The sequence below is a fragment of the Epinephelus lanceolatus genome, chromosome 9, assembly GCF_041903045.1.
Source record: "Epinephelus lanceolatus isolate andai-2023 chromosome 9, ASM4190304v1, whole genome shotgun sequence".
NCBI lineage: Eukaryota > Metazoa > Chordata > Actinopteri > Perciformes > Serranidae > Epinephelus > Epinephelus lanceolatus.
This window is the reverse complement of record NC_135742.1, coordinates 9,017,766-9,251,259: the sequence shown is the minus strand read 5'-3', so window position 1 is coordinate 9,251,259 and position 233,494 is coordinate 9,017,766. Positions and strand designations below refer to the sequence as shown.

The following is a 233,494-nucleotide window of genomic DNA, read 5'->3' as shown; positions in this document are numbered from 1 at the left end:
ATTATACATTTTCACCCCTGTTAAAGGGGGTACCACAAGGTTCAATTTTGGGTCCTGTCCTCTTCACTATTTATATTAACAATATCACATCCTGCATAACAAAGTGTAATGCCCATCTGTATGCGGATGATACAGTTCTGTATTGTTTTTCTTACACTGCACACTGGTTTACAACAGACATTGGTTTCTATTCATCTACAAAGCCCTAAATGGAAACTTACCATCACACATCTCCTCCTTATTAAACTGGTCCAATAGTCATTATTCCACTCGTTCAAGTGATTGGCTGACACTTGAAGTCCAGTGTGCAAATACTGAGCTTGGGAAAACTGCCTTTAGTTTTTGTGCTGCACATACTTGGAACACCTTACAGCAAATGCTACAAATTGATGCACTTCTATCTAAAGGCCAGTTTGAGATCATGATTACAAACTACTCCACTCTTGACTGTTTTGTTTTTTGATTGTCTGAGCCGTGTGTGTGATCCTCTCATTTGTATGTGTATACCCTATGTGTTTTTATGTGTATGTGTATGTGTGTGAATGAATGCTTGAGTCCCGACAAAGACCAACAAAATAGATCACATCAGTCCAGTTCTGAGGTCTTTACACCGATTTCCTGTCTGTCAGGGGAACTACTACAAAATATCCCTGTTGGTTTACAATGCACTGAATGGTTTAGAGCCCAAACACATTTCTGACCTTCTGTTACACCATGAACCATCCAGACCTCTCAGGTCTTGTGGGACAGGTTGGCCTTGTGTCCCTATAGTCAAGCAGTGTTTAGTTTTCATGCACCACATATCTGGAACAAACTCCCTGAAAACTGTAGGTCTGCACCAACTCACTTCTTTTAAATCAAGGTTGAAGACTTATCCGTTTGCTGCTGCCTTTTATTAAATCAAATTTATTCATTTCTTAAACTACACTGTAACTTTTATTCTTGTATTTTAAACCTGTCTCAGTATATTTTAACTTATTTAACTATACTGTAGTTCTTTAACAAATTGCTTTTAAATGTCCTTTTACAATGTGTTTCTTTTGCACCTTGCCTTGATGTTTTCATTGTTTTACGTAGGGCACTTTGAATTGCTTTGCTGCTGAAATGTGCCATATGAATAAACTTGCCTTGCCTATAAACTGCTGGGTAGCTTTTGAATTTCACCCAGGGATCAATAATGTTTCATTATGTTCCACAATCCACAAACTAACTAGTAATTAAAGTGATAAAATAACTGTAGCAAGGTAAAAAGTACAATATTTGCCTTTGACTTGTGGTGGATTAGAAGTATTGGCTGCCATATTAGAAGACTTACAACATGAAAGAACTCACCGACTGTCATGTTGACAGCTCTTGTTTCCTCTGTCACAGGTATGCCATTATCCTGTTGTGTATTGTTACGGCTGTGTGTGTTCTGTGCTGCTGTCCCTTTTTCCTCCATTGTAGATCTGCCCAGGTATGCTACATTACTTAATGAGGTGCAGTGCACCTGGCATGGAGGAGGTGCTTAAAAGCTTGTCCTGCTGCCTCTCAGCGTGGGATTTCTGTTGTCTTGTTTGCTTGTTTTATTTGTAATAAATCCCATGGATTTGTGTTTTAAAGGTGTTTATGAGGTTATTTTCTGTCAGAGTTGGAGTTTTGTTTGCCCCATAGGGCCACCTAAGGGTGGGGCGTAGCAGTATGATGAGAATGTTCACAGAACATTCAACCATTAAACAACTTCTCTGCTACCTGAATATAATTTTTCCAGGCAAATGCAAATCAGGCAAATCCATAGCAAATGAAGATGTATATAAATAAATAAAGAAGAACATCTTGTCCAGTCTTACTTAATGTTTTCCTTTGACTGCACTGAGAGTGTCCTCATGTACATCCTTGTGTGGTATGGTAGCTGCTCTGAAACACATAAAAAGTCTCTGCAGAGAATCATTTAAACAACAGTTACCTGCCCTGGATGACATCTTCACCTCCCGCTGTCTGCAGAAAATACACAACAAGATTAATTCCATTCTGCTCATCACCTGTTGGAACTGTCGCCCTCCGAGAAAAGCTACAGGTCCTTTAAAACATGCACCACAGGATTCATGAACAGTCTCTACCCTAAAGCCATCACAGTACTGAACTTTAAACTGAAGCGAACTCACTTAAACACATTACGGTTCTTTTCCTGACAGAGGCAACAGATAGCATCTTTTCCTATATATATCTCATTATGAAAATAAAGTGGGTTGCACAGGGTAGTGGCCACAGTAAAATCAGACTATCAGTGTTTACATAGGTTACTTAGTGGCTTTGTAATAAGCTTCTGCCACCGGTGCCGACATTTTGTGGCAAAAATCCGCTTTACGGCAAGAAATGCGTCATGTATTGCGAAATTGGTCGGTCAGCCAATCAGGGACTGGAGCAGGTCCTTTTGAGGAGTTGGGCATGAGATAGTTGAGTCACGAGCACAATGGCAGACGGACAAAGTTTGGAGACAAGAGGAAAAACAACCTAGCAAAAAGAAAACGAAAACATTCACATTCCCTCTGGCTGCTCCCAGGTCCATGTTGGAACGAGAGCCAGACCTTCGTCCTGATAAGGGATAGAACCTGACCTACCACCCAACAGACGTTATCTAACTTACTAAAACAAGCTACATCCATAGATGTAAACTAGCTAGCAATAACGATAGCTTGCTACTGTTAGCTAACTAGCTAAGTTACTTGTGTGTGACTGACCGAAGTAATTACAAAATAAGCCTACTCAGACTTATAATAACGTTAGCTTATAACTTAGGGCAGCTTATAACAGACTTATAATAGCTTCTGAAAACCAAAATGTGAGAAATTCGAACTTACCATTGTCAAGTAGCGATCTCTGATCCCCACGGTCAATTTGGTCATTGCGACAGTGCGACGCAACACCACTGACGCTAGGTGGTGCCAAGCTAAAAAAACAACAACGAATCCTATCTGTTGCCTCTTTAAGTGCAATAACTTATTTTATGCGCAATAATATGCATGGACAATTTTAAAAGATAATTTAACTGCATATGTTGGTGATGACTGTATTAAGTGTATGTACAAATGTGTAGAATGCGAGGGAAGTAGAGGCATTTATTTACTTATTAATATTTTAAACTTTTTTTTTAAGATATTTTTTTCGGGCATTTTTAAGCCTTTAATTGATAGGACAGATGAGTGTGAAGAGGGAGAGAGAGAGAGGGAGTGACATGCAGCAAGGGGCCACAGGCTGGAGTCGAACCCGGGCAGCTGTGGCAACAGCCTTGTACATGGGGCGCCTGCTCCACCACTAAGCCACCGACGCCCCAATATTTTATACTATTTATCCTTTATTTTTATATATGAGCCTGGTCCTTGAGTGCACCTGAATTCCATTGTACTTTTGCACAATGAAAATGAAGGACAGCTGAATTTGAATTTGAATCTGAAAGATGAAAGTTATGATATTTTCACCTCCAACAGATTGCAAAGACACTGACAGAACATTTATGGATTGTTTTCAACTAAAATTAAAACATCACTTGATAATGATAATGATAATGATAAGAATCATTCCAACAAATGCATGATGGGAAAGACTCGAGTCCTCTTGTAAACCTGAGCAGGAAAATTAGGGTAAAAGTTATGAGCGAGTGAATGAATAGCCTAAATGATCATGTGTGAGGAAATCATAGTGAGCTGTACAATATTATACAAGTTGAAATGAGAGCTGTGTTTTAAGTGAATAACTAACATTTAATCAAACTGGATGGTTCCCTTTAGATGCATGTGCAATGAATTGTACATGAATTTACTGTATTGAATTGAAGTGAAATATTTGCCTCTGAAACATCCTGACACCATCTGCTGGTGACTTAATGACATAGCAGCATTTTCTCCTAATTACTCACCCTGTGACAGCTGGAAGTTAACATGAAAAGTAGATGTTGAGAATGCTGAAATGCTTGGTCAGAGTCCAGCTGGATTAAGACAGGGGGGAGGTGTCCTTCTACGACCCTGAAGACATGACTCACATCTCCAGAGAGACACTTGCACTGAGAAACTCTTCCCATGTTTCAGTGTCGGACCGGCTTGTGATAAAACTGATATCAAAATCTGTCACACTGAGATCTCTCTGTCATGTTCAGCTCTGGTGCGGTCTAGGCGATTTATTGGGATTTTTAAAATGGTGGCGTTTTTGTCCATTACAGACAATTCCAGTTAGTTTTTCACAGGTAAGAATCCTGTAATTTGAAAGATCCAGGTTCAAGAAAAATTAAGATTTGATTTTTTTTAGCCAAATAACATGATGGAAAACATTCACTGGTTGTTGTTTCATATATAATTCAAAAGCACAGAATGAGAAACTAAAGCATAAATGTTGGCAGGATCATTGGCGTAAGGTAGTTAGAATGGGCCCAAGTGCACGCTATTATGAGGGGCCCTATTGACCTATGGCTAAGCCACGCCCCCCTCCAGTCATTCGGACAAACTATCAACATTCAGTGACCGGCGCTATGGCAGGTGTCACAGTACACGGCATTTTGCAGGAGGCAACTGATGATTTTTGGGGAATTGGTTTTGCGAATCAACATTTTTTCGAATCAACCAAAACCCGGCTAAAGCGAGCATATGTTAGTTTGTGCGAATCAGGGGATTTTATTTCGAATTTTGGCGTTTTCATCATAATTTTCCGATGTGATACTTCTAGATGCACATCTAAACAGGCTGATGGAAACATGGCTATTGATAAGTAACTAAAAGGGCCTAAACTACACATTGGAGGGATATATTCATCATTTTATTGTTGAGAAGGTCGATGAAAAGCTTAAATTACAAGCCAAAATTTACAGGTCACAGTGTACGCTTGTGAACCGCATCTCGTTGCCGTCACCATTAAAGACAACAAGATAAAGTGCCACTGAAGTTAAGGTTTTTGGCTCAGAATATGAGAAAAGGATAACGGCCTTTTTACCATCTTTACCAAGAGTGTCTCTCCGTTAGTTTGGTGCTACAGTATTTACACTGAATCATTCAGCATGACGTTTGCCAACCTTTGTTATCTCTGCCATTACAGATAAGTTAATGAAGCTCCAGCTCCAGAAGTTAACGTTAGCTTAATTAGAGCCCTTTGGGCAACAGCTAACAATGATGTACGATCACCAAAGTACAAAACTAGAACAAAATAGGCTAATGAACTCCCAGCAAACAAGGTGACATGATGAACAACGCAGCTAGGAGCTAACATTAGGCTAACTTTAGCTAACGTTAGCTAGAGATGTTAAAGATAACTTTATATTTCTTTCCAGCAAAGTGACAATATGTTGCCTCAAACACGATGTTGACTTACCTTAGAACAGATGTAGACATCATTGTTAATCTTATTCACGTTGAGCTGATGTTGTGGTCTAACGTTACCACACAACTTTATCCACTTGCAGATACTTGATATTGGACACATTAACATACATATTACACAGCAATCATCATTACATATCTGTATAAGACAAATCTACAAAAGAAAATAGGAAATTATTAATTTAACTTAATAGTTTTTTATTGGTAAATTATAGTTTTTTAAATAGTTTATGCAGAATAAGTTTATAATTTGTTATAGATTGACACTGTTTTGCAAAACCAGAAAACCATGATGGAGATGGGTTTGCCTTATTTAGGGCATGTATGGGAAATAGCACCATTTTTGTTTTGATGTGTGTTCTTCGTTGAACACAGTTGTATTTCCAGGTGGCAGTTGGGCCTCTCCATCCCATGTCTATATTCACGCCCCTGGGCAGGATTATGTCTGTGAAGCATTCCTGTCAAAATGGTGTTTGTGGCTTAAATGTACTGCAAAAATCTGCAAGGAGGCGATAGTATGTGATAATTTGAAGCTTTTATCTCCAACTTTGTTTTTCATTTACCATCCTTGATTGTTGACTGTTCGACATATTCTGTATAATATTTCTTCTTTTTTTTGTTCAGAAAAACAAACAAATTTAATCTCCATCCTTATTTGCTCTTCTTGGACTGTAGAAAATTCTGCAGAATTGCTTTATAATATTTATATTTATTTGCAGGGTCAAATCCAAATTGCAAGAAACTTGAACAGGTTCATTAAATATTGACTTTAACAGTGTAAACTGGGACTTCAATTTAAGTTTGTTTTTTATCACCAATTAATCTGTTTACTGTTGTAATCAATGAAATATTAGAATAATGTGAAATCACCAAAAGCAAATGTTTGAATTTATTTTTGATATACGATTGTAACAATTGATTATTCAAGTATAGCAGTTAATCAAACAGCCTCACCCACGCTCCACATGTCAGAAGAAAGTCTCATGTCGATAATATGCATCTAAAAATTGTTGACTGCAAAGCTCTGACCTTTAACTGCTGATGTTGATTTTTAAAGGTTGCCAGCAGTAGTTACTTAATCTTAATCATTATCTATCTTTATGACTGCAAAGCTGCATTTATTTTATAGTTCTTGAGCATTTATTGAGGTGGAGCTGCTGTTTGTTCCTGTCCATTAGATAAGACACAACCCATCAGCACACGAGTCTGTGAACTGCAGAAGTTTTACACTGTGGATTCACTTTAAGCTGCATTCAAAAACTTTACTTCCATCGATAAAAACGACAGCTCACTTGGATGCGTTTGCAAACACAGAAACTGCTTCACTTTTCTATTTAAATGATCATTTTATTGTTAACACCTTAACACATTTTCTTGAAGTTATAGAAACACGTGTAGCACGTAAGAGAACAGAGCAATAATCCGAAGAATCAGAGAACTAGAGGATTAATATTATTATACAGAAGAAACCCAAAGTGACAAAAAGAGACAAAGGGAAACTAGAAAGAGCCAACTGCAGAGAAATGATCGAATCAGGTTGGAAACAGAGGGAATGGGAGAAAGAGTGAAAGACACCCTACGAAGAGAAGCCAACTCAGTGTTGTCAGTGCAACGTAGTCACTGGCTGGAGAAAGAGGATGGCAGAGGTTCAGAGTGAACCCAGCGGCTCCAGTTTATCTCAGTGATGCTTCGTCTGACTAGACAGCTGGCAGGAAGGCAGCAGCGCTCACACTGACCTTAAGAGACTAGAGAAGGACAGTTATTGTAGTTTATATGCAGGGCTGCACAGTTAATCGTTTTCTGTCATGATGTCGACTTTGATCATTCGTACAGAATCATGATTTATCGGTGGCATTGGTACATTCTATCTAGTTAAGAATGTAAAAAGTGTCTGGAAACTGTTTCTGATATAAGATGAACCATGGGTGGATTACAGGACAATGGGGCCCCTGGGCACTGACATGCAGAAGGCCCCACCACCTCTTTTTTGTTGTTGTTTGTGTTTCTTTGTAATTTCTGTATGTTGATGCGGTGCTGTTTTTGTCATCCTTTTTCATCTCTTTAGTCATTTTAAGTGTCTTTGTTGTTGCTTTCTGTCTCTTTGAAGACATTTTGTGTCCCTTTGCAATCATTTTACATCTCTTGTAGTCATTTTGAATCTCTCTGTAGTTATTTCATGTCTCTTTGCTGTTGTTTTGCCTCTTCTTTAAGTCGTCACGAGTCTCCTTGTGTCTTCTGCAGCTGTTTTGCATCTTTTCGTAGTTGCTTTACATCTCCTAGAAGTCATTTTATGTCTCTTTGCGGTTGTTTTGCCCTCTTTTCAAAGTCATTGTGAGTGTGCATGTGTCTCTCTGCAGCTGTTTTACATCTCTTTGTATTCGCCTTACATCTCTTTGAAGTCATTTTGTGTCTCTTTGTAGTTGCTTCACACTGTCTGGGGTCCTTTTGTGTCTCTTTGCGGTTGTTTTCCCTCTGTTCTGCGTCTCTGTTGTTGTTTATTTTAAGTCTTTGTGTAGTTTTTTGTGTATGTGGTTGTTTTGTCGTCTTCTGTAATCATATTGCGTCCCTTTGTCTTTGTAGTTGCTTCCTGTCTCTTTGAAGACATTTTGTGTCTCTTTGTCATGTTTGTTGTAATTCTAAATCTCTTTGTAGTTGCTCTGCATCTCTCTGTTATTTTATGTCTCTTTGTGATTGTTTTGTCTCTTTTTTAAGTCGTCATGAGTCTCCTTGTGCCTCTGCAGCCTTTTGCATCTCTATGTAGTTGCTTTACATGTCTTGTCATGTCATTTTATATCTCTTTGTGGTTGTTTTCCCCCTCTTCAAAGTTGTCCTGTGTCTCCTTGCATAAATTTTGAGTTTCTTTGTAGTTGCTTTGCACTGTTTGGGGTCATTTTGTGTCTCTTTGTGGTTGTTTTCCCTCTTTTGCCCTGTTCTGCGTCTCTGTTGTTGTTTATTTTGCATCTTTGCGTAGTTTTTTGCATATGTGGTTGTTTTGTCGTCTTTTGTTTCACCATATTGCGTCTCTTTGTAGCCATCAAGTCTCTTTGTAGTTGCTTCCTGTCTCTTTGAAGACATTTTGAATCCCTCCATAGTTGCTTTTAATCTCTCTGTAGTCATTTTATGTCTCTTTGTGGTGGTTTTGCCTCTTTTCAAAGTCGTCGTCAGTCTTCTTGTGTCTCTTTGCAGCTGTTTTGCATCTCTTTATAGTTGCTTTCTGTCTCTTTGTAGTCAGTTTGTGTCTCTTTGCGGTTCTGTTTTGCATCCCTGTTGTTGTTTCGCTTAAGTCTTTGTGTAGTTTTTTGTGTATGTGGTTGTTTTGTCGTCTTCTGTAATCAATTGAGTCCCTTTGTAGTCAGTTTGTGTCTCTTTGTAGTTCCTGTCTCTTTGAGGTCATTTTGTGTCTCTTTGTAATCATTTTACATCTGTTTACAGTCATTTTGAATGACATTTCGCAGGTGACACTTTGGAGCCCTGGGCCTCTGTGCAGTAGGTCTGTCCAGTAATCCATCCATGGATGAGTAAAGGATAATAATTTAGTTCCCCAAATGTCTGAGGAAAAGAATCCTGTGCCATCATCATGATCATGAAGTCAAAGTGTAATCAGGACGGTCACTGTGGTCATAATTGTGCAGCCCTGAACAATAATCATAATGGAAGCTTTGTCTGATTCTACAGTGATAAACTGCTATTGTCTCTGACTGGATTGTCTGTTAGTTTTGACACTAACGTCAACTTATTGTGCAGCTACATTAGAAGCATCGACGTGCCATCTGTCTGTGTGCCTTTGTGCTTTACTCTGTGTGACCGTGCCCCCTGCTGGAGCTCATCCACTCTTTGAACCTTCTCACATCTTTTGCTGTTCCTCAAAGTGATATGCAGGCTCAGTGGAGCTCCTGTCACTCTTGGTGCTCTCAGCTACGTACAAAAGGCAGCCGTTCTGCACTGACAACACAGAGCCCCGTAGAAAAGCATGCCAAATAATCTTCATCACATCATCATCATCGTCATTATCACTGTCAACATCCTCATAGTGCCACAGTCTTTAACATCATCATCCATATTTATCATAATCCTCTTCATTATATCATCTCGAGACAAAAATAGTTATATGCACTTAAAAAGCTGAGAAAATAGACAGAGAAAGGTCGAGTATACCAGCATTCAGTAGAAAATGAGAAAACAAATAAAAAGGAAAACACCAAAAAACAAGTGTCCCGTTGACTGTCATGCAAAGAAAATGCCAGCTACGCTGCTAGTTAGTTGCAGTTGTGTAATACTGTGAACTCCCTCGTTTTAAATATGTGAATCCTATTATATTGATTTTCAAGGCTAGTAAACACACTATAAGAAGAACAGAAGAACAACACCTTTGTACTGTACATGCTGCTATCTCTTCTTTTTTTGGAGGGGGGGTGGGGGTCATGTCTGGTTAGCACGATCACGCATGAACGCCTTCACGTAACCTTTGACCTTTAAGTATTAGAACAGGGTCAACTAGGCATCAACACTGTTACTGGATGAGACACGAGTACAATACAACGACTCAGTGGTTCACCTTGAAAAAAACCTTCATTTGACTAAAAGCGTCATCACCTTAAAAAAAGGTGATGCCGCTTTCGGAAGGATAGTTCACTCAAAATACAAGCCTGTGTAAGATGGGTTTTAAAGTGACAGATGTCCCACTCTGGCAAAGTGGTAGTGAGCTAAGTGGAAGAAAACGATGGACACCATAAAACTGCAAAAAAAACAGCGTTGAAAACTTCAATCTAAAGTTTCAGAAGAAAAACAGCAGAAAAAGAAATTCACACTAGGTTGGTCGTTACAGAAAAAAACATGCAGGATGCAAATTGGGTGTACTATCCCTTTAAAAACAGTCATGTTTTACATGGAGCAGTGTCCCTTTGAACAACAACAGACAGTACTTGCACAAGTGCATGAGCTGTACAAAACCAAAAAGAAACAAAAAAACAAGAGAGAGTAAAGCACAATAAAAATATCCACTAAAATAAATAAATAAATATTCAAAATAAATAGAAACCTGAGGACTATTCACCAAACCGACTGCCCGGTCTCTTTAATATCTTGGTCTGACCAATAGGGGTGAGACAAATGTGAAGGCAGCCAATGGTGGACGCGCAAAGTACAGAGGAGCTGATCGCAAGTCAAACCCCCCACAAAAAAAAAATAGTTTTCAGTGCTGCAAAGTCCATTGGATTAATCCTGCCGCCCCTGGCACAAGCACTTAATATCATAAAAAGCTGATAATACATGAAAAACGGCAAAAACTGATCAAATCATAAGAAAAAAAGTCCTGGGCTGAAGGCAGGGGACTGATACGTCCTCTGAAATAAAGCCTTCTCCTTCCATCTCTCACACAACACACACACCTCTGATATCCCCACCCCCAGGCTTGTAAAGAATACACACTGAGAGCGACAGATGTACTGTATATGCTGCAGACACACACACACACACTCAAACACACAAATATTGCACCCTGTGGCAAATGACTGCCCAGAAATGAGGAACCAGAACAGAGAAGTTCGACACAAACCTCACAATCTGCAGACATTTATAAACTCATGGTACGGCGGCGAACTCCCCACACCTGTACAGTGGAGGCTTCAGTCACACACACCCTTGATTCTTCACTGATATGGGTATATAAGTGTATGTGCTTCGTATACAGTAGATAAACAGGCAGTGGCACCAGCTTTCTGCGCTATGGCTTCGGGAGTGAGAAAGGTCATGCAGCCTCCAGCAGGATCCTTTCCTCAGACTTCGTTTGTCTTGATTGAAAAAAAAAGGTTGTGTTCCAGACAGAACTGAGATTCAAGAGAGTTAAAAATATCACAACTTTAAGAAAAAGCGCACTGGGCTTCAAGCGGATATTCAGCTGTCGCCTAGCAACAGCAGGAGCCACCAACAGCGCATCCCTCCCCGAGCACGTATTTAGCACCACTAGCCGAAAGAAACACACACAAAAAAACAAGCTCCCGGTGGGAACAGGGGCCAAGGCTGAACTACTGCTCACTGAGATTTCTGAGTCATCACTGTGTGAGAAAAGGCAGCATAGCACCGCCACTGTCACCGAAGTAGTGCTCAGTTTGTCATGAAAAAATATTGCAATTATAACAAGATACTCTGATGTTGCAGTCAGACATATTTCACTATGACACACAGCCTTTGTCGTCGTATCACAAGTCCTTATGTTGGTATAACAAGAAATAACATGACGTTTTAAAAAACTGTTTTTGTTCTCGCTCATCTGTTAAAAAGTTTTTGGAGCAGTTTGATGTTTTGTAGAGTCTGAGAAGGAGGCACAACACAACACATGGACAAAATGTCGATGCATTTAGTAATTTAGAAAAAATTAAGTGTTTTCATAATCATCATGGGGTAAATTTTACTCCGACACCTTTGATTTTAAAAATACCTTGAATTTGCTCAAAACAGTTTTAAACAATATTATTCCAATATGGTTTTAGTGTCCAGTTGAACCTGTTGATGTTTCTCTGGTCAAAAAATAATCCTTTACTTTAAAACAGAGCCGGGACAGTTTGGATCTTTTAAAGAAGGACTGTATGTGATACGTACTTTTAGTCAGTGTATTGGCTACAGGAGATGGTGGTCAACATGCTTCCAGTTTGAGAGAAGCAGGCAGGAGTACTGACATGGAAGCTAAGCAATGTACTGCTGTGGATGGGGGGCAGCAGCAGAACCTATTTCAGTTACTTAATATCAGTTTACTCTCTACTGAGAATATTTTCACTGCTTTACCTTGCTACCAGACTGAAGCTATCTATCTATGCTCTCTTCAAAGCCAGACTCCATTGAGAAAAACAGTAATTTAACATTGATGAACACGGGCGCTGCTGATCTACTGCTACCTGGATCAGATATTTTGTTTCACCAGATTCACCAGAGTCACACAACGAGGCAGCTGTAGAACAGCAGCTACCATGTTCAATTACTGTCAAACTTTCCCTGTCAGAAAGGGAAATGTCTGTCAAGGAAAAGTGATGAAAATATTCTCAATATAGCCGTGTATATAGATTTTTTTAGGGGGCTTGACTACATTTGGTGCTGCTCATGTCCACAGCATTACGTCTGAGGTGGTGCTCCTGCCTGCTTCTCAAAACTGGGGGCTTGCCGACCGACATCCACTTGGTAATACACTGACTATTGATAAGCATCCCAAACAATCTCTTCAAAAGAAACGATGCTACCTGTATGGCATCTGACTGATTCTTTCTCCTGTGAGGCCCTGCGTGATTAAAAACTGCTCTTAACGTATGCTTCTGTGTGCACAACTGTGCTCAGACAAAGCAGAATCTGCGTAACGATATCTCATCCCGAAAGTAAAGTAAAAATCAAATGAGTCCTTTAAACGAAACATTGTTTATTTCTTCAATATTGGCTATGATATCTGCTCTTTGGACCGGACGTTTTTCTTGTTGTAACATGGAAGATATGCACAAATAATTACTTTATATTAAACTTTTTTTGTAATAAGGTGAAAAGGGGATGTGTTTGTCTTAACAAAACAATATGTCACTCCAACATTAAGTATTGTATTAAGATGTTCTTATTGTCATGCGAACAGATTTTCCTCTCATCGTGGCAGCGTTACAAAACAAGGAAGGAAACACTGCTGCTAAAAAAAGCAACACGTTTTTCTTCTTTTCTTTTTAGACCTCATCAATCAGGGTGCGAGAGTGTAGGGCATTCGACCGTTACAGTGTCATCCACCGTAAATTCACCGCAAAACTCCTACTGCACGCCATCTGCTTTGTGTGTTGGAAATGTTCACGTCTCGAGGCAGGAAGACTCTGAGCTCAGCGTTCACATTGCAACAAGGGAAAAACAACAGGTTCCTCCAGCTGTACAGAATCGTTTGGTGTGGACAAGCACACACTGTGTATGTCTGACTTACACGACCACAGTCACACACACACAAGGACTCACTCTCTACATTCACACATGACACCATCAGACACACCCCTTCCAAAAAAAAACAAAAAACAAAAAAGAACACCTCAAACAAACAAACAAACAAAAACATGTTGACCATGAGTGTGGGCGCAGTATTATAGCTCACATACAAGAAGCAAATTACAAAAACTGCCAATATCATTTTCCACTTAATAGCCACAATAAAAAACAGCCACTGTTAATATGGGAAAAAAACATGCTTCCTTAAAAAGATAAAGAGAAAAACAAAAAAAGATTTCCTTCAACTCTAGAAACCACTGGCATCAAGAATTTTGAATTATACAAATTACATATACAATTGCAAATGTGTAATAATAATCATAATAATAATAATATAGTAATGATAATAATAGATTTTACTTAAAACTTTACATACTGTATTTCCAGTGCAGTGTTTATGTCACACAAGTGTGGATTCACAGGAGGACAAGAGGGTAGGTGTCACAAAATTTGTGGGGACGAGGGGAGGGAGGGAACCACAGGAAGAAGGAATCACACCGAGTGCTGAAAACACCCCCACCCCCCGCCAATCACCCAGTGTGCCGGAGGGAAGAAGAGGAAGCCGGAGGGGGTGAAGGCTGTCGAGCTGTTTGGTTGATGGTTGTCAGAAGATGTTGTAGGGCAGGCGATAGACGGGAGGGGGGGGGGGGGGGGGGGGGGGGCGCGATAGTAGTAAAAGAAGAGATGCATGCTGGGGGATGAGGCCGGGCGTCCAGTGTGGGAGGGTTTGTTGTTGAGGGGCCTGTCCCCAAACCGACACTGGACTTGTTCTTTCATCCCTTCCTCCTCCTCCTCTTCCTCTCTCTCTCCAGCAGAGCACTCCTGACAGACAAAGCTATGGCATTCAACCCTGAGAAGAAAAACAAAATAAATCAAATATATGACAATGAAAATGTGACAGAGATTACAGGATTGAGACAAACTAAACTACCACAAGCAGCCGGTTAGCTTAGCTTAGCTTAGCTTAGTTTAGTTTATTCACTTTATTAATCCCCCTGAGGGTAAATTCAATGTTTTCACTCTTGCTTGTCAATTACACACAGGTCTGAAAGACACACACAAACAGGACCTATACATGCACAAAGTGGAGAGATGTCAGAGTGAGGGGGCTGCCCTTGGTGAGGCGCCCCGAGCGGTTGGGGGGTTCGGTGCCTTGCTCAAGGGCACCTCGGCAGTGCCCAGGAGGTGAACTGGCACCTCTCCAGCCACCAGTCCACGCTCCATATTTTGGTCCGGACGGGGACTCAAATAGACGACCCTCCGGTTCCCAACCCAAGTCCCTATGGACTGAGCTACTGCCGACCCTTAGCTTAGCTTAGCTTAGCTTAGCTTAACGTAAAGACAGAAAACATGGGAAAACAGCGAACCTGGCTCTGTCCAAAGGTAACAAAATCTGCCTGCCAGCACCTCTACAACTTTGGACAACTGCAAAAATATTTCTACGCTTAGCTAAGGTGCGAAAGTTGCCATGTCAGTGAGGATAAAAAAGCCTGATAGATTCATGCTAAACCTGCTACTTCTACCTCTAGGATCACTGTATATCAGGCAGCATCAACTTATTGTTGACTTAAAGATGAAAAAAAACCTCACACAGTACATAAAGAGCAAACACAAAAATAACTTAAACGATATTATATATTTTAAGCAGAGTTGTTGCACCTTCTCTAGACGATTAGCATACCAAAGGCTGATGGAAACACACACTGTTTTTTTCAGTGCACCTAAAAACTATTCAGCATTTGAATGAACACACAGCCACTGCTTCGAGACAGTGTGAGCACCCAAAAGAACCAATCCAATGTGCCCAATACTACATTTAGAACCAGAGTTACATATGTAACCAACTTCTTTTTACCTACTTATCGCTTTTCATTCTCTATTTTTGCTCTGATTAGTGTCTTGAACTGTCAGTTAATCTGGTCACAGAGAAGGTTTCACTGCCTAAATACATTAACAGTAGATGGTTGGGTGAGGTTCACATTTGGACCGATTCTGGTATCAGTGCCAGTACCTCGAATTCGTGTCCAACGGTACCTTTTTTCAGGACCTTACTCTCAGGGTTCCCACATGTTTTCATGGACAAAATTTTAAAACTTTTCCATGACGTTACAAGGACCTGACCCTTAAAAACTTTTTTGTCTTGCCCCACTTGTCATTGGCATTTTTCAACATAATTTCAGCTGGCGTACATGAAGGGGAAGATGGATAAATAAATGGAAATGAATGGTATATGAAACGTCACACATCGACCGTATTAAAGATATGTTACATCGACAGCTGCAGGATATAAATTTGCAGTTATGTTACATTACATTCAAGGTTATCCATGGATGAGTGCTCTAACAATTTCATTACACACAAAAATATTCAATGACTTTTCCATAACTTTCAATGATTTTTACTAATTCCATGACTTCTCTAGGCCTGGAAAACATGACCTTGAAATTCCATGACTTCTCCAGGTATTCCATGATGATGGGAACCCTGTATTGTCTCTGTAATAACAACAATGTAATTTTTGAAAAAGCTGCAGTCAACAAGTGATTCTGCTCCTCTGCTTGTTTCTAATCACACACACAGCGTCTCTGTCTGCTTGCCCACGTGTGTGTCTGTGTATGTTTGTGTGTCCGCTCATCTCACTCGCTCTGTTTGGACACAACTGACAAATGGTGATTTAGTCCGTAACTTAAAAAACACAATCACAAACAGCACTGATACTAGACAAATTCCAAAATAAAACAGAAAAGAAAATAGATCAGACAGACTGAAACTATCCGCACTTTACGCAGAAAAGCACCCCAAAGCCGGTGATGAAGTTCAGTGGGCGGCTTCCTGGCTTCGGGGTGCCTTGCTGTGTCTCTGCCTCCTGTCTGAACCCGGCATTCTTACCCACATGCGCTCTAAGATACCGAAATTTAGCATCAATTGATTTCACTTGAATAGGTATTCTGTAGAACCGTCATCATTTAGTTGATACCCTAAAATTACCGATTTCAATACCCAACCCTAATACAGTAGGTTCAACAGCTGCAGCTTATTTCCAAAGAAGCACTTTGAAAAAAGCAAGAGTACAAACATGCTCTGAGAGGAAAACCTTCTACTGTCATTTTTTCACGCAGTTGTCCAAGTGCTGCGGTCCATACCTCACTGGAGTGGCGCAGCTGGTGCGCCTGAGCAGTGGAAGTGGATGTTCTGCCACTTGCTGTCTCTGCGATGCCAGACACGAGTTTCCTCCGACTGGCTGGACCGCGGCCGACCCTGGTTGTCGACAAACTGAGTCAGGCGGATGTAAGCGATGCAGGCCGCGTCCTCGCCGATCAGGTGGACGTGGGGGTTCAGGATGGTGGTGTGGATGGGCTTGCTGTTCTTAGCCAAAACTAGAAAGACGACAAGAACACTGTCAGCAGAACAAATGAGCAAGATAACACAACAACAATAATGACAGGACTACATCTTCTATAAAAAAAAGCTGTTGTGAAATATTACAGCCATCTATGGCTGGTCGAGCTTTTTCAGGAAGAATCTTAAGTTAGATTTCTCTTATTTTATTTCTAATTTGAAGCTTCCTGTGAAAACATCCCCTAAAGTGGACCATTTCTAACACTAAAACCAGAGAGATGTACAGCAGCTAAATGAGACAGGACTGACCACACTCCTCTTTTTGAGCCCCATTTTGTGATTCAAAATGCAACATCAGACTAGTAAATCTAGTGCAAATTAGGTAAGTGGTAAAAAAAATAATAATTTTGCACATCCTTTATTGGGAGTTGGTGATGGAAGTAGCTAACGAGCGAGCCATCTTGCTTCGTTCCCTTGCTGAGAGTTGTACATGCGGAGTACTGATCAGGCACTTGTGAGAAAAGGTGCCGGTAAAGACAAAGTTTATGAGCTGAAGGTGCAAGTGAGCATTTCAACAATCCTGGAGACAGAGTTTAGTTAGGTGGAGGTAGAGGATGTGGGCGAAACTCAAACTATATACTGTGCAATTTGCCGCAAGTTTGAGACCAGGGCAGAGTCATACACTCGTAAAATCAGAGGCACGTCAAGTCCGCCAAAGGTTGCTGAAGTGCAACAACAAGAGCTGACCGCATCTTGCTTGCATGGCAGCAAGAGGGCTGCTGACGACCCCTCAGACGAGGCCTTGCTGGTGCTTGGATGAAACATGAATGCCGAGGCATATCAGCTAAACAACAACTGTAAAAACGGGCTTGTTTACACTGGACAGGTGAATAAAACCAATTAACACTGAACCCTGTGTCTGCACTATAACGAAAGATAAACATGATAAAATGATAAGAAACAAGATCATAACATACACAAGATAACAAAACACAATCTATAAGCAGGGCCGCAACAGTGTGACCTCATAAGCGATTTAAAAAAAACCCCATCGATCTATCTTACGGTTCTCAAAGTAGAATCTGTGGAAGTCCATCCCCTCTACCAGGTTGCCCAGCGCTTCCGGCTCAAACGAGGTCAGTCCAGGGTCGCAGATCTTACTGAGGAGTAGAGCAGAACACGTTAATGTAGACAAACATTACCTTTAAGCCAAACATCTGAACACAAACCACACACAAAAACGCAGACTTACGCGTATGCCTCAAAGTCTCCATTGTTGATTGCTTCTATCAGCTGTTCAGTGATCTTGATAATTTCCTGTTTGCGTGCTGCGGGGGACAGTAGGCGCAGGAGTTAATCAGAGGTAATCGCAACAGTTGGACAGATGGAGAGCAGTTAGTTTTTAAATCAATTTAATTCATTAACGCAACAACAACAACAGATGCTCGGGCAAAGGCGACATAAATTCATAATCACCGAGGATACTGTTACTGAAGCTAATGTTTCAACTTCTCTTGTTGTTTATACAATGAGCCGGGAAAATATGCTTCATAGTAAAACAGCATTAATTGTGCTAAGCGTGGATTTTGTACAACTAACGTCTGTGAGCATGCAAGTTAATTCACTCTTGAATTAGTTTGGGAATACATTTCTCTCACATGCCAAACAAATAAAATAAAACATCTGTACACAAACAATAGAGACCCTTGCTCGGAACCTGTATTTAAAGACATCACAGCTGGTCAAAAGCAACCAAACGATGCATATGTTAGCAGTGCTCTCCGTGGCACACTGCAGAGGAGGTTAATAAGGCTCAGACACAAAAAGCACACACAGGTGGTTCAGATCCAACGTAGCCGACAAGAGCACTTAAACACAATGTACATTACTCCATGTTCCCATCCGTACCAAAAGCACATTGTTAAATACGATTGCTCACACACAGGCCTGCGCTACAACGTCATTCCATTAGGCTCGTGGTTTGCCACCACGCGTAGGGTCGGGGTGGGTCATGCTCGGTACTCACTCTGAGAGGAGGACAGGGAAGGGCTGGAGGGGGAGTGAGGGGGAGGTGAGGAGGTGGTGTGTGCAGGTGCAGGGGTGGGCCTGGCGCTGGGTACCGGCGCCGGTGCAGCGTCACTCTCGGGTGCAGGGGCCGCCGGCACCCTGCGCACGCTGCTTACCAGGTCTGTGAGCCGAGACACTTAGTGCCGTCCAGGCAGGATGGATGGATGGGTGGGTGGGTAGAGGAATGCAAAAGAACAGATTAGAAAATAAAGGAATGAAGAGATAAGGAAATCCCTTTGGAAATGTGTATACAAATATTACTACCTCTATTACTACACTTTTTTGTACTACATACTCTGAGCCTTTCATTTGCATGCAGCTATTATTAAATTTCAAAGTGTGCTTCAAATATAAAAAACATAATTTAAATTAAACTATACAGGTATAATCATACAATTATAAAAAAAAAAGATTGACTATTTTATATGGTCTAAACTCATTCATTCCTAATGAAGACATTTATCTCACATAAAATGTGTAAAAAGTGGAAATAAATATATAGTTTCATTTTTTATTACTGTTACTCTAACGAGAGTTAACAGTGCATTTGTTGGACTACTTTAAACAGTGGAATAATACACACCCGGTGCTCCAATGAGTGTTTATAGCACCTAGACGGTGTACAAAATACACTTCAGTGGACATGTTTATTTAATTAAAGTAAGATGCCACTCAGTGCAACAACATGGCTCACTGTTGGGTTTTTGTACAACAACGTACAAAACGTGAAGTCTCATGACCACTTTTTGTCTTTTCCAGTGGTCGTCTACTGTACGCTCCCTGTTCTTGTTCTTTTGTTCTACTTACTCTGCATGGGGACAACAGGGGTATGTGGAGGGGAGGGAGCGGAGAAGGCAGTGGGAGGTGGAGTGATGGATCTCCCTTCCCCGTCGGATGTGGGCCCTGAGCCCCTACGCACTGAGCCCAGCAGGTCAGCAAACTTTGCGGCAGCTGAGTTGAGGAGGGAGGAAGGGGGGAACATGGGAGACAGTGAATTTAAACGGAGGGCTGGCCATAGCTTGTGGCCATTAAGAGGAAAAAAAAACTTTGTCCCGAAGAGCACTAAGACAGTGGTTGTCAACCTTTCTCTTGTCAAGAACCCCTAAATTGATTCACATTAGTCGCCTGGGTCCAGACTTTAAATCCGCCCACTGCACTACGTTCGAGTCATTTGGCATTGTAACATGAAACAGCGGTTTCTCGGTTAAAATAAAAAAACAACCAATGAGCCCTGCGGGAGGACTCATGTTTAGCCGATCAGCGCCACGGGAGTGACTAACACCGTTGTCAAGCAGTGCGCCAGAACCAATGAGGGGTAATAACAACAATGGCAAGCGCTATGGGTGAAATAGAAACTGCTATCTAGGCTTTTTTAAATCCACGTCTTTTCAATATCACCCGACATCATGGTTTGCTTTCATTTCACTCTGATCCACGCTTAAAAGCTGGACAAAACAGTTGGCTGACAAAATAAACAGCAATGCTGGCTAAGGGAGCAAAAGCCATGGTAGCTTTCCAAGTTGACGAATAATTGCGTGCATGCACAGTAATGTTCACCATGCGATTTTATGTAAGCCTGAGTAAGACTGAATGACATTCATCAGTTCTCTGTCTTACCAATCTACCTTGACTTAATTGTGTTTATATGGACCATGTAGTCGTGGTGATGTATAAGTTACTCCCGTGGCGAATCCGGCACATCTACAGGCTACAGTAACTGTCAAATGGTGTGCAGACACCGCCTTTTCAGCACACCACGCTGGCGTGTTAATGGTGCAGACCCATTCAAGCAGATACGTTCGACCCTAGTGATTGATATGGGAAAATCAAACCTCCCTCCGTCACAGAAATCGGTTAGAGTGAACGCAATGTCTGACTGCAGATGGAAGCGGAGTGAAACGAGTTGACAGCTCTGTCTGATATCAGGTAAACACTTTAGGCCTCATGTGTCCATCTAAAAATACTTTGGTTGTTAGATATAATAAGACGAGAACTCTAAACTCAACTGCACAGGGTTCCCACACATTTTTATGCGCAAAATTTCAAAACTTTTCCAAGACTTTTCAAGGACCCAGATTTTTTTTTTTCCTGTCCTACATCAGATTCAAACTCAATTCAAATATTTTCAGGAGCCGGTATATGTGAAGGGAGAGACAGAATGTGGGGAGAAAATGTCACATAGCGACACATATTAGAGAAACATTGTGTCGACAGCTACAGGAAATACATTTGCTGTGATATTACTAGGGCTGTCAACGAATATTCTAAATTCGAATTTAAATTCGAATTCGAAAAAAAAAAAGGACCTTCGAATGTGAAAATTGATATTCGATTGTGGAGAAAAAAAAAAACACCACCGCAGCTGTCCTCTTTGCGAGTTGGCGTTGGCATCAGACGCGCATTTCTCCAGCCTGGTCGACAAGTGGTTCTGCTCCCAGCTGTTGTCTCCATCACCCGGCTTGACACATTCGCTCGCGGCTCGCGCAGAAAATAGACCAGACACTGAAACGATCGCTGCAGGGCGCGAGCCGGTCACGGTCCAGTGCTTTGAGGCTATTTGCAGCGCTTCCGCGGGAGGTGTGGCCACGGGTCAGAGAGAGGGGGCGAGTGAGAGGTCCGCGGTCGTTTATATCGTAATGTTATAGATAACTGTTTTATGTGTTTTAATGTGTAGGTATGTAAATGTTTTCAAAGACGTTTATGTGGAAATAAAAATTCCTACAAGTAGTTATGTTTCCTTGTACTAATACATATACATGTATGTTTCCTTGTATTAGTTTGCCCTCTTGTGGACATAATGCGGAAAAAAAAATATTCGAATGGTTCGAACCTATGAGTTATTTTTAGAAGGAATATTCGAACGTCATTTTTGAGCAATTTTGACAGCCCTAGACATTACATTACATGAAACGTTATCCACGAAAGACTACTGCAACAATTACATCACACAGAACAACATTCTTTGACTTTCCCAAAACTTGAAATGATCTTTACTATTTCCATGACTCTTCCAGGCCTGGAAAATGTGTGACCATGGGAACCCTGACGACAGTTGAGGAGATAACAGTCATAAAGTGATACCTATGATCGGAACAGTCACTCCTATGACTCTCACTCACATTGAGTCACTTTTTAGTCAATTAAATTATGAAAATAAACCACTCCTCGTATTTTTGGGGACCCCTTGGAGTTCCCTCAAGGATGCCTGAGGGATCCTGGTTGAGAACCACTGCACTGAGACAAGGATCAACAGCAATCCTTAGTGCTCTCCAAGACAAAATCTGACTCACAGACAGTGAAGGGAACATAAAAGACACAAAATTCATGCTTAGAAACGTCTGAAAAACAGCTAAAACACAGACTGTCATGGAGCAGTGTTGCCTTGCTGTTCCACGTACGTCCATGAGAAGGAGACAACGAGTTATTCCAAACACACGTGGCGTGGGTGGAACGGGGGGAGAATGGGATAGTAGAGGAGTAGAAATACTACAAAGCATCTCACTGTTTTTCAGAACGGCTTGTTTCTTTGACTGTTTATTTTGTTATTGGGTATTTCAGACTGTCTGATAGTAAGACGTAGGAATGGTGCTGACTAAGAAGACGCTGATGGAGGAATGAAGCACAGTGCAAGTCAGGGCAATGGGGGGATTTAGAGGTGCTAAATGGCAGCAGATGTATGCTTTTAATACATGCAGGGCTGCTGAATGGAATACACACAAGGAAGGGTTTAGTCAAGGTGAATTGCTAGTAGAGCATGTGGATGTGTGTGTGTGTGTTACAGGCTGCATTTGGCGAGCCATGCTGACTTACAGTGCACAGCAGCTGAGGAGCCCTGAGAGCTATCAGGCTGGGAGCTTGTGCTGGACTGCGCCTTAAGCGAGCTGTTGTCTAAGCTCTTTCCTGATAACATGCGCACACACAGAGAATGACAGCAAACACACACATGAATGCAAAGAGAGATGGGCCTCACAAAAAAAAAAAAAACAACCTGAAATGTCACAGTGTGGAATGATGGTGTGAGATGACATGAGGTGGAGGCAGATAAATACGAGATGATAAACCCAGTCAACCTTTTCTCGCTCTGAGAAATCACAGCTACTTTTTACTGAGAGTCCTCTGTCGCCTGATCTCATTGAAAAAGAAAAAAAAAAGGGAGCATTTTCCTCGTTATCCCAGTTAATGGCTCCATTACAGGCGGATTTACAACAGTAGCTGCTGCTGCATGTGAGGTTTTTTACTGAGACTTTAATGGAAGTCTTGCCAGTGAGCAGAGGATGGATGATGACAACGGTGATGGCCATGATAATGAGAGAGAGCTGGATGTTACTCATTACCGCTTGTCTGTTCAATCAGCTGGCACAGAGGGGAAACGCAACACGTTAACACTCACTGACAAATTGAAGGAAAGAAAGAGTCCCTGCAGGAAAAAATGAATGGCACAAGAGTGGTGGGAGAGAGAACAGTTTTGTGCCACCAAATTCACAGACCAGCACAAACATTTGCTTCAACAAATGTAAATTTTCCTCCTCTAAGAAACCAGATATGCAGCACGGCCCACACTGTTTGACTGACAGCTGATCCCTCGGAAGTCCAGTGCCGAAACATCCCAGCAATTAGCACTTAATTCCACAGATGTCACAAAAAGAACAACTTCAGGATTAGCAATTTAACAACAAGCAATCCTACAAATGTTAACTGATGTAATAAATTACCACCTACACAACAAAACTGCAGATTAACGAGTCACAACAAGTGGCCCTCAGAAAACTCTCTGTAACATATTCTCTACTATAAAAGTTTTGAGAGTAACAGAGCAGATATGTGTTCAGATGCTCCGAAAGCCTGCACAGGTGTTGGGTTACAAACCAGCTGTCGAGCACTCGCTGACCTGACAAGATCCTACAAAGGCCGACATGACATGAACTATTCCACTAACCACACACGGCTCCCCTTCCTCCCGCACTCACCTGGCCCTTGTAGTTTTCTCTGGTGCTAAGCGTGCTATCTGCGGGTTCGTATCTTAAGAGTCTTAAAACTGCTGTGTGAGACTAATACTATCCAAGGGTGGCGCTAGCAGAGCGGTGTGTTTTTAACGCCTCTCTGGGCACTCCGTCTCTGTTTCCTGCCACCAGGGCTAAATATAGACGCCTCCCCCTTTAGCCCCGACCCCCCTCCCAAGGTGCCCTTGCCCTCTCCTGCCAGAGGGGTGGGGTGGTAGGGCTCCAATTTGGGACCTTGGAAGGAAAGGATATGTGTAGGGGGAGCATACCTTTCACTGTGTACACAGGGAAAGTACAGTAGAGCCCGGGGCTATAAGGGTGACGCAATGCTCCCTCGGGGTACCCTACTCCCGTAAAGGGTGGATTTAATAATTAATTTTAACCCTCCGGTCCCCCTCGGATGGATAACGTCCTTTTCAGTCATTTTTCAGTTTTTATTTTTTGATAACTTTGGCTGTGTTCATGCATATAGCATGACTTTTGGTCAGAAACCTTATTTTTGGTGATATTTTGAGATTTTAAAGCCGCTCCTAAATCCGGCCTAAAATACACAAATGGTAACCTTTTACGACACCTCGCCCCCTCGGACGAAAACCGTCCCCATTGAAACCCATTAAAATGACATTTTGTGATTCCCCTTCCATTTACACAAAAAACGTGATTTTTTTTCTATCTCTGGCAGTCAGGTTGGTTAGAGAGACCCAAGAATGGTAAAAAAACAAAACAAAACAAAACAACAACAACAACAACAACAACAAAAAAAAACAGATGGGGCCAATTTCCATTTTTGGGGCCCTGCTGTCTTTTCAATACAATTCCTGGTTTTGCCACTTGCAGCACTATAGGCCCCAAACAGGGAGGGCAAATGCAGAGTAGATCAAAAATGGTCTTGCTGTGCTCATAAGGATGTGACAGTGTGGTCTGTATAAAAATATTGCAATATTAGTTTGCGTGTGTGTGTACATGGACTCAAAATACACAATGTCAAGTTAGGGGATCAAAATGGTTTTTACTAAAATCCAACTGAATCATACATTTTCTCCTGCTTCCCAGTGGAGCAAACACACACTAAATAATAAGTAGTAACATTGCCTGTATTTTTCTCCTATTTTTTAAAAAAGTAGAAAAAAATATTAATATTTAATATTTTTATGGTTGTTTTTCAACAAGGACAAAAAACATCCCAAAGGGGACAGGTGTCAGTGTTTACTGAAAAATTGAAACTGCACAAAAAATAATAATGCATCAAAACTGATGTTGTTATTAATCATTCACATATCCCAGACTGTGATAACACGAAAAAAAATTCCATCCAACATTTATTAAATAGAAAGTAATTCATAATTCATGTTTTTTTCATAAAAGTAAGTGACTTCATGTAAAGAAAATGGCATATGAAGGGTTAAAAATCCTCAAAATGAATGAATATTTGATATGTATAATCTGAATAGGAGTTGGTTAAAAGATTTAAGGCAAAAAAATTGAAAAAATATTAATATTTAATATTTTTCATGTTTTTTTATGTTTTTCAACAAGGACGAAAAACGTCCCGAAGGGGACAGGTATGATTTTTTATAAGGGGGACCAGAGGGTTAAACAAGTAGCGGTGTAAACTTTTATGAATCAGATGTTTTATGATATTCCCATCCAGGAGGCATGTTAGGTGAATGGGATTACATTTTTACTGGATAGTGTGCAGATACATAGACGACTCACTGCTCCTCTATGAATGACTTCAGAATAGGGTTGCAGTGCTGCACATAGAGATGGGCACAAGTAATGTCTTTCAAGATCAAGTGATCACATAAATTACCTGAGAAGGGATCGATGCCTCGTGTAAACATATCTTTTTCCAGAACACATCTCAAAGAGGATGGCAGCAGCAATAACAATGCACAGCACTATGTCTGATTCATAATGCCCTTTTCAATCTTAACAGTCACAACTAACAAAACCTTGTAACAAAAAAGCATGAAATAATAGGCCTAATAATAACACAAAGACGTCATCTCAACAAAAAACAGGCATCACACCACAATGGTGTTAGCATCAGATGAGAGACAGAACACTGTGCACCCCGCAGCTTCACCACCAGGTGAGGGAGACCCAGTGTGCCTCTGACAGCTTGACAGCGGTTGTGACACTTAGTAGTTTGTCATGTTTAAAAGCTCCAGCAGTCACTCAATACAGTGATCTGTGTCTTGTTTTCTGTGCGTTTGAGTGATAAGTAATTTCGAAATGTACCTGCTCTGTGCTGCAGGAAAGGGGCCAGGTTTAAGATCAGTCCCGCTGTGGAAAACACACTCTAAACAATCAAGACTACACAGTCAATCAACATCACTTCCATCAAAGTAGTTTAATTTTTTAACATTTTGTTTGTTTTCCATTCACATATCTTTTTAATTTCCAAGTTTGTTGCCTCACAGTAAGAGGGTGCCTGGTTCACATGCATGCATGTTCTCCCCGTGTCAGCGTGGGTTTCCTCCAGGTACTCCAGCTTCCTCCCACAGTCCAAAGACATGCAGGTTAACTGGTGACTCTGAATTGTCCGTAGGTGTGAATGTGAGTGTGAATGGTTGTCTGTCTCTATGTGTCAGCCCTGTGATAGTCTGGCGACCTGACCAGGGTGTACCCTGCCTCTTGCCCAGTGACAGCTGGGATAGCCTCCAGCACCCCCGCGACCCTCAACAGGATAAGCGGTTACAGAAAATGGATGAATTTCCAAGTTTTCCATGGTAGCCATTGGCTGAGATGGTGAAAACGTGTGCAAATATGCAAAGAGCAGTGGTTCCCAACTGGTCCAGCCATGGAGTCCAGATTTTTCCTTAGTCATTAGTTAGAGATCCACACAGTTTAATACATTCAGTGTCATACTTGCGTTTGGACATGTCATCAAGCTAGTTTGCTCTCTGTCTTGCTCTACAGCAGGAAACCACACTTCAAAATAAACGCTTTGTGCTGGAAATTCACTGCACTTAAAAATAAAGTGTGATTTTTACAAACTTGACACGTTCACGAGTCACTTGTGCTCCATTCAGAATGGACTCGTGACCCACTTTTGGACCGCCACCCACCAATTGGGAACCACTGGCATAGAGTGTTTTCCTAAGTATTTAAATAATGTTTTTAGTCTGAACTCAAATCCTCTCAGGGCTTTAGATTTAACACTTTGTTTTTAAAGTACCTCAGTTACCTTTTCACTGAAGAAGATTTACAAACTATAACTTTGTACTTGAGTCCTTCTCAATAATTTTAGTCCTCTTTCCAACACGCTTCATTTTTCTTACAGACCTACATGATGGCTCTGCCATGGTTGCTAGAGGATTTGTGACATAGCAGCAAAGCCTCTGTAGGGAGGAAGAGGAGCACATGGAACAGCACATTCTGTTCTGTATGCCCGGCACCGAAATGATATATTCATGACCCGATTTACGCGTTGTACTCGGCTTAGATGTGGAGAACAGGGGTGTTTGAGTGTGAGGCGCACAAACACACACAAAATCACACTTTACGCAAACATAGATTCAGTCACACACACACACATGCAGCGGACACAAAAGCACTTTACGTGTAGTTACGTGCTGATTTGTGTGACGTGCACTACTGAGACGGTCATTTTACAATCCCAGCCACAAGCAACACTACTCTGCAAGCTGACACCTCGCACAGGCATGTTGTTATTCCAGAGGTGTGTGTTTCTCAGTATTAAGATTTCAGCCAAATGGCAACACTTTTGAGAAAGCCAGACCTCAACGGCATTACAAGGCCTCTTAGATTTCACAGCCGCCCCCAAAAAACCTCTCAGACACACACACACACACACACACACACACACACACAGTCTTTTCTAAAAACCAGCAGAAGGAAGCAATACAGCCAGGCTCCATGAGGGGTCAGTAAGAGGTCAGCTATCAGCCGGTTGACTGCTTCATGACTAACTTTACTGTAAGTCTCTTCTACACAATCCATACCACACATGTGTACGTATAACTTTTATTTTCAAACTAAGAGTAAAACTCAATTAAAACATCTCTATTTTGGTGTTTACATGGTGACTGAATAAAAAAGAAGCCATTTTTTGTTCCATTTCACACCTAAAAGCTTTTACAAATGGCCAAGAATCACCATGACACAAAAGTTCACCCTGTCAAAAAATAAAACACATCTCAGAGACAGAGCAAAAAACCCCTAATAAGCCAAAACAAAGACAACGCCAGTCACAAGAGAGAGAGAGTTTTAACAGTTGGCATCAAAATGCATCAGCACCCTGAGGCTCTTCAAACTGCCGTCTAGTAAACAAGAAGCTCATGCAAAGCAGAGCGCCAGTTGTAAGAGGACTTGTTGTGCCCTCTGTGTTGTCAGAACATTTAATGGTAATCATTAACCATAAAAAAAATGCCCAATTTCATAAATACAAGCTCACTCAGGTACAAGAATTATGTCACTGACAACTTGTGAGGAGAATCTAAGAATCCTTTTCCACATGTGTAACTTCAGAGTAGGAGCAGAACTTGTTGCAATCCACCATCACAAAACTTGAAAACTTAACAAGCTCTACTGAAAAAAGGGCTGCACAATTAGGGCTAAAATAATAACCATGATAAGTTTGATTAACATTGACAGTGTTTATTGGACCCATATATTTAGCCAAATGGAACATGACTGCATTGGTTATTTCCATCTTTCTTTTAAACCTGGATGGATATGTATCCACCAACCTGTATGACTGGACCATGTGGGAATTTAATTTGAGAGGACAGACACAGGAAGTGTCCACGCTCAGCAGTCAGACAGGAGTCAGGTTAATTTCCAGGGCTGGTACCTGCGGTTATTCCACAGGCTAGTCAATAACATGTTGGGCAGGAAATCCAAAGTGTGGGATCATTTTGAGAAGGTAAAGGACGAACCCAAGGTGATATGTAAACTCATCTTCATTGGTCGACTACAAACATGACGTATCATCTGAAACAAGGAAGTAGCTACATGCCCATTAGCCCACAGCGTCATTAACAGGCGACTCGCTCAGTGTGTGACGTGCACTTGTAGATAAAATATAGGCCTATATTAATGAAGGCTCATTAGTATGGTTTTGTATTTCTCTGTAATGTAGCACAGTGTTAACAATGTTACTGATACTATTCTTTCTCACACCTTCAACTCAAACCACCAAAATATATCGTCTAATAATTTATTAACATCGTAAACACGCGGGCGACTAGTCGACTAATGGCCCCAAATGACGACTGTTGATTGACGATACAAATTCTTAGTTGGAGGCAGCCCTAACCACTGTATTTTTTAGATTTATTATACACAGTGTGCTGTTATGGATGTTTGAGCTGACACTGGAAAAGGTTGGGGATGTAGTGAGGTAATGTTGACAATGTTATTCTTCTCGGCCTTCATGTATTCATCATACTGCAAATTGTGGTGTTTTTTTCAGGTGGTTTAACAAGTTGTGCTTCTTTGTGTTGCAGACACAAATCTCATGCACTCTTTGGATGTGATTTGTTCTCTCTAAATCCGAAATACTTCCAGACAATGGATGATGATAGATAATGAACAGATGATTTTCATTTTGTCCGTCTGCAGTTGCAACAGTCTTGACAGCTTTTTTTTTAGGAATAGCTTGATGTGTTATGCAGCAGAGTTTTTTATGATCCCAGCATGCATTTTAAGCGTCAATATTGCAGTCACTCATGGTTAATATTCGATTAATTGTGCAGCCCTACTGAAAGGCAGTCGACCAAATCTCCTCTACTTTCTGGGCGTGCTATCTGCTGAATGTCATACACTTGTTTTTAATGTTTCTAGTGTTCCAAAAAATGACTTGTCCTCCTCATGTGATCTTTATGATCACGAGAGGCACATCGTGGTGGCATTCTGCCGTTACCCACGTTCTTTGTAGACTGGCTGCAGCAACAAACAATTACATCAGTACAATGGAAATGTCAAGGGATGCTGCAAAATTTGCTCACAGAAGCATTCTGACCTTTCACTTGCAGCAAACGGTTCAATACATGACTTTTCTGAGCTTCGGAATTTGCCGTGTTGTTATTTCTTGTGTCTCTGCGGTCTTACCTTTCACGTCTTCATCCTCCACGGTGGTGTTGCTGCTGTCTGATGATTCCTGGAGATCAGAGACAGACAGTGAGTTTGGGTTCAGCGCACACATATGTGCTAAATACACATGAAGACACACATCACGACACTTGTTGTACACAGTCAGATCACAGGCCAGTAGGGGGCGTATTCCTGTGTTGTTATGTCAAGTCCTCACAAAACCAAAAGTGGTTACAGAGCACCAAATATGTCCAATTAATGTGACTACATTCATAAACAGATGTCAAACAAAGACGGAATCACAGTCTTGTTAAAGTGTTAATGTGTCACCACCATCCAGCCTCTGCGAATATAAAGTCAAACCATGCAGCAAACCATCAGCCCAGAAGCCCAATAATCCACAGCAGTCATTCTATATTTGACTTTTTTTACCCTTGACCTGAAACCTCTTTTGTCTTCTTCTACTCCAGGCAGCTTCATTCTCTGTGTGTGTGCATCACATTCACACCATGTGGACAAGTGACGTCTTTCCTCCGCAGGGTGCTCTCGTCTCTTGCCGAAACTGACAGAAACTCAATGGGATGTGCTCCATCCATCTATTCCAACAGTGGGGGCAGGCGGAGGGGATTCTCACAGGGCAATAAGTTGTCATCTTAAGCACGGCTTCAGATCGTGCGATCTATCCATCTACCTCTCTGTCTGCCTGGCTGTCTCTCTCATCTCGGGCTTTCGCCAGAGGAGAAGTTAGCTTCGGATTTCCAATTAGCAGATTAAATGGGCCTAAATTCCCCTGCATGTAGAGGAGAGTTAAGAGACTCGGTGACCTCATTAGAAGTACACGCGTGCACGAACAGCATCGCGAGCACAAAGCACAAAAGTGGTTTCATAGCCTTCTAAAGAGCAGCTGGTGACCTGAGGAGAGGAAGAACAAGGGAAGAGAAAAACTGTATGTGTGTATATGTGTGTGTGTGTGTGTGTGAGGGAGAGAACTGTGCCATCCTCACATATTGGAAATATCATTATAAGTGTGATCGCACCTACAGTTTGTTTTCTTTGGTCTGAATCATAGAGAGAAGTTTTCTTTCTGACATTTAGCATTTTATTCATTTCATTGCATCGAAGGCTTGTAAATGTTACCTACCAAAATATGATACTTATTTGTGCATGTTGCTGTAATTAACCCTCACTGTTGTTCAGTCTATATTTGTTTCTCAGTCCATAAACTAAAGTATTTCACCCATTTAATCATGACTCGAGGCTTCCCCTCTGTTTGTTCTGCAATGCCAGGATGTCCACGCATCAGAGAGGCCGCTTTACTGTTTTATAAAACCTCATGTTTTGGATCCTTTCCTGTACAAAAGTGTCAATATGGCCGCACGCAGGTCAAATTCATCATACTCACATGACCAGATGGACCAAACAAGGCAAGCATTTTATTAGTTTGTAATCACCTGAAACTACAATTGCTGCGTTGTCTTTACCTGAGAATGACCTGTTTATATCTACATACGTAGCGGGTCCTCCAACACAGAGTCTGCCATGTTGTTTCTACAGTAGCCCAGAACGGACAAATCAAACGCTAGCTCTAGATAGGTTCATTCATGTTTCTGCATCGGCCACCATAGTTTTCCTACACGCTAGGCACACGGGAGAAGTTTCAGAAATATGCATACACATTCTTTTCGTCAGTTCTATAAAGCTGCATGATTACGTTCTATAACTCTCGTCGCTGTGAAACAGGGCGTACATGCATGAGCCTAATTTTCACACTAGCACAGTTCGATATTAACGGATGTAGAAATGGTCTTCAACATCTGTTTGCACATCAATTGTTGTACCATCTACCGACAATTAGACCTGTCAGTGTCAAATGACGGCAAAGAAAGTGTTTTTTCACTAACGCTGTCACATCTGTGAGGTTCTCAAATGCTGCAAGAGCGGCTATCATAACGCATCGCTGTGGACATTTGTAGCGTCCCCTTCACGAATTCATCACATTCCCTCAAACCATCGTCACGGTAAAATCTTGGTCATCATTATTGGTAAATATCAGAGGGAAGATCAATGATTCATTCATAGCGCATAAATGATTTAAAAAAAAGTGTCTTTGTGGACATTTTACAGAGTGATGTGCAGCCTGAAATAACAACATAAAAACAATGTTATCTGTCTCTCAACTTACATTCAGTCTCCTCCTTATCACATCACCAGTAGCTGTCTCAGCTAAAACTGAGTGTACGTGTGTGAGGGGTGCACGTTCTCCCTTTATAAATACCATTTTACCTGTGGAAGAAGGTGTGTGTGCATGTTTCTTGTGACATCTGGCCGCTGGTGTGAAAACACAAAACTGCAATGAAGCAGAATTCTTCCGTGATACTTTCAGTGCCTTCCTGTGTTGCCTCCCTTCAAACTTCCCAAGACCTGCTGTTGTTCACAATGCAAAGCCAAGCACTTCCCTCAGAGGTCTGACCCAAAATCTACTGGAAAGGTCACTCTGTTGTGATGCAAAACTGGGATGTGGCTTCAGGAAAAAAAAAGTTACGTTACTGTTCCCCTTCAGCTGTGCGCATCACAACTCAGCAAAAACAGTGGCACACACACACGCACAGACAGGAATAATAAATGCTTGGTCATACCTGATGAAGGGATCTGACTGCAAAGTCATGCAGGTTCATGCACATCCTCTAAACACCTACAGACCCACACACATTCACACTAACTGTAGCATCAATGTAGCAACATTTAGGAGGCTGCATGATAGGATACAAACCAAAGATCAATAACGACAACGATACAGAAATTAGGGATGCACCGATACCGATGTTCAAAATAACTACAGCCAATAGCTGATACCAATACTGAGGGGTTTTTTTGTTGCTGCTGCTGCTCTTGTTTATTTTGTTTTTGTTTTTGTTGTTATTTATTCCCCCTTTTGTGCCAGGGAAATAAAGACATATCCATGGCAAAAAAATTACTAAACTGAACAATTACCTTTGAATAAGCACAAACTCAATCAAAAAATAACCTTCTCTCACATTTTTCATGATATGTAAACTCATCTTCATTGGTTGACTACAAACATGACGTATCATCTGAAACATGGAAGTAGCTACATGCCCATTAGCCCACAGCGTCATTAACAGGCGGCTCGCTCAGTGTGTGACGTGCACTTGTAGATAAAATATAGGCCTATATTAATGAAGGTTCATTAGTACGGTTTTGTATTTCTCTGTAATGTAGCACAGTGTTAACAATGTTACTGATACTATTCTTTCTCACACCTTCAACTCAAACCACCAAAATATATCGTTTAATCATTAAATTAATATCGTAAACATGCGGGAGACTAGTCGACTAATGGACCTAAATGATGACTATTGGTCGACGAGGAAAACTCTGAGTCAGGGGGCAGGCCTACTTTTTACTAAACATTTCATTATTCCCTCTTTAATATGTGTTATACTGCGGTGAAAACTTTAGCAAATTCCTCCTTCAAGCAACTTATTTATTGAAATTTTTCATCAAAGCTTCATTTTACCAGATTACATTTAACGACATCAAGCGAACATTATAATTTATCTTTGCTCAATACTCCTTTTTTTTTAAAGATATTTTGGGGGGCAATTTTAGCCTTTATTTGATAGGACAGACAAGTGTGAAAGGGGGAGAGAGAGAGAGAGGGAGTGACATGCAGGAAAGGGCCACAGGCTGGATTCGAAACCGGGCCGCTGCGGCAACAACCTTGTACACGGGGCGCCTGATCTATCCACTAAGCCACCGATGCCCCACAATACTCCTTTTTACTAGCCTGGAAATCCAGATTCAAATCTAGAAAGATTTTGAGGCTGGCCCTCAACGATACACCCTTCCTACCCAAGGCGCGGCACTAACTGTGGCCTATTAAATGCCGCCACACGCAATTGGATAGCACGATAGCCAATCAGAGCAAAAAACAAGGTGACGTATTCATTGCACTAAGCCCCATTTGTTTGCCGACCAGTGGGGCTAACTGATATATTATGCTTTTGCCATATCCCGTCGGCAAAACAGCAAAAACGTCCTTCCTGGAAACGAAGGCCTCTAGGGCAGTCTTCTGTTCCTCTCTCGAGGAAAAAGATAAGTGTAGTTGGCTTAGCGTTTCTGCCAAAACTAAACTGAATGGACGCGGTCCTTTGGCAGCTGCCATCTTGGCTGTTTACTTTTTGACTCCTACGGCGCAGCACTGTCTTCATCATGTTACGCCCACCCAGAGCCCGCCTCTGTCAGATACACTGATCTGATTGGTCCGATGGCGATTCACCGGGCTCTACTCGTCGGGGCCAGATCCCCGTGCAGAGCAAATTCGAATTTGCTAGGCGCGGGGCATCTGGATTTCCAGGTTACCTTTTTACCGAAGACAGCTTAAACACATCATAATTTAACCCGATGCAATCTTCATTGGCTGTTAGTTACAGTTAACGTTAACAATCTCTCCTCTTGACGTTTTAAACACAGAGTTGTAGTTCACAATGGAGCATTATCAGAGACACGAAAGGATGCATCCCCTGATGTGTCCATAGTGAGTTGTTCCTTTTGTCCCAGAGGTGTCCCTCTCTCCATCTCTGTTCATCCCAACAACGTTTTCTATTGTCCCGGGACGATGGGAGGCTGTACGTTTTCAAGCCCTTCTTTCTAGCCTGCACAAAATTGACGTAATACAACAGGAAAGCATCTGCCACAGTGAATGTCATCTTATTTTATATGGGCCGATGGCGATGTACAGCCAATAAATCGGTGCATCCCTAACAAACAATATGTCTTTTAGCTGCATCGGAGCTTTCTGACAACTCCATTTTATAATTCTATAATCTAGATTCCACAATGTGGTAAAAGGTCCTGTTTTTGCATGAATTTAAACATAAAATCATTAGCAACACTGCTCATTATGCTGCACAATGCTCTGCTTGAACAAAGGCAAGACGGGGAAAAGAAATGCACCTGGATGATACTGAGTGTTGTTAGATTTTTAAGGGAAAGTTCTCTCAACGTTCGCTATCCCAATAACCACTTGTTCCATTCATAATATAAAGTAATCTATCTGAGGAGTGTAATCTAACACACACACACAGACATATGCACAAACCCATTAGTAAACCAATGCCATGGTGCGCTCACACAAATGCACGATGAGAAGAAGGATCAAAGGGCAGGAGAAGAAGAGGAAGAGGAGGAGAATGACAGAGAGGATAAAGAGTAGGTAAGGACCAGGGGATGATATATGTATACCTTCGTCCCGTCCACTGGATTATGGATGACAGTTGTCTGAGGTTCCTGGAGGAGGAAGAAGAGGAGGAGGAGGAGGAGGGAAGATGGAGGACCGTGGAATAAACGAGAAAGAGGAAAGAGAGGGGAAGAGAGCGGGAGGGAAAGAAAGAGAAGAGGCTGTGACATAAAAGTTGATAGGAATGGATTAAGTATAAAAAGAGGGAGAGGAGAGTGATATGAATGTTGGATGAAGAGAAAGTGCTTGTTAACGCTGACAAAGGAAAGAGAGAAGAATCCTTCAAACAGAGAGAAGGAGTGGGTGGATGAGCTGAAAAATGTAATTGAGAGTCAGAGACAGTACTGAAACGCAGGGTGAAGTGTCTGCCATGAGCACATCAGTACTCGCACGCATTCTCGCTCTCTCACACACACAGTCTGTACACAGCCTGAGGAAAGGGGCAGCATTAAGTTGCACTCAAAACTGTGACATTTTTAAACCTCAGCTTATCCAGGCTTTTGCCGAACATGGCTGCTCTTTATTTCCGCACTGCCCTGCTGTGCATGCATAATCCTTAAGTTGCCTCCAATGCCCTACATGATGCAAATATGTGCAGAATCAAGAGAATTGTACACCAGAACAGTGAGCTCATACAATATAAATGAGCTCTGACATAGATAAACACCAGCCTCAACATCTTACAAGGCACCAGCACACCCGGCAAAAAGATGGCCCATAAGATGAAAACGAGTCATTCTGTTCCCTCACACTTGTCTCAAAAGAAAAGGCGAGCACTCCATCCTGGCATCATTTCGGGATTTCTTTCTAAAAGAAATACTGTCTGAAATTGCCGGGTCTTTTGTTGGTCAGGATCGTGTACATGGAATTGGCTCAGTTGCTCCACAAGATTAGCCGTATAACTTTTCTCGTTGTTATCACTTCTGCTACCAACACCCCTCTTAACCTTCTTGCTGCTAAGACTAAGCTGGAACTTCCACTCATAGCACAGCATAGTCTCCTTTCTTCTTTTCATGTTGTAGTTTCTGTAATCAAATGATTTTTTGTCATTTCCGCGACGACTTTGTTACATTTTTAGCACAATGAGTGGCTCTTTTCAAACAGTGCTGCTTGAACTTTGCGGCTCACAAAGCCCAAAGTGTTGCCGTCTTGTCACTTCATACAGCCGGCACTGATTGCTGATGATTCAGAACAGAGACGGATATATTTTCTCCCCTTTTCTGCAGCTCTCCACAGTCTGCCAAAAACTGTCATTTGATGTACAGTAAATCTGAACCCAGCGCCACCCCCCCCCCCCCCCCCCCCCCCCCATGTTATTTGCAGCTCTTTTCTCCCCCTACCAGGAAATGACACCTCTGTGATGACCAATCATCAGCTTTCTCCCTGGTGATGATGGCGGTGTTGTCAGGGCAACCGTCACCCGGGGCAACAGGCACCAGCGGCAACTTGGGAGAAGATGATGAGTGAGAATAAAGTACCTGGGGTTTGCAGATTAGAAGGAGGGGGCTGATGGTGTCATATCATCGACGCTGACTTTACATTAACACTGCGGCTCATGCAGGGATGTTCCAGTGGTGCAGATGAGTCAAATGATTTCATTTAGAGGGTCCTTTGTTAAACGTTAATAGAGTCAAGCCACACGTATATATTCAAGTATTTGTGCACATCATGTAGGAATCTCAGCAGCCCACCACACTGCTTCCAGGTTGGAAAATTAAGGTCACGTAAGTGTGTCTCTCCATGACCTGGCAGCTCTGTGATGAAGGAGTTAATGTACCAAATGGCTAAACAGTAACTAGCTCAAGTCCCTAGCAACAGCATGGAGATCACAGCCGCCCTCCCACTCCCTATTCCCTTCAAGGATCAGGGGGAAAAAAAGCCTCTTGTGATCTATGGTTGTGCTTCTGCTCCGTGCACACTTCCTATCAAGTGCTTCTTACAATGTGTCTGCACATGTGCAAAGAGGACTGGGGTGTACGCTAACATCACATGCATGCACACACTCACAAAAGGACAACTGTCATTTTGCCTTCTCTGCGAAAGGACTGAGAGCAGGTGGCTAGCCCTAATCACTGCACCACGCCGAGGCCAGGCTACTGCTAGTGATACAGCAACTGGTATTCCCCAACATACCAGGGTAACCACTGGGTTACATCAGTTAGTGACCCACTGACCAATAACCTAGAGTCTGTAACATATTATCATTACATGCTCAGATGGAACTTTGTAAAGCCACTGTATGAAAGCTATATTTAGTATGCAGGAAACAAACTTGCTTGAGTCCTCAGCTGTGTTACATGTCGAAGTAAGTGAGATCATTAGTGAGGCATCTAGGATTCGGTTGCCAGTGATTTATAATTAAGCGTGGCCTGGGTGTATAAATGGCATGATATAATGCTGCTATTTTGGCTAAATAACGCGCAGAGGAAAATAGTGTCGGAAACATTATGCTCGTACACCCTTTCAAATGTAGCTCACTGCTGGAGTACGACTGAAATGAGTCAGTTTTATGAAGATTTATCTTCTTCTACGAATGTGCTTAAGGAACAGCTTCCAATGAAACCAATGTATGAATCAGGACATCGTTATCTGCTTTAACATTTTACAAAAAGGGCTAAACGATAAGTTATCGATACTTATTTTGTTTGTGTTTAAACTGATATGATCTCGAAATCTTTATGTAACAGTATTTACATATATAGTTTTTTATCATTCTCAGACAAGTACATTTAAACTTTGTTGTAGTTTTCTGATTCTGAATTGCTCTCATCAAATGTCAGTCTCTAGCAGTCCTGTGCTACAGAAACTGGAAGAGTTTGACCAGCTTACAGATATATTAACAAAATGTCAAAACGTCAAGCATCTGGAATAGATTCAAAAATTGCGAAGATGACCCTGAAAAGTCAAATGCAAGATACGCCAAACGAAACAGGTGTGTCACAAATCCACAATGAGCTCGGCAAAGCTGGAAAACTGTAAGTAACAGCTCAGCCATCTTGCAAAGTATTCTTTTTAATAGATATTATGGCTTATGTGACCAACAAAGTGGCTAAATGTCACTTTATTTTAGGTGCTTTAACTGATCCTTGTCTCTCAATCGCAAATATTTCTTACTAAAGCTTTGATGGTCAAAAACTTGAACTAATACTGTATGACAGTACTGTCAAATCAGATATTCAACCCAAGGCTGCACAGATGAAACAACAGCAGGGTTTCCCACACATTCATTCATTATTGGCCGCCAGCCACAATCAAAACATCTGCCGACACAAATAGATTTTCTGTTTTTGGACTGCTGGACTGTTCATTAGGAGCGCCGGTGAAATATATATTCTGTTTGGTTATTTATTGTACAACACAGAGCGCAGTCTTGGCATAAACGTAGCAGCAGAGTGTCAGGAACATTGGAAGTGAAACTTAACATTTCATTCTACCAGGTCTGAACTGGGTCTAACTGATGTGATCGGCTCTGAACAGATCAACAGATCAGTTGTCCACCCCATGACTCACAAAGTGCTGCTGAAGGAAAAAATAACTCATGGAGAGCTCAGCCTGTGCTGCCTTCAAGGACCTGCAGAAAAGTCTGAATTTAGAGAGGGGACACTCGCATGTAATAGGAAAAAAAAAAAAGAACATTTTTAAGTGTATCATATGTTTTAAAATTATACGACAAGATCAACTGGTCCTCAACGTGCTGTTGCAGCAACAAACCCACCACATGACTGAAGGCAGGGGCACAAAATACAACAACTGTCACGTTTTGTGCGCATTAAACTTTTTGTTATTATTTGTCATGATACTGAGTATCATTTTTTTGTTTCAAATTCTGGTTTTGTGACAACATCCTACTATTAAATGGAGAAACCTCTGTCCCTCCGTCCGTCTGTCATCATCCGTTTTCCTCCTCACTGCTTTGACCTGTTTCTCTGAAGTTGCACATAGGCTTTCATCGAGGTCATGTGCAGACAGCTACGATGCCGTTTTTGCATTTTTCCCACATTTCTGTTTATATTCGCGTTTTTGCCCACTACTCATTCATACTGTGAGCACCATTAGCAGCACGAGCTGCGCATGCGTGGAGACCACTTGGAAAACACCTGCGCTCGGACCAAAGTTTATGGCTGTGATATGCAATTTCAAGCACCAACACTTGCTGAAGACTAAGGTAATTATTTTACTGAACGAACGTGCGTCTGAGTCTGTGTGCGCGAGCCAGCCGTTACGTATTTTCACTTTACTGACATTAGCCTACAAACATTACAAACTAAACATTGCGCTGTGCACTTTGCACTGTTTCTTTCATTCTTTCTCCATGTTGCGTGTGTATGTGTGGACCTGTGTGCCCGCGCATGGCCCCGCGCACGCACGTGCCTCCGTGCCGTCAGCCAAAACTATGCTCCATGTATTTTGCCATAAAGCATGTTTCTAAATACAGTGTGCATTGTTTGTCTTACATTAATAATTATTACACAGTGCATTTACAGAGCTCTGATTTTGCATCTCCTCTAATATACTGTTTTTGATTTCTTATTCCTCTATACCAGGGGTAGGCAACCTGTGGCTCAGGAGCCACATGCGGCTCTTTAGTCCTTCTCCAGTGGCTCCCAAAAAATTATTAGGAATGTTTGTAGGCTAATTTGGATTAAATAGGCTGTGTTGCCGTCACGATAAGCCACAAATATATATTGCAGCTCCAGAGAGATTTTTTTTTGTTTTTTTTAATGTGGGCCAAAAATGGCTCTTTTGATAGTAAAGGTTGCAGACCCCTGCTCTATACATAACACATCCCCAGGTATGGACTAGTTATTATAAAATGACTGGACACTGGACAACTGAAACTGGGCATAAAACTACTCATATATATTTTGCATCCTTATACCTATTTTTTTTTCCCTTTTTAAAAATAACAGTATGTGATGGTATCATAAAACTGAAGCAAACTGACCACTTTAAAAATCTAAATTAGTTATTAAATGACTGGGGTCACTGTGAAAGACAGTTTGGGTCTTATTCTAACAGATGTACAAATGATGATGTTTTTTACTGAAAGAAAATGATGAGAAATAAGTTCCCATGTCTGTAACTCACCCACGAAGGTTGGGTACTGAACTTGAACTTGCACAACTGAACAACATCGCCTTGCAGCCAGAATGTGGCACACTGGCACCAGGTGAAAACCTTCCCTATATCTACACTGCAAACATATCAGCGTCTTTCACTCACCTCTTAAGCAACTCTCATTTTTACCCATGCAGCTGCCTGCACCAGCTCCGTGCAGACTCGCACGTCTCCGTTGTCAGCAGCACACTCCCTCAGAATCTCTCTTCACTTGTGCCTGGCTGCTTTAAGTTTTGAGTTATTTTTTAACACCTATATTATATTTTTGTTATTACAGAGAGAGTAAAGTAGTGAAAAAAGGGACTGTTGGTTACCAGTACTGAATTGCAGCTGGCAGTGCCAGTTGAAATGTGAAAGGTATCCAACCCTATCACTAACAGAGAGTGTAAATAAGATGAAGCCAACACAAATCAAAAAGAGAAGCACAAATAATTTGGAAATCCCCCCTGAAGGTTGGAGTAAAATTCCTGCTCGCACTTCTGGACTATCCTTCCAGGTGTAAATGCACACAGATTCCCTCAATAAAAGCGCTTTGTGACCACGTGCCAGAAGCCCAAGAACACGCAGGTTTTCTCCAGCCAATAAGCCGATTTCTCTGATTTTCACACCATTAACAGAAGAGGAGGAATTAATCTCTGAAACCAGCTGGTGTGCTATTTGGCTGGAAGGACAATCTGAAGACCTTTGGACTTTGATGCTCTCGCAGTGGGGATCCGCTTCTCTACAGCGGCATACACAGGAAGAAGGGGGTAAATCGCACTGACAGCCCCGGCAGGCATTGGCTGTCCGTTCCTCTTTTGGGAAACTCTCACTGACAGAGAAAACGACATGGCAGAACAATATCAACCCGCGTGCAAGTCACATAGCATCCACACCTGCCATGTGGAAATGTTTCCTGACACCACCTGCTGGTTTAAGACCTGCCTGACCGCTGTGGGCCTCGCAGCAGCTGGGCAAAGATCGACCACAAACAACGAGACAGACAGAGAATAACAGACAAAAGTGAGAGAGAAGGGGAGTGGGGTAGGAAATAGGGGTCTTGAAGGACAGACGGGCAGTGGAATAGACAGACACACACACACACACACACTCAAAGGTAAAGAGGGGGGGGGGGGGGGGGTTAGGAGGTAAATACCAGAGCAGGTGAAGGGATGTTTCCTTTGGGGCTGGTGACTATGCTGTTTTTGGTGCTGTTTGTCTGGGGCTGTGCAGGAAAGGAGAGGAAAGGGTAGAGACACAACAAGAGTGTTAACAACAGCAAGAGGTGGCTTTGTGAGAGTGTGTCCGTGCTTGTGCGTGAATGTGTGCGCGCTTTTAATAAAGCCTGTGTCCCTGCACTTCTGTACTTCTTCCAACGTTTTACCTTTTGTGACGTACTATTAATTAAATTTCACTTATTTCCAGTTGGAATTACAAACAAAATATGAGAAAAGGTTTAGGTATGAAAATTCTCTTGCCACCCAAATGTAGTAGAGGTTAGTGTAGTTTTGTTTGTGCTGCTTAAAGTCCTAAAAACTACATTAAAAGAAACTATCATGCCTTTTAATGACTGTTCAGGTACACTAAATTACTGCACCAAAACAAGGAGGAGATACCACTTTAGGTGAGGCGACCCTTTACTGAACCACAATCATAGTAAGACAGAGATATGTGAATGTCTCAGTGTGGAGTCCAGTAGATGGCAGGCAGCAGCAGCAGCAGCAGCAGCTGTGATTCAAAACACTAATCTGTAATTCTGAGAGGTGGCATGAGGGGGCGGGTGACATCGGTGACATCACGATGGCGTCACTGGTGACTTCCGCTGCTTACCATTTCACATTGCATCGATTCAGCGGTGCCATTTGGCCAGAATGAATCACCTTTATGAGCCTTGATTAAATGCTCATAAAGGTGATTCACTCTGGCCAGAATGAATCACCTTTATGAGCAATGAATCACCTTCATGAGCCTTGATTAAATGCTCCTTTGAAGGCCACACATCAAAGAGCAGCAGGTCCTTTATAGCTTAGTTCGATCATAATGATATTTGCATTAAATCTGCATTCAATTATTTGTAACCTTGTCTGGAAAATATATCAACTTGAAGTTGCTAAATGGGGCTGAGAGCTGGGTGTGGAAGTGACTCACCAAAGTGACTCAGTCTAAGAAGTCAGCTAGCCTTACATAAATCTTCATCATGTAACACTATCACATCTAAGCAATCCCTCCTACTCAGTGATAGAGGTCACGAGAGGTCATGGGTTACTTAATGTCCTATTGAAGGTGGAGTCAGAGATTCTTTAGAAAGATTGTTGATACTTGAACTGGAGATGTTACCAGTTAGCCATTAATCATTGACCGGTTACACATGTCGGACATAGATTAATCTTGCTCTTCTTCTGTTTACTGCACTGCGCACCACCCAGGCCTAATGGCAGCTAAGGTTACCTAGTGGTGTTGCTCAGCCATTGGTGACCGCTTGTAACGCCACCATTCTGTCCACTAGAGGTGTGTCATATCATCTCGTCCATGATAATACCGGTATCATTTTTAATATATGAAGAATTCTAGGGCTGTCCCGAATACCATTTTTTAACATTCGGACCTTCGGCAGAATTTAAAACGAATATTTGAATATGGTGGAGGCGGACTCCGGGGTTTTTTTTGGGACCTAATTGTATTGCGGAGTTTTGCACAGTGGCGACCGGATCTTTGCTCTCAAACCACAAAAAAATGTGATGGCACAACAGTCTCCTTCTGTACATTATTCTATGCTTTCTTTTGATTTTCACACTGGCTAGTCATTCTGTTTAATTTGTCTTCTGATTAAATCGGAACCGTTGAAACACATTGTAGGAAGCCTCTGCAAGTAATTGGTTGCTGGCAGACACTCTGTGCTGCAATAAAATGGTTAATCAGCAGTGCCGTGCACTGTAGAGCCGATGCGCTGCTGGTTCTGCCGGCCTGAATAGAATATAATGTCTATAGCCTTACTGTTGTGTGTACAGCCTTTATAGACTGAGCTGAGTAGTGATGCGCGGGTCGACCCGTAACCCGCGGGACCCTCAAATGGACCTGTGGGTCGGGCAGCAGTGATCGTCTGTTAAATCGGTCTGTAAATGATATTTTTACATTATTGGCTATTACTGTCATGGCATCCGAAGGTACTGATGCGTTGAGCAGGTGACAGTCCGCGGTCGTTTTCAAAACACACTTGTGTCACGCACTCCAAAAGAAACTTGTTGAAACTTTAAACAATAATTTACTGTACAAAACGGGGGAAACAAACGTTGACAAAAACGGTTCCATAATTCATATTAAATTCAAAAGATAACGAAAAAACAGCTACAAGTGAGAGGGAATAGTGATAAAGTGGTAAAACTTGGCATTGATCCACAGCCTCAGACGGATGCGCTCAAGCATGCCGTGCGCACAAGCTCAGTTGGTAGGCTATACTATATTTTCACATTTTTAACAATGTAAAAAATAATAATAAAATAAAATAAAAAAATGAATATCGACTACCTACCCATAGAAACAAATATTCGAATATCCGAATATTTGGGTACAGCCCTAAAGAATTCGCAACCTGATACACGCAATATTTTGACTTGTTGACATATTGACGTCATACTGTTACCCACGGCAACAACTAGCATGGCTGAAAGTGAAATTATTACAGACTCTGCGGTGGTTCCAAAAGAGGAGCAGCTTCAGTAGTGTGGAATAAACTGTGGCGTCCTGAATGTTTTATGAACAGCCCCGGACTTCTCAGACTCTTTTAGTGACTTATTGCTCAGAGGGAACTCATCCAGCGGCTCCTCTGGCAGCAGCACAGCATCAAGCCTTTGGTAATGTAAACCCACGTGCCGTTTGTGGCTCCACAAAAACTCCATATATGAATGTGTGATAGTTGTGGTATCATAACAGCCTGTCACAGGTTACAGCGTGATGATTAGAGGTGGGAAAAAAAAACAACTCAATCATTTAGGATTTTACTAAAAGAAGGAAATCACCTGTTGATTTATATAAATAGATCCCAGGGGACATTTTTTGTATTTGTGAGCTGTTTAAATGTGTAATATGTGGTGGATTTTATTTCGTTGAACTATTAATATCGTATACAGAATCTGAATCTCGCTCTGAGTTACTGTTGTTGTTTACAAACTAAAGAAATGAGAGATCATTTTTGTTTTTACTGAATATTTGAAGGCAAACTGTAAAACTATATCACTGATTTTGTTGCAAATCTATTTTCTTAACTTAAATATGATGATTTTTTTTTTTTAACAATATGTCATATTGTCAAGAATACTGTTACCACAAAAATACCCTGAAATTTCATGATAGTATTTCAGGGCCATATCACCCATCTTTATTGCCCACCGTCCAGTCTCCCCTCCAGGTCGGCAGGGTACGTAAACAGCCCAGTTTTGAGCTGCAAACCCCCTTTAGCAGTGGTAACGACAAAATCACCGTTAGTGCAGTGTCAATGCAGCTAGTGATGTCAGCATTATTAACAGTGATAAGGAAGTTGTGTGGCTCAAAATGAAGCTGCTTGCTCAGAGGATGGCCACCATAGCTGTGTTCGAAACCGTCCACTCACTCACTCACTCACTCACTCACTCACCCTTCCCTATTCCATGTTTACTATATAGTGCACTACATGGGGAACGACTGAACGAGATTTCGGACACTAACTGAAATTTTCTGAACGTCGTTGCGTCAGTAGCTGTGCCGTATACTCCTGTGACGCAAGTGGACGCGCCAAGCATCATGTAAACAAACCGGGCGCTTTGAGGATGATCAAACTGTATGGCGGTTGTACTTTTTGTCAATAAATTGTTGAAATGTCAATGGTGTGGACGTTTGGTTTTGTCAGCTACGGTTGTGTGTCTGCATTGTGAGCTGTAATAGCTCACGATAGTGCACGAGCTACAAGCTCCCTGGCTCGTGCGAGCTAAGTGGCTATTGTTAGCTCGTGAGCTAACGTTACCGGCTAACATCCTATTCGTTTCTTTTCTTTTTGTGCCATCTTTGCGGTTGTTGTTCTTCTTCTCCTCTGGCAAAAGACGACCGCATTGCATTGTGGTATATGGGAGTAAAATGTAGGGTACATCGTTTGTTCACTCACATTTGCTGTGCATTGTGGGTATTTTATAGTCCACTATACAGTGAATGAAATTAACCACGGAGAATTCGAACAACACTACAAAATGGCGAACACACTATACAGTGCACTATATCCGTGATAGGGAGCGATTTCGAACACAGGTCATGTCTCCGCAGCTGTAATTGCCGAAGGAACGGCGCCCACTAGCTCCCACCCATTCTCAGAACCCATCGGCTGTATTCGGCGTCTGACTTCGGGCAGACAGCGATACAGCCTCTGGGGGCAGACCCCCGATTTTTTGGCATTCCAGTTTGATTTGGGCGGAGGAGGCACATTTCCGTTTCCGACTTCTGTTTATATATAAGTAAATATGCTGAACCATTGCGATGGATTCAGAGTTGGCAGTGACGCAGGTTATGTTCCTCCTCGTTAGTTCACCGCATGGAGCGCTTAACCTGGCAACAACTGCAGCCGGCTCAAACGTGATTGGTCAATATCATGCGGACTACAAACAGCCTACAACTGGAAACCAAGTCTCTTCCGCTCTTCTTCCGGAGGCAAGATCTCCGGGGTTTGCCTACAGACTCTACATTCACTGAATGTAGAGTCTGTGTATAGAGACTAGCTCCCGCCTAACCTAGCTGATGCACAGTGCAGTGTCCAAGGCTTGCGTCAGCAAACGAGTGAAGACTGGACAGTGGGCACAATATGTTGACGCAGCCAGCTGGCTTTCTGTCTGTGAGCTAAGCTAATAAGCTAGCTTGTAGTTAGCGTTGGCTCGGTTGTGACCATTCTTTTTTTGTTTCCAATTTACAGAGCCAGGGCTGTGTATGAACACCAGATTTTTTTTTTTTTAATGGACACAGAACAGACAGCTAGTGAGCCGCAAGAAGATATTTGCTGAAATTGACAAAAGGTGTACTAGATTAGAATCAGACTGCACCTTTAAGCCTTAACGTGGTGTGAATGTTTCAAAAAGTGGAAAGAAATCTGTCAAAGAGGTGAGACACTTCCACCTAACTCCAATTCTCATTTTATGCTATTTAAAAAAATCAAAGATCTTTAGAAGGAAGCACAAGATTAAATGAATGTCAGATGATTTACTTCTAAGCTACGCCGTCTGACACAGGATGGAGAGGATGTCAAGTATAGGTGTGTGTTTATGGATGTACATGCGTACCATAGTGTGAATGCTGTAAGCCACAGGGCTTACTCAAGAGAGTAGAGGAGACAAGAAAAAGAGAGCTTATACGTCGGCACACACAAGTGCAAAGAGACAACACAATGCAAACACACACAAAACAGCCATGAAAATAAAAGCTGGTGTAAGCTGACAATAAGCTGACATATACACACACACACTGAGCTCACACACATCCTTGCCCAGACACCCACACTCACACACACATTAAATCCATCAAAAGCCGTCATCAGCGATCACTCCGCTGCCTCTGTGGAGCAACAGGAAATGTATTCCTCATCAAAGTAACGATTAGCGGGTGAGATGTCTCAGTCAGAGCTTGTTTGCAGCATCAGCTCAGGGTCTTAGCTTCTGCATCATGTGTGTCTGTGGCGAGAAAACCCCTTACGTTCCTCAATGGCATGATGACAGCAGTCCTGAGCAACGGTTTGCTCGTGGTGGAGACAACTACTGAAGTCAAATATCTACTGTGTACCACCACTTGCATATCAGAGGATAAATGTTAAGAAGAGATCGCACATCTTCACAATTATGAGGTTAAACAGAGGAAGGAGAAAGTGGGTATTCACAGGTGGTTGTCCAGGTGGGTAAAGACAGCAGTGTGCAGGGAGAACGAAGGAGGAAGAGGTGCGGAACAGATGATGGTGTGTGGAAGAAAGTAACATGCCAGGTTTGATGAAAAAAAAAAAAGGTGAGTCAGGGAGGAAAAGAGGGAAACAACTCAGGGGTCAGATTTTTTCAGTTCACTTACCTGAATTCAAATAAAATTGCTGTTTCATTTTACATTTTGAATAAAGACTCTGCATTCAGTGCTTCGGGATGGGAGCAAGAGCAAGTATGCCCCCGCCTACCCAAACTTTTCCCCCCTACATTTTGTTTGAAGCATGAACATGTCTTGTAGGACCGAAGAGTTCTGCATCACAACTACAAGCACACGCACTGCCTCTCCTTTAAAAGTGTGCCCCTGACAGATCTGGAGCAGCATCCCTGGAGTAACTCTGATGGAACTGAAACATCCTGCTTCTATTACGCTTTCAGAGTCATAACAGGGTTAGAGTCATGGCAGTGCACTTTGCAAGGGCCGGAGCTGTGACTCCTCCTTGGCATTGACTTACAATGACTTTCTGTATATGTTATTTTCTGTCAGTTTCTGTCAGTCCTAACAAGGTGCTGCTGTTGTTGCCAACATGTAAAATTCATAGGGATGCACCAATTTGTGGGTGATATATCAGGATTGGCTGATATTCGCCTTGTTGACTGCCATCGACCTATCTGCAAATAAGATGGCATTCACTGATGGCAGTGGCCAATGTTTTTCTGTTGTGTCACATCAAAATTTTCCCTGGGACGCCTCCGGGACAAAAAGACCCTGTTAACTCACCACCAACGTATCAGGAGACGCACCCTATTTGTTCCCTGATAATGCAACAAGGTGAACAACAAATCCATTTTGATATCAGCAGGAGGAGAGCTAGTTAGCGTTAGCTGTTAGCAGCTGGTGGCCAGAACTAAAGGCTAACAGAAATTGCATTTGTTTATCTCGTAAAATTTAAGTTTTGGCAAGAAACTTGAATATTTTTTGTAGGCCGACCCGGAAGTTAGCAGGTCCCTGGTTCCCTCGTCAAAAGCAGATGGTATGTTTCTATTGAATTTTGGATTATTGAGAGAATAACCTCTGTGGCAAACAAAAGTTTATGACATTTACGTGTTTTGTTCAGCAAGATAATCTTCATTAATGCTAAGTAAAAGTAAAACGCCAATGTTGGCCAATAAACGAACTACACTGCAGTTGCATGACTTAACGTCGCCACCACAACGAGGCTGTAAAGCTGTGTTTGGCGTGATGACAGTCTGTAGTCTCATTTATCCACTTATTAGCTAAATGCCTACTTAACAACACTTAAAGGCTTTAAAATTCACAAATGGGGTAATTACCGTCGTATTTTAAGTCATACAACACAACCTGAATCTCTTAAGCTTGTGTTAACCACAGACATTATTTCAGGCATCTAACCAAAAACTAGGCCTGCAGTCTCCTGGTCGACTAGTCGATTATTTGGTCGCTATGCTCTCATCTGACCAAATTCTCATTAGTTGAATAATCGCCGTGTTACTTTCATAAGGAGAAAAGTGCTACATCAACAGCTTTCCAGGATTAATCCATTATTTCCTGCGGCAGGGGGGACAGGCTAAGTTACCTGTGAAAATGGGGGTGTTTTCAAAACCCACCCTTTGTTGACAGAAAGTTGAACTCGCCCACCCTCACGCTCAGCGTCGCGGTGACGCAGACCTTCTGTCTGTTTCTGTAAGCTGAAACCATTTCCTTCAGTGGAAACGAAGCTTGTATTTACTTGCACTTCACAGATAAGAAACAATAAATTGTGAGGACAGTAAAGCCTCCACTAAAATGGCATTTTAAGTCATGTGTGATTTATCCTGGCTTCATTTGAGCAGAGGAAATCTCGTCGCTAGGCTAATTTATACAATGTAAAATGCCATAGGCTTGTGCTAAAAACATTAGCATGTTGTATTTGCTTGGAAAACGTGTTTAGTATAATACAGCTGTTTTGTTGGTGAATGTTGTGAGTTGTAATGGAGCCACATTGAGTGCCGTTACCTTTGTTACATGTTGCTGTTGTCCCTGGTTTTATATGAGAAGAGGAAAAGATCGCTAGATGCTAGGCTAATTTATACAATGTAAAACGCCATAGGCTTGTGCTAATAACGTTAGCATGTGGGTGGAAATGTGTCCAGATAAAGACAAGTGTTTGTCTGTCAGTTGTGCGATTTATAGTGAAGCCAATTTGCGTAGTTGTGTTTGAAATTGTCTCTATTAAGCCATATTTAATGTGTGTTTTGAATCAACTATATAAATAAAGTTTGATTTGAACTGAACTTTACAGCACTTAACACAGTCCTCCACTGCAGAAGTAAAAATAACATGCCAATTTTTTTCCCCCACGACTAATCGATCAGTTGAAGATGATGTGCGACTTTAGTTGACCAAGATTTTCTTTGGTTGACTACAGCCCTACCAAAAACCCATTGAGATGAGGGAACCGTGAGTGCTAAAATACTAACTCATTCCTGGGATTTAGGACTCATTCCTTCACTGCTCTATACAGTTGTTTAAAGGGCGAACTTCTTGATATTTCCACAACAATATGAATAGGATTTTAGGAGTTATGATATGTATATGTAGTAGAAAGGGACTGTGAAGCAGTTCTTTTTTTCTTTTTCATGTGAAAGGAGGCTATGTTAAAGGTTACTTTATACATTTCTATTTTTGAATGTATGCTCTTTTAAAGATGTTGTGAAAGGCTGAATGACTTAAAAACAGTTCAGTTGTTTTTTTTATAATAAAGACTTCTGTTATACCTAAAAAAGAACAACAACAAAAAAACATTGGCTTCTGCTATCCACCAACGTTTTTATTTTAAACATTGGTATCGGCTCAGAATTTCACAATCGGTGCACCCCTACAAAAAAAAAGTATCACTTCTTATGCACCAGAGCAGGATTCCTAGGAAATGCCTACATGACACTTGACTGCTGTTTGAATAAAATGCCTCATGAATTGGGCATCACTATGTCACAGATTAGTTCTTCAGCAAGGTGAGGGAAACTAAACCCTACTGATGAAATAGAGTAAAGGCAGGGCAAGGTGGATATAACAAACACAGGAGTGGAGAAAGTGGGAGCGGAGAGAAAGAAGAAGAAAAAAAAAAAGGAGTCACTGGGCAAACACATAAATAGCATGCTCACCATATACTGGACAGTAGAGCTGGACTTGCGTTTCTGTCCTCAGGCGATTGATGGATGCATGGATTTATTGACGGATGGATGAAGGGATGATAGAAGAAGGGAGGGGGAGATAAAATAACCAATGACAAAAGTGAATGAAACTGGTACAAAGTGAGAAAGAGAACTTGTGCACTCTGATGTCGATGCGGCTTTCAATCCTTCAGAAGAACAGGATCTGCTTGGACAACGCAGATGAAGGACAAGTGTTTCCCTTCAAGTGTTACTGCAAAAGTATGGAGGTGCAAGCACAAGGAAAAGGAGCAGTGGTTTGAGTGGGAGTCATCAGGAAGAGGACATAAGAGTGAGAAGCAGATCACAGAGATGTGGTGCAGATGACAAAACTGTGGCCTGCTCTTCTTCTGTCAACAGATCAGGAACATTTGAGGCACCAAGGAGCACGATGGAGACATAATGCAAAATTGATTCGGTCAGAATACAAAAGCATTCTCCCCGAACTCATTTTAAATTTAAAATCACAACTGGCTCAATGCTTGTAAAGCTGTCACATGTGGAATTTATGCATCAGTAAATTATCACCAGGATCATTTGGGGACATGGGTGCAATCAAGACCAATCAAAACCTCTTGTACTTGTATTTTGTATTCTTGTGAATTTGAAATCTGTTGGATTGTTTGTAGCAGTTTCTCAGTTGATTCTACCCTGCTACATGTCATATCTTTTAGAAACAAAAACATAGACACAGTGTGTGTCATCAATACAACAACACTGCATGAAATGCTGAATGGAGTGGCTTTTATGGGCAGTAGCTGGCAACATGGGAGGCTGACGGTGGTGTGTAGTTAGTGCCAGAGAGAGACTGCCTGCTTGCTCTGAGCAGGTGTTACAGCAGAAAGAAAAAAGTCAGGTGCCATTACGCGTTAATGAACCAGCTGGAGAGGAAGAAGGAGGAGAGGCCGAGGAGAGGAGGTCAGAGTGGCCAAAAGGACATGTGGAGGGAAGAAACAAGAGAAGAGGGAGGGACGAAGGAAAGCGGGGATGGCAGCAAACGAAGAAGACACCTTTAGAAATGGTTTGGGGTGAGTGTGTGGGGAGCCTGTTGCTAGGCAATGAGTGCGCCGCAGTGGAAGTAAGCGTCTATTTCTGTCGTCTGAGTTTCCAGGGTCCAGACTGGCAGCTATTCCTGGAACTGGAGTCACATTCCCTGCTGAACCAACTGAGCAGGGAGAAAGGGGAGGGGGGCCATGCGCGCACACACACACACACACACACACACGCGCACATGAGCAAACCACACTTACAGACACCCACGCTTACGCACACTCAATGTGCAGGCATGCTCACGCCCCCATTTGTGCTTTCGTTCTCTTTTCGAGCCGACAAACAAATGTGATGTATTCACACACAGTCACATTTGCATAAACAACAAACACACACCTGTGTGTCCATGTGTGCGCTCGCAAAGCTCCACCAAACATAATGTACAATGCAGAGAAGCAAACGCATTCTTTTGCATGTACGCCACGTTCCGAGCTTTGTCGCACACTATCATGCATACATGCTGCATACACAGACACGTTCATGGAAGCTTTGTGTGGGATGTGTTACTGCAGTGTGTGCGTGCGAGTGTGGGATGGTGAGAGATCTTCATTAAAGGATGAACTGGAATGTGGGGTTAAAGACCAGATGGGGTGAGCAGGAATAGGAAGCACTGAAAGACGAGGAAGAGGCAGAAATGGAGGGATGAGAGGCAGAGGAAGTGATGAAAAAACAAATGGGGAGGCTGACAGATGGTTACATTTAATAATGGAGATGGAGAGGTGGCAATGAGCTGGATAATGCCGAATCAGAAGGATGTGCTACTTGAGGCTTGAGCTCTGACAGGCAACACGCAGGCTGACAAAAGCACAAAAGCATACACACACATGTATACGGACACATGTCCACAGATTTGTATCCAGAGTAGGGCTGCGGCTTTTTAAAACAAAATTCAAATGAACACAATGAGCTCATGACAGACACAGAATTAATGAAAAAAGTGAGCTACAGTGGGCAAAAGTGAGATTAGCCAGTGGAGTGGAGTGGAGCAGAGAAAAAACACCAGAGAAGAAGAGGCAGAGTTTCTATCTCTGGGAAATTAAGCAAGAGGGAGTGAAAGGCAGAGACGTGGGAGGAAGACGTGATGACCCTTACCTTGACATCTGCCTTTTTGTTGAGCAAGGTCTTAGCTGCTGCAATGACAAACAAAGGCAGAAATAACCAGTCAGAGGTGGAGATGAGCAGAAACAGCTAACACAACAATGACTTATTTCAGTGAGTCACATCTGCTACATCTTTAACCTACATTGAAGGGACTGAATTCTTTTGACTTTGTGGAAAAATGTTCTTTATTGACCTCTGTAGTAAAATTGTCTTTTTGAAAAGCAATAGCTCAGTTGAGGTAGTCGTACACCAGGTTCACACTGGACAAATGTGCTTCTCTGCTCGTTTCTAATAACATGTAGAGCTCTGTTTCTATCTGCCCGTGTGCATGTCCACATCTCTCTCGCTCTTAATTTAGACAAACGTGACAAATACGTGGTACAAGTAAGCGTGGGATGCATACTTTATCATATATAAGAATCAGATCACTTATGTCATGTATAATATATCCTTTATATCACTCAGAATGGATTATCAGTGTGTCTTCCTGGCAGATTTGCCTTAGAACAAAAACAGGCCAGATGCCGAAAGTATCGCTGCAGATCGTGAGCCGGCCCCGGAGCTGGTTCCCAACTGGTCCAGCCACGGGGTCCAGATTTCTCCTTTGTCATTACTTCAAAGTCTACACAGTTTAATATCTTTAGTGTCATACTTGTGTTTGGCCATGTTGTCCAGCTACTTGTCAGGGCTGTCAGTCACTCTACAGCAGGAAAAAGCACTTCAAAATAAAAGCTCTGTGCCATAAATTCAGAATGGATCCACAACCCACTTTTGGACCGCTACCTACCAGTTCAGAACCTAGCTAGCTGGTTAACATGGGCGCCAAAAGGTAGCATGCAGCGCGCCATGGAAATCTGTGCGCTTTGCGGTGCTTCCGCGTCCAGTGTGAACCCTGCTTTATTCCGAAAGAGCAAGAGCACCCCAGCACCTTGGTGACAGAGCACTGAAATTCTGTTTCACGGTAGCAGCACTGTGACTTTTCCAGCCACCATGATACGTGATGTTATCCACACTTATTACACAGCTTTGTTGAACACTTGAATCTGATTGGTCATTTATGGCATTGGCATTACACCTCTTCCTAACATTCATCGAGTGATGGCACTCTGGCGGATGGAGTGCGAAAAACTGTCCAGATATACAAGGAGCGACCATTGAGCTCCGATCAAGCCGAAGCAACGGCTTGCTGTTGCTCTTAAAGTAGGTTGGAGATGTGTAAAGCTTCACCAAAACAGAGTTAGGGTGAGTGGTTTTTCAAGCAAGCTACATGTTGTTTAGCCTGTTTGCTGAGAAGAAACTGAAACTAACTAACTAACTAACTACACTCGTTTGCATCGTGTCCAGTTAGTAATCTGTTATATTTTTGAATAGCAGACCACTGCTATGGATACAGTTCTGATCACAGATGCATAGCAGATGCTATAAGTTCATTTTAAAATAGTGCAATCATTTCTAAATAAATACTTTGCATCCAATTATTAATTTCGTAACTAAGAAGCCGTGTAATAAGTGTGATACCGTACAGCGAGCAAGTCATTATCGTGAACTGAACCCCTTCAGGATGATTAAAAACCTGCATCACCCTGTTGGGATTCATTTCCTAATAATGGCGCGCTCGATGTACATTATCCCCTAAATGTGTTTTCCTTCTAGTGATGCTGTGCAGCCATTAACCTTCTAAAAATAACCCCCTGCCAACAATCAATACACGAAATCAAGCTCATTATGCAATCGCACGATCTGAAGTAATTGAAAATCACTGCCCCTGTTAAATAGGTGCATTGGAGTGATTTAATCAGGTTTTATAGATCTAGCAAGGTACCACCTACAGCTCCAAAGAGGATTTATGCTTAAAGCCAAAGCTAGTTGGTCAGGCGGACAAGGAATTATTGCAGTGTTGCATCTCAACTCAACACACATCAACTGCTTTAGGGTCACAACTCATTGCTTTGGTTTTTTAACAATACAGAGACGTTGTTGCCAGTGAAATAAAAACGTACTCCAACTCATTGTTTCACATCAATTCTTGTGCCAAGGTCCCCTCATGGTTGCGAGGAAGCCGAAACAAAGATGGCTGCCGTGCAAGACCCAACAATAAGCCCTGCCTTAAAGAACTCTGTGGGGGCCTTAAGGAGGATTTGTCTTCAGTCTGCTCTCTAATGAAGGGTAATGAGGGAGGGAGTGAGGGTAGGAGAAGAAGAACGATACTGTAGACTCAGTCCTCTGATGAACGTAATACCCATAATCCTTACAACAGCGGAAACTGCGCCCAGACAACAGAACGGTCCGCAGGGCATTCACCATGACTGCACTGCTAAAGCACGGATAGCTAGGTGGTCCAATTGCCTTAGATAGATACACCTTCACCCAGAAGGGCCCCAAAATAAGAGCCAGACTCTGTGGTGGTTTGCCAGTGGAGGCTGTGGGTGTGAGGATGTAGACAGAGGATTAACAATAACACGATGCCAGATGTTGACGAGATCAGATGGGCAAAGGCGTGTATTTTCACTGCTTTAAGGTTAAAACAAAAAATGCACTAGCAGACCTGTTGGACCTTTACAGCTGTAACCCTGCACTCATATGAGTTGATTATCTGTTTGAGTTCACATCTAAACGTTACAAACTATTTTGATTTCTCGGCTGCCATGTTTCTATAACTGTCGATGAACCACTGGAGAGTCAACAGTTCAACAACTTTCTTGATCAGGAAAGAAAATACTTTTATCCAACTGGGAGCTAAAATTGAACACAGTTCCTCGTGAACTTGGGATGAATTACATGTTCAAGCATTTTTTTCATCTTTGTGAATCATGTCAAAAAGGCTACATTAATGTCTGAAGCACAGAAAGGCTGGATTAGTCCTCCATATTGGAAGCAATTTCCCCATCTCACACTTCTGATTGGTGTAGCAAAGAATAGCTGCAGCCTATTAAAGAAGAGAAAGATGGCTCTATCTACCGTATTTCTGGGGGCGCTGCTGTAGAAATCATTATGGGTGCAACTTCCAGTGAGACAGTGAAGGTAGCAGTAATGTGGTTAGTCACACAAACTGATCTATGATTTGTCTAAACCTAACTAAGCATTTAGTAAAATGTGTTTGCGGAGCTCTGGTACCTGCTGCACTGTCTGTAATTGTATAACCAGGCTTCATTAAATCTGTGGCTTCAACAACAGTGTGTTGAACATGCAGCCTGAACCAAAGGGGATTGTTCCTGTAACCAACAGTGCAGTTGACATGAGAAATAATAAAACCAAAAGAGTTTGACGAGACATGGCAGGCTAGTATTAAAATCAAAATTTGCAAAGAGAATGACACCTAGAATGACAGGTTTGTCACTAGACATTGGTGCGAGACATTTCTGTCGATCCCTGTCTGCATTCTCAACCTACTATTACTTAATGTTACTAATATGACTGAAGTCTGCTGCTAAATGTGGTGTTATGTTTCTCTCAGTGCAACTCCGATTTTAATAAATCAGCAGTTATAAACGTGTAAACTGTCAATCAGGCAGACGAGTGGAGCATTAGCTGGAAACACATCACGTTTATTCACTTTACACGGAGCTACAATTGAACTGAATTGTGTTAAATATTCACTGAATGTGTTAGTGTCTGTTTATGCGTTGTAAAATGTCATAAACAACCAATGCTGTCAGATGGCTGTCACAGATGACAGAGGTATGATCACATTATCCGAGTAAGGTGTTACAGGCGTTGTGTTACACACTGAAATTCCCAATCGCTCTAGGACAAAGGAGAGGTGCACCATTACCAAACCATTGCCACTGGAACACACCAGTTCCGACTGAGTGGTGAAAACTGCGCCCATAATTCACGCAAGGTATCGTAGGGGCTAGGAATAAGGTGGGTATGTTTCCGCTGTCTTTATTGACACTTTTACTGTCAGTAAACACTATGATGTTTTTGGTGGGCGGGTCTTGGCTGGAGGCAAAACAATCCTCCGCATGATTTAGCGCTAACTAGCAAGTTCTGTTGGCTTGTTTTAGGTCCCGTTTATACAACAACTATTTCAACTGAAAACAATAAACTTTAGTTGCGTTTTGGCCGACCGTTTACACGACAGCGGCGTTTTGGGTGCCTGAAAACACAACGTTTTGAAAACGGGTTCCAGAGTGCAACTTTTTGGAAACGGCAGCATCTCCGTTGTAACTTGCAATATGCAGTTCCTCTGAAAACAGAAACTTTTCGCACATGCGCATTACGGTTCCAGTCACTAGGCATGCGTGAGAAAGTCGACCGTCACAACAACAATGGCGAGCTGTGTTTGTGCTGCTCACCCTGTTGATTTGAAGTGAAGTGTAGATCTGTTACTGTAGCAACTCCACCTCGTCGTCCATCCAGACAAAGTTATCTGTGCATGCTTTCGCCAGCGTGTCTTCTTTGTTTTGGTTTGTAATCACCGCATTGTAGAGGAAGGCGCTTCAGCACAGGCGCATGGCGTCATGCCGTGGTGTTGCTTTGCAAATTTACACTGCCACCCATTGGCCTGGCGTGCATACTACAGCGTTTCCAGTAGATTTTGCGGCTCCGTTTGAACGGGGATCGTTTCACTAACGTCGTCATATAAACGCAGAAGTATTTTAAAACCAAAGGACAGACTTTTCCATTTTTAGAGAAACTGTTGTCGTCTAAACAGAGCCTAAGACAATGGAGGAAGATAATGACACTAGTGCGTTCAGAAATACCCATTCCATATGTCCATATGTGGACTGTTCTTAAATTCAGAGCGCTGTCTGAATGAACTGTTCAGCTATCCAGAGCACCGGACTCTCAGAGCGGCAGAGTGCACTCTGAGCAATCTGTCTGTGGAGACGGAGCGGCAGAGCACCAAGTGAAGTGAATGTGCGATTACCTTAACTGTTCGTTAACTCATATAGAAATATAACGCGACCTTGTCTTCGTCCAACAGGGCTCTCATTTTATTGTAGAGCACCAGACTGAATTTACGAATGCACCATGTCAGGTCATTCACTCTCCAGGACTGCGAGCGTAATTCGAATAAGTAAACACTGACCAATGGGACCAGACCGGCCAACCCGTATGCTCTCACTCAGTGGATGGATGATGTCACAGGAAGGTTTGTGGTTGATTACTATGCCAATCTTACAAAGGAGGAGGAGGAGTTTGTTTTGCTATCTAAGCTAATGTTAGCTAATGCTTTAAAAAATAAGCATTACAGAGAAATTCAATATTCCTCTAAATACCTCCCCAATTTCTAGAGAGATGGACATAATAACCTTTAATACACATAACGTTATTCTTCCCTACAACACTAAATACTTTTCCTTAACCTGATATGAAGTGTGCGCTGCACGTGAGCATTTTTCATGATCGCCTCCATCCAGTCCTTTTGTCTTATCACATTTAACCATAGCTGTCTTTTTTTTTTTTTTTGACAGGCAGTGGCAGCTGGTATGTGTTCACATTTAGGTTTTTAGCCAAGACTCCTTCTATTCTGGCTCCCAATAACACAACAAGACAACATTTTAAGACTCCTATGGAGCCTACACCCCTGAGACTCAACTCAATATGATATTAACTCAATCCTACAGAGCAGATTTCCCTGAAAACAAAAAGATATGCAGCATGTCCAGATACATGGCAATGTGACCATAAAATAACAGTATGAACTGGTGAAGGAGTGACAGTAGAAAAGTAAGAAAGACAAAGTGCCCATCTGACAGTATTTTTGTCATCGTGAAATCTTTTTCTTCACCCAAAGGAAGGCAAAGGAAAAGTTTGAACCACTGTTGTACATCAAGGGCCAACAGGTTTGAATATTAAATCATCTGAAGACACAAATTACATTTATGTCACATTACAAATGATGTTCTTTAGCAGTATGGCTTGATTATAAGAAATACACCAGTAATTTGGGAAATGCTGTTGCCTATCACCGAGTCCCAGACTCCTTCTCTCTCTCTTATTCCCCTCGACATAATCCTTGCTGGGACTTTTTAAAGGGGCTGAGTGCAATTTCAAGTCTAATCAGATGCAATCACATCAGCAGCCAGCCATGTTACATAAAACACTATTTCTGGCTGGGTTTTTTTTCCTCCTTCCTTCCCTCTGCCTCTCTTTCTTTCCCTCTCTCTCTCTCTCTCTGAACATGAGACACAGCTCCTCTCTGATTTCCTCACGTTCGTTTCCAAATACGCTCTGAGCCAGGGACACTGAATTTTCAGCAGAAGCCTAAATTCCATGACAGGGTTCCTTCACATTTTCCATTTCAAATCCCATACTTTCCCAGACTCAAATTTCCACACTGCTCTCAGACCATATTTGACATCTGAGTGCAAATAGCCAACTTGGATTTACCTAGTGTGGTTTTTAAGTCTAATGACAAATATCTCTGCTCAAAGTGGAAGTAAACTAACGAGTGCTACCCATATTATTTCCCTTAAAGGCATAATTCACCCAAAAAATGACCATTTGTGTATCAATGAATCATGCAGCGATACCTTGAATTTGTGAAGAAGACTGTTTTTCTATCCAAGAAGCTTCTTCAGTTCAGAACTGAAGAAGCTTCTTGGATGAAAGGCGAAACATCTTCAAGAAACGCAAGCAAGTCCAGTTGCCTACGATAAAGCACTTACGAGTAAATAACTATGTTCACCATTTCTGTGGAGGCATGCTAGAAAAACAGTCTTCTTTACAAATTCAAGGTATCGCTGCATGATTCATTGATACACAAATGGTCATTTTTTTGGGTGAATTATGCCTTTAAGGATGTCAAATATGGTCTGAGAAATCTATGGAGCAGTGTAGAAATTTGAGTCTGGGAAAGTGGGATGGGAGTTGCCCAGTTGCCTATGATATAGCACTTAGGATTACCATGACCTGGATGACTAAGAATCTTCACCGACAGTTATTTACTGATTAGGGACCACTTTAACAACAGTAACTGTACGTTCAAACCAACAGCAACCAGAGTTTCCAAAACGCCGGAAGTCATAAATTTTCAACAAGAGCCCGGCGACTTGGGCGACCTGGTTGTCAGCCATGAGTCTTGGGCGACCAAAGCGACTGGAGAAGGTCGGGAGGAGAATTAAAACTAGTTTTACTTTATGGTAATGAGCTCTGATGCGGTTCGGCAACAACCAATCGGAATGCTGATGTGCTTCGATGAAGTAGGTCCCAGAGAACAAGCCATGTAACTTTGGTTCCTATAGCACACTGTCGCTGTTCGGTTACAGAGACCAAAATAAAAAGAATAAGGCTTGGGGCCGTGTCGCGGAGATGGTTGGTTGGTCTGATGAGTTTTAAAGTGTGTAATGTTAGTAATAGAGGAGAGAATTGCAGGCTTTATTGTTTAACTGTGACCTTTTTAGGTGTTCTATTTCCGTTTTCTCTTTTCATTGACCAAACATAACTTTCTGTAGGCCAACTATGAGCTCAACTGCGCCGCTTTCCACTAGTCCACTTTGCGGCTCCTTTAAATTGACAAGCACGATCAAACGTGATGAGTGACCAATGCTGCCACAAATATTTTTGACAGTCGTGCTTCTTGGATGTCCACGAGAGACTTTGCCTCTTTGAAAGCTTCTGGTTTGAACGTACAGTGACACTGACACTCATATCACTCATGCAGTATAATTCAAGCCTCATTTACCTAGTCGTATGCTCAGTAGTTCTCACATGCATCCTAAAACAACCCTGTTAGTATTGGAGTCTGGCTTTGAAGAGAACTTCTTCAATAAGTTTCACAGTGGCTGCTAACAAGTGGCTAAATGAGACTACAGAACATCATCACTCCAAACACAGCTTTACAGCCTTACTAGGGTCACGACGCTAAGTCATGCTGCCATGGTGTAATTCTTGATAGCCTTACATTAGCCTTTTACTTATGGTGATTGCATCTCAGTGAGTTCATTTGTGAGGATTATGCTGATGAACAAAACATGTAAGTATCATAAATGTTTGTTTACCACAGAGCTTATTTTTTGCAATAATCCAAAATCCAATGGAGAAATCCCATTGTTCTGATAAGGGAACTAGGGTGATGCTACCTTCTGCGCCAGCCTACAGAAAAATGTCATCCCTGGACCACTCTATGTTATCATTCCCCTGCCATTTTTTAAGTCTTTTATAAATAAAATTGAAAACAGTTGCCTGCTCCAAATGCCATAAAAACTATTCTGTTTTGGAAGGGGAAATAGTCTGGAAACACAAATATGTTTTCATACTGTCTTTTCTAATTTTCCACACGTACCCTGACCTGGAAATCACTACAATCACGTTCCATACTTTTCCATACTGGGTAGGAACCCTGCCATGAGATTATCCACTGGGCAGTGATTTCTTGGGAGGAACAGAGGACCAATCACAAGGAGGCCGGCTCAAAGTCTAGTGGAGCTCTGGCTCAGTCCTCTGAAGAAAAAATTACATCCTTACAAGTGGACTTTTAAAGCTCTCACTTGAAAAGCGTGAGAGTAATCAACCACCAGCCGCCTTTTGTCCAACCTTTCTTCTTCTACTTTCCTGCCTCATAGTGTCTCAAGTTTGAAGTGGGGTTCACACATTCAGCGGTCGAGGGGGGTACTCATAGGAAGTGGTAAAGAAGCATTAGATAATCTTGAGAGATGTGAGATTGGCATGAATGTGCATGGCTTCTTGTTTTGCTGTTGTTCCTCCTTCCAAAGGCTGATTGTTACTGAGGGGAAGAAATTGGGTCAGAAGAGTGTCAAGATCATTCTCACATATTCTCTGATGGCTTGGCAAAAGAAGAGGACATGAGAAGATCAGGAGAGCAGAGAGGAAGAGTAATGAAAGTGATAAGGGTATTTCATTGGGCTTGTACCAAACACCATTATTGATATTTAAAAAGAAAATAAAACTGCTATTTTGCTAAAATAAAATGGCGTGGATTCCAGTGATGAAGAGGAAATCTCTGTGGCAACCTGAAAAAAAATCAATGGTAGCTTAATTCAAACAGAAGGTGAAGAAGCAAGGGGCGCTCCTTACCTTGCCACAAATTACACATGAAGCAAGAAGAGAGAGGAGGAAGAGATTAAAACAAGATCACCTCTTTAAATTCCCACTAAGGTCACGCAAGATGCACCACTGCAGAAGCCAAGCAAGGGCGGGCATGGATTCACATGACAATTTAGGGGGTAATCACACAAGAAACCAGATACTGGAGGGGCCAATGTAGCTGCAAAAATTCCTCAAGAACTTTTAGCATGTTGGTACAACAGAGGATACTTTATTCTTCCCCTGCATTAGGCCAAGGTGAGGTCTTCTAGACAGTGATTGTATTTGTGTGAATGAATATGCGAGATAGAGCGAGGCCTCCAGTAAACCAGCAAGGCGGAGTGAGGCTGATAGGGGGAGGCAGCCCACTATAAATATTTGATTGGAGCCTAGTGGAGGCTCAGGGACACAGAGAGGACTATGGAGTCCCAGTGGGCCACAGAAACAAGGACACTGCCACCACTTCTGTCTCCTTAGCTCAACGCTAGACTGTCATGTGAAGCTCTTTGTCGTTTACGCCTGCGGCCCATTTCTGCATACCCAGAACAAACACATTAGGTCAGGTTCACATTTATTAAAATGTCCTCCGAATCCACTGCTCTTGCACTTCACGGTTCAAATATTTATGGTGTTGAAAATACTAAAAACAGACTTAACAAAAATGTCTGTGACATCACCCATAGTTCCCTGAAGCTTACTACTGGGTTTATCAGCACTAACATTCTTAAAATAGACTGTTCCTTAAAACTGCGACAATGTACTGTAAAACAACAAGACTCTTCCAGCAAACTGGCCGCGTGAAGCTGAGTGCATTGGTGAAGACAGCCAAGGACGTAGCAAGCTAGAGCTTTTTCTCAAGAGGTGGCGGCTGCTCAAACAACAGCTAGAGGCAAGTAAATATTAGATTTACATTTGTTGGGGGGGGCAGAAGTAAAACTCTAAGGGGATGCCAATGTTGCTCTGTGTCAGCTGAGTGGGCAAATAGGCAATTGTTTGCTATTAAGGGAAGGCGATAGACTGTTTACAAAAATGGACAATGTGACAGCTCACCAAGAGTGAAGCATAAACATCTCAATTGCCGTATGGTGGCTGTCTGAAGTATAGGACATAAACCCCGCCTCGGACATGAGCCCAACTCAGGGGCTGTCCACACCAACGCGGGTATTTATAAAACCGTGACTCTTTGCTCACGGTTTGGCCTTTCATCCACACGTAACCGCAGTTTTGGGCCCCTGTAACCGGAGTTATTTGTAACCGGAGTCCAGTGAAAAGTCCGGTGTCAGCAGTCATGTGTGGACAGGATAACCACAGTTATTTTGTCTCGTCTCCATTGTATGACCTCACAGTGTGCGACGTAAACAGAAAACAGCTGTGTTATTACCCGATCCAGTGTGTGCGAGAGACGATGTGAGGATGGACCTAAACAAAATACTGCTGCTATTTAGCAGCATATCAGCACTTTGTGGCTGTATCATACAACTAACGCCACTCAACCACATCTAGCAACAGAGGCGCAAGAGTGTGCTATTACGGAGACTGCTCCTGCTGCATAATAGTATGCTTGTTGTTGTTTTTCCGGTAATGACGTTTTACTGCCTTCTGATTGGCTACAATGGCCTTACAGTTAGGAGTTATATCGCCACCTACTGCTTTGGCATGTGTATTACATTGCTTGATAGTGGAATTTGCGGTGTCATGTGGACGGAGGTATTTTTATTACACCGCTCGTATGGACGCAGATTTTTTAAAAACTGGAGGCCAAAAAAGTTCGGTTTTAAAAATACCCGTGCTCGTGTGGACTAGTCCTAAAAGATCAAAGTTTATGTCAAATAAATTGGCTGCCCTCAAAAAGTCAATCAAACATTAATCGACCAGAAAGGTTATTAGTCGGGAAGATTTCATCAGTCGCTTAGTCACAACAAAACAACAACAGCAAAAAAACAACAACAACCAAACGTGAAACTCTATTAGGAGCTGCATCTCGTCAAAATAAATCAAAACCTACATGACTGGACCATGTGGGAATTTAATTTGAAAGGTCAGACACAAGAAATGGCCACGCTCAGCAGTCAGACAGGAGTCAGGTTACAAACCAATCACAGCTGACAGATATCTTTCCCTTCTTCTGTAAATATTCAGTCTGATAAACACAGAGAAATTGATCATGTTAGTGCAGGGCTACCCAGAGCTTTACATCTGTCCCACAGACGATAGGCCTACACACTTATAAACAGCTCCTGGAAGAAGATCAGCTCTGCACTCAGGATTTCAGGTCAATAAGACGCAGACGCAACCTGCCACGACGCTCTTAAAAGTTGGCACAGAAAAGCGCCGACCTCTGGTTTTCCGGGCGGTTAAAGACGCAGCATGTGTATGGCCTCTAATTTCCAGGGCTGGTACCTGCGGTTATTCCACAGGCTAGTTAATAACATGTCGGGCAGGAAATCCAAAGTGTGGGATCATTTTGAGAAGGTGAAGGACGAACCCAAGGTGATATGTAAACTCATCTTCATTGGTCCACTACAAACATGACGTATCATCTGAAACATGGAAGTAGCTACATGCCCATTAGCCCACAGCGTCATTAACAGGCGGCTCGCTCAGTGTGTGACGTGCACTTGGAGATAAAATATAGGCCTATATTAATGAAGGTTCATTAGTACGGTTTTGTATTTCTCTGTAATGTAGCACAGTGTTAACAAGCGACTAGTCGACTAATGGCGACTGTTGGTGGACTAGGAAATTTTTCAGTCGGGGGCAGTCCTTGTTCTTATCATGCTATAGTATGTTCAAATGTTCATGAACTCTGGCTTCAAATGACTCTGCAAGTACAAGATGACAGTGGCTAAATCCAGGATATTTTGACTTCATTTTTGTACAGTCGGAGGGAGTGGAAATGCATCGTCCACGTTTATATACAGTCATTAATTTGGTCTTAACCACTTGCTATTTTTTTGGGAACCCCCAAAAGGTTAAAAAAAAAAGCTCACTCAGTGGATAACATTCAAAAATAGTAAACGCTTCAAAGGTTTCTGACATCATGAGAACCAGCCCAGCCTTGCATCTTCCACAGTGTTCACCATGCATCAAAGTCCCCCAGTGTTGCAGCGCATGCACCAGTCCAGTGCCCCATGCAGCATTCACCGACAGCGTTTGGGCTGCTCCATCCTTAAAGTGACAGGGGTGAACTTTCCAGTGTCATTGTCAGACAGAGAAAAGAAGAGAGAGGGAAAGAGAAGTCGAGGGGGAAAGTGAGATATGAAAGTCACATGGAACATAGGGGTGATGTGGGTGGAGTTGTAGAGGAGTGACCAGAGAGGTAGAGGTGACAGATTATAGGAGAGCAGATGGGGTGAAATGGAGTGGTGACATGAGAAGAGGCGAAGTGGGAGGAAAAAGGTGAGAAGAAAAAAAGAGAGAAACTGAGAGACAGGACAGCAGTTTGGTTGGGTCGAGGCCATGCTCTGTAGCTGCATCTAGAGATGAAGATGATGGGATGAATATGGGTCAGTGGCGATGACAGAGCAGTGATGGGCACTACAGCCATCCTATCAGATCTCAGACAGGAGGTGACAGATGTGCTGATGTGGAAAATGACAGCAGTAGCTGGGCTTCCATCCAAGTCCTTTACGAATTATGAAGCATGGACACAGAATGGAAAAATGGCAATTGAAATATTCACTAAAACATCTTAAAAATGTAATTTCTCATTGTGTGTGGAGTATGACTTTATGTATGATGAATTCCTAGTCACTCTCATCGCATCCATTAAGATTTGAAGTTGTGTTTAATGAAAGCCTTCCTTGGACATCTTTCCTAACAGCTGACCCTTTCCTTGGTTTCTTTAGGATTAAAAATGCTCACTCATCCTAACCCAGAGACTTGAAAAACACCTCAGCTGCTTTTATTTTTTAACATGTATCAAAAGATTGCATTCAACCTGCTTGATAGTTAGATGGAAACACAGCTAATGCTGCTGATGATGAGTAAATGGGAGATGTAGTTAGTGACGTGGTCAGCCATCATGCTCTGAGCACCCATGCTGAGGAAGGAGGGAAGGAGGGGGAAGAGAAAGAGGGGAAATAGAGGTAGAGGAAGAATAAAGTGTAAAAGACAGGGACAGAGAGGGGGTGGAGGGGGAGAGGGGGGTGGCATGCCCTGAGTGAGCCACCATGCTACCTTGTTCCACCAGCCCTGCGGTGGTGCCGGCGGCTGCAGCCACTGCTGCCGCGGCCGCAGTGACAGAGGCTGGAGCGGTGGTCTGCCTGCTGCCCACTGTTAAGAGTCCAATAGCCAGTCACGTGTGGAGAACGAGAGTTACAAGGCAAGGGAGACGAGAAAGAGGCGAACAGTGGGTAAAGATGGAGAAATGGTAGAGTGATATTTTGAAAGAAGGGTCAAAAAAAAAAAGAAAGAAAGAATGTGAGGGCAGGAGGTGAGTCAGAGACACAGCAGGTAGGTGGGCAAGGTGGGGGAAAGGAAAGAAAAGGTGAGACACAAGAAGGCGGAGACAAACAGGGCTCGTTAGTTTAGAGAAGGAGGATTAATTCATACACACAAACTGCTGACATTATTTGGCTGTGACACAATTTCTGTCAGAGATGAATCCGCTGCTCTGACAGAAGGATCACCGAAGCAAAATGTCACCTTTCATCTGGCATTCTTTGATGCTTGCATTTTGTCTCAATGCATCCCTGAAAACAGCGTTATTGTTAGGATGACGGCGGTGATGATGAAACAGAGTTTAGTCGATGTTAGTAAATGTTAGATTTGCGGTGTTCACTGACCTAAAAACTGTCAGCAACATTTAAAATTTACAGCAGGAGGTGCACTGATTGCAGGAAATTAAATACAATGTGTTGAAGTGACATATTGGCGGCTTTACTGAGGATATACACAGCTCTGTAACTGAAACTTTAATTTAAACCTGAACGTCATCCTTACAGAGTATGAACACCACGAGACATTGCATCAACATGTGGAGGGAAACAGAGCTGCCTCTGTGTCAGCACAGGGACACTGATACACTTATCTGTAATGCATGATTCATATGATGAGAATATGCTGGGAATTTTGAATATTGGCACAATTTCAATATAAAAATCACATCTTTTAATGGTGAACTTATTTGGAGGGGTGAAAAATTAAATTAAATTAAAATTAATAAAAAGTTGGAGTAATGCATTATCCAAATCTTAGGAGGTAAAATATATAAATAACAATCTGTCAAAATATGATTCTAATATAAGTATTAATGTGCTGCAGCGATGTGCGGCCAAAAAAATGAATTCTTCAGATTTAAGAAAAAAAAAAAAAAACTTTGTTTGGTAAAGATCCTCGCAAAAAAAAAAAAAAAAAAGGAAAATTTTAAAAGAAAATAAATAAATAGAATAAAATAAAATAAAATAGAATAAAATAAAACAAAATAAAATAAAATAAAAAACAAAATGAATTAATCTAAAAAATAAATTACACCATGATCATTTCAATGCATTTTTGCTCAGTGGCAATATAAATCAATTTTTTTTTCTAAATCACAAAATGGAGTAATGCATTATCCAAATCTACATGATTCTACATAATGATTGATTCTACATGATGATACATTAATGACCTGAAGTATCAATGTGCTGCAGCGATGTGTGGCTGCAAAAATGAATTCTTCAGATTTAAGAAAAAAAAAACCTTTGTTTGGTAAAGACCCTCACAAAATAAAAAATAAAATATAAAAATAAAATAAATAAAATAAAATAAAAAAAAGAATAAAATAAAATAAAATAAAAAACAAAATGAATTAATCTAAAAAAAAAATTAAACCATGATCATTTCAATGCATTTTTGCTCAGTGTCAATACAAATCAAAGTAATCGCTGTTGGATGTTTTTCCAAAATCATTCAGCCCTAGAACTGCATTCAGTAGTTCACTCTTTCATCACTTGTACAGATAATTTACCAGCATCCCGTTAAATTTGAATTCAGCTTGGACAGTGAAGATGAGGCATCAGAGTCTCACATCGAGAAAGTCCATGAAGAAGATACGGAGGCCTGAGAGTGAAAATTACTTTTTGGAGAGAGGACAATTGAGTCGTTTAATAAAATGTTAACCCTTTGAAACCTGAGCAAATTGGCTTGTTGTCTTTTGAAAACATGGGAAGAAGGCACTGAGCAACGAAAGACGAAATGACCCAAGAAAATTGCAAGAAATGAGTAAAAATGAGAAAATTCAAAACAAGAAAATTAGTTTTAAAAAAGTTAAAAACAAACAAGGAGATGACCTGGAAAACCTGCAAAAAAACCCTGAAAAAATAAATAAATAAATAAATAAAATAAAATAAAAAATAAAAATCTGTACCATAATCTTAAATATTTAATAATAATAATAATAATGATAATAATAATAATAATGATAATAATAATAATAATAATAATAATAATAATAATAATAATTATTATTATTATTATTATTATTATTATTATTATTATTATTATTATTATAATAAATACAGTTTTTTCCCAAGCTTTTTTCTTTTTTCTTTCTAGTTTAAAAAAAAAAAAAAAATTCTAAATCTACTATTATTTTGCAATTTCAGGGACATTTCTTACCAAGTTGCTCATTGCCTTTTCCCCCTGTGTTTTTGCTGCTGAACTGCTAAACATTTAAAGTTTAAATACTTGCGAGAGGTGTCTGAAAGCAGCACAAGAAAAGTGACGTCGCTCCAGGTTTTTAAAGGGTTTAATGAGTCAACTCATTTAATTCAACTCAACTAAATTGTTGATTTAGGGAACTTATACTTATATCTGCTTATTTCCTGGTGTTTCCTATAAATTCACATTAATTCCCATGGAAAGTTCCCATCTTGAATTTTCCCAGAATTCTGGAACCACATCTTTAACTGAAGGCCTTTTTTTCACTTTTTATTTATTCCTCATTCTCTCTCTGACTCATCCACCTGATGACCTCACACCTATAATGGTAGGAGTACTGTTTCCTGAGAAGAGGAAAGAGAGTGAGGAGGAAAATATGTTTAAGAACGTGACACAGCCAGGCGGGCCACACACCAGGGTCAGCGTGTGCGTGTGTGAGTGGGAGTTAAAGAGCTGAGTGGTTGTTTAGTTGGCGTTCAGACCGTTTCCCATTGTAAAGCTTACAGTGTCAGAGTTGCTGCTGTGAGTCATGTGTTCTGAAGCAGCATGCTGGCACACACACACACACACACACACACACACGCTAACGTCACTCACATCTATATATGCAAAACACACACATACTGTACATGAACACAGACTCAGTGGGTGTGGTTTTATTTACGGAAAGTGCAACAATTATGAAAAAATAAAAACCACGATTTACTCCTGAAAACATGTCACTGTCATAGTTCGATGTCAGTCGCTCATATGAATCTTCTAAATTAGCTCCACCCATGTCTGGCTGCATTCAAACCTCAATCCATACAATTTCTGAATTTTTCTTCCTACTGCATGCTCACTGGAAAAATCATTCATCGACAATGAGCTCTTTCCATTTTCATTTCACTGACCACAACAGTGCTGAAAATGCCTCATTGAGTGAAACTGATAAATCTGTTTTTGTTGACAGATACTGGAATCTTTGGATCTCACCATCTATATGATAAGTTAGGAAAAAAGAGGTCCCAGCTAAAGGAGGTCATTTGTGAAAGTGTCTCAAGAGGTTGGAGGTACAGATGTGCTAAATATACTGTCCACCTTAGATTATAACATAGATTTATAAGTGTCATCTGTTACAGAGATATACATAGATACAAGGACAAGTACACAGACACAAACACATCCACAGCTTGCTGGTCAAATTCAGTGTTTCCCCAAATGTTACAGCAAAACAACACACGGCTCACTTATTGTTAAAACACCTCCAAGTGTTTAAAATGGTCTGGCATGTTGAACTTCCGCACAGTCAGGACATTAGGATAATTGTTAAGTATGAAGGTGTGGTCAGCTGAGAACTTTCTCTTCATTGTAGACATCGCCAGGAAGTGAGTGGTGACAGCCAGATAGGTAACTCCAGTGGAGAGAGGCAAAGGAGGAAATGTGTCTTTTCATTTCGACACGTATTGCTAATTTTCGCACCAAATAAAACAATAACACACATTAGAATCTGTGTGCAAGGTTTCTACAGTATGTATAACAATTAAAAAAACGCATCCATTGTGCAAAGGCCTAAATAGAGTTCTGCAGGAATGAGTCCAAAAACCTTAAAATGAGTTCGCTTTTTAGCACTTCTGGTTCCCTCGTCTCAAAGTCAATGTTTTTGTGTTTTTTAATGTTTTTTTCTTTGTCTGTTATTAATACAAGCTTAAGAGACATTCATGTTTTGTTTTATGCCAAATCTTAAATATTGAAGCTTTTACATGTCGTAAAAAGTTGCAGCTTTACAGTCACGCGATTGCATTTCGACTCAAAAAATCCTAAGTGGTGTTAATTTGTGAACATATCTTGCTTAACAAAATGTGTGAGTTTCATAAACTTTTGTTTGCTAAAGAGCTTGTTTTCTGCATCAATCTAATCTATGGTGGTGCAGTGGTTAGCACTGTCGCCTCACAGCAAGAGGGTTCCTGGTTCGAACCCAGGGTGGGTTCTGTGCAGAGTTTGCATGTTCTCCCCGTGTCAGTGTGGGTTTTCTCCAGGTACTCCAGCTTCCTCCCACAGTCCAAAGACATGCAGGTTAATTGGTGACTCTAAATTGTCCGTAGGTGTGAATGTGAGTGTGAATGGTTGTCTGTCTCTATAGCCCTTTTTAGATAGGAATTGTGCAAATTTGCAGGAAAGCCCAATCAGTCTTCTTTCAGCATTGGCAGTATGAAAACAAAATCAGGGAGTGCAGCAAAATGCCACCTACCTACTTTTGTTTATACAGAATGCGCCTTTTTCGGGGCAATGGGGGGCGTGAGCAAGTAACAAAACATGTAGCTCAGCGTGTGACGTAAACAGTGACGTGGGAGGGAAGCCACGGCTGGTCAGTCCTTCGGTGATTCTCCCGTAAGTTGGCCCGTTCTTCACCGTCCCCGTCATCTGACGGTTAATCTTTGTCTCCCCAGTTGCTCATCTTTACAGTGTCTGTCAAGTTTGCGTTTCCCTCTTGCTACTAGCTGCTCATTCCTGCTATCAGCTGTTTCCTGTTAGTCCACCGCCAGTGGCTCGCACGTGCAGCATCATCAACAGCCCCTCCCACAAGTCTTCAACAGCCCCTCTCGTTGCGGAAGGCCGCCTTGGTCTGTTTAAAATAAAAGGTTCCGCCAATATGTCTACCCTACGAGGCGGAGAATTGGGCACCTTGGATCAACTTGCCAATCCGGCTCTGTGTGTATGAACGCTCGCAGCTTGCCGGCAAAACGGCCCAACATTTGTGGAAAATCTGGCAGTGTAAAAGGGGCTTAGGTGTCAGCGCTGTGATAGTCTGGTGACCTCACCCAATGTCAGCTGGGACAGGCTCCAGGATAAGTGATTACGGAAAATTATCGAATTAATGAATTAATCTAAAATCCAAAGGAAAATTCCCATAGGCATTTTGTCGAGGGAACCAGGGTGACGTTAACTTCCAGGCCGGCCTACAAATAAACGTCATTCCCGTATCACTCCATTGTAATGAAAGTACTGGTAAGATAAAAGTGAAACTCTAGAACTGTTCTTTGCTATCTTGTTACCATGAATATCAAAGCTTTTGAGTCACCAAACCTCAACGCGAAGATTTTGTCTAAAAGTCACCTTAATTCATTTGAACAGCCGTCAACCATCTTATTAGATTAACACTTGAGAGAAAAGGGAAACACTGAAGTTGCACTGAGATGAAATGAAAATGTGCAAAACTTTAAATAAATATATATCTATTTGTATAAAGGAGACAAATAGGTCTGTCACCGAATGTTTAGTGTTACCGATGTTAACAAGACACATGCCACCATTTTGGGAGAATTGAACATCAAATAGGAAAAAAGTTACCAAAAAAAGTCTGGTATTCAAATCATGCTTTAAAGTGATACTAAAGTGATACTTCTCACAAAATTTAACTTCAGAGTGCCAAATACTGATCCCTGTAGGCTTTAAATGTGGCTGAAAAGGTTTGTAGTTGCTTCTTCTCAGTGAAAAAAGTCAGTTATCAGCTTGGATTCACTCCTGCTACATTGGCTAAGTCTGGTTTTGGATGAGGTATCACGTTAAAGAGCCAATGTCATCCAAAATGGTGACATGTTCCTCAGAACCAAACTGACAGTTAAGCTTCTATTCAACACACATTTTAGTCTCCTGCTACTTAAGTATTTGCAAACAGAGATAAAAGTGGCATGCAAACAATAAAATGCCTGTGTAAGCTTCTTCATATAAACTACATATTGACTGATATGAATGGTAGATTTTCAGTAATGAGGAACAGAGGAATTTTGTCCAGGCAACACTTACCAGAGAAATTTCGAGAAACCAGCATGGTAGTAAGAATGGCCCCCTGAGAACGAAACAAAAAACAAGTTCCAGTTATTTACAACAGCGACTTAATCATTTTGACATTTTTATACAAATGAACATCCATAGTGCCACTTTGTCTCTGACTGATGCACCACAGTAGTGATTAAACCAACACAACAGTCGATTAGAGCTTTTAAATTGGCTGTTCAAAGACTCAAAATAAAGACCAGAATCACAGCATGTGAGACTTTTACATAGGGATGCACCAGTTTATCGGCTGAACATCGATGATAGTCAGCATTGGCCTTGTTGACTGCCATCAGCCTATCTGAAAATAAGATGACAGTTACTGATGGCAGTGGACGATGTTAATGAGCAGTCACCTTCAGGGAACGCATCACACTGTAACACTGTGATGCATTCAAGCTCTATTCAGTAAAATTAAATATTAGGCGAAGGTTAATTACAACTTTGTCACAATGTGTTCACTGTAATCTTGTATAAAATGTAGCTTTTGGTGAGAAACTTGAATAAATACAGCTGTTTGAAAGATTTGTTGATGTTTTCACAGCAATATAAAGTAGATATTAGTGAGGGAATCGTGACACTACAGATAGTGAAAAGGCTTTTGAAGCTATTTTCTTAAAAGATGTTTTTTTTAATGTAAACGGTTATTTTAAAGGTTGTTTCATAAATTTGTAAGATTGATTTTGTGCTCATTCAAAGACAGGAATGAAGGGCTTCCTTACTTTAAAACAGTTAGTTTTTTTTATAGTTTTATAGTTTGTTTTGAATGTAATTTATCTTACTATATAATGACAAAAACTCTGTCTGTGTGTGTGTCTGTTCCACGTTTTTCTCTTCACTGACTTGGTCAATCCATGTGAAATTTGGCACAGTGGTAGAGGGTCATGGGAGGATGCCAATGAAGCAATATTACATCAATTGGCCAAAGGGGGGCGCTATAGCAACCGACTGAAATTGCAAACTTTGAATGGGCATATCTCATGCCTCGTATGTCGTAGAGACATGAAACTTTGCACAGAGATGCCTCTCCTCATGAGGAACAAATTTGCCTCAAGAACCCATAACTTCCGGTTATATAGATTTTCCACCATTTTGAATTTTTTGAAAAACACTTCAAATGGATCTCTTCCTAGGAAGTTTGAGCGATCTGCATGAAACTGGGTGAACATAATCTAGGGACCAATATCTAAAGTTCCCTCTTGGCAAAAGTTGGAAAACTTACTAAAACTGAGCTTCTATAAGACAATGAATATTGCGGAGGGCGTGGCTCATCACATAAAGGTGTATAACATCTCAAGGGTTTCACCCATCACCACGCAACTTTGTAGGCATATGACCACACATAATCTGAGATATTTGACAGGACATTGAAGCATGACAGGAGGGATGGGAAAGAGAGAGAGCAAGGAAGACATGCAGCAAAGAACGAAGGCTGGATTCCAACCCCCACCGCTGCAACAAGGGCTAGCCGCACCTTTCCCATGTGAACTACCAGTGCGCCCCACTTTTAAGTCAATACAACATATAAACACTTTACCTATCTGCCTTTCAACGTGCTACCTCAACTACTAACGTACAGTTTTAGCCCACTAACTATCCCACTATTGGCAATGGTGCTACTGCACTTTCAATAAAGCAATCGTACTATCAAATTCACAAACACTCTGTCTGAATACATTGCTCTTCTTAATGGGTTCAGTTGACTATTTAATCTGCAATTTCCTATGACCTGTATCCCAAACACACACCATGTGAAACTGTACGTGGGCAGCTGTGCACTCAATGGGTATGGACTAGTTTCAAATATTTCAATGTTTATTGTTGTTATGTGTAGGTATTCACTATTCTGTGCTGTTTTACTCCTGCTCTGTGAAGCACTTTGGGCGGCCTGACTGCATGAAAGGTGCTATATAAATAAAGTTTGATTTGATTTGATTTAGATTTCACGTTTCCCTGGCACAAAAGGGGCAATATATAACAACAAAAACAAAATAAACGACAATATGAAAACATTGGTATTGGTATAAGCTATTGGCAAAATTGTTATTTTAAACATAGGTATAAAAGATCTCTGAAATTTGATGTTTATGCACCATCACTGCTTAACGTTAAAGATAAAACCACAAAGAAAACGATCCCACAAATTACAAGAAGGAAGAATACCACGTTGTACTCCATGTATAAACCACTGAGACCTGCTCACATCTAAATTAGTTTACCATTAAAGCATGGACAACAGAGCCAGACTGACAGAGAGTTAGGCAAGGTTACGACATATTCAATTAAAATGTAGTATTACTGAGTCAGCAGTGAAAAGCCAAAACACAAAGAGATGCTGGAGAGAGACAGAGAGACAGAGAGAGACAGAGAAAGACAGAGAGAGGCAGAGAGAGGAGCAAAGCAGCTAATCTCAACACTTTTTCCTCTGGAGAGATCATTTACTACTGGAGCTGGTAACTTTTTATAGGCCTATTAAAATGGCACTGAATTGCAAATAGAGCGTGGTATTTAAGAGCTGCGGAGGTTGATAATATACTTCATATCTCAATAGCTAAAATGAGATGCCACTCCACCATAACCACAGCAAAGGCAGTGCACTTCTACAACAGTGATACAGCACACATATGTGGGTGGTTTTCTTTTTTCCCTCAATGGAAGATCTTTTTTCTGAACATATGTTCTTGTATTTGTTAGTTGTAGAAGATGCCTCGCAGTCTGATGTCACACCTGCTTTCTCTCACCATGCACTGTTTCTATTAGGGCAGCGAGAAATATCTCGGAGCTTCATTTATAACCTTGACATTCAAAATCAACATTCAGATGCTGCGCAGCTTTTTTTCTGCATGTCTCTCCATTCTGTTTAAACCTGGCATTTCTGGACAGTTGTACATAAAGATTAGGCTGCACTAATGTTATTAGTGTTACAGTGGAATTAGATTCCAGTGGTGGCTGCGTAGGATTGTTTCCGACTTGTGTGATCCAAACATTGTTACCTAGGTTACAGCCCGGGTTCTTTGCACTAGTGAGAGTTGTTCTCACCAAACTTCCGCACCAGACTGCTGAGATTTAAAGTAAAAAAACACTTTATTTGAAATGTTCTGATTTATTTTAAAGTAATTTCTGTCACAGCGTAATGTTGCTACAGTGTACACCTGAGGGCGAGATTATTATTTCATCATTGTTTTATGCCCATATTGGATATAATATATATTTAGATATAAACAGCTCATTCTGGGGTATCAAACAAACAAACATTCTAATTTTCAGGTGATTATATACTGAGGAAAATATACTTATATTATATTCCATTTCTGCCGCTATATCCCTCTGAATCCTACAAACTGGACCTTTATCAGTTTAAATCGCCTGCCACAAAAGCTTGATAGGATACAGTCAGATGGCTGAGGGGACGACTCTTTTTTCCCATGCACCTCATTTCAAATACACGTTACTCTGTATGAAGGCTTCACAGAAAAGTCACACTATGGAGAACAAAACACTGTACAATGGTTCAACCAGACTGACAACTGAAAGAGCAGAATGAGACAAAGATCCCTCGGAGCAACAGCTTAATAAGACTAAAAGAAATCACCAGTCACTGGTTAAGGAACCTGAACTCTTGGTATCAAAATGTGCACAGATTTAAATAGCAACATGTTCTGTTTCAGTGTAACATGTTGTTTTGGGGAAGATACACTCACCGGCCACTTTATTAGGTACACTTTGCTAGTACAGGGTTGGACCCCTTTTGCCTTCAGAACTGCCTTAATTCTTGGTGTCATAGATTCAACAAGGTGCTGGAAACATTCCTCACAGATTTTGGTCCATATTGACATGATGACATCACACAGTTGCTGCAGATTTGTCGGCTGCACATCCATGATGAGAATCTCCCGTTCCACCACATCCCAAAGGTGCTCTATTGGACTGAGATCTGGTGACTCATTGTCATGTTCAAGAAACCAGTTTGAGATGATTTGAGCTTTGTGACATGGTGCGTTATCCTGCTGGAAGTAGCCATCAGAAGATGGGTACACTGTGGTCATAAAGGGACGGACACGGTCAGCAACAATACTCAGGTAGGCTGTGGTGTTTAAACCATGCTCAGTTGGTACTAAGAAAATCTCCCCCACACCATTACACCACCACCAGCAGCCTGAAGCGTTGATACAAGGCAGGATGGATCCATGACGCCAAATTCTGACCCTACCATCTGAATGTGGCAGCAGAAATCCAGACTCATCAGACCAGGCAACGTTTTTCCAATCTTCTATTGTCCAGTTTTGGTGAGCCTGTGTGAACTGTAGCCTCAGTTTCCTGTTGTTAGCTGACAGGAGTGGCATCTGGTGTGGTCGTCTGCTGCTGTAGCCCATCTGCTTCAAGGTTGGACGTGTTGTTGCTTCAGAGATAGTCTTCTGCAGACCTTGGTTGGAACCAGTGGTTATTTGACTTCCTGTTGCCTTTCTATCATCTTGAACCAGTCTGGCCATTCTCCTCTGACCTCTGACCTCTGGCATCAACAAGGTTGAGTGTGAAAATCCCAGTAGATCAGCAGTTTCTAAAATACTCAGACCAGCCTGTCTGGCACCAACAACCATGCCACATTCAAAGTCACTTAAATCACCTTTCTTCCCCATTCTGATGCTCAGTTTGCACTTCAGCAGGTCGTCTTGACCATGTCTAAATGCCTAAATGCATTGAGTTGCTGCCACGTGATTGGCTGATTAGCTGAAGAGGTGTTCCTAATAAAGTGGCTGGTGAGTGTATTCTTCAAACTTTACAACAGAAACAGGATGTTAGTCTCAGGTTAGCACTGTTGGAATATCAGATGAATAGACTATGGACTGACAAATCACAGTTTAAACCTTTTTCACGTAACCACCGTGTGGACTACGGAGGGCCCTAAGAAGAACAACCTCCCCTGAATATTTAAAGCCCAGTTGCACTGCTGTGATTCATTAATGATCGAGGGTCACTGACACCCTTCTGGACTGGAAAACAGATTCAAAATCAAAATTCACACCGTATTCTCCCCTGTCAAGCAACACAGTGGGGACATCAACTAAATTCTTTTGTCAGGGCCAAAACTATTCCACATGCAAGTTATACATTTGGTGTCTGAATTCAACTGTTTTTATGTTAAAATAGCAATTATCGAAGAAAAGAATAAAAACATTCCAAACTTTTGTGCAGCGGTGTTTCCGGCACTTCAAGGCCCTCTGGCTGATTTTCTTTTATAATGTAATGTGTTGTGCAATTTTGATATTCAAGAGGTGATTTTTCATGTTTTGATTTGCTGACAAAATGATTAGTGTGGAGTTCGTGTAACAACAATCAAAATGACAGGTACATTTTTATGTTGATATGTTGAATTAATCGATTCCCTGTCTGAATTTTCAGTGTTGCTTGCTGACTTTATAATTAATGATTTTATCTTTTTTGTTGTTTAATATGTAACTGAAGTCCGACCTCGCCAGTGTGCATTTCTTCTTGAATGCAAAAAGCCAGAGACAATTGGTTCATGCTGGTGGCATGTTGGTTGAATGGTCCAACATTTGTCTGCAGCCACCTGCGTTTCTGCTTCCAGTTTCCCATGTGCTGGTAATTAAGCCATGCCAAGACTGGCCAAAAGCAGCAGGGTAACAGTGGCATGCTCCAGTGGCTAAGCTGTCGTATCCACACAGAATGTCAGCACTAAATCATCGTAGAGGGGAAACCGTGCATGTCGGATCAATCGAAATCTTAATTCTTGCTGCTTTTTCATACAACAACAGTGAAAAGTGCAAAAAACACGCTTGGCAATACTTTGGTTGGAAAAATAAGGTTAAGTTAAAGGGTTATTTTATCCCGTGTGAGAGCTTAATGAAGCAAAAGAGGAAGATGTGGGAGAGAATGCAAACACACCTTGAGTTTCCTCCTGGCATTGAATTTCTTCAGGCACTCCACGGTCTCCTGTCTGTGCATCATAGACGCCACTGTGGACCGTTGCTGGGAGAAGGAAGGAGAAGAAGAGGAAGAGGAGGACAAACAGAGGCAGGTTTAGGGAGAGGAGGAAGAAAGAGACAAGAAGAAATCAGTTAATTCATGTTTCTGTTCTTGTTTGATCGAGTAGTCGTGTAACAAGATGTGTGAAAAGCAACTGCCGTCTATCTAAAGCAGGGGACACTTACGCAGACCCATGGGTGCTTGAGGGCCTCCTGAGCAGTGATCCTCTTGGCTGGGTTGATGGTCAGCATCTGGTTGATCAGGTTTTTGGCCTCTGGGGTGACTGTGTCCCACTCTGGGGAAGGAAACTGGGGCAAACAGAGCCACATGTCTTATAATTCTGTGTAGAGACGAAACTGTTAGTTGATTTATCGATTCAATGATTGACAAAGAATTAATCAGCAATTATTTGATAACTGGTTAACTGTTTCAGTCAAACGTTTAGCAGTTACAGCTTCTTGAATGTGAAAATTTGCTGCTTTACTCTGCATCGTATCAATGCAAATTAAATACAGGAATGCCCCGATTCAGTTCCAATCCCAATCTGAGTCATTAAATTTTTGCTCACATGGTCTCATACCCCATTAATTGTTTACGGTGTGTGGCGTTTTTCCGAGGGCGGGGCTCAGTCCCTGCTCTTACTGTACACACATGGAGACAGACAGCAGAAAGCTGGAGAGCTGACGGCGGCTGCACTCCGCCTTCCTGCATTCTAGCTTTATGGAAAAAACCCCTGTGAGACAGCTGATGTAAGGACTGGATCAGGCTCTATATAGCTCAATATAACTGATCCCAGTCAGTCAGAATGGCTTGATTGCCCCCGATACCAATCTTTGAGATCACATCGGGACTTCAATATCTTTGAGTTTTGGACGTAATCTGAAGACAATGCATTGGGAAATTGCAATGAGCACTTCCACAATTTTTTTTCATTTCACATACTTAAATGTTTAAGATAATAATTGATTCTTTTAGGCGTTCTTTCGATATGTATACAGCACATTTGGAATTTGCTTCTCAACTGGAGGTTTTACTGCAGCTTGCGACACACACAAATAAATGCTCAAGAGTAAATCCTCCATTTCTGGTCAGAAAATGAAAGACTTGGACACCAACAGGTATTTGCATATATGCAAAAGGCGTTTTAAGAAGGTAGTTGAAGAATAATAAGAAGGAAGTTGTGTTTGAACAGGCGAACAAGTCTGTTGTCAGTGGAAAACTCTGAAAAAAATCACATTTTGAAGCAATGGATTGGATGACAGTAACCTGGAAATCCAGATGCCCCACCCCTAGCAAATTCGAATTTGCTCTGCACGGGAATCTGGCCCCGACGAGCAGAGCCCGGTGAATCAGATGAGTCTATCGGGCGTAACATGATGACGACAGCGCTGCGCCGTAGGAGTCAGCCAAGATGGCAGCTGCCGAAGGACCGCGTCCATACAATTTAGCTTTGGAAGAAACGCTAAGCCAACTACACTTATATTTTTCCTTGAGAGAGGAACAGAAGACTGCCCTACAAGCCTTCGTTTCCAGGAAGGACGTTTTTGCTGTTTTGCTGACGGGATACGGCAAAAGCATAATATATCAGTTAGCCCCACTGTTTGGCAATCCAATGGGGCTTACTGCAATGAATACGTCACCTTGTTTTTTGCTCTGATTGGCTATCGTGCTATCCAATTGCGTGCAGAGGTGGGTAGTAACTAGTTACATTTACTCAGTTACATTTACTTGAGTAACTTTTTGGATAAATTGTACTATTCAGAGAAGTTTTAATGCAAAATACTTTTTACTTTTACTTGAGTTATATTGTTTTAAAGCAACAATACTCTTACTTGAGTACAACATTTGGCTACTCTACCCACCTCTGAGTACATAATTACACACACACACACACACACACACATATATATATGTATGTATGTATGTACAGTATATATAAGAATATATTTGTGTTTCTTGTGCTTTGATTTATGTTATGTTTGTAAAGATTTAATTTATTTTTGTTTTAGTTAAAGGGGTATCGTTTAAAATACATGAATTTGCAGATTATTATTTTTGATTGATTGATTACGTTCATGTTCTTATTTTACAAATAAATCAGACGTCACTCAACAGTTACTCAGTACTTGAGTAGTTTTTTCACCAAATACTCTTGGGTAGGAAGGGCAAAAACTGGCATATTCTGTCCATGTAAACATGGTCAGTGTCTGATGAGCTTGAATTCTCCTTTGAGATTTTCATATCTTGCATATTGAATTCAGCACTATGTGTGAAAAACAAGCTGAATTATTTGTTGGATAGCTTTAAAGTAAACACAAGCGTAGAGAGAGAGAATAACAAAGAACACACAGGTCACAGGCCAGATATGGACCCAGGATGCCGTCTGTTACCTTCAACATCACAGCCACTGTGGCCTCCTGCGGGTGTGTTTTCCAACAATATCAGAAGGCCAGTCCAAGCACAGCCCCGAGCATTTTGTCAAGGAACTCTAAACCCATCAGGTCCTGTTGTGTTTAGGCATAAATGTCGAGGTCTGTGTCCTATGAGCCCAGAATCTCTGCCAGAGAGTCAGACAGCCTCTCTCTCTATTTGGCATGGACTTAAATGTGATCTAAGGTGAGGCTCCCTCTCTTGCACCCCCTGAAATATGAATGAGGTGACTGAGTTACGTAACCGCTGCCAAAAAGGAACGAGGGCAGTGGGAGGAGAGGGGAGGGCATTACAGCAGGAGGGGAGACATAAGAGAGCAAGAACGAGGAGAGGAGAGGAGACTCACATCGTAAGCCCCAGCCTTGATCTGCTGGTACAGCTTGTGCTGGTCCTCGTCCCAGAAAGGAGGGTAACCCACCAGCAGGATGTAGAGGATCACCCCTGAGACACACGCAAAAACACATATGGACACACAGACACACAAAAAATGCACAATTTGTTATAAAATGTGTTTCAGTGTGTGTTTTTGTGTACAATTATCTAGGAAATGCCATATGTGTGTGAAGTGTGTGAGTAACTGTGTGTCTCTCTGTACAACTCACCGCAGGCCCAGATGTCCACAGGTTTACCATATGCCTCCTTCCTCAATACCTCAGGGGACAGGTACCCCGGTGTGCCGGCAAATCCTGCAGTAAACACACAAACACACACACGCACATACACAATTGATTGATAAGCTCACGGCAGCAGATTGTGTATCTGCTATCTTTGGATCAGCTTGTATAGAAAGCAAGTTAATCTTCCGTAAGCTATGACTTAGAGATCTTAAAGACAGATTTGAGGCTTTAAGGTCAGTTGATTGTGATTTACTGGCAAATCTCTTGAGGGAAGCCACAGACTCCACTGCTGATGGGTACAGATGTCTGCAGAAGAGATCCAGGTGAGATGTGGAAGTGTGCCTCAACAGTGCTATCTGAGAAATTCAAACTTAATCTCCATGTACTAACAAAAACTATTCTGGACCTCTATATGCAGAGTTTGACATCCCTGATAGGAAATAACGTAAGAATGGCTTCTGAAATAAATGCCCAGGTAGGGGTCAGGCTTATACGTAGCTCTTTTTCGACAGTCATGGGCTGGCTTGGCTTGGCTTGGCTTGGTTTGGTTTGGGCTGTCAGCCCAGCACAGCAGGGATTTGCATTTCCATTACAACAGGGCTACCGTCTTGAAGGTGTGTCTGTAACTGATGATGGCTTCGCTTGGGTGATGACGTTTAAAAGCAGAGTGCTAATCCACGCCTAAAGTCCCGTTATTTTTGCTGCATGTGTTTTTCCATCACGCAGCAGGGCAGGTAAAAGAAGTTTACCTGCTGGAGGTGAGCTGTTTGCAGAGGTGCAGTAAGAGCCTGTTGTCTGCAGCTCTTCATCAACATCTCACTGTGGTTGTTTCTGCTTTCACTTTCCTCCCTGCTGTATAATTAGACTTGCCTTTATTGAAGAAAAGCCGCTAATAAGTTCCACTAATTTAGTAATAACACATTTAATTTCCTATAGATTCTTCACAATAAAAGTCCACTGTTATTTTGTTATGTATAAACTTTTATTGTGAAGCAGCAAAGAAGGAAATGTTGAGTTTTCGAGCAGCAACTTGACACAACTTCTAACATGTCGGATAGCGAACATGAAACAGTAAAATAAAGCAGATATCTAAAGTAAAAACAGGACAAATGAGGGAAACTAAACTCCAAACCACAGAGATTCAGTTCGAAGCTACACCTGCAGACAGAGGTGAGGAGAGTCTCGCAACACACACGCTTGTTTGAGGGGGAGAAGCGGTTGTCGTTGGGCGTTCGCTGTGGTCAACGAGACGTCACAGCTAACCACTTGAGGGCGGGCGGCCTGGTTTTAGGACCTACTCTGGAGAAGGTCCATCTCTGCTACAGCTCGGCGAGGCATGGCACATCTTAACGGATAATGGAAACACAAATCAGTGCGGCATGGCTTTACTCGGCGTGGAAAAGGCCCATTAGCCTACCTATGTGTGGTCAGTTTATGCTTACATAATCTGGGGCATACATCTTTTTTGAGCCTTTTATATATCATATATAGATTTATCTACGTATAGAATATTTTCTAATAACATCAGTCACTCTCTTTCTGTCGGGTGGACCCTCCTAAGTCACTACATTACTCTCTTTTTTTATCCTTAGGTCTTTATTCCTTTCTCAAGCGTTTAACAAACCCGTTGAATGAAACCCGTCATAGGTTTAGATATGTATATAATAAGTACAGATGTGATTAACTCATGCACCTACCAAACCAGGCCTGCTGATCCCCCTGCACCTCGATGGCCAGGCCAAAGTCGGCCAGCTTCACTGCGGCATTCTTACATTTGCTTGCTAGGAGCAGGTTCTCTGGCTACAGTTGGGGAAAGGAGAGAAATAAGGTTATCAAACAGTTTGTAATGAAGGATGGAGGTACATAACATACAGTGTCCTAGTGGGGGAAGAGCTGGAGGTAGACAGCTATGCATGCAGTTTGTAACTGGGTTCACAAAGAACATTCTTAACACTGTACTCACACTCACACAAAACACAGGTACACACAGATCACTTGTGCGGACACACAAAAGCTATACAATAAAAGTGAGTTCAATAACTCTGTGGACTAACTTTTACTGTACTGTATAGCTTCATGTGTTCACGGAACCTCGTCAGTCTGCAGTGCTTTTTTGTGTTAGCCTCATGTGGTGCGCCGTGGTCTATAGGCTCCATCGCTGTGGCCCAGATAATGCAGTCAGCCTCATTATTCTCTGTCAGAAGAGGGCTCTAATAATGGGCTGCTATCCCCACTGGCCCCCTGCTCTCTCATTTTGTCTCTCTACGTCTCTCTCAGCTCTCACTTAATCGTTGTCTCTGTGAGAGCAACTGGCAATCTTGAATGACAAATAAAGCACTCTGGTGGGAAATATTAATACAAAATGCAAACTTTTTCTTTTAATTAACTCATGTCCAGAGTGCTCGTGATGTCACCAAGCTAGCTAACAGGGTAACAAACACATTGCACAAGTATAAGCTAATGTGACTACTTAGAGTTCAGGAGGTCAGCTAGGCTAACAAGGTAACCAGAAGATCTTCGCATGGCAAGATTGCATTGTTGATGGCAAGAGCGCTACGCTTTGCATGACACTACTCTAACCTCCTTCACTGAACTCTCGTCTAACATCACATCGAAACAAATAAGTTCAGTTCTTTGGTTCTGCCCATTTAAGGTTTGAACCTACCAGTAAAACTATTCCTGCCTCTCTGGAGCTGCTTGTATTAGGGTCGGGTGCACTCTTGTAATTCTACTACTGTTTTGGTTAAATATAACAATGCCAGCAGTAACGCTGTTAGTTGTACGCGGGACTAAAGTTCCAAAGCCTTCATTCTCTTCCAATTAGCTTGTGTAGTTGTTTCCTGAAATGTACCTCAGCGAGCAGCACCACAAGTGCAAACTTACAGCATGGCGAGAATGAGGACATTATATTTAGGTTGCATTTCTGTCACTGCCTCCCCTGCACTGCAGCAGCGTGTGTCTTTGCACCCTCTGCCTTCCTCCCTCCGCTCTCTCCCCTCAGCTAATTTGTTTAGAGGCGCAGGAATACTGTGTATTTAAAGCGCAGATACTTAAAAGTGTGCTTTTATAGCCTTTGAGCCCCATAAGTAAAAGAAAAGGAAATGAGCAAGAGAGAGAGACCGTGAGTGAGCGCAGCAGTAATCCTGAGGCGCTGTGCCTACTTCGTGTCATCATTTTCTCACAGCTCTACCACTTGGTTAGGCTTTACTCTTTTGTAAACGAGGGGAGTTAGAACTTGCCAACACTGCAGCAGGAAGATAATCCGTGAAAACGGATGTGGGTGGAAATTCTGATGAAGCATGCGCTTCCATCGAAAAGGTGCATAAACATCCAGGCCACATGTTCAGACAGAACAGCAGCAGTCGCCACCGCTTTTGATGGAAGCGCTCCTTCCCTCTCCATCTCTTTGGCACACACACACATACACTTAGACATGCACACAGCTGAGCACAGGGATAACTAGCAACTAGTTTGAGAGGGAGGGTATGTGGACGACAGAAAGCTGTAATCGAGAGCAGTTCACGAGTGGGTGTTTCATATAAAATGATTCCCATCTTTCTTTCTTCTGGAGCTGCTGAGGGATTCCTCACTAAGTCTTTCAGAGAAAGTGGCAGGGATGTAGACCTCATTTAAGAGGATTCAAGCAGACTGTAGTATGGGAAGAGAAACTGGCTCGCACTCATTTTACCATAACTTAAAGGAATTAAGTAATTCATAAAGTCAGGGCAAGGTAAAGTTTGATTTTTTTTATACTAATACCAACCAGACACCTGAAAGAAACACCTTAAAGTAAAACTCTGTCTTTATCTACCAAATCCTTCATCTAATACCTTGCCTCAAATCTGGTGGCATGACACGGTCTAAAGTAGGAAAATGTTTGATTTAACTTTGATTGTAAAATACATAAATATGTCTGTGTTACAGACACGTTTCACTTTGATTTCCAGCCCTAATTAAAGTATTGTTTTAACATATCCTTTCTATCTATTCATGCAATTTTCATTACATGCATTACATGTGTCTAAAGGCTGAAAATACTGCCTTCAAGATTGACATATAACCTGAAAGGCAATATACTTTTGATTTCTGAGAACAAAAAACAAAAAACGTTAGAATATTTGCTGCACAGTCTCAACAATACAGGACTGGCACACACACACTTGTTTGCTGTGTTTTCATCTCATTTGGCATAACCCAATTCCTAATTTGAGGGATCTTGTCACCAAGCTGTCCTCAGTCATCACACTATGACCTATTGCATGAAATGCTCCCCGATGCTTGGGTGTGAAACCAGATAGGCGTGTCGGCTAAATAAAGAAATGGCCACAACAGTTCTGATAAACACAACGCGCCTTAGCTGGAATGCTGGGACTGACATTTGCATAGAGGAGGTCTGCTCGACAAAGTGCATCATGCAAAACAAGATGTGACAAACAAGCATGCACGTACAAAAAAAGACAACCAGGTACGAGACATGACAGCGAGAGGACTGAAAGCGGTTTGATTTCTTTAGACGCTGATTCCCACACAGCTCGTCGTGTTTGAGGAGCTGCTTTAACTTTTACACAAGCACAGCATTATGCCAAATTTAAACAGCTACAGACCTAAGCAAAACTTCAGTTTAGTTGTTAGGCAGTTCACAGTCAGCAATCACATTAAACAAGGCGGCAGCTTGTTGAACGATCTCACTGAAAATGCATTCCAAGCTCAGCAAAATCCTTAAAGGGATAGTTCAGATTTTTAAAGCGGGGTTTAATGAGGTGCCTATCCATAGTCATTGTATTACCTATATTGGTGTTTTAATTTGAAGTCACCAAAGTCACACAATAACACAGGTATACTAACTTCTCAAGCTTCATGTTATGGAAGATGAAATCACTGTATTTGTCAATGGAGTTTGGTGGCTTCAAAAAGAGCACAGATGGATAAAATGGCTTCGGTTTCCTGTCAGAAATGTCTGACGGCAACATAGAGTGGTTAAAATGTTCTAAATATAGCCAACACTTGGTGGCAAAAATACATTTTGCTGCTGCCCTTGTCCACAGCGATACACTGCTTAGCTTCTGGGGCATTACCCCCGGTCTGCTTCTCCAGACCGCCATCTACTGTATGTAAAACACTGACTATGATCAAGTACCTCACACAACCCCACTTCAAGAAATGTGAACTACCCCTTTAAGAGCATAACTTCACTGAACCATATGGCATGTGTACAGACGTCTACAAAATACTTCTATTAAGCAATACAACAGTTCTAAGAAAGTTGGTACAAGTTCAAAAGTAGCGACTGTCTCTGTGTCCAAGCCTAAAAAAAGACTGCGCTACCAGCCAGCTAGCCAATATAAATAAATGTCACAACATCACAAGACAATTGATGGCAGCTTACAGAAAATGAGCTGTCACATTTGAAGCACTGAGGGTAATTAACACATCTATACAGGCAATCTAAACCACATGGGGTGTCTCATAATCAATAGTTAACATATTTTTCTGACTAGTAAATGAACCAGAGGTCAGATTAAGTTTCCTCCTGGGCCATCTTATGTGGATCCGTAGACAAAAGGAATGGGCTAGTTGTGCAATGACAAGGTCCTGTTCCAAAAAGGTTACAGAGCAGCGGCACTGGTCAGCCAGCATGACCAGCGTTACATGCTTTAAGTCTCCACAGACCTTGGGAAGTGGTGTTCACACAACAGGAAAGGAAGGTGACTACACAGAGCTGGAGGCTGTGTATGGCAGGGCAGAGCCAGAGAAAGGTCGGAGGTGGTATTTGACAGTCTTGAGGTGATGGCCACGAGGCCGTAGGGACTGTTCTGTCTCTGGGGAAAGGATCTTTGGCCTATCTCTAACTGTGCAACTATTGTGCAGGCATAAGCAGACGACAGCAACTGTTTATGTATCAGAATATGATGATTCAAAATCTTCTCTAAGTCCTGAGGCTTTGCAAGTGACATTATGTCCACAGACATTACAGATTCTCATATACTTATCAGACTTGCACAGACGACACATAAAACACACCCACACCAACAACCCCCCCCCACTTACACAAATATTTAAGCACACTCTAAAGGGACAGCAAGATGATCCCCATCACTCACCTTCAGGTCCCGGTGCACCACGCCCATTTGATGGCAGTGAAGCACCGCCTCCAGGATCTGCTGGATGCAATGACTGCATGCAAACACCAAGGGAGGGGGGTGGGGGGGGGGGGGGGGGGCGCATGTTAGTCTGAGCAGCGCTACAATCCCGTGCACAGGCCAGGGGTGTGGGGGAGGGTAGGTGGGGGGAGGTGTGATGGAGGAGTGGGAGGGGATTAAGGGGTACAACATGGGTTGAAAGGGCTCTTCTGTTGCCAGCCGTCACACTCTCACCGTTTATTAGCTTCGGCTGACCCACAGCTAAGCGCACCCTGGGTTATGCAAATGGAGCCACTTTAATAGCTTGGATAGGCTACGTTAGCTAAACACTGCGGCCCAAATGAAGGCATACTGCAATATGAATTTCATAGGTCACAAACATTTTCTCTGATGTGCCTCACAATACATGGCTGTACCACAAACATTAGCTGTATGCTGGCTCGCTCCACTTCCTGCTGGATCTAACACCCTATAGAGCGGCACATGTCAACAGCAGCCTTAATGAGTGAGGTTTTTGGAAGCTGGCTGTAGCTCTGGGTTCCAGTTGGTTGGCATGAAAGGGGCGTAGCTGTGGGTGCACTGCAACAGAAGAGTCCTCTGAGACAATCTATCCTGCAACTAACCAGTGGATATTATTCTCTATGATCTCGGTCTTAGATACTCTGTTCTTCGTAGATGAATGTATCCATGGACACGCTCATCTAGGAAAGACATTTTACAGTTGGCTGCAGCTGGATTCTAGATACCCCACCTCCCTCTGTGTTTTAGTCAGCAGGCCTCTGGTGATGAAAGAGGGTGTGAGAATGTGGCTGGCCAATGGGAGGAGGGGGGCACAGAAGGCGTTGATGAAGGAGGTAAGGGAAGGAGTGAGTCATTGTGCAATTAATACATTTAAAAGATGTGTCTGGGATCAATGCCACGTCTACTGCCAGCCTAGCTGGCCTCTGCCGACAAGTGCTGTCGTTCTGATGTCAGTGCACTACCGGACACTAAAAATAAAAAGGCAAATCTCAAAAACAGTGTGAGAGACGCTGAGGGATGATTGTGATTCGAGTCTATGCAGAAACCAGATGATGTACTGTATCTGAGCAGGGAAGGCGGATATATAAATATATGTATACAGTATATATGTAATGAGACAGACAACGTGTACATGTGTGCGAGGGGACATGTACTTTGCCTGGGTCCAGCTGTGGGAGGTGTGGACTGATGCATGAACACACACATGAGCACAAGCACCTGTGCTGTTGGGGATGTGACATTGTGTGTGGATAAAAGCCTGAGCGTGCATGTGCGCTTCCTGTGCACTGACAAAGTCAGAGGTCATCAAAGTTCAGATTGAGGTTTGTGCTTTTGTTCTTTGAATTATTAAAAAGTCCACCCCATGACTGTTTACAAACAGCTGTGGGTTGTGACACTAACATTTCTGTTGTGTTTAACATTTTAATTCCAAATGCACAGCATATGACATGATGTCAACAAATGTAACATCTACAACAGACTATGTGTCAATAATTAATGTCCTTTAGGAATCAAAGAGAAAGCTTCAGAATCATACCAGATAAAATCCATTTTGGACGAGGCGGATTTCTTCCTATTGGAGGCCCAAACAGACGATTCAAAGTAGCCACATAACATGTAGAATTTTGAATAAGGCCACATTCAGACAGACCACAGTACTGCGTGAAGAAATGCAGCCCTGTGATTCACTTTAATGAGGCCAGGTGCTGATGTGGCGCAGGCCAAAAATAGGTAAAATACTTTGTAACATAAATGGTGTATTTCTACTGTTTAACTGCTGAGCATCGCACTCAAAGAGAAAATGACTGACACATAATAACTTTCCAAAGCAGTAAAATCCTATTATAAACTGCTGTGTAGAGTTTTGGTGTCTGATAAGCCTTTAAACACGTGGATTAATTACTCAAAGTTGACGACCTGGATCGTATTTCATCGTCTCACCTGTGCCACAAACAGCACGCTTCCACCAACGCAGCCCCTCACGTGTTTTTAACGCAGGCCTGTTTTCGGTCTGAGTGCAGCTTAAGGGAAGCTTTTGGATAATGGAAAATGATGCTCTCTTGCTCTTACTGCACTACTGCTCTTTCCACCTACACTTTTGGAAATAATGTTTAATTCATATTCATATATTAAAGGGAATTCTGCAGTTTAAATACAGTTGAAATAAGATATTGTGTGAAATGACAAATCACTGAGTGACTGTCTTGATGAGGAGAAGTAGATACACTAAAAATTTACCAAGTAATTTCAGCAGCTTAATTTGACAACTTGATGTTAAGATAGAATATTGAGGGTTTTTTAAACTCACTTAATGGTAGGGCTGCCCCCTAATACTCAACCAGAAAGATCAATAGTTGGCAAGATTTTATTGGTTGTGTACTCACAGAAAAAAGAAATAAAACAAACGTGGAACTCTATTAGGAGCTGCGCCTTGTCAAAATAAATCTAAACCTATATGACTGGACCATGTGGGAATTTAATTTGAAAGGACAGACACAGGAAGTGTCCACGCTCAGCAGTCAGACAGGAGTCAGGTTAATTTCCAGGGCTGGTACCTGTGGTTATTCCACAGGCTAGTTAATAACATGTCGGGCAGGAAATCCAAAGTGTGGGATCATTTTGAGAAGGTGAAGGACGAACCCAAGGTGATATGTAAACTCATCTTCATTGGTCGACTACAAACATGACGTATCATCTGAAACATGGAAGTAGCTACATGCCCATTAGCCCACAGCGTCATTAACAGGCGGCTCGCTCAGTGTGTGACGTGCACTTGTAGATAAAATATAGGCCTATATTAATGAAGGTTCATTAGTACGGTTTTGTATTTCTCTGTAATGTAGCACAGTGTTAACAATGTTACTGATACTATTCTTTCTCACACCTTCAACTCAATCCACCAAAATTTAACAATCAAATCAATATCATAAAAATGCAGGCGACTAGTCGACTAATGACTAAATGATGACTTTTGGTCAACTAGGAAAAGGTCCTACAGTCATAAAACTAACTTCAGCTCTTAACTGTGAATGTGTCACCAGAAATTAATAATTATTAAATACATAAATACTCATATGTTGTTGTTTTCTTTAGTTTCAGACACTCAAGTTCAAACACTCGGTTTGAACAGCTGTGAATTGTGATGTCACAGACAGAAAATCATTTGACTATGGAAAACTGCTTAGTCTAATTGCCAGATGGCAAAACAGCAGCTTGCCGACCTCTGTGTTTGAAAAATGCGAGGACAGATAAAGGAGAATTCCTGTGTGTGTGTGTGTGTGTGTGTGTGTGTGTGTGTGTGTGTGTAGATACAATGTAAACAGAATAGATTACTTCTTGTGTGTGGCCTCGGAGTTTGCGTTATTTACATGGTCTTCTTGATATCACTTGCATCGTACAGAAAAGCCAATCCATCCTGCCGTCTGGACTTGTGTGGGTACTATGTTAATATTTTATGTAGTTCTAGATGTTTTGCACTGTCCACCACATACATACTGTATTTCTATGAAGATTTGGATGAATGCAACTGAGACAAGAAATCTGCACCTTTAAATTATCTCAAGATTTCTTGCTATCATATCATCAGTAAACTTGTAGCCTAACAATTAAGCTCAGAAACTGAGCCGTAAAAAGGGGGCAGTCTTAATCCTACAAATGCACAGGACCTCGAAGGCTGATTTACAGTAATAGGTCCGCGAAATATTAGAACATGAGAGAAACGAGAGAGAGGGAGAGACAGAAAGTGAGACACAAACAGAGAGAGAGAGAGTAGGAGAGAGAAAGATGGACTGGCATGGCTGTAAAGTTCAGGGCTATAAATCAGAATCCTGTCTCTTGTTTCTAAAGGTCTCCCAATGAATAAATACTAGCCAGGTCACATCTACAGCCCAAATACTAAGAGCTGGGCGCGTGTGCAGAGTGGTCTCTAAAAGCCAGCACGAACATGTGGCTGCATGTGTCTGTAAATGTGCTGTCGAGGCTACAGCGACTTCCATCTATGAATGCGTGCGTGATCTCTTGCACACTCATTGCATGCAGTTCAGCGTGTGTGTGTGTGTGTGTCTGTATGTCCACCCTCCCCCCACTTTGTCAGCTGTTGAGCTCTGTAACCCGCAGGGTGAGAATCCTCTGCATGTGTGCGTTTGTGTCTGATGGAAGGAGTTCATCCTAAACGTTCCTGTGTTAGTTAGCAGTTAAGGGTGGTCATGCCGTGGATATCACACCCAATATTTGCTGTATTTTAAGATCCATCCTGTAGTGTTCCTGCTCACCCTTTGCTTTAACGACATCGTCTATAAAAAGCGGGCTTTGTGCACACGTATACGAGCTGTGCTTCTGTGTACGTATGTAATCTGTACCCCACTTCACGGTAGTCTTCAAAGAGGGACTGGATAATTAGATCCACAGATCACAGCAGCAAACAGGAATTAAAATAATTCTCGTTTTCACTCTTGTTCTGGAGAAATCTAATGGTGCAGATGACAGTAAAATACACGCTTATCCTGTTTTTTGAGCACGCCATTTTCTGTGAACTAATAAATAACTGTATTGCTACATCTTAAAGTCTGTAGCATTTGAGATAAACTGCAAATGAAAAGTACACTGTAAATAAAAGGAACTGCTATAAATGCATGGCTTGAAGTAAAAAAAAAAATCTGTATTTTCAGTATTATCTAATGAAAAAAAGCCATTAAGGATCTAAATATATGTATCCACAGTAACAGCAGCTTCTCATACCACCACAGCTGCTACTCTAACTCCATCAATATCAACACGGCTGCTAATTGGAACCATAGAAACATTATAATACAATATTATATTGTCATTTTGGTGATAGATACAGTCAGTATTTATGGGAAAGCTCCTGAAACATCACATCTTTTAACGCAGAGGGGGAAAACAAATTCAATCCAATTCAATTTTACTTAAAACGCCCAATATCACAAATCACATTTTGCCTCGGAGGGCTTCACAAGTTATTTTTCAACTTGGACACTATTTTCATGTTTTTGTGTCTAAGTTTTAGAAATTAGTAAGGCAGTGATTCCCAACTGGTGGGTCGCGCTCCAAAAGTGGATTGCGGGTCCATTCATAAACATGTCAAATTTGTGAAAAACACACTTTATTTTTAAGTATAGTGATTTTCTGGCACAAAGCTTTTACTTTGACGTGCTGTTTCCTGCTGTGAGGGAAAGACCAATAGATTGGTACTTGACAGAGACACCAAACTAGCTCGACGACATGGGAAAAATGCCAGTATGACGCTGAATGTGTTAAACTGTGTGGACCTTGAATTAATGGGTAAGGTGAAATCTGGACCCTGTGGCTGGACCAGTTGGGAACCACTGCACTGAGGGAATGTTCCCACCTTCAAATTACGTCCACTTAAAGAGCTTGTTTTTGCCACTGATAGGCTCGAAGGGTTTGACAAGATCATTGGATCTTTACAGAGACAGACCTTTTTCTTAAAGAGTACGATCCTTTTAGTTTCACCAGAAACAGCTCCAAAATTGTTACTGTCAAACCCACCAGACTGCATTTAAATAAAGAGTAACTTTATCGTCATAAAACACATCTCATTCAAAAGATGACAAAATAAAACTCACAGTAACTATCCTGGTTCATCTTCCACTTGGTTTTGTTGAAATAAACCCTTAATTCAGCCACTGAGAAGTGAAAATGTGTTGGCTGTATTCATGCTAAAGATACTGCTTATTTAAATGGAGTCTGGTGAGGTGGGAGATGTCAAATTCAGCGCTGTTTCTGGTTTAACAAAAACTGATCTAACACTTTATCCAGACAGTATGAAACTGTTCAGCTACAAGTAAAAATCTAGCCTCCAAGGACCTGTAGTTCATGAGGTTTTAAATCCCTGCTTGATAACATCATAGCACATGGTCGAAACATAGCACACATGGCCTTGAGCAACGTTAGCACAGATATACTGTCTTGAAAACGTGCATGAAATTCACTAAAACATGCTAGTCTATCATGTAAACAGCTGTATGGTACTGATATTGGGGTAAGTTTAAAAACCACGCTTTCCCAGCATTCCCCTAACTATGACTAGACACCGACTATTTATAAAGCAAGCAATAAAACTGTACTTTGACACACTAAAAACATCTTTTATTAGTTTTTGTTTCTTACATAAGAGTGGCACAAAGGTGTTGAAGGAAATGGCCACTTTAGAATGAAAATACAGACAGTACTTACTGACCCTCATGCCGACAAGAAGTCCAGTGTAGTTTTTTAATCCACAAAACTCGTTCGGGGTATCAGAGGATAACAGCTAGCCAGAATAACCTACATTTTGAAAATGTAATAAAACTCCGCTAATGCATTTCAAAAACATCACAACGGCTCTTCCGTCGTAATCCAAGTGCCCTGAAGCCGCGGCATGCAAAATTGACCTTGACTTTACTCCACTTTTATAGCATCTTTTCTCACTGTGGTCAGTTAGCCTCGCGCAAGACTAGCTGATGGCTAGTGGTGGTGCAAGTTCTCGAGTCTCGCGCGAGTTGCCATGTAAACACAGCACTCTTGCAGGGCAGACTAACTGACCACGGCGAGAAATTATGCTATAAAAGTGGAGTAAATTACGTCTTTTCAAGTCAATTTTGCATGCCGCGGCTTCAGAGCACTTGGATTGCGATGGACGAGCCATTCTGAAGTTTTTGAAATATATTAACGCCGTTTTATTACATTTTCAAAATGTGAGATCCGTGCACTTCAAGACAAGTGTAGCTGTTATTCCAGCTAGCTGTTATCCTCCGATACCCCGAACGAGTTTTGTGGATTAAAAAACTACACTGGACTTCTTGTCGGCATGAGGGTCAGTAAGTTTTGTTAGGCTTGTCACGATAACAAATTTTGCTGGGCAATTAATTGTGTCAGAAATTATTGTGATAAGCGATGACATTGCGTAATATTGTGCTTTTAAGACCATTTTTATTATTGTTGTAATTTTGCTGTTTTTAGACCATTTTTTAAACTTATATAATGATAATAAAGGCATATTGATGCAAGTGCACCCTTTTAAAGAGAAATAAACATTTATTTAACAAGAATATTTAGGAATGCAAATAAGAAAATTTAAATATCCGAAATTACACATAAAAATATCTAAATAAATAAATAAATACAAAAAAATAGACTGTCAGTCTCTCACTCTCAGGTGTGCAGTTAAGTTGGTCATATTCGCTCTTTTTGTTGAGATGGTTTTAGAACAAACCCGGCACACCGGCTCGTCCAAATAACTGGGCTGCCCTCTGTCATTTGCTTTAAATCCAAAACACTCCCACACAGGGGCCGTGGCATTTCGTTGAGGAACAAGTTCCATGTCTTTCTCTTACGCTCAACTGTTGTTTTTTTTCTCCGCCTCGTCTCCCCCTCACGAATATCGCACTGTGCGTGTGTGTGCGAAGCCCATAGCCCCGCAGTGAACGCTCTTGTCGTCCAGTCTCTTTGGTGGAAAGACACGAGGAAAACAAACACGCATGAATATGGCAATTATTCGTGGCTGGAAAAGTGACCGTCTCCCTTTTAATTTACCGTGCAATTAACCGACTTATCGCATATCGCGACAGGCCTAACTACTGTCTGTATTTTCATTCTAAAGTGGCCATTTCCTTCAAGCCTTCAGTAAGCCACTGTAAAATTACTTGTTGTGGTAGTTGCAGATACTGTGTGAGCACAAATTACCTTTCACATAATATACTAATAAAGAACTAATCAAATAAGGGCTGCAGAGATGATCAAAATGACAGTTTAATTATGATCCCCAGTTGGTGATCATCATGAGGCAGCAGTTTTTCAGAAATCAGCATCAGTTTATGTTTCCTTTTGCTGTGGCAGTCAGTGCTCACTGATTACAAGAGTGTGACAATGCTACTCAATGAGTTTGATGAAATCACATGTAAGAATTTAAAAATGTGTGTAAACTGAGTGTGCATGGGAGGGTTTAACTTCTATAAATCTAGGTTGAGGATATTTTGAAGGGCGCAGCACTGTTGGGATTAGCTTAAAAGTAAGAGTAGTCAATGTGCAGAGAGAAGACATCATCCCCTGAAACCTTCCTGAGGGTTTATGATGACATTGTTGGTTTAACTTGAGACTATTCTGAGGTATAATTCAAGACAGAAGATAAAAGCATCAGCTCAGGAGACGCTTGAAAGAATATCATGAAACATGAACCAAGATCTCTAAACACCACAGAGATGCACTTGATGTTGAATGAGGCTGGTTTGAAACTACTTGGATCAATACAATAAAATAAACGACTCAAAGCCAGAGGAAAGGGAGGATGGGGGGGAAGAAAAAAATCAATGTAAATGTGACTGTGGCTTCTTTTAACTCGCCTCGTGGGAGAGACTGATGGTTGTATGTGTAAACACTGGATATTTATTGCACCTGTAGAAGGTTTGTTTATGTGTTTGTTTATGTGTGTATAAAGGCTCGTTGATTGATTGATCTGGTTGTCGTTCAGTGCAACAGGAGTTTTATAATGTTTGTCAAATGATTGTAAAGAGAACGGGTGGGGTGGGGGTTGGGGGCAGGTGGAGCGGGGAGGGTGGGTGAGGCAGGCCAGGGTCCTCCAGTTAAAAAATAAAATACCATATAATAAAAAAGCAAGAAGGAAACATGAGAGCATACCGAGAGACAAGTCGGACAGGCGGACATTAGAACAAGAACTGACGACACGAAGAGACGAGACGGAGGAGGAGGGAGGAAGGGAGGAAGGAGGAAAGGGACGGAGGAGGGAAAGGAAGCAGGGATGCAGATGCTCCTCTACATATACTAACCTTCAGGTCCCTGTGCACTATGTCATGTTGGTGAATGTGATGGACACTTTCTAGAATCTGATGGATACAGTGACTGTGAAGACAAAACAGAGAGAGGAGGGACAGTGGGGGTGGAGGTGGAGGAAGGGGGGGAGGAGGGATGGAGATGGATAGACCATGGGGATGCACAGAGAGGGATGAAGGTGGAGAAATGGAAGGGAGAGGGGTGACGGAGAAGAAAGAGGATGCCAGGTGAACAGAGTGACGGGCAGGGCCAATGCAAGATGAATGAGACAAAATTAAATATGAGAGAATGGCAGGTTAGATTAGAGGAGGCCATGTGACACAGATGTCAGAAGAAATGAGAGGAGAGAGGAAGAGGAGGAGGAGGAGGAGGAGGAGAGGGCGATTTATGCATATAGAGATGTTGGAAGGGGAGGAACGGGTGGGTGAATGCGGGTGGAGGAGACAAAAACGTTTCGTTTTGCTTTTTTAAACATGATGAGAGACAAGAGCAGCCACAGCAGAACAACCTGCCAGACACAAAATCACAACATCACCGACAGAGGAAAGGAGAGGAGAGGAGAGGAGAGGAGAGGAGAGGAGAGGAGAGGAGACCCAAAAAAAAAAAAAAAGAGGTGACAGATTATGAAAGAGAAGACGCTTTTGAAGGGCAAAGAGAGATAATACAAGAAAGAAATGGAACACTTATGTATAGGATGAAACTGAATCATAGAAGACTGGTGGGCTGATGCCAGGCTATTTTTCCATCACTAAAAGCAAAACACATCACTGCATGAGAGATACGAGCACCTACCTCACTCACTCTATTGTGTGTGTACATTTAAATGTGTGTGTATGCAGCCTTGGTGCAACGACAGTGTAATGTGCACAATATGTGACTAATAGCAGGCGCAAAGAGACAGGCAGCCTGCAGGATCCACACCCACACAGTGTCTAGTTAGTGGGCGGACTGAGAGAGAGAGAGAATGAGAGAGATAATATGTGCATGCTTCCTCACAAACACACGCACACACGCCTCACACACAAATCTTTACAAAAACACGACATGCACACAGTTTATGATGCTACACTCAACACCAGAGGCTGAGACTTTGTATTGACTGCATAGACATCCTGATCTTTCACTTCTTGGATGTTTCTTGGTTTAAAGGGATAGTTCAGATTTTTTTAAGTGGGGTTGTGTGAGGTACTTATCCACAGTCAGTGTACTACCTGCAGTGGATGTCAGATGGCATGCCCCCAGTCAATCTACTGCTGTGGACGGGTCAGCTACAGAACTTATTTCATGCACCTAAAAAAATCAGTTTAAGTGTATACCATTTTAGCCCCTTTTACACGGCCAGATTTTCCGCGAAAGTTGGGCCGTTTTGCCGGCCAGCTGCGAGCGTTTATACACACAGAGGCGGACTGGCAAGTTGATCCAAGGTGCCCAATTTTCCGCCTCGTAGGGAAGTCATATTGGCGGAACCATTTTAGTTTAAACAGACCCTTCCACAACGGGAGGGCAGGGTATATGCAGGAATCCTGAGGTTTATTTCAATACCTTTTTAAGACTTTTTTAAGACCTTCCAAAAAAACCTTAAGACCTCATCGCCACTTCAAGCTGTCGTTAGCAGCAGCACATCTTTAACTTACTAAACAGTTGTAGTTTGCAATTAAATCTATAGAGCACAAATATACAACAGAACTCAGATAAAATGAGAAGGAATAAAGCTTGAAAGAATAAATTAAACCAAAGGCAGGTTTATTAAAATACACCTTAGGTCATAACAAGTAACACAGCTCTACAGCTCAACATCAACTATTCAAGTTGCTGAAAACAACAACCTTGTGGCTAGCCCCTTGCATGTGGGATTTAGGGCTGACCCAAAAAATTCAAAGCTTCAAAGCTTCATTTGATGGCACAGGATTCAATTGTGGGGGAAAAAAAAAAAAAAAAAAAAATTGAATATTCAGCCTTTTTTTCCTCCCATTTTTTGGGGGGACCTTGAACGCAACACTAATCATGCCGTCTGTTTACGGTTGTTTTTTTTCCCCCTTTAGCCATATGTAAACTCAAAGAACGAGAAGCAATATCTGGTAGGCATATAAGATTTCATGTTCCAGTACCAGTTTGTGTTTTTAATTGATTGATTGTTTTTGGTTGGTTATTAAAAAAGAAAACATCTCCGACAAGGAAACAGAAAGCCCGATGTGCAATGAATGGAGACCTATTATCCTGCTTGAACACAGACAACTAAATTCTTTCAACAATGTGACTCAAAATAATGATAAAATAGATTTTACTGATGTAAAATAATATGCTGATGGGGGCATTTTCCACCGGTCCGCTGCGCTCTGAGTCTGGTGTCAGTGACACATGCTGCTCTGAGTCGCGCATCTGTCTGCTTGCGCTGCAGTGCGCGCCGAGGGTTTTAATTTTTAGTGTTAAATCAAAAGTTAAACACTACTTATCAGCAACCAGAAGTGCTTTTTCATTTGTGAATATTTTTATCTTAATTCTAGGGTTGCAAGAAACTACCCTTTCACTATAATTTTTAAGTTATTAACTTTTTTGGACTTTTTTTTTTCGCTCAGCCCCCACCCCAAGTGGCAGTCCGAGTGTGTCTACCTACACATCATTGTTTGTAATAGTCGCGAGGAGGAAAATAAATTATACATTCATGGATACTTTTTGTTAAAGCTTGAATGCCAAGAAAATTTAATACTTAATAAAATCGCGATTAAGATTTTTTTAATACTTTTTAAGGGCCTTAATTTTCCGACATTTGATTTATCAACTTTTAATACTTTTTAAGACCCCGCGGACACCCTGGAGGGGCTGTTGATGACTTGTGGGAGGAGCTGTTGATGACGCTGCACGAGCGACCCACTGGCGGTAGATAAACAGGAAACAGCTGATAGCAGGAATTAGTGAGCAGCTAGTAGCAAGAGGGAAACGCAAACCTGACAGACACAGTAAAGATGAGCAACTGGGGAGACGCGTCCTCCTTGCCCTCGCAAACGAAGAGGCCATTAACCGTCAAATGACGGGGACGGTGAAGGACGGGCAGACTTGTGAGAGAATCGTCGCCTGACTACCCGCGGCTTCCCTCCCATGTCACTGTTTACGTCACACGCTGAGCTACACGTTTTGTTACTTGCTCACGCCCCCCATTGCCCTGAAAAAGGCGCATTCTGTATAAACAAAAGTAGGTAGGCGGCATTTTGCCGCACTCCTCGATTTTGTTTTTATACTGCCAATGCTGAAAAAAGACTGATTGGGCTTTCCTGCAAATTTGCACAATTCCTATCTAAAAAGGGCTACTGAGAGTATTTTCACTGCTTCACCCTAATGTCAGACAGTGATTTCTGACCAGAAACTGGAGCTGTTACATTGCTCTCTTCAAAGCCAGACTCCATTGAGAAAAACACTGATTTAAAATCTTTGGACGCAGGAGTTGCTGCCTCCATCAGTTAGTTAGTTTGTGTTCCGGTGTGCTTCTGGAGTTTAAAAGGGTTAGTTTGGGTTCATACAAGTCACACAATAACACAAACTAACTAACTGATTGAGGCAGCAGTAGACCATCAGCTCCTCAGTACAGTGAGCTTAAATTACTGTTTTTTTTCTTTTTGGCTTTGACGAGAGAGCATATAATTAACAGCTTCCCTGTTGGAATTTGCCATCTGACAGAAAGATGAAGCAGTGAAAATACTCTCAATATAGCATACACTTAAACTGATATTTATTTTTATAGGCTGAACTTTTTTTAGGTGGCTAAAATATGTTTTGTAGCTGACCGCCATCCACAGAAGTACATTGCTTAGCTTTTATGTCAGACTCCACCATGCTTCTCCAAACTGGGGGCGTGCTGGCTGACATAAAAAAACAACGCAAAAAAGACGGCTCGACTTGAGGCAGTCTCAGTCAACTGAGGGGTCTCCAATTGAAAATTTGATTATCCGACTTTTGGGCACAGCCCTGGATAGTACAACGATAGGGTATTGTAGAGTAATATATACACAATGAGATGAGATTTCTGATAGATAATCATCACTAATGTGGATATAATGACTAAGTGGGTAAAGGCAAATATTCTAACAGCTGGAACAGTCTGGTAAGTTCAGAAAACTACTTTGCTGTTATGCAGCCTTTAAAACCAGGAAAAGGCAACACTCATATCACACCATCCAAAATCTAAGACGACATCTAATCACACCCCGGATTGGGAATAAGCAACTGCACCAAGCATGAGAGTTCAAGTATCTCGGGGTCTCGTTCACAAGTAAGGATAGAATGAACTGTGAGATGGATCGGCGGTTTGGCACAGCATCTGCAGAGAGCTGAGCTGGAAGGCAAAGCTTTTGATTTATTGGTCCATCTACGTCCCAACCCTCACCTATGGTCATGAGCGCTGGGTAGTGACTGAAAGAATGAGGTCACGGATACAAGCGGCCAAAATGAGTTTCCTCTGTGGGGTGGCTGGGCTCAGCCTTAGAGATAGGGTGAGGAGCCCAGACATCCGGAGGGAACCTGGAGTAGAGCCACTGCTCCTTCACATCAAAAGGGGCCAGCTGAGGTGGTTTGGGCATCTGATCAGGATGCCTCCTCTGTGCCTCCCCTTAGAGGTGGTTCGAGCAAGTCCCACTGATGGGAGGCCCTGGGGCAGACCCAGAACACGCTGGAGGGATTACATATCACATCTGGCCAAGGAACGTCTCAGGATCCCCCAGGAGGAGCTGGAAAGTGTTGCTGGTGAGAGGGGCATCTGGAGCACCTTGCTCAGCCTGCTGCCCCATGAAAATGGATGGATGGGTGAATAGACATCTAATGTCATATCACAGTATTAATATACTATCGATACACTGGCCAGCAGTAACATTCATTTCACTTCGCTGAACAGCAGCTGTTCAGATGTTCAACAAGGTAAAAGTACTTTTTTAGTCAATATAATATGGCTTTGAAGACACTTTCAGCTCAGGTCCCCGACAGAACGGGCTGTCTGTTTGGAAAGCACCGAGCATATGCCTGGATAAATGAGTTAAAGTGATGGGAAACTTTACTGTATGCGTGCATAGACACATCGCTTGACATAAAGAAACAGGAGAGCATCTCCATCCCACTCCTTTATTTGTCCGTTTGTGTGCGCCTCTAATTTCTCACTGTCCAAAACCATTATGTCATTCCAAGGGAGTTGGCCATTTGTGAACTCCTGGTGGGGCAAAGAGGGAAAGAAGTGCAGCGCTCGTCACACTTGCCAAAAAATGTGACTTGCTCAGCACTTTGAGCTACAATGTCCAACTGTTCTCTGCAGGAAAGTAAAGTGATACTGGGAGGAAAATCAAATACAGAGCCAGTCTGTGTGTCAAGAGAGGGCACGTTCTCTGCCTCTCACATGCCTGTGTATGCTTTCAATACTCAAGTACACACTGTACTGGAATAAAGCGTGACCATGCTTGTGTGTAATGAAAAATACTTCCTAAACAGAATAAAAATGGGGGAAATAATCCCGTTTCCTTCCATGTTTTCACTGCTGTGTGACAACAAAATAAACGCAAGGATGGAAGTGTAAGTATGTACAAACAACAGATAAAACACTTCACCATGGAAACTAAAACATAAACTTTCAATGGCTGCATCTCGTAGCATAAAAATCAGATATTTTAGTCAGAGGTTGGTGGAGAAAAATAGCACCACACCACAACAACTTCATACATGAACAGTGTTGCTCCCTGGTGAGGAAAAAATCCTTGATTCAGCTTCAGGTGTAATTTACTCCCTGCTCATAATGGTCTCCATCCAATCAAACACTACTGAGGAGACACTCTGATAGATTCTGACAGGGGGCGACAAGGTGCGATGCAGCACAGTTTGGGGTCTGTGTGAGTGTGCGAGTATGTGCTTGTGAGACTAATTATCGTAGCTAATTAAAGTCCCAGTTCTTGCTGGTCTCCAAGGGAGTAAGGGTGGGAGGGAGGGAAGGACTGGCCTGGATGACTGACATTCAAATAAATGAAGGGAGGGGAAAGAAAAGTGAATGTGTGTCTGTGTGCACGAGTAAAAGATAAGTACGGCAAGGGTTAGACTGTGGGTGGAAAAGACAGCGATCATGTGGGAGTTCAGATGGGCAGTTATTAATACTGTAGCATACGTTTCTGCAGGTACACGGCAGCTTACACACACACTCAAACACACACAGAGTAAAATACTGTAACTCTGTCCTCAAAACTGTAAAAAAGGAAACAACTATGACACATACAGACACATTTCTGCATTCATCAAACAGCAGGCCTTTGTTAGCTTGCAAAAACGACTGGACCAAAGCCAGAACAGAAACTCTTTGGCTTCAAGCTTAAGGAGAAATTTGCTGGCAGTTGCTGAAGACAACTAAATATGCAGTTTTGACAAAGCAACTGTTCTCCTTAGCGCACAGGAGAGGAATGGGCAAAAATCCCAGATAATTAGCAAACTCAAATCCTTTACTTTGAACACATCGTATTTAAAATCAAGGACCGCCTTGTAAAAGCCACAAACAGAAGAAGTCAGCCTTTCGCCACTCATGGTTTGACCGAAAAACCAAGACAAAGCTTAAAGTTTGTCTGAATGTAAAAGACTCAAAAAAGCGGTTGCAGTTCTACAGATGCACTATCAAGGTTCAACTGCAAATTGTCTTTGTCTACGCCGTTGTGAGTGTTTATACTTGTGCTGTGGTGTGTCTGTGTCACTCTGCAGTTACACCTCTAAAACAGCATCAGCGTCAGGGTTTCTGTGAAGTACTGTTAAGTTCAGTTGATCCAAAACACACATTAAACACACATTAAATGTGGTTTAATAGCAACAATTTCAAACACAAGTACACAAATCAGCTTCACTATAACTCGCAGCATCCACAGAAAAACACTTGTCTTTATCTGGACACATTTTCCCCACAAATACAACATGCTAATGTTTTTAGCACAAGCCTATGGCATTTTACGTTATATAAATTAGCCTAGCAGCTAGCAGACTGTTGTTCTACTAATATAAAGCCAGGGACAACTGCAACATTTAACAAAGGCAACTTAACGAAATTCGGCTCATTACAGCTCACAAGGTTCACTAACAAAACAACTGTCTTATACTAAACACGTTTTCCAAACAAATACAACATGCTAACGTTATTAGCACAAGCCTATGGCAATTTACACTGTATAAATTAGCCTAGCGGCTAGCAGACTTTTCCTCTACTCATATGAAGCCAGGATAAATCACACACACAAGACTTAAAATGATATTTTGTGGAGGCTTTATTGTCACAATTTTTGTGTCTTATTTGTGACATAAAAGTCAATAAAAGTTTCATTTCCACTGAGGGACACGGTTTCGGCTAACAAAAACAGAGCGTTTTCTGTGTTACATTTCTGGCATTTCTGGCATGTCAGGATACGGTGTAGGGTACGGTGCAGGGTACAGCGTCGATACAACGCAGAGGTATAAATCCCGCTTAACAGTTACCATACAACAGATGAGTATACTTACATGATACCTACATATGTGGGCCCCAACTTCGCTGGATCCATTAGATAAAACTTAATGTTTTGGAACCCTAGTTTAAAGGTCCAGTGTGTAGGATTTAGGGGGATATATTAGCAGAAATAGAATATAATGTAAAAAGCATGTTTATTTAGTACATTATCACCTGAAAATATAAATTGTGTTTTTGTTACCTTAGAAAGAGTCAGCAGCCCCTCTGTGACTAACAGCATCAGAAAAACACAGCTTTTTAAACATGACACTACTTTATTCAGTGTTTTTACCATTTTAAATCACTTGATTTGTTTGTTTTGAAGAAGAAGAGACCTCTGTGGATAATTCAGCTCCTAAAACCTCCTCAATGTCTGGTTCTTAATTAATCAGAGAAAAAAGGTGAGGACAAACTAGCAGGTGCTGGGCAAGCAGCCCACTGCGATGTGCCAAACAGCATTGGAGAAATGTTTATTTTTAACATTGAACTGCTTTATTCAGTGTTTTTGCAGGTTTGAATCACCTGGTCTGTTTGTTTTGGAGAGGAAGAGATCACTGTGAATAATTCGGCTAACAGTAAAAACATCCCGAACAATGAACCCTGAAGGAATCCTAAGTAGGAGTTAATGCTTGGCATGGGGGAGATGTTTTAGCTGGTTGCAATCTGCAATCCTAGGTATCCTAGGTAACAGAATCCCTAAAAAACTGTACAATCAGATTTGATTTTCTTTTCTGAGTAATGATACAAGTGCAAAAATAATTTGAGGATATGTCTTTTCCACAGTTTCTGTCACTGGCTAAAAATCAACTAAAACTCTAGAACTGGAGCAGAGAGCTGTAAATGCACAGTAGAAAGACATTTAAGCTTGGTGTTAGCTATAACTGTAAGAAATATGCCATGTCAGGTTTGCTTGGTGATGGAGATTACGCACTGACTAAAACCTGAGCTGTAAGCCAAAGCTCGCCACTCTTGCTCCAAATAGGATTGCTTTTAGACTACTTGTTGCACACAATTAAAAATAGTTTCACTGAAACTTCAGCTGGATTTACACTAGAGCTGCAACGAACGATTGATTGATTGATTGATTAGATCTACTGAATTAATCACCAACTGCCTCAAGCGAGGGACTTCAAGTATCTCGGGGTCCTGTTCACGAGTGAGGGTAGAATGAAGAGTGAGATGGATTGGCGGTTTGGCGCGGCTTCTGCAGTGATGTGGGCACTGTACTGCACTGCTGTGGTGAAGAGGGAGCTGAGTCGGAAGGTGTAGCTTTCCAATTACTTGTCCATTTACGTCCCAACCCTCACCTATGGTCATGAGCTCTGGGTAGTGACTGAAAGAATGAGGTTGTGGATACAAGCGGCCGAACTGAGTTTTCTTCCGTGGGGTGGCTGGGCTCAGCCATAGAGATAGGGTGAGGAGCTCGGACATCCAGAGGGAGCTCGAAGTAGAGCCGCTGCTCCTTCGCGTTGAAAGGGGTCAGTTGAGGTGGTTCGGGCATCTGATCAGGATCCTCCTGGGCGCCTCCCGTTAGAGGTGTTCTGGGTTCTGGGAATGCCTTGGGGTCCCCCAGGAGGAGGTGGAAAGCGTTGCTGGGGAGAGGGATGTCTGAGGTGCTTTGCATGGCCTGCTGCACCCACGACCCGGCCCCGGATAAGCAGTTAAAAATGGATTGATGGATGGATAATTCAATTATCAATTAATCAGTCATTTTAAAGAAAAAAGGCAAAATTCTGGATTCTACCTTCCCTTTTCCCTCCTCTATGACAGCAGACTGAAAATCTCGTGGTAAAACTTTTAAGACTTTTAAGGACGTCATCTTGGACTTTGGGAAAGACTGATCAACATTTCATAGACCAAACAACTCATGACACGCAGGTCCCGTGGGTCGGTGGTTCAGGTCAGCTTGTTAGAAAATATCACAAGTTTCGGACAGGTGGGTCATAAAGTGACAACGTAGTGTTCTCAGCAAGTTATTAATAAACCACAGAAACACTGCACTAATCGAACTTCCACCCTCTCTTTCCCCTCTCTGTCTCTGTCTTACAGCCACCAGCTTTATCTGCTGCACTCAGGCGTTCTGTTATTCAGGTTTTCACCAAGAAATCTGTGTAAGTCAGAATCTTTACATCTCTCCAGTCATACTGTCCGGTAAAAATATTTCCCTCTGAGAATTTATAGGCCTACCACCGTGTCCTAACAGCAAGCAACTGCCTCTTTGTCCACAGTGAATCTGTTTAATATGCACTTCTGTGACATCATTAAACAAAGAGAAAAACACGTTTTGTATTGTAATATTTACTGTAAATGACATAAAATACAGCCAACAGCAAGCAGCAAGTAGCCAACGCTCCAGCGTACAGGTCGAGTTCAGGTAATTGATTAATGTTTACAAGTTAGTCGGAGCAAATTGACTCTTACAACAGCTGGGTTGGTGCAGGTTTTAACATAACCTGGCCCAGACATCATTACAAAAAAGTACAGTAAAAAAAAGTAATAATGTGAATGCATTTATAAGGTGACCAAGGATGGTGTCTCTTACTCATATTTAATGTAACAGGCTAATCAGACTAATTGAATTTTGAGGACTCCATTACCAAGAAATCAAGTAATGTGATGTCAGTAAACAGCTCATGTTTACAAACCTGGTCTGGGATCAGGTTCTACTCAAGAATATCAAAGGAACATGTTCCCTTAAAAATGAATTTGTCATCACCAAGACAAAACCAAATGACCTCATGTCATTTATTTCAGTTCAGGAAACTGAAAATAAAAATCATTCTCTCATCAAATGTTACACAGTTGACATTTAAGGCTTGAGGCATTTTGAATAAATGTAATTTAAACTGGTTACAAGGCCAGCTGGCTACATAACACTCTGCTCACATGACCTGAGTTCACTGTTCTCAAGCTACAAGTCAAATAGCTTTGGAGTGAAGAGCTAAAGACCATTTATGGTGCCATACTGGCATGAATCTCAACAACATCAGACTATTCACTTTCACTTTTACCGCTGCTGAATGGACTAACACCCACGCCACAACTGTCATTTTCAAGTATCTCTCTCACTCTTCTCTCAGTCTATTGTCTGTCCACCCCCCCACTACTCCATTTCCTCTTCCGCCATTGGTTCAAAAAGTGAACTGTGTGTGTCGATGAGTCAGCACGAGTGGTGGGAGTGAGATATAAAAGAGCATGGGCGGCGGTGGTGGTGCAATTTGAATACAGAAGTAAAGAAGAGAGCTGAATGAAAATTAAGAAATGGAAAGAAAGAGAGGGTGAGACTGTCCACAGACACACACGAACACTACAGGTGAGCAGGGAAATTTGTTTTGTTCTGCTTACATACTTATTTTTATGTCTCTCACTGAGGAAAGGGAAAGCACAGGTGGGAACTGAAGGGGGCAAAGTAACAGTGTAGGGGTGCACCTGCACCAGTAAAGCTAACTGAGATCATTTAAAAGACACAAAGTTAAGGTTTGACCAATAAGAGTTTGTTGATGTCATTATCAGCGACTTTCTATGAAACATACAATGCTGTTTTTATTGGTAACTGTTTTGTCCTGGGGCTCAGAGTTTCCTGTGTCATGGTCTAATGCCACATGATAAAGTCCGTCTCCAGACACTTTTAAAGTACTTATCCTACTTTTTTCCCCCAGATAGCAGTTAAAAAAACCTCTGAAAAGAGGCTTGAAGCAGATCTACTCTTTCTGCCTCATTGAGAAATTCTGAATGTAGCCTCTGTCCCACCCTCTAATGCTACCTACTGTAGGTTTCGCTTTCCGCTTTCTCCAGCGAAGCTCGCACCAGATTGACCGTGACACAGCAATGCGCATCAAGCTGGCTAGTGTTAAGAAACATCGGAGAGATATAAGGCCTGTCCCAATACCCCACACTTCCCCTAGAAATACCCACTTGCACTTGGTTGTGCGCGTTCACGTTTAGGCTAGTGGTGTCCCAAAACAGAATTGAGGTAGTGGAAGTGGTTTCCAACACTTCAAACCTGCCCTAGATTCCAAGGGAGCCCCGACCCACACTTTCAGCGAAGTGGAAGATGAAATTTCCCAGAACACCTTGCGACGTCAGCAACTTTGGCAAGTTTTGGAAAACAATTTGTTACTGTATGATCGGAATGTAGGCTATACAAACAACAGATGGTTGGACTAGCGTAAACTCATCAGCTACTCGGTTGAACACAGCGTCAGAATATTTAAACAAAATCGACTGACCCGAACAAAATCAATCAGAACTAGAAGACGTCACAGACGCCTCCTGTTTTCAGCATTTCTTGCTTGCTGATTCATCAGACGGAGAAGAATAAACATAGCACACACCACAACACAAGCGCTGGAGCCGGCATTTTCACACCTGAATGACTACCGGTATCTTGCGTCGCTACTACGCGTGACATATGCCTGCACGTCTACTACGCGTGATGTATACCTGCACGTTGGTCACGCCGATTTGCATGAAGTGGTGTCTCCTTTCTTAGGGTAAGATCTCTACCCTTATATTTCTCACTTCCCCCATCGAGGGTTAACTCGCAAACGAGGGCACTCAATACCAAGTGGAAGATTTAAGGGGTAGAAATGGGATTGGGCCTTAGTCCTACATGTTTGAGCTGTCAGTCAAACCCAGACTCAGATGCCGAGTCTGTTGTGCACCAAAATCGTCGACTGACAGGCGTATCAGAATGATAAATGTAGCTAGCATTTTTTAGGGCTGTCACAATAACACATTAATTTTGCTGAAGTTATCAAAGAAAAAATAACGTATTGAAGAAATTAATGCTGATTAATTGCGGTCCGTGGTGCCCTTTGACCCGCTGCGTCATTGAAGGCCACAGTGGCTTTGTCAGATGATGGAGGCAGACAAGACGACGCTGCTTGGCCCCGTGAATGGAACGTTTACATTTAAAAAAAGCCCAGATGGAACTGTTGATAGGAGCACTGCTCTCTGCCGTTCCTGCAGTAAAGAATTTTGGTACCACGGACGTACTTAAAGCCTAAAATATCACCCCAACACAAAGCATTTAGCAGCAAACCCCGAGGTCTGAGCTAGCACTGCTTGTGATGCTAGCTCTAGCTGTCTGTCTCATCAAGCCACACTCGGCTGGGCGTTCAGATGCAAACTGAGTAAGTCTACCTGTGACCGCCTAAAGTGCTCCCTTGCAAAATGGATTGCAATGGACTGGAGACTGAGGACCATTGTGTCCAAAATCCAGCAGCTTTACTACGACACATCCGCCAAAATGAATTTCCTGGCGGTGAGTCAACCACACACACTCCCCAGATAGGAAAGGTCACACTCACCCAAGGAAGTCCAGATACATTTGTCACGTCTAATGCAACACGCAGGGAGAGGCACTAAGTTACGGGCTTGATAGCCTTAGCTGATGAGGTTTTACAAGCCAGGTTTACAACAGTGATTGGCTCTTGAATTAGTTATGTGCCAAACATTCCTTCAGTAGAGGAATGTGAAAACACCTCTTTAGTAAGTCAGTAGAGTCAAGGTCAGATATTTTAGGGGCGTAAACAAAAGAAAAAACACATTTTTGAGTGGAGGGGGTCTTTAAGTGCAACGTGTTTCTTGCTGCGACATCTCTTGCACTTTGCAGAAATCGCTTCTCCTCTTATTACAAACCAAACTCTGCTGGTATCTCAATTTTCACTACAAGATATTAGATGTTTGCAAAAAGCTGTGCTGCACTTTGAAAGTGACCTAGGCACTAACTCACAGACTCCTATTCAATGTCAATTTTGTTTATACCGGGCACTGTGTGGTCCAAAATAAACTCAGCAACAACATCCACCACACTTTTCAGATTTGAAAACCTGAAAAACAGATTATTTGAAAATCTGCTCTGACCTTGAAAACCCATATTGGTCAAACCTTGGATTAGACTTTGATGTTGCTCCTGTGTAGGTGTGAGAAGTGAGGCACTGCGGCATTGATGTGACGTAAAAAGCGAAGGACAGAGGAGGAGTATTGAAAAATAAGGAGGAAAAGAAGGAAGGAGCAAAGAAAAAGTAGTAGTGATACGGCAGCGAAAACAGGAGGTAAAATGGGAAGTTAACCGAAATAGAGAAAGGGGGACAGCTAGCAGGAGAGAAGAGAAAAGGAAGTAGAAACAAAAGAAGACACTAAAAACAAACACAAGTCAAGAGGAAAAACAATAAGTGAAGAAAGAAAACATGCAGAGAAGGGATGTGAGGCGCAGAGACAGGGAGAGGAGTAAAGAGGACAGCGAGAAAAAGAGGAGCGCAGAGTTGAAGACAGCGTAAAGCAGAGTCACAAAAGAAAGGGAAAGATACATAAAAACTAAAAGACGACAGAAGACAGAAGACAGAGGCCATTTAAGGACAAGGAGAAGCCCTTTCACACATACACAGACAGAGCGAAGGCTGCGCTCCTACCTGGCATCGGCCTCGCTGTAATACTCTCTGGCTACGATGTCCTCAAACAGTTCACCTCCGGTCACCCTGCACACGCACACACAAACATATTAATACTGGCATGGTTAGATTGGAGGGAGGTGGGGGGGCTATAAAGGCTATAAAGCAAGGATTCCTACGGCATCCCCCCTTCCCCCAATCCCCCCCTTCCCACATAGTTACCATGGAAACTAGAGGGAATTGCCAGGAGATGATGTGTAGGGCGTGGGTGGTGGTGGTGGTGGTGGTGTTGGTGGAGGGGATATAGGAGTTAGAGAGTTATGTAATTGTATATATAGGCAAGGGTGGGGAATCAGGGTGGAGGAGAGGAGAGGAGAGGAGAACTTACAAGTCAAACAGGAGGTAGTGGAAACCCTCCTCTGATATACTGTCATGAAGACGAACTAGGAGAGAGAGATAAAGAGGGATAAATGTCAATTTCTCTTTGTATCTATATTTTTTTTCTTTAGTGTTTTATTATTAATTCCTTGTGTGAGTAAAGTCAATTTTTTTACCCTGTTTCCATGACTTTTTCTCTATAGTCTAAAATGGGTAGGCCTTTATAGCGATACAGCCAAACATTATTAAACATTATTAAATTATTAAACCCACCCATCAGGCATTTGTGGATATGGTAGCACTTGCTAACTTTGCTTGCGCCTTAAACCCAGGTCAGACAAAAGATTCACAATGAGGCGAAAACATGCCCCATGCATGTTTGATCGGATTGGGATCTGGGGAATTTGGAGGCCAGGCTGACGCCTTGAGCTCTTAGTCATGTCCCCCACGCCATTCCTGAGCAGTTTTTGTGGTGTGGCATGGTGCACTGTCCTTCCATCAGGAAGTACAGTTGCCAATAGGGGGTGTACTGTAATGTAGGGGTGTAACGGTATTTGTATTCGTCCCGTGCTGTCATGGTACAGGTGTCACGGTTTGGTGCACGCAGTCATACGTAGTACGCAGTATTAAAAAAAAGTCCTCACTTCAATCCAGGTGGCGGTAATGAGCCTGAAAGCTGCCAGCAACCGTCATTACAGATGAAGAAGAAGCAGTTACAAAAACAGACAAAGAAGAAAACTGATGGAGAATCAGAAGAGCCGCCGGCTTCATTTAAATCACCCGTATGGGAACACTTTGGCTTCCTGTCTGTCGCGGTACGTCGCTGGAAACACATCAAACATGTTAACACATATACTACATGTCTATCACTGGTGCGAGGAAAAAAACAACTTGTGTGCAACAACTCCTCCCCGCTGCTTTTAAGCAGCCTCTTGACATGAACACAGACAGGGCCAAAAACATCACCGAGGCAACTGGCATTTTGTTTTATGTTTTATTACCTCCGCCAAGGAGGTTATGAACAGATGATACAATTTTGGTGGTGATCGGTTGAAGCAAAGTTGATAAAATAATAAAATGGGAAATCCGAGCTGCCTGGTGGAGGTCTGCGCTCTCCGAGTGCTCTAGTTCCATTTATTTTTTTACTTTTATAACAGGAGATGGTTTTTAGTTTTGCAGTCAATTGGTGTCTGTTCAAAATAAATGAAAAAAGCTAGTGTAATACATGTGTGACTTTTTGTTGCTTTTTTCCTGTTGTACCAAACCCGTACCGAACCATGACCCCCACACTCAGGTACATACCGAACCGTGACTTGTGTGTACCGTTACACCCCTACTGTAATGTCGTTTGGGTGGGTGTAGTGTGTCAAGTGGCATCTACATGAACGGTAGAAGCCAAGGTTCCTCAAAGGAGCATTGCAAAGTAACAAAATTATCCATGTTATTCACTCAACCAGCCAGTAGTATAGTGGTATAAATATATATACAAACACAGATCTTTCTCCTTTTAAATGTTGTCATCCCTCACACTGGGTGCTGATCAGGGCTTTTGATGTGTCACTCACTTATAATTCCCACGAGCTAACGGCGACAAATAGGCCCCCCGTGAAGGGATAGTAGAAATATGATATATTTTGTAATAAAAAGTAATAAATGAATGTTTTGCAAAGTCAAAACAATAACAAAAAGCCTTGGTTTTCACTTTTCAGTAAGTTGTAATAGATGGCTTTCATTTTGATTCTCTTATTAGATGGATGTTGGCGAAAATAGAAAGACATCTCTTTACCGATGTTGGGGTGTTTCAACAGGCGACAGATCCGAGCCTCTCTTTCCAGCTTCTGGTGATCTGAAGGGCAACAGAGACAGAAAGACAGAGAGCAAGAGGGAGAGAGAGAGATAATGAGGAGTTATTCTTAAAGTGTGACTGCAAATACACTTTCACATCATGACCTGATATTGTAGCAGCTCACTCGGGACAATCGGGTTAAATGTGAGAATGTCAAAACACTGTGGTGAGATATGTAATGACAAAGTTTGATGAAAACACACTCATATGACAAATGAACTACAGTATGTTCATCCACTCAATGAGATAAGGTGTCTCTCTAGGGTCTCTAAATATCATTGGTGTTACAGAGTATCTTCACTGACAGATGGAGACATTAACAGTGATCAAATTAGAGGTAAAACAGTCCATTTAATCCAGTGTAGTCTTTAATCTTGTCTATTCCAATGAACGTGAAGGCAGAAATTAACAAATGGATGTACAACATGAGGCACAGTGCAAATGTTTGTCAGTTTGAGTGCGTCTTCTTTTTAATAATCATGCCATCGTTGTACCACTTCAACAAACAGCTAAAGAAATCATGACATTTTCCCAAACACAGACCCTGTTTCAATACCTTTAGACACTGATCAGTGTGGGGGTGAGACTATACTGTAAAATCTAGGGCTGCCCTTTAATAGTCGACCAAACGTTAGTCGACCAGAAAGGTCATCAGGGCTGGTACCTGCGGTTATTCCACAGGCTAGTTAATAACATGTCGGGCAGGAAATCCAAAGTGTGGGATCATTTTGAGAAGGTGAAGGATGAACCCAAGGTGATATGTAAACTCATCTTCATTGGTCGACTACAAACATGACGTATCATCTGAAACATGGAAGTAGCTACATGCCCATTAGCCCACAGCGTCAGTAACAGTGTGTGACGTGCAATACATTTCCTTTCTCATAAAACTTTTGCAGATTTCTCGATATTTTTAAACCAGTCTCGGTTACATCCATGTTTACTAGCTAGCAGTCCTTTTCTTCCCTGCATTTGCTAGCGTATTACGGCCACCCCTAGTTTGGTGGAATAGTAAGATCATGTATCGTGTCACCTGCATGTGCATTCTCATGACAAAACATTGACTCTCCATCCCTCACCATAAAATCTCTCAATATATTGTGTTTCCAAAACAAACTTTGTTATATCCCTTTAACATTTTCCCATCATTCTGTACCAAAAGAAAAGGGGCTTTGGGCCAGTTATGCTTAAAATACTTTTCTGTAACTTAGTCCAAGTGTGAATGTAACTGTTGACTTTTTAATTAGCCAAAAGACATACATACAGTGGATAATTACACATTTTCAACCCCCCCTCCAAAACTGGTTATTAGCTTGTTGATTTTTTTGTCAAGCACAGATTTTTGTCCAAAAAAATTTGCATGGAAATGTAAAAATGGTTTCTTATTAATGCTTGGACACCCCTGCAGGACATTCATGCAGAGGTAAACATATTTGGACAGACCTCCATTTCAGTGGATTTCTGCCTGCAGAAATATCGCCTATGTTTGACTAATGAAATCCTTTGTTCCAACATGTCATACCTCACGGTCACAGCTAGCTTGCTGCTGAAATGGGGAAACGTCTTATAAGTTTGGTTTCTCAACACCCGATGTTTTACAACAAACACCACCAGACTACTACCCTGGAAATCTAGAGTTCTCACGAGAGCACAATTTGAATTTGCTCAGCGAGTCGCTCTGGCAATCAGTAATGATGCTCATTACCCTTGCCCTTGCAGCCGAGCTGCACCAATCACATCGGTGTATCTGATATAGGTGGGCCAGAGGCGACCTAAACAGATGATGACAGCGCTGCGACGACGAAGTCCAGAATCAGTCAGTAAACATTGCAAGATGGCTACGGATGAAACCAATTGTTTGAAACAGCTTTGGCCGCTACAATGAACGAGTTAGACTTGGCTTTTTCTCTAAAAGGGGAACAAAAGACGGCGCTCGAATCTTTCCTTTGCAAGAAGGACAATTTTGCTGTTTTGCCGACCGGATACGGCAAGAGTTTAATCTACCAGATAGCACTCTGGATATATCACCCCGTGTATTGTTCTGATTGGTCGTAGTGTTATCCAATTGCGTGCAGTGATATTTACAAATGCATGCTTGGTGCCGCCCCTCGAGTTGGGCCATTTGCATTACTCATAGCCAGACCCTAAATCTTTCTAGATTTGGGTCTGGATTTCCAGGCTACCAAACTACTTCAATAACCAAATAAAGGATGATACATGGCTTGAGATCACCCAACAGCTAAGAGGTCAGCCAATAGGATTCGCCATGTTCCGTACTCCTCCAAAATTGGGTGGACTCAGCTTCTTCTTTTCTTAGTTCTCAGGAAAAGGTGGTCATGGTCATCGCTGCTACTGCTTGACTCAATATTGTCTGACAAAAATGGAACACGGCAACATAGATAAATGGCACCATTCCCATAGCTTTGCATAGTTGTCATGCTGAAAATTTGCATGCAAATTTTCCATATTCCTGCACTGCATTTTCATATCGCAGTGGTGACTAACAGTGCTTATCCTGTTTTAACAAAACAAATATATCAGGATATGAATGCAACATGATTATAATATCATTCCCTGTGAGTCAGAGTGCAGATCTACTATCTTATTGTCTGCTAAGAACACTATGTATGTGTGTAGATTATGTATTTACGTGTGTGTGTGTGTGCACGCTTATATAACAGTTTAATGATGCTAGCCAACCATGGTTCCATGGTTATCGAGCAAGCAGCAATCTTAGCCCACATACAAACGCTCAGAACACACACACACACACACACACACACACACAAGGGGGTGGACCACCCTGTATGTGCAGGCATGCAGAGCACAGCAGTGAGCATAAACATGAAGATGCATGTGTTCACCCACACCCATGTACAAGTTGCATGGGCTTAAAAACACACAACTGTACACATACTGTAACACATACAGCACATGCAGGCACACAAATACACTGGCAAATCACGAGCGCACACATTCACGCTGGCATTGAGGAGTGACAGTGAAGTGTAAGCCCAGTGATTATAGTCTTAGAAGATGAGAGGAGCGAGGCGGAGAGAGGAGTGGAGGAGTGTTGAAGGGGGGGACAGAGAAGGAGGGAGGAAGGAGAAAAAAAATGCAAGGGCGATTAATATGCACAAAGCCTGGTTGCTGTCTTTCTGTTTAAAGAATATGACGCTGCTGATTGCTGCTGTTTCACCGAACACCACCGCCTGCTTCTAGTTTTGTTTTCGCTCACATTATTGATTCATTCTTCAATTTTTCATTTGGTTTTGGAGGGGACTACGGACACACTGAATGTTTTTTTTTCCATTTGTTTGGTTATTCCTGTGTTACAAACTGTATTTCAGACACTGTCAGTGTGGAAACATTTCAAAAATAGAAGTATATCTTAACAGATGATCAGAAATACATTGAATAATTTATTTGTTAATCATTAGGTAAGAGGTATCATGAATTAGCACCCCAAGTGAGGCTATTGTCTAAGGATAGACCGATACATCAGCCGGCTGATATATCGGGCCGATATTTGAGTTTTTTACTTGTATCGGCATTGGCCGATACGCGCGTGAGTTCGCGGATTTATTTTTCCCTGGCATGATTTACAGACAGGCATCCACAGACAGCTCTGTGTTGCCGGAAGACCCTGCAACACACATGCAGCGTTACCCCTCCCCTACTGGTAGAGTGGTGAAAGCAGCCCTGGAAGCTGCTTCAGGACAACGTTAAGTTTTAAACTTTCAAAGCCTCTAACTGTTAAACAGTATCGGCCCCAAATATCGGCTCAAGAAAACCGGCAGTCCATAATCGGTCATCGGCTAAGGGTGATGGAAAAAATCGGTATCGGCATCGGCCCTAAAAAATCCATATTGGTCTATCCCTACTATTGTCCATCAAGGATCACGCCTCTCTCCAGCCGAACTCACCCTGGCTGGACTAAAGGGATAGTTTGGATCTTTTGCAGAAGGGTTAAATGAGGTACTTATCCATAGTCAGTGTACTGCGTACAGTAGATGTCAGCCGGCACACACACACAGTTTGGAGAAGCAGGCTGGAGTCTGACACAGACGTTAAGCTGTACTGCTGTGGGCAAGGTCAGCTACAAAACATTTTTAAGCCCCCTAAAAAGAGTCAAACCTAAAAATAAAATCAACTAGTCCATACCCATTGGTAGCTTTGTCACCTTCTACCTATGCCAATCCTCAATGTCTATGTGCAGTTTCACATAGATTGACCATGTCAGACAGTGAGTAGAAAAACGTGGGACAGACAGAATGATTGACTGACAGGTTCCCTAATTATGTACATCATACCATACCATGACTTAGTCATACTACAAATTAGAAAAAAAAAATTCAAGATTTTAGCCATTTTTAAGCATTTTTCTGTTGTTATAGCGCCACCCAGTTGCCAATTAGAGTTAAATTTCTCCAGTCACCTTGAGGTGTCCTGTTCTACATATCTACCAAGTTTAGTAAAAATCGATATGGTGGTTAGGCCTAGATAAGAAATGAGCTCTCTAGCGCCCCCATTTTGTTTGATGGGGTCAATAATGGAGGGGTCCCCTCAGATTATGTGTGGTCATATGCCTACAAAGTTGCGTTGTGATGGGTGAAACCCTTGAGATGTTATACACCTTTATGTGATGAGCCACGCCCTCTGCAATATTCATTGCCTTATAGAAGCTCAGTTTTATTAATTTTTTCCAACTTTTGCCAAGAGGGAACTTTAGATATTGGTCCCTAGATCATCTTCTCCCAGTTGCATGCAGATCGCTCAAACTTCCTAGGAAGAGATCCATTTGAAGTGTTTTTCAAAAAATTCAAAATGGCGGAAAATCTATATAACCGGAAGTTATGGGTCCTTGAGGCAAATGTGTTCCTCATGAGGAGAGGCATCTCTGTGCAAAGTTTCATGTCTCTACGACATACGGGGCATGAGATATGCCCATTCAAAGTTTGCCATTTCAGTTTGCTATAGCGCCCCCCTTTGGCCAATTGATGTAATATTGCTTCATTCACATCCTCCCATGACCCTCTACCACTGTGCCAAATTTCACATGGATTGACCAAGTCAGTGAGGAGAAAAACGTGGAACAGACACACAGACAGAGTTTTCGTCATTATATAGTAAGATAACAGTTAGTGTACACTATGTTCTGAATATAGTAAAGGCAGTAATCTCAGTGGGGAACTGAAGCCTTTATATCAGTTTCTTCTTTTTTTTGTTTGTGTTCATGTGTGGCTTTGGCGATTAAACGGCTTAATTTGAATTTCCGAAAGTCACCAAATGTGACAAACTTTTTCTAATCTACCTCCTGTCCTTATTATCATTAACCATGTTCATGTTTCGAACTCCTTCTGTTTTATTTTTGCAGATTCTTGAAGTGAACAGTGTCAGTGATTTGTTGAAAATGGAGAAATTGGAGTATCATGCTGTGATCAAATATCTTCATCTCAAAGGAATGTCACCATCTAAAATCCACCAAGATTTGCTCAATATTTAACATGACAATGCCCCTTCATATGCCTCAGTCAGACGCTGGAAACAAGAATTCAAGCGTGGCAGGGAGAGTGTGTGACGGGTCCCAACTTGAAGAGTTCTTTTCCACTGGGATAAAGGCGCTTCAGCCACACTGGAGCAAGTGTCTTGCCCTTGAGGGGGATTATGTTGAAAAACCAAAGCATGTATCTTGTTTTGTTTCCTTGAGGGTCAAAACTTCGTCACCCCTCATACCTGCTCAGGGAGACAAACATGTCAACTGCTTGCTGTTTTTGTCATTGGAGTCTGGTGGCTCTGACGAGAGCATAGATGGAGAACTGAAGCCCGCTTACCCGTCAGAACGAGCTGTCTGTCGGAAAGCTAAAGCGATTAAATACTTATAACACCGAAACTGTTATAGATGTTTTAGGGTGGAGCTTTTTAGGTGGCTAAAGTAAGCTTTGCTGCTACCACCCATCGACAGTGGTACTCCTGCCGCTTCTCCAAACTTGGGATGTGCCGTCAGATATCTACCGTATGTAATTTACTGACTATGGATAAGTTTCCCATTAACCCCAATAAAAAAAAAATATATCAACTGCAACATGCTCCCAGATATGCCATTTATCATACTACAATATCGAATGGCTGAAAACATGTCATGAGCACAAGCATCGTACTTCATTCTGTCAGTGACATCTGCTGATATTATTTGCAAGAACAGATTTGGCTCCAAGTGAGCGCAATGGTTCATCTTAGCTTCGTCTACCAGATGGCCAGACTGGGCCTTTGTTACCTACACGTCTTTGCAGAACTGCATGACGGATGGCTACACTGGAAACTGTATAGCTGCATGTACAGGTAAAAGGTTTTATTAAACATCAATCAATCAATTTAAGGAGGACACCATCCTTTACTTCTTATCAACATACTGAGCTCTCAAGTAAAGCCCTGTATATCAATCATACTGGATCAATAATGCTGACACGACACTTTGTTATTATTAAGCAAATAAGAATTAAAATAGTTAACTGCCCGTCTTTCTAGCCTTGCTTCATCTTTGAGACTCAAAACCTGTATGGATACACCAACCTCCTCTGTAGCAAGGAAAGTCTTTGTTCAGGTCCTTTACTCCAGGCTGGCTGGATCAGTGGGCGATAAACCTACAGACAACATGGTGAATGACAGATGATCTGTCCAATGCAGACCACTCGTACGAGGTTTTATTATGGCGGCTCTTCACAAGCACTGCGCATAAAGAAGGAACAGAGTCTGTACTGTGTGAGATAACCTGGGGGTAAGGGGAAGTGTGGAAAATCGACAAGATGGTCTCAGGTATCATCGTCTTATTTCATGTTCCCACAGCTGTAGTTCTGAATACAAATCCAGCTGATCAGCGAGTCTGTGCTTGCTTTTGGATTTCATTACATACTGAGAATAAAAACTGGTGAGTGGTTGAATGGCAGCTCGACTGCCAGAGGAAAATGCTGGCATTGGACATTCCTGCAAACTATGATATTAATGTTTCTGATGTGACCTGGTATGAGCTGACGTCTTCTAGGCCAGTGGTTCCCAACTGGTCCAGCCACGGGATCCAGATTTTTCCTTAGTCATGAGCCCCTTTTACACTGCCAGATTTTCCGTGATTGTTGGGTCGTTTTGCCGGCCAGCTGCGAGCGTTTAGACACACAGAGGCGGATTGGCGAGTTGATCCGAGGCACCCAATTTTCTGCCTCGTAGGGTAGACATATTGGCGGAACCCTTTCAGTTTAAACAGACCGAGGCGGCCCTCCACAACAGGAGGGGCTGTTGATGACTTGTGGGAGGAGCTGTTGATGACGCTGCACGTATGAGCCACTGACGGTAGATAAACAGGGAACAGCTGATAGCAGGAATTAGCGAGCAGCTAGTAGCAAGAGGGAAACGCAAACTTGACAGACACTGTAAAGATGAGCAACTGGGGAGACGCGTCCTCCTTGCCCTCGCAAACGAAGAGGCCATTAACCGTCAGATGACGGGGACGGTGAAGAATGGGCCGATTTACGAAAGAATTGCCGCCTGACTACCCGCGGCCTCCCTCCCACGTCACTGTTTACGTCACACGCTGAGCTACACGTTTTGTAACTTGCTCACGCCCCCCATTGCCCAGGAAAAGGCACATTCTGTATAAACAAAAGCAGGCAGGCGGCATTTTGCTGCACTCCTCGATTTTGTTTTTATACTGCCAATGCTGAAAGAAGACTGATTGGGCTTTCCTGCAAATTTGCACAATTCCTATTTAAAAAGGGCTATTAGTTCAAGGTCCACACAGTTTAATACATTCAGCGTCATACTGGCATTTGGCCATGTCATCGAGCTGGTTTGCTGTCTCTGTCAGTAGCTGTCCATTAGTCACTCAAAACGGCACTTCAAAATAAAACCTCTGTGCCGGAAATTCACTGTACTTCAAAATAAAGTGTGTCTTTTACAAATCTGACATCTTTGCGAGTCACTTGCGGTCCATTCAGAATGGACCTACGACACACTTTTGGACCGGACCCAACAGTTGGGAACCACTGATCTCAATGAGGATTGGTGTGATACTTAGTGTTGCATGGTATACCCATACTAGAAAGATATCGCAATACCCTGCCTTTACAAACAGTAAAACAACCCATTTTATTTAAGAATTAGGAACAAAAGAGTTTTAACAAGAGCCTTATTTCCTCCAAATTGTGTAGATTGTGTGACAGTAGCTCTGCTCCCACGTCACAGTCAGGGCAAGCCCGCAGACACCACAAAGCCCATCTGTAAAAAAGATGTTTTAAACCAACACTGACTGAGGGAGCTAACACATCCAACTTAGCAAAGCATCTCGCCACCAGACATGCTGAGCTGTTGATTTATTTTGTGATACGTGAACTTTTTTCACCATCAGCAGTTTTAATGAGGTAATTAAGGGCAATGCCATGCTTTACTTGACGTTTTACATCTCACGCCACTGACATGTTACTGTTGTGCAGTCACAGACAGTATCAAATCATATACAGCAGCCTACTTCCTTCATGGTTCTGATGATGTCACTCATAATTAAACACCCCTGCCTCTTTCACGTGAATGAGCTCGTGGCTGGATAGGAAAACCCAGAGTTGGCTGAACTAGTTGATAACCAGCCTCGTAGCCTGGTTATCCAGACGGCCAGTGTTAGGGTTAGTCAAGCCAGATGACAAAAAGATATCCTGGGTTAGTTCAACTGGCTTCGTAGTACAGGCCTCAGGTATTTCAAACCAAAACATGATCTCTTCTTAACCACAACCAAGTGGTTTTTGTGCCTAAATTAAACCATACGTTAACTACAGCATTGCTGAAATGCAAAGATTTAACATGTCTGGCACATACCTAATATGCAGGGGAGGCATCTACAGTGAACACACTATTTTTAAAAGTCTAAAAATGTGTCTATACATGATTTTAAAGAGATTATTCAAAGAGATTATTGAAAAAGTGAACAAGGTAATAAAATGTTTTCTTCTTTTTTGTAGCCAACACATGGGATCAAAACAGGACCCGATCAAAACGGGAAGGACTTTGCAACTGTGGCGATGTAGCAGTGGTAGCGCAGGCTGCTTTAAAAATTCATATATTTAGTCAGTCATTCAAACAGCCGGCCAATCAGATGACAGTCCTGTGCTAGTGATGCAGCAGGTTAATAAGAAATGAGAGTGCTGGGAGAGGAAGCAGGATGAGGACTGGTCCTGAGGGGAAGGAGGGAGAAAGCGGAGATAAGAGGACAAGCAGGAGGAGATAGGTTGCAGAGAAGAACATAAGCACCGTGTTCACTGAGTGAGATAACCCAAGGACGGCATTCAGTGAAGTCTGTCTATGTGTTGGGGGAGCAGAGAGGAGAGGAATGAATTTGGGTTAATCATCACCAGTGAGGACTGAAGTCTCAAGAGGGGAGGAGATGTAAAAAGGCAGCCACAAAGACATAGAGCCAGATATAACCACTGTTCAGAACATTTGACTCGCAGCATCAGTGTGACTCTTGTCAGGTGGGAAATGTTGGGTATGATCTGCATTGTGGTCGAGGCGGTCAGGACAGAGGGACATAGTGTCATCATGCAGCCTCTGAATTTAAGGTAAAGCTTGGGCATTGGCAGGAAATTTTATCGCAGTGTCAGAACAATGTAACGAGGTTCAGTATACGAATTAACGATGAAGTAGGGTTAGGTGCTTGGGTACTTTTAAGGGTACTGACTAAATTACGTCGTACGTAATTTAGTCAGTAATTTAATACGTAGAGTACCAATTCACGTTTAAGCAATCAGTGCCAAATTTCTGTACCTAAGAGGGTATTTTGGTGAGAGCATGCCGCTTTCTGGCTGCGATGCCGCCACCAGAGTTGATCGCCCTCAGTCTAGATCAGTGGTTCCCAACAGGGTCCAGATTTCTCTGCATTCATCAGTTCAAGGTCCACACAGTTCAATATATTCAGTGTCATACTTTCACTTGGCCATGTCGTCAAGCAAGTTTGCTGTTTCTGTCAAGTGGCTGTCTGTTCGTCTCTCACTCTACAGCAGGAAATGGTATTTCAAAATAAAAGCTCTGTGCCTGAAATTTACCATACTTAAAAATTGTGTGTTTTCTTTTTACAAATTTGACGTCTTTCAATACACTTGCGGTCCGTTCAGAATGTACCTGTGGCCCACTTTTGGACCATGACCCACCAGTAGAGCTGCAACTACCGATTATTTTCATTGTCGACTAATCTGTCGATTATTTCTTCGATTAGTCGACAAATCATTTAATCGAAAAATGTGTTAAAATGGTGAAAAATGGAAACCTTCCCCGTATCTAGACCTCAAGGTATCGGATATGTTTTTCACTCAAATGTCACAGGCAGCTCCATGTGACCTCACTGCGTCTGACGGCTGTAACCACGACCTGAAACGTTGATTTACGCTTTAAGTCTATCTCTTCCGATAATATACAGATAAACGCGAGGTTGATGCCTAATAAAAAGCCACTGAATAAGTGTATCAATCTATATTTTGCAACCTAGGCTGAACAGAGTGTGCTGTCTCTGGACGGAGCTCAGAGAGCAGCACACTCTGCTCTAGTTTATAATCCCACAGATGCTCAGAGTTAAGTCCTGAAAAAAGGTACCACTGGGTACCGCTGCCAAATTCCAGGTACCGACATGGGTTGAAATCTGAACGGTGCCCAACCCTTAAGAAGGAGCAACCGAAGAAAAACTCTGAGCCTGTTAAAGTGGTCAGTCTGTGTCATCCTCCACTTTGACCTAAAATATGCTTAAAACAAAGGTGATGAAATCTTCATGTGATAAAAATAAATACAGCTCTAATATAGAAGCACACGGTGTATTTGTCGTAAATCAGGATTTACTTACATTTGTACTTCCAGCTAATGTGATCTGACTTCATAATGTGGCTGAATACTAAAGGTTTAATACGGACTCGACTGAGGTGACTACATCTGTCCTGGTTATTTGACATTGACACAAAGCTGGCTGGCCAAAACCAGGTCAGATCACTGCTACTGCATTGCAGCTAAATCTCAAACACCACACACCTGTATATATACACAACTACTCTCTATCATGATACATTACAAGGCCATACTGCAACCTCTGGCAACCTCTATCCAGAGATCACAGCCAACAAACAAGCTCTGTGATTGGCTGGAAGCCTTGCCCAACAGACCTGGCCTACATTTCCTTTTGACATGTGCTGGATAGGCATTAACCTTTTCAGGGCTGCAAGAGGTCGGGCGGGAGTGATTGAAAGACATTAAACACAGAGGAGAACCCTGGCTGTGTGTGTTTGTGTGTAATATTATCAGCAATTAACTAGAAGTCTTTAATCTTTTCTTGTTGTGGCGGTAATAGATTACTGATAGAGTTCACTGTGCAGTTGACAGAGTGCATCACAGTCTCAGCTCCTCTGCTATGTCTGTCTGAATATCTGTTTGAGTGTGTGTGTGTGTGTGTGTGTGTGTGTCAGAGAGAAAGAGAGAGTCAGATGAGAGTCCCGTGCTAAAGGCATGTAGGCGCACAGGCGCATGGCCCTCAGCTGCCAAGTGCCTGGGGTGCCTTCTCTCGCATGACCCCTCCCTCCCCTCGGCTTCCACCTCCATCTGCCAGTTCTGAGCAAACGCTCCTCTTAAGTTGCTGCAACCAAGGCTCTAATCTCAGCGACCTTACCTGCTGCCTGAAAAAACAGTGCAACAACAAAGCCACCTAAACCAAATCCCACTTCTAAAGTGGAGCAGCAAGCCATCCTGACAGCCATAAAACCTGGCTGTGGCAGCCCATGTCAGATAGGTCATGGAGCTATGAATAGGACCTGGAGTAGAAGTAGTATGCAGCAGCTCTGCCGGCTCTAACGCTGCTCTGCTGTTTCATAGAACATGGCTCATCCATTAGTAAGGAGCGCAGCGCAAGCCTCGCGCACCACCCAGTCAGGTCAGATCAGTCCTCCTATCAGATGTAGAAGCAGGGAGATTATGCTGTGCCTCAGAAATATGGTGGGAAGCTGCAAGCAGCTGCACTCCCTGATAAAGCAGCTAGAGTGAAATGTATAGGTCCAATGATAGCGCAACGTAAAGGTTTATTATTCATTGTGTGTGTGTCTGTGTGTGTTGCTTTGGGTCTCATCGAGCCAATTGCTGGGATTAACTGTTAGCCTCCTGCTAATAGCAGCTGGATAATCTAGGATGGGTTTAATCTCATTAAAAGCAGCTCGCTGCATTGACATAGAGTCAAAATGTGTGACAACTGCTGCCTAGGATGATGGCACACAGCATTCAAATGGCAGTGTATATTTTAGAAAAGGTTTGTCATCTTGTTTTTTTTCTTTTGTCTTTTTTTTATTTTTTACATACAAAGCAAAATTCCAACATAAGCTCTTAATACCTGTTTTTTCCCATGTTGTGGACACACATACATTCCTACACTGAAAATATTATGTAACAGTAGCAGTGCTAAACATCCACTTGAAAAAGTTACTAAGGAAAAACTAAAGAAAGTTGGAAAAACTGAGCCATCTAAACCTGCAATAACTGATTTTTTGGCCACTTAGGGGCAGCAGAAAACAAGCTGTGACACGATATTAACACATCACTTTTAAATTCATATGGCGATCTTGTTAGTTGCTTATGTGCACATCTAGTAGTAACGGAGTAACATTATCATTCACTTACAGTCGTGTTTCTGCCCAACTGGCAAATTTAGGTCCAATATTCACTGTCTATTTGCTCTGTTTTTGGTCTCTACCAGCTCCTCACCATCATCAAGTCTTTAATTGTGTTTTGTTTGCTGTGTGGTGCTGAGCAGGTAGTGTGCAGTGGGTCTTTGGCGCTGTTTCGTTAAAAAAAGAAAGAAAGCTGCATGCTGTGGCTGGAAACCAGGCTATGAGAGCGGTAAGGGCGAATCATAAAGTTGTGCGCCAAACATCTTAACAATAACATTGACGAGGCTTAAACTGTAGGGCTGCCCCAGACTAAGAATTTTCCTAGTCGACCAATAGTCGTCATTTAGGACCATTAGTCGACTAGTCGCCCACATGTTTATGATATTAATTGAATTATCAAATGATATATTTTGGGCGGGGACACACAATGGTTTGAGTTGAAGGTGTGAGAAAGAATAGTATCAGTAACATTGTTAACACTGTGCTACATTACAGAGAAATACAAAACCGTACTAATGAACCTTCATTAATATAGGCCTATATTTTATCTACAAGTGCACGTCACACACTGAGCGAGCCGCCTGTTAATGACGCTGTGGGCTAATGGGCATGTAGCTACTTCCATGTTTCAGATGATACGTCATGTTTGTAGTCGACCAATGAAGATGAGTTTACATATCACCTTGGGTTCGTCCTTCACCTTCTCAAAATGATCCCACACTTTGGATTTCCTGCCCGACATGTTATTAACTAGCCTGTGGAATAACCGCAGGTACCAGCCCTGGAAATTAAGGACCATACACATGCTGCGTCTTTAACCGCCTGCGAAACGTGAGATCTGCAACTAAGCAACCAATGAAATCTTGCCAGCTAACGAACTTTCTGGTCGACTAAAGTTCGATCGACTATTCGGGGGCAGCCCTTTTAAACTCACTACCATAAAGCAGAGAAGAGCCATAAATCTGGTTGATAATTATCTGTATGTTCATCAATACGAGCGACCCTTTATCACTTCATACACTGTTATAAAAAATATTGATTATACCAACTTATTACATATTTGGTCATGGATAAGTAACAAAAGCTTAAACAGCTAAAAAGCAGCAGTCTGTATATCGTGCATCTTTTTAAAACTTCAGAAAACAGATTTATATTTCCACTGCACAAAATTTTATGAGTCAAGGTAGCAATATTAATTTTTAATAATGTCTGCTGCGGCTGGAAATAGCATGTTGAAATACAATGCCGAAAGTGCACTACATCATCATCTAATTTATTTATTAACACTACGCTGTTTCCAAGTGTCTGCATTCTCTAGTCTTAACATTTTCAAACAACTGTGTGTGCTGTCTCCAGCTGGTTGATCCTTAAAAACATCCCTGTTCCACATCATGTCATCACAAGAGCACACTATCATAAATCATGCACATTTACAAAAAGTATTACTGACACAACACACAGGTTAACTGACAAATGATGCAGTCCTGATTGAGACTGACAAACAGATATGACCAGACATTCTAGGCTGATGCCCTCTGCTAATGCCTGTTAAAATGCCTCTTCCACCACACTGGGCATTTTCACACACAAGCTGTGGCTCTGTTTGTGTGTGTTTGTGTGTGTTTGTGTGTGTGTGTGTGTGTAGGCAGGCTAACAGTCAAGTATCAGTGCGGTGCCACCTGGCAGGGCCTCGGGAGTGGGGCTCCAGTTACGAGGCTGGAGGGGCAGCAGGAGATTTACACTGGGCAAGTGGTGGTGTGAAGAGCCACAGCGACCACTGTGGTGCCGGATTGGTCTTCATGGTCGTGGCATTTAGCCTTGGCTTTGGCTTAAATTGTTACTGGCTGCACAGCCTGTGGCACTAATTAAGGTGCTTAAAGGATCTTTTTTGATTTACTAAAACATTAAAATGATTATATACTAAAATATTATTACAGTACATTAACATATGTTAAAACATTATATTAAATATGAAGCATTTGGCTTCATCCAGTTATTTAAAATGACTGCAACAGTAGAAGGAGCTTAACTTCCCATCACCAAATTCACAAGCAATCACTTTTAAAGAACTCAGAGCTAAGAGCCTTCACTGCTTTATAATATCTCTCTCTCCATGCTGATTATTTAATGGTTTACTTCCAGGGAAAGCAACAGAGATTAACTTTTGCTACAGGATGCTTCAGTGTAAGTCAAAGAGGAGAAAAAGAGGAGCAGCTTCAGTAGTGTGGAATAAACTGTGGCATCCTGAATGACTCTATCTTCCATCCATCCATCCATTTTCATAACCGCTTATCCTCTTGAGGGTCGCAGGGGGGCTGGAGCCTATCTCAGCTGACATTGGGCGAGAGGCAGGATACACCCGGTTCGTTTGGGCAGGTGTGAACACAGCAATCGCACTCAGGTGTGCACCAAAACAACAGGACCAAGACCTTCTTGAAGAGGTGGTCTCAGTCTGGTTACAAATGAACTCTGGTGCAGTTGGTTTGTGGTGAGAACGTGTTCCGACCTGGATCTGAACCAACTGCAGTCACATGACACATTGTTTGGGTTAAACATGAGCATGTTACAGTCCGGGAGGATTATTAATGTGCACCTCCTCCTGTACTGCCTAAATATGCACATTCAGCACATCCAATGCATCAAAACATTGTTTTCTAGTTGGAGCCGCGCCTCGTTTTCAAACTGTATGGTTTGACTAAAATGAACAATGACAGCAATATAGTCCACGATGAGCAGCGCTAAAATCAACCTGCGTAGTTGTCCCTCCATTGTGACATTAGAAAGTGTCACATTTATCTTGCAAGTGTACTCTTCTTCAACGTTTGTTTTACTTCCTGGATTTTTCCTTCATGGAAATTCTGACCAATCAAGAGCAGCTTTCTCATTTTATCTGGTCCACTTGTAAATGCTGCCGTGCTTATGGGAATCAGACTCAAGGAGGACGGGATTACAGCCCTGTGTCACCCATGCCTCCCCTGGAAAGCCCGAGAGCCCATCCGAAATGGCAACCATTGTGCATTACACAGAATTAAAACCACAGAATCCCGAAATCAGGGGCAGTGTAAAAGGTGAAGCTGGTGTTCAGAATAGCCCACAGAGGGGCCACTGCAGCACAGTAGTAGCTCTACTTTTCTGTCACAAACTTCTGTAACTGTTCCATTGTCCTCCTATTCTCATACACAGACCCCAATGTGATAAAAATGCTGTCCTACGCAGCACCATCTGAGAGGGTAATTGCTGTTAGATATCACTTATATAACTGTCTGCACTGTAGGTGGGGAGGTGACCACTGGGACAGAGAAACTATGAACAAATGAGTCATTCTTGTATGGTTGTGCCTTGTACTTTTAGCATGTGAAATAATAGTGAAATTCAACTACGCTCTTTTTGTTTGAAACCCCAGTATGCAAACCAGTCAGCACACAGGACACACAGCCCTTGTATATGTTGTGTTACGAAGGAATGAGCAACACCTGTGATGAAAACCTGAAGTATGTGTGTGCTTACCTCTTGCAGATAACTTTTTGGTGTTGATTATTTTGGCGGCATACTCCTGTCCTGTACACAGCTTCACACATCTGCGCACCACTGAAAAGGCTCCCCTGTAAAGACAGAAAAAACATTTAGTAAGCTTTGGTGCATCAGCCGAAACATTACGTCCATGCTTCTCTAATTGGATTATCCATCAGCTGTTAATGGAGAGGTATCATCAGCACACCTGCAACTTCTTGATGAATGACAAACAAAATGATGAAGGACCTCAGCTCGACTTAATCACTATAGCTGAGGGTTTTGTGGAGAACATTTTCTGCACAACTGGCACTTTTCAAGGCCCAACGGTGAGCAGACCAGATGTCACTTGCTCTCATGTTAAGCGCAGCTACCTACATTAAAAGACTATGCTGCCAGGTTTGTCTGCTTAATAGGCTCCCATGAGGTCCCTCAACCAGAGTCAGCAGATTCTAAGTAACACGCACATAAGTGGCGTGTGAGAACCAGGGCTAAAATGGGCTCTTAAGACACAAACCCATCATCAGTGATAGGTCCTTTACCTTGAAAAGCCTGTCATGATGCACACACACTCACACCAGGTCCAAAACCAAAGTATAGTGCCTTACAGCCACCTTTGTGTAAACTTTTGCATGTTGACCCATGACAACTGTACAGGGGGTTGGATTTTCTTATAACTCACCAGTTTACATTTAATTAAGGCTTAAAGTTATGCAATTAAGGGCGGGTCCTTTTAAATGACAGGCTGTCTGCAGAAAGTCCTCGGCCTCTCAGTCAGATTCACCCTCGCTCCTTCACAGCACCATCCTCTGGCTCCAAAAAACCAAGATGTGACAACTGGAATGCTGAACTCAAGGCTTCAAAATAGGAGTCCACAAACCTAGTCTCTATATACAGACTCTATATTCAGTGAATGTAGAGTCTGTAGGCAAACCCCGGAGATCTTGCCTCCGGAAGAAGAGCGGAAGAGCCCTGGTTTCCGGTTGTAGGCTGTTTGTAGTCCGCGTGATATTGACCAATCACGTTTGAGCTGCCTGCAGTTTAAAAGTTAAACGGTCTGTGCGGTGAACTAACGAGGCGGAACATAATTGGCGTCACTGCAAACTCTGAATCCATCACAATGGTTCAGCATATTTACTTATATATAAGCGGAAGTCGGAAACGGAAATTCGCCTCCTCCGCCCAAATCAAACCGGAATGCCAAAAAATTGGGGGTCTGCCCCCAGAGGCTGTATCGCCATCTGCCGGAAGTCAGACGCCGAATACAACCGATGGTTCTGAGAATGCACAAACCCATGGGTGAATTCAAAATGGCTACACCCATTAATTTTACAGTCTATGTCTCAAAGCCAATTTGCACCATTGCTACTCGGTGGTTCCACAAACAATAACTCAAAATTTAAATGAAACTGCAGCAGGAAACTCTGAATATCTGGATGCATCTGGCCATAAAAAGTGCACATTTCAGCAGCCTCAGCCCTTAAGACAAAAATATCTCTCTTCAAATACCATAAGCAAACAATTCAACACTTGGCAGAGAATAGGGCTGCAAATAACAATTATTTAATTATCAATTAATCTACCAGTTATTTTCTCAATTCATCAATAACCTTTTTGTCAATAAAATGTCAGAACATAGTCAAGGCACAGAAACATGCACTGTGTTATTTTCAAGAGCTCAAGGTGACATTTTAAGATGGTATGTATGTTAGCCGGTGCTGCTATGTTAGCTCGTGCTAAACAGACAGACGTTAAACTGACTGTTACGTAACAGCAGCAATGAAGAAGGTTTGTCTCTCACATAGGTGTTCACCTCTGCATCTGGTTCATAAACCTGTTGAGGGGTGCTGTAGTCATCTTCCAGAAGCGGCATCATGGCATTTTCCGAGTGGCACACATCACTCCAGCCTGAGCAGCAAATTCCGCTATCTCATTATTTCCCCCCGTAGCACCAGTTTACTACATTCAATATTTTAACGTTTCATCTGATAGTACTAATCGGACGAAATTCTTATTGTGGGTTACAGTTAAATAGCTAATTATTAATCAGTTGACTGACCTATTGACCAATTACTGCACATCTACTAAGGACGTGACTTCACAGCCTTGGCCGGCCGTGACCTGTAATGTTAGATCCGCCCCAGTCTGACTGCCACTGTTTACAGCAAAAGTTTGACTGGTGCCGCTGGTCTGCCTCCACACTGAGGACATTACAGATGACCACCAAGGTCAGGGTCAAAGGTGAAAGTTGTGAGACCAGCTGGCCTGAGACTTACATGAGCAGACACTGGGGGAATTGTCTGTGTGCAGACACAAAACCCAGCAGAATCCCTAGGGTATTTCAACACTGTTTCAACAACAACAAGAAGCTGAGTTCGACATGCCTCATCTCAGGATTGGTACTCTCTGGTTAAAGTAGTGCCAGAGAATCAACATGCTTACAGAGTGCTTTTCCATGGCGACCATGTGTGCCGTGGCGAAATACGACCCAAAAGTTGTGTGTAAGCATTGCATGGGCGACACCAGCCACACACAAACAAATTATTGACACCAAACTCCACAGCTGTGCCTGGAAAGTTCACACTCTGTGAGGTAAGTATCCGACGTCAGGGCTAAAAATGCTTTAACACACATACACAGTTTAAAAAGGGTAACAGGTCGTGAATGATTGCTTTTCAAAGTCTGGTCTGACACCCAGAAGCATGGACATGCACAGATTAAATTAACCTCAAATTATTTTTGCAAAAAATTGGTGCCTTCAGCAGTCGAGGGTATTTTGTAACCGGATAACTCCGAGCGTCTGGTGTGCTGTTACAGTCTCGCAAGCTGCCTGTGGTGTAGGAGACTTACGCACTGTAGAATTAGGATTTGTAAATCTATACTCTGAAGCTTCAAGTCTAACGGAGATGAAAACAGGATATCAAAAACAAAGAAAAACGATGAGGAGCCATTACAGATTTGTTTCTGGCAGCTGTGTGAGAGAGGGACAGACTTTTGAGAGGTGCCCTTTTGAGTGTGTTTCTTTCTCAGTGAGTAACTGTGACAGGAAACAACATTCAAGGCTGTGTGACTGTTCATATCATTGTGAAAATGCAGCGTTTAGAGGTTCTCTGTATGGAGCATTAAAAAAACTGCTTGATTATTAACTGTAACTGCAAAACATTGAAAAAAAAACTGAAGACCATTGCAGTGTTTCAGCATACTTCAGCCCATTTACCACACAAATTATGTCATTAACACTGTTGCCAACCATTATTCAAAGCATGCTGTGGTGTTCGTAGATTAGTACAGCAGACATGATTTGTAATAAATGGGCCAGACACACTAAAGCAAAGGCACGAAGCTTAAATGTCACAAGCCTTGCTAAGAAAGTGACACCATTAGAGAGTGAGCGCGCAACAATTAGCTCTCCTCAGATGCTGGATTAGTATTACAAAGTCACGGAGAGCGTTATCATGAGGATGCCAAGCTATTCACACCTGCGCTCTTTCCTTCAAGCTTTATGTGGCTGGGTGAATAATAAGATTGGCCTATGAAAGATATTTTGCAGTGCGGCGAGGGCATACAGATTAGTCTCTCCCGCTCACACGGAGAGTTTCAAAGCCAACGCTTCTGACTGGAGTGTATTGTGTAGAAGCTCAGATTTATCTGAACACAGCCAGGCCTACACATTTGATCTGCTGCATTCTTCACAAATGTATTTTTTAATCAAGAGCCGGGAAGTCTCAGTGGGTGTGAGATATATTGGAGTTAGGCAGGCGAAACCTTCCCTGCTAACAATATTTATTACTTAAGGGGTGAACTGAGCACAGCTGGGATGCAATGCTGTATATCAGTCTGAACCCGGCGCCATAGCATTCAGTGTGGCAGACGACCAACCATTAATAGCTGACCACCACCTAATCTATCATACTGGGCTTCTTCAAATATCTAGAAAACGGAACACCCCATCAAACACATACGTTCTGAGTATCAAACATTCACCGCCTGTACGCTTTAAAGGGGGCTCTGAAAAACTTGCGTCCCAGACAACACTGTTTCACCAAAATATGCCAATATAACTCAAAGTATACAACTTTCATCTGTTGCTGGGGCAGTTAACTGTTTGTTGCTCATAATCGTAGAGCAATGTAGGAATACAGGAATAAAGTTATCAGTGAGTGTTGATACTCAGAATAAAGCCTTTTGGTGTTTTCCCTCCTTAGTCATTTCTTTTTCCTTCTCTTGGCATTAAAATCCATGACTGTTGGTTGACGAGCTACAGACATGAGTTTCACCTGCTCTTGAAGATGTCAGATGAGCTGCCATAAAGACCTGTTACCACCTAAAAATATACCTTAAAATAGCAGTGTGTAAGATTTAGGGAGATTTAGAGGTGTCCAGGAATGATTGCAGATTGCAACCAGCTGAAATGTCTCTCTTAAAATTTCTTCAGAATTATCTGCAGAGGTCTCTTCCTCTCCGGAAAACAGAAACAAATGGACCAGGTAATCAAAAAAAAAACAAAAAAAACCCCACCATTGATTAAGGGAGTTTCAGGTAAAAACAAATAAATGGGTAAATAAAAACTGTGTTTTTGGATGCCATCAAAGCAGAGGGGCTTCTTACTGCAGTGGTTGATGTGAAAACCGAATGGCCCTATACAGAGCCTGTGTTTGGTTTGTCTGTTATGGGCCACTGTAGGAACATGGAGGTGTAACGATATGAGATTTCACAGTATGATAACCATCTCAGAAAATATCGCAGTTTCATAGAATCCACGGAAGGGTTATTTTTGGTTGAAAAAGCTTTACTGTAATTGAAAAATTTCCTAATTGAAGTATATCAAAAAGTCTCCCTTTTGAAAATATGTTAAGTGTGAGATTCTCTATCCACTTATATCTTTTTAAATATCATAGATAAGCAAATGTACACGGTACAATAACCATCAATTTTCATAGCACAGTATACTTTTAAACTGGTATACTGTAGGGCTGCAACGATTAGTTGACTAATGGATGACTAATCGACTATTAAAATAATCGTTGACTATTTTAGTAGTCGACTAATCGTTTTTCAAAGAAAAGTACTATAGAAGTACCTCAAAATACTCTTATTGCAGCTTCTTACGTTCAAATATTGGCAGCTTTACACACTCTCCTATGACGGTGAACTAAATCCCTTTGGCGTGTGTACGAAACAAGACATTAGATGACGTAATTTTGGGGTTTGGGCGAGACAGACCGACATTTTTCAACATTTTAACACATTTTTCGATAAAATGATTAGTCGACTAATTGAAGAAATAATCGACAGATTAGTCGACAATGAAAATAATCGTTAGCTGCAGCCCTAGTATACTGTTGTAACCCTAGTGGGAACAAGGGGGTGCAACATGGCAATCTCTGTGGACAAGGATCCGCTGCCTACATTGATATTGATATTGTTTGATATAATCAGCTCATTCAAAGGTAACAAAAACACAACAACCCTTTTTTTCAGGTGACAATACACTCTTAAAAACCCTACTTATTAAATTACATTCCATTTCTGCCAATATATCCCCATAAATCCTTCATACTGGACCTTTACAGAATATGCCTTAAAACCACTTTCAAATAAGAGCATAAGGCCCAATCCCAATACCCCCCCTTGTCCACTACCCCTTGGCCCTCAAAATGAAGCAATGAGGGGTAGGGGTAGAAATCTTTCCCTAGGAATTGGGACACCACTCACTACATCACCATGTCGGTTACGTTCACACATACGTAACTATTTTAAACAGGAAGCTGCGAGCCATCTACCTTTCCAACCAGCATCTACAATGGAGTCTCATTCATCCTACCGATCGCGTTTGCCGCATTCATCACGCTTCGTTTGATGAACAACAGACAACAGGGGACTTCTGCTAGCTAGCTAGCTAGCTAACCAGCTAACATTGCGAGACAGCATAGTTATACTAGCTGGCGTGTTATCGTAATGTGAAAAGTCCTACAATTTTGCAGAACAGGACAGATGACAGACGCCAGATAGTGTGAGCTAGCTAGCTAGCTAACAAGCAACCTGACGACAGCTCGGTGGTAGCCATGGCAATGTCTACCCCTCGCTGGCAAGTCAGCATCTGAAATCCCTCGCTCCAAAGGGCTAGTTTCATACCCTCTACCCCTCGTTATGCCCCCTACCCCTACACGCAAAAAGGAATTGGGACACCACTACCCCTCGCGGGAACGCGCAAATATAGAGGTAGGGCCAAGGGGTAGGGCTAAGGGGGGTATTGGGACGGGCCTGAAGTGTCTACAGGTGGCCATCTTGGAGGCTTTTTAGCCCTGCAAATTCTAAAAATCTAGAGGAACACCTAATCATGCAAGCAGGGCTGGGCAATGTACCAGTGTTGTATTGCACTGTGGGAAAACACAGGTCTCAAAAGAAACTCAATGCATCATACATGATCTTTATCACTGCTACTTACTGATTCACAACCAGGATCATACATATGATTATTTTTGAGGCACTGTGAGCAAAGTGTTTGGCTTGTTAATCTAAAATTTATAGGGTTAATATACGTTGCAGTAGGTAATAAAACATCTAATAAAGAAACCTATGATTTTAGGTAACAAATTCCTGTCAGTAAATTAGCCTCTTTCCCAATTCCATGAAACCACACAAGAGTACGACACACACTGCACACTGTAGTTTTGAATATTTTGGTTGTTTTTGTTGTCGTTGCCGCTATCATCCCAGAGGTGGCTGTCTAAACAGCATGGAGCCAATCAAGCTATCAGTAAATAACAAGTGATATGCATAATAATCAAACAACACCAGCGAGACCCATGACACCCTACAGCAGCAATGTAAACAATGAGCGCCTGATGAGGAGTGACTTCTCATTTGTTCCCCTTCCTCCTCCGCCCTGTCATAACAATACAATAACTATAATGTTGCACTATACAGTCTTAAAGCAACAGTTGGTAACTTTGCGGAAAATATCTTTGTGTCATTTTTGCTAAAACTGTTATTATATTGTGAAAGATGTACATGAGACATGAGACTACTGCTTTTAATGGCATTTGCCAGAATCTACGGCAGCACACCAAAAACAACCAATCACTACAGAGGAGTCTATAACACAGCAGTCAAATTAGGCAGCGTTGCTCAAATATGAATCATGTTACTGCATCGCCTATATCTTGCCTCAGATGTTTTCAGAAACATATTTTAGTGTCAAGTTTAGCTGTAAAATGAGTAGGGCTGCCCCTGAATAGTCGACCAAATGTTAGTCGACCAGAAAGGTTGTTAGTCGGTAAGATTTCAGTGGTTGCTTAGTCGCAGGAAAAAAAACAAAACGTGAAACTCTATTAGGAGCTGCGCCTCGTCAAAAATAAATCAAAACCTATATGATTGGATCATGTGGGAGTTTAATTTGAAAGGACAGACACAGGAAGTGGCCACGCACAGGTTACAAACCAATCACAGCCAACAGATATCTTTCCCTTCTTCTGTAAATATTCAGTCTGATAAATACAGAAAAGTTGATCATGTTAGTGCAGGGCTACCCAGAGCCTTACATCTGTCCTACTGACAATAGGCCTACACACCTGGAAGAAGATCAGCTCTGCACTCAGGATTTCAGGTAAATAGGCTATATGATGCTTGTTAAGTTTGCTTAGCAACCTCAGACGTAACCTCCCACCACACTCTTGAAAGCTGGCACAAAAAAGGTGCAAGAATACCACAGGTTTTCCAGATGGTTAAAGACGCAGCATGTGTACGGCCCCTAATTTCCAGGGCTGGTACCTGCGGTTATTCCACAGGCTAGTTAATAACATGTCGGGCAGGAAATCCAAAGTGTGGGATCATTTTGAGAAGGTGAAGGACAAACCCAAGGTGATATGTAAACTCATCTTCATTGGTCCACTACAAACATGACGTATCATCTGAAACATGGAAGGAGCTACATGCCCATTAGCCCACAGCGTCATTAACAGGCGGCTCGCTCAGTGTGTGACGTGCACTTGTAGATAAAATATAGGCCTATATTAATGAAGGTTCATTAGTACGGTTTTGTATTTCTCTGTAATGTAGCACAGTGTTAACAATGTTACTGATACTATTCTTTCTCACACCTTCAACTCAAACCACCAAAATATATCATTTGATAATTAAATTAATATCGTAAAAACGCGGGCGACTAGTCGACTAATGGCCCTAAATGATGACTATTGGTGGACTAGGAAAATTCTAAGTCAGGGGCAGGTCTAAATCATACTAACAATTAACTGACATAAGATGTTTCCTGCTAGGTTGCAAACATGACAACAACAAAAAAGCATAAAGTCAAGAGCAGGGCTGCTACTTTCAGGAGAGGTAGAAAGTTGAGTACTTTTTTTACTGAAAGATAAAACGGTAACATTTGTGTCATTGGTGCATGTTTGTTTGTTTTTTTAACCCATATCAGTGGTTCCCAACTGGTCCAGCCTTGGGGTCCAGATTTGTCCTAGCCCATTAGTTCAAGGTCCACACAGTTTAACACATTCAGCTTCATACTTGCGTTTGCCCATGTCGTTGAGCTAGTTTGCTGTCTCTGTCAAGTTGCTGTCCATCAATCATTCACTCTACAGCAGGAATTCACCGTACTTAAAAATAAAGTCATTTGTGGCCCATTCAGGATGGACCCATGACCCACTTCTGGGCCGCAACCCACCAGTTGGGAACCACTGACCCACACAATGGGAGAAGCCGCTGGCCCCCAGTACTTTTACATGATCTAATCTGGCCCCCATTCAAAAAAGTTCGGACACCCCTGGAGCAGGCAGGAGTCAGGCAACTGGATGTGGCCCATCTAATTTCTTCTGGCGTGCTGAGTTCAGGCCGATGCTGGGCCAGGTCATTTCTGATAACGGCCCCATGATGGCAGTGTCGGCAGCCGGAATTGGGCCAGCTGATTTGGCCTGATTCTGGGGCGTCCTTCATACCAACTCTCAGCAGAGTCGGACAACAGGACCCAGCCCAGCTAATTTCACCTGGCATGCCGAGTTCTGGCCAATTCTGGGCCATTTATTTTTAAAAATAAAGATTACAAACAGCTTTAAACAATGTCACCAGTATTTAGAGATGAGTTTGGTGACCTTACAAAGCCTTGTGTTCATTTTAAATCTTATGGTATTGCTATAATTATCCTGTCCACTGTGTGGGAAGCTAAACATGACTTTTAGGCAGCATTACTGAACTTGCTTTCCCTCTATTAAAGCATTAGTAGAATGCACTTAGAGTGACTTAGTTTAACAGTTGTTAGTAGATTATGGACATGGTGAGTACAGATCGAGTTCATGACATTCAAACTCCATTTTGCTACTTTTCAGTCTGCTATGGCCCCACAGCTGATTTTTCTGCAGTGTATTTACAGATATTTGTTGACAACGACAATATTTTTTTATATTTTGCTGGAATATTTGCACAGTGTCCCTTCTAACTATGACTGATATGGAAATCTGTGTCTGTTTCCAGTCCTTCGATACTCTGCATGTACAGTTACAATAGCTTTATGACTGGAGATGGATGGGAGTTGTTTTGCCGGGTGCAAGTGCAGAATGTCATATCTCGTGTTATCTGCCACCACACTGCTGCAAAAGAGCCTCCTAAGGAAGCGGCAGTTGTCACTCACTTCACATAGTGTGCAGTGTAGCTGTGAAACTACAAAACGTGTCAATCCAGATGACACTAATTTAGGAAAAGAGGTCCAAGGCAAGTTTGATTTCAAGAGACAGCAACAACAAAACATCCTGTACAAGAGTGCGTTTCCTTGTGCAGATCTTTGTTTTCTAGCATTGCAGATGACGTTACTTAATTCTCCAAGAGGATATCTGATCACACCGCACAGTGACTGTCATGTGTGCAACCAGAAATATTCAATTTTCATGCACATTGACTGCATTCACCACATCTGAAGATCTATGAACCCCAGCTCTCCGTAAAAGTCATGCAACTTCTACTCTGGGTGGAAAACACTAACTATGAACCGCAGTTGGTTTCTTTGCATGTGTGGTTCAAATGGTTGCACCGCAACACATCTCTGACACCCCACGTTTGTCTGTATCTTTACGTGTAACTGCAAATATCATGCGCGCTGGTGCATTTTACGCAAGTTTTTCGTGACTACCTCGAAACGCACATGACAAAATGTTCTGAGAAGAGCAAGCATGTGTTCCAGGGAGACATTAACTTGTGCAGAGAGGGAGCGAGCGGCGTATTTTGAGAGCTGTCATCCCGAAAAAGCACACACACACACACACACACACACACACACAGTCAGCAGACACACAGCACTGCTGGCCTGCAGAGTCGCTCAGCTCTGCTCTGCACAGCCTGGAAACCAGCCTTCATCCAAGACACTTCACACACACCCGTACCGGAAAGACGCAACCCAAACCTGACACAAACGCATCAAAAACAGCTGATACTCACTTCCCCAGCTCCTCGTATAGCTGATATTCGTCTGTGAATCGCGTACAGGTTGTCGTGGCCATGTCTCTCCCCTGTCTCTCGCTTCTTTACACTTTATCAGCTCCGGAGGAAAAAAAAAAATTAACGCAGTAATTTTGCGCTAAATTTGCGTATTAAAATGCGGGTCCGCCCAGCAGCTGCACGGCCGTTGGAGCGGTGAAATGCTTTTCTGGAGGCGCCGAGTGAAGGAGGGTTTGATATAGTAAGACGAGGCGACCAGGGTGGGTGTCCTCTCTCCGTCTGTCTCCACTATCTGACAGCTACCGCGCTCAAAGCGACGCGTAATCAAGTCAGCTGGGCGAAGTCAGGCGACTTCCTGTTATGTTTCAGAATAAAACGCAGCTTTGATTTTGAAAGGTTGATGATCAGAAAGGTTATTAACGGATGCTTATTCTGATCATCAGCTTCACATATGATCATTTTTATCCTTTGCGCACAATAATGACGCAACCATGTGCCAACTGTCCCTAGTGTGCACAATGTTTATGAATTAGTCCATGGGCAAGACCATGTAAGGAGGCAAAATCTCTTTGGTATCAGTCCCTTTTGTAGGGTCCATGTACCGTGAAACTTGAATTAGTAACCCGGGCTAGTATTGGCTTAAATCACTGAACTCAACAGGCCTCTATATGGAACAGGCCTTTAATTCCTTTCTCCCAAAACTGTTGCTCAGCAAAGACGGGGAACTACAACTAACTTATTTGTTTAAATCAGTATGAATATTACTTGTGTAAAAATGAGGCTTCGGATAATATATCAACTATGAATCATTCATTTGTTCTAGTTGTGACGGACAGCGCTTTGGAGAGACAGTTAGGCCCCGATCACACAGTCTTGCAGGTTGCAAAACGAGATGTGCTCCTCACCACCTTTTTTTCTAATTGAATGCCACTCGTAAAAAAACAGCAACAAAAAACACCCGGTCATAATGGTTTTTTGTTTGTTTATTTGTTTGTTTAAATTTCACAGTAGCTCTGGTTGATGGTGAGAGGATGTCAGCAGATGAGACCTTAAAGAGGGTGGGTCATGGGATGTACCACCAGTTGGTCCAGGAGCTTCGCATCCATGATGGCTGCTTCCAGGCATATTCTAGGGCGACTCAGGGGCAGTTTGACAACCTGCTGTCTACCGTTGGGCCATATAGCTCTGGGTATCCAGCAATTGCTACCACCAGTTTCTCCTCCATTGTTCATCAACCGTAAACTTGTTGTCGTGACCACCACAGAAGGCCCACCTCTGAAAAAAAATGACGGAAAAAGATATGACGTGGGGTGCTTTCCAACTGGAGGAGTTAAGAGCACTGCGGCAAAGACAGCAGGCGCCTAGAGCGTAGAAACACGAGGCGCATAGCAACGCAAAAACAGCGTTTCATTCTCAATGAAAACAACACCTCCAGCAGCTTTATGGCACGCGAGGATTACGGCACCCAGCAGACCGACACAACACCATTGTTTAAAACAGTCCTCAAAGCTTAGTTGAATTTTGATGAAAACCCTTTTGATTCTTTTGATCTGAGGACTGTTACGGACTAAAGGAATATGAATAACTGCCAGGGTAATCGAGAGAAGGAGACATAAGGTTCAGGTTCATACGTGTATCTAGGATTTTTCCTAGAACATGTTTACATGCTTTAATGTTAAAAAACATTATCTTTCTCATAGTGTCTGCCTGGTTATACCTGTATCCACCCTCTGTCTGAAACGTTCTGTTTTAGCGCCTGCCTCTTTAAGCCCTCCTAAAAAAGTCCAGTCTGCTCTGATTGGTCAGTGGTTTTGGGTCGTCCACATCTTGATGTCTTTGCGCCATCATTGCAGCCATGGAATGACAGAAATGGCACCATAGTGGTACTCACTAACTGTGTAGACCGTTTCACTAGATCTGCATTTCTAGGAAATAGCTTGGCTCCATTTTTACCTCCTGTCAGCTGATGTCATTCACACACGCCACAAAACATTCCAACCGAAAATACAAAGGGTGCGTTCGTGAATCCAATCTGATGCTCTACACGAAAATAAGAGCCCTGCTGTTCGAATACACTGAGTGTTGTATTTCTATATTAATTAATAAACAGTTCAGTTCATCACACATTCAGTCTGTTCCGTGCTCTCCCCAGACTGAGTGCCCAGAGTGCGCTCTGCCACTCTGAGAGTGTGGTGCTCTGGTTAAACTAACGCTGGAATTCCACTGGATGTGTGTCCGTTGCGGAACGGCTGCGCTGCGTATCCGTCCGTCAACACCCACTGGCTGTGTTTGTGGTGTGGAGTGGTGCAGCTCCGTCAGACAGCGGGAGTCACGAGGGCCCACGAGATGTCGTGAATTCATGCATAATCATGCAATATAAAAAGATGTCGTTTCTATAAACACAACCACAAAACCAAGAACATTTTATTGTTTCTATCTAGAGGAATAGTAGGAAGACATCTTGGTGCACCTCCATGATCAACATCTCCTCGTCCATGGTGTCAACGGGGTGAAATGACGTCTGAAAACCTCTTACCTGTTGACTTCAGGCCTGCCTCCGCCCATTACGACATTTTCAAGGTGTAGTGCAGGGAAATGTGATCCGCCGTGAACACTGTGTATTTTATTTTGAAAATTAACCAGACTTCTTGCCCTGCACAATCTGCTCTGTGCTGAACTGCTGCGTTGTTTCTCCGGTGTCTGGCAAAAATAGAAGTCCTGCGTATTTGTTGCGGAGGGCTCCGGAGCGCCGCAGCTGTGACGGAGCCGGAACGCAGCACAGCCGCAGCCGGTGGAAACACACACATTGGCTAGAATTGAAACGTATCGGCTCTGCTGCCGTTCCGGCGCGCAGACACAACCAACATGCATCTGGTGGAATTTAGGGGTCATGGCACACTCCAACAGTGCTTTGTATTTGGTCCAGCACTCAAAGTGAGTATTTCTGAACACACCCAAAGGGACCTCCTTTGAATGTTTATGTTTGAAGTTCGAAATGTAAAGTTGTGACATCACAACTTCAAGGAAGTCCTGATGGTTCATTTAAAGACACATTTTCTGGAAATACTCTGTGTGTGCATTTCTCTGTGACTGAGTGTTTTGATAATTTCACAGTATTCATATAACACCTATACCTGCTTTATATTAAAGACGACATGGAAATATGACTTTCTGCAGTATGGGACCTTTAAGTTAGCCAAACCAATGCTACAGCAGATCTGTGTGTGACAGATCCAAGTTCATTGTTTAGGTGGTTTTTACCAGGAGCCAAATTATCCGCAGAGGTGTCTTCCTCTCTAGAATAAAAGGACCAGACGATTTGAAGTGGTAAAAACACGGAAGAAAGCAGCTTCATGTGCAAAGATAAATGTTTTACCAGCCCTGCTCGTTGCAGAGAGGCTGCTCACTATGGTGGCCAACGCCAAAATGTGAATGTTCAGTGTCGCTTTATATGCAGTTTTTGGTTTTTAAAGCTCCATAGTTCACCCGCCTCTTCTGACTGAAAATTCCTGTTTGTTTCCCCTATTAGTGACGTTATTGCACTTTATTTTGAAGGCATGAATCACCCGTGTTCCGGTCTTATGCTGATAAATGTGGCTGACTTAACACAGTCCTCTCGAGTTGGTCGCAGCGTCTCTGCTGAGCGGCGCTGGATGAGCCGCTCTGTGCCGCCCTCTGGTGGACAAAGCGCGTAACGGCACAGCGCGGCACCGGCTGTAATCGAACACACCTCCCGCCTGCACGGTGCGTATTTCCAAATAGGGGCAAATATGAGAGCGCTGGTTTGTGCCTTCAAAACATGCCGCCATGCGTGTTGTCAGTGCACGTGTTTGTTTGAACACAAGCTGGACCATGCGACGCGCTGCACGGTTTAATCCTCAAAGCGTTGCAGAAGAATTTATAATAACCCTGACATTCATTGTAGAAAGATATAATTCATATATAATAACAATAGATTATGTGTTTCAGGCTTTGGGGATAGCTTTGCAGATAAAATATTAAAATGTCTCAATAAACACTCAGAACTTATTACAGAGCATCTGGCTTTTGCATGATAAATATGCAGTTGCATGTTATAATTTTTTTGTGTGTATAATGATATGTAATAGTGCAACACTGCACCCAGGGCCTGGCAAAATTTTTAAAAATGCTAAGACAACTGACCAACTGAACCCTGTAAAAATCCTGTGAAATTTAAACAAATAAAATAAACATTTTATTGTCTTTTTTTGTAAATATGTTTTATTGATTTTCAATATTTTTATCACTCAAAAAAAAAGACACAAACTTAAATTCAACCATTCCTCCCCAGACTATAAACAAATACATTCATCATATATATATTATACTGTAATCAGGTTACAAGATACATTCAGGTAAATGGAGGGAAACTAAACAAGCAACTAAAAACAAACAACAAAAAAACAGGGTGTGTGGGTGGGGAGGGGACTGCACTCTGCTGTCATGCAACATTTATGGGAGCCACCTTAATTTTTACTGAGGGGTTCCTATAGGAAATCAGAAAAGTCCCAAAAGGAACTCCATATCTTAATAAAGGTTTGAGAAGACCCTTTGAGTGTGTGTTTGATTTTTTCTTACCCAATGAGAAAGGGATGGAGGCCGTGACCAAACAGCGCGCAGACTGGGTTGGGACACCTTTTTTGTCATTTAACTTCTCACATAATTGTCTAGATGTTGTTTCATAGCCTTCTCTGTACTTTTTAAATGCCAGAATAAGGTATAAATCATTATAATAGTATTTTCATATTTATTATTTTGGTCAAAAACTGTCAAAATATCTTCTTTAAACTAACCCACACTGTGTTAAATATGTGTAATCAGAGAATGAAAACTGCCCTACGTGTCATTAAACCACCCAGATTTACAACAGAGGACATGATTAGCTACGGTCATCAGCACAGTACATCATCTTGACCTGGTGAAAAAGAAAAAACAAATCTCTTTGTTTAAGGTAAAGTGTCAAACATGGAGTGCTCACAGTTGAACTTCTACTCCAGCAGTCCACGTCCTCCCAGTCAGTATAATCCCACCAGAATCTAACTGGCCTGCATCCAAAGTGCCCGCGGACATAAATTCATCAAAGCAGGATGGCCTACACGCTGCCAATAAAAAGCGCACACTGGTTACGAAGTGGTTAGCAGGTTATTGGAAGGAAAACACAATGAGAATCCATTTCAGTGTTCACGGTCGGTCTCTTTCTTCATGGATTTTAACTTTGATGAATACTGCAAATTTGGGAAGATAAGAAGGTGATTTAATCCAAAACTAAATGCTGTGTGGTCAGCGTTTGGCAGAGTCCATGCACTCTAAGAGTAAGAATGAGACTGAGGGTTGAAATAAACTCTAATGTAATTATGGATGATTCACTTTAGTCAACTTGATTATCTCAGAAACAGTTCCTGCACTCATTCATCCGACTTCCCAGATTAAAAACTGATGGTTAAATCTAATATCAACACTCTATAGCAGTGGTTCTTAACCTTTTTGTGTCAAGGACCCCTAAACTGATGCTCATTAGATCATGGTACCCCACTAATAAGATTCAGGGACCTCGTAAGTGCTAATATCGTAGGCAACTGGACCTGCTTGCGTTTCCTGAAGACGTTTCGCCTCTCATCCAAGAAGCTTCTTCAGTTCTAAATGACTGGTACGAAGTTGCAAGCTATAAACCCTGTGTGGGTGGGAACCTTTGCAGAGTCGTAGGGGTCACGTGAGCTCTTAGTTTCAGAGTCGTTAAGGTCACAGTGTGAGCAGTTGACCCACCTGGCCACCATGTGAGTCGTTAGGGTCAGGTGGGACCAGGGGTGAATCGGTGTGAAGTCGTCTGGGCAGGCATTCTAAGACTGCATTATAGATGGGGGATAAGTAGTGTCGTAGCCACCCCCTCTGTTTAACGATGGCTGTTCCAGCTTGGCGCAAATGGCTTCTTTTACTCCTCTTTCAACCCATCTTTCCTCCCTGGCCAAGATGTGCACATTGCTGTCCTCAAAGGACCCTGCTGTCTCGGATGAGAGGCGAAACGTCTTCAAGAAACGCAAGCAGGTCCAGTTGCCTACAATATAGCACTTACGATTACCATGACCTGCATGACTGAGAATCTTCACCGGCAAGCATTCAGGGACTTCCGTCTGAAAAGATTTTAGTTGCCAGATATTATAATATTGTGAACCCTTACAGAGTTGTTGAGGTCACATATGAGCTCTGAGTTTCAGGGTTGTTAAGTCACGTGTCATTGATCCACCTGGCCATCATGTGTGTCCTTAGGGTTAGATGGGTGTGAAGTTGTCTGGAGAGGGATCCCAAGACTGCGTTGTAGGTGGGTGATAAGGGTAAATCTGGGTGCTGATTTGCAAATGTTAGCATGCTAACACACTGCACCCTTTGCCCACCAAATTAATGCAAGTATGCAGGTTTTTTTAAACGTGGGAAAACCTACTAAAATAGGCGATACAGTAGCGTGAGTGTCAGACTGAAGCTCTCAGAACCTTCAGTCTGACATCACCTCCATTGAAGGCGATTTACAAGGGGGAGGGAATTTGATTTTTCCCTAACCAATCAGTAGAGACCAACGACTCACCCAGAATCTGACGTCATTAGTATCCATGCCTCGGGGGTGTCGAAAACAAGCGGGCATTGCCCGTTTAAAATGTCTCCGTCGTCGTGAACGCCCAGCTGCATCGCCGTTAAATCCAGTTTAGCAGCTTCCTTAATTTGGTCCTCCATTAACGCGAGTAGTGGCGAAATACCTCAATAGCATCGTTAATGTGGTCTGTAGGATCTGTAGCGGTCGCCATCGTTGCTATCCTCACCAGTTACCCACGGGGGGACAGCTTGACATCAGCGTGGTGCTGATTGGCTAATCGCTAGACCCGCCCCCACCCCCAGCGTTCATTGGTCCGTCCATCTTTTGGACGAGATAAATCGCAAATTCATTGCAGTATGCCAGACCAGAGATGCAAGCCTACTCAGTTGAGTGGGCGGGGTCTATGGTCTGGAACCAGGCTAGCGATACAGTCCTTTCCATTTGCCATTAGACCAGATAAGTACGCTGTTCTGTTCTTTAAACTAGTGTCACATTTGACATCATGAATGCTCTGTCAAAAAAGGTTAGTAAACAGTAGAAAGCAGCATGGAGGCCGGGGAACGTGTTACAGTAGTTGCTCTTTTCTTATATTTCTTACTTATTACTTATCATGTCTGCTTGGACGGACATGGATTTGTAGGTTTTCCCTGCATTGAAAATATTTTGGTGGCTGCAAAAGCTGTTTTAGCCCTCTGCTAATGGAAAATCCCCTCCACCAAAGAGGGGTGTGGGAGCGGGGAAGAAAAATCTCAGTGCAACCACTCATAGTTCAATCACCATGGTTCGGACCAATAACAAGAGCCTGGTGATGCGACGTTAGACCAATAATAATAGATTTCTTTGATTCATCAAAGATCAAAGTAACGTGTTGAGCCCCACGCTTTGCGTCAGCTCAGAACGCAGGTGCTGGTGCGTTCACTGCCAGCCCGGTGACAAGCGAGATCTCAAGTGGAGGAGGAGGTGAGAGAGGACTAACAGGGCAGCTGATTCTCAAGGAGCAGGTGTGATCAAGGTTAGTAGTTTCTGGTTTAGGAAGAATGTACTGTATTATTTGGACCTCTCTTGTCTAATAGAGAAGCTATGGCATCGCTTAATACATTTGCATGATCTGTAAATGTATACCCCCCAAAAAGCCGCAGACATCACCAAAAAATCCCCTTTCTGGGCCAGGGGGAAACCCTGAGCGTGTCATTGCTTTGTGCCAGAAAAGTGCCGAAAATTTGCGCATCCACCCGAGTGTCATGTTTCCATCACTAGTGCCAGAGTTAGCAGTAGATGTATGCTTCCTTCTGTGATATGTTTGGCAGGTGTAGTTCTGTAGAAAGAAAGTAGTTCCTACATGAAACTGCTCACAAGATCCGTGGATTATCTAAACTAACCGAATCATGATTTCCGTGTTTGGCCGATAAAATGTGAACGAGTGACATCAAAATACGAACCAGACAAATAAAAATAACGCCAGTGTTTCCACTCTCCAGCCCACTGTCCCTCCGTCTCAGGGCTTCCCACCCTTGCAGCAACATAATTGCTGCCAATTAGTTTGATTAGCCACTTGGACTCATTAGACAGTTGCCTTATCGGCTTCCTGAGTCACATACTCATCTAACGTTGCAGGACGATGTCGAAGACCCAACTTCACTCCTTCATCATTAATTAGAGAACAGTTCCATTGATGCTCATGAAACACTGGGAAACCTTCGCTCTTTAGCTGAACACTGGAGGAAACTTCAATCAAGGTTCAATTAAAGCCTTCATTTATTTATTTATTTATTTATTCATTGGAGATTATGCACTCACAGAACATACTGTGGGCATCACACACACCCTCATACACAGAGACACACATACACGCAAATCTCAGGTAGAGATTAGAGAACCGCCATGACGACACAGGAATAAATTAACATCATAAAACACATTTTCAGAACAGCACGGATAACATTCAACACAGCACACGTCACACATGTATCACAGCAGTCCTTACATGAATATCTCTTGAAATCGTCCTCATGCACCGTCTGATTCTCTGACAATAGGCCTTTGATATTTTCACATTATAATGTCTAGGTATACTTTTGTTCCCATCCCTGTTTTTTGGGAGGCAAATATACTGCAGTGTCATCTTTTACAGAAGTTAATGCATCCAGAGAGGTCGTGTGTGTGTGTGTGTGTGTGTGTGTGTGTGTGTGTGTCTATGTGTGTGTGAAGTCACTGCAGAAGCCGCACAGAGTTGACGTGGAGATGGTAGAGGAAGTCTGCATAGGACGCTCCTCCGTTGGGACTCTTGTCCTCCACCAGGTGCCGCTGCAGGGTCTCCTCGCAGGTGTCACCCTGCTTCACCACCAACAGCTGAGACAGAAAAACAGACACAGTCTTTTCAGCGTGGCTACAAGTCGAAGCAACATCAGTCAACACCCGCTGTGAGTAATTCATCCTGGTAAGACTTCAGTGTGGATGTCGAGGATGGTGTAAGAGAAAGTAACATGTCCTGCTTCTTTTTTTTTGGAGGTCAAGTCATGAATCTGTGCCAGCACGCCCTGAATATGACGCAGGGTAACAATAAAGTCCTCACACCAGGTCTGCACTGGAACAAATCTAACAGATCACTTTCATTCACCTTCTATGAAAAGACACATGCACACCACATGATGCAACTTGCGGTCCTCAAACCATTGGGAAAAATGGACAAAGCGTAATGCTAATGGTTGCCTGGGGGCGGGACTTACTGATGCGGTCAAGCACCTTCCAAACACGTTACTTTAAAAATGTCTTGACAAAGGAAACAAGGTTTGTTTGTTTGTTTGTACAAAACATAAGGAAAGAATAAAAAATGAAACAGGTCACAGATGATCAATCTTCTGAAGCAACTGGAAATATTCTAGAGGATAATGTCATCCCTAAAATATCTGCAGAAGTAAAATAATTAAAATTTAAATTCTATTTTGAGTCAGGCTTTGTTGTTATAAGCATCATTTGACACCAAGCAGAAGACACAGCATACAATTTTTCTGTTTCCGTAGTTCAAATCTATTATAAATCTGACATGACATGAAAGCAGCATGAGGAGCAGCGCCAGGCTGTCAACAGAGGAGACGTTAATCAACTTGACATATTGAGACAGCGACTGTGTAATTTAAGGTCACAGGTGTTGGCCGACTCATGACGCCGTTGTTGAAATATAAAATCTCTGCCTTCAGCTACAGCGGGACGGTCAGCAGCTCACCTTGCGTGCACAGGGTGCCAGGGAGTTCAGTGTGTTGATGAGGGATCGAACACTGATGGACAGAGGGTTTTCAAGAACTGGCAGCTTGGTCTGAAGAAACACATAGACATGAAAACACAAAGCATTAGATTTAATGCTGCAGGATGAGGGCTGGGTGATATTGAAATTCCCCTACTGACAATACTGCTTTAAGCAAAACAACGATGTATGAAATAAGAATCCACAAAAAAGCTAAAAAGAAAGAGATGCACACAGATATAAATATCTATGGACTGAGACACATGTTGCAATACCCAGGAGTTGCCACATTACTGCAGTTCAATGCAGCGCTGAAGAACCATCTCCATGAGCTGGCTAACATCCAACACCAAGCTGTTAAACAACCCCAACAATCTCACACTGAGACAGAAATGGCTCGACCCTGTCGTTAAATCTGTAGTAGCCGTCGGGTAATGTTAGCCGTGTGATGCTAACAGTTAGCGCGTCACTGTGTGTATGTGTCTGACTATGTCCCAGACTCGGAGCTCAATTTTTGCAGCTATAGTCTCATGATAAACAGAGAGAGGAAGTTGAAAGTTGCACCGAATTAACAGAGAATTGCTGAATTTGTGTTGCTGTGATCACACCATTGCAACATCCTGATGGCTGATACTGCAATATCTGTCTGTTATGGTGGACACTTAGGACCATTGCTATGGCTAGTTGTCATATCATTACTGTCTGACCCATCCCAGACTGCTCGCTCTCCCCTTCTTAATAACTTTCTTTTAACATTACTCTACACTTCATAAAATACTGTTTATAGCTGACACTTAACAGTTTTATGTGCTTCTTAATCTTGCCACAAGCATCTTCTGATGTGAGAAGGTACGCTTGTATTACTGAATGACTGAAACCTGCGGCATTATTTTTCATTTTTACATTTTCTGTGACTTACAATGCTCGTTAAAAAATGTCTTCACGCCATTAAAATAGTAAAGAAGTCATTTTATCTGCCGGAGTTGCAGCGTTACATCTCCCTCATCTCTTACCTCTCCAGAGGGCAGGGAGGAGAAGCAGCTGGTGTTGAAGAGCTCGACCAGGGTGCATGCTGGGACTTGAGTGCCCACCCAGAGCAGCAGGGCGAGGGGTGCATGAACCAGATACAGACCTCTGGGCTCCAGGCTGGCAGCACAGCAGCGCAGCGCCTCCTCTGGGTTTGGAGAGCTGGAGCTGTCAAGTGACAGCGGCTGCAGGAGACAAATGAGGGAAAAGGAACTGATGTGTGCCGAAGCTACAGAGGCAAAACCAAAGTGATGCCAGGATTGTGATGTCAATGAAGTGTCAGTCATCCTCTGGTAATATCAGCAGATGTTTTTAAACTGAAAGGAAAGACTAATGCTTTGCTTCATGAAACACTAAACTAAATCCTCTCTCTTCGGACTGTTGCCCAAATTACTGATTGTACATCAGCATTTTCGTATGCCCGCCACCACGGACGCAAAAGGTCTCACTCATGAAATGTTAGTAAATCTGTGAGTAGATTTGCACATAACGAACCTCAGTACTAAAAACCTACACCGGATTCATGAAGGTTGTGGAAAACTCGGATTAGATCGCAGGCATATGTGTATGTTTATGAATGCCAATCAATCGTAAATTAACAGCACGCCAACACTAGTCAGCAATTAGCATACGTCCCCGTCCATGAATAGCCAGTGACCACCATATATGGAGGTGATAATTACCATGGACGGGTGTATCCCGTCGCCCTGTGAACATGGAGCAAACAAAGACACAGAAAGAGCTCTCTGATGCAGACAAGCGCATTGTTAGCCTCATCGGCGAAACCTCTCTGTCACTTTGCCCTCAGCCTCAGCATTGTTTGTCACCATTGTAAAATGAAACCACTATTCAAACATCTTAATGCAGGCAGTCTAATGTAGGAAATAACCAAGTGTTATGGTTAAAAACAAGCAGGATAATCTGACGTAAAACCACACCGTCCTCCTCCAACTCTCTGCCAGATTTGGGTTCACCAGCTGCCCAGTGTGAGCAGAGACAGACGCTGAATTGCTTTCCCACGTCCACAAGTCTCATAACCAAAACTTAATTTGAAAGAATGTTTACATCTCCCACGTCGCGCCTCTGATAATTAAACTAAACAAAAATGACATGCAGTTTGGTGCTGCGGTGCGTAAAGAGTGCAGAGGAGGAGCGCGTTGGTTTGTTCTTTCATTTATTCAGAGAACAGTGTTTTCCAGTTTTCTATTAAGTTGATTTAAATAACTCAATCACATTTTAAGAACCCTCATCTGAAGCTTAAATCTAACTAATCGTGTTATATTTCTAATCTATTGTCATGTTTAACTTACTTGTTTGAAAGATATCTACGAATTGTGAGCATAACAGAGCACAATATGAAATAAAACTGTAATTTCTAATGATGACAAGCAACATTTATGTGCAATAACTTGTCTAAACAAGCACTACTAGCAGTCAGCAGGTGTAGATTAGTTAGTACCTTCGAAAAGATCGGAGCTACTAACATATTGATGGATGCCGAAATACGGGTACATTTCCATCTGCGAACAGTTAACACACACATTTGCTCTGCTCACGTTTCATGAATGAGACCCAAAGAGTGTAGAGTCGGAAATACTTCTTCTTCTTTTTCTCAACTACCACGTGTTGATGGTACTGACCACAGGCAGCAGCAGAGGGTAGAAGTGTGTGGAGGTGCTGCAGGTGTCCATGCTGAGCACCTGGCAGCGCTGCTGCAGCCGCTGGTGGACGGAGCTCCTCAGGCCCGGTAGCAGTACCTCACTCTTCCTCAGACTGTTGATGTAAACAGGAAGTGCTCGCAGGTACTGAGGGAGGACCAGCTGCAGGACACACACACACACACACACACACACACACAGTACATTTGGTCAAGAAGATTTACTGTCATGTCTTATGCTATAGTTAGGTTTGGAGTGAATGTAAAGATTATGATGCCTGAGGGAAAACCTGGTTTGTAAAGTAATAAAGAATAGAGGTGCTGGCCTCAGAAGACTAAAGTCCTATTATTCTCTATAGAAACCCAGACAACATTTACACCTTTTAGACAACAGTGCATTTTTGTTTTTAAGAGTAAAAAGAAAACTTCACACTTCTGGGAGACATATATTTTACCTGTCCAGCAGACACTGAAGCAGAGCAGCAGTGCTTGCGGTAGGACGCCAGCGCTTCAGTTACCTCCGTCTGCAGTTCCTCCCTCAGCTCCTGCAGAGGGCGCTCCAACACTGCACAGTAAACTAGACAGAAACACCAAAACACAAATTAATGTTGTCATTAATGTATGTGACATTTTAAAATCAATTCCCTTAATTTCCGAATTACTGCAAACAAATAATAATAACACAATAATAACAGCACAGTTCATACAGCAATAAAATGAGAATATACACATTAAAGACAGAATAAGATAAATAAGAGTCAATCGTACACACACACACACACACACACACACATAGAACATATGAATTATGTTTTATACCAATTCATTAAATAAAAGCTACAAAAATCTTAAAAAAAGTCTAAAAAGATTTTAAGATTTCGTTTGAAGCGGTCTACTGAATCAGAGAGTCTGACGTCCTCTGGAAGGCTGTTCCAGAAACGAGGACTGACGACACAGAATGCAGCATCACCGTACTTTTTAGTTCTGCTCTGGGGGGACATTTAGTAGTATAGAAGTGGAGGATCTTAGGGATCTGGAGGGAATGTATTTGACAAATATATCAGACAAATAGTCAGGAGTCACTCCATAAGAGATTTAAATACTAAAAGCATAATTTTAAAATTAATTCTAAAATAAACGGGTGAGTACTCTTGGCCTGAGAATAAGACATCACAGTAGTCAAGTCTGCTGGAGATCAAAGCATGAACAGGTTTTTCAGTGTTTTTTAGACAAAAGAGGGCGCACACGGGCGATGTTTCTAAGATGAAGAAAAGGAATGTTTGATGACGTTTCTCACTTGGGGTTCAAAACACAGGTCGCAGTCAAAGATAACACAAAGGCTGATGACACCAAGATGACATCATAAGGTAGGCAGGGAGCTTCTAATGGCTTCTAAAATTTCTGCATTCAACACTGTGCATAAATTGCATTAAACACTAAATTTACAATTCAGATTTAGAGGGCAATCTGCAGGAGTGTTTCATAACCCAAAACTGGCTTTAGATTCTGAAAAATCTTCTTATGTTGAGGGAAAATGCCGTAGTCTCAATTTATAACAATATCCTATGTATGAAGAAATTTATAAATCATGCTGATCATGGACTCATTTGTTTACAGATCACATAATTGAGACATCAATATTAATTTGACGCTGACAGATAGATGTGTAATAGGGCTGGATGTCTCACCTCAGATTGATAATGATGATACTTTGCAAACTGCATATATAACATAATAATCTCTGATAATATTACAGAAAGTACAGTGTAGATTATTTTTCTGTCCTGTTCTCATTATCATGAAGTCTAATTTTCCAAGCTTTCACATTATTTTTCCCAACTTATCGATCAAATCGATATCAATTTATTTGCAACAAATGGTGCTAATATTAATTAACATTGCATGTATTTATATATTTCTTACGATATCATGCATAAATAATAGGGCTGTTCGATTATGGCAAAAATCATAATGACAATTATTTTGGTCAATACTGAGTCATTGATTTTCAAAATCATGAATTTATTTCTATACAGTGGATTTTCTGGATTACACAAGACAAACGAGAGCATCGCTGTGAAACGGAATGCAGCGCAATAACCGTTTTATCTCGATGATCTCGTTTTCGAAATCCTTGGAGGCCCAAAATGGTAACTGAAAATAACATTTGTTTGATCTACCAGCTCTGGTAAATGATGTATTAATCTACGGCACAAGATCCTTACTTTTTTTGCAGTAGAAGGTGAGCAGTGTTTGGGCCTGGTACTGCCGGAAAGCATCCTGTAGGTGACGAGAGCATCGCAGGGTCAGAGTGTGAATCCTGGTCCTCCTTTCTCCTTTCTGGGTGCTGTAAGACAAAACAGCCTGACGAACAGGAGGAGAAAGAGGAAAGTAAAGAGTATTAGAAAATGAGCACCAATTCAAATAAAACCCAACTTGGATTTGGATGACATGAAAAAAAAAAAAAAAGTGTGAGGTGTGTAAATTCAACCTTTTTCTGATGCTCATGAATATAAACCCACCTGTATGGCCACACCTCTCGTCTCGTCCAGAGCTCTGGTGTGTGCGAGCTCCACAGCCAGTGTTGTCCTCCAATCAAGAGTTGCCATGGTAACCTGACTGGGGCTCGGCCCAGGGATGAAAAGTCCATAACAGCCGGACACACGCAAATCTGGTGAGGACGCGTACAAGTAGCGAAATCACATATGTTGTTTTTAAAGGACGCTGCCTGCATGATCACCACAAAAAAATCTCTTACCTTTACTGACAAAAATCCTGAGCTCAGCTTTGTAGCCTGTGTCTGTCTCTACAATCCCCTTCAGGTCAGTGCTGAAACGCTCTCTGTCCAGTTCTCCCTGTAGAGGGAGTCAAAGAGATACCAGACAATGAGACTCATACCAGAGACCTCCATCTCAATCATCACTTGTGACCCACAAGAAGAGTGTGGAAGTGTATTTATCTCAGAGACTCTGCCCTTTGTCTGTATTTTATCTTCCTGTGTTTGGGCGATCCTGAACACAGCACACAGGTGAGGTCGGGACTTAATTAAAAGGTAGCGGCCAGGTGCCAGACCAGCCTGCATCTAAGAGAAAGCTACTAATTCGTCAATACAGCATCAAAATACACAAATAAAGCGAGGTGAAAACTGAGCAGAGTGAATCTGAGGTTCATGTTTACCTTTAAAAACAACAACACAAAATTGTTTTTTTTTTACCATGTGCTGAGCTAACCAGGCACGGGCTGTAACCTTAAACTTAGCGGACAGAAATAGCAGCAATCATCTCATCTAATTTTTTTTTTTAAAAATGTCAGACTATTCCTTTAAACAAAAGACCACAACAGCAAATCAGCTGTTGAACTTTAGGATTTCTTCTTTACGTAGTTAATTTTGTGCTATTTCCAGTGCTACAATAAGAGTAGCTGTTGATATACCTGGAGGTGGCCGTAGGTGTGCAGAGCTCCACCTGTTAGATATGGTATGTGCCCTGGCCAAGCCCCACCCACATCCTGCTGGGAGAGGACAAACAGGTGAACGCTGCACCCCTGACTGACGCACTCCTTGGCCAATGAGAGGGCAAGATCTGACGGCTGAAAGATGGACTGGAAAAAAAAACAAAAGGAGAGGGAATTAATGCGACCATACAACCGCGAAGCTGCTGTTGCAATCGTCCCACCCATACAGGAAGCCAGCTGTGTGTGTGTAAGTGATGAGTGTGTACCTTTGGTTTGTTGGAGCCAAAGAACCCTGAGGATGAGTTTGTGTGTCTCATTTCTATCAGAGGGGCCGTATGGAAGATGAGCAGCTTGCCAGGACAACTCAGGGCCTGGAAACAAACAAAAAAATAAACTCCTCACATCGTATCATGTCACGTAAAATGAAGTTGTTGAGAGGGGGATGCCGTTAAAGTGGTAACATAACATCCCTGCCTCTATTTACTGGCTACGTTTACATGCACAAAATATTCTGGATTTTGCATTTATCCTGAAAAGGACAATATTCCTACTAAGCTGTTTACACGGCTAATGAAAATTAATATTACACTAATACTTGCATGCAACTGTGCATACTCCAATGCTCTAATGTGTCCTTTATCACATCAAAATATGTAGAAGTGGAACAGCTGGAGCCGCTTGTAAGATCACTGCTGTTATGTTTAAAGGGATAGTGCACCCACAAATGGAAATTCAGCCATTATCTACTCACCAATATGCCGATGGAGGCTCAGGTGAAGTTTTAGAGTCCTCACAGCACTTGCAGAGATCCCAGGGGAGAGGGGGTAGCAACACAACTCCATCTAATGGAGGCTTAAGGCACCCCAGATTCAAACGCAAGACCAGCGAAAGCATGTCAACACACATGAACGCGGTAGCCCATGTCTCATGGTCTCGCGCAAGCGCACACACGTGAGCGCGGTGCACAGAGAGGCAGTCAGAGCTACAGGCTACAATGAGGCTAAAAACAGAGTTCACATGACGTTTTTAAAACAACTTTTTATGTCGGGGCTTCAGGACACTTGGATCACTACGGACAAGCAGTATGGAAATACTTTTTGATTTCAATTATGTATTTTTGGACGTTTGAATCTGGGGCGCCGTAAGCCTCCATTAGGTGGAGTTGTGTTGCTACCTCCTCTCCCCTTGGATCTCTGCAAGTGTTGTGAGGACACTAAAACTTCACCTGAGCCTCCCTCGGCATATGGGTGAGTAGATAATGGCTGAATTTTCATTTTTGGGTGCACTATCCCTTTAATAACCTCCAGCATCTATATAAAGAGAGGGTCACCTCTAAAGCTCGGTCTGTTGTTTCAGACTCTCAACATCCCCTCCATGTTGATTTCAAATGCTTCCATCAGGCGGGAGGTTTTGCCTCCCGAAATGTAGCACTAAGCGCTACAGATCGACCTTTGTCCCATCTGCTATCGCTTATCTTAACCAGCAGTGACCATTTATGTACATGATTTACTCCTGACAGTGTGTGATACTGAATTCTGTGTGTTATGTATTGTACAGTCTGTTTTGTTTTACTTATGACTACTGTCTGTATCTCAAATTGCCCCTCTGGGACATTTAAGTTTTACCTTACCTTACCTATCCAAAAACCTGTTGATATTAAAGTCTTTTATAATGTTTAAAAAGCAGTTGTGTTTCCTCTCCTGACGAGAAATGTGAGCTTTCTTTTGGGCATGCATCTCTACCCCACAGCCTTGCAAACTTTTGGCTAGCTGTTTTGTGTGCATCGCATTCATGACGACACACAGAGCTGACGGCAGACAGGCACGATGTTGTGTGTGTCACAAACTGCGGTAGAAAGCTCAGCTGAGATGCATATTCCAAACACGCTGTATACATGTCCAAAGAATGCACCTAAATCCTGACAAATACCGGCATATGACATACGTCTTAATCAGAAAATGCTTCATTCAGTATGCTGTTTGTATGACTTGTATCACATGCAGAATATTGTCATATTTGGAATAATTGTGGAATATTAATGTGCATGTAAATGTAGTCACTGACAGCTTGATATTTTTTCCTCCTTGTGCAGCCAGAATAAATACAGGAGAGACTTTGAATAAACTTTAAATACAACCCATCAGAGTCTGTGCAGTGATTACTGACCTGCAGTACGGCTAGCCCTGCTTTGACAGGCAGCTCCATGGGAACACCAGTACAGTCATCACACTCCGGACTAAACTGAGGAATGAGCTGCAACACACTAGACACACACACACAACAGACATGTATCACTTTACACCAAAGAATACCAAAGTGATTAAATCATTTGCAGCAAAGTAGCAAAAAACGTCACTTTCATTTGCGAGGAATTACCTTCTGGGCCTGCAGAAAATCTTACAAAAGTGATCATACTGAATAAAATGCTTTATATAAGGGCAAAAGATGCCAATCCACAGTGCAGGAGGAAGAACTCCTTATAAGAGTGATGTATGAAACTGAGCAGAATCATGTGTACAAGATAGTGCTTCTACTATTTCAGTTCAGCAAACAGACTCTGCAAAATACATCTGACAAAACGGTCAGTCAACATGTTTGTTACCTGTCGATACTGTCTATACAGTCTTTGAGGGACACCAGAAGCCCCTCCCTCACAGGAAGCTGCAGGTCTTCTGTCTCCGTGATGACCAGCATGTGCGGGCGGGACAGGGCGGGGCTGAGGTCGTACAGGTGGATCGTGCTGTCGTACGTCATCAAACCAACGCGGACGTCTGACAAGGCATCACCATCCTCCCTTCACAAATAAGATGACACTTTAAAGACAGCTGGCTGGAATCCAAATTGAAGACCATTGTCCCCATTTTCCCATTATTTCCAAACCTGCTTAAGGTTACAACTGAGCAAGCTGTGAAAAAGTGTGTGTGTGCATTAATAGTTAGGTGTGTGAGCATGTTTTACCTCTTCAGAGAGGTGAGCAGAGTGAGTATTTGTTGTGTTGCGAACTCCAAATGTCCTCCTCTCAGTGCTGAGGCAGACACATCTATGGCTAGAAGCAGGGCAGCAGGTTCACCCTGAGATAAAGTACAGCAGTTTACACACACACACAACTTTCCCGGTAAAATTCTGACACAACCAAAGGTCTTTGAAGGACAACAGGAATGTAAATATTTTAATCTATAAGGCATTTTCATAGTGCGACAGTACAGTTATGTAAAGACCTTCCACAGAATTTTTCTAATACTTAAGATTTCATTCTTCCACTGTTACTCCCACATTACATACTTGTCCTTCTTTACAAGAAATTATGGCTGCAAGTGTAATACGTTGATTATTTTTCAAAGGCTTACTATGCAGGGTTTTTGCTTACTGTTTGCAAACGCAACATTTAAACTTGACCGCTTCTCCTACTTGGCTCAACGAGACTGACAGTGCAGTGGTGGTCAAGCGCGTTAGAGAATAAATGAAGAGGGGGAGTGTCGATTGGCGAACACAGCAGTAAATCAGATTGTTTCATGGTGCTTATGTTCTAAACGTCATGCTTCATCCTGTCCACTTCGCTTCTCTGCTCTGTGTGTGTATCGGTGGCTCAACCTTGCCCTAAATCAAACAGACACCGAAACCTTCAGCTCACATCCACAGAGCAGAAGATAGAAACGCAGACAGCAGTGTAAACTTGTTGCTACGTTGTCCCTACCTCGTGCTGCTATTGGCTACGGGCTACACACGACTACCGAAAGGTTGATACCCAGAGACGTCCTGACAAACCCGGATAAGAGTCTATATATTGTTTATTTTAGGAGGATCCTGCATAGTATGCCTTTAAAATTACTTAATTAAATAATGTGGTCCACAAAATGTTAGAAAAGTGCACAGGTTCCCAGAGCCCTGAATGAAATTGTCAAATTGCCTTTTTTTGGTCCGACTTCCAGCCCCTAAAGCCCAAAATATTCAATTTCCAAAGATACAAAACATAGTATAGCAACACATCGTCACATTTAAGAAGCTAGAATCAGCAAATAATTGGTGCTACTGCTTGACAAATGTCCTGTTAATTAACTTATAATTGGAGGATATCAGCTTTCAGAAATCCTCACTAATGGGAGGTCCCAAAATATTTATATTTTGAATACTCTAGCATTATTGGACTAGGGAGTGTGTCTCATACATTAAGTATCCAGATTGCAGTATACATACAGATATACAGGAGATATCTTTAGCGAAGCCCACTTTCAAGAGCAGGTATAAAGTAATGTGCAAATAAAACTAACAATTGTAGCAGGTGAAACTAACCTGCTGAGAATTGAGGATTTCGTATGACCCCATACTGAGTTCAGGCCTCTTGTCTTTATCCACCCGAACCCCCTCCACCCCTTTGGTGGGCTGGTAGTGTTGCCACGGCACTGAGACACAAGAGAGGAGAGAAAAACTGTTGCTGCATGTTGGAAAACTACGTTCAGGGAAGTTGTGGCAGTTTAACGCATTGAAATGATTTTGAAATTTGAACATGAACATGACCTGATGTTCAATGTTAAATCTTACCTTCACTGAGTTTACCACAGAAGGGGCAGTAAAACCTCTGTCCACAGTCCTGCCAGCCCATCACCGGGCACATAGAGGCTCCGCAGCAACTACAACCCATAACGCACTCTAACTCCTTGCACACTGGCAGGGGCTTCTGGTCGCAACAAACACACACATTCACATTAATACATGTTTGTACCTCCAAAGGCACATGAATTAACTGTAGGATTACAAAAAAGGCTTCACTTCCATGCAAACAGCTCTGTGGATATTTCTTATTTCTTGTTATTGCTGCTATTTCCCCTATAAATATATTAACATAGAATAAGCAGAGAAGCTAAACACTGACCTCTCCGGCATTTTGTTTTGCCAGAGGGGTGAGCAGAGCCCCCAGCGGCAGACGGCTGAGCAGGGCAGTCTGACCTTCACAGGGCACACAGTACGAGGCGGAGCGGATGGCTAAAGGACTCGCATTACCTTGAGTTCAACAGGGACAAGATCAGGAATGACATGAGGTTTGGGTTTGAGTACGGTGAAAATCAACAAAATAAAAAAAAATACACATCAACACATTAGAATATTACATTTGTAATCCAGAACTTAATCATAATTGTTTAACCTCTTACACAAACAGGACAGGAGGCACACAGGAGTTGTCACAATCCTTTCTTCGGTCTGACCAAAAGCTCTAATATTATTACTGTTTAACAAAGCCAGGCTCCATTTTCTTGGATCAAATATGCGTGTGTTACAAGTTTTCCTCTTGTGTTACCAATGCTTGATTTACCTCCATCTGTAATGTGTGTAAGAATCTGTAACAGTACAAAAAACATTCACTGTGCAAGGAATAAATAAATTTCAGTCACACCCTATGCTGTGAGTGATGTTGATGCGGTGTGACGTGCGCCATCTGGACCCACAGTATTGGATAAAATACATTTGAACAGAGCACATCTCTGTGACACAGATACAGACAGTGTTGCATACGCTTACCTCTGTCCTCTACGACACAGGAAGTAGTTGCCAGAGGAGGAAGACGGGAAAAAGGCTCTGAGACGAACACCTTTCCCTCCCACTCTGCCCTGTCCTCTGCAATCACCTTCACCTGAGACAGAAAGAGGTGTAACCTCGTCAATGAGCAAGAGTGTGGTGACATTTTACTATATTTAAATGGAGGCAGGATCTATTATAAAATATCTATATTCATATATTTATAGTCTATATATATGGGCATGTGTGAAATTACTTATAAGCCCAAAATATTCTCCAAGAGTCGTGGAGCATCACAGAAATATATTATGTTAGGACCCTTTACTTGCAACACTTGCTCATGTTTTCAAATGATGCGATGCTTCATGATGCTGCAAATGCGTGTTGCACTCAAGGGTAACCAGAAAGACACTGGAAATACTATTTCATCGTCAGAGGAGCTGCAGAAGTCCGTCAAGAAAAGATGTGACGAGAGAGAATGAACAAACTTACAACACTGGGCAGGAGCTCTGGGTCCAGGCCATAACGAGACTCAGAGTTAGGAGACTGCAGAGAGGAAATTTAACAACTCATTCAAGATTTAAGATTTATCAAGTAATGAAGTGGTAATTTGTGTCAGCAAGAGTTTCTACATTCAAGATTTTCAATGCTGTTACTGTATTTCCCCACCTGTGGCATGATGTTCCTGTCCGGTGCAGCAGCATTGGGAACAAACTCGTTTATGGCTCCTGAAGAGAAACCAGAGGAGTTACACAAGGGACTAGAGTATTGTATTCTGAACGGAGTGGACTGTTTTTGTTCAGACTGCAACACTTTTATGAAAGATGAAAGACCCTGGATGATCTGGCTAGCCTGTGGCCACTGGTCTGCAGCTGTTATTCCTTCTCTGAATTTTACTGACCGATGTTGCGCATCTTTAAAGTACTTTGTAAGTCATTTTACTTGAATGATCACCTCCTACATTACAAACAAACTTTACCTCTTGAGTGTGCTGCAAACGTCCACTGAGGCTGCTGTTGGATGGGAGAAGTTGGCGAGGCATGATTGTGCGTGTATCCAGCAGAGGACTCCACATTTGCCCTCTCAAATGCATGCTGAGGCACACACGGCTGACTCTGGTTTGCACATTGTCCAAATGACGGCGAGCTAATGGGTAGATGATTTTGATGTGGTGACTGAGACCCATTTGGTGAACTGTGTTGTGTGTAAGAGAGCTGGAAAGGGGGGGATATTGCTTGGTGAGGGCTGTGAGGGGGGTAAAATGGCATTTGTTGCTTGCATGGCTGCATCCCTTCGATCGTAAGAGGGAGAGAACATGGAGGTATATTTCTTCCTTGGCTTGCAGCTGCATCCATGGATGAAACATGAGCATCAGGAATGATCTGCTGCTGATCAGCACAATTAGAATATGGCGCGCTGTGATGAGCGTGGCTCTGGTTGGACGCCTGCAGGTGGCTGTAGAGGGGTCTCTGGTCAGAAGGCGAGCTCAGGCTAAGATGCTGAAAGCCGGGCAGAGGGTTGCAGGAGGGTCCTTGAGGTGAAGCTGGGAACCAGCCGTTCTGGTCCGCCCACGGCTGATAGGGTGTCTGGCTCTGATTGGCTGTGGGGACGTCCATCATCCTCCATAACCATCACTGATTGGTGTGTTTCTCCTTGGAGGCGGGACCTAGCGAGGCAAAACATCAGGGTCGTGATGCGACTCTCAGCTGTTACAGGCCAAAATGTGTTACTGGCTGTGGTTTCTGTAGACACCTTGCAACCATTATTAAGAAAAATGTTGCTTTGTTTGTGAGAATAACGCTCCTGCTTTATAAACATTTGTCACAGTTAATCTAGCTACAAACAACGTCATCTAAAGGCAGTATCATAAGAGCAAAATGTTACTATCATTAGCTTGTTCTGTGGAATTCTGTAGTTAGCTAACACTATTATCCCACAGCACAGAGGTGCTCTCCTGAAAGTCTCGACACGGTCAGGGCGAAATAAAAAGCCACCCTGTGTTATAAGTATTAAAACATTAGGTACCTTTAGACATCAACGGAAACAGAGGGCTTCGCGTGCGGCACTTGTTCGTTACCGTTAGCGTCTTCATTTCCTCCTCTGCGACAGAAGCGACGCGCTTCAAAGGTTACAAATCCATTGTGTTGCTCCTCTTTTACATTATATCAAAATTAAATTCCACGGCAAGAGACCGTCACATGATTAGCGTTAACCTTAACAGCACACATTCGTGTACCCGAGCCTTAGCTCCAATGTTAGCATCAAGTTAGCAGAATCACGACAACGCATTTCCGGGTTTCCTTTCAAAGTAAAAGTCTGCGATACCAGAAATAAACAGCATTGAAAAATAATTAAAAAGCTATTAACAATCACAGCAGTAAAACAAATTATACTGGGTTTCTTTATTAAATTACATATAATTTGTTGTCTGTGTGCGTTGTTGGATACAATCAAGACAATCCAAATACATTTTTTAATATAATTATTAATACTCGATGCACCTTTTACGCCACTAGTTATTTCAATTCAATTCAATTCAGCTTTATTCAAAGTGTAAAATCACCATAAACATGGTCTCGAAACACTTTACAGTTCACATTGAAAAAAAAAATACATTAGAAAAATACAAATTACAAATAAAAAATACAATTCACAAACAAGCACAATTATTTACAAAAAAACAATTAAAATAAATAAAAAAGCGCAATCAAGTTGTACCATATGCTTGGGAAAATAAGTAGGTTTTTAGTCTCAATTTAAAGATGTCAACAGATTCTGCATCCCTTACTGATTGGGGGAGCCGGGTCCACAGAAGTGGGGCACGGGGGGAAAATGCTCTACCACCTGCTGATTTTTTGTTAACTTTGGGGACTGTGAGGTAGTTACCATTCTGTGAGCGGAGAGCACGTGTTGGAACGTATGGAATGATTAGTTCAGATAAGTATGGGGGTGCTAGGCCATTTAAAAACTATAGTTACTTTTAGTTTAAGATTTTACACAGAAAAATCTGAGTTTATAAAATAATACACTGTTAAAAAATACCCAACACATAATGTACATTTACTTTGACATAAATATATAAGATGGTAAATTAGCTCCACTATAATGAGCTACAGTAACATTAAAATGCTGCTGACATGTTAATAATGCAATGCGGTTTTAGTCCTGGCTGTGGACCAGCTCTTTACTCTTGTGAGGCTGCTGGAGGGGTCATCGGAGTTTGCTCATCCAATCTATGTGTTTTGTGAACTTGGAGAAGGCCGGCTTATGACCGCATCTCTCGGGGAGTCTTGTGGGGTATACTGCAGGATTACAGGGTACCGGAATCGCTGCTACGAGCCATCTGGTCCTTGTATGACCAAAGTGAGAGCTGCTTCTGCATATTTGAGATAAAGTCAAACACGTTCTCTGTGGGTGTTGGCCTCCACCAGGTAATCCCTCTCTGCAATATGTATGGACTCGGGATTGCATCTCTGCTTTTTGCAGATGATTGGCTTCATCACACTGTGACCTCCAGGATGCATTGGGGCTGGCTCAGCCTTAGAGATAGGGTAAGGAGCTTGGACAACTGGAGGAGGGAGCTTAGAGTCGAGCCGCTGCTCCTTGGTGTCGAAAGGAGTCAGTTGAGGTGGTTTCCGGATGCCTCATGGGCATCATTCACTAGTAGGAGGCCCCGGGGCAGAACCACCACTGCCTATCCTATATGACTGTCATTCATACTTACAGGGTCAGAGATACAGTAGGCCTGATAGGGTGGCACCAATTAGTGAAATACCATGTGTCCACACTTCATGAGTTAACTACTGGTAACTCTTTTTAAAAATTCAGACTGCTACAATATTATTCTCGGAACTTTATTGGTGGCAAGTTGTTCTACAAAACACAGTATGCCAGTATACAAAAGAGAATAACAAAATACAGTATACCACATAACATGGTCACAGAAGTTTAACCTACAACTCCAAAAACATACTAATTGGCCATCAGCTAATTAGACACATTATTCGTCAGTATGCATGAGCCATCTCTGTCCAAATTCACTTTATAAAATGAAACAGAACCACAGTGACAGATATGCTATAATCATACAAAGTAAGAGTGATGGCAGCTGCAGAAAAGACTGCGAACCATAAACCACAAATATGAGCAATTATCAATCTGTTCTTGGTCATCATAATGGATGTAAATGCTCACAATGTTGCATAAGAGATGCAGATGGAGACTGAACAACCGAAAGACCAGAGAATGGTGAGGGATAAGAAAATTGACTCAACAGACTTTGTCATGGACAAAATATCCCATCTATAACTGCTGAAAATGTCCAGTACTCTGCTGTGGTTCCACTTGACCAGACCAGTTCCTGTTTGAGGATGTAGCTTGGGAAGTTCTGCTTTGCCTTTTTAGGGCAGTGATCCTGTTTCGGACGTAGTCCTTCACACCTTTCCATGTCCGGGTCTTCAGTGCTTCTGGCTCAGCCTCAAGACACTGAACGCAGTCGTTTTTCTGAGGCAACTTGTGTTCTTGAATCAAACGCATCAAGTGTCTCTCAACAGCACAAACCTCTGCTTCCTCCCATTTATGTTTTCCCTGATTCTGGAAGCCTGTAGGTTAAAAGAGAAATGAGACTAAGACTAGTCTTATTGTCATCATGGACATACTTTTTGTATTGGGTGGACAATAAATAAAAACTCTTGGAGATACTTTGGAAATACTTTGCCTCAACACCCCTCTGATCCTTTTCTTATCAAAGAAAATCTCAGTCAAACTTTCCCACAATTAAAAAAGAAAAGGATAGAGTGTCTGTTAATGATCGCCATTACTACCTTTGTTGTCTGACTTGACAGATCTCGTTGCTCCATGTGCTTGTTCATGCAAAATATCTGCTAGTCCAAAGCGTGCACCGGAATCCTCATTGAGATCCCATGTTGCAGCTTGTTGTCCTCTCTCTGCATTTAAGACAAAAAATAAAGCAAGTCTTCTTTTACATATCCCATCAACCTATGCACACATTTCTTACACGTTACTGCAGAGAAGCCAGAGAAATAACTGCCTCACAGGACAGCACCCCACACAAGTTAATTTGCCAAGATTTTGTGTCATATTACATAAAAACAGGTCACAGCACTAATATCTACCCACTTACTTGTTATTTATTGTCATAAATATGATTACAAAACCGGTTATGACCGTTGAAAACCTTGGGACTTCAGCTCCCTCCAATAATTCAATTAATATGTATTAAAAAACACACAAAAGAAACAAAAGAGAATCTAAGACTTTAGGTAATGGAAGTTAAATAATGGGATAAATTAAAACACAAAATAAGAAATAAAGTGCCAAATTAATGGTATGCAGATTTTTATGTCAGAACATCAACGAACACCACTGACCACTCGGTGAGTTTCATGGCTTTGAAAACGAACGTTTAGGGTGGTTTTAGGACAGATTCACACATGGCCATAGACAGCAGTGTTAAGCCAGGCAGGGGAAAGCCAAGTTCTCCGAAAATGAGCAATTGTCACAATTTTGGTGTTAGCCACTCTATTTCATCATAAACAACCCAGAAAAAGCTATGTGCTCTTGGAGGAGTTCTGCTAACAGTCCTGTGTGTGAATTAGCGAGTTAAAAGCCATCCAGAAAAGAGCGCTTGCAGTGGCCTATGCAATGACAGTACATCATGACTGCACGCCACCTTGTATTTGCTGAATCTGTTTCCTTTGCACTTAGTCGCATTCAACTTTTATTGTAATATGAATTATTCTACCTCCCCCAAGCATTTTTCTTTTCAATATTTTGAGATTTGAGATAGTGTTTGGCTATTAGCCTCACTATATTTGCATTTTTTCAGCACAGTGTCTGTGATTTCTGCAGCTTCCTCTTCAATGCGTACTGCTTACAGTCTGGCATCTGGTTGCTACATTTATACAAAGTCCCAAACTCACCTGCTCGCAAAGTCCAGAGACATCCAAAACACTGAAAAAATTAGAAGAAATAAAGAAAATACAGGCAAAGGGCAGAGTCTCTGCAGAGACTGCGCCACACACTTCTAGTGGGTCATAAGTTAAGACTGAGAGGGATCACTTTTGCATCACTTTTGCACAAGTCTATACATCGTTTTTTTAGGAGAATTCTGCATAGTGTGTCTTTGAAGCTGTATAGCTGCCGAAATACCGGTTAAAATCACATTCTTTTGTGATTTACAGTATGATGGCTGTTCACACTAAACTTAATTTATTCCTAAATGATGTAAAACCCTGGCTTTGGCATTTTGGCATTTACACTTGTAAACTGTATAACAAGGAAAAAAAGATTCTTACCATCAGATTCCATTTCAACATCATTCAGCTGCGTGCTGCTGTCCTGTCGCAGGTTTCGGACTTGATTATTAGGCCCTAAAATTTGGTCGGCCTCATTGTCATCCAGGTTCATCAGCTGTAGCATTGTTGCGTAATGCTTGGGGATCTTTGAGGATTTCAGCGCTTCAGGGTTTTTAGCTCCACATGCTTTGACATACGTTTGGATGCATTCTGACCATCTGTAGAAAGACAGCGCATGTGGTCGTCCAAACAGATAGGGGTTCTTACTGGGTACTCCACACGTGTCCCGCACATTTACGAGAAGCTCCAAAGCTGACACGAATGATGGTTTCAGTAAGACAGGGACCGTTCTCCCACACTTTCCCCGTATGTCAACTCTAGTGAAGAACCCACACATGGTTTTTTCCAAATCTGAGACAGATACGTCCATGCCATCGTGCAAGTTTGACTTCTTCCGTGACATAAAAGCCGTTAGCGGCATCGACGCTACCTCTAAGGCACTTCTCCTGTTGAAAAGTATTGTCCGAACAAGCACAACCTTTGCCAGAGCAGCATAGTTTTCTGCAGAAGGGCTGTCTCTGAGTTTTTCATCAGCCAGAAGATGAACATTCTCCATGTGAAAATTCAGGCGCTTTACATCTTGAGCAAATGGCACCTTCTTTTCCTTGTTCAATTTTGCTTCTCTGAGTGATGTTAATGCACCTCCAGAAATGAGCTTGTTCCAATTTTGCTGGTAAACAGAGAGGAAGTTGCGGGCAGACTCTGCCAAACTTGCATTGTTGCACTTCACTGCATTACCTTCGACAATACTACAGGTCTTCTGTAGGTGGTAGCCCAGCTTGATGGCAAGTGAAGGAACACTGTACGTTTTGTTTTCCGCATTGTAGCCTGCCAGAACGTTCACTGCAGACACCACATGTGGGAAGTTTGAAGGGAGAAAGAAGTCTTCCAGTTTCTCCAGAGGGGTTATCTTTTGAGCTTCGAGAACAAGTCTCGCTATCTGACGAATGTTTTGTCTTATGTATTCATGTTTCTTTGGATCAGATCCGTACTGATCAAACATGAACTCACCATACTGCAAGATAACCCCATCCTCCATGACAGCTCGTGTCGCATCATCGTATATCATCTGGGACAGGACGCTCTTAAAACCTTCACTTATCCCAAGGTCTCCTAAAGTTTCCAGCACACACTGCGATGCAATACGGCTTCTTCTTATCTCTGATTCATCTTCATTCTCCACTTTCTCCGGGCACGACTTCATGTGTCTGGACAGAGCTTTCCTCACAAAAAGACCTCGACAGTAAAGACAATGAAGAAAGTCTTCGGCTTTATGACTCTTTCTCGGCCTTTTTCGGGCAACAAGTTGGCCTTTCCCAGATTCCATGACATCTTTATTATGAGCAAAGTTTCCTTGATTAATTAGTCTGTTCCATATCTTTTGTCTCTCTCTGGAACTTTGGGGATACTGAAAAGCGGCTGCAACTTCTGTTTTGTCACTGTGGATCCTCTCAAGATGTCGTGCCATTTTGCATACTGGCTTAGCGCAAAACAAACAGTAATTCCTCCTGTCATAAACACGTCTTCCTTTGGAATTTGAACTTGGCAACACTACAGCTTCAGAGGACCTCTTCTTTGGTTTAGTTGTACGGATCTGTTTTGGAGGAATGCCACTTTTGTCCTTCAACAAAGAACTTCCTAATTTAGCCCTCTTTTTTTCTGGCACAGACGGTCTTTTGTCTGTAGGGGTCGAAGTCCTGCTGTGACTGGATTCATCTGAAGAGCCTCCATCATGGTCAGACAGAAAATCAGAGAACTCACGATCACTGTAGGGCAAGTAATCAGGATCACTGTCATACTCCGACTCCGCTGAGGCATTTTCTTTTTTCTACAAAAAAAAAAAAATAGAAGAACATGAAGATGAAAGACAATTATATGAGGAAATAAGGTCACTAACAATCTGTGATTGCAGAAATCATCGATCTAACATTTAATATTTCAAAGACACAAATATCTTAATACTAATTTAGCACCGCTTAAAAAAAAGATGCATTTAAAAGAATACTTCATCCTTAAAATGACAATTTGTATATTAATTACTCACTGAGTGTAACATTAAATTCAGGAAAAATCTTACTGGCATGCCACGGTGAACGGAGAATCCAAAAAAAGGGAATATTCTCCATTGTTTAAAGTTGTAAGCTCAGTGTTTCCCTTACACATGCATGCGCTAAAACTTTATGAATTAAAATACTTCTGTCTACAAGTAGTGCACCCTAAGAGTGCCTGATTACATGCATGTGTATGAGCTGTTTTTGAGCAGAGTTCCATTGCACATGTTTGCCCAGGCATGCTACTTGGCCGTGCATGAGACAGTCTGTACTGATGTGTTCTAAATCATGCTGGTTTAGCAAAAATGCATGTGTTTAGAAAGTACTGAGCATGCAACTGGATGAATGAGAACTGGATTATACTGCAGAAGTTGTGTGAAAGTTTGTAAACAGATGTTTTGATAGAGTTTTGCTGTTGTTAAATACTTTCCACATTGACTTTAAACAATGAAGAATATTCACCTTTTTTGGATTCTCCGTTCACCGTGGCATGCCAGAAAGTTTTTTCATGAATTTAATGTTACACTCAGTGAGTAATTAATATACAAATTGTCATTTTAAGGGTGAAGTAGTGTGTGTCAGCGGATGTTTTGTGATAGTTTTGCTGTGTTTTTTAGGATTCTTCATTCACCATAGCCCCTTTTACACTGGCGAATTTTTTTTTTGGCGAATGTTGGACCATTTTGCCGAAAAGCTGCGTCAGTGTGTGTCAGCGGATGTTTTGTGATAGTTTTGCTGTGTTTTTTAGGATTCTTCATTCATCATAGCCCCTTTTACACTGGCGAATTTTTTTTTGGCGAATGTTGGACCATTTTGCCGAAAAGCTGCGAGTGTTTAGACACACAGAGCTGGATTGGCGAGTTGATCCGAGGTGCCCAATTTTCTGCCTCGTAGGGTAGACATATTGGCAGAACCTTTTAAGTTTAAACAGACCGAGGCGCCCTTCTGCATTGGGAGGAGACTTGTGGGAGGAGCTGTTGATGACGCCACACGTGCAAGCCACTGGCGGTGGATAAACAGGAAACAGGTGATAGCAGGAATTAGCGAGCAGCTAGTAGCAAGAGGGAAACGGAAACCTTACAGACACTGTAAAGATGAGCAACTGGGGAGACAAGGAATTGTGCGCCCTCCTTGTCCTCGCAAACAAAGGCCATTAACCATCAGATGACGGGAACGGTGAGGAACGAGAGAGCCAACGAGAGAATCACCGAAGGACTGACTAGCTGCGGCTTCCCTCCCACGCCACTGTTTACGTCACACGTTGAGCTACACGTTTTGTTACTTGCTCACGCCCCCCACTGCCCCGAAAAAGGCACATTCTGTTAGGGGTGAGTATTGGCAAGGACTTCACGATACGATGCGTATCACGATACTTGGGTCACGATACGATAGTATCACGATATCATGATATATTGCGATATTCTACATAGTTTAAATTAAAAATAGAGATGATAACACAAGTTGCATGTATATCAGATGATTTTAATTATTCAGAGGACAAATTGAGTCAAAACTATTTGAATCAAAACAACCGTTGCATTTTATTGTTCAAATTTATGCCAATCTTTTTCACTGAAAAAGTATTGAAAATAAATGTGGTGTTACACACTGCAATTGAAATCATAAAATAAAGTGTTAGATGAGTTCTCAAGTTTGTTGTGTTCCCACAATATTTCACGGCAGTGAGACAAAGCTTGCAAACGGCATTTTCTTTATCCAACTCATTGCTTTTACTCCCTTTTTTGACTTGGAATCCAAAGTGTTCCCATACGTTCACTTTGAACTGCAGAGGCGTTGTAATGGTGTTAGCCATGCTGGCTTCTGTTTACCTCAGCCGCTATGACTGCCTCTACTACAGCAATGCTGCTGCGCCGCGCAGCAGTGGCTCTTCCGCGCCATCTATCGGAGTGGAGGTCCTACTGTATTCACAGCGCCTCTAAATTAAACACGAATAATTAATTTAATAAAAAAACGATATTAGGAGCTGAAAAATCGATATTATATTGGGCGGCTGAGTATCGCGATATATTGTCATATCGATATTTTTTCACACCCCTACATTCTGTATAAACAAAGGTAGGCGGCATTTTGCTGCACTCCCCGATTTTGTTTTTATACTGCCAATGCTGAAAAAAGACTGATTGGGCTTTCCTGCAAATTTGCAAAATTCCTGTCTAAAAAGGGCTTGTGGAGGCATGCCAGAAAGTTCTTTTGTTCACAAATTGGGGGTAACGTAGTGAGTAATTCATAAATAAATGGTCATTCTGCAGGTAAAGAATTACTTTAACATTATTTGATTTCATTACACACAAATAACTTTATTTGTTATCAGTAAAACCTCCAAAGGATGTGGGGAGGGGATATGACCCCTGATTCATCCAATGCTGACTGATAATGGCAGTCAGTGATGCTGAGCCAATAGTACGGTGTTTTGATGTGGTGAAATCCTGTCAAATGAGGCGCTGAACCCCTCAAACTTTAAGAGACAATGAAACGCAAAGCACACAGGTGTTGAGAAGCCAAAAGAATATTTCCCAAGGAAAAGGAGTGAGCTTCATGCACTACAGAAAGTCATCACAACAAAAAACAGCTGACAGTATTTACAACCAAGATTATTTTTTCTCCTTTTTTGTCATGTTGTGTGTTTTTTTAATCATTTATTTGGGAAAGGAGTCCTTGGAGATGTTTTTAACGATCAGAAGTTGGCCTGATTTAAACAATTATCGAATATGAAAAAAGGTACAGATTATTTTCTGCCCATTGTCAAGTTGATTAATCCACAAATCGTTTCAGCTCTAATGTTTGCCAGTGTATTTTTAACGAATTGCAATGGAAATGTTGCGCATTTTCACTATGCTACAAACACCAGCAGTGTGATGAGACACTGAGTGTCTATTCTGTGCTAAGCACAGCACTGCATGTTTTGTTGTTTTTCTGAGTGCTGTGAGTTAAAAAAAACTTTCAATTTTGGGTAAAAAGACGCACTCGCCACTGTCCCTTTTTACCCAGGTGTTAAACAGTGAAGGAGGGACCAACACCACGAACTTAACTTTTTTAACTTTTAACAGCTCAGACACTAAATAAAGTGTCTGAGCTGCACCTCCAAAGCATTCTCATATGCTTGCAGCTGCGTTTCCTGAGGAGCACCTGCTGTTCTCAGCTGGGAAAAAGCACTTTGGTGGACACAAGGCCTTACTGACCCTTATATACAATAAGTTTGGGGCGCCCAGAGGACTAATGGTCATAGTGCATACTACATAACTGTAACTGTGGGCGTGGGCTATGCCTTAATATATCACAAGGAAATGTAAAACTGTTCTGAAAAGATGATAATAGTAATCCTAAAAGCCAACCTGTACTTTCTGTTCATGATTAAATGAAATAAAAAAAAATGCAGGTATCTACCAGTGATTCTGTTGCTGACATTGGATCCTCTGGCCTATCACAGTCCTCACTGTGTTCATCATATGATGCAGACGATGAACAATTCGCTGAAAGATGTGACTGAAAAAACAAAACATACAGTGAAAAAAAGACATGGAGTAAAAATAAATAAATAACAGTCACAGGGTTGAACCTTGACTGTCATTTATGAATAGCCGAAAATGTACAAAGTAAAGGATCAGTTATGTGAGCGTGGAAAACAATTTGATGAGGAGCTACCTTTGACTTTCCTGCAGAAAGCTGACCCCGCTGTGCATCACTTGTCTTAGTTTGTTCACACTGAGCTGAATCAGCCATTGATGGATGAGACTAAAAATGAAGGAACAAAAACATGAAATTATATTTTTCATTTGTATAAATTCAGTCAAACTGCAGCATTTAAAAAAAACAACTGAACGTACCTGAACAGCTGTGTGTTGAGACTGCCCATTACTGCTGTCACCTGGATGCAGTGTTTCCAGCTTCATTGGAGGACAAAGTGAAGTCAATAGAGTGTAACTGTGTAATAATCTCTATTCTTAACAGGAATTTAAGCCATTTGCAATTAAAAGTAATACATATTTTACAGGTGTAATAGGTAACAACTATCTAAAGAAATGTTGACACTCTTCACATAAAAAACTGCACAACACACTTACAATTTTATCCAACTCTGCCACTTGTTTAAGTAGTTGTGCACGGTGTTGTAAAAGCAGCAAACGTTGACCCTCCCTGCTGGCCTGAGAGCAGAAGAAAATTAAAAAATTAAGGTGCATGTGGCCTCCTATGAAACCCCACAGCTTTGTAACTCTACTGGAAATGTCCACATTATCACATATAGCAAATGGGTTACATTCATTTGGTAGATGCTGTTGTTCAAAGTGACTTACAGCGGGTACAATCAACTTCTGTTCGAACAAATGACTAGATGTCATCAAACATGTAAAAACATTTACAACATCTCAGTTTTATTTGTAAAGATATCTTTTTAAAAAATACCATACAACATTTTTGTATGTGATGGTGTGCTCTTAATTTCCTCACCAGTGAACTGATGTTCCCCTCTGGCTCTTTGTTAGGATGAGCAGCTGCATCAGGGACAGACTTACTGACAGCACCTGAGGAAAACACAAGCAAGTTAGACAATATGAGAGAAGGTTGGCGGCGAAGGTTCAGTGTGAAAGGATTTAGTGGCATTTAGTAGTGAGATTGCAGAACTGTATCTTTGTCTTTTTAACCTGTTGTTGCTCTTGAATTAGTTTGACATCCTGGATATATCCTTCAAACACAGACTGTAGACCCCTCTGTCTGCTTCTCTCTGGAATCACTGTTTCAGTTTCCCAAAAATATGATAATATTTCTTCAGGGAGTGCAGTTAGTTACAGTGTGGGCTCCATGTTTACTCTGACAGCTTGTCGGACCATCCCAAAGGGGCGGGGCTTAGCAAAGGGTCAATTGTGAATATCATATAGGTTACCATTTCTGCAAATAGATGTTCCTAAATTCTACACACTTAGCCTTCAACCAACTGACTTTCTGTACTATGTATTTTTGTTTTTTGAATGATGAGGTGTTGGTGTTTGTCCGACAGTTCTACCTGTTAGCTACACCTAACTTATAGGTGGCTCCATCCTTATTTGTTTTTGAGGTTTTTACATAATTTTGTAGATTTTCAGTGGTGTTCCTTGTGTTTTAAAATCAGAAAATTTAAATTTTGGTCAAGGTACGTATATCATCAAAGGCCCAATCCCAATTCCTATCTTAACCCTCAGTCTCAAAAATCAGCGCTCCCGCGAAGTGCTAGTGCTGTCCCGATTCTCAGAGTGTTGAGTTGAGGGTCATGAATAAGGGCTGTATGGCCCTCACTTTTAAGATTTTCCAGGACCACCCTTGGCAGTAAGTGCTATCCCAGAATCCTTTGCGTATGATCCGCCGAGCTCAACCGAACCCAGCTGAGTACAGACGATTCAGTCAATGCAAGATGGCAGCGACAAGCGCAAGGAAGCAGAGTTATAAATGTGAGTATTTTCCTCGTTAATAGTTGTTTTAAAATTATGATAACCATTGCATTATCTTAGTTTAACGTCATTTTATGGACTATAGACCTCTTTGTAGCGTAACACACATATTTTTGGTCGCGGGCGACGGCTTGCCTGCCCCGCCGCACATAACCCCGGTTCTCTGATAACCGAGTATGCTGTCATTCAGTTACAAAAGTCATTTTTCTCAGTGATAATGTAGTTGTTAAGTTGTTTTAATATACGTGAAATGTTTGTAAGATGACCGGACGGTGTCATCTCCTGTAGCCGTAGAGTCTGCAGCTGGTAACGTTACAGCTGCAGGTTAATGTTAGTGATCGTATTATGTGGTGACTTGTTGTGGTGCAGGTTATTTGGTTGAATATCAACTTATAACACAAAGAGTGAAACGTTAATGTGGATGAAAGTCACCAGATAACACTTGTGTGACTGTGTAAACAGCCTCACCAGTTCTGCTGGATGTTGACTACAGTATTCATTGTGATAATACTTGCAATACTACATAAAACTGAACTAATAACTTAACGAATATCTGACAAGTAGCCCAAAAAAATAAAAGAAATGTTGATATCTCTGTTCCATTTCAGGGCCACCACACAAAACACAAGCCCTGATTCATTTCAGGGCCACCAATGAAGACAAGTTTACAAAAAGCAAGCAGGCTCCAAAAAACTATGGGAGTGAGTAATTTGTAACTTGTGAACTGTTCATATTCATAACATAATTCTCAGTCACAACGGCAACTGTTCCCCTAATGATCAAGCATTTTGTTTCAATATGAAATCAGCACAGCTGCAGACGGCATTGTCAAAGATTGTTGTTTGGTAACTGCACATTTGTTTTGTTGCCCCTATACTGTCACTTTTTGGGAAGATTTTGTCGAATATATTCGTTGCAACATGTATGTTCTATTTTCACTACTGTACAAAGATGTGCTGTTTGGATTTTATGATGTCAGCATTTCAAAACAAAAACAATTCTATATCATTAATCTATCTATTATCTTAGTGAAATTCCATATTCATAAGAGAAAATTTTGTAACAGAAAACCCTTGTTCAAAATTTTTATGAATGAAATGCAGCAATACTTAGAAACCATTCAGCACTCCACAAACTCCAAAGCTATAAAGACTGAAAATATGTCAACAATTTAATTGTTTGAGCTGCTGAACTTTTTTATTTATTTATTTGTTTATTTTATTTCTTTTTCTTTTCTCTTAACCCTGGCATATTTGTTCTGTTCATGTCTGTCACTGCTTGTTTTGTACAAGAATTGAAATAAGGTGTTGGAAAAAAAAACTCATCACGTCTTTTTATCGACGACTACTGATGACATATATTTCTTCTTCTTTGAACTGACAGACTGGACGGAGTTTTGGCATATTGCTGCCCCCGACAGTCTTAAGACGTATTTGCCTTTGAGGGGTGTCCCATTTTAAAGTCACAAGATAGCCCTTAACACTTGGTTTTGAGGGCTAGTGAGATTGAGGGTTGAGCTTGAGAATTAAGATAGGAATTGGGATTGGGCCAAAATGTTCCTTTTCCAAGCCCTTCACACGTGACCTGACACAGTTTTCTACATTTGTTGTTACATTCAAACCCTTACGCTAATGTGGACGTCACATTAGTTCAGTTTGGAAAGTCAAATACTAAAATGCTAAAATATGTTTTGTTGCTGCCCCCCATCACAGCCACCTGACTCCATTGACAGAAAGTCAATATAAATCAAACTCAAGAAGTTCAACCACACTGAGCAGGCTTTTCATCCACCAATACAAAACAAAATGATCAGCGTATATTTACAGTAAAGCTTACCCCTGCAGTGTGATGAAGGCATCCACTGACGCTGCTCCTGAGGAGTGGATGAGGCATGGCTATGAGTGTATCCAGCAACACCAGCTAACTCCACATTCCCTCCTTCAAAAGTAGCTTGAGATGTACTTACACGTTGTCCACATGATGGCAGACTAATGGGCAGATCTTGAAGTCCGTTTGGTAAACCCTGATTGGTTAATGGAGGTTGAAATGATGCCTTGTAAGGGTTGTTGGGCGAGACAAGCGGTACATGTTGGGGCCTACAAGGCTGTGGAGCAGGGTTTGTTTGGGGTAGAGATGGTGGGGGGATGTTTTTTCCTTGGTTTGAAGTTAGCAGCAATGATGACGTGTGAGGGCTTTGCTGGGCAAAGGATATAATGTGAGAGGCAGATGGGATGGCAGTATCACCAAAGAGCGTGGTGGACACCTGATTGCTGCTCATGTGAGAGGCTTTGTACAGAGCAGAGTGATGAGTGTTGTTTCTGGACGATAAGGCGCTGAGGTCGTTCAAACAGCTCTGATTGGACTCTTGCATGTGGTCGTAGGAGGGTCTCTGGTCAGATGACGAGCCCAGGCTGAGATGCTGAGAGCTGGGCAGTGGGTTGAGAAGTGCTCCTTGAGTTGAGGCAGTGGACCAGCCATTCTGTCCTGCCCACGACTGACAAGGCAGGTGGCTCTTACTTGCTGTCAGGTTATCCATAATTCTCCATAACCATCAAAGTTTGTTGCTTGCAGTCTTTTGTTTCCCTTGAGACAGGTCCTAGCAGAGCAAAACAACATGCACACGTGATCATCAGAGTCACAACTGTAAATCTGCTTTCACTGTCCTGACATCGTGCTCACTGTGTAAGGCAATGTCTTCACATTGAGGTTGCTGAGGTGACAGAATGTGAAATGGGTTACATTTCACCAGTGATTGTCAGGACTACTGTACTATTTTGGGCTGCAATTAATCTGCTGATCATTTTTATGATTAATCAATTAACAGTTTGGTCTGTAAACTGTATATCACCAGATTAATTTAATGTCAATGAACTAATCAAATGATCAACAAATTGTTTCAGATCGAGTAATGTTTGGTAAAAGTCACATATATAGAGGATGCAAATTAAAATGCTAAGATATTCCACTCAACATACAGTACAGGCCAAAAGTTTGGACACACCTTCTCATTCAATGCGTTTTCTTTATTTTCATGACTATTTACATTGTAGATTCTCACTGAAGGCATCAAAACTATGAATGAACACATGTGGAGTTATGTACTTAACAAAAAAAGGTGAAATAACTGAAAACATGTTTTATATTCTAGTTTCTTCAAAATAGCCACCCTTTGCTCTGATTACTGCTTTGCACACTCTTGGCATTCTCTCGATGAGCTTCAAGAGGTAGTCACCTGAAATGGTTTCCACTTCACAGGTGTGCCTTATCAGGGTTAATTAGTGGAATTTCTTGCTTTATCAATGGGGTTGGGACCATCAGTTGTGTTGTGCAGAAGTCAGGTTAATACACAGCCGACAGCCCTATTGGACAACTGTTAAAATTCATATTATGGCAAGAACCAATCAGCTAACTAAAGAAAAACCAGTGGCCATCATTACTTTAAGAAATGAAGGTCAGTCAGTCCGGAAAATTGCAAAAACTTTAAATGTGTCCCCAAGTGGAGTCGCAAAAACCATCAAGCGCTACAACGAAACTGGCACACATGAGGACCGACCCAGGAAAGGAAGACCAAGAGTCACCTCTGCTTCTGAGGATAAGTTCATCCGAGTCACCAGCCTCAGAAATGGCAAGTTAACAGCAGCTCAGATCAGAGACCAGATGAATGCCACACAGAGTTCTAGCAGCAGACCCATCTCTAGAACAACTGTTAAGAGGAGACTACGCGAATCAGGCCTTCATGGTCAAATAGCTGCTAGGAAACCACTGCTAAGGAGAGGCAACAAGCAGAAGAGATTTGTTTGGGCCAAGAAACACAAGGAATGGACATTAGACCAGTGGAAATCTGTGCTTTGGTCTGATGAGTCCAAATTTGAGATCTTTGGTTCCAACCGCCGTGTCTTTGTGAGATGCAGAAAAGGTGAACGGATGGATTCCACATGCCTGGTTCCCACTGTGAAGCATGGAGGAGGAGGTGTGATGGTGTGGGGGTGTTTTGCTGGTGACACTGTTGGGGATTTATTCAAAATTGAAGGCACACTGAACCAGCATGGCTACCACAGCGTCCTGCAGCGACATGCCATCCCATCCGGTTTGCGTTTAGTTGGACGATCATTTATTTTTCAACAGGACAATGACCCCAAACACACCTCCAGGCTGTGTAAGGGCTATTTGACCAAGAAGGAGAGTGATGGAGTGCTGCGGCAGATGACCTGGCCTCCACAGTCACCAGACCTGAACCCAATCCAGATGGTTTGGGGTGAGCTGGACCGCAGAGTGAAGGCAAAGGGGCCAACAAGTGCTAAACACCTCTGGGAACTCCTTCAAGACTGTTGGAAAACCATTTCAGGTGACTACCTCTTGAAGCTTATCGAGAGAATGCCAAGAGTGTGCAAAGCAGTAATCAGAGCAAAGGGTGGCTATTTTGAAGAAACTAGAATATAAAACATGTTTTCAGTTATTTCACCTTTTTTTGTTAAGTACATAACTCCACATGTGTTCATTCATAGTTTTGATGCCTTCAGTGAGAATCTACAATGTAAATAGTCATGAAAATAAAGAAAACGCATTGAATGAGAAGGTGTGTCCGAACTTTTGGCCTGTACTGTATATTTTAACAAACATAAAAATAATCCACTACCACAGCTTTTTAAATTCAATTACCCAGTTTAAACGTCTTAAAATGACAATAATATCTAAATACACAAATTTACTTTACTTCCAAATCACTCCAAGTGTATATGCACTGGATGTGTAAAGTTTTCACACCACACACTTGTGTAAGTTTCATACTGGACTACAATTAGCTTCCAAACCAGTCGCGAGGCCTTTAAAATCATGCTTGTAAGCACATACATGTCTTCAACCCAGATGTTAATTGAACAGAGAAACTTGAATGCTTCTTCAGATGAATATGACAACAGATATTTAGTGTCAAACTCTGCACAGGGAAAAGCAAACATCCACGCAAAGTAGTAATAACAACTGACAAAACTGAATCACAAATATCTTACAGGACATTTTGTACAATAATGGGACATTAAGAAATTTACCCAACCCTTAACTTGATTATCTTTTGATCCATATGGCATTGTGCGTATCTTACTATATAATGACGAAAACTCTGTCTGTGTGTCTGTTCCATGTTTTTCTCCTCACTGACTTGGTCAATCCATGTGAAATTTGGCACAGTGGTAGAGGGTCATGGGAGGATGCCAATGAAGCAATATTACATCAGTTGGCCAAAGGGGGGCGCTATAGCAACCCATTGAAATTGCAAACTTTGAATGGGCATATCTCATGCCCCGTATGTCGTAGAGACATGAAACTTTGCACAGAGATGCCTCTCCTCATGAGGAACAAATTTGCCTCAAGAACCCATAACTTCCGGTGAAAGAGATTTTCTGCCATTTTGAATTTTTTGAAAAACACTTCAAATCGATCTCTTCCTAGGAAGTTTGAGCGATCTGCATGAAACTGGGTGAACATAATCTAGGGACCAATATCTAAAGTTCCCTCTTGGCAAAAGTTGGAAAACTTACTAAAGCTGAGCTTCTATAAGGCAATGAATATTGCGGAGGGCGTGGCTCATCACATAAAGGTGTATAACATCTCAAGGGTTTCACCCATCACCACGCAACTTTGTAGGCATATGACCACACATAATCTGAGGGGACCCCTCCATTATTGACCCCATCAAACAAAATGGGGGCGCTAGAGAGCTAATTTCTTATCTAGGCCTAACCGCCATATCAGTTTTTACTAAACTTGGTAGATATGTAGAACAGGACACCTCAAGGTGACTGGAGAAATTTAACTCTAATTGGCAACTGGGTGGCGCTATAACAAAAGAAAAATGCTTAAAAATGGCTAAAATGCGACCGATCACTGTGGCTCCCCCTGTGGACCAATGTTTGTTTTTTTCTCATTTTTGGTATGACTAAGTTCCCAACTTTTAAGTCAATACAACATATAAACACTTTCAACATGCTACCTCAACTACTAATGTACAGTTTTAGCCCACTATCTATGCCACTATTGGCAATGGTGCTACTGCACTTTCAATAAAGCAATCGTACTATCAAATTCACAAAAACTGTCTGAATACATTGCTTTTCTTAATGGGTTCAGTTGACTATTTAATCTGCAATTTCCTATGACCTGTATCCCAAACACACACCATGTGAAACTGTACGTGGGCATCTGTGCACTCAATGGGTATGGACTTTTGGATCTGCACCTTATTTATACCTTACTGTTATTGTACTTAGACTTTTAAACGTGCACTTTTTGTTGCACTCTTCCCACTTTGTTTTTTTTTTTTATATACTTTATTAATCCCCGAGGGGAAATTCAATTTTTCACTCTGTTTGTCAATTACACACAGGTCCGAACACACACATGCACAAACTGGACCTATACATGCACTAAGTGGAGAGATGTCAGAGTGGGCTGCCCATAACAGGCGCTCCGAGCGGTTGAAATAAGCACTGGAATTGACTGATTTTAGAGGGGTTAGTTTGCTGTTGACAGGTCAGTTTAACCAATTGACAAAACGCTCATGATCTAATTTTAGTTAATTCAGTCTTGAAGTACCAAGTTATGCACAGTGGGTTTTATGTTTTATGTTCCATATTTTAAGATAGCATTACTCATATTCACATCTGGAAAAATCACCTACAAAATCTCTTTCTGCAATGTTCTGTTCGCTAGTTAATCTTACATGAGACAAATTACGTAGCCCCCTTACATGTTGTTGTAGACAACTCGCGTAGATTAAGTGAGGTTGAGGATTAGCAACGAAATTTGTTAATAAATAACGTTAATGTTAATTGGGTGAACCGACCATTGTAGCTACATCACCCAAAGTCAAACTTTACAGAATTACTTATGAATAGAATCTCGTTACATGCACAAAATAACTTCATATGTATACTCACAGTGGGGCATAAGCAACTGTAACAAAATCGTTGTAGTTATGTCAACCGAATGTAAGTTAGCTTTGCAGCGTACTGTCCCATTTCTTCAGTTCTTTAGCTAGCTACACTAGCTAGCTGTTAGCGTGACTGGTAGTTAAATTCCGGAGTCAAACGTAGGTCTCACAATGACGAAGAAATTACTACGCTGAAAAAATGTTTATCTGCATAAAATACATCTAACTGTCACGTAAAATGTCTGAGCACGTGTGGCGTATTATCGGAAGCAACAGCCGTTTGTTTGTTTACCTCAAAGCTCTGCCCAGTGGATGCTAACATACGACTTCCGGTTAATTTTTTCAGAATAAAAGCGCCATGTTTACAGAATAGATATTCAACTGGCGGAAGTGATTGAAAAACTTTTTGAAAATATATTGCTGAATTTTTATATTTTAAAAAAAGAACAATGCCACCAGTGGTGGAAGAAAAACAGATCCTTTGTTTAAATGGAAAAAATATTGCAATAATCTGAAATCTGAAAACGGTGTGCATCGTTTGCTACGGTTTCCGTGTTAAACGCAAGGAAACTGCAAAAGTTAAAAGTTGGTTGTAAGTTTATTATATCCACTTTGATTAAACGACATTTCCTCGAAAAGGTGTGCAGCGGTTTTATGTTTTGAGGTACGTTTTCTCTCGTTTCTTAGGTGTGTCAAAGGTGTTACCCAATCAGCAGCTGCGTTACATAAATATGTTTGTCAGATGCTATAAGGGGGGTACCACCACCATATTACCAGTGCAAACTGTAGAGCACCAACATTATGGTTTATTTAGATTAGGGGTTTATACTCGTAATATTTAATCTTATTCTTAAAATACTGCAACTTTATTCTCAAGAAAGATTTGTTGGATATGTTTTGAATGTGCAGAAAGTTTTAAACATGAGCAGAAATCTTGCTGAAACACGTCCTGTTAAAGTCCAGAATTACAATTAAAATGAACAGAGGAATGAATTTTTCATTGACATGAATAGGTATTACATGCACATTTAACCCTTTAATACAAGAGCAAATTGGATTTATCTCTTTCAAAGACATGGGCAGAAGGCAATGAGCAACGAAAGAGGAAATGACCCCAAAATTCTGAAAGAAATTGGTAAAAAGAGAACAAACAAGGGAATGACCTGGAAAAAGTGCTTAAAATTATAATAAAAAATTCTAAATCTTTTATTTGTTTGCAATTTGTGGGACATTTCTTACCAAGTTGCTCATTGCTCTTTTCCCCATGTTTTTGAAAGAAATAACTTATTCAGGGTTCAAAGGTTAAAATATCTGTGAAAGGCATCTGAAATAAAGCAGAAGAAAAGTGATGTTGCTCCAGGTTTCAAAGGCCATTTCCCTAAACAAAAGATGCAAAGGAGGACAAAATAATTCTACATGTGAGTTAACTCAGCAGAGACAACGTCGTGAGGGTGAACTGGGAACGTCCAGAGGGAGCTAGGAGTAGGACCACCACCGGGTTGTTTGGGTATCTGACAAGGATGCCTCGTTGGTGCCTCCTATGAGAGGTTTTCCAGGCATGTCCAACTGGTAGGAGGCCACAGGGCAGACACACAGCATGCTGGAGGATTTATATTTATCATCGAACCTGGGAACCCCTCAGGAGGAGCTGGAAAGCACTGTTGGGGAGAGGGATGTTCCTTGCTCAGCCTGCTGTCCCTGCGACCTGGCCCTGCACAATGAAAATGACTGGATGGACATAAATGTTCTGTCAGTGTCTAAACGTAGTTTCAATTTTATCGATATGACAATGCAAAGATAGTACTGAGGTGGATCTATTAAAATAAGAGAGTGGAATGTCTTTAGCCTAAAACTGTTAATGAATACAAATATCTTATAATAATAACTTGTGGTTTCAGCTTGTAAAACCTAGGACACAATAAAACCCCTGAAAATAATTCATTCTTGTAGCAGTTTCTCTTCCTGGAGCGCACACAAAGCATAAAACTAACAGAGACAAAAACAATGATAAAATATCAGAAGTAGACATGCACAGAAGTCGTTTAGTATCTTTTTTTTTTCTATAAACGTTACAACACATGATTAACATCTATCTCCCACAGAGGAATAAGAGGTGAAAACTGTAAAGTCTTTTGAGTTATTTGATTTCGTGCAGCTTCTGCATCCTGACAGCACGTCTCTCACAACCATCAGGAAATATCATTCAAAGTCTTATGTCAAACTGTAAATGCACTGAAATGTCACAGCTTCCCTCTGCTCTGATAAAATGACCTCTAAACGACTGTGTGAACTTTGCCTTGGACCAGCGTGTTGCACAACAGTCAGCATAAGGCTTGGCAGTCACACAGCAGCCAAAAGTGCTGATCTGCTGCCAACTCTGAGACAAACGCTGCACAGACTGTCAGTGTACTGAACAACACCTGGCCACTGTAAGTACAACATGAACTATTGTCACTGAATCAAGATGTTGTCACTGAAATTTATTAACAAGAAAATGTAAACTGAGTTTGTTGATGAGCATTTAAAGGGATAGTTTAAAACCTCTGAAGTGGGATGTATGATGTATGGTTTGCTATGTGTGTTACTAATCCTTAGTCAGTGTATTTATTACCTGCAGAAGATGTCGGATGGTGCGCCACCAGTTTGGAGAAGCAGGTGGGAGTGTCAACAGGCAAGCTGATCAATGTACTTGTGTGGATGGGGGTCACCAACAAAACTCAGCTGGTCGCACGCTTAAATCACTATTAATTTTTTTTTTTAGGTGGACTGCTTGGACTTTTGTTCAGCTGGCTAAAATACCTTTTGTTGCTGACCCCACCACAGCAGTAGTTGCTTCTGTGTCGAACTCCAGCGTGCTTCTCCAAACTTGGGGGATTTTGATTGACATCTACTGTACGTAATACACTGACTATGCATAAGTACCCCACACAACCACACTTCAAAAAGTCTGAACTATCCCTTTAACGCTTCAGCCCTTCAGACTGCGTGTGTCCCAACATGTACAGAAGCCCACACTGATGTTTTATTGTTGTATGTCTCTGCAGAGGAAATACAAGAGTTGCTGAGGTACATGCACATACAGAAGTGGGTTCCTTTAACATGGTTTGTCTCATAAAATATTAGAATGCCAGAAAGTAGTATTGTATGTCCCAATACATAGTATGTCAAAAATACCAGGATGTTCTACTACATCGTGTCTGATTTTGCAGTATGCAAACCAGCATGCTTTACTGTCTATTCTGACCCACAATCCAATTTTATGTTTCCAGTTTCACCTCAGAGATGACCCAGTTGAGACTGGTGACACTGGCAGCACTGCTCTGCTCTCTTCCCAGTGCTGATGGAGGGAAAGTCCTCGTCTTCCCTGTGGATGGAAGCCACTGGGTCAACATGAAGGTCCTCATCCAAGAGCTCCACTCCAGAGGTCACAACATCACAGTAATCCGGTCCACAACCAGCTGGTACATCGCAGCAGAGTCTCATTACTACCAGTCAGTCACCCTCGATATCAGTATTGGATTTGACGAGAAAAACATGACTCAGTTAGCAACAAAAATGGTGCAGCTCCGGCGTGACTTCCATAATTCAACTGCAGCTTTTTTTAAAGCTGGAGAGGAGTTTTTGACAGTGATGCGTCATACTCACAAATCTGTGGTTGATAAAATGCAAGAGATATTTGAGGATGCTGAAGTGATGCAGTTCTTCCAAGAGGCCAAGTAGGATGTTGTTCTGACTGACCCCTGCTTCGGTGGAGGGGTTCTTCTGGCTCATCGGTTGGGTCTGCCTCTGGTCTTCAATGTACGATGGACGATTATTGCTGACGGACATTACACAGTTGCCCCCTCACCGCTCTCATATGTTCCCATACCAGGTGCTGAAGTGACTGATAAGATGACTTTTTGGCAAAAGTTGAAAAATATTTTGTATGCCTTAATAGTGCTTAATAACCAGCTGATAATCCAAGAGCCTCTCTACACAACGTTTGTCCACCGTCACTTTGGTTCTGACGTCCAGTATAATGATCTTGTTCAGGCAGCAGATATTTGGTTGATGAGAACTGATTTTACCTTTGAGTTCCCTCGTCCCACCATGCCCAATGTTGTCTACATGGGCGGGTTTCAGTGCAAACGCTCTAAACCACTTCCTCAACATCTGGAGGACTTTGTCCAGAGCTCTGCAGAGCATGGAGTCATTATTATGAGCTTGGGGACCTTAGTGGGGACTCTTCCTGAGGATATAGCAGAACATGTGGCTGCTGCTTTTGCTCAGTTACCTCAGAAGGTCATCTGGAGACATACTGGGAAGAGACCGTCCACCCTGGGCAACAACACCTTGCTGCTGGACTGGCTGCCCCAAAATGACCTCTTAGGACACCCAAAGACCAGAGTGTTTGTGGCCCACGGAGGCACCAATGGACTTCAAGAGGCCATCTACCATGGAGTTCCCATCGTCGGCCTTCCTCTGATGTTTGACCAGGATGATAACCTGTTCAGGATGACAGTGAGGGGCGTTGCCAAAGTGCTGGACATTGGCACGCTGAACACAGACAACTTCCTGGAGGCGGTGAAGGCGGTGCTTTATGAGCCGTCCTACAGGGAGAAGATGCAGGAGCTCTCCAGGCTGCACAGAGACCAGCCCATGAAGCCTCTGGACCGAGCCATGTTCTGGATCCAGTTTGTCATGAGACACAAGGGAGCTGCTCACTTAAAGACCCACTCCTACAAGATGTCCTGGATTCAGTACCACTCCATTGATGTGATCGCACTGTTGCTAGTGTCGGTCATGATGATGTCACTGCTTTGTATTTTAACAGTGAAATGTTTGTGTAGTAAAGTGTTTGGTGGGAGGAAAGAAAAACTGGACTAATACAGAGACTCATGTTGCCCTGTTTGTACTTCTGTTATGTATTTTATTGAGCAGTTGAGTTTTTTGTACACAATGCCTCAAAACAAGATGCTGATAACCAAAATATTTGAAAGCTTTGGATCTGGCTCTGGATTGAAAATTTGTCTTCAGACAGTATGATACAGTTTCAGCAAGAGGTGGCACATTTTCTTGTGGATTACACTTCATTTTAACATAATTTATACTCTACATCTGTTTCTTTTAAAGACAATTACCATCAAGTTATTATCTTGAGATTTTGGCTAAACAAAATAGAAATAAATCAAAAACAAGTTTCAGATTAAAACAATGATTTATATCCACATGTTTTTACAATGGGTTGCATGAAAAAGACAAATGAAGATAAAGAAAATATTTACACACAATTCATTTCATACAGTGGAGACAGGTATTTACAACAAATCAGTTCTGCTGAAGAATAAAATAATAACCATCAATCAGAGCCAGAATATGTTTTGAGTCACTGAGACTCTGTGTAAACTGTACAAAACTGAAAATACAACATGATCAACATGAAAATATCTCATTAGAAGTTCCAGAAATCTGAAAAATTAAATATGTCTGATGACGATAAAAGAAAGAGTCAAACAACTTGAAACAAAGTACTGGGTATAATGAACACAGTGTATGTTATATTGTGATCTGATTAAACACAAGATGCTAATAACCAGGCAAATAAGTTATAATATATATAAATGTATATGTATAAAAGTTAATTACCTGGTGATGTAATGTAGTTTGAACACTGAGTACATTTTTCTGGATTAACTGTGTATTGTTTTAATTATCCCAATGACATCGAGACAAACAGTGAAGTCAGAGTAAAGTCTTCACTAACACCAACATGTCTGAACATCACAGAGAAATCTCAGTGTGACACATTTTGATATCAGCAGTTTTAGCATCACCAGTCGGACCAATTTCAAAAAATGGGAAGAGTTTCTCAGTGAAAGTGTCTCTGTGAGTGCAGATGTGAGTCATGTCTTCAGGGTCGTAGAAAGACACCTCTCCCCTGTCATAGTCCAGCTGGACTCTGATCCTCTGGAGACTCTTCTTCACTGTGACAGTCTCACCAGCTCCATTAGAGTATTCTCCTTTGTTATGTGTTAAACACCAGATTCCATCTTTTGGTGAGGCAAGTATCTCTCCCTTCCTGTCAGCTGACTCTTTAGCCAAACCCAAAAGCCAGTCAGGATGGTCTCCCACCTCCACCTCCCAGCTGTGTTTCCCTGAGCTGAAGCCCTCAGAGCCCAGAACAGTGGCATACTTAGTGTGTCTCTCTGGATTGTCAGGAAGCTGCTGCCTTGTGTCTCCACATCTCACACTGGTCAGATCATCAGACAGATAGAGACAGGGGCATGCAGTGTTTGGGTCCAGAATGACAGGACTGAAGTGGACCTTGTCCTTCATCTTCTCCCAGACTCTGAAGGACAGGTTGCCCAGGTGTTTGGCCACATCTATCAGCGCTCCTGAGACCAGCTGTGGATCTGACAGTGAGCACTGGACTCTGGCTCTGCTCTGAGTGGCTTTATAACTGCTGAGGAATGGCACCTTGTGTTTCTGCAGCTCTTCTTCAACAGCACAGATACTGTGTGACAGAGAGGAGATCTGCTCCTCAATCATCTTCATCTCTCTGCTGAGAGTCTTTCCCTTCTGCTCCTCTTCCTCCCTCAGAGCTGCCAGTCTGGACTCCTCTTCCTCTTTCAGGAACTGCTGGAGCTTGTTGAACTCTGCTCTGATCTGCCTCTCTGTGGACAACAGCTGCTTCTTGGAGTGTTCAATCACTTCATTGTATGTTTCCTCCACTTGTTTGTATTTGTCCCTCTTGTCCTGCAGAGACTTTAAGTCACATTTCAGCTGGTCCTTCAGCTCACTGACTGCTTCTTCTATAGGAACCACCTTGTGACCGTGGTGGAGAGAAAACTCACAGACAGGACACACAGCTCTATCTTCATCCTCACAGAACCAATAAGAGACGTCTGGATGTTTATCACACACCACCTCCTCTTTCTCCTTTTCTTTTTCTGTCTCAGGTGAATCATTGTTCTGTCTCCCAGCAAAGGAGTCAGCCAGTTCCTTCAGTGTAAAATTTAATGCTGGCTCATCTGTCAAGGATTTTCTTTTACAAATGGGACAGTTTTTGTTTTCAGCTTGTTCCCAGAATTTCTGCAGGCAGCTTGAACAGAAGCTGTGGTTGCAGTTCAGAGACACAGGATCTCTGAAAGTCTCTGAACACACATGGCAGCTCAGGTAACTTTCAAGAACAGCTCTCTCAGCCATTTGTAAATGTATTTTTCAGTAGCAGGACTCACCAGCTTTTAGTCTCTCCACTTAATAAACTCCAACTGTGTGTTTTCCAGCAGAGATCTCACTCCCTGTAATGGCGTCTCAGCTCTGATCAGGAATGTGAAAATCTTCTTTCAGTTTCACCCACCTTTGACACGAAGTGGATCATAACAGCAGGAAATGCTGCCATGTCATTCAGTCACCAGCAGGTGGTGTCAGGATGTTTTCAGAGTTCAATATTTTCCTGTTTAATAGGAGCAACACAATTTCCTTGTTTAAGCATTTTCCCCCAAGACAAGACAAAACAAAATAAAATAAATATAAAATTCTGAATTCTTATCTTTTGTTTCTCTAAATAAATAAAAGAATTGTAATCTTATGTGTGATTCAGACTTAATTATTGCATATATTGGTGCCTAAGATCTCACAATAGACTGCACACAAACCTCAATTGTGGATACTGTGAAGAAATAAGAGCAAAAGCAATGACTGCCCAAAACCAAATATAAAAGCTGCTCATATGAAATAGTTATTATATTTCAAAGTATTTATATGGACCCTACAAACAAACTGGTACCAAAGACATTTTGCCGCCTCAGGTGGAACCAACATCGGGCCTGGCCCATGGACTGTAAGGACAATGAACACAGATGCATTTTATTGATGGCAGTTTGAATGCACAGAGATACCATGACAAGACCCTGAGATCTACTGTTGTTCCATTCATCCGCTGCCATCACCTCATGTTGCAGCATGATAATGCACGGCCCCATGTCGCAAGGATCTATAAACACAGATCCTGGTGCAAATGCATTTTTGTAGCAATGTGAAATCCTGCAGCAACTTTTAGATTGGCCTTTTACTGTGACCATCCCAAGTCTTACCTGTGTAGTCATGATGCTGTTTAATCAGCATCGTGATGAGCCACACCTGTCAGGTGGATGGATCATCTTGGAAAAAGAGAAGTGTAAATATAAATGTGTAAAATTATGGAAGCCACCAGGCATCGCATATCCATCTGAAACATGACTGACAAGAAATCAGTGAGCTAAAAAAGACAGACATAGGACGATTTTACAGATCATAACTGTGTTGAAGTTTATTCATAAAGTCAATCATTATTACTAAATTAAATGAACTCTTGACAGTGGTGAATGACAATTTTTGAGTTACAATTATAGTAGTTTAACTGCAAAAACGTCTCCATAAATGCACTCAACATAATCTGCTGCCTATTTCCTTTACAGTCAAATAGTCCAAAGATAAGGCTGAATGTAATAAGTTCACAATTCTCAAGTTGCATGAAAGCTTTAACAAATTAGACTCTAAATGACCAGCCAGGTCTCTCAACAGAAAAACACTCTGAATAATGTCTTTGAGATGATTTGACTAAACTGGTGCCTGATGAAGCAACAACAACATCAGGAGCCACAGCAATGATGGATTTCTTAGATACTCTGGACATACAGTATGTCTGACAGACAGAATGAGGTTTTTGTGAAGAGTATGTATTTAAATATTGATCAGAAACTGCTAAGAGGTGCTACTATTGATCAACCTGTGCAGCAAACAATAATATGCATGTAAATAAGTGACAGAAATCAAATGTTCATTGTTGAAAATGAGCAGGCTGTGAACAACATGTGGACTTTGTCTCCATCTTGTGACGTTTACAGGAAGTAAAATGTGTCCATGTGAGCTGGTTGTGATTATTGTTCCTTGTAATTAGTCACATGACTATTTGACAGATGATTCAATACAGAAAACATATTAAACTGAATTGTACTGCTGGTGTTTCATTAATGTTGATCACAAACTGGACATTGTCATTCATCATTCATGTTTCTGACCATGTATACACTACAAAAATATCACATACAGTATGAAAAAGTAAAGACTGACTTAAAATAAAAGGAAATGAAACCACTTGTTTCCTCAGAATAAAACAACAGATCCAAAACTGATTTACCTCATAAAAGACTCCAATAATATCTCAAACTAAAGCTGATGACTGATACTACTATACAGTGTTGTCTGACTCAAAACAAGATGCTGATGACCATGTTAAAGAATGTATCATTCAAAAATCAGCCTTGATTTGTATCTGCATGAAAGTTCATCACCTGATAATGTAATGCAGTTTGGGTATTAGAAACACATCTTTCTGGATTAACTGTGTATTGTCTTAATTATCCCAATGACATGGAGACAAACAGTGAAGTCAGAGTAAAGTCTTCACTAACACCAACATGTCTGAACATCACAGAGAAATCTCAGTGTGACACATTTTGATATCAGCAGTTTTAGCATCACCAGCCGGTCCAATAAAGAAATATGGGAAGAGTTTCTCAGTGAAAGTGTCTCTGTGAGTGAAGATGTGAGTCATGTCTTCAGGGTCGTAGAAGGACACCTCCCCCCTGTCATAGTCCAGCTGGACTCTGATCCTCTGGAGACTCTTCTTCACTGTGACAGTCTCACCAGCTCCATTAGAGTATTTTCCACTGCCATGTGATAAACACCAGATTCCATCTTCTGGTGAAGCATATCTCTTTCCCTTCCTGTCAACTGACTCTTTTGCCAAACCTACGTCCCAGTCAGGATGGTCTCCCACCTCCACCTCCCAGCTGTGTTTCCCTGAGCTGAAGCCCTCAGAGCCCAGAACAGTGACATACTTAGTGTGTCTCTCTGGATTGTCAGGAAGCTGCTGCCTTGTGTCTCCACGTCTCACACTGGTCAGATCATCAGACAGATAGAGACAGGGGCATGCAGTGTTTGGGTCCAGAATGACAGGACTGAAGTGGACCTTGTCCTTCATCTTCTCCCAGACTCTGAAGGACAGGTTGCCCAGGTGTTTGGCCACATCTATCAGCGCTCCTGTGACCAGCTGTGGATCTGACAGTGAGCACTGGACTCTGGCTCTGCTCTGAGTGGCTTTATAACTGCTGAGGAATGGCATCTTGTGTTTCTGCAGCTCTTCTTCAACAGCACAGATACTGTGTGACAGAGAGGAGATCTGCTCCTCAATCATCTTCATCTCTCTGCTGAGAGTCTTCCCCTTCTGCTCATCTTCCTCCCTCAGAGCTGCCAGTCTGGACTCCTCTTCCTCTTTCAGGAACTGCTGGAGCTTGTTGAACTCTGCTCTGATCTGCCTCTCTGTGGACAACAGCTGCTTCTTGGAGTGTTGAATCACTTTATTGTATGTTTCCTCCACTTGTTTGTATTTGTCCCTCTTGTCCTGCAGAGACTTTAAGTCACATTTCAGCTGGTCCTTCAGCTCACTGACTGCTTGTTCTATAGGAACCACCTTGTGACTCTGGTGGAGAGAAAACTCACAGACAGGACACACAGCTCTATCTTCATCCTTACAGAACAATCTTGGCTCTTCTTGATGTTTACTACACACCACCTCCTCCTTCTTCTCTCCTTTTTCTGCCTCACATGATCCAGCTTTCTGTCTCCCAGCAAAGGAGTCAGCCAGTTCCTTCAGTGCAAAGTTCACATCTGGATGAGCCTTTGAGGATTTTCTTTTACAAATGGGACAGTTTTTGTTTTCAGCTTGTTCCCAGAATTTCTGCAGGCAGCTTGAACAGAAGCTGTGGTTGCAGCTCAGAGACACAGGATCTCTGAAAGTCTCTGAACACACATGGCAGCTCAGGTAACTTTCAAGAACAGCTCTCTCAGCCATTTGTAAATGTATTTTTCAGTAGCAGGACTCACCAGCTTTTAGTCTCTCCACTTCTGCACTTAATAAACTCCAACTGTGTGTTTTCCAGCAGAGATCTCACTCCCTGTAATGGCGTCTCAGCTCTGATCAGGAATGTCAAAATCTACTTTCAGTTTCTCTCACCTGTGTCACAAGGTGAATTATTAACAGCAAGAAATGCTGCCATGTCATTCAGTCACCAGCAGGTGGTGTCAGGATGTTTTCAGAGGTAAATATTGCAGTCTTTATTCAGTGCAGTATAAATTAATTGCACATGCAAATGTATTCAAACAAAAATAAAAGGCAATTGTCTAAACATGTTTTTTGTTTTGTATCCACTTAACAAATTATTTAACAATTACAGGTTATAAAACACCAGGATGATAACCTGTTCAGGATGACAGTGAGGGGCGTTGCCAAAGTGCTGGACATTGGCACGCTGAACACAGACAACTTCCTGGAGGCGGTGAAGGCGGTGCTTTATGAGCCGTCCTACAGGGAGAAGATGCAGGAGCTCTCCAGGCTGCACAGAGACCAGCCCATGAAGCCTCTGGACCGAGCCATGTTCTGGATCCAGTTTGTCATGAGACACAAGGGAGCTGCTCACTTAAAGACCCACTCCTACAAGATGTCCTGGATTCAGTACCACTCCACTGATGTAATCACACTGTTGCTAGTGTCGGTCATGATGATGTCACTGCTTTGTATTTTAACAGTGAAATATTTGTGTTGTGAAGTGTTTGGTGGGAGGAAAGAAAAACTGGACTAACACAGAGACTCATGTTGCCCTGTTTGTACTTCTGTTATGTATTTTATTGAGCAGTTGAGCTTTTTGTAACACCAGCAGAATATGAATCAGTCAGAGAAGCAGAGAAGGAACAATGAAAAAGAAAGTTGTATAAAATGAAACATGTTTAACTCAGTGTAAATCTGTATCTTGTACAACAGAGTTTTAATGATGATGGTCCATCAGCACAAAATAAATGTCACCTCTGTGGAGCTGAAAAGACTCATGTCTGAGATATAATTCAGTCTGAATAATGTCTTTGAGGTGATTTGACTAAACTGGTGCCTGATGAAGCAACAACAACATCAGGAGCCACAGCAGTGATGGATTTCTTAGATACTCTGGACATACAGTATGTTTGACAGACAGAATGAGGTTTTTGTGAAGAGTATGTATTTAAATATTGATCAGAAACTGCTAAGAGGTGCTACTATTGATCAACCTGTGCAGCAAACAATAATATGCATGTAAATAAGTGACAGAAATCAAATGTTCAGTGTTCAAAATGAGCAGGCTGTGAACAACATGTGGACTTTGTCTCTATCTTGTGACGTTTACAGGAAGTAAAATGTGTCCATGTGAGCTGGTTGTGATTATTGTTCCTTGTAATTAGTCACATGACTATTTGACAGATGTATGTAAAGTAAGTGGAAACAACCTCAGACACATCATTCAGAATAAAAGCTGCTGGTGATTTAATTACACATCACGTGAAGCAGCATCCATCTGATGAACATTTTATAAAGATACAGTTGATTAAATACAAAAAACATTCATTCATTCATTCATTCATCTTCTAAACGCTTCATCCTCTTGAGGGTCGCGGAGGCGGGAGCCTATCCCAGCTGACATCGGGCGAGAGGCAGGGTTCACCCTGGACAGGTCGCCAGACTATCGCAGGGCCGACACATAGTGACAGACAACCATTCACACTCACATTCACACCTACGGACAATTTAGAGTTATCAATTAACCTGCATGTCTGTGGATTGTGGGAGGAAGCTGGAGTGCCCGGAGAGAACCCACGCTGACACGGGGAGAACATGCAAACTCCGCACAGAAGGGCTCCCACACCCGGGATCAAACCGGCAACCCTCTTGCTGTGAGGCGACAGTGCTAACCACCACACCACCATGCCGCCCTACAGAAAACATATTAAACTGAATTGTACTGCTGGTGTTTCATTAATGTTGATCACAAACTGGACATTGTCATTCATCATTCATGTTTCTGACCATGTATACACTACAAAAATATCACATACAGTATGAAGAATTAAAGACTGACTTAAAATAAAAGGAAATGAAACCACTTGTTTCCTCAGAATAAAACAACAGATCCAAAACTGATTTACCTCATAAAAGACTCCAATAATATCTCAAACTAATGCTGATGACTGATACTATTATACAGTGTTGTCTGACTCAAAACAAGATGCTGATGACCATGTTAAAGAATATATCATTCAAAAATCAGCCTTGATTTGTACCTGCATGAAAGTTCATCACCTGATAATGTAATGCAGTTTGGGTATTAGAAACACATCTTTCTGGATTAACTGTGTATTGTCTTAATTATCCCAATGACATGGAGACAAACAGTGAAGTCAGAGTAAAGTCTTCACTAACACCAACATGTCTGAACATCACAGAGAAATCTCAGTGTGACACATTTTGATATCAGCAGTTTTAGCATCACCAGCATGTATGACACAGAAATACGGGAAGAGTTTCTCAGTGAAAGTGTCTCTGTGAGTGCAGATGTGAGTCATGTCTTCAGGGTCGTAGAAGGACACCTCCCCCCTGTCATAGTCCAGCTGGACTCTGATCCTCTGGAGACTCTTCTTCACTGTGACAGTCTTACCAGCTCCATCAGTGTATTCTCCACTGCGATTCATAAAACACCAGATTCCATATTCTGGTGTAGCATATGTCTCTCCCTTCCTGTCAACTGATTCTTTGGCCAAACCAACATCCCAGCTAGGATGGTCTCCCACCTCCACCACCCAGCTGTGTTTCCCTGAGCTGAAGCCCTCAGAGCCCAGAACAGTGACATACTTAGTGTGTCTCTCTGGATTGTCAGGAAGCTGCTGCTCTGTGTCTCCACATCTCACACTGGTCAGATCATCAGACAGATAGAGACAGGGGCATGCAGTGTTTGGGTCCAGAATGACAGGACTGAAGTGGACCTGGTCCTTCATCTTCTCCCAGACTCTGAAGGACAGGTTGCCCAGGTGTTTGGCCACATCTATCAGCGCTCCTGAGACCAGCTGTGGATCTGACAGTGAGCACTGGACTCTGGCTCTGCTCTGAGTGGCTTTATAACTGCTGAGGAATGGCACCTTGTGTTTCTGCAGCTCTTCTTCAACAGCACAGATACTGTGTGACAGAGAGGAGATCTGCTCCTCAATCATCTTCATCTCTCTGCTGATAGTCTTCCTCTTCTGCTCCTCTTCCTCCCTCAGAGCTGCCAGTCTGGACTCCTCTTCCTCTTTCAGGAACTGCTGGAGCTTGTTGAACTCTGCTCTGATCTGCCTCTCTGTGGACAACAGCTGCTTCTTGGAGTGTTCAATCATTTCATTGTATGTTTCCTCCACTTGTTTGTATTTGTCCCTCTTGTCCTGCAGAGACTTTAAGTCACATTTCAGCTGGTCCTTCAGCTCACTGACTGCTTCTTCTATAGGAACCACCTTGTGACTCTGGTGGAGAGAAAACTCACAGACAGGACACACAGCTCTATCTTCATCCTTACAGAATGATTTAGGCTCCTCTTGATGTTTACTACACACCACCTCCTCCTTCATCTCTCCTTTTTCTGTCTCAGATGATCCAGCTTTCTGTCTCCCAGCAAAGGAGTCAGCCAGTTCCTTCAGTGCAAAGTCCACATTTGAAAATTCCTTTGAGGATTTTCTTTTACAAATGGGAAAGTTTTTGTTTTTAGCTTGTTGCCAGAATTTCTGCAGGCAGCTTGAACAGAAGCTGTGGTTGCAGCTCAGAGAAACAGGATCTCTGAAAGTCTCTGAACACACATGGCAGCTCAGGAAACTTTCAACAAGAGCAGTTTTCTCAGCCATTTGTAAATGTATTTTTCAGTAGCAGGACTCACCAGCTTTTAGTCTCTTCACTTAAACTCCAACTGTGTGTTTTCCAGCAGAGATCTCACTCCCTGTAATGGCGTCTCAGCTCTGATCAACAATGTCAAAATCTACTTTCAGTTTCATCACTTGTGTCACAAGGTGAATTATTAACAGCAGGAAATGCTGCCATGTCATTCAGTCACCAGCAGGTGGTGTCAGGATGTTTTCAGAGGTAAATATTGCAGTCTTTATTCAGTAGAGTATAAATTAATTGCACATGCAAATGTATTCAAACAAAAATAAAAAGCAATTGTCTAAACATGTTTTTTGTGTTTTGTATCCACTTAACGAATTATTTAACATTTACAGCTCATAAAAACACCTTCAACATGAAACAAGGAGAGGCTGACTGACACTGAACCAGTTTAACAACATTTTTGTTTTTCAGCCAACAGGAACACTTAACAGGAAACATGTTCTGCTAACACATCAGTGTGACTGTGTTTATTTCATCCAGTTTGATTCAGTGTTTGGGATTTATTAAATATACAGCTACATGGTCAGTTTTCAGTTCAATCCTGTTCCAACATGACAGCACGTCTCTTGTAACCATTAAGAAACGTTCTTCAAACTCTCACTAACATGTCTCTGTTTGGTCACTTGTTTCAATAAATGCAGTGAGGTGTCAGAGCTGCAGTGACAGTGATCTGTTTCATGAATCTGTTCAGAGAGAAAGTCACTTCTGAATGACGACCTTTGAGCAACATGTTGTACAACAGTCAGTGTAAGGCTCGTCAGTCACACAACTATTAAAAGTGCAGATCTGCTGCTGACTGTGAGACAAAAGCTGCACACACTGTTAATCTACTGAACAACACCTTTCCACTGTAAGAAGCCGACATGATTTTGCTCAGTTACCTCAGAAGGTCATCTGGAGACATACTGGGAAGAGACCGTCCACCCTGGGCAACAACACCTTGCTGCTGGACTGGCTGCCCCAAAATGACCTCTTAGGACACCCAAAGACCAGAGTGTTTGTGGCCCACGGACGCACCAATGGATTTCAAGAGGCCATCTACCATGGAGTTCCCATCACCAGCCTCCCTCTGATGTTTGACCAGGATGATAACCTGTTCAGGATGACAGTGAGGGGCGTTGCCAAAGTGCTGGACATTGGCACGCTGAACACAGACAACTTCCTGGAGGCGGTGAAGGCGGTGCTTTATGAGCCGTCCTACAGGGAGAAGATGCAGGAGCTCTCCAGGCTGCACAGAGACCAGCCCATGAAGCCTCTGGACCGAGCCATGTTCTGGATCCAGTTTGTCATAAGACACAAGGGAGCTGCTCACTGAAAGACCCACTCCTACAAGATGTCCTGGATTCAGTACCACTCCATTGATGTAATCACACTGTAACCGGTGTCGGTCATGATGATGTCACTGCTTTGTATTTTAACAGTGAAATATTTGTGTTGTGAAGTGTTTGGTGGGAGGAAAGAAAAACTGGACTAATACAGAGACTCATGTTGCCCTGTTTGTACTTCTGTTCTGTGTCTTATTGAGCAGTTGAGCTTTTTGTAACACCAGCAGAATATGAATCAGTCAGAGAAGCAGAGAAGGAACAATGAAAAAGAAAGTTGTATAAAATGAAACATGTTTAACTCAGTGTAAATCTGTATCTTGTACAACAGAGTTTTAATGATGATGGTCCATCAGCACAAAATAAATGTCACCTCTGTGGAGCTGAAAAGACTCATGTCTGAGATATAATTCAGTCTGAATAATGTCTTTGAGGTGATTTGACTAAACTGGTGCCTGATGACGCAACAACAACATCAGGAGCCACAGCAATGATGGATTTCTTAGATACTCTGGACATACAGTATGTCTGACAGACAGAATGAGGTTTTTGTGAAGAGTATGTATTTAAATATTGATCAGAAACTGCTAAGAGGTGCTACTATTGATCAACCTGTGCAGCAAACAATAATATGCATGTAAATAAGTGACAGAAATCAAATGTTCAGTGTTCAAAATGAGCAGGCTGTGAACAACATGTGGACTTTGTTTCCATCTTGTGACGTTTACAGGAAGTAAAATGTGTCCATGTGAGCTGGTTGTGATTATTGTTCCTTGTAATTAGTCACATGACTATTTGACAGATGTATGTAAAGTAAGTGGAAACAACCTCAGACACATCATTCAGAATAAAACCTGCTGGTGATTTAATTACACATCATGTGAAGCAGCATCCATCTGATGAACATTTTATAAAGATACAGTTGATTCAATACAGAAAACATATTAAACTGAATTGTACTGCTGGTGTTTCATTAATGTTGATCACAAACTGGACATTGTCATTCATCATTCATGTTTCTGACCATGTATACACTACAAAAATATCACATACAGTATGAAGAATTAAAGACTGACTTAAAATAAAAGGAAATGAAACCACTTGTTTCCTCAGAATAAAACAACAGATCCAAAACTGATTTACCTCATAAAAGACTCCAATAATATCTCAAACTAAAGCTGATGACTGATACTATTATACAGTGTTGTCTGACTCAAAACAAGATGCTGATGACCATGTTAAAGAATATATCATTCAAAAATCAGCCTTGATTTGTATCTGCATGAAAGTTCATCACCTGATAATGTAATGCAGTTTGGGTATTAGAAACACATCTTTCTGGATTAACTGTGTATTGTCTTAATTATCCCAATGACATGGAGACAAACAGTGAAGTCAGAGTAAAGTCTTCACTAACACCAACATGTCTGAACATCACAGAGAAATCTCAGTGTGACACATTTTGATATCAGCAGTTTTAGCATCACCAGCCGGTCCAATACTGAAATATGGGAAGAGTTTCTCAGTGAAAGTGTCTCTGAGAGTGAAGATGTGAGTCATGTCTTCAGGGTCGTAGAAGGACACCTCCCCCCTGTCATAGTCCAGCTGGACTCTGATCCTCTGGAGACTCTTCTTCACTGTGACAGTCTTACCAGCTCCATCAGTGTATTTTCCACTGCGATGCTTTAAACACCAGATTCCATATTTTGGTGTAGCATATGTCTCTCCCTTCCTGTCAACTGACTCTTTGGCCAAACCCACAACCCAGTCAGGATGGTCTCCCACCTCCACCTCCCAGCTGTGTTTCCCTGAGCTGAAGCCCTCAGAGCCCAGAACAGTGGGATACTTAGTGTGTCTCTCTGGATTGTCAGGAAGCTGCTGCTTTGTGTCTCCACATCTCACACTGGTCAGATCATCAGACAGATAGAGACTAGACTTTGCAGTGTTTGGGTCCAGAATGACAGGACTGAAGTGGACCTTGTCCTTCATCTTCTCCCAGACTCTGAAGGACAGGTTGCCCAGGTGTTTGGCCACATCTATCAGCGCTCCTGAGACCAGCTGTGGATCTGACAGTGAGCACTGGACTCTGGCTCTGCTCTGAGTGGCTTTATAACTGCTGAGGAATGGCACCTCGTGTTTCTGCAGCTCTTCTTCAACAGCACAGATACTGTGTGACAGAGAGGAGATCTGCTCCTCAATCATATTCATCTCTCTGCTGAGAGTCTTCCCCTTCTGCTCCTCTTCCTCCCTCAGAGCTGCCAGTCTGCACTCCTCTTCCTCTTTCAGGAACTGCTGGAGCTTGTTGAACTCTGCTCTGATCTGCCTCTCTGTGGACAACAGCTGCTTCTTGGAGTGTTGAATCACTTCATTGTATGTTTCCTCCACTTGTTTGTATTTGTCCCTCTTGTCCTGCAGAGACTTTAAGTCACATTTCAGCTGGTCCTTCAGCTCACTGACTGCTTCTTCTATAGGAACCACCTTGTGACTCTGGTGGAGAGAAAACTCACAGACAGGACACACAGCTCTATCTTCATCCTTACAGAACAATCTTGGCTCATCTTGATGTTTACTACACACCACCTCCTCCTTCTTCTCTCCTTTTTCTGCCTCACATGATCCAGCTTTCTGTCTCCCAGCAAAGGAGTCAGCCAGTTCCTTCAGTCCAAAGTTCACATCTGGATGAGCCTTTGAGGATTTTCTTTTACAAATGGGACAGTTTTTGTTTTTAGCTTGTTCCCAGAATTTCTGCAGGCAGCTTGAACAGAAGCTGTGGTTGCAGCTCAGAGAAACAGGATCTCTGAAAGTCTCTGAACACACATGGCAGCTCAGGAAACTTTCAAGAACAGCTCTCTCAGCCATTTGTAAATGTATTTTTCAGTAGCAGGACTCACCAGCTTTTAGTCTCTCCACTTCTGCACTTAATAAACTCCAACTGTGTGTTTTCCAGCAGAGATCTCACTCCCTGTAATGGCGTCTCAGCTCTGATCAACAATGTCAAAATCTACTTTCAGTTTCATCACTTGTGTCACAAGGTGAATTATTAACAGCAGGAAATGCTGCCATGTCATTCAGTCACCAGCAGGTGGTGTCAGGATGTTTTCAGAGGTAAATATTGCAGTCTTTATTCAGTAGAGTATAAATTAATTGCACATGCAAATGTATTCAAACAAAAATAAAAAGCAATTGTCTAAACATGTTTTTTGTGTTTTGTATCCACTTAACGAATTATTTAACATTTACAGCTCATAAAAACACCTTCAACATGAAACAAGGAGAGGCTGACTGACACTGAACCAGTTTAACAACATTTTTGTTTTTCAGCCAACAGGAACACTTAACAGGAAACATGTTCTGCTAACACATCAGTGTGACTGTGTTTATTTCATCCAGTTTGATTCAGTGTTTGGGATTTATTAAATATACAGCTACATGGTCAGTTTTCAGTTCAATCCTGTTCCAACATGACAGCACGTCTCTTGTAACCATTAAGAAACGTTCTTCAAACTCTCACTAACATGTCTCTGTTTGGTCACTTGTTTCAATAAATGCAGTGAGGTGTCAGAGCTGCAGTGACAGTGATCTGTTTCATGAATCTGTTCAGAGAGAAAGTCACTTCTGAATGACGACCTTTGAGCAACATGTTGTACAACAGTCAGTGTAAGGCTCGTCAGTCACACAACTATTAAAAGTGCAGATCTGCTGCTGACTGTGAGACAAAAGCTGCACACACTGTTAATCTACTGAACAACACCTTTCCACTGTAAGAAGCCGACATGATTTTGCTCAGTTACCTCAGAAGGTCATCTGGAGACATACTGGGAAGAGACCGTCCACCCTGGGCAACAACACCTTGCTGCTGGACTGGCTGCCCCAAAATGACCTCAGAGGTCACCCAAAGACCAGAGTGTTTGTGGCCCACGGACGCACCAATGGACTTCAAGAGGCCATCTACCATGGAGTTCCCATCGTCGGCCTTCCTCTGATGTTTGACCAGGATGATAACCTGTTCAGGATGACAGCGAGGGGCGTTGCCAAAGTGCTGGACATTGGCACGCTGAACACAGACAACTTCCTGGAGGCGGTGAAGGCGGTGCTTTATGAGCCGTCCTACAGGGAGAAGATGCAGGAGCTCTCCAGGCTGCACAGAGACCAGCCCATGAAGCCTCTGGACCGAGCCATGTTCTGGATCCAGTTTGTCATAAGACACAAGGGAGCTGCTCACTTAAAGACCCACTCCTACAAGATGTCCTGGATTCAGTACCACTCCATTGATGTAATCACACTGTAACCAGTGTCGGTCATGATGATGTCACTGCTTTGTATTTTAACAGTGAAATATTTGTGTTGTGAAGTGTTTGGTGGGAGGAAAGAAAAACTGGACTAATACAGAGACTCATGTTGCCCTGTTTGTACTTCTGTTCTGTGTCTTATTGAGCAGTTGAGCTTTTTGTAACACCAGCAGAATATGAATCAGTCAGAGAAGCAGAGAAGGAACAATGAAAAAGAAAGTTGTATAAAATGAAACATGTTTAACTCAGTGTAAATCTGTATCTTGTACAACAGAGTTTTAATGATGATGGTCCATCAGCACAAAATAAATGTCACCTCTGTGGAGCTGAAAAGACTCATGTCTGAGATATAATTCAGTCTGAATAATGTCTTTGAGATGATTTGACTAAACTGGTGCCTGATGAAGCAACAACAACATCAGGAGCCACAGCAGTGATGGATTTCTTAGATACTCTGCACATACAGTATGTCTGACAGACAGAATGAGGTTTTTGTGAAGAGTATGTATTTAAATATTGATCAGAAACTGCTAAGAGGTGCTACTATTGATCAACCTGTGCAGCAAACAATAATATGCATGTAAATAAGTGACAGAAATCAAATGTTCAGTGTTCAAAATGAGCAGGCTGTGAACAACATGTGGACTTTGTCTCCATCTTGTGACGTTTACAGGAAGTAAAATGTGTCCATGTGAGCTGGTTGTGATTATTGTTCCTTGTAATTAGTCACATGACTATTTGACAGATGTATGTAAAGTAAGTGGAAACAACCTCAGACACATCATTCAGAATAAAAGCTGCTGGTGATTTAATTACACATCATGTGAAGCAGCATCCATCTGATGAACATTTTATAAAGATACAGTTGATTCAATACAGAAAACATATTAAACTAAATTGTACTGCTGGTGTTTCATTAATGTTGATCACAAACTGGTTGACCGAGGTTTGATTCAAACAGATAAAAAGAACATTACAACAATCTAAACGAGAAGAAATAAAAGCGTGAATAATCATCTCCATCTCGGCCTTGATGACAACAGATCTTAATTTAGCAATGTTCCTCAATTGGAGAAAACATGAACGAACAAGCTGGCTGACATGGTTGTCAAGAGACAGAGACTGGTCAAGGATGACACCTAAGTTATGAAGGTTGTGTTGAATACAAACACTTAAAGACCCTAACTTCTGTTTAGTGGACGGAATCAAAATTTCAGGAGCAATTATAAGAGCTTCTGTCTTATTTGAGTTTAACTGGAGGCAACTGTCAGCCATCCAAATCTTGATAGCATCCAAACATTCATTTAAAATGGACAGTTGGCCACTCTCTTCAGGTTTGAAAGAGTAATACAACTGAATATCGTCAGCATAAAAGTGATAAGAAATACCACTACAATGGCTAATGATCTGTCCAAGAGGCAGTATGTACAAGGAAAACAACATGGGACCCAAAATAGAACCATGTGGGACACCACATGACAGAGGAGCTGTGTCTGACATGAACTGACCCACAGAGACAGAAAAACTCCTTTCAGTGAGGTAAGAAGAAAACCAATCCAGGGCAGTTCCAGAAATCCTGATTGCAAAGAAGCATACAGACATTGGGTCTCATTAATGAAAAGTGAGTAAATCTGTGTGTAGATTTGCACATAAAAGCCTACTCTACTAAAAACCTACTCCGGATTCAGGAACGCTGCAGGAAACTCAGATTTGATCGTAAACACGTGTGTATGATCATGAATGCCAATCCATCGTAAAGTGACTGCGTGCTCCTGGTAATCAGCAATTATCATAAATCCCCGCCCATGAATAGCCAGTCGCCACCATATAAGAAGGTGTAGGTGCATCAAGTCGACCTGTCAGTCATGGCGCAAACAAAGAAAGAGAGAGAAAGAAAAAAGAATTTTTCCGAAGCGGAGATCGAAATAATTTTGGGTGAAGTGGACTTAAGAAAAAACATTTTATTTTCTTCAGTTAGTAGTGGTGTGACAGGGACAGGCAAAGCGAAGGCCTGGAGGGAGGTAACACATGCTGTTAATGTTGTCTCTGTAGTACAAAGAACCATGTCAGAGGTGAAGCGTAAATGGTTTGATATGAAACTGGAGGCAAAGAAACACATAAGCACACACACAAAAATACAGCAGCCACAGGAGGAGGAGGCTCACAGTCACAACTATCTGCTGCAGACGAGCGCATCGCTGACATAACTGGGGAGACCCCTCTGTCAGGAATTATTCCTGACGGAGACAGCGACAAGCCTAATACATTCTGAAAATCATCATTGATAGCGCAGTGGTCAACAAACAAACAGAAGATTCATTTGTGGGGTTTTGAATGAAGTGGGAACGGGAAAGCAGAGATGTTTTGTGCGTAATGGATAAACTCTAAATCAGTGATGGCTGTCGGAATGTAGAGCTATTTAACATTTATTTTAACAAATGATACGGATAACATATAGCCTACAGCAGTTTGTATGCATCGTCTTCAAATTATTTGAATCTTAATAGCCTAAAGCTCTGTTTTATACAACGTAAATTAAACATTTTCAAATCAGATTTATTCATTCAAATGATCAAAAAGCCACAAAAAAACAAAACAAAACAAAAACACGTGTTGTCTCAAATAATTCTTTCAGCTGCCGATGATGAACCCAGGCACCGAGGCCGAAGAGGCTGTGATCTGGCTGTCCTTATGGATATTTTTATTATCATCATTCAACATGTAGAAAGAACGTGTAATCTATTGAGTCGATTTACAGAGATAATTCACAATCATGAATCTAATCTAAATCTTAAACCTGCTAATTGCCAACTAATGTAACTAAATGTGTTATATTTTTAATATTTTGTCATGTTTAGATTACGTGTTTCAAAGGCATCTGTGTATTGTGTACATAACAGAGCGCAATATGACTTAAAATTGTAATTTCCAATAGTGACAAGCAGTATTTATGTGCTTTACTACATTTACACAAGCACTACGAGTGGTCAGGAGCAGGAGTAGATTTTGTCAGTAGCTACGAAAAGATCGGAGCTACTAAAATATTGATGAATGCGGACATGCATGTAAATTTACGTCTGCGAACAGTTTACACACAAATTCCTTCTGCTCACGTTTCATGAATGAGACCCCATGTGTTTCTAAAACAGCTGTAAGATGAGTGGCAACAACTTTTTCCAGCAATTTAGATATAAAAGGCAGCTTTGAGATTGGCCGATAGTTTATGGGGTGGGTGGAGTCAAGATTTGTTTTTTTCAACAAATGCTGAACGATTGCATGTTTAAACTGGCTAGGGACAGAGCCAGTTGAAAGGGAGAGATTAATCATGTCTACAATAGTGGAACCAATTGAATTAAAGGGATGTCAGGTGGGCCAGATGAGGGCTTAACTTTGTGCAATAATTTAGTGACGTCCTCTACAGAAACAGGAGAAAAAGAGTGCAGAGTTGTGTCACAGGGAACACCAATGGAAGGTCAGTTTGATGATGGGGGAATGTTTGCTCTGATATCACTGACTTTGTCCACAAAGCAGTCAAGAAAATTATTTCAGTCAGTGTCTGATACAACAGGCACCTTTGAAGTGGTAGGGGAGACAATCGAGTTTATAGTCTCAAACAAAACTTTTGAATTTCCTTTCTTAGATGAAATAATGTTGGCAAAATAAGCAGTCCGAGCAACCCTTATCATTTCATTCAAACTGATTAAAAGTTCTTTAAGATGCAACCGATGGACCTCTAGTTTGGTGGCTTTCTATAAACGCTCTGTCTTCCTACAGTTTCGCCTAAAACTGCGGATAGACTCATTAATCCAAGGCGAGGATTTAACAAAGGAAATTGTTTCAGATTTAAAAGGAGCCACTGAATCCAACACAGAGGAGGACTGTTTATTAAAAAGCTGGACCAAGGTCTCCACATCATGACAGTCTGACAGCACATCAGGGTCAAATGAAACTAAATTTTCAGCTGTACTTTGGTTAATGATGCGCCTACGAGACATGTGATTTGGGGGTAGCAGATCCATGCAACAGCAAACATCAAAAGAACACACTTACGGTCACTGACAAGGTAATCCTCCAGACGAACATTCTCGATAGTTAAACCAAAAAAAGTCCAGAGTATGCCCTGCTCTGTAGTATGTAATGCAGTTTGGGTATTAGAAACACATCTTTCTGGATTAACTGTGTATTGTCTTAATTATCCCAATGACATGGAGACAAACAGTGAAGTCAGAGTAAAGTCTTCACTAACACCAACATGTCTGAACATCACAGAGAAATCTCAGTGTGACACATTTTGATATCAGCAGTTTTAGCATCACCAGCCTTTCCGATAAAGAAATATGGGAAGAGTTTCTCAGTGAAAGTGTCTCTGTGAGTGCAGATGTGAGTCATGTCTTCAGGGTCGTAGAAGGACACCTCCCCCCTGTCATAGTCCAGCTGGACTCTGATCCTCTGGAGACTCTTCTTCACTGTGACAGTCTTATCAACAACATCAGTGTATTTTCCACTGCGATGCTTTACACACCAGACTCCATCTTCTGGTGAAGCATATGTCTCTCCCTTCCTGTCAACTGACTCTTTGGCCAAACCTACTCTCCAGTAAGGATGGTCTCCCACCTCCACCTCCCAGCTGTGTTTCCCTGAGCTGAAGCCCTCAGAGCCCAGAACAGTGACATACTTAGTGTGTCTCTCTGGATTGTCAGGAAGCTGCTGCTCTGTGTCTCCATTTCTCACACTGGTCAGATCATCAGACAGATAGAGACGAGGGTTTGTAGTGTTTGGGTCCAGAATGACAGGACTGAAGTGGACCTTGTCCTTCATCTTCTCCCAGACTCTGAAGGACAGGTTGCCCAGGTGTTTGGCCACATCTATCAGCGCTCCTGAGACCAGCTGTGGATCTGACAGTGAGCACTGGACTCTGGCTCTGCTCTGAGTGGCTTTATAACTGCTGAGGAATGGCACCTTGTGTTTCTGCAGCTCTTCTTCAACAGCACAGATACTGTGTGACAGAGAGGAGATCTGCTCCTCAATCATCTTCATCTCTCTGCTGATAATCTTCCTCTTCTGTTCCTCTTCCTCCCTCAGAGCTGCCAGTCTGGACTCCTCTTCCTCTTTCAGGAACTGCTGGAGCTTGTTGAACTCTGCTCTGATCTGCCTCTCTGTGGACAACAGCTGCTTCTTGGAGTGTTGAATCACTTCATTGTATGTTTCCTCCACTTGTTTGTATTTGTCCCTCTTGTCCTGCAGAGACTTTAAGTCACATTTCAGCTGGTCCTTCAGCTCACTGACTGCTTGTTCTATAGGAACCACCTTGTGACTCTGGTGGAGAGAAAACTCACAGACAGGACACACAGCTCTATCTTCATCCTTACAGAACAATCTTGGCTCATCTTGATGTTTACTACACACCACCTCCTCCTTCTTCTCTCCTTTTTCTGTCTCAGATGATCCAGCTTTCTGTCTCCCAGCAAAGGAGTCAGCCAGTTCCTTCAGTCCAAAGTTCACATCTGGATGAGCCTTTGAGGATTTTCTTTTACAAATGGGACAGTTTTTGTTTTTAGCTTGTTCCCAGAATTTCTGCAGGCAGCTTGAACAGAAGCTGTGGTTGCAGCTCAGAGAAACAGGATCTCTGAAAGTCTCTGAACACACATGGCAGCTCAGGAAACTTTCAAGAACAGCTCTCTCAGCCATTTGTAAATGTATTTTTCAGTAGCAGGACTCACCAGCTTTTAGTCTCTCCACTTCTGCACTTAATAAACTCCAACTGTGTGTTTTCCAGCAGAGATCTCACTCCCTGTAATGGCGTCTCAGCTCTGATCAACAATGTCAAAATCTACTTTCAGTTTCATCACTTGTGTCACAAGGTGAATTATTAACAGCAGGAAATGCTGCCATGTCATTCAGTCACCAGCAGGTGGTGTCAGGATGTTTTCAGAGGTAAATATTGCAGTCTTTATTCAGTAGAGTATAAATTAATTGCACATGCAAATGTATTCAAACAAAAATAAAAAGCAATTGTCTAAACATGTTTTTTGTGTTTTGTATCCACTTAACGAATTATTTAACATTTACAGCTCATAAAAACACCTTCAACATGAAACAAGGAGAGGCTGACTGACACTGAACCAGTTTAACAACATTTTTGTTTTTCAGCCAACAGGAACACTTAACAGGAAACATGTTCTGCTAACACATCAGTGTGACTGTGTTTATTTCATCCAGTTTGATTCAGTGTTTGGGATTTATTAAATATACAGCTACATGGTCAGTTTTCAGTTCAATCCTGTTCCAACATGACAGCACGTCTCTTGTAACCATTAAGAAACGTTCTTCAAACTCTCACTAACATGTCTCTGTTTGGTCACTTGTTTCAATAAATGCAGTGAGGTGTCAGAGCTGCAGTGACAGTGATCTGTTTCATGAATCTGTTCAGAGAGAAAGTCACTTCTGAATGACGACCTTTGAGCAACATGTTGTACAACAGTCAGTGTAAGGCTCGTCAGTCACACAACTATTAAAAGTGCAGATCTGCTGCTGACTGTGAGACAAAAGCTGCACACACTGTTAATCTACTGAACAACACCTTTCCACTGTAAGAAGCCGACATGATTTTGCTCAGTTACCTCAGAAGGTCATCTGGAGACATACTGGGAAGAGACCGTCCACCCTGGGCAACAACACCTTGCTGCTGGACTGGCTGCCCCAAAATGACCTCAGAGGTCACCCAAAGACCAGAGTGTTTGTGGCCCACGGACGCACCAATGGACTTCAAGAGGCCATCTACCATGGAGTTCCCATCACCAGCCTCCCTCTGATGTTTGACCAGGATGATAACCTGTTCAGGATGACAGTGAGGGGCGTTGCCAAAGTGCTGGACATTGGCACGCTGAACACAGACAACTTCCTGGAGGCGGTGAAGGCGGTGCTTTATGAGCCGTCCTACAGGGAGAAGATGCAGGAGCTCTCCAGGCTGCACAGAGACCAGCCCATGAAGCCTCTGGACCGAGCCATGTTCTGGATCCAGTTTGTCATAAGACACAAGGGAGCTGCTCACTTAAAGACCCACTCCTACAAGATGTCCTGGATTCAGTACCACTCCATTGATGTAATCACACTGTAACCGGTGTCGGTCATGATGATGTCACTGCTTTGTATTTTAACAGTGAAATATTTGTGTTGTGAAGTGTTTGGTGGGAGGAAAGAAAAACTGGACTAATACAGAGACTCATGTTGCCCTGTTTGTACTTCTGTTCTGTGTCTTATTGAGCAGTTGAGCTTTTTGTAACACCAGCAGAATATGAATCAGTCAGAGAAGCAGAGAAGGAACAATGAAAAAGAAAGTTGTATAAAATGAAACATGTTTAACTCAGTGTAAATCTGTATCTTGTACAACAGAGTTTTAATGATGATGGTCCATCAGCACAAAATAAATGTCACCTCTGTGGAGCTGAAAAGACTCATGTCTGAGATATAATTCAGTCTGAATAATGTCTTTGAGATGATTTGACTAAACTGGTGCCTGATGAAGCAACAACAACATCAGGAGCCACAGCAGTGATGGATTTCTTAGATACTCTGCACATACAGTATGTCTGACAGACAGAATGAGGTTTTTGTGAAGAGTATGTATTTAAATATTGATCAGAAACTGCTAAGAGGTGCTACTATTGATCAACCTGTGCAGCAAACAATAATATGCATGTAAATAAGTGACAGAAATCAAATGTTCAGTGTTCAAAATGAGCAGGCTGTGAACAACATGTGGACTTTGTCTCCATCTTGTGACGTTTACAGGAAGTAAAATGTGTCCATGTGAGCTGGTTGTGATTATTGTTCCTTGTAATTAGTCACATGACTATTTGACAGATGTATGTAAAGTAAGTGGAAACAACCTCAGACACATCATTCAGAATAAAAGCTGCTGGTGATTTAATTACACATCATGTGAAGCAGCATCCATCTGATGAACATTTTATAAAGATACAGTTGATTCAATACAGAAAACATATTAAACTAAATTGTACTGCTGGTGTTTCATTAATGTTGATCACAAACTGGTTGACCGAGGTTTGATTCAAACAGATAAAAAGAACATTACAACAATCTAAACGAGAAGAAATAAAAGCGTGAATAATCATCTCCATCTCGGCCTTGATGACAACAGATCTTAATTTAGCAATGTTCCTCAATTGGAGAAAACATGAACGAACAAGCTGGCTGACATGGTTGTCAAGAGACAGAGACTGGTCAAGGATGACACCTAAGTTATGAAGGTTGTGTTGAATACAAACACTTAAAGACCCTAACTTCTGTTTAGTGGACGGAATCAAAATTTCAGGAGCAATTATAAGAGCTTCTGTCTTATTTGAGTTTAACTGGAGGCAACTGTCAGCCATCCAAATCTTGATAGCATCCAAACATTCATTTAAAATGGACAGTTGGCCACTCTCTTCAGGTTTGAAAGAGTAATACAACTGAATATCGTCAGCATAAAAGTGATAAGAAATACCACTACAATGGCTAATGATCTGTCCAAGAGGCAGTATGTACAAGGAAAACAACATGGGACCCAAAATAGAACCATGTGGGACACCACATGACAGAGGAGCTGTGTCTGACATGAACTGACCCACAGAGACAGAAAAACTCCTTTCAGTGAGGTAAGAAGAAAACCAATCCAGGGCAGTTCCAGAAATCCTGATTGCAAAGAAGCATACAGACATTGGGTCTCATTAATGAAAAGTGAGTAAATCTGTGTGTAGATTTGCACATAAAAGCCTACTCTACTAAAAACCTACTCCGGATTCAGGAACGCTGCGGGAAACTCAGATTTGATCGTAAACACGTGTGTATGATTATGAATGCCAATCCATCGTAAAGTGACTGCGTGCTCCTGGTAATCAGCAATTATCATAAATCCCCGCCCATGAATAGCCAATCACCACCATATAAGAAGGTGTAGGTGCATCCAGACGACCTGTCAGTCATGGCGCAAACAAAGAAAGAGAGAGAAAGAAAAAAGAATTTTTCCGAAGCGGAGATCGAAATAATTTTGGGTGAAGTGGACTTAAGAAAAAACATTTTATTTTCTTCAGTTAGTAGTGGTGTGACAGGGACAGGCAAAGCGAAGGCCTGGAGGGAGGTAACACATGCTGTTAATGTTGTCTCCGTAGTACAAAGAACCATGTCAGAGGTGAAGCGTAAATGGTTTGATATGAAACTGGAGGCAAAGAAACACATAAGCACACACACAAAAATACAGCAGCCACAGGAGGAGGAGGCTCACAGTCACAACTATCTGCTGCAGACGAGCGCATCGCTGACATAACTGGGGAGACCCCTCTGTCAGGAATTATTCCTGACGGAGACAGCGACAAGCCTAATACATTCTGAAAATCATCATTGATAGCGCAGTGGTCAACAAACAAACAGAAGATTCATTTGTGGGGTTTTGAATGAAGTGGGAACGGGAAAGCAGAGATGTTTTGTGCGTAATGGATAAACTCTAAATCAGTGATGGCTGTCGGAATGTAGAGCTATTTAACATTTATTTTAACAAATGATACGGATAACATATAGCCTACAGCAGTTTGTATGCATCGTCTTCAAATTATTTGAATCTTAATAGCCTAAAGCTCTGTTTTATACAACGTAAATTAAACATTTTCAAATCAGATTTATTCATTCAAATGATCAAAAAGCCACAAAAAAACAAAACAAAACAAAAACACGTGTTGTCTCAAATAATTCTTTCAGCTGCCGATGATGAACCCAGGCACCGAGGCCGAAGAGGCTGTGATCTGGCTGTCCTTATGGATATTTTTATTATCATCATTCAACATGTAGAAAGAACGTGTAATCTATTGAGTCGATTTACAGAGATAATTCACAATCATGAATCTAATCTAAATCTTAAACCTGCTAATTGCCAACTAATGTAACTAAATGTGTTATATTTTTAATATTTTGTCATGTTTAGATTACGTGTTTCAAAGGCATCTGTGTATTGTGTACATAACAGAGCGCAATATGACTTAAAATTGTAATTTCCAATAGTGACAAGCAGTATTTATGTGCTTTACTACATTTACACAAGCACTACGAGTGGTCAGGAGCAGGAGTAGATTTTGTCAGTAGCTACGAAAAGATCGGAGCTACTAAAATATTAATGAATGCGGACATGCATGTAAATTTACGTCTGCGAACAGTTTACACACAAATTCCTTCTGCTCACGTTTCATGAATGAGACCCCATGTGTTTCTAAAACAGCTGTAAGATGAGTGGCAACAACTTTTTCCAGCAATTTAGATATAAAAGGCAGCTTTGAGATTGGCCGATAGTTTATGGGGTGGGTGGAGTCAAGATTTGTTTTTTTCAACAAATGCTGAACGATTGCATGTTTAAACTGGCTAGGGACAGAGCCAGTTGAAAGGGAGAGATTAATCATGTCTACAATAGTGGAACCAATTGAATTAAAGGGATGTCAGGTGGGCCAGATGAGGGCTTAACTTTGTGCAATAATTTAGTGACGTCCTCTACAGAAACAGGAGAAAAAGAGTGCAGAGTTGTGTCACAGGGAACACCAATGGAAGGTCAGTTTGATGATGGGGGAATGTTTGCTCTGATATCACTGACTTTGTCCACAAAGCAGTCAAGAAAATTATTTCAGTCAGTGTCTGATACAACAGGCACCTTTGAAGTGGTAGGGGAGACAATCGAGTTTATAGTCTCAAACAAAACTTTTGAATTTCCTTTCTTAGATGAAATAATGTTGGCAAAATAAGCAGTCCGAGCAACCCTTATCATTTCATTAAAACTGATTAAAAGTTCTTTAAGATGCAACCGATGGACCTCTAGTTTGGTGGCTTTCTATAAACGCTCTGTCTTCCTACAGTTTCGCCTAAAACTGCGGATAGACTCATTAATCCAAGGCGAGGATTTAACAAAGGAAATTGTTTCAGATTTAAAAGGAGCCACTGAATCCAACACAGAGGAGGACTGTTTATTAAAAAGCTGGACCAAGGTCTCCACATCATGACAGTCTGACAGCACATCAGGGTCAAATGAAACTAAATTTTCAGCTGTACTTTGGTTAATGATGCGCCTACGAGACATGTGATTTGGGGGTAGCAGATCCATGCAACAGCAAACATCAAAAGAACACACTTATGGTCACTGACAAGGTAATCCTCCAGACGAACATTCTCGATAGTTAAACCAAAAAAAGTCCAGAGTATGCCCTGCTCTGTAGTATGTAATGCAGTTTGGGTATTAGAAACACATCTTTCTGGATTAACTGTGTATTGTCTTAATTATCCCAATGACATGGAGACAAACAGTGAAGTCAGAGTAAAGTCTTCACTAACACCAACATGTCTGAACATCACAGAGAAATCTCAGTGTGACACATTTTGATATCAGCAGTTTTAGCATCACCAGCCTTTCCGATAAAGAAATATGGGAAGAGTTTCTCAGTGAAAGTGTCTCTGTGAGTGCAGATGTGAGTCATGTCTTCAGGGTCGTAGAAGGACACCTCCCCCCTGTCATAGTCCAGCTGGACTCTGATCCTCTGGAGACTCTTCTTCACTGTGACAGTCTTATCAACAACATCAGTGTATTTTCCACTGCGATGCTTTACACACCAGACTCCATCTTCTGGTGAAGCATATGTCTCTCCCTTCCTGTCAACTGACTCTTTGGCCAAACCTACTCTCCAGTAAGGATGGTCTCCCACCTCCACCTCCCAGCTGTGTTTCCCTGAGCTGAAGCCCTCAGAGCCCAGAACAGTGACATACTTAGTGTGTCTCTCTGGATTGTCAGGAAGCTGCTGCTCTGTGTCTCCATTTCTCACACTGGTCAGATCATCAGACAGATAGAGACGAGGGTTTGTAGTGTTTGGGTCCAGAATGACAGGACTGAAGTGGACCTTGTCCTTCATCTTCTCCCAGACTCTGAAGGACAGGTTGCCCAGGTGTTTGGCCACATCTATCAGCGCTCCTGAGACCAGCTGTGGATCTGACAGTGAGCACTGGACTCTGGCTCTGCTCTGAGTGGCTTTATAACTGCTGAGGAATGGCACCTTGTGTTTCTGCAGCTCTTCTTCAACAGCACAGATACTGTGTGACAGAGAGGAGATCTGCTCCTCAATCATCTTCATCTCTCTGCTGATAATCTTCCTCTTCTGTTCCTCTTCCTCCCTCAGAGCTGCCAGTCTGGACTCCTCTTCCTCTTTCAGGAACTGCTGGAGCTTGTTGAACTCTGCTCTGATCTGCCTCTCTGTGGACAACAGCTGCTTCTTGGAGTGTTCAATCACTTCATTGTATGTTTCCTCCACTTGTTTGTATTTGTTCCTCTTGTCCTGCAGAGACTTTAAGTCAGATTTCAGCTGGTCCTTCAGCTCACTGACTGCTTGTTCTATAGGAACCACCTTGTGACTCTGGTGGAGAGAAAACTCACAGACAGGACACACAGCTCTATCTTCATCCTTACAGAACAATCTAGGCTCCTCTTGATGTTTACTACACACCACCTCCTCCTTCATCTCTCCTTTTTCTGCCTCACATGATCCAGCTTTCTGTCTCCCAGCAAAGGAGTCAGCCAGTTCCTTCAGTCCAAAGTTCACTCCTAGATCTTCTTTTGAGGATTTTCTTTTACAAATGGGACAGTTTTTGTTTTTAGCTTGCTCCCAGAATTTCTGCAGGCAGCTTGAACAGAAGCTGTGGTCGCAGCACAAAGACACAGGATCTCTGAAAGTCTCTGAACACACATGGCAGCTCAGGAAACTTTCAACAAGAACAAACTTCTCCACCATTTTCTCTTTTTTTCCAAATTGTTTTTAAATGAAAGACTCACCAAATTTTATGTCCCTTAAGTTTGTGTCTTAATGTCCCCCAAATGTCCACTATTTGATAGAGATCTCCCAGAGTGTAATGACGACGTGGTTCTGTTCAGCAATGTCAGACTGTTTTTATTAGTTAATCATTGACAGTAATAAACACAGCTATCTGTTTTTATGAGTAGGAGTTAGAGCAGGATACTTAACCGCACCTTCAGAATTTTTTAACCCCTCTCTCTTCATCTGTGTGATGATCTGAGCAGTGTCAAGAAAAAAGAGTTAAACACTCTGACAGGAAGGTGAATACTTTTATAGGCTACCTCTGCAATTTTGCAGCTGATGTTTCATGTATAACAATTTAAATGTATTTTACATTGAAGAAAAAAAACTGTTGGAAACACTGATTAAAAAAGTAGACCTCTTTTGAAGTTAATCTTATTCATGACTTAATGTGAATGTGCCTGTGTGTGCATTAAACATTTTCATACAGAGTACATGAAAAGATATTTTCATAGCTTTTATTACTTCAGTGCCCCGTGATATCTGCTGTTTACAGCAGCACCCTGTGTGACAGGTTTTTTATTAACTGACCTTTGGATTCAAAGTTTTATTGGTATATGTCCTCCCTTGTAATTTAAGGTCTTTTGTTATTCCCAAAGGAAAAGGCTCACACAAATCTTTGTGGTACTAAATAATTTAAAAAATGCACTGATGTCCTTTTTTCACTTTCTTTATTTTTTTATTGCAAAACCCCTCACAACTATGAAAAATACAGAAAACTAAATACTGTATCTGCTGTTACTGAAATCATGTAAGAAGTACCAAAGACTGTGCAAGATCATAATAATATATTACATAATGTCAGTATTTATTGTCAGGGAAAATCATGTATCAGTGATGCTCTAAGGAGTAACCAACAGCATTACAGTTGATTCAATCCCCAGAACCTTAAATGTGTGTTTGTGTGTGTGGGACAAGTACATTAAGAAATGCTTTTTAATATGTGAATGAAGGAACAGGCAGTCAGTGGAATTAAACTCACTTCTGTTGAACACACGGACAGCCTCCAAGAAAAGGGCAGGCTTTATTTCCCCTTGTGGAGGTAAAGAAATAGGGCTTATGTCCACACACAAATGGAGCGTGTATATGGGACAGGATAGACATTATTGTCCCAGTAGAAAAAAAAAAAAATATATATATATATATATATGTATAACAACAGTAAAAACAACAATACATACATCCAAATACAGTAAAATACAACAAATACATGCATCTATAAATTGCACATGCCGATCTGTATCATCATGAAAAATGCACTCAAATCATAGCTCTCTGACGGACTTCAGTTGATCTTCATCAATAACTGTGAAACCCCCACTGCTCCCCTCCCCCAGGGTGTCCCCCAAGGTTAAGGTGGTGAATAGCGGGGTGAGGAAGAAAGTTACCGACTGAGTGTGAAATGTTCTGTCTTCCTGACTGAACTTTCGCTAGAGCTTCATTTGAGCTAACACACCCCTGGGCCGCTTCAGTGCTAATGGTTGTGAGCTACTACCACTTAATTCCAAGTAATGATGAATGGATTGACACTGGACTGATTTTATGTGTTGAATAATATGTGTAACTGCAAGGTATTAAATTGAGAGATAAAATCAACAAAAAATAGTCTAGCACTGGCCTCTGATTCCTCCAGGTGCTTAGTGACTATATGCACTCGGCTATTAATTGATTGCATCATTGGTACATCTATGTCGTGTGTATATCTAAACATGTGCTGCACTGCATATGAATATTACATGTAAATGCATTATGGAAGCCATCAGGCATCATGTATTAGTCTGATATGGACAAACAAACAAAAAACAGACATAACTAGAAAAGCACTCAGAGTGCAGACCTCCGCCAAGTAGGTGATATCCCCCCCATCTGCATTGGATTTTGCAGCCTGCATCACAATTAGGTTATATATGCCTTCACCATGGAGACACTGTGGTGTATTTATGTCGTTTTTATTTTGTACATAATAATAATACATAACATTTGTATATAATATGTTTTTTTTGTATTTTTCACTTTCTTTTTTTCCAACACAGAACATTAATTTCAACTTTAGAACAAGCCCAAGTAGGCCAACTCGCCACTGCCAACTGGTGGCACCGTCTGGTCATGGAAGTAGTCTAAACTCGGTGAATACACAGTACCCTTTAGCGCTATTTTATTATTTTATCCACTTTGCTTCAACTGATCACCACCAAAATTGTATCATCTGTTCCTTGTCCCATTATCCACCTTTCCTGAAAATTTCATCAAAATCCATTCATAACTTTTTGAGTTATTTTGCAGACAAACAAACAGACAAACAGACCAACGCCGGCGAAAACATAACCTCCTTGGCGGAGGTAATAACATTTTGCAGATCATTACTGAGCTGATAAGCTCATTTATTAAATCAGTCAGTTATTACTGAACCAAATGAAAGCTTGACAGTCATTAATGTTAACAGAGTTCTAACTGAGTCACAATTTTAGTATTTTAACTGCAGAAATGTCTCCATAAATGCACTCAACATTAAAAAAAAGACTGTTTAATGTCACATTTTCCTGGATTGCCTGCATTCGGGAACTTTTCCTGCAACGCCTACATCTACAACACGCAAATACTGGAAATAATTTTTACTGAATCAATAATTAGATGACTACTTTATCCATACACACTGAAAATCACAGTTTTTAGTCCAAATAATCAATTTGATTGAGCAGAAACTGAGCATCAACTTTAATCACTAAAGGTCAACAACAACAAGATTCTTATCTGCTGTGAAGTTTCTTTTTAACATTGTGTTACAGCGCAATCATTGCTCCGCCCGGCTTAATCCTGGCAAGGTGCTGTAATTACAGTGAGTCCAAACTGGTAGAAAAGATTCCTGCACACATTTACATCTTTGCTGTGTTTCACTTTATTCTGGGGTTTTTAATCTATCAGACCTTCATCAGAGCATATATGTAAAGCACCTCATAGAACACCTTTCTGTTCCACTGATGTTCTGCATTGCAGGTTATTACACAGAAACTAAAAAGCTCATCTGTTATATCAGCATTAAAAATCTACTCACATATCTCACTCCACGTACTGAAGGGTGACCACAGTAGAGAAAAAACAGCAGTAGTAGAGAAAAGTATTAGTTACGAAAGAAGTACAAACTTGTGATACTTGCACTTTTTATATTTTATACTACTTTACAGTTGTACTCCGTTACATTGCAATGGAAAAATATTGTAATTTTACTCCACTACATTTTATGATACAGCTATAGTAAATATTAAGATCAAGATTTTAGACATCACACATAGTTAGTTTGTAAAATATGCATTGTTATAGATGAAACTACCCAACAGACTTGCTAAAATTATGTTTTCTGCCTTGGCAACATTTAGAGGCTGCTCAGATGGTAATGAATCGGGAATAAAATCCTACTGATAAAAACATAAATGTACGACACTATGAATGAAGTCATTTTGCATCATGAGTATTTTTACCTTTGATACTTTAAGTACAATTTGCTGGTCATATTTCTGTCATTTAATTAAGATTTTTGATGCTGGACTTTTGCTTGTAACAAGAGATCTGAGTACAGTGACCTCAATATATGCACAAGCAGGTTAGTACTTGTGGTTAAGATGGATTACACTGAATGCATGTGTAGCAGAACCAGGCAGCCTCTCCTGTGCGTTACGCTGTCCTTGTTCTGCATTTGACCCCAAATGGAGTGCTCGTTCTGTGTAACACTTAACCCAAGCTCTCCCTGAGGAACTCTGAATAACTGAATACACAAGCAGAGGCTCTGCACTGAGGGTTAAGGTAGCTGATGTGAACAGAGACTGTGTGTGTGTTTTCCCTTGCTGGAGAGAACCAGAGCGAGAGAGGAGGGGTGATGAATGAATATTTGATTGGCTCCTCTGTGCTGTAATATTGATGCGGTCCAGAGGCCTTGAGGTTGGCTATGTCTGGCTCCAAGGTACATTAACACACCGCTAGCGTACCTGGGCTCTACCTGACCTCCCAGTAGAGAAAACCAGTGTGGTATGAACATGATAATATGTATCTGTGAATGTGCATATAGTGTAAGACCATGTTTGGGTGTGTAACTGTCTTGCAGGATTAAAAATCATGTCATTTAATGGAAAATTTTATGAAAATAATCCAATGAAATGGTTCCTTAAACAGTTAAAAATGTTGTGCTGTCTCCTGCTTCACTCATACCATGGAAACAGAGAGTACATGTTTCTGATTGGTTGACACGTGTCTGTAAATATTATATGACAGTAAAAGTTCACACTTCGGGCCCCTGGTCCTGTGCCTGATAAGCCCGTTCAGTAATCCATCCATGCTTCCCTCAGTGTGTGAATATGTGTACGTGTGTGAATCAGAGGCAAAATTGTAAAGTACTATATAAATCAGTCCCTACAGGATGATGGGGTTGCAACAGTCAAGGCAAACTGAGCCATTCAGGCAGCATTTTATCCAGTCACCACAATTTTACCGTAAATTTGACTATTTACAACAAGTAAAATATCATTTCATTGTCGAGCATATTGATTCGCTTAAACCCTCCTTCTCTCTATCTACCATGAGACTGCTGCTGTCGAGAATGAGCTCTGTGCTTGGAAGCCACACCCACAGTGACAGGGCTAACTGTTAGCATCACATGGTTAATGTTACCCAACAGGTTTAATGACAGAGTTGAGCTGTTTGGATGTGGGTGTGAGTTTGTTGGGACTGTTTAACAGCTCGGTTGTCAGATGTTAACCTAGGCCCGGCGCCAGGATGAAGTTACTGTTAGTGCAACATAGATTCACAGTGAGTTATAAAGAGTGCGCAGCCATGCGTAATTGTCGCGTGTAATGACAGCTCGTCGCCCAATAAACTGCACTTCTTCTTTCATGTTTGTCTCATGACAGATGGAGCTTACAGACAGACAGACAGACAGACAGGTGGAGCAAGCAGCAAATTGGTATGAAAGCTGGTTCAGGGCATATTCGTCCATTTATGAATAAATATGGAGTGGAAATGCTCATGCATGTGCACCAAGTTCCTACATAAATTGAGAGGCTTTACAAATATGCTGAAAATAATGTCTAGCCTAATCTGTCCTCCAAAGCTGGATGTCCCCGATTTCAAAACTCATTCATCATCAATCATCCTGCTATGTCTGGATGCATGTCTGACATATCCAGCAGAAACACAGAAAAATAAACCAGCTACATTCTGTCTTACCTTTCCTCAGTAGAGTTGCAGCCTTCTTGTTACTTTCTGAGTAAGCGAGGAGCTACTGGCTGCAGTCTCTTCTGTAGTGTTTTTTGTTGTTGTTGTTGTTGTTGTTTTTTACAAAACCACGTTCATATATCCATCTTTGGCTTGAACTGCTTTTTTGGACAAAGAACACACTAACGCGATGGCAAATTAAGTTGACCAAACTATTTAGCAAGCAAGCTAGCTTAAATCACATACTACGATGCGTCGTGAGGCCAAACCTAATACAACACGCAACAAACAGCGCTGTCCATGGTTCTGAAATTACCGCAAATAACATAGGGTTATGGTGTTTCACCCTCCTCTCAAACACCATAACCCTATGTTAAAAAACAACAACAAAAATACTGGTTGGTTGGACCAGTATTTTTGTTGCTTTTGCAGATTTACTATGGTACACAAAACTTAAACTGAGGGGGCAGTGCCCCCCCTCGCCCCCTCGTGGCGCCGGGCCGTGTTAACCACTGCTGTTGTATTATCTTGTGCTAACTGGGCAGGGAGAGCAGGAGCAGAGCGGAGCGCGCAGATGGTCCTTCAGCACTGCTTCGAACAGCAGCAACAACTGATCTTCAGCAATCAGTCAATGAAATCATCATTTTGATTGCAAAAAATCCCACCTATAAACATTGCAACATACATTGCACTTTGTATTTTGGAAAGCTGCCATGAAATCAGACATTTCAGACAGCAACAATCCCAAAAACCAACCAAGTCTCACTCTGAAGTTGTCAAAATCTGGCGCTTAGGGAAGTGATTTGTGGTGTCAGAAACCAACGAAGAAAGGCGTCCTTTAACGTCATCATAATACACGGCCGGTTGCCATTATTGTTTAGTAGCACCCGGCAGCATTGGAGGAAGCGTGGTGGAACAAGAACGAAAGTTAAGGTGGTGAAAGTCCGACTGTGGCGGGGGGATGGTGGTGGATGGGTCCAGCAAACACTGACTTTCATGCGAGACAGCGATGTTTGCGTCCTGTAAGATTTTAGAGCCAAACCCTGTTCTTTTTTCCAAAACCTAACCACGTTTTTTTTGTTGTAGAAGGAAAAAAATGTTAATTCGTGGTGTTGTACCAACATAGTGCATTTATTTTGAAAGAGACTGTATGTAAATGTTAAATTTCCTGTTAAAAACTGAAGTGTATTTTGAAAGACAATGCAAGTAACAGGCAGAACTTTACACGGTGCTCCAGGACGTCAACAACCAACACACCAAGGGTACCTTTGACGTTGCATGCAGATGCAGGGAAAGTCCACTACCAAACGTCAGTGAGGTCGCAGTGAGAATGTGTTGCAAAGACCGATAAATGCAGCCCATTTAACATTTCTATCAGGACTTAAACTATAACTAACTGTCTTATCACTCATGAACCTTTTAAATGTCCATTGGAAATAAAGGAAAATAAATAAAAGAGAAAACTAGACTGGCATTAAATTCACGAAACTGAGAAAAACACTGCATGTCTTGCATTTTTCTTTTTATGTATTTGATAAACGACTAAATTATTAATGAATCAGATAACGTTTCCAGCTCTGTGCTCTCTATATCAGAATCCCAACCTTTGAATGTTTTTCTTTGTTTCCTCCTGCTGTGCATCCTGCTTTTGGGGCCATGTATAAAAATATAAATTCATAAAATGTGATAATAAAAGCTGATTTCTCTCATCGTGTAAAACCTTCAGCTCGACTTTACCAGCACTGACATGGATCGTGGGAAACATCTCCCTTTTAAAAAACCTTTTTTCCATTTCCCAAAGTAGCACTGTTGTGCTCCAAGTGATTCAGATTTATTCAAATCATATCAATCATCAATATATAAAAAAAAATATATATAAAAATATAATCAAGTGCCCTTAGAGTCCCTGTTTCATGCAGAGTCATATCAAGCCCTACAGCACATTCAGGCCGTTTGTGTTCTTTAAACCTGTGGTGGGAGCTGAACACTCCCTCTGGATTTAATTAAATCAAACACACACACACTCACATGTTCAATCTATGTGTGACTGCACCTGCACGACGGAAGGTGAAGGTGAGGAAACGTGTCAGTCAAGCCTGGTGTATGTGATTTAGTACCACAGGGATCCCTCTGTAACTCATTTTATCTGCTGACTGAAAACCTTGGACACTGGCTGTTTCTGTTCATCTCTGCAGAAACATACAGAGTGTAGCCACGATTTATGTTCCTCAGGCTTTGGCCAGTTTTTCAGATTTTGGCTCTTTGGCTTTAAGAGTTTATTGCTGAGTCAAAACCACCTGTAAATCATGAAAAGTAAAAACTTCCTTTCTGTTCACTTGTGATTAAATCCAAATATCTGTAGGGGGCGCCATTTTATCTATCTGTTGCTGCTGATTCTCAGTGCTTCACGGCCCTGTGCCATGTTCTGCATTCTGTTTCATTTCATTCCCTGATGTTAAGCCTGCGCAGCATTATGGTATTAAGTTGTATCATCTAACCATCAGCATTAAAGCTTGATGTAAAGTCTCTCTTCCTCTGCACCCTCACAGAGCTCATCAGCAGGGGTCACAAGGTCAAAGATAAGTGAATGTTCTCGATTGTTGATGCATCTGGTGCTGGAAAATGATTGCACGTCTGTGTTGGAGTCATATTTCTGTGCGTTTCTGTTCCCTCCTCTGTCGTGAAGGGTGCAGAGAAGAAGAAGAAGAAGAGGAATGTATGCTCAGCAGGAGGTCAACTGTACTGTAATAATCTGCCCTGTTGATTAAACTGTACTTTGTCTTTTCCTATTCAAACACTTCCATCCTTTTAATATTTTTCTTTTCTTCCTCTTGGATGTGGTAGCTGACAGACAACACGCTGTAGTGCACATGATTGACTCACGTTGCATTTTGTAATTACTGCAAGTGTCATTTAATCCATAAGCTGCAAAAGAAAAAAGCAGTTTTGCATTTTCGCATCGACATATGGCAAAGTTTGGAGTCCTTGCTTCATGTTTTATTAACTCTTAGAGGCTAGAATTAAGACGCCAGTATACCTGTCTAGGTGTGGAGCTGAGTGGTTACAGCACTGTGAATTCCCTCCAGGAGAAAATGTGCTCTGTTGTCCCCACATTTAAGTATTTATTGTCTCCCTCCTCTCTGTGATGGACACGTCTCTCATTGTTCCTCAAAGCGAAAAACCAAAGGTGACACACACACTTTCACTTTCTTGTCTTGACATGGTTAAAATACACAACTTTGACAAAAACAAGAGTGAAAATATTCTTTGTGACGGTTCATTTCTTGCATCTCGAGCACATTTTTATGGATTCATTTTCTTAGCACAGTAAAACGCATGATAAGATGATGCTAGATGGATCCCCACGTGGGAAAGTAAGTTATACAGCAGCATGAGAAACAGATCAGAGAAGCAGATTAGAGGAAAAATATACATACAAATAAAGGCTGATACAGTATAAGAAATAGCCAAAAACTCCATCACCAGTGTAAATACAAAGACCAAGACCAAAAGACCAATAGAGACCAAAGGTCACACACACATAACTTTCACTTTCTTGATTTGACTCAGTTATAATACATCAGTTTGACAAAAACAAGAGTGAAAATATTCCTTGTGACGGATCATTTCTTGCATCTCAAGCAAATTTTTATGAGTTCATTTTCATAGCACAGTAAAACACAAGATAAGATAACACTAGATGGATCCCCAGGTGGGAAATTAAGTTATGCTGCAGGATGGGAAACAGATCAGAGAGGCAGGTAAGTAGAAAAATTACATACGAATAAAGGCGAAAACAACATTAGAAATAACTCAGAACAATAATTTTTGCAGAAATATGCGGCTATTATTGAACAGCTCATTCCAAAACCATCCGTGGATCTGCTGCTTCAAACAACCTCCTCTCTTCTGGTTTCAGGCTTTCCACCATTAGTGAGGTCCAACATTGATTTTGGGTGATAAGGCCTGGCTTGTGGTCGGCGTCACCTGAAAAGTGTTCTTAGGCATCCGGGTCTTTATGCAGGCCACTACAGGTACTTTCCACATTCACAACATTAAATACAGCAGAACGACTATTTGCTACGTAAAGATATAGTGGAGTGTTGACTCCCTGAGCAGACAATGAAGTCACATTCCCGATGGACAGCTAACCTCGCTCTCTTTGCACTCTGCTCAAACGGCAGTTAAAGGTGGTTACTGCTGATAAACGCTACGGCATCATCACCAAAGCAGAGCACTCACCCTCCAGTCCTCTCCCAAGGTTAACACCATTAGCTCTGCCAGCACTGCAGTCAGTGTTAGCACTGTTGGCACCGTTAGCTGCTAGCCACCGGCTCAGGTGCAGACAATCTCGGCTCAGACTCTGAATCATAGATACGCTCTGAATGCCGCATACAGCTCCTTTATAATTTACCTTAAAACCTGGGTATTCGACAGAAAGTCCGTGACCCCTGGGGGGACCGCAGAGTTACTACAGGGGGCAGCTAAAATATTCTGTGGTAATCTATCTTAGGTTTTAATTTAGTTTTGTTTTGTTTTTTCAAAAATGTATATAAATCTGAAAATACAAACATTTGTGAAAACAAACATTTAATTTACAGATATCTGTTACATATGAACTCTGGTGCAATCAGGCTAGTTGGATAACGTGAAATCACTGTGCAGCATAGCTATCAGTTACATGAAGCTCAGCATTCAATCAGTAAGACTTTCTTTATGCTATATCCATTCACAATTCTCTCCATCTCACACCCAGCGCTTCCACCAGTTAGCTGACTATAGCCCCGTTTCCACCGAGCAGTACAGTTCAGTTCAGTTCGGTGAGCTTTTTCTCCATTTCCACTGTGAAAACTTGTGGATGGTACCAATAGAACTGTTCTGTACTGTCCCCATTTTTGGTCCCCCCTCTGTTGGGGTACCTAGCACACAGATCTGATACTAAAAGGTGGAGCTGTGGACTGCATTTATTCTAATCCTCACTCGGAAAAAAGAAAAGGGTCACGTAGCGTCGGGCTCCAGCAACACTAAACCCCTGAGCTTGCCTGAGAAGGACTAAATGCACAAACCAAATATTTTTAAATATCCCATGGAGAGAGACTCTCACTGCAGACCGTTTTATTTTGTTCTGAAAATGTTGGCGTGCAGCCTCGTTCTGTGGACGATAAACAAGGTGCAGACTTCCATCTGTGTCACCGCTGATGAGGAAATACAGTGAGTGCTGGAGGGAGCAGTGAGTGACAACAACCCCGCCCATATTTAAGGGCACTGTTTGCAGTGGAAACGCTAGGGTCAAGGTGCCATGTCTGAAGGGTTACTGTTGGTTCCAAAGGTACTGTACTGAAAGTGTTTGGTGGAATTCACCACCAGTCACTTTATCCAGAGCCCAGGTCAAGCTCATCAAAACCCCACTCCTCTTCACATCCAGATCCTCAGCTCCCTCTTCATCTCATCACCACCACCAGCATCTAGACTCCATGGGGGTCCTTAGTCTTCTACATCCCTGCCACCCTCCTGGAATAGATGACATCACGATGGAGTCGAATCTACTTTTCACATTTCTCATACTTATATGCACATGTAAATAAATGTTCTTTTTTTCTCCTGATTAGTACTCTTGAACTCTCAATTATTTGGCCAATTTGCTGTATTAGTTGTTCAAGTCTGTGGAAAATTTTGTGAGTGTACAAAGGATTGTTTTGTAACTTTTTGAGCAAGAAACTCTGAAATACCTTCCACCGTAGAATCAAACATGATGTATAAATGCATGAATCTGTCAATGATTATTTCAGTAGCTCTTTAGGCTGTTGTATGCACCATGAAGTGGTATGGTTATTCATGGCACTTCAGGCCGCCCTACACATGACTGTAAGCCCAGTTTAATATGCAACTCAGCTTTATAAAATATTTCTTGTCGAGGGTCTCTGCGTCATCTCTCTTTCAGCCCAGGTGTTCTTGGCTTGAAAAAACCCTGCCTTAAAGTGTCTAAAGGTGGCTTCACTTTACACAATTTTCAACCCGATTTTGCGTCATGAAGACTATCGTAATCTTTTGAGTGTTCATACCTGCCGATGTGTCATCGGGAGTCTCGCCAACTGTTTTACGACCTGTGTGTGCACACCACAAAGTTTCTCCACTGAGCCCTCGCCGACAGAGCCTCTAACGCGGTGACGTCACCTAACTTGGAGACGACACATGGTAAAGGCATGGATATTCTTCCCAGTGTTGAATCAGATCTGCCTCCAGGGCCTGGGTCCAAACACAACGCGCTACCCGTGATCCTGTGGACGCCGCCATTTTTGTTGCTGCTTGCCGGCTTGTCAGTGTTGCCAGATCTTGGGAGAGAAACAAGCAACCAGGGTTATGGAAACAAGCCCAAAAGAAGCAACGGATATATATAGAGAGAAAGGCGACGTTTAGAGAGTAAGCCCAAATAAGCAACTCCACTTTAGAAACCTGCGGCTTGTCCTCCTCACATTTCTTCCGTCCTCCTGCGTGCTGACGTGGGATGCATACTGTCTCTCATTGGCTGATGCTCTTTGTCAGTCGTGTCACACTTCTCCAGTTTTCTAGCATGCCAGATATCCAGTCCCAGTCGCAGACGAGGGGGCGACTTGCTCGTAGGCTTGTTCACACATGAGGACTCGTCGTGGCAGACTATCTGCCGACTCACCTCAGACCCAAGGTGGCTCTCAAGATCCTCTGTGACGTCAAAATCAAGGTGAAAATCATGTAATGTGAACTAGGCTTAACCCAAACTGTGAAAACCAGCCCAGACCATGAGTAGACAAACATTTGCAGACTGGGATGTTCATATACTTTTGGCCCTTTTAATAGTATGTGTAAAACCAGTAGCACAGCCTCCGGATTTTCCTGAGCAAAGTGAAATAGCTTAGATACATATGTGATCAACTGTATGTAAGAAATAAAAACAGACATAATATAGATAACATGCAACTAAAACATGTGGCCACCTGCAAGATATAAAATCAGTCTACACAAAGTGTGCTTCACCAAAAATTGTCAGCATTCGTGCCACTGAAAGGCTTTAACATGCAAAATCCCTGGGAAGTTTTGTTGAGTGATGAGTTCAGAAATGAACCACAAAAAGAGCTCTCTGCCACTGACAGTGGAGTGGGCTGTTGTAAAATAATGGAGGAGAGAAAGACAGGAATGGAAAGAGAAGAGGGGGAGCATCTTTGGGGATTACCAGGTCATATTCATGGAGGATCATAGTTTATTCTTTTTAAACATGGCTGAATTATTCAACAGCTTTTGCTTCAGAAATGTTTCTTTTTTTTATTTTTTCAGAAGAGCGCTGGGACACGTAAACCAAGGCCACCGGCGAAACACTCTCTAAGGTTTAGCGTGGTAACTCTGTAAAGAAAATACACACTCTAATACGGCTAACACACACACACATGTAAGTAGATTACATATGGCACCATATAAAACAGACGACTCTGAGGAATAGCTAACGAACAACAAAATACATTTCCTCATCTGAACAAATGAGCCGAGTTTGTTCCCCAATTAGAAATCATTTGTGTGTGTGTGTGTGTGTGTGTGTGTGTGTGTGTGTGTGTGTGGTATACACAGCTTGGCAGACAGATGTGTAAAACAACATTGAGTTTGAGACAGCAGGGATGAGACAGGCAGCGCTACTTTACAACACTGTGAACTGCAGAAGACACCTGGAGCTGCCTGTCTCACACACACACACACCCACACACACACACACACACACACACACACACACACACACACACACAAAAGCTCCTCGATGATCCCTCAAGGAAGGAACCTCATTTGTTTCACCATGGAGACGAAGGAGGTGGAAAAAGACACTTGGCCCTTGGAGGACGCTCATGTGTATGAAACAAGGCAACCTGTCCACACACACACACACACACACCCACACACACACACACACACACACACACACACAGTGCTTCCCCTGTAATGTCAAGGTCTGTTTTCTGGGATTCTCGCTTCTTTTAAAATTTTAACTTCATGAAACATAAATGGGTGAGACATTAAATTAACTGCATTGGGAGTGTTTTCACATAACATGCATTTAACCCGCCCACCTGCACATGCATGCAAACAAACACACAATCGCACATTTGCACACACACTCCTCCAGGCTTTCTTGTTAATCTCCATATCCTCCCCTCATCATCATTAAGCCCACTGGAGACTCTGAAGATCTGTTGTCCCTACTGATGTCAGTCATGAAAATGGTCTTGTTCTTCCCCTCAGTGCGCACACACACACACACACACACACACACACAAACAAACACACGCTATTGCAAGACTCCACTGAATGTCTGGAGGGACCGCCAGACCCACAGCTCCTCTGGACGGCTAGGTTTGTGTCACCAGCTGTCTTGGATGCATTATCCACCCAGACCGGACTGTCCCCACGGCTGAAATGGCAGCCTCGCCTCAGTCCCCTGGCGAGCTACACATCATTAGCCGCCATCTTGGCCCTGACGCTTGCTGTGTCCCTCAGAACCAGAGAAAGGGAGGCTGTGGACAGACTGCGTGGAAGTGTGCGGCTGCGATTAATGTCGATGTGAGGGGATGAGGTTTCGGGGAAATGAGGCTGACTGTCATTATTTTTGTTCTGGCTGTGAAGCTCAGAATTGGAATACATAAACCTACAAACTTACTGAAGTTTTGTAAATAAACATATGATAAGACACAAAGTTCACTGTGTGTTCAGTTCATGAAGACATTTATTTTCCATTTGCAAAACCAATATTGTTTGTTTGGAATAAACAGAAGCAGAACTGGCTCAGAAACAGAAACAGAAACAGCCAGTACTCGGTCCACCACTTTGCTCTGCACTGAAATATGTCAACAATTACTGGATGGATTGCCTTGAAATCTGTTCTCAGTGGGTGAGTCCTGATGGCTTTGGTGATTGCCTAATTTTTTCCCAATGTCCCAACAACTAAAATTAAGCACAGACATTCATGTTACTCACCGGATTAACTGAAATCTGTTTTGTGACCTCTTATGTGTGGTTTATGCTCACCGTAGTGGCCCCAGCATGAGCTTCATGCACCAGAAAATGACATCATTACTATTATTATTATAATATGACATTAATATTGTGATATTATTAGATTTTGTGGGGCAAGAGCTCAAGTAAAAACATAAAGGCACTTGTACCAGAAGTAGTTTTTGCTTGCCACTCCCCCCCAAACGATATCAAGACCAAATCTGAAACTGAAGAGATCTGATATCAAAGTGAAAACAGATGCTTAAAGTCACAAAACAGAGACTTAAATAAAAAAAAGTAAAAAAAAAAAAAAAAAATAGAATAAAATTAAAAAAATATATATATTTGAAACAAAGTCTGACTTTGAAAACAAAAAATCTGCAGCTGAATAAAATAACACCTCAAATATCAAAATGTTAAACTAAAGTGAAAAATGAAAAATAAATGATTTATTCTAAGGAATTCCAGAACTGAATCAAATTATATTTGTAACCTACAAAAATTTTTTTCAAACATGTATTTGTAGTTTGAAGACGTTGTTATTTTTAAAAAGTTCAAGATCTAAACTTAAAGCCGCAGTGTGTAGGAATTTCTCCCATCTAACGTCGAAATCGTGTTGCATTCAAACGGATAGCGCACTCTAGCGCCTCACTGTTTCAAACAGTAGCCACTGTGTACCAAAAAGTAGGATAGTGAATTATATTGTGCTGTTTTGATTGTGTTCGTGTGAGGGTGGGGTTTGGTACCAAATAGCATCTAGCATCTTGCTAACAAACACAAACAAATGTTCCCAAAGTGCTGATATTGCTGTACGACACTGTACGATTCTCAGAGTGTAATAAGCATGAACTATGTACTAATTAGTCGGGTTACATTATTCATCTACATTGTGATGTGCGTATATTGTTAGAGATCTTTATCTGGTGATTCAACGCCTGCAGCGGTAGGGAGAGGGAGAGAGAGAGGACGGAGAGGCAGAGGATCGGTAGGAGCTAGGTGTGGAGGAAGAGGAGGAGGAGGAGAGCTAATTTAGGCAGTAAAGTTTTTTACCTGTCGAACATCAGCGTCTCTTTTTAAACCTTTCTCCTTCAGCAGCTCTCTCCACCTGGGAAAGGCTACCCCGATGCTGACCCTCGTTTTTTGAATTTGCCGGTCACGTTGCCTTTTTGATTCCCTTTTGCGCTTTCTTGGCGACAAGGATTCCGTCTCCCGTGATGCTGCATATGCATGACACTGCATTACACTCAAAGAGTGGGACTTTGTTTCAAATTTGCCAGGGTAGTAGCGAAGCGCTTCTTGCTCCTCTCCTTCGGCTCCTCAGTCACGCAGCGCTGGCCTGGCCCTCAACGAAAACGCTGAAGGCGGGGCAGTATGTCCCTTGCTGGCGGATGTATTTTGAAGGTGGCAAAACGTTATGGAACCCCCCAGACGACTTACCCGCACAATGTACAAACAAATCCGAAATTCTCCTTATACAAGAATAAGTCAGATTATTGGTGGAGGTGATAATACACCAATGATGACATATTTATGAATGCAGACATCGATTTTTGCCAATAAGCAACTGAAAATGCTACACAATGTCCCTTTAACTTTTAGTTTCAAATTTTAGTTTTCAATTACATTTTTTTTTTAATTATCAAAACTCTTGTCCCTGATTTAGCTCCACACTTGCCTAAGTTAGACTGGCTGTTTTGAGATGTTTTAATAGTAGGGTTAGAACAATGTCGAGGCTTTGGGCAAACACCACTGTTGTCAGGGCGACGTGGACGCTGCTCTGCAGGGGGCTACATTTGCATCGCTGTGACAACAAGCTGAAGTTGAGGAGGGAGGGGCAGGGGCTCGACTTAAATGCAGTTGTCCTGCATACAACAATGGGCTTTAAATAACAAACTGCCATGTGCCAATTTAAAAACGAACATGTAAAATTATTTGAACACAAAGGAAACAAAGTGTCTTGCAAAAAGGGCACTTATCCATTAATATAAGGGCAGGTGCTTGAGCACCACCTGGGGTCTATCTGTGCACGTGCCTGGTTTTTACCCTTTACAAAAAGAAATAATAAATTGCTGGCAGAAAAAAACAGCAATTTCAATTTTTAAAGAAAAATACAATACCCCAGGGTGTGTTTGCAATAAAATAATTCTATTTAAAACACACAGTTTGTTTGGCTCATCACAAAAGCATGTGCACAGGAGTGATCATGGGTCAGGAATGAGGCTGACACACCTTCACAGGTCAAGTGCTCTTGCCCTGAAATTGTCCCTGAGCCCTACCACATGCTGTTAAAAAGAAAGTTATATAAAATAAACAAACAACAGTGAGAGGGAGCTCGGTGTGTATATGAGAGGCAGATAGATGAGCGCTAAATTGAGTGCTTGCATAGCAGAGTCGTATGCTGGGTCAGAAAGTTGTCTCTTCCAAAGCCCTGGAGAGCCTCATTCAGCCCCTGGTAATGTTGTTATGACGGCTGAGCTAATGCAGCATCCTGTCATGTTGTTGTGTGGCTGTTTCCCTCAGGAACTGTTGTGTGTGTGTGTTCAGAGTGTCTTGCTGAAGGAGGGGGGTTATTACAGTACATTAAGAGAGGGATTATACTGACCATGCTGACATCAACATATTAGCTAATTGACGAGGGGGGGGATATACACACTGTTTACCAAATCCTCTTTGGGCTCAGACTGAATAAAACACTTACAGGGTGAATGAATGTCTACAAGCACATACTCATGGACACTTACACACAAGCGAGGATTAGAGGACTTCATGGCTCTGAAAAGTTGTACATGACCCACATCTGTCTGACACGGGCCCGAAAAGATGGATGTCAGTGAGCCAGGAATTGATATTGTGGTAGAGAAAATTTGATGATAAAAAGAGAGTGAGTGACTAACGGACAGCTGCTTAACAGACACAACAAACTAGCTTGACGACATGACCGAACGCAAGTAGGAAGCTTAATATGTTAAACTGTGTGGACCTTGAGCCAATGACTGAGGAGAAATCTGGACCCTGTGGCTGGACGAGTTAGGAACCACTGATACAGCAGATCTGTTGAAACTTTAGGTTTCAACAACTCTTGGGTTAATGTGCAGTTGAGTCTAGGCACATAAACACCATGATTATGAGTAGGAAAAGATCATGTATTGGCTTAAAATACTCGATTTTGGGGGGCACAATTTCCATGGGAAAAGCAGCAGCTGAGATAAAAATCAACCATTTGTCGTGCCACTATCCTAGATATCCTACATAGTGACAAGTTGCTGAGAAACACCGGCATTTGGGGGCTAAAATGTGGCAAGAAAAACAGCAATGAGTCCCTGGAAAACACCCATGTTTGGATGCTGAAAAAAATAGCTTGCTAAAAAAAACAACCAGTTTTGATGTTTGTTTATCTTGAACAGTAGACTGCAGCAACACATTCTCACTCTGACCTCGTCACATATTGACGTGCTTGATCATGGACTTTCCACTTCCACATATGACGTGCAAGGTACCCTGGGTGCGTTGGTTGTTGACATTCTGGGACACTGCGTCAAGTTGTCTGCCTTCAAGATACACTTCCGTTTCTACAGGAAATTTGACGTTTACATACAGTCTCTTTCAGAATAAATGGTCCAACACCGACGTGGTTAGATTTAGGAAAAAGGAACAGGATTTGGCTGAAGAATCTTACGGGACGCCAATACTGCTCTGTCAGAAGAAAGTCGTGGTTTGTTGAACCCATCCACCACCCCTCCTGCCTGCCCCACTCGGACTTTTGCCCCCTTAACTTTTATCCTCGTCCCGCTGCATTTCCCCTAATGCTACCGGGCACCGTTAAACTATGACAGCAACCGGCCGCGTATCATGCCAAAGTTAAAGAACGCTTTTTTCTGTTGGTTCCTGACCCCACAAGTCACTGCTTTAGCACCCAATTTCGACGACTTTGGAGTGAGACCGGACTCACTGCAGTGGTCTGCAGCTTGGCAAGCACTGGGTGTGACACCATTCAACATCCCCTCCACCTCCCGATTAGCCTGGAAATCCAGACCCAAATCTAGAAAGATTTAGGGTCTGGCTATGAGTAATGAAAATGGCCCAACTCGAGGGGCGGCTCCAAGCATGCATTTGTAAATATCACTGCACGCAATTGGATAACACTACGACCAAGCCGAACAATACACAGGGTGACGTATACGCTTAGCTACCAGCGGAGCTAACTGATAGATTAGACTCTTGCTGTATCCGGTCAGCAAAACAGCAAAAACATCCTTCTTGCAAAGGAAAGACTCGAGTGCCGTCTTCTGTTCCTCTTTTAGAGAAAAAGCCAAGTCTAACTCGTTCATTGTAGCGGCCACAGCCATTTCAAACAACTGGTGTTCATCCGTAGCCATCTTGCAGTGTTTACTGACTGATTCTGGACTTCGTCGTCGCAGTGTTGTCGTCATCTGTTTAGCTCGCCTCTGGCCCGCCTATATCAGATACACCGATGTGATTGGTGCAGCTCGGTTTCATGGGCATAGGTAATGAGCATCATCACTGATTGCCAGAGCGACTCGCTGAGCAAATTCAAATTATGCTCTTGTGAGAACTCTGGATTTCCAGGGTACCTCCCGATAGCAAAGTCAGCTAATAATGCACGTCACTTTAGAAATGCTGATATGACACGTATGAAACATGCAAATGTAACATATTCATGGCTTTGTACAAACATTTTCTTGTGGCGACTTGGCTGTAAAAGTACAGGACTTGTTGCTGACTCCCTCTCAGCTTCTGCAGGAGCCAATCGAAATGTTTTTGTTGGGTCAAATTTGTCCAAAGACTCATATTGTGCATGCACACATCAGCGACTTACAGTATATGGCTGTGCTGGATGGTGACGACCGGAGTCTTGAGCCTTGTGGAGGGCGTGACTCAGCCTCAGCGACTGTTACAGCAGCCTTCACCTGCATGTAGCTCAATAAATAACTTTGATGAGTAATCTGTGCTGTGAGGCGCAACAAGTGACAGTCGATCTGTTGGTCACGAACTCAAGGCCAAGGCTCACGGCAGCTGTATCGCTGTTACAATACAACTCATGTAAAATTCATAGAT

At 41.9% G+C, this 233,494-nt stretch overlaps 10 protein-coding genes and 3 pseudogenes across 51 annotated transcripts; 4 read left to right on the top strand and 9 right to left on the bottom strand.

Moving 5' to 3' along the window:
* Positions 1–6,668: 6,668 nt before the first annotated feature.
* On the bottom strand, positions 6,669–138,932 carry camk2b1 (calcium/calmodulin-dependent protein kinase (CaM kinase) II beta 1). 37 transcript variants are annotated; one of them, XM_078170526.1, is made up of 24 exons: positions 138,621–138,932; positions 128,178–128,272; positions 111,940–111,999; positions 110,164–110,218; positions 109,797–109,862; positions 95,894–95,966; positions 82,626–82,728; positions 80,914–80,997; positions 80,658–80,752; positions 78,067–78,189; positions 77,801–77,884; positions 71,867–71,909; positions 65,615–65,710; positions 52,433–52,467; positions 41,320–41,388; positions 35,072–35,116; positions 29,825–29,873; positions 22,554–22,643; positions 19,551–19,694; positions 18,703–18,879; positions 17,929–18,004; positions 17,742–17,836; positions 16,481–16,714; positions 6,669–14,187 (listed from the first exon to the last, which is right to left on the bottom strand). In XM_078170526.1, exons 1-23 carry the CDS (start codon positions 138,680–138,682, stop codon positions 16,482–16,484), a joined length of 2,052 nt encoding a protein of 683 aa, XP_078026652.1. In that variant the 5' UTR covers positions 138,683–138,932; the 3' UTR covers positions 6,669–14,187; position 16,481. The 37 variants fall into 37 exon arrangements, with proteins under 37 accessions (XP_078026652.1, XP_033475302.1, XP_033475300.1 ...); XM_033619411.2 differs by lacking the exons at positions 41,320–41,388; positions 95,894–95,966 and adding exons at positions 50,243–50,275; positions 87,030–87,102; XM_033619409.2 differs by lacking the exon at positions 95,894–95,966 and adding an exon at positions 87,030–87,102.
* An 8,029-nt stretch (positions 138,933–146,961) lies between these two features.
* On the bottom strand, positions 146,962–162,397 carry LOC117253018 (protein transport protein Sec24C). 2 transcript variants are annotated; one of them, XM_033620338.2, is made up of 21 exons: positions 162,138–162,397; positions 161,092–161,778; positions 160,782–160,840; positions 160,605–160,658; positions 160,116–160,227; positions 159,472–159,599; positions 159,141–159,276; positions 158,892–159,001; positions 157,560–157,672; positions 157,204–157,395; positions 156,768–156,864; positions 154,868–154,972; positions 154,581–154,748; positions 153,907–154,003; positions 153,671–153,819; positions 153,374–153,512; positions 151,604–151,725; positions 151,132–151,311; positions 149,479–149,676; positions 148,448–148,537; positions 146,962–147,573 (listed from the first exon to the last, which is right to left on the bottom strand). In XM_033620338.2, the coding sequence occupies exons 2-21, from the start codon at positions 161,729–161,731 to the stop codon at positions 147,433–147,435; spliced, it is 3,030 nt and encodes a 1,009-aa protein (XP_033476229.2). In that variant the 5' UTR covers positions 161,732–161,778; positions 162,138–162,397; the 3' UTR covers positions 146,962–147,432. The 2 variants fall into 2 exon arrangements, with proteins under 2 accessions (XP_033476229.2, XP_033476230.2); XM_033620339.2 differs by having other exon boundaries at positions 162,190–162,397.
* Positions 162,398–162,589: 192 nt separating this feature from the next.
* LOC117252805 (uncharacterized) lies at positions 162,590–188,336 on the bottom strand. 4 transcript variants are annotated; one of them, XM_033620003.2, is made up of 11 exons: positions 180,917–181,195; positions 175,948–176,577; positions 175,818–175,854; positions 173,008–173,081; positions 172,623–172,703; positions 172,386–172,445; positions 172,204–172,293; positions 171,946–172,044; positions 166,430–168,317; positions 164,936–165,058; positions 162,591–164,713 (listed from the first exon to the last, which is right to left on the bottom strand). In XM_033620003.2, exons 2-11 carry the CDS (start codon positions 176,515–176,517, stop codon positions 164,415–164,417), a joined length of 3,321 nt encoding a protein of 1,106 aa, XP_033475894.1. In that variant the 5' UTR covers positions 176,518–176,577; positions 180,917–181,195; the 3' UTR covers positions 162,591–164,414. The 4 variants fall into 4 exon arrangements, with proteins under 4 accessions (XP_078026646.1, XP_033475893.1, XP_033475892.1 ...); XM_078170520.1 differs by lacking the exon at positions 180,917–181,195 and adding an exon at positions 188,127–188,336 and having other exon boundaries at positions 162,590–164,713; positions 175,818–176,577; XM_033620002.2 differs by lacking the exon at positions 180,917–181,195 and adding an exon at positions 181,202–181,240 and having other exon boundaries at positions 162,590–164,713; positions 175,818–176,577.
* Positions 183,206–185,783, top strand: LOC117251992 (UDP-glucuronosyltransferase 2A2-like; annotated as a pseudogene). The gene is made up of 3 exons (XR_013491999.1): positions 183,206–183,338; positions 183,954–183,993; positions 184,179–185,783. The product of XR_013491999.1 is annotated as a UDP-glucuronosyltransferase 2A2-like (transcript).
* LOC117251991 (zinc-binding protein A33-like) lies at positions 185,805–188,130 on the bottom strand. The gene has a single exon (XM_033618608.2). It carries the CDS (start codon positions 188,092–188,094, stop codon positions 186,670–186,672), a length of 1,425 nt encoding a protein of 474 aa, XP_033474499.2. The 5' UTR covers positions 188,095–188,130; the 3' UTR covers positions 185,805–186,669.
* Positions 188,337–189,092: 756 nt separating the features above from the next.
* LOC144464247 (zinc-binding protein A33-like) lies at positions 189,093–191,927 on the bottom strand. The gene has a single exon (XM_078170519.1). It carries the CDS (start codon positions 191,783–191,785, stop codon positions 190,361–190,363), a length of 1,425 nt encoding a protein of 474 aa, XP_078026645.1. The 5' UTR covers positions 191,786–191,927; the 3' UTR covers positions 189,093–190,360.
* A 340-nt stretch (positions 191,928–192,267) lies between these two features.
* LOC144464246 (zinc-binding protein A33-like) lies at positions 192,268–195,802 on the bottom strand. Its single transcript, XM_078170518.1, has one exon. The coding sequence runs from the start codon at positions 195,661–195,663 to the stop codon at positions 194,236–194,238; it is 1,428 nt and encodes a 475-aa protein (XP_078026644.1). The 5' UTR covers positions 195,664–195,802; the 3' UTR covers positions 192,268–194,235.
* A 610-nt stretch (positions 195,803–196,412) lies between these two features.
* LOC144464343 (UDP-glucuronosyltransferase 2B20 pseudogene) lies at positions 196,413–197,081 on the top strand (annotated as a pseudogene).
* A 260-nt stretch (positions 197,082–197,341) lies between these two features.
* Positions 197,342–200,087, bottom strand: LOC144464245 (zinc-binding protein A33-like). The gene has a single exon (XM_078170517.1). The coding sequence runs from the start codon at positions 199,882–199,884 to the stop codon at positions 198,460–198,462; it is 1,425 nt and encodes a 474-aa protein (XP_078026643.1). The 5' UTR covers positions 199,885–200,087; the 3' UTR covers positions 197,342–198,459.
* Positions 200,088–200,644: 557 nt separating this feature from the next.
* On the top strand, positions 200,645–201,414 carry LOC144464342 (UDP-glucuronosyltransferase 2B15-like). The gene is made up of 2 exons (XM_078171069.1): positions 200,645–200,682; positions 200,791–201,414. Exons 1-2 carry the CDS (start codon positions 200,645–200,647, stop codon positions 201,311–201,313), a joined length of 561 nt encoding a protein of 186 aa, XP_078027195.1. The 3' UTR covers positions 201,314–201,414.
* Positions 201,415–203,677: 2,263 nt separating this feature from the next.
* Positions 203,678–207,165, bottom strand: LOC144464244 (zinc-binding protein A33-like). Its single transcript, XM_078170516.1, has one exon. The coding sequence runs from the start codon at positions 207,000–207,002 to the stop codon at positions 205,578–205,580; it is 1,425 nt and encodes a 474-aa protein (XP_078026642.1). The 5' UTR covers positions 207,003–207,165; the 3' UTR covers positions 203,678–205,577.
* A 597-nt stretch (positions 207,166–207,762) lies between these two features.
* Positions 207,763–208,581, top strand: LOC144464341 (UDP-glucuronosyltransferase 2B20 pseudogene; annotated as a pseudogene).
* Positions 208,582–210,795: 2,214 nt separating this feature from the next.
* Positions 210,796–214,294, bottom strand: LOC117252977 (zinc-binding protein A33-like). The gene has a single exon (XM_033620286.2). It carries the CDS (start codon positions 214,121–214,123, stop codon positions 212,696–212,698), a length of 1,428 nt encoding a protein of 475 aa, XP_033476177.2. The 5' UTR covers positions 214,124–214,294; the 3' UTR covers positions 210,796–212,695.
* Positions 214,295–233,494: the final 19,200 nt, after the last annotated feature.

Coding starts and splice junctions, on each gene's coding strand:
- LOC144464246 (XM_078170518.1), bottom strand. CDS start 195,663: ATGGCTGAGAAAACTGCTCTTGTTGAAAGTTTCCTGAGCTGCCATGTG.
- LOC117252977 (XM_033620286.2), bottom strand. CDS start 214,123: ATGGTGGAGAAGTTTGTTCTTGTTGAAAGTTTCCTGAGCTGCCATGTG.
- LOC117252805 (XM_078170520.1), bottom strand. CDS start 176,517: ATGGATAACCTGACAGCAAGTAAGAGCCACCTGCCTTGTCAGTCGTGG. Junction 172,446..172,622: donor TGGCAGAGTTGGATAAAATT/GTAAGTGTGTTG, acceptor CCTCCAATGAAG/CTGGAAACACTGCATCCAGG. Junction 168,318..171,945: donor TGTCAGCAACAGAATCACTG/GTAGATACCTGC, acceptor TTTTTTTTGTAG/AAAAAAGAAAATGCCTCAGC.
- LOC117251991 (XM_033618608.2), bottom strand. CDS start 188,094: ATGGCTGAGAGAGCTGTTCTTGAAAGTTACCTGAGCTGCCATGTGTGT.
- LOC144464244 (XM_078170516.1), bottom strand. CDS start 207,002: ATGGCTGAGAGAGCTGTTCTTGAAAGTTTCCTGAGCTGCCATGTGTGT.
- LOC117253018 (XM_033620338.2), bottom strand. CDS start 161,731: ATGATGGACGTCCCCACAGCCAATCAGAGCCAGACACCCTATCAGCCG. Junction 156,865..157,203: donor TGTATAGACAGTATCGACAG/GTAACAAACATG, acceptor GTGTGTGTCTAG/TGTGTTGCAGCTCATTCCTC. Junction 151,726..153,373: donor CACCTTCTACTGCAAAAAAA/GTAAGGATCTTG, acceptor GTTTCTGTCTAG/TTTACTGTGCAGTGTTGGAG.
- LOC144464247 (XM_078170519.1), bottom strand. CDS start 191,785: ATGGCTGAGAGAGCTGTTCTTGAAAGTTACCTGAGCTGCCATGTGTGT.
- LOC144464245 (XM_078170517.1), bottom strand. CDS start 199,884: ATGGCTGAGAGAGCTGTTCTTGAAAGTTTCCTGAGCTGCCATGTGTGT.
- LOC144464342 (XM_078171069.1), top strand. CDS start 200,645: ATGACGACCTTTGAGCAACATGTTGTACAACAGTCAGT. Junction 200,683..200,790: donor CATGTTGTACAACAGTCAGT/GTAAGGCTCGTC, acceptor TTCCACTGTAAG/AAGCCGACATGATTTTGCTC.
- camk2b1 (XM_078170526.1), bottom strand. CDS start 138,682: ATGGCCACGACAACCTGTACGCGATTCACAGACGAATATCAGCTATAC. Junction 77,885..78,066: donor TCAAGCACCCATGGGTCTGC/GTAAGTGTCCCC, acceptor TCCTTCTCCCAG/CAACGGTCCACAGTGGCGTC. Junction 22,644..29,824: donor GGAGGATGAAGACGTGAAAG/GTAAGACCGCAG, acceptor GCATGTTATCAG/GAAAGAGCTTAGACAACAGC.